The sequence below is a fragment of the Onychostruthus taczanowskii genome, unplaced genomic scaffold (genome assembly GCF_017590055.1).
Source record: "Onychostruthus taczanowskii isolate IOZ18803 unplaced genomic scaffold, ASM1759005v1 scaffold30, whole genome shotgun sequence".
Lineage (NCBI taxonomy): Eukaryota > Metazoa > Chordata > Aves > Passeriformes > Passeridae > Onychostruthus > Onychostruthus taczanowskii.
In genome coordinates, this window is record NW_024500350.1 from 4,642,683 (window position 1) to 4,928,043 (window position 285,361).

Sequence of the window (285,361 nt, forward strand, 5' to 3'; positions counted from 1 at the left end):
TCTACCATGAGGCTCCTGCTCAGACTTGAACTTGGCCCACCTGAGAATGGCCAGTAAATGTCAGAATTGGGAAGAACAAGATGTCACACACCTTGGAACTGCTCCCTCCCCAAAGGCATAGAATCTGCTGTACACAATTTGTATTTCAAGCTTTTCTTCATACCCAGTGGAGTAGAACCACATTTTCTAAGAGAAAAATGAAATTCCGGTTCCTTCATGGGACTCTAGGAGGTGACCAGTAGCAATTCAGCCTGGATCCATCCCTGCTTCCAGGATGAATTTGCTCTGTGAACATAACATTTGAAAAAGATGCATTTTATCTCTTTTAAGTCTTTGTAGTTGCATTTTTGGCAAGGTGAGGAATCAACACACCCTACTCTGAGTAGGACTCAGACAGGTTGGGATGGTCCATGAAAGGTAACTACATCTGCAGCCTCAGAGCAGATGTTCAGCAGCAGGCAACTAAGAAATGAAGGAGTCAATTTTATACAGGTTGGCCTCAGATGCATTGTCATTTCCCAGTAAATTAAAATCTTCCACTGGACCTTTGAATTTACTGTCCCAGTATTATTCTATGATTGCAGAAACAGCCTGACCCTGTTTTGCTGGAGTGTTCTATTCCCTACAGGGGAGAGCCCAGTGCTGCTCCTGTGTGGACCATGGCACCAATAAATTGAGCACAAACCTCTTTTTGTGGCTTTTCCTGGGGCTGCCACTCAGTGTTGCTCTTTCTTTTTTACTGTTTTTTTGGGGGTTTTTTTCCCAGAATCTTAATCAAAGTATTTGCCAGGGAAGAGAGGAAAAAAAAAAAGAAAAAAAATGCTCTGCTAATTAGTTGTGTGCTTATAAACCTTATTTTGGTAATAGAAGCACAGGAGTTTATTACTGATGCTGGAACTAATCCTGTACAGGGCATGGGAAGTAGATAGAAGTGTATCCTGCACTGATGGAATATTGAGCTCTGTTGATATCTGGACAGGAGAAGTGCTGTGAATCAGATATTCCAGTCCATTTTGAGGACTGGTCTCATTTTTGTGGACACTACAGGCACATATTCAGAGTCACACCAAAGGTTCTTTGCAAACTCTAAGCCAGGTACATTCTGAACATCTGAACACCAGCATTTTGCTGAATTCATTTATTGAAATCATTTAGTAGCTGCTGTTTATTCTGACAAATACAAAATACAAAATGAAGCAATGTTCTGCCTCACTTTGGTCTAAGATCTCCTGTATTCAAGGTTGGCTCACTCAATTTATTAAATGTATGTGCATGATGCTTGTGTTGTATAGAAAGGTGCTCAAATGGATCTTTAGATCCAAATCTCCCCAAATGTGGAAACAAGAAATGCACTTCAACTGATCATCTCCTACTGAAAAAAAAAAAACAAAATATGAAGATGAGCTTGAGATCTGAGTGCTCCAAACTTTTGGTTTCATGTTGAGCTGACACTGGCCCTGCTGCTTTGATAGAATAAGGAGAATTTTATTAACTCAGGGTTCATTGAACATTTTCTGCTTTTTAATATTTTTCATTTTAGTGCACATCTCTACCCCCAGATCTGAAAAAGGATTAAAATGCCAGCTAGGAGACAGATCACTCAGCATTTCTAATCACACATCAGAAATCTCAAGGTACATCATTCTCACAAGATTTTCTACTCTTTGTAGACCATAAAAGGCTCAGATAACCTTCTAAAATCCACTCTGATCTCTTTAGTCATTAAAAAATAAGTTCTCACTGGGAATCTAAAGTAGGCTTCTACTGCAGTGATCACATTCAATCAATCCAATTTCACTCCACTGCTTCAGAAATTATTTATGCATTCATTCACTGGAAGTAACAGAAGTCTTCATTCAAAACAATATTCTGACAATTGAAACAGGGCTGGAACTATTGAAAAAGGAGATGGGGAAAAGCCCTGGAGAACTGCAGGGAAATATTTTCATACACATTATATCTTAATTTCAGATGGTTATAGGCATTTTCTTTGTAACTCTTTTTCATATTCATGTTTCAGTAATGTTCCAGAGCAGCTGTCCTCTCATTGTGAGTGGAACAATGTGCTCACCTGCTCAGCCTCCCTGAGAAGCAGACAAATACTGAATCATCTAAACTGCAAATTGGTAAGTTTAGTTTTGCATTTTCCATTACCTTCATCACTGTGAAAATGAATTTCAAATAAAGCAAGTGACTGACTTGCTTTCAGGGAGCTTTCTGAACATTCCAGTCTTGGTAAATAAGAACTTCTGGTGCATGTTTTCCTGCAAGGTAAGTCTGGTAGAAAGAGCCAATTAATTGAACTGCCAAAGTGCTTAGTGGCATTAGTGTAACTATTTCATGTCCTGTTTATCTGTCTGTGATAAAATCTTTTGGCCTTGCTGAAGAAGTTGATGCTTTCAAAAATCCCAGCCTTTGCCTTTTTTCAATGCATTCTTGTGTATTTAAAATTAGAGCAGATGTTATGTATCTGCTCTTTATAGAGAGACACTACATTTCTGGCCCTGGGCACAGTCTGCCTTTTCAGTACACTTTGCACAGCACTAACACATAGCTCCCTATGCTGCTAAAGGTAATAAATGTAGGAAGATAATGTCATGCCTTGAAGAGTGATGCTTTTACCAATTGATCAGTCTGCAGCTTAATCTGGGGAAACTGAACAGGGGTCAAATTATCTACTTTGAGAGGGAACAGCTTCTGCAAAGACACAAAATCTTCTGTTAGCATCTGTGTGTGCATAGCAGGCAGTAAAATGCCACAAACCACCACAATGTGCTTGTAGGAACTTTCAACCATTTCTTGCTGTGGCGTAATGAAGCACAACCAGACCTACACCCACACCCAGAGCAGTCTGCAACCCAGAGGGGGAAAATCAGCCATTTGCTGAAGGTCTTGGTTTTATGGGATAGAGGTGACTTTTGATTTTGATCATGTGAGCTGAACATTTTAAGAAAAGGAGTAAAAAAACAAGCAGCAGGAAGAGGGATGTGGTGCCTTCAGTCCTTGTGGGCTGGACCCTGGTTGAATGCAGAAACAGTGGCATCTAGTGGGCAGCTGCTCAGCTCGGGACAGGCACTGGATGCAAAACAGGTCAATGATTGGAGCTTATGATCTTGCTTATCAGGGATGAAAGGTTTTCCCAGGTCTGTTTTAATCCTTCTCTTTTAAAGCATTTGGAAAACAACTATTTTTCCAGCTTTCCCACCTTCAGTATCCAACTTTCAGAATGCTTGTTCTTCTGGTTGGCAGGCATGTAGGAAAGTCCAGCATTTTTCCCCAAGATTTTAGACATGGAAAAAAACAAAGTTGCAACTAATCCTTGAACACACTTGATCTAGTTTAACTACAGAGGAATTCAAGCTCAGCAGAGCTTTGAAGGAAAGATCTGTGTAGAGGAAGAGAATTAAAAGAAACCTGAAGGACTCTGAAAAAAAGCTTAATTACATAATTCTATAGCTATAACTGAGTATATTTATGCAGTGTTTACTTTTTACGCTAATTATAATTTTTTTCACTACTGAGTCACAATAAATGCTTGAGCTAATTTATTTATACCTGATCCCCAGATCTTGTTCTCTTGTTAGTTCACTGGATTCTGTGTAAAACATTGTGTATATTTTATGGACATACAGAAATACACAATTAGCAGGATGAGGGGTTGCTGCATCCATGGCAATAGTCTAAAGCAGTCACATGCCTTCACTGTCCCTTCAGCCTTCAGTGTTCACCAGTGATGAGCAACTTATGAAAGTCTGCTGTGCTGTGCTGGCCTCCTCTTCTCTGGCTGCCTCTCCCATAGGCTGGAGGGTGTTTCTGTGTTTACTTGCAAAATTAATTTGTATAAAGGGATGACTTGGCTTCTTAAATCTGGCAGAAGAGCTGAATGTCTTAAAAAGCAGTAACTTGGCTATGTTCTTCATGATCACAGGATTCTAGAGACACTCATAGGCTTTAGTCTAGGTTTCTTTCATTATTTTTAACTTCAATGTTTTTAATTCTTTCTCCTTTCCTTCATTTTTTTCCCCTCCCTTTATTCCCTATGTTTCAAACTTTCCTATATGGTGTCTGCTGCTTTTCTTGCCTTGAGGGACCATGATGTTCTTCAGTGGTCAGTTCTAGCCCAGAACAGAGGTGTAGATACTTATAAGAGAGATGGGTTTGGTATGAACATGAGTGCAAATACGAGTTGGCTCCTTTGCCCATCAGCCTGACACCAACCTGGGCTACAGGCTCTTGGCACTACACCATAATTCCTTCCCTTATGAAGTGGGAGGGAATGTGGATCAGTGAGCAGGAAGTACTTCACCTTTCTATGTTTCTAGATTTCTCCTTGTTAATTAGACTGAATAATACTTCACTTTTGTTTGGAGACACCTACATGAGATCCTTCGGCCCTCATGTGGAAAAGCAAACTGCAAAGCAATGAACAATATTCCATGTTTGCCTTAGGATTAGCTCAGTGCTACTGAGAACTGAGCAGAACCTTCTGCTTAACCTTCTCCTTAACCTTCAAAATGACAGAATATAATCAGGTGGGAGTTCTTTCATTTCAAAAAAGTATTTGAAAAACGACTTTCACAGGGTGACAGTTGACATAATTGTCATTAAATGAATTTTTCACTGTGCAAATAAAAACAGAGCCAGGATTTCACCTAGTGACTTTAGCTCAAAGAGATATGCAAATTTAGATGTCTGTATTGAGAGAGTTATGAATGAAGCACACAATAGCAGCCTGATTATACTTTTTCACACTCCCAGATTTAATCTGTGATTTATCTTGGCAGTAGGGGAAAGCAAGCCTTTGATGCTTTGAGATTTAAATTATTTCCTTGGAGTCATCTAGGAGAGCTGTTTTACTGGAAGAAAAGTATACCAGAAAAACTGTTGATCTAGTCCAGCCTGTCAAGAGCTCTGTAGCACTAATTACCTTATAGATATTGATAAAATTGTGTTTTATTTTGCCCCCAGTCCTCAGGCTTCAAGTGTGACTGCAGTGAGGAGCTCTGAAAGTCACCATTCATAACTAATTCTGTTGCCATTACAGATCACAGCAGTCATTTAAGAGCCATCAAGCAATTTTTTATGTTGTTTTACAGGTATCATATGTTCCCCATCTGACTGTACAAGATATTATTTTCCAAGGTTTAAGTCATAAAGGCACACAGGCAGGAAAGGGCTGGCTGGATTCATTTGCCCCTCCTGGCAGAATTACAAGGGAAAGGGATAATTGTGCAGAGAAACTACACAATTATTAGTCTGCACCACAGGGCTTCCCAGCTGCTGCTCCTAGAAAGTCTTCTGATGTTGCCTTGGTACTTCACAACACTGAGCATCACTTCCAGTGAGTTTTGTCAGAATATAGTATGGGAGACTAAGGGAACAAAATCATCTGCAAATGGAATTAAGTCAAGCTTTTATTATGAAACAATACATGAAATACTCATCAGGCAGTAGGAAATAGTGTTACATAAATGTTGTGTCCTCATGAAATATTGTTATTTAACCTAGAAAACTGTAATTAAGGATTTCTCCAAATCCCAGAAAGCTGGCCTTCTGTTCATGTTGGTATTCTGCAATTTTCTGTTGACCTCTCCCTCCAAGTTCCTTTTGCTTCAGACAGTCTAAACCTGTGCCTTTGAAAGGATACTCTAGGACTAACAAGTTGCCCATACCTCAGAAACTGTGGAAACCCTCAATTCAGTTATTCATGCATACAATCATTGCTGGTAGAAAATACATGGTGGTCTGGAACTCATCAAGCCACTTAGAGATGGAAGTTCTGCTGTACCATGAGGATTGCAGAGAGGTTCTGCTCTACAGGGAGCATGTAGCCAATGCAGGAATAATCTTGTCTTCCTTAACACAATCGTGTATAAATCCATGTGGAGATCTGCAGAAAAAAGAACCCCAAATATCAAAATCCATGCTGAAATTCACCACTAATAACATCTTAAGGGCTTCAAATCATTTAAACACTTTTCTAACATTAATTCTTCACAGTGGCCTGGGAGCAGCTGTTGGAAAGAATTCCTATAGCTAAGTGAGCCAGCTTTCAACTGTGTCTCAGCTGGAAGATTTTTTTGAAAATTGCCAACTTACCTCCTAAGGCTGAAGTTTGGGAATGTTATGTTTTTGTTTTGAAATGAGTTTCAGACCTTTGCTTTATTGTGGATTAATAGAGCCCCACTGAAGTCTACCACAATGTCCCAATTTTTAAAGGCATTCAGAGATGTACAAATAGATAAAAGAATGTTAAGCAGATGAAGTTTCTGTCTTTTGAAACAGATCAGCTGTGACAGATACCATCTCTGTATTCTACTGCTTAAAACTTTTGAAAATATGAAGCTAAATCTGCAACTCTTATACTAAAAAGTTAAGTGGGAATGATATAGCTTCACTTTTATGGTGATTATTCAAACTTATCTCAGTTGGCAAATTTCATGTCTGTTTAAAAAACCTCCTTGCAGATCAGACTTCACACTGAGTATCTCCAGGATGACAACTGAGTTTAATCCTGCCCCAGTCCCACTGACAGCTAAGTGAACAAGAACAAGACTTAAACACAACAGCTGGGAAAAGAATAGAAGCAGACAGAAGGGAAACAGCAGCAATTAATAAAAATGTTCTGCAGTCACCAGCTTACACCCACACAGCAGAGAAATGCATAACCAGAGTTTTATTAATGTGAACAGAACAGAGTGACAGAGTTGATGCCTGGACACTTCTGTTCCCTGCCCCTGCTCAGCTGCCCAGCACCTTTCAGCACAAGGTGCTTCCCCCAGCCTTGGGTAATTCCCTTCTCTCCCAGTGTGTGGCTCTGCCTTTCATTATGGAGAAAAAAATATGCATTGTAGAAGAAATACATATATATGTATATATACCAGTTGCAGGGTAGGCAAACCCATTAGACTGGATGCACCAGATCCCTGTTGCAGTGTGGCAGGCAATGAGGATTCAGCCAGTGTTCAAGGAATTGCTCTTCTGATCTCTGCTCCAAGCGCTGGAGGTAAAGCATATACTCCTATTTAAAGAAAAGCAAAAGTAATTTAATTGTGTAATCACTCAATTCTAATGTCAGGCCAGGGACCCAGGATAATTTCACAGCTGATGTAAGAGCCATTAATTTATCCCTTAAAATAATCAACTATAGTGAAATGGTGTTGCTGGTCAGCTTGCCCCAGCCTAGCAATATTTAGTGAATGACATCATCTGCAGACCAGCAAAGGGCTTGAGCAAGAATTATACAACAATATTCATAAATTAGGAACTCTGTATACACATTTCTTATTTGCATATCAACACAGAAGCCTTTCTTGTGCCTGAGGGTACAAAGGATTCTCACAAATAGATTTGTTATAGCCCCTTTTGAAAACTGGTTCCTGCTGCTTAAAGAACATTAACCCCTTGCAGGATCATGTGGCAGGACTGAAGGGTTCAGTAGGTAGCACACACTACCTACACATTTCCCAAGCCACAAGCTATTCTAGTGCTGCAGATGGTTTATTTCCATTACTCTAAAAATTTATAAATTCAAAAATACTTGCAGCAATCAAATTTAAGCTCTTATCTATGCCAAATCTACATCTTATAAAATTCCAACAGCTTTATCAAACCCCATTTGTAATTCCTTCAACAAAATCATTCTGATTTTATTTGAAGCACAGGTAGTTTGAATTTTCAATACCTTTTGGGCTCATAATATCAAAATAAGTTAAAATGTTTATATTTATTTTACTTATCACCAGTGCTGACTGGTGATAAATAAAATAATGTGAATTTCCTATACCAATTGATATAGAGAGGCTTTGGTCTCAGCAAAAAATGTATTGAAATAAAGCAGGCTGTGTACCAAAAACTTGACCTCCATCAGGGACAAAATTTACTTTTAAAAAGTGCCAGTCCTAGTGGGCTCATAAGCTTTGTGAACACCAGATACATTCATTCAAAATAATCCCCCACTGCTTTGCAGAGTGGGCACTGCTGGAATGGAAGCTGTGGCCTAAACCCTTTGCACTGGCCAAGTATTCCAGCACCAGGATCCTGCCTTTCACTGGGCTCTCTGCTCACAGCACCAGGAGACTTGGCTGAGGTCTCTGGGGAGAGACTGCTTGAGGAACTGGCAGGGAACAGAACTATGTGACTGAGAAGATGCCACTTTATCAAAAGGAGGATCTCAGCCAAATTAAGTTTAAAACGTGCTGATAACATAAATTACATTTTCTTTTAATAATGAAATGGGGCTGATCTTTCTTTCTGTAACTGAAAAGGTTTTTGACTCAAGCAGCACTGTGGAAGTCAAAGAGTATCACAAAGAATTGCAAATTACATTCCCCAGCTCAGCATGATCTGGCCCAGTACAAACAGCTTTTGCTTCAAACAGATGAACAGAGGTGGGTTCACCCCAGCATTCATTTCATTCTGCTACAAAGCATCCATACAAAATCAGTTTTCCTCCTTGAGTCCATGTGCACAAGCTGTGCACAGGGATGCAGCAGCCATGCACCTTCACTCACATGGAAAATCTCCACGTCCCACAGGGCAATGAGGGTTGGGTTTTTTTTGGTTTTTTTAAACCTTAGCATTTAGGGAGCAAAACAAATACTCTTATGTTTGGATTTTCTTGCAGAGGGTCAGCCTTGCTTTCTAGATAAAAAAAAATACAAAAGAAAATAAGACAGTAGGAATTTCTCAAAAGTATTTGTTCCTAATCAGGACAGAAAGTGGCAAGGACAGAGCAGCAGAGTCAGAAATCCAATATTTCTTTAGCCCTGGATCCGTCCCCTCCCCATAGAGAGTCATAGAATTCATGAGGATCACCAAGTCCTGCTCCTCACAGGACCAGCTAAAACTAAACCATAGGTTAAATGTTGCAGGCATGCATGTAGCTTCCTGCCATACAGGAATTACCTCGATCCACCTGTTCTGCTGCTTCATTTATTCTGTATTCAATATTTGTTGCATTTACCACATAACCTTAATCGTGGTTATACAGCAGATGGGAGCTGTATTCCTGCTCATTTGCAAAAACTACAAGGCTCATTTAACAACTCAGAAATAACCCAGTCCTGAGTGCTGTGGGCAGCAGTGCAGCCTTCTGGGTTTTGGCTGTGCTGTGCAATTTTCAGTGTACGAGGCTGTCAACAAGCACAGAGCAATATCTGTGCCACCTTTGGTTTGTCGTGGTGTCCCCCTTGACAAGCAGTGAGTTCACCCAGTGCTAGGCAGGTGGATTCTTTTTGGCTGGTGTACATTACCCACTGGAAAGGGAAAACCAGGAGCTGTTTCTACAATCCTGCAAGGCACATCGTGCTCTTCATGTCCTGCGGAGTCCAGAAGTGTTCAGCACCTTGCAGAACTGAGCCCCCTGTGCTCATCATGTGCACAATCCCTTGTGTGCTCCTGCCTTCTGTGGGCTTTGCCTCTTCAGAACCATGTGATTTTAGCTCCATTTATTTACTTTGGAAAGAAATAGGCAGTATTTTTAAATACCTTAAGTACCCTTGATGAGTGCAGGATTATGTGTTAGGTCTTCTCAAAGCAAGGAAAACAGAAGGCTCTTTAATTCTTTTACTTTGTCTTTTGTTGTAATAGGGTTTAGAAAGAAATAAATGTAGATATTGCATGAAAACCCAAAACTGTTGCATTAAGCCAGCAACTAAAAACTCTTACAATATCATAAAAAAACAATTCTATCTGTAGCATCCATAAATAAGTGAATGAAAGTGATTTTACCTCAGCCTCCACACTGACCACTGACACCTCCATCTCCTCTCTCCCTGCACAATGCAGGCAGAATGTACTGTAAGCAGAAGACCTTTCCTGTTACTTAGTTTTTCAGGAACAAGCTGATGAAATCCACATTTCTATAAATTAAAAGCCACTTTCTTCTCTATAATTTGACTGGTATTTTTGAACCATGATAAATAATCTCCTCATTCTGCAAGTGAACATTTCGTGAGCAATACTCAGCAGTTACAGAATGTTTTTAACTGTAATTAAAGAATTTAAAGGGGTTTTTTAATATTTCATGGAAGAACTCAGCTGCTTTAAATGGTGATAATCATAACATATTACCTGGAAGCAATAGAAATTTAATACTAAGCACAAACATTTTGGGGGATTTGGTGTTGTGTTTTTTCAGTTAGTGTAATTTAATAGTAAATGTTATAAATCACCCTCATTGGTTCATCAGGGAAACCAGCTTTTCTTGGCCTGTCTTCACGACGAGTCCTCAGCATCTGTTTGGCATCTTTTTCAGACAAAACTGGTGAAGTGTCTAAAGACAGAAGAGCAGAAATTAATTCTGAAATTATCAAAAGTTAGTATTTTATCTATCAGTTGTGAAATGAAATGTCTCCAAACCTGATTTTTTTCCTATAAACAAAGTGTTCTTTAATGAAAGAACACTTTGTTTATAGGAAAAAAATCAGGTTTGGAGACATTTCATTTCACAACAGCCCCTTCCCAGGGGTTATTGCATTCCCAGAGATAGGAATGGAATTTTAAACCATTTTTATACTTGTGTTTTCTCTTGTCCTACTAGTATGAAGCAAAACCCACTTATTCATGGTACTATAAAATGAGCAAATACAACAGCACCTTCAAACCACTGGCATTAGTTGCTCTTCCAACTTTTTGTTCTTTTCTGTGTTGCTTTATAGGATTTTTTTCAAAGTAATGAGTTAGATACATTGCAAAGAAGAGATTGCATTGAACATTCTACTTGCAGGACCTTGGTAAAATAATATTAAAATAGTAAGCAAGTAAAACTAAAATTTTGGGGTTTACAACAAATGACTACAGTGTGGTAATGCAGAGAGTTAAATATCAAATACAACATCACAATTGTTAAAAATCAAATCATGGAAAGTCTGCAATATAAAAATAGTTGAGTGTTAAAAATTAAATATATTAAAATATATGAAAAATTAATACTAAAATAGAAGATTGACAGACTAATACTACTTATATGCTCTGCAGATCTACACATATATGCAGGTTTGTTGATATCCCTACCTGTAACAGCTGTCAGCAGGACCAAAAAGGAGACAACCACAAGAAACTTCTTCATTTTGATTCTGCTTTCCCTCAGTCTGTTCCAAAATGAGCAACCCTGACCGAGGCTATCGCCTATTTGAAGGAGCTACGTCAGTCCCAAATGTTTGTTTATGCTTTAATTTGAGTGATAGTATGATTCTGAAGACATCTGGTCTGAAGGTTTGAATCAGTCTATTATCTGCTCACACATTCTCTGCATAACTCTTTTCCTGAGGGAAAGAAAATAGAAGGCCTTTTTTTTCCACCTCAGGCTTCAGAGCTACACTGGGTATTTTAAACATGTGAAAGTAAAGCCTATCCCCTTATATTTAGCATGGCAAGCAAAGGTTTTTGGTGCCCAAGGTAAACTATTGTTTTTTAAAAGAAACAACTGCCCAGTACTGTTAATCTCAGAGGCAGCTGCGAAGGCGCCCGTTTTTCAAAGATTGTCTCTAACTTTGCTCCAGCAGAGAAGTACTTACTGATGGGGTTTAACTCTAGCAAAGCCAGACTATGACTACTGAGAAACACAGCAGAGTTTTCTATCAAATTAATGGAACCATACAAATGAAAACACACATCATTCTCCTCCTTTCAGGACAAGTTAGTAGAAAACAGGATTATAAAGTATATTAAGCATAGTGTTAAGTAAGGACGTAGGTTAGCAAATGTCACTGCAAACAGGTAGTTTTGGCCTTGAGAAATGTCTAGAGCTCTTCTGGGCAGTGCCATGCTGAACACATGGTACCAGCACCACCAATTTGTAGGGCATGAAATGCATCCCTTCAACTACAATATATAAAATAGGTAGTCGTAGTTCGTCATTGCCTCTTACACGAGGGAAGTGAGGAATTTCCTTGGAAATCTGAGTGTTGCCCAACTGTGCAGTATGTGCATTTTTCAGTGTTTTCTTAAAGATACCAAGACCCTAGAATCCAGTCAATTTTGTATAGGCTGTATGGACTTACATCAGTGCTCACTATACTGTTTTGAAACTGCAAAAACCTGTAGGTTCTAATGGCAGCCACTATTTTTAGAACTACTCCAGGGAAACAATTGGACACGTAATGACAGAACGAAATTATGAGGGGAAGGCATTTATGGTTGGGCAATATAGCACAACCATGGGGAGGACAAATACAGGCACAAAGGTGTGACTTGGGGGAACCTCCCTGCTCTCCACAACCACCTGGAATGTTGTAGGGAGGCAGGGATTGGGCTTTTCTGCTGGGCCTACAGAGGACCAGGGAAAGAAATCCCTCAAGCTGAGACAGGGGATTCAGATTGAAGATTATCATCATTGGTGTGGTCAGGCTTTGGGAAGCGCTGCCCAGGGAGGTGGAGTCCTCATGGCTGGAGCTGCTCCAGAGGATCTGGACCTGGCGCTGCGGTTTAGTGGTTACAGTGGCAGTGCCGGTCGGACCGAGTGATCCTAAAGGCCTCTTCCAACTGATGACTCCATCATTCTAGGGCAGAACGAAATTATGGGGGAAAACATTTATGGTTGGGCAATAAAGACACAAACAACGCCATCACTCGGCCCCAAGCCAGCGCGGCCTTCGCCTCGGGTCTGGGCCCGGCGGAGCTGGAGTCGGAGCCGGAGCCGGAGCCGGAGCCGGAGCGCCAGGCACTGTCGCGGCCGCTGAGCGCCGCTGCCGACATCCCGGCTGTCGCGACAGACGGGGGCGGGCGGCGCCCGTGTCCTGGCAACGGCCCCGGGCCGCTTCCGCTTCCGCCGCCCCGCGCATCCCGCGGCGCCGCTCCGAGCCCGCCGTGCGCCCCGGCCCCGGCTCCGCCGGCAGCTCCCGGCCGGGCCGAGGGCCGGAGCTCGCTGTCCGCTCCGCGTGCCCCGCGGAGGGGCCCGGGGCAGCGGCGAGGGGCACACGGGACCGTGCGGCCGCGTCCTCCCGGCGCCGGGGACAGCGGCAGGAGGAGCCCGGGGGCGGCCGGGCAGCGGAGGAGCCCCGGCCGGAACCCTGCCGTCGGCCCGATGTGGCGCAGGTCGGTGCCGAGCGCTGAGGAGGGATTAGGAGATGGTGCGTGAAGCTGCGCCTTGGCTCCCTGAGCGAAGGGGCCGTTCCGGGGCTCGCCCCGCCGCCCGCCCGAGAGGTGCGAGGGCTTAGGCCGGGAGGCGCAGGGATGGAGGGCTCGGGCGATGCCTCCCGGGCCGGGCCCGACTGGCGCCTGGCCGTGTGGACCCTGTGCTCCGTGCTGCTGCCCGTGCTCATCACGGCGTGGTGCAGCTTCCAGCGGTCGCGGCGGCAGCTGCTGATCCGGGACATCTTCCGCAAGAGCAAACACGACTGGCGCTACACGGACCTCTTCGGGCAGCCCTCGTACTGCTGCGTGTGCGCCCAGCACATCCTCCGCGGCGCCTTCTGCGGCTGCTGCGGGCTGCGCGTCTGCGAGGCCTGCCTGAAGAAGGCGGACCAGCGCTTCCTCTGCAAGGAGATCACGATGAGGGGCACCGCGGGAGCCCCCAGCTCCATGCCGCACCACTGGATCAGGGGCAATGTCCCTCTCTGCAGCTGCTGCATGGTCTGCAAACAACAGTGCGGCACGCAGCCCAAGCTCTGCGACTACAGGTACTGCAAGGCGGTCTGACTGCAGGAGCACTACAGTGCCATGGCAGTGTTGTGTTTTCCACAGGGCTGGTGGGAGACCACACCCCAAAAGAGATCCTGCAGTAGTCAGATAAGATACTGTTAGACCAACTTCAAAGAAGCTGAAATTAAAATGGATGCTTGTGAGTCACAGATTAAGTGTGGCGTTGCATCTCACGTCCACTCTCACGTTCTCTTAATTGCATTGCTCCAGCATGATGGGCAGGCTCCTGTATAATTATATGTAAGAGACTCTCATTGTCCAAGGGAGTTTGTATTTCAGGGGATGATATTAGGAAGTTTCTAATGAATTTATTGGTTGTACAGTGGATAGCCTGAGCAGTTTGACTGGCACAGCTTACAGTTCAGAGAACCAAAGTGCATCTCAAAATTGGCATCTGCTCAGTGTAAATAGAGCAAGCAATGTTCTGTAGAGGTTTCAGGTTCATTTTTAAGGACGCTCAAAAAAGCTAAAGAGAAGTATTGTAAGCTACTGCAATATATTGGTAAAGTTTGTGATTAAGAGTGTTTTAAAAATACAATGAACCATTAAATGGATTTGCACTGTCATTAGTAAGGCTGCTTGCAAAGTTGTCAGTGCCAAAATGCAATGGCACGTGCCCCGGTGTGTTACTTGAGCCTACTTAGAGGATCTTTTCAGCCTAGATTTTGCCAGCTTTTCCTTTGTTTCTATATGATGCTGTCAAACTGCCTGGTAAGTAAGCAGAATTACAGAGAAAAAGAGCACATTATCAGAAACAAAACCTTGGCAGTGTGTGTAGGAGAGGGAGGGGCAGGAATTTGGAGGCAAAGGGGAGAGGAAGGAAGAAAAGGAAAGGAGAGAGTATAGGGCAAGTGTCACTGATACTCTAGTTGTGTGTTGGATTAGTCAGGAGGACTCCAAAAATAGCTTTCCCAGCTGCTTAAATCAAGGCTTTGGATGTAGTAAATGAGGATTAACATTCTGCAGAGGCTGGAAGTGGATATTGCAGTATTTCCTCTTGTTCTAGTCTTGTTTTCCAGGACAGCTTTTAGAATAGGTCATACAGCAAAGCAGTTTTGCATAACTAAATCCCATCAGCCTTGTACAGTTCTATGTAACCTTTTAGATTTCAGGCTTAAAGGAGTATTATCAATCTTAAGGAATACATTAATTCATTACTTGTCTCACTGTGTTGAGTTGAGCTTCAGTATTTTATCTGTGCTCTTGAAGGATGGACAGGGGTTCAGGTTCTTTTACAGGCTTTCAGTGTAACTGTGAATATTACAAACAGGAGCATATTTATAGCACCTTTTTTTTTAATTAAAAAGAACTGAATTAATTTAAAACTGTTGGATTTTTTTCCCCGCAGAATTCAAACACTTTCCTAGACCTGCAAGCACATGACCACTTTATATAATTTTCTATAGCCAATACATAAGCTTCCAGGGAATGAAAATATTGCTTATAATGGTGCATGTAAGCATAAGTATTTTGACAAAAGTCTAAAATAAATGAGCCAAATCAATGTGCCTGTTTGAAGATTGTTTTCACGTGTTTTGGTCTTTTTTCAGGTGTGTGTGGTGTCAGTACACTGTGCATGATGAATGCATGGTGGATTGTTTGAGGACTGAGGATTGTACATTTGGAGAATTCAGAGATTTAATTATTCCACCCTACTATTTGTCTGCAATCAACCAGATGCGTAAAGAGAAAAGAACCAACTATGAAAAGGTAATGGCCTGCTGCTTCTTGGGTTTGGGATATACCAAAAAAACCACCAAACAAGCCCACAGACAGACCTTGAAATTTGAACCCAATACATTGTGACAGTAGTAACTGTCAGGTAAATGTTTCAAGATCTATTAAGTACTTGCTGTGTTTATTCAGAGGTGTTTGTCATTTTACTAATGTCATTGTTGAAATATAAGCAGATGTGGATTTTTTTATTCCAAAATACTGAGATTTGTCTACCTTACTTCCTTGAATTTTTGTGAGTTTTTTAGTGCATTGTAGTGTTCATTGTCCTGAGCACTGCAGAATCTTCAGCCTTTATGTGTCAGAAGTATTTGTGTGTTGTCTCCTTCAGACTGACTGGTAACTTTCTCATTTCAGCCCCTGCAGGGGATGGGGCTCAGAGCAGGGCTGTAAGCAATTTCAGATGTGCATGTTTGTGTGACAGGCTGGTTTTTACCTTTTGCAGGTGGGCCCTTACTGCAGGAAACACTGGATGCCAGTAATGGTGCTGGCCAATACTCGTAGTGGAAACAACATGGGTGAAACTTTACTGGGAGAATTTAAAATGCTGCTGAACCCCGTTCAGGTATTTACAGTGCAAAGCCACCATAATAAAACCAAGGTTTGGATCAGAATAGATAGCATCTTGCTTACACATGGCAATAGGGTCTTGTGGAAGATCAGTAAAGAAAACAAATTCATGCAGTTTGTTCTTTTAGCAAGGTACAGCTTCACAGAGAGCAACAAAATGTGCAGAGGCTTCTCCCAGCCCCAAGTTTGTTAGGATTCTAATACCAGTCCATTTTTTTTGCTTACAGTAATACATGCATTCATAATAATTCAGTCAGAAGTATCTGACTTTTGAAACAGTGTACACTTTTTAGAAAGTGTACCATTTAAATCTTCTTTATAGAAAACCTGTATTTGAATCCTCACTTTATTTGTGGAAATGTCAGCCTTGACAGTTTTGCTTTGTGTAGTTGCTTTCCCCTTAAAATCCACTGGGATGGCTCAGGATGTTGCGTAAGGCAGGCAGTTGTTCTTGGATTTCCTGGCTGCACCTTAATACTCTTCCTTTGAAGTTCAAAACCCAGCTGTAAAATACAGCCAAAGAGAAATCACTGTGTTTTTGTTTCAAATGCATCCCAATAAGGCTTTAAAGAATAAACCTCTTTGTGTGCTGAGTATTTTAAAATTACTTTTATCTGAAGCCTTTCATCTTTACAGAATTCATCATCGTGCTTCTCGATACAGACTTTCCAAGGGTTCTGTCAGCTCAGTTTATCAATGCCATTTAATCCTAGGGAGGCAGCTGGTGCTCTGTTGTGAATTTGGGAAACAAATTTGGGAAACAAATTGCTCATGAAAGTCAAGACAACTCATTTGCTAATGTAATATTACAAATGAAGAATCTTTGTTTTGCATTAGAGTTAACTTCTTGAAATTGTTTATCTGTGAGGCAAATCCTGAGTCCTGTTCTGTGAACTTAGAGAATTCCTTATTTTCCTTTTTTCTAGGTTTTTGATCTCAGCAAAATTGCACCTGCTAAAGCTCTCCAGCTCTGCACTTGGCTGCCTTGCAATGCTGTCAGGGTTCTGGTCTGTGGTGGGGATGGCACAGTGGGCTGGGTCCTGGATGCAATTGATGAAATGAAGATAAAGGTATTGTGTTTTAAATTAAAAGGTGAAATGCTTTTTGGTGTTGCCAAAGTTCTATCTCTCATCTCTTACCTGCATTTATTGCCTTCATCTTCCTGAATAGGCTTACAGAGGAATATTTGCATAATTGCTTATTCATATTGGGAAAGGGTATGGGAAATGCATCTTATTATTCCTCGTAGTTCAGGGAAAATATTAACACTTTAGATTTTAAATTATATTGATAGTAGTTCTTTACTGCAAAACAAGGAGAGAACAAGCTGCTGGATATTTTCTGCCTTGTTATTTCCTCTTTGTCTGAACAGATTTATATTGTCCTAAATGGTATTGCTGATATTGGCTAGTGTGCTCTCTCCCAGCACACTCAATCTTTGATAATAACCTCATAATTTTGCCAGCTGTTCTGGTTATGTTGCCAGTGCATGAGTGAGTGCAGCCATTTGCTTCTGCTCCTTGCCATATGTACTGAAGAGTCTGTCTGTCTGCAGCCTTGCCTATTAGCTGCAAGTAGAGGAGAAAAAATTAATTCTGTTTATTGTGGATTTGAAACGGAAGATATTCTCATTTATGGGATGCTCCTAAGAACTCCTTCGAAAATTAAGAATGGAAAATAATTTTAATAAGCTTTAGTGTTTTACCTAATAAACTGTTCCTCTAGTTTTGAAAGAAAGTTTTTATATTAAAGTTTTTTATTGCAGCTTTCTTGTTAATACATAAAATGTTGTAGCTGAAGGCCATGATTACAACTTCATGCATAGTCCAACAACCTCTTTGAGAATTACTGTGTGCTGATAAAGTAGAAATAAAGTACCTATTAAGGTTAATGAATATGAGTATATGGTTGTGTGGTCCTGCACACTTGATATATTGTCCCTCAGTGCTGATACAGTTGATGAAATCTGGGTTTTTCTTTGTTCTGTTCAAATTGAGTCATTGGTGTTAGGTAAACTGTAGAGATTTATCAGCAAAACCTTTTTTCTTATCAGCAGTAGGTTATTTTCTGCCTTCATTTATCTTGACTCTCAAATACAGGTTGATACCTGGCTGATAACCTTTCTGGATAAAACAGTAACCAAAATGCCAGTTTACTACAAGTGCTTTTCACAGCTGAATTGCAGAGGCCATAGTACAGCTGAAATAGTTGTTCACCCTTGTGTGGTCAGGAGAGCCAAGTCTTTGCTGAGGTGGCTGTTCTGAACAGCTCCTGTCACTGTGCTCTGCAGAGCTGATCATCACCTGCTCCATCTGTGGGTGACAGCCTCAGACTGAGACACTGACTTTGCTCCTTTGAGCATCTGTATTTCTGTATGTGCTTGAACACTGGTACTCTGTGCATCTGTTGTTTAGACCTAACCTCACCTCAGTCTTGTAGGAGCCTTTTGGTGTCTTGTTGCAGTTCACAGCCCTGTGTGTTACATCTCTCAGTGTTCATGTCACTTCCCAGATCCAAAGCATCATTCCTGGGAATGAATACTCTGCTCAGTATTCATAGTGTGTTGTTCCCATATTGTGTTTGTATTCTCGTTCCTTCTCACAATGCTTTAACATTTCCTTCCTTCACCTTATGTCTGGGTAAGTAGCTCAATGTGCCACCTGCTCTGCCAGCCCCAGAGCTCTGCTCTGTGTAACAGGCTGCTGGGAATGTGGACTGATCTAACCTGAGCTTTGGGGATGGAAGGGAGACAATGAGTGCTGAAGCAGGAGCTAATATGCAGTGGTTTTGTATCCTAGGGGCAAGAACGATATATTCCACAAGTTGCAATTTTACCTCTGGGAACAGGGAATGACCTGTCTAATACACTGGGCTGGGGTGCAGGTTATGCTGGAGAAGTCCCTGTAGAGCAGATCTTACGAAATGTCATGGAGGCAGATGGAATCAAACTAGACAGGTAAGGAACAGTGAAAAGACAAAATGTATAGAACCAAACACTGCTGTAGCTCTACTGATAGTCCATGGCAGCAGTTTCTTTACATAAACATAAGTATTGCCAGAAGGAACTACAACCTAACTGAGGTCTGAATTTAGACTTTTAGTTGTGCTACAGGGCTTAACTCTTTCATAATTTAACTAAATTTGAGTATTTTGCCTTAATCCCAGTATAGATATGAGATTCCTAACTACAGCTTTGATACTGAGGACTATGTCTCAAGTCTAAGTACCAACTGTTGTTTTTCAGATGGAAGGTTCAAGTCACAAACAAAGGATACTACAACTTAAGGAAACCAAAGGTATGGTTTGCAAGTGTGAATATGAATTCTATGGAATACCTGTATGTAATTTTGTTGTTGTTATCAACTTCCCATTAAACACTCTGAATTTTAAACCTTAATAATGTTTTTTAATGGAAGTTCTGTCTTACAGGTATTCACAATGAACAACTACTTCTCTGTAGGACCTGATGCTCTTATGGCTTTGAATTTCCATGCCCATCGTGAGAAAACTCCCTCTCTGTTTTCCAGCAGAATCATCAATAAGGTGTGTTTGCTAAAGGGACATTTCCTCCTTGGAGTTGTTGATTTGACTTCAGGCTATTTTTAGGTTCACGTTCCTTTACCACTACTTCCTTCTTTCCATTTTAATAAGAGTTTGAATTAACTTCTTAGGGAAGGGGATTCCATGGTAAAACATGTTGGCAAGCCTACTCATGAGTGTTCTGCCTGGCCTGTGCTTGCTTACGAAATTTGCTGTTTGCTCAGTTTTTGCTCAGAATTTCTCATTTGCTTTGAAACTTCATGAGTTAAGTGCTTATTCCCTTTTCAAGTGGAAATCTAGTTTCTTGTGCAAGTTGTAGCTCATCTCATGAGGAAGGCTTAGTTCAAGGATGTGCAAATATATTATGTGTATGTTTTAGATAAGGTTTGCATGGCCCTAACTATACATAAATATTTCAAATAGTCTTCCTATGTATTATCTTTTTCTAAAAATATTTTTTTCTCCCTGTTTTGTTTGGGGTTTTTTTGTAGGCTGTTTATTTTTTTTATGGAACCAAAGACTGCTTAGTACAACAATGTAAAGATCTTAACAAAAAGGTTGAGGTAAGTTTTTTAACTTGCTTATTCTCTGGACAGTCAGTGAAGTGTAAAACCTTACCTTGTGAAAGAAAAGGAGAGAAGCTTTGCTCTTCACAATATTTGCACTTAATGATATTTGTGTGAGGGTGGCTGTGACCTTGGAGTATTTTTGTGGTTCTTTTGCTATCTGCAGCTTACTTCATGGAATTCATGTCTTTGGGCTTACTGAAGATTCCTAATTTTTTTTTTCTTTTACTGGTGTTGACTCAGTTCAATGAGTGCAAGCACTGATATTCAGCTATAATTTGCCATAGCACTCGAGGCTTACATAAGTGAGAGTTCCTTTTTTCTTTTCTCTACTAATAGAAATTTACTATCTGATTTCTTGTGAAATCAGAAGAATTTTTTTCAAAGAAAAAAGAAAACACATTTTCTTAGTGCAGGGCAAATTTTTCTTTAAGTGGAAGCCTATTAAATGCATAAAGTGAATAAGTTCTATTTAAGTACTGAATTTGATCCACAGTAATTAACTTCTGCTTGTCTTTTAAAGCTAGAGTTGGATGGTGAGAGGATTGAGTTGCCCAATTTGGAAGGCATCATTGTGCTGAATATTGGATACTGGGGAGGTGGCTGCAGGCTCTGGGAAGGAATGGGGGATGAACCTTATCCTTTGGCAAGGTACAGAGGGCATTTTTTGCTTTGTTTTTTCCTTTAACAGTTCTTGCAGTGTAAGGAATTCCCTCAGCAGGCTGTGTTTATCTGCAGGCTGGAAGGGTTCCTTGGGACAGGCTATCTCACATTTGTTTATTTTCCTTGAATTGGAGACTTGGTGTAAAGGCATCCTACACATCAAGGGGGTTTTAAGACTTGCTCAAAATGTCTGGCATGACAGACAGCAGAAGCATTGGAGAGGCTCTTAACAGTAAAGTGAGCCTTCAAAAAGTAGAAGGTAGATCCATTTCAGAATCTAAAATACCACATCTCATTAGAGGTTAAAATGGGAAGTAAAAACAAAACATGTCCAAAATTTTGACTCCCGTGTTGGGAGCAATACGAAAGAGAAAAAGAATTTCAAACATTGATTATTCCCTGTTGTGACTTCCTTCTTCAGAAGGCATCTATATAAATATACCCATAGTTTTCTTACAAGGCTTACAGTCCTGAATTTCTAAAAAATACTTGGGCAAGGTACTTTACCCAGACCTAAAAAATTAAGCCATTAAAAAATTTTCCTTTTCATGAATATCTGAGTAAAAAGACAGAATATTGTACAAGTTTATGGAAGAGAAATCCACTGTGAGCCTTAAATGTGCACAATGAGCCTTGGAAAGTCATACATCCATGATTTCCAGAGGCCAGCTCAGTTGTGCTGACTGGTGAATTGCTCCATAGCTGTGGGGATTGATGGCTTTCTTTGCTGTTCAGTGGGATTTGTTCTCCAGCACAAATACATAAATGTATTGGCAGCACAACATTTGTCTTCTGTCTGGGAATAGCAACAAGAGGACGTAATATTTGGGAAGATATGCTGGAGCTCATCAGCATCACTGAAAGAAGTCTCATTTTTTTATTTCATAGACATGATGATGGACTTCTGGAAGTTGTTGGTGTTCATGGTTCTTTCCACTGTGCCCAGATCCAGGTGAAACTGGCAAATCCCGTTCGCCTGGGGCAGGCACACACAGTGAGGGTAAGTGCTGCTTCAGGACCTGTTCTCCTAAATTTTTTTTAACACACAATACAGAATCTCAGGCACTCAGCTGCTTGAATCAGATCTGAAGTTGCTGTTTGCAGTTGAGATGTATATTTCTCTTGCTTAGTTAAAATTTATTATGTTATAATACACAGACCTCTGTTGCTGTGGTTGGTGGCCTGAGTGCCATTCACAGTTTCTCCCTGGCCGGGCTGTGAATGTGTATTGCAGTTGTAAGAGGTGATTTCAGCCCCTTTGAGCTGCTGTGATTGTTTTGCTGTGTTTGGTAGCAGCTGTTTTGATGGCTGTGGTTGTGTTGTTGTGTTTGGCACCAGCTGATCCTGAAGAGCTCCAAGATGCCGATGCAGGTGGATGGGGAGCCCTGGGCGCAGGGGCCCTGCACTGTCACCATCACCCACAAGACCCACGCTCTGATGTTGTACCACTCTGGGGAGCAGACAGATGATGATGATGCCTCCAGCCTGTCAGAGTGACACCAGGGCAGGGAGCAGGTGGATCCAGACCTGGGGATTTTGTGGAATTGGAATTTCACGTGCGGCAGCGAGGAACTTCAGCTCGTTAAAACATCGATGTCTGATCTGGACTGAGGTTTATGAACTAAGGTTCATACTTGTGAATGAACTAGACCTGACAAAAAAGCCATGCTTCTGCACTCTTGGAAACTTTCACAGCTGAATTACTACAACTGGTTTGCTTTTAGGTTGGTGGGGATGCCCTCCAGCCTTTCCAGCTGGAGTGTGTTCCTCTAATGGCTGGGAAGGGACAGATGCTGCAACCCTTCCTTGCTGTGCAGTCAGGTCTTCTGCACATCACAGCACCGTGTTTCAGAGAGATGTTTATACCCTTGCAAAGGGGAACAGCTGGGGGTTTGACCTGCTTCCACCTGCCCCAGAGCAGTTCCAGAGAAGAAAAACCAGACCAAGCAGAATATGGGTTGATGTTCTGACAGCAGCCTGCTCCTGGCTGCCATCTCTGCTTGGGAGCAAGAGAAGTAACTCTATGCACCTGCTTGTGCAGTCATTTCTAATAAGCTTCACTGAGAGAGTAGAGGATCTGGGAGCTCTGGGGAAGGTACTCAACAAGAAAATTGCTTTTGGACCAAAGGTTTCTGGAAATGTTATTTAAGACATGACTTTTTTCAGTGGCTTTGTAAGCCAAAGAGTACCCTGAGGTCTTGAGTCCCCAACATACAATTCAAAATACTTGTACCATGACTTGCACTGATTGATCCTGTAACTTGACTTTGCTTCAGTTCAGTGAGAGACTAATTCTAGTTTTTGTTAATAGCAACATCATAGTTTTTGGGCAGGCTTTTTGGAGGAAAACTTGGACAAAGGAGCATCTTTTTTAGCTGTTTAGAGAGAAGGGTTTAAAAGAAGTAATGATGATTAGCACATGTGGGGTATTTTTAAAAACTTGTTGAAGAATGTGGCTCATAATTACCTGAGAATGATCAGTAGTAAGTCAGTCTGTTAACTTTCAATTCTAAGTGTGGAGGCTGAGAGCTAAGTTTGTATAGGTGACATTTATGTGTATGATTTGATTGTGGGAAAAAAGCATGGAAGCATTTTTTCTGACTGGCTCCTAGGGGGTAAAAGATACCTTGCTGGTTACCCTCATTTCCCTTATGGATATAAAGTGGGGAAAAAGATGAGTGGTTGATCCTGGTAGTGGAGGTTCAGAGCACCTACAGCAGTACACAGGGACTGTCAGCTTGGCGTGTCTGAAGCTTCTCAGGTTAAAAGCTTCTCAGGTGAAAACATCTTCATGGTTAACAAAAGTAAAAGGTCTTATTCCTGTTCTTTTTATTGTAAGAATTTTAAGCCTGCAGCAGGTGAGAACTGAGTTGAGGTTTAAAATATCTCACTGAATAAATTCAGTTTAGTTACTGAAGGTGCTCTTCCAAGTAGGAAGAGAATTTATCCTGTGTAAGCCAAGATTATAAGAAGGTGAGAGCTTTGGTCTGAACTTGGAATGTTGCTGCTTTTGTCATGATCCCCCAGTTTTTAAATTTTTTTTTCTTTATGCTGACTGAAAATGAGACCATTGGGTAAAGTAGGCTGTGTTTCTAGGGTTTTTTAGATGAAACCATTTTTCTGAAATCTGTAAAATGATGTTTGCATTAACAGTGAACAATCTATTTATATTTTAAAATAATTTATTGAAACTTGGCAAAGTCAGTATTTTTAAAACCTTCAACTGTAATCCTCTTTGGAAAGCATTTTTAACTTGATGGTGTTCCTTGTAGAAAGTGTATGTACTAGAACTTCAATACTACTGATTCTCAGTGAATTTATAGCAGTCTGAAAATGTGATTAGAGTGTAATGAACTGTAAAGCAGAAGCCATTTGTAAATTCCATATTCATTAGCCTTGTACACATAACTTTAATTATTTTATTGTATGTAAATATAGATGAAAAATAATAGAAAATATATGTAAAAAGTGTTTAAAATACCCTAAGTATGCTATGCTAGATGAATCCATTACCTTTTTTTTAGTTATGAGCTGCAATTTGTATTAGCTTCAAAAAATCTTACCAGTTAAGTTATTATTTTTTTAATAACTTGTAACTATCAGGACCCTAAAAGTATTTAAGTTCTACACTGTAGTTCTTACCTAACTGTTGTTTACAAACAAATGAGGGATCTCTGGAAAAGCAGGGTATGTGCTCTGAAAAGCAGTATCTGAAATGACACCACTGGCTACTTTTAACTATTCATAATGCAGTTTAGACTTCCCTGAAGTAGATCAGATGACTGTTCAAATTGGTTTATGGCCCAAGAGCCTTTAACTGTTGAAAAACTTTACTCTTTTTACTCCTGACATCTAGAAAAGAAATAATTGATGCCAAGGTTGGAAGTCTCCCTGTGTTCCCACAGGGAATGGGCTTCTCCACCTGTGCCCCAGTGGGGGCTGTGTGCTCCCCACTGCAGCTTGCCATGAGTTCAGTCCAACATGTGTGAAATCCTCTGGAAAGGGTAAATCCATCGTTCCTGCTGGAGAAACAAAGTGAAAGTAGTGTCTAACGGGGTGCTTGTTTGGGAAAACCCCTGCTAAATGATCCTGTTTTTGGAGGTGAAGAAGTTTGTGTCTCACCAATGGACTGTAAGTGATGGCAGCAAATGTGGCCGTGGGGAAGCCTCTTGTGAAACTGTACTCGTGGTTTAGAGAGCATTCTGTGGGGCTGAAGTGTCCATTGTGACTCTGTAGCTGTCATTTGTGTGGCAAAAATGGTCTTGTAAAACATAGTCAGTTAGCCCTGGAGCCTGTGGGAAGCCTTGCTGTTTCCGGCTGTTCTTTGGTTTCAATGTTTCCTCCTTTCTGGTGTGTTGCAAATTGGGTTAAAGCCTGTCTGGAATGACTTCGTGGAGCCGTTTCCAGTTTTAGCCCCAGTTTGGCCTCAGTGGGCTCCCAGATTGTCTGGCAGCAATCAATCAGTGGGCTTGGCTGATTTGTAACAGAGCTGGAGCTGCCCAGAGCTGTGGTGTGCGTGGTGACTGTGAACTGCTCCCTGCTTTCTGAGCGTTGTAGGTGCACAGAGACCCATTTCAAACAGCTCCTCCGTCCACGGAGTTACTCCTTGTAGGCTGGGACCCTGGGAATCCCCACAGCATGTTCTCTGTCTGGGAGAGGGAACTCTGCAGCTGGAGCTCCTGTCGTGCATGGAGAGTTTTCCCTTCTCCCGTTAATCATAAACGTCGGAAGAATAGAAAAAACAATATTTTAAAAAGCCAAATAACAAACTGTTTCTTCTGCCAGTCTGTATTTTATAGCTTTGTGTAAAATGTACAATAACACTGATTGTCAAGCAGTTTGAAGTGAGTTCATGGAGTTTAAGTTGTATTGCTGCATCCAGTAGCAAGTTTGGTCAGTTTCTGATAACTTTCTTTAATGTCGCTTCTCAGTCCTGTGGCAGGCAATACAAAAAGCATAAATCTTCCTGGAGAGCCTTTCTGTGGGTCAGCTCCTTGCCTGGCTCACATTGTACTTCTTCACTCACGTTGAGAGGATGTGCTGGGTATTTTTATGCACAGAACCTCCTGTCAAAGGCTTTGTCAGACAAGGAAATTGGAATGGCTTCACACAGCTGTTCTTGGCCCAGTGACCCACCTGGTTGGCTTTTCCAGTCACCATCACCACTAAAGGTTCCCCAATACCCCTGGCCTGTATTGAAAGTACAATCTTTGTTCTCATTGCTGCTGGGGAGGAACATCCCTTTTCTCCAGTTTCTGAAAACTGATCCTTGAAGGGTTTGGTTTCAGTCTGGCCAATTCCTTCTGGTTCTGTGCTGCATTGCACTGAAGCTTTTACAGTGTGTGTTACTGTATCTCACTAGTTAAATAAAAGGCTTTGCACCTTTAGCTGTGATCAGCACAATGGCATCAATGTTAGAGTAGTTCTGGTTTTTACTTGGCAGCAAATGCTTTTGGTAGAGCAACACTGTAACCCAGTTAGTCTCTGGGGAAGAGCAGGACACTTAAAAATCTACATGTGTTCTAACTGTACTGACTGCTAGCAGTTTTCCTTGTTTTGGAAAATAAAAAAAAAATCAGTTTTCAATTGGAATTAAATTAGACTGTCTTCAAAAATGCTAGGACGTAACTGATTCTTTTGAATGTCAACCACTTAATTAAAAATGCTGGTTTCTTCTGAGAAATGAGAGGTGCTTCTTGAACACAGGCAGCAGAAACCACTTCTTCCTGTGCTAATTAAGAACATTGAGAGAATTTACATATTCTTTATTTCAGCAGTGTTGAGGCCACAGTTCTCAAGCACGACATGATCATGATTTATCATCTAAGAGTGCTGAATACCCAATTCAGGCTTTGGGCATCTCAGGGAGATACTTCAAGCTGGAATAAAGCCACATGCCTTGACTAAACCTGGTTGTGTTGTGCAGACTGACCTTAGCTGATGATCTGGCCCTTAACTGTTCAAAAGTATGAATGTGCTCAAAACTGTACTTTTTAATACTGCCCTGTGTCCTGTGCTGTGTCCCCCTACTGCTGTATGTAATTAATTCTTTGCATTGTTTAATTTGCAACTTGTTTGTAGATTTCAGCATAAAAATAGTTTTCTTTTTAAGATTATGTAGGAACTTACATTGTATATGAGTTTATTGCATTCTGTACCTTCAGGGTGTACATCCCTCAAAAGCCATTTTGTCTGCTACAAACTGCTGTAATCCTTTGAGTACCTCCAGCCATCCTCTCTTTCTAGGATTTTTGTAGTTAAACAGAATGGATTTTTATTTTTGTAGCTTGTAACTTCAGTATGTATAGTAATTGTTTAGTAAGTAGTGATCAGAATACTGTAAAATGTTGCTTTTAAGAGCTGTAACTTTTAATTAGTAATTGCTGCTTACAAGGAAATGTCAGCATGTTAACAGTTTAAAAAATATATTCTTTAGCTACAAATGCTGTGATGCTGCCACATGGGATTTATATTGAGTGTTTGTCTATATGTTATAAAGTGGCACTAAACAAGGAAAATATGAGCCTAAAGTGCAAGAAATAGCTCAAAAAATAGAATTCATAACATTTTAGGCAGTTTTCAATTGAGAAAGGTGACATTTGGGATTCAGTATTTTTTTATTTCCCACAGAGCAGTGAGGAGTGATCCGTGGACTTTTGGCAGATCAGTTGTTTCCTTATGGTGTAGTTGGAGATCTGTATTTAGTGCCCAGATGGGAGCAGACACTGCACCATTCCTGCCCCTCAGAACCCCAGAGCAACCCCAGGGCTTGCAGCTGTACAGGGGGTGAGGCTTGCTTGCCATGAAAGAACCAGTTAGCATGATCTTGGACCTCCAGAATAAATGTTTACATCAAAATTGGCAGTTTTTTCCTTGGCATCAAGCCATGTTTTCAAACCTCAAACTGGTTTTCCTTTGGTTTTGAAGAGAGGGCAGGCTGAAATGGAAGGGTAAGGAGGTAATAATCCCTTAAAAGCCATTGTTATAAAAGCAGAGACGTCTGGTTTTACTTGCTGCAGAGGCAGTGAGTGTGCTTTTGTCTCATACAAATTTGTGATGGTTGGTGCAGTGGTTAGATGGGCACAATGTGTGGTTTGGGCCAGCTTCAGCCTGAGAAGCTGCAGCTTCAGTGGAGCCACAGAGCTGCCCCGTTCTGTGGGTTCTGCACATTATGGGGGAAACTGAAAACTTCACTTGGTTGTACCATGGCCTCTCTCTGTGACTTACACTCCCTAAATTTCTCTGTGGAGAAACATCTGCTCCATGTTCTTCATAAAAATTTGTAAATACAGATTTTTCACAGCACTGGCTCTGTTACTGATTTTCCTAATGCATCTGTTTGTCTTGTTATTTGTACTGTATTTCTCTGTAGATTTAAGGACGTGGATTAAAGTATTTAAACTCAGCTTTTCCTTTTCCTGGCTATGCATAAAAACAAATGTGAGTCTTCAACTCTGCAGCAGCCCCAGGATGAGGATGACTGCCTGGCTCTGGGAGGGCTGCAGCCGCATGAGCTTAGGCTTATTTCTGAGAACAAAGTTGTATTTTGTTTAACTCTGTGGCCGTGCTACTGCCCGAAATTCCTGCTGCAAAATTTGAGCATCTCAAACCTCAACACATGGGAAAAATTCTAGACAGCACAGTAATGTCTCTGGAGGTAAAACTACCACTGGTATCCTGCAAAGATCTCTCAGCAGCTGTTTGCCTGCTCCTGGCTCATTCTGCTCCAGCCCGGGGGGGAGCTGAGGTTGTGTGGCTTTTCAGTAGGTGTGGTTGAAGTGGTTTGAATTCCCAGGCTTCAACAGTAATGTGAAAAGTCCATATTGCTCCTTCTCACCTCTGTTGTCACTTGGGGATCTTAAAGCAGCTTCTGCTGCTGCACATTATTTACTCGAAGAGGGGAAGGAGCCCTACAAATGCCTTACCTGTGATGAGTAGTTTCAAGTAAGAGGTTTAACAGGAGATGTTTTGGTGTCAGTAGAAACTGGAGATGGGCCGGAGGTGCTGCTGAGAGCAAGTCAGCAAAACTCCCACGGGGCTCTCCCCGGTGGGGGGAAACGCTGCTGCGGGAGACCTTCATGGATGGATGGCTCAGTGCTTTCCCCTGATGGCAGATAGGTTCGTTTGGGCTTTTCGAATAAATCCTCCTGTGGGGCCACTTTGTCATAGTGTCACTTCCCTCCCCGAGTCCTCTCCTCTGTTCCCTGGTCTCGTTTGCACAAAAGAGAGAAGGGCTCTGGCCTCTCAGCTCCTGTATTATGCCACAATCAAACCATTTAAAGTCTATTTGTGTGTTGTTTTCCATTCAGGATCGGGTCAGAGCATAGATATTCAGCAAGTTTTCTCTTAGATGGGTAAGACAATGGTTTCACAGAGCTCTCAGGATCACTGGCACTAATGCTGATAACCAGCAAGGTTTAATGCATCTCTGAATGTTTTTAGAATTGCTGGAGTGAGCCCTGCAGAGCACCCACTTGAGCCAGACTTTAGCCAAAAGTTGTGCAAGGAGTCACAGCGCAGGTATGTGTGAGGAAGAGCACAGGACATTAGCAAAGTGCAAGTCAAGGGTGAGATTCTGTTTCTTTTTTTAATCATAACAGTAAAAATACAAAGTTTTTGTGAATGAACGGTAAAGTGGGTCGAAATAGGATTCAAGGAGTCTGGTATCAGACACTTGAGGACTAAAGCTCTGATTTCAGGGTATCTCCTGTAACAAATTTATTTTCCCCTTCGGGAAAATCCCTCCTTGCAGAAGGGCTGCAGGCAGACTCTGCCTGGCATCTGTGGGCAATGTGAGAACACGCCGGTAACCGCAAGGTAGCAGATGGCCGGAGGGCCGGGCCCGCGGAGCAAGGCCTGCGGCTGCGGGGCCTGCCACTGTCCCCGCCCGGCCGCCAAATCCCGATTCCACGCTTCAGAGCTGCAGAAAGGAGCCTCGCTCTCCCAGACCTGCAAAAGAGCATCTCCCCATGTCGTTCATTGAAAATATGGAAAGGGCAATGCATATAGAAATCTAATTACTGGCAGGCACAGCCCGGCTTTTAGCATGATAATCGTGGGGCCCCGGAGCTTTCTTGTGCACGGACCCCTGAAAGATAATCATGAAAGCAGAAGTTAAAACTATTGAATTTCCATCATTCATTCAAAATTCGCTTTGATTATGTTGACACGATTTTTGTGTGTTCCTACAGCGCGATGAGAAACTGTTATTAATCACTTCTAACTATTTCAGAGACAAAAGGGGGCTGTCCGGCCCGGGCGATGGGGACGGCGGAGCGAAGAGGGAAGGAGGACGGCGGGGTGTCCCTGCTGTCCCCGGTGCTGGGGGAAGGGGGAAGGGGGAAGGGGTCGCTGCCAGGCGCGGCCGCCGCCCCCGGACCCGCAGCCCCCCTTCCCTCCCGCCGCCCTTAAAGCCCGGCCCGCGCCCGGCCGAGCCGCCGGCCCATGGCCGCGCTGAGGGGCTGGCCCGGCCTGCCGGCCCTGCTGCCGGCCTTGCCGCTGCCGGCCTTGCCGCTGGCCCTGCTGCTGCCGGCCCTGCTGCTGCCGGCCCTGCAGCCGCTGCCGCTGCTGCCGCCCCTGCTGCTGCCGGCCCTGCTGCCGGTCCTGCTGCCGGCCCTGCCGCTGCTGCCGGCCCTGGGCAGGTGGGTGCGCACGGCCGGGCCCGGGGGGCTGCGGGCACCGCTGCGGAGGGCGCTGGGTGCGGTGCCCTGTGCTGCTGGGTTTACTGCAGTCACCGGCAGGGAAATAGGCCACAAGTGTTCTCAGTGTTGTCAAATATTATGTCCTTTCCCGCTGTTTTGTTGCCTTTTTACTTTTCTTTTAACTAATTATGCTGGCGCGGATTTGACTTCCATAAGTGACCTCAGTAAAAGTAACTGTTCTGCAAGCAGTGGAGTTGCACAGGCTTGAGCGAGAGCTCGGGAGCAGGGCCAGCACCACCCTTTTTATAAAAACATTTTCTTGATGAGTTTATATTGGAAATATTAAAAATCATTTTATAAAGTAGATCTTTAGACCAAATTTTTCAGGCATAGCATTGCTGTGCAGCTCCTGCTGCGAGTCAGTGGCTCTCATCCCCATCCATGCACTTGCAGGTGGGATTTTCTGGACAGCTAAGCAGTGGCCAGTCATAATACAAGGAAAAGTTTAGAGCTATTTAGCACTGAGAAGCTGCCCTCTGACATTTCTCTGGGTGCTGCAGACACTGAAGCACGGATTTGGTGAAAGGGACTGAGGCTCCTTCCCGTGCACCCAAGCTGTGAGCATTCCCTGTCCTCTGTGGCTCCTGCAGTTCAGATTCAGGGGTGGGAGGGAAGGAGCCCAGTCCAGCCAGAGGAAGCCAATTTAAGGGTCATTAGGAGAGTTAGGAATAAGATCTGTGTATGCAGGTGGTGCAGTGGCTCTTCTCTTCTCTTCTCTTCTCTTCTCTTCTCTTCTCTTCTCTTCTCTTCTCTTCTCTTCTCTTCTCTTCTCTTCTCTTCTCTTCTCTTCTCCCTTCCTCCCCCGGTCACGGACAGGTGCCTGGTGTTTCCTGCAGTGGTCTGGGCTGGGAGCCCCGTTCCCGTGCCGTGGAGCAGGTGCTCCTGCGCTGCACCGAGGGCTCCCTGGAGTGGATGTACCCAGCACGAGCCCTGTGCTGGGTCCTGGAGCCCAGCCTGGCCAGCGCCCAGTGCTGCACAGTCTGCATCAAACCCGCCAGCCACTTCCAGGGCGCCAGCATCTCCGTGGAGCTCGCCGGGCAGCTGCACCTGTGGCAAGCGAGGCGGAGGGGCTCGGGCCCGCCTCGTGTCCTGCTTCAGTGCCCACTGTTCTCCTGCTGCTCCATAACCACCTCCTGTCTTCTTCACATCCAGTGGTGAAAGTGTCTCCCACGACTCGGAGAACCACATGTCCCAGGTTGATGTCAGAGTCCAGAAGGTCTACAGGCAGAAAAACCGGATTTTCCAGCAGGAGGAAGGGAGTGGGGAGTGGCGAGGCCCCATCCGAACCCTTCTTCAGTGCAAGGTGAAGAAGGGAGGGGGAGATTTCCTCTTCACTGGGAATGAACACTTTGGGGAAGCCTGGCTGGGCTGTGCCCCTCGGTTTAAGGATTTCATGCTGGTTTACCAGGCTGCCAGAGCAAGGGGAGCCAACTCCTGCGAGGCTGAGCTCAACTGACATGAGAGACACTCCTGCTGAGACCTGAAAAATTTCAGCCCAATCTTTGGATTCTGAATCTGGAGTTAAAACCAAGAGTTAAAGGACTAAAGTTAACAATTCCACCCAAACTGGACCTGGAGGATTTCCTGAAGATAATGGCTCTGTGAGCCCTGTAAAGTGACTTTTAACTCACAATAACTTCTTTTTCATCACATTTTCTTTGCCTCATAAAATAACTCTGGATTTTGGAAAGACAGTATTTTGGGGAAGGTTAGAAGCAGCCTGTGCTCAGGATTAGAAAAGTCTCTCTAACATCTCTTGCTCTGTGTAAATGTTATGTGCTTTTTCTCTAGATATTTTTATCCCCTCCCCAATCTCTGCTTGATTTCTCTTCCTTTAAAGGCAAATGTGAAAACTTCCTCTAACCTGGGAGGAAAAAAACTACCTCTAAAGCAAAAAAAGCCCTTTCTTCATCAAGAATTACTTGATTTTTAAAATGGAATGTAGGTGCTGTAAAAAGTACATGCTTTTTTCTGACATTGAAAAAACATTAAGGAGTTTAATACAAGCACAAACAAAATGCAAACTACGTTGCCTCCTTCAAGTTCTGTTGAACTAATTTAGGATCAAGAATTGCTCATGATGGTATTTTCACCTAAATTATCTGCCTCTTTACAATTAGCCTTTATTATTTGATTGGCTTAGTCTGGCTAAAGCACTAAGGGAGGGTGGCTCCTCCCACCCTCCCTTAGTGCTTTAGCCAGACTCACACAATTGCCTGTATTTTATGTAAATGGAATTGCTACACCGTGAAATGATATACAAATGTGCCTACCACCCAGAACCCAATAAATGGTGTGAATAAACCCATTATTTCCCATGTAATGGCATCTGGCTGCAGCCTGGGCAACACGGGGCTGACAGATGTGAGCCCATGGCAAGGCCTGGAGAAAACTGAACGAGGAGAACTCTGACAGGCCACAATTAATTGACTTTTGGAATGACTCCTCTTTTCCACAGTTCTACTTGGCTGAGCAAGATTCACAAATTGCTGTCTTGAACTTTTTTCTGGGACAAAATAGCTGCCAATGAAAGTCTAAATGACATGAGTTTTGAATAGAAGTCATACAATGACCACACTGTGACACGTTTTTAACTGACATTGATTATTTGAGAAGTAGCAGCCACTTAATTGGAAGGGAATTAGGAAGGGGGGAAGAAATGGGAGGGAGTCAGAGGCCTGCGTACAGAAATACATTGTTAAACCCTAACCAACACAATTTTACTAAAATAGGGAATGTATTGATAAACATTTTTACATGTATTCACAGAAAGTATGATTTGGAGTCTAAGTCAGTTGTTCTTTTTGCTGTGAAAAAGTGTTCACAAAGCTAAGTCAAGAGGAAATGCCATTAGCAAGGAAGAAAACAGAATATGAATGTGATGATGCTGACTTCCCTGGGGCCTCAGTACCTGCTCAGGCCTCTGGCTGTAGTCACAGTCAAGCTTACACAGGCTTAAAATACCTCCTTGTCTGTCTTTGGAAACTGAGGCAAAGCTCTGGCAGACCTAACTGACCTCCTAATCCCAGGGACAGCATGGGACAAGCAGTGAAGATGAGGATTTTACCCCCCCTTGGTTTTTGTAGTACCTGTCACACTGCTCAAGCAACACTGTATGAGTCTGCAAAATCTTCAGAGATTTCCTTCCCCAAAACCTTCTTCAGCCCAACTCACTTGGAGAACTTTAGGTGGAAATGTTTGACTTGTTTCATGGATGCTTTGGGCTGATTTTTAAATCTGCTGAGGCACCAGAGCAGCTCCCTGCTGAATTGTTTTCCACTGGCCACATGGGGAGGCAGCAGCTTGCAATTTCACTGGATGAAATCATCAGGAATCACCACCTATTGCTGCTTCCAGGTGTAACTTGGGCTGGCAGATGCTGGATCTCACCTGAGGCTTTTTAGAGCAATCCCACACTGTGTCTTCAATTGTCCATCTTCCTCCAGCATGCAGGACCATGGTTGTGCTTACCCAAGAAGGTCTCCAGTTTTGTTTCCTGGGAAAGATGATCTCATCCTCAGTGAGGAGGAGCATTACTGACAATGGGTGTGTGGCTCAGTGTCACTCTTGCACCGAGAATGACACGGGACAGGCGGGAGGCAGGATTGTAGAAGGATCCAAGAAGGATTTATTGAAGAGACCCGCGTGGTTTAAATAGAGTGATACGATGGATTCTGTTTGATTGGCTAACTAACAAAAACACCTCCCTCACACTGTCCTTGAGAAGAACAGAAAGATTAAGGAGAAAAACACCACCTACAGATTGTTTATACTTAACAAGTTATCACATCCTTCCAACTCCCTGAAAATTCTCACAAGCGGCTGTGAGAAACGCTTGCTGTTTGCCTCTCTCTCTGTCCCACGGCATCCACAGCCCCGGGGAAGGAGGCAGTTCAGGACCAGCCCAGAGAACACCACAGCTCTGCCTGCCCCTTCCCCAGCTCCCCCCAGCCCAGCGAGTGAGGCACCACCAGAGCTGTCCTTTGTTGTGTCTTCACCGCTGCCCCCCTCCCTGCTTCGAGCCTGAGCAGAGAACAAAACATTCAGAGTTAGGGTTTACTGTGAGTTTTTATTGAATTCAAGCCATCACCAGTCACCAGCCACCCCTGGAGTGGGCACAGGCACAGGGACCTGGTGGCACAAACCCCATGGTGCTGGCCCTGCCTGTGTGTGGCTGGCACAGCTACAAACAATAACACACCGTATACAGAATGAAGAACAGGGCTGATATATCAGTAATCAACAGGTTTATAACTGCATAAGCATATATTTTTCTAAATACACTGCTTTACTGATGTCTTTAATTGAAGAAAAGATTAAACATTCATTTATTTTCATTCAGCAACTGTTTTTTTTTAATTTACTCTAATTTGTATAATAAAATGCAAATCAATGCACATTCTCATGGTGTTAACACCAGAATTAGTTCTTTTTCTAGACTAAGTTGCTTTCTTTGTAATACTAAAAAGAGAATTACAATTAAAATATATGCTCCTATATATGTCTTCTTTAAATTCAGTGCAGCTCTTACAGGTGCCTCCCAAGTAAAACCAATCCATTTGTGTTGAAAAGGCTTTAAAATGATCATTTATCGTGCAGTAACTAGTATTTCTCCTAAACACACTAATATTTACTATTAGTTATAAAAGTTATATCACACTAATGTCTCAAAATACGCAAGATACCTGAAGCTAACCAAAACATTTCTCAGATGCCCAGAGATTGGTCCTAGTAATGCCAAGGTCCCCATTTCCATCCCCATATGGATCATTCACTCAAGAGCTGGACTCAGTGATCCTTGTGAGTCCCTTCCAACTCAGAACATTCTGTGATTCTGTGAATTCCAAATTAAAGAACTTTACTCTATGACTTCTAGTCATTCATAGCACAACAGAAAGCAAAACAGAGGTTCAGGAGCCCAGTACAAGGCTTGTTTCACTGCCTGGTAATGCAGGACACCTTATGTGTTCCACATGCTTGGTCCTGCCCCAGTGTCCCATGTCAAGAATCCCACTTCGTCCAACGAGGCAGAATAAAAGCTGCTCTTTACTTTGTTTGGGTGTCCCTCCAGACCATGGCCACAGAAGCCCACAGACTCAGAGGCCAGTACTGACACCTCTCTGAAGTCAAGAAGCAAGGAACAGAGGATGGGGACTTCCTCCACTGCACAGACTGCTGGAGCACCTTTTTGCCCAAAGCCAAGGGGACAGAGTACTCCTTCAGCACCCTGCTGAGTGCATCTGCAGCCCTGTGCACAGCCAAGGAGCAAAAGGATTTCTCAGAGGGAACTGCTCTTATCTTTCACTGCTGAAAGGAAGGGCAGAAAACTGGAAGGGCAGAAAACCCAGTCTGTCACCCATTGCTGGCTCCCAGCAGGACACAGCCTCCTTCTGCACCTTTTGCATGTTCTGCCCAGGCTGGGAGTTTTAGTGCTGACTGTGCTTTGGAAAGTGGAGACCCTTCAGGGAGTAGAACTGCTCCAAAGACAGCCATGGCACTTTTAGATCCACCATCGATTCCATATCCTATTCTGACCAAAACATTGGAAGAAATGAGACTTGTGCTATCTTTGACAAAGTACTAAGAGTTTACAAGCCAAGTAAAAATAGACACCAAGCCTGAATTCCTGAAAGCCTCTCTCCAGAGCACTTTGGCTAATGTAGTCACAGAGGTTCTTTTAAGCCTTTTAAGAATTCCCTGCAAAACTGCCAGCAGTGGCTTTGTGTTCTATTTCACCAAGTCCTGTAAGGGCAGTTTTAGAAATCCAAGTCCAGGAAGGCTCTCATGTGAGCTTCCCATGGGCTACAAGAAATAAAAGCTGGCACAGTAAGTCCAGGTTTATATGGACCCAATAACTATGAGATCCAAATACCTTGATTGCCTACAGATGGTTTTAAAGTTGTAAGGAAGAAGTACAGATTTCTCTGCACCTGGTGAGAACTTCTGAAGACATACCACAACCCAAAGAACACCAGGAGAATTAAAAATCCATCCCAGAAGAATGGATGTATATTCTCCTTTGTGCTAATTCTCTGTATGTCAAAAGACTCATCCTGTCTGCCCACAGGCTTCACAGAGAGGAACCAGCATTTTCCAAGTACTTGCACTCTGTCTTGAGACTCCTCAAATTGGAGTCCCAAAAACATGCAAGAAACCCAGTTTCTACCACCTGAACAACAAAAGGTACACCAGGAGAGACTATCCCACCTCATAAAGAGGAAAAGCTTTATGACAGGAGGCCCTTCTTTAAGCTAAAGATACACCAGCAGAGAATATCCCACCTCATAAAGAGGGAAATATTAGAATGGAGAACCTGAGAGCAGGAATGCACCCCCTGAACTCCCCAGCACACACAAAAAAACCCAGCACTGAAGAGCCTTCAGTGTGAAGATGTGAAGCATGTCCTGGGTCAGAAGATGACACAGAATGCTTCATCCCACAATCTTCATCACAGGATGCACACCACTGCTCTGCAGGATGTCTTCCTGACAACTCTCTGGTGTATTCCCAGTGTCTGGGCTGATGTCATTTGTTTCCTGGTGATTCTAATACAATTTATTTCCCATCAATTCTAGAAGTCTCGGCAGTTCCATTCTGATTAGATTTGTCACAGTGGCTTTTATAACTTACAGCCATAAGACCTGAACTTAGGGATTTCAGCAGCTCTTTCTGGTGGAGTCCTATGTCACCCTGATTTTTTAAGATTTTCTAAGCCTTCTGAGGTTTGCATTCTTGTAGCAAACTTTCTCACACACTTTCTGTAAACTGATTGTTTTGCGTTCTTCTATGGAGGAGGAGAAACTTGATGGACTTTGGTTTGTCCAGTGTCATTGGAGAGGTGGCACTTTCACCCTCCAATCCACTGTCACCTTTAGAAATCTATAAATGTTGGGAGTCAGAAAATAAACTTCTCTTTTTCCTGCCTTGAGAGCAGCAGTATGCCTGCGTTGTGTTGTCTCGTGTCCTGTAGTGACAGTCCTACACTGAGAACACCTGTATGGACAACAGCCTCTGCACAGGCCAAAAGGCAACAGTGAGACCTCCCTCAAAGCCTGAATTTGTCAAAGAATTCTTCCTGTTTCTTTCTCAAAGGGGTTATTGTTACCCATGAACACATTAATTCTGTTGCTCCTTTACAGGAAACCACAGAAGCCACAGACGCCACTGAAGACATTTAACAAGGATTTGCACCATAACTTTGATTTCAGGGCAACCAAGACCTTTGCAAACCACTGTAGTTTGTATCATCACCAACATTTTGCTAAATCACTATCTAAAGGCTTTAGCAATTCAGTCCAAAGAACTGGCAGATTTCCTAAGCTGCTTAAAAGAGATGATAATTTCTGTATCAATCAATCTTTGAGACAGATTATCTGTGCTGTAAAAGAACTAAACTGAGATACAAGACCTTACTCTTTCATGTGACAGAGAGAGAGAACAGCATCACTGGAGAACAGCCAGAAGGCTGGGTACAAGGCTTCAGTGAACTGGGTTTTGAATTTATAGATCAGGTTATTCTTCTCCCCCACCGCCATGAAAACCACAAGGCCCCCCTCGCAGTGGAGCAGCACCCCGATCTTGGTCGCCTTTGTGTTGGGCAGGCACTTTTCCACGTCGTTGTGCCAGGAGGATATTTTGGAGTTGAGCCACTCGATGCACCAGGACTTGCTGTTCCTGCCCAGGCGGCTCTCGGGGCCCTGGCGCTCCATGCTGCCGTAGCAGACGCCGACGCCGCAGAAGCTGCCCTGCTGCAGCTCCACCTCCCAGTAGTGGATGCCTCTCTTGAAGCACTGGAAGCCCAGCACCTGGCGGTAATCGGTGAAGCGCTGAGGGTGGTACCTGTGGCCTGGGAAGGTGTCTGAGATGGACATCCTGGTGTAGTTCTCAGCCAGAACCACGGTGCTGTGAGCCGTGTTGTAATCCAGCGTGATGTTGGCAGCATCTGCAACGACACGAGTCACTCGAGGGTGCTGGAGAACAAAGCACTTTTGTTTATCCTGTCCTGCCTCAGCACTTGTTGCTATGTTTATCTGCCAGCTCTGCTCTCCTCCTCAGTGCAGCCAGTTCTTAGGGCCACAGTACAAGCTGCTGGGTTCAACTGCAGCTCTATGTCACACAACAGGCAAATGGAGGAGGAGTTTTCTTCCTTCCTGCAGCCTCACAGGATCTCTTTAGCACCCTAATACCCCAAAGGAAGGTGATGGCTGATCTGGCAGCAAAAGGTGTGCCATGTTGTATAGCATCTTAACAAGCCATCATGGGCTCACATAAAAGCCTGCATTCCATTTAAAAAGAATCCAGTACATTACAGTGTGTTTCTAGGCTACCCTAATGCTGTCTTTTTTGGGGAAACCAAAATCCTTACTTGAAAAACTTCATTTATCTTCATTCAGAAGATTCACAGATGCTGAAGATTAATTTGATACATCCAGCAAAAGAACCACTTAGAAACCTCCTGGCCCCCTTTTTCTCCAGAAATTTGCTTCATTTTTAACAACCTATTAAGCTAACAAAACTCAAAAAGTTCATCTATAAGGAGTGTAATGTTGGGTGTCTTACACTGCAAGAGCTCCTCTCTGGGTTTCTTCAGGAAGCAATATTTAACAACCTATTAAGGTAACAAAACTCTCTCAGATGTATTTTTGTCAGGTCACTACAAACGACACATAACATCAGCACAACAAGAGCAAAGTTCATCTTTAAGGAGTGTAATGTTGGGTGTCTTACACTGCAAGAGCTCCTCTCTGGGTTTCTTCAGGAAGCTGTCAAGCAGGTCTTTAGCAGCAGCAGCAGCTGTGGCGGTTGGTGTGGTGGTTGGTGCTGTGTCAACAGAAGAACAGAGAGTCTGGCCAGCTGGGAAGAGACCTCACATGTTTAACACCCCATCACAGACACACCCAGGCTGGAGCTGATCTGGTTTAGCCTCCTGCTCCATGCAGGGTTAACTTCAATATTAGCTCACGCTGTTCACTGTCATGTCAAGTTTTGAAAATCCCACTCTCTGGACAACTTCTCTCAGTGTTTGATTGCTCCCACAGTGGCCAGCAAGAGCTGAACTTTTGTTCAGTACACCAACACTAATGACCATCTTATCATTTTAAGAGCAGTCAATGAAAATTAGAATACCCATGATGAAAGTTTGGACTCACCAACTTTAGCAGCTTTCTTTTTCTCTTCTGGAGGGGGGAAAAGAAAAAAGTAAACTGTGAGTTCTACTTGGAGGCAAAAGCCATTGGTAAGACTGTGCCAGGTGTAATACCATCACCATGGCTCTTCTGAAACTGCAGCAGTAAAGAGCTGACAGTCCAGCAGGCTGAAGCCATGTACAAATACCCTCACACTGGAAAGCTGCACATCAAGCACAGCCTTCCATTTGCTTCCTGTTTCACAGGGTCATAAGCCTGAAAGGAGCTTGATCTCCCCTCCAGGAGCAGTGTTTTCAGGCACATGGAATGCTCCTGTTCCCATGAGGAACACTGACTATTCCTTTCCTCTTTACAACAGAGCTTTCAGTGCAGCAACAGGAGCTGCAGTTCCATTCCAGTCCTGCTTCCCCAGCACAGCCCCTGATTGCTCCACACCCAGCACTTGGACCACGTGTCAAGAGCTCCCTGGAAATAACAGAAGCTGTTTCTTAACGCTTACATTTATTTCAAAAAGAAAACATGGAAGATCATCCAAACAGGCTACAGTGCCCATCAATTCTGGTATCTGGACAAAACAGCACTGACAGGCCCCAGTATAACCTGCCACGAAGACCATCACCCCAGCCCTAGACTGGAGGCAGCAAAATGTTTGAGTAAGGCTCCTCTAATCAACACTTACTGGTGGTATCTGTCTCTCCCTGTGAAGTGGTTTGAGCCTGAGGAATGGTTTTCTCTTTGTGGGTCTGGTCTGTGAGGGAGGAAGAAAACAATCAGAACATGAACAGAACTCAACTAAGCAGAACTCTACACATACGAATCTATCAAACAAACCAAAAGGTGTTTGGCACAAATTTAAAAAACCTGCACCAACAAGAGGGTGGGGAGGCTCTGCTTTGCTTTACAGCCCACACTGACACCACTACAGGCTGATGCACCCCTGTACCTGTGCAGTTCCCCATCCAGCTCACAAGGCATGCATCCCCAAATACCACAAAGCACCCTCCCGTCCCTGTGCCAAGGTGCTCACTGCAGGTCATCACTGCATCACCAGCACAGCAAACAGCTCTTGGGTAACTGCCTCAACTCTTATTTAACAGTAAAGCCATAGGTAGGACAGGATGGTGTTCTGTAGTACTTACGTGGTCCGTGGGGCTTTTTTCCAACAGCGGCTTTCTTTGGATGAGCTGCTAAAGGGGCCTTATTTTTCACAGGTTTGGCTGCAATGGTGATAATTTACATTATGGTTTGTATGGCCAGGAATAGTCATGCATTAGTGAGGACATTTTTCCATCTTCTCCATCTTTCCTGCCTTATGGCAGGCAGAGTCCTGCCACTCTCTTTCAAATCTCCCCTCAAATCCACATCCTAACCACATCCACCCCTGCTACACAGTAACCATAACCATAAATTACTCCAAAGAAGAAAGGCTGAGCTGTGCCAGTAGGGTGTAGTATCATGATACTCATCAGCTTATCCAAGTATAGATAACAGTGAAGAAACACTGGCACGTTTTGTCTCCCAATTTAGCCCAGACTGTAATGTTTTTGTGTGGAAATGGAACACTGCAGAGATTGGAAGGCACAATTTCTATTAACCAACTGTATTTGTTGCACTTTTTTAAAAAATTGTATTTGGATTGGAGAGGAAAGATCCCTCATTTCAGCTCAAAGCAAAAGTAGAAAATGCCAATTTCCCCAGAGATAGAGTACCTTCTTCTTCTTTCTCCCGACTCTGAACGACTGACATTTTCACTATGTCTTTGAGTGTAATGGCAGACTGGTAAGTGGAATGCATCACATTTTGGTCCATTTCAACTACAGGAACAAAAGCCTCTTTTGTTGATGTTCGCTGCAGTGCTGATGCTCTCTGAAACAACAAATGAGAGACCACCTTGTGTAGCACACAGAGAAAAATACAACCAGCTTACTTTGACTGGGATGCAGTTTGTGCATTCATCTCAAATTCAAGGGAACAAAGGCCACAGTCAGACACAGCTCATGGCAAAACTCCAGCAGCAGCTCAGACACCTTAATTCCCACTGGTAACCAACGAGCAGCCACGTCACAGCACAGAGCTGCCTCACCTCAGGGAGGTGACTCCTGCCCAGTGACCCCTCTCTGCTTGTGGCAGAGGCAGTGGCTGAACTGGCAGAGTTACCAGACTCCCTTCAGCATTCTTTCACTGACATTTGTGTACTTTTTAGGACATCCTTTGACAGCAGGTTCTTGCACACCACTGCATTTCCATTTGACTGGAAGTCTCTGGAGAGTATGACAACCACAGCAGGTTTTTGTTATTCTGCATTCTAGAATGAAGAACTGGATTCACACTTAAATGACACATTACCTTCAAAAACAGAACATCATCACTTTCAGTCAGTGCCATCTCAATCTGATCTTTGAGAGACTGAATTTCATTCTTCTTATTTCCCAGAACACTGTAAATATAATCAAACTTATTCCAAACTCTCTTTTCTTCCTCTGTAATTGCTTTCATGATCTCATTTTCTCTTTCTTCAATTACAGCTTTAACTTCTGAAAACTCATTTCTGATCAATTCCTTCTTTCTTGAAGCTGTCTCCTGGGGCAGACAAGAACAGATAGGTACTGATTTCAAAAGAACAGTTTGTAAACAAAATACTCTAAGTGCTACTGCATGAAAGCCTGAGGAACATGTGGGCTTCTCCTCCTTGAAACAAGCAAGAGAAGAGCTGTCGATTTCTATGTGGTTTGGAAAGAAAATTCCTTCACTCACAAGGAATGGAGCCCATTCTCAGTGTCACCCTCATGGGAGAGTATAAAACCTTGCACAGTGCCAGGTTTACTCCCATCTCCCACAGTGCTGCCTGGCCCTGCCAAAACTCCTCTTTTCTGTTCTTTCCTAGTAACACCTTCTCCTGCCAATGCAGCCTCAGCAGTACAGCCCTTGTCACAAGGGTACTAACACCATGCAGTGGCCAGTGGGTGCCAGGCAACCTGAGAGCACTCTGAGCAGTTCCCCACTTACAGCAGATTGGTTCTGTTTTGTTTTCACCGTGCTCATTGCCCGGGCAGTTCTTTCACTCTGGTTATGCAGCTCCGCAAGTTTTTTCTTCAGCAGCGACTGCAACAGGAGAGACCAGAAAGTATTTCAGAGAGGCAGTGGTCATGTCTGCTCTCAGTTTTAAATACTCTTGTAAGCATTTAGTACTCTCAGCTTAAAATCTACCTCCCCTTGAAGCTTAGGGGGTGTAAAAGTACCGTCCTGCACGCGTGTGGCTTGTGGCACCCACACCCTCCGCACCTCTCCCAAGAGCAAGATGCCATGGCTGACACTCTCTTCACAAAGGACACGGTGCTTTCATCAGCACAGCAGTTCTCATGCTACGAATAAATGTTACATTAACTCCCAGGTTGGACTTCCAGCACAAAGTTGATGCTACTGTTCACCCCACTCCTTTTGAGAATGTTCTCCCTCAGATGTGATTTACCTGTTCCTTTAGTTCAAGATTCTGCTAAGCTCAATCAGGGCTAAGCTCTGCAGCTAAGCTGTATACATGTCGCCCTGATTTTGTAAGATTTTGTTAAGCCTTCTGATGTTTACATTCTTTCAACAACCTTTTTCACACACAGTTCTGTAAATAACCTATGTTTTGCATTCTTTCATAGAGGTGGAGAGAATTGATGGACCCTTGGTCTGTCCAGTGGCATTGGAGAGGTGGCACTGTCCCCCTCCAATCCACTGTCACCTTTGGAAAACTATAAATGTTGGAGTTAGAAAATAAAGTTTTTCTTTTTTGTTCCCCTCGAGAGCAGCAGTGTCTGTGTCATCATTTCGTGCCTTATCACAACATATACACACCCACTGAACAGATGGGAGTTTGACCACCTAAACTTTTTCAGCATACTTTACTCATCCACACTGATTTTCAGCTGTGCTGGAAAATATAAAGGCCAGGTTTCCTTCCCTTCTACTCCATGACCTTCCTTCTGCCTTTCATCTACATACTTGAGATCTCCCTAGGATACCTTTATAATTCTTCTTCTTAAGAACATCTGCAGCAGAAAGTGGGCCCCTCAGGCAGTGAGAAGCCTGGCAGGGAGCAGAGCAGCAGAGGAGGCTCAGAGCTCTGGGTGACGCCACAGAGTGTGGGAGGCCTCACTGGAGAGCCCAGCCAGGACAGCCCAGCCCTGCCACTGCAGCTCCCTGACAGCGCCTTCCCAGCCCCCTGCTCTTGAGCAACATCTTGGAGAGACGAGGAAAACGCAAGGAATGGCTCCGGGGACATGCCTGAGCACAGATAACAGTTCATCAATGCCAGACACCAGATTTACAGTCGACGTCTTGTTCCAGCCTCCTCCCGCACTCCAGAGCAGCTCCGACGGCACCGAGAGAGCCAAGGGGCGCTCCGGGGAGCCCTTGGGAGGGTGCTCCAGCCCCGGGGAGCCCTTGGGAGGGTGTTCCAGCCCCGGAGGCCACCGGTCACCCCCGTCCAGCCCCGGCTGCTCACCTGGGCAGAGGCTTTTGCCTGCTCCAAGGGGCTGGTGGGGCACAGCTTGTGGCCGAGCAGGCAGAGGGAGCAGATGCAGACGCCGTGCTTGCTGCAGAAGAACTCGAAGAGCCTGTTGTGCTGGGGGCACTTGCGCAGCTGCAGGTCGCGCAGGGGCGGGCAGAGCTGGTGGTCGCGGAAGGCCGGGCTGTCGCGGTGCGGCCGCAGGTGCTCGGCGCAGAAGGACGCGGTGCAGGTCAGGCAGGTCTGCACGGCCGGCGCCTCCTGGCAGCTGTCGCAGGACACGGGGGGCTCCCCCGCGCAGCACCCCCCCTCATCCCCATCCTCATCCTCATTCTCCTCCTCTTCCTCGCCCTTTGCCCCGGAGCGGCCCTGGAGCTGCTCCACCACCCGGCACAGCACCGTGTTCTTCTGCAGCTGCGGGCGGCCCGCGAAGGTGGCCCGGCACTGCGGGCAGCTGAAGCCCCCCGAGAGGCCGGCCCAGCTGAGATCCAGGCAGGAGGCGCAGAAGTTGTGCCCGCAGGGCACCGTCACGGGGCTGCTGAAGAGGCAGAGGCAGATGGAGCAGGTCAGCTCCTCCTCCAGCCCCGACAGGCCCGGCTCCGACTCCAGCGCCGCCATCGCCCCGTCCGCAGCCGCCCCGAGAACCCGAAACAAACCTGGGCTCGGAGAAACGAAACTATGGTCCGGGCTTTCCGGAAAACTACGTGTCTCATCCCCGCCCCGACGGGAGGGGCGGCGGCCGGGGGACGAACCCTGCGGCGCCCGCCCATGAGGGGAGCCGGGCAGCCCCGGGACGCCGGGGGCTCTGCCCTGAGGAGCGGGACCCCGGGGCTGCGGGCGGGCCGGGCCGGGGGTCCGAGCCGGGGTCGGGGCAGCGTCACTCGGAGGTGCCCGGAGGCCTCGGGGTCGGCTCTGAACCGCAGCGGGGCGTTTGGAGTGCGGTGCCCACCCGCGCTGCCCGCCCCGCTCCCGGCCGGGCCCCGGCTCGAGGGAGCTCGGGCCGGCCCAGCGCTGTCCGGAGCTGCCGCCACCACCGCGCCCGCCGGCTCGGGGAGGGGGTGAACCCCAAATCCCCCCGAGCACCGCCCCAGCTGCTCCGAGCTGCGGGTAACCTGGATGCCGGGGATCCTACGGACTCATAGGTTTGGGCTGGAAAGGACCTTAAAAATCATCTGTCTGCAACAGCTGATGTCAGTGCAATGTTTTTAAAGCACACAGGTTACTGCTTTGTGATTGTTTTGTGATCTCAACAGAAGATGCTTCCTTGAATTTCTTTTTCTCAGTCTGACTGTTCAATAATCACTGTTTCTAACAGGAACATTGATGCTGAATAGCAACATGGCAAGTACTCCTGTCTTAACTAACTCCTGTCTTAACTAACTTAACTAACTAACCGCAAAGCGTTCCAGTGGTCTCTGCCTCCTCCCTCCTCTGCCCGGCCTGCTGGTGTCCCAGGAACTTCCTTGGCGCTTTCTGTATTTCTCCACCCATGCTGGCAGCAGGGATAAAAGGAGCAGCCTGGCACAAAGTCTGTGGCCCCCCAATAATTTAAACAGAACCTCATGGGCTGCGACAGCAGAAGCTGTGTGCTCTCAACTCTTGTCCAGTGGGCAAAGAACACCTTGTGTGGAGAACTGCTGAGGTTCCCTTTAATGTCATTTAAAAGTATTAGCAGGCGATCTTGTTGGCGTTAGTCCTTGGGGACTTCCAAGAATGTTCAGGAGTTACACAGAATCACAGAATGAACTAGGTTGAAAAAGACCTTTAAGATCATCTAGTCCAACCTAGGACCTAAACTAGCATCTCCTCAACTAAACCACGGCACTGACTGCCACATCTAGTCTGTTTTTTAAACTAAGGGATGGTGAGTCCACCACCTCACTGGGCAGACGATTCCAGTGCCCAACCACTCTTTCAGTGAAGAATTTCTTTCTAGCATCTAACCAAAACTTGCCTTGGCACAGCTTAGGATTGTGTCCTCTCAATCTGTCAGTTGCTGGCTGGGAGACCCAACGTCACCTGGCCACAGCCACCTTTCAGGGAGTTGGAGTGATGAGGGCACCCCTGAGTCTCCTTTTCTCCAGGCTGAGCACCCCCAGCTCCCTCAGCCATTCCTCACAGCATTTATGTTCCCAGCCCCTCTCCAGCCTCGTTGCCTCCTCTGGACACACTTGAGTGTCCCAAAGTCCTTCCCAAACTGAGGGGCCAGAGCTGGGCACAGCACTCCAGGTGTGCCCTCACCAGTGCCAGGTACAGTTGGCCTTTTTGGTCATCTGGGCACACTGCTGGCTCATGTTCATGCTCATTTTATAAAGCACTCAAAAGAAGCCATGTTGGGTGGTCTGTTACAAGTGAAATCAGCTCCTGGCCAGTTCTTTTGGACTATTAAATTAAATCTGGAGAATCATTGTAAAGCTATGTTGCACAGATAACGTGAACTTGTACCTACATAAGTTATCCCTCCAGCCTTTTAACACTCCTTCAGGATAAGCTGTGGAGGGGTTGTGTGTCACAGGGCTCTGAGTCACTGCTCAGGAACAGATACAGGTGCAGAAAGGACAAGGGAGGCATTTGGGGCTGCAGGGCTGTGACAGAAGCAAAAGTTCAGGGATCAGCTCTGTCATGTGCTGGAGGGTGGAGGAGTTTCTAGGAAATGGGCACCGTGCCACAGGTTTACAGCGTGGCTGGGATGTGCTGACCAGGACTTTGTAACTGCTGTCAGAGGAAATGCAAACACCTGACAGGGGGTGGCTGATAGTGACTGCAAAGGAACACTCAGAGAGCTGTGCTGTGCATGAGCTGGGACAAAAGCTCATGCTTCCTCTTTTGGAGGAAGCCCAACCACTCCTGCTGTCTATGAGACAATAAAGTTTTAACATAAAAAAAATTACTGCTACCATTTAAATAGCTACTTAAGTTCTTACTCACTTTTGCTTGCAAATACTTGAGAACTTCCTGTGATTCTGAACTAAATCTAACCCTTTGCCCAGATACTGCACATTCAAAAAGCCCCCCAGAGCCCAAGCAGGGCTTTAGAAGCACAGTGGGATAAATTGTACCTTGGGCTGGCGACAGATGGGAGAGCTCCAGGGACAGAAAGGCAGCAGTGAGGGTTTGTTCAGTGTTTCACCACCTCCTTGTGGGATTCACGTCACATTGTCCCATCCCAGATTCCTCAGAGAAGGAGTGGATGGCACAGGGAGGGCTCTTGGCAGCTCCCTCAGGCTGCCTGCCCTTGGTCTGATTTGAATGAGCAGTGAAGCAGTAGCTTCATGCAAACTTGGTAACAATGGGTAAATAAAACTCAAGATTTTACCTTCAAAACAGCCTCTCTCAGGGGTGTATTTATTTTCCAGCATCTCCTGTTTGGCACAGCCAGAGTGACTCTGCATCCATTTAATTCATGCCAAAAATGCACAGTAGGCAATGGAACAAGAAACACTTGCATTTAGCTTTTGCAACTTCCTAAGAATTAACAAGGAACAATTTCCCTTAGGAAAACAATCCTTCCATTAATCCCCATTGTCTAAGCATGACTGTGCTCATGTCTGGCATCTTCTTTTCATCCAGTCTGCAAGAACAGCCACATGAATCTAACTGAACTTTTCTCTAAAAAACAAATCCTAGCATGAAATACTGGTTTTGAAGTGAACCAAAACACAAATTCATTTCACTTGTATAAAAACAATTCCTTCACAAACAAGACATTTTACTAGGGCTGACAAAAGAATGCACAGTACTTTAATGGATTCATGCACTAGGTCAGAGTACATGACAGCTAAATCATAATGTACAAATTTTCAGGTGTTTGTATCTAGGGTTTGTTTTTTCCCATGTCTTCTCTGTAGGAGTCAACTGTCTAGCACAGGGATTATCTTAAAGTGTAAGACTTGCCAAAACTCCAGAGGCACAAGGTGCCCCTTCAATCCTCATAATTATTAGAGCTGTCAGTGCAGTGCCTTGCCAGCACCTGGTGACCCATTCTGCTGCTGGAAAGGGAAGAAAGGCTGCACAGAAACTTCAGCACTTAAAGGGCAAGATGGTTTGCTCTAAAACCAACAATAAAGGCTTTCAGAGCCTACATGGATTAACACAGTGGGACACAATTGTGCCAGGGGTTCATGTTATATTCCACTGGCTCTAAGCAGAGTTGACAGTTACCAGTGCTATTTATCTGCCTCAAAATCACAGAAGCTTGAAATTCACAGGTTTTCTGAGTATTTTTAGGTGAACTCTTTAAGTAATTGCAAAGTCACAGCATTTGTATGCTGTGGAAGCAGCAAAGGGACAGTTATGCATATCAACAATATTTATAATAAATTTTTAAATAAAAATGACCTCTGGCAGTTATACAGCTCTAGCCAAACCCAGACATTTAAACAGTTAAAGTACAGGCTTGTGTTTTATCTTTTAATCAAACCATTCCAGTTCTGCAGCTTGCTACAGTAGGATATAAATATTCAAACCCAACAGATCTATATTAGACTTCCTATAATAAACAAAGTTTTCATGTATTACATAAAACATAGCCTAAGGGAAAAAACTTTTTCTTTTGGCCTACTTCTTTTTAAGACAGTAACATCCATCAGTGCACCTGCCACCCTCAGAACCAGAAGGCATCATTTCACAGAACAGATCTGTACAATTGCTCACATCTTTTCACATCCTAGATGTTCCATTTTCAACGCTGGATCCATTAACTGGAGGCTCCACAATCAGTCTCGGCTCTATCAGCGCATCCCAGCTTTCAGTTATCTGAAAACAAACCACAGGCAGCACTTGGCAGGGGCCAGCAGCACCAGCAGATGCAATTTCTGTGCTGTTATGCTTTTGCCTAGACCTGAACAATGGCACCACTGAACTGAGATCACAGCTCCTCCTGTGAGTCACTGATCCTACTGGTGAACCTCAACCTGCCTGATACCCTGGGTAAGGAAAGGTGCAGGTTACAACAACAGTGATGAAAGGAAAAGCTGGTAAGAAAGGATCTCTGTGAGACATGATGTTGTTTATTAGCCAAAACAAGAACTTTGATGAGTGACTGTGACCCCAGTTAATTGAGAACCAAGAACTGATTATTATGATGTAAACATGCACATTCTTGCTAGAAAGAAACAATTGGTTTTGCTTCCCTTGATTCAAATCATGACTCCAAAGGGAATGTCCCTGAGGTGAAGAGAGGCAGGGAGCAGGGCAGGTGCCAGCTGTGCAGAGCTGGTGGCAGGACTCGGAGCGGGCCCCACGTACCTTGGTGTCCTGAGGCACCGCGTACTCGATCAGCTCCACTCCGTCTGCAGACTGGTACACCAGGTCGAACTTCCCTGGCTCCTTAGCAACTGAAAGCCAAACAAACAGCTCAACCAGCTACAAACCAAAGAAACTGAAATGTTTGCCACAAAAGCTGACCAAAATCAGGTTGGTTTTGGGGTTTGTTCTGTTGGGGGTTTTTTTGTGCTCAGTGTCTGGGTTCATAATTGTAACAGAAAATCTTGAGGAAAAACTGAATACTACACACCAAAATTAAGATAATTATCTGACTACTCACATGAGAAAGTCAACAATATGTTGCTGAAATTTGAGAAAAAGGCTCATATGACAATTCACTAATTCTGGCTTAAATGGCAACTGTATGATACACGGTTTAAAAACCATTAAACATTTCAGGTCTCAGGAACTTGTCATTGCAGGGACTCACTTCCACACCCACTGAAGGTACACCATTATGACTTCACACTTTCTCTCAAAATAATAATATAAAATATTTTCTTTCTTTCTGAAATAATTTCTTTCAGAAAATGAAACCACAGTAGAGGTGAGTTACTGACCACTCAAACTACTGAAAAAAATTATTTTGTAAATACCCATGAGCATCCTTCAGCTCAACTAGCAAGGGTTAGAACTTGTTAGAACTTCTCAATTTAAACAGATTTTTGGGGAAGGAATGAGGAGGGGAGGGGTGTGTTGAGAATGATCCCAAGGTAATTGGGAATACTCCTGAAAGATTAAGTGTTCCCAGGTACGTACATTGTCCTGCTGATGTTGAAAGGATCTCAAGTTCAATCTGCTTTTTTTCATCATTCCAACTGAGTATTTTTGCCTCCTTCACAAAGCAACAAGAAAAGAATCAGGTAAGACACACTTCAGCACTGGTTAAGTGTTCCATATTTACAACCAGTGCACTACTTGATTGCTGCCAGAGGAAATAAGTACATTTGGCTATCAAATTTTCTAGTCTCCATGTATAAAATCTGCAAAGAATTAATGCTCAGCAATCTGTAACTATTGGCATCAATAAACCAAAGTTACTCATTGTTACTAACTTTGCAGTTTAAATCAGTACTTATTCAGAAACCAAGATATCTGAAGTAGCAACAAAATTTTACTTGCACCAGTTTTAAGAATTTGCCCTAACTTCCAATAGCAGTAGACTCAAATACAGCTACATTTTTCTACTTGAGGATCTGCATTTTTTGTCATCTCTAAAATATTTATTAATAATAATCCTTGTAGTTGGTGGTTTGTTGTTTTGTTGGGAGTTTTTTGGTGTTTTTTTTTTTTTTGTTTTTGTTTTTGTTTTTTTTTTTGTTTGTTTGTTTGGGTTTTTTTTTAATAACAGGCTCACCTTTCAAATTTTAAATTAGTTTCAGCTTCTAGAGTTTTGATTTTTATTGCTGCACCAGGAATAGCCTGTGGAGTCAACTGGACGCAAGGAAAAACATTGCACAGCATCAAAATATTTACACCACACCTCACCTACCATAGTTCTGTGAGTGAACAAAGGGAGAAAAGAAAACCAGTACCTTATAGTCTGAAACTTCAGGACTGTAATTTTCAGTTAGTTCCAGGCGCTGTTGAAAGAAATACAAGTAACAAATTGTAACTTTTCCCAATCTTTGATGATTCCACCTACATCCAGACACAGTTTCTTCAGCAACAGAGAAGTGCAAGAGCCAAGTCTCCTACTCCTGGAACCCAATGATAATCATGGTCCCAGGTAGACTTCCAGGACTCGCTGCTCCAAAGGATTTACGTTCTGGTCAGGCTGTGTGAGGAGATCAGGGAGATGGATCCCAGCCTCCTCAGCTGCAGGGATTTCATTTGCATTTACTTTTTTATTTTGCAGTGCAGTGTAATTATTCGTATGGTAAGATTTGCAATAACATTTACATGGAAAATTACATTGAAATGGCAGCAGAGACAGCATTTCTTGTGTTCTACAAATACAGAAAGTCTAAAGAAATGCACTTAACTTCTGTATATGCTCCAAACTTTGACAAAAATCAAAGCCAGGCTTTACAACAAGTGAATTTTTCAGAGAAACTGTTAGCTCAGAAACTTAAAACTGGCCCAAATGAAGCAATCTTAACCTACTAACATTTAGCATTTCCAGAGTTTACCTTAAAGGCAATTCTTTCTCCCACTTGGGGTGGAGCAGCTAGAAGAGGTAACACACTATAGTCTCTCCTGGGAATCTCCACCGGATTCTGTGAAACAAAGAGTAACCCACTGACTTAATTACTGTTATCAGTGAAAACACAAGACAATGTTCATGCTGTATGAATTGCAAGAATCACTGAGAAGAGCAAGGTACATGCTTTGTTTTTAGATAGAGAATACAATCACTTTATTGTTGTTTCATAAACACGTCCTCAGGCTGACAAACGGAATTACAGTAAATGAAAGCTCAGCCTTTATCCCACTAATCTATTTCTGCTGTTATTCTGCTGAATTACTCTCATCCTGTAGGTTCTTTGTACAGTTCAAGCTGCCAGAGAAAGGTGACCTCTGCCTGTGTGAGTCACTCACCTGGACAAGGACAGAAGTGTTTGTCGCAGCTTCATTTAACTGCCTCTGTTTCTGGCCTTCACTGCTGTAGTTATAGAAGAAGGCAGGGTTTGCTCCTCTCCCATGGCCCCTCATCATCCCACGAAACCCACGGCCCCTAGGTCCTCTCCAGAAGTTATCCTCTCCCGTTCCACGCCCCCTTCCACGGCTCGGGCTGGCAAACGGTCCTTGGGCACTGGCTGGAAACTGTGTGGTGCAGTTCCTTACTATGGAATTACCCAGTCCAGCACCTGCTGCAGATTTTTTAATGACAAGTGTGTCTGAATCTGAACTATCAGAGTCTGAAGAGGAGCTCTGTGCTTTGGGAGCCTTGGTGCTGGCTTTTACAGCCACCACATGGTTTGGCACTGATTTTTCCTTTGCAGTGCTGTCTTGTGCTGGTGTCACCTTCTCCTCCTCTGTACTCGAGTCAGAATCTGAACTAGATGACTGGGGTTTTTTAGCATTTTTACTAATTGCAGTCTTAGTCTTTTCAGTGTTAGACTTTACAGTCACTTTATTAGTTTTCACATCAGAATCTGAAGCAGCTTGGGATTTGTCTTTGGGAAGTGTCACCACTACAGGTTTATAGGAAGATTTATTTTCCTTTACATTTAATTCACTGCTGTCACTGTCAGACGATGTGCTGGAGGAATCTGAAGCTCCCACCCTCTTTTTCCTGGACTGTGTTGTGATCTTTTTGGTGCTATTTTTACCAGAATTTAGAGAAAAGCTCTCATTTGCCCGTTCTAAAGCCATCTTTGCTGCAGCAACCTTTGTCTGATTTTCATCCTTCTTTTTTGTTGCCAACTGCTTCTCCCTCTCTGTTTTTTTCATCTTTTTAGAATGGGAAGTAGAGCTCTCTTCCTTACCTTCTGTGAGTCTATTTCTTCCCCTAACTTCTTCCTTTCTTTTTCTTTTCGTGTACCTTTTCTGAGAGTCCCAAGTATCTAGAGAGGTCTCTTCCCTACAAGAGGAATACTCAAGGTTATGCTTCTCCTTTTTCTTTTTCCTTTTATGCTTGCCTTCACTCCTAGACAATTCTTCCTCATCCTCCTTCTGTCTGTGCCTTTTTTTGTCTTCTTTTGTTGTGCAAATAATGCCATCATCTATCTCTTCATAATCATCTGCAACTATCTCTTCCAATTTTACTCTGTTAAAAAAAAACCAAACAAAAGCCACCATTCAGCATAATGAACACTCTTCCCCACACGTGAGCAGCTCAGGCAAGTTCCCCTAGAGTGAAGATGCTGCAGCTCTTCCCTGGACAGTCTGGACCCTCTCCTGCAGGCACAGGCTCCCGTTCCATCCTCGGGAACATTTCCAGCTGCTTGGCTCCCTCCCTCCCTCCCTCCGGCCGTGCTGGGAGTCAGTGCCCGTGGGCAGAGGGAAGGCAGAGCTCAGAGCCCCGGGAACCCCATCCCTGTCCCACCAAAACCACGTGGAGATCCAGAGAATCCCAGAATGGGTCAGGAAGGCACCACAGTGGGGTCCCCTGGTCCCCTTTCCCTGACTAACAAGGGTCATCCCAGAGCACAGGGCTGTGTCCAGAGGGCGTGGAATATCCCCAGTGAGGGAAACTCCGCATCGTGTCTATCCCAGCGTGCGGGCCCTGCACCTCATTGCGAGAAACAACTTCATCTGTAACATCATGGTCGGGTGGAACTTCCTGGGCACCAGTTCCTGCCCGCTGCCTTTTGTCCCACGGCTCGGCACCATCCCGGTCCGGCCTCTTGGCACCGCCTTTAGATACTGATAGACACTGATGGGGTGCGTGTGTGGGAATGACGCCCGATCCTTCTGTCGCGGTCCTGCTGTCCTGATCCCGGTCCGGATCCCGCTCTCTGTGTCCGACCCCGCTGTCCCGTTCCCTATCCCGCTGTCCCTACCCTGGTCCCGGTCCCGCTGTCCCGGTCCGGTCCCTACCGCAGCGAGTCGTTGTCCCGCACGAGGCGCGCGCTCTCGGCGGGAGGCAGCAGCGCCCCCTCGAGGAAGAGGCTGAGGCGGGCGCGGCGGCTGAAGCCGAAGCGATGGCGGATGAGGCTGAGCAGGTCGGTGACGAGCCGCGCCTGGCCCGGCTCCAGCAGCAGCCAGCACAGCGCGCAGCCCGGGCTGGCCGGCGGAGGGTGGTCGAACACCAGCCGCAGCCGCACCGGGCCGCCGCCGGCCGCCATCATGGACACGGAGGAGGAGGCGGAGGAAGAGGCGGAGGAGGCGGGCGCGGGGGGCGGTGCCTCAGGGCGGGCCGGGCCGGCCGGTCCCGTGACCGCGGGAGCTGAGGGAGCGATGGGGCTGCTCCGGGCTGTGACCGCGCTGTCCGTGCTGCTGCTGGCTGCAGGTACGGGCCGGGCCGAGCCGAGCCGGGATGGGATGGGGACAGGACGGGAGAGAGGGGAGGGGAGCGGAGCGGCGCCGCGTCGCGTCTCCGGGCACGGCGCCTCCGGGCACGGCGCTCCTATGTCCCGCAGCTGCTGCCGGGCAGGGCCCGGGCTGAGCCGCATGAAATTCCGCTTGCTCGGTTGGTAGTCCCGGCGAGAGCAGCAAAGCCTAGCCACCGTGGCCGTGGAAAAGCCTTATTGCTCCTGCTCTAGTGCGCTGTTGCCTTCTGCCCTGATCCCTGAGATTAAGGGATGGAGTGTCAAAGGTCTGTTCCGTGTCCTAGATGGACGGTAGATTGACTGCGTAAGTGACCAGACTTTACTGACTTAAATTATATTTTGGATTCCGTCAGAAGTGACCCTCTGTCTGTCTGCAGGTGCTCTCCTTGGGGACTGTGAAGTGGCGCGGTCCCCGCAGACACCGGCTCAAAGCGCTGCGATCAGTTCAGCTCCTCGGCTCATGGAGCCAATGGCTCTAAAGCTGCGGGCTCGATCCCCGCCCGGGCCCTTCGCTAAACTCGATCTTTTTAGGTCCCTTTCAACTCAGAATATTCTGTGATCCTTGTCGAAATTGCAGCTGGTTATGGGAGTTATTTCACTGCGGCTGTGCCTTCAGCCCAGGCCACTTCAAGAACAAATTATTCCAGCAATTGGGCAGTTATTCCGGCGGCAGCTCTAACGCCAGGCTCTGATAAGGCAGCACTTAATTACACACTTCATTCATTGACAATAACTCAGCTGTGGGTGGGGGTGTAAGTATAGGCAGGTTTCTTATAGTAATTTCTTTTAATAGTAGTAGCACTTCTCATTATCACACCCAAGACTGAAATGTAATGTTTTGGAACAATTCTGGTGGAAAGTCCAAAGCTGAGTCTTTTTACCTAGTTGCTTATTACTGTTATTTCCCCTCAAGGTGTAGTTCTGAGGCAGCCCCAAGAGCCCAAAGAGGTGTGGGGATATGTGGAGGTTCGGAGCAAGGCCCACATGTTCTGGTGGCTCTACTATGCAAATAACCCAACCAAAGACTTCACAGAGTTACCTCTTGTCTTATGGCTTCAGGTAAGGTTTGGTGAGAGACACCTAAGTGATAATTCTTTCCATCTGTGGCTGGTTCAGTCTGATATCTGATATTGTGCAGCTCTACAGAAACAGAATTTAAAACTGCCTTGTTCTAAATACCTTGCCTTGTGAGTGAGGTGTTTGGGTTGGGAAAAATAAGGGTGATTTCATTCTGCAGTTGTGGGGTGTCCTCAAGTGCTCACCTTCCATCAAGTTCGATTGTAATACAGAGGTTGTTCTTATCTTCATACAACTGTAGTGATTTTTGTGCATTGCAATTTCACAGCTCCTTTCCTGGAGAGTTTGAAGTCTAAACAGTGTTCAGAGAGAGAGAGAGTAAATAAAATAATCAGAGATTGAGGTTGATTTCTAAATGGAAACAATCCCGGTTTGATGAAAGTGGTGGCGAGTTCTCCACAGTACATTTCAGAAGTTAATGTTGAATAGAATCACTTGAGGACTTGTTCTTATTCTTTCTGGGTTATTTCATCAGTGTGAAACCCACAAGCTGTACATGCTGATTGAGCCAATGACTTGCAAGGCCCCCGTTAGAAGAGAGTTAACTTTTGCACTCCATATTTGGGGAATAAGGCTTTGAAATCGGGCTCATATAGCAGGCAGCTCACCAGAAGCTCTCACAAGAGGGTGATGCTTCTCTGTTGAATTCTTGCTTTCAGAAATGGCATGTGTGTGCATAGCCCAAGACCATGAGGAACAGAGCCTGCTCTGCAAATTAACATGTAGTGCAAAAGTCATTTCTAAAATTTACAGTCTGTCTTTCTACTTACTGGCTGCTTCTCTTACTGGCTACTTTTCTTCCATCTGTCATGTCTCTGCCATGCTGCCTTTTAACATCTGTGTCATTTGATATTTCCCTGCAGGGAGGTCCAGGATCTTCAGGCTGTGGATATGGGAACTTCGAAGAGATTGGTCCGTTAGACAAAGAAATGAAACCAAGAAATACAACCTGGGTACAGCAGAGTTCAGTTTCTAACTACTGATTACAAATGTTTGTTTGCTTGTGTAAGCAGATGATTACTACACAAAAAAACACAGAACAATTTTTCATTTGAAGTTCAGTAGAACTATAATATTTCAAGTTAAAATATTGTGATTATTAAATTAGCTTATAGGAATGGCCTTGTTTAGAACTGAGGGGTAGATATTAATTTGGTTTAATGAAGTATGTCTGTTCCATGGAACTGTGAAATGCACATGTCTGGGACAGAGCAGGGAAATTGTAGAAAGTGTTATTTCAGATCACAGCTTCATTGTGTGCAGTCACAGAGCTTTGTCTGGGTGGCTGGCAGTGTAAAACCTATGGCTTATAATTACAGGTCCAGCGTGGCCTTCAAGGGAAAACAAATTACAGCTGCCTGTGAAGGTGGAAGTTTAATTGGAGCAATATATTTGTGCTCTGAGTTACCAACAGTCTGAAGTACTCTGGAGTTCCCCTAGGCGACTTCCCTCTGGGTCACTGGCAGTTTTTGGGTGTATTTCTCATTACAGATTTGGCAAATTGAAGGACTTCATGTTGCACCTAATTTTTCTGCAAGTTTTTTCAGGTCCAGGGATTTGCTGGCTCAGTTAATAATTTGTGCTATCAGAACTAAGTTTTTTTTGCTGGTGCTGAACTGAGGGTTTATACAAACCTTCTTTCTGCTTCTGCAGTTGCAGGCAGCCAGTATCTTGTTTGTGGATAATCCTGTGGGCACTGGATTCAGTTATGTGGATGATTGTAGCTTATTTGCCCAAAACCTTACCACAGTAGTTTCTGATATGATGGTTTTTCTTGGAGAATTCTTCAAGCGTAGAACAGAATTCCAGGTAAGTGAATTGAATTCTTGTTTAATGTTGTATTTTTCTCTGCTTTTAAATAGAATTCAAAAAGAATTAGGGAACAGACTTCCAGATGAGCAATGTTTTGCTGCTAGATAGTGTGTGGTGCAAGTATAACCACTGTCTCTTCTTTTCCACATTTCAGAAGTTGTATCTTGATTTTGGGGTTAGTTAGATAAGCATTGGGGTGGATTATTGTCTGTTGAGTGATCCAAACAGCATATATAGGATCACAGCTGCTTATAGTTCCAAAATACTTTAGAACCAACCCCAGCAAGTCACCAGGATGTTATGGAAACCTAGTGTGCAGCTTAAAATAAGAAAAACATTAAATGTTTGATGGTGAGAGGTGAACAGCCAGTGCTGGGTCCTGTGGGATGTGGGAGATGGTTGGAGGTGTCTTCTGCCCTCCATGCAATGAGTTCCTTGTGTGGTTTTTCTCTCCCCAGACCATCCCATTCTACATATTTTCGGAATCTTATGGAGGTAAAATGGCTGCTGGGGTTGCTTTAGAGCTGCACAAGGTAAGTACTTGGAGGATACAGTTCACTTTTCACTATAAAAGTTCTACAAGTACTTTTATTTTCTGGAATACACCATCCCTATTTCCTAATTCACAGTGCTACTTACTTTTTTCACTTAAAGAAAACTGATTCTAGAGTCATGAATAGCTAAAATTTAATTCTTGGTGTTTTGTTTTGTTTTTCCTCTTATTCACGAAGGCTGTTCAAAAAGGGACCATAAAGTGCAATTTTATGGGGACTGCTCTTGGAGACTCATGGATTTCTCCTTTGGGTATGTTTAAACTCTTCAGACTGTTGATGATTTGTTGTTGTCATTTTGTTTTGTTGGGTGTTGTAATCACTCCATGAGTGCCTGAACTCAAAAAGGCCATCCCTGCCTGAAGTGAATTAACACTCTAGTGAGTTTGGTAAATCAGAAATAAATACTGCAGACTTGCAAGTCTTCTTGTGACTGAAGGCTCTCTTTTTAGAATGTATCTAGATTAGGAAAAATCAGAGAGCAAAGGCAACAAGGAGCACACTTGTATCTGAAGTGGAAGGATGGCAAAATGTCCCTGCCCATCTCCACAGCCTGTGAGGTGTTTTGTAAGAGTCCTGTGCTGAAATGTGGCTGCCAAGTGATTCACAAGGCTGCAAGTGAGATTTGTGTCTGGTGGAGGATAAAAAGCAAATTAAAGGGCTCTTGGTCCTTCAGTGGTATTGGCAAGGGCAGGCTTCACAGATTCTCTGCAGCACAGAACAATACCAAGCAAACTCTTATCTGTCTGCCATCAGCTGATCCTTGAGAATTTGCAAACAAAGCTGTTATAAAACAGATTTGTTTTATAACTTAGTTTTTCCCTTGTGACTTTTCAAACAGATCAGTTTAGATAATTCCCATCCTCTTGTTAGACATCTGGTAATGTGCTGCAGTGCTGGGGGGAGATCATTTTGGTAAAAACATGTTGGTTGCTTTAAATAAATTTCACTGGTTAACTCCTAAGGGGTTAATGATGTTGCAGGATTTGTAAAGAACCTGCTCTGTGGTACATAACCTTAGGAGTAAAGAGAGCTTACTGTACCTTTTTACTGATTAATTCATCTCCATTTATTTTTCTCATAAATATTGTTTCCCCAGTAAAAGAGAAGTAAGTTAAATCTTATGTCAATAATTGATTGCCAGTTTGATGTTTGAAATCTGTTCTGTTTGTTTAGACTCTGTGCTGTCCTGGGGACCCTATCTTTACAGCACTGTAAGTACTTTCTTAAACTCTTGGTCCTCACCTGATCCCTGTGCTGCCATACAGTACAAATGAATGTTGAATTTTAAGATTACATCTTGGCCTGAATAAAACCTCGAAAGCATGGAGGCTGTTAGCAATAAATGGATGTGGAATTGTAATTGAAGCTGTCCTTCTTTGTGTTTGTCTTCCAGTCTCTCCTTGATGATAATGGTCTAGCAGAGGTGACTGCTGTTGCCAAAGAAATAATGGATGCAATAAATAAAAATCAATATGGGCTGGCTACTGAGCTCTGGGGCAAGGCTGAAGGTATCATTGAAGAGGTGAGATCTTTGACCAACATTAAGCACTAACTGCTGTCTGGGGAGGCACATGATTTCAAGTTATCCTTTCTGTGAGTGCTGAGCTGGCATGAATTCTTCAACCCTCTGCCCAGTCATTTTTGCCAGGATTTGTTGATCCCAGTGCTGATATAAAGGAATGTTTGCTATGCCCTGCTGGGGGACTGACAGAGAAAGTGGGCAGGACAGCCCTTGTGGTCTTCCAGTATTGCACTGAGGTTTCAGCAGACAGCTAGTCCTCTTGATTCCACAGTTTCAATTTAAATAAACTCTTATCTCCTGGAAAGCTTTGAATATTGACAACTGCACCCACCAAGACACAAACTTGAAGTTAAGCACACATCTCTATTTGAAGAACTACAGTAGGTGCACAAGATGGAAAGGAACCTCAAATTATGGTCTGTTACTGTGGGTCACTGCATCTCCTTACTTAGAAAGTTCCAGCATAAAAGACTGGTAAAGTTTTGCTTTGGTTTCTCCTGTTAAAAGGTTGCTTCAAAATCTCATTCTTGGTTGCATCTCATTCTTTAATGCACATAAGGCTCTGGCTTCCTTGGACAGAAAAGCTAATCTGGAGCCACTTCCTTTTTTTCTTTTTTTTTGGATATTTTTTGGGGTTTTTTGCTGTGATTCGTAACTGACAGAGCCTTGCAGATAGTTGGTTTCACTTCTTGCTTTTCAGGAGGAGCTTTTGGTTCCTGTTTTACTTTTCAAATCTACTTGGCTTCCCCTCTCAGTTGTGATGGTGCTGGCAGGTGAAGGCACTGTAGTTCTTGTGCAGTTGCTGTTGTGAGCTGATTTCTGACCTAAACATCAGAACTTTAAAAACCCAAAAATCAAGTAAAGCAGGGCTTCAAGAATCTGGAGTAACTTCTCTAATGGCAGCACTGTTCACATTTGTCCTTGGATTCAGTCAGCCTCTGTCAGCTGCATCAGAGCTGCCAATCTGCAGTGCCTGGGCACATCCAGCTGTCAGCAGCTCCAGAAGAGGGGTGGCTCATACCCAGCACCATGTTCTCGAGGAAGCATTTTAGATTTTGGAGGATTGTAGGTTGGAAGGATGTTGAGCAAGAGCAGCACCAGACCAGACGTGGCAGAAGGGGCTGTCTAAAAGCATCACCTGGCACTGCAGCTCTCTGCCATGAGTAATGCAGGGTAAGACTTCCTGTAGCTTCACATCTGCATCAGAGGAGTAAATAACATCTCTGGCACAACCCATGTGTGAACAATACAGCCTTGAGGAATCTCTTTCTCACTTCTCAAAGCAAATGTAGAAATGAAGTTTTTCCACAAGTATCTTCCTGGTGTAAAGTAAAGTAACAAGGTCCTTTATTTAGGATTTACTTTTTTTTTTTCGTCTTTTTTCTTTTCAGGAAGGATTGTTCTTCGTCTCTGAGAAATGTTTTTATTAGCATTACTGAAATTATCTTGTGTTTTCAGAACACAGACAATGTGAACTTTTATAACATCTTGACTAAGGAGGTTCCAGAAGTGAAATCAGATGAACAGGAAAATTTCCATCTCAGTAAGTTGTGTTTCAATACTTGAACTTCTGAGGCCCTGTGTGTCCATTCACATACCTTCAGCCCTGACAGAGAAAGAGTTTGAGTGTAGCACATCCTTAAAATGGATGTTGATATTCTCTCGAGCAGAACTTGTTTGCCGTTGCATAAGTAGAGACAGATAGGAATGTGGAACAACCCTATAGATGGCACCTCCACCTATACATCCTGCACAAATTACAGCAAGGAAGCAGTCAGCATAACTGCAACATTGTGTCATGACCTTTTAAGTTACTTCCTCTTACTGTCTTTCATTTCTGTCTTTAAGACAGGACGCCAGTGTCTCATCAGTAGAAACAGTCTGATTAAATTATTGCTCCATCATTTTTGTGCATCAATGTGAAAAACACATGTGTAGAACTTCTTTCAAGCTCTTTTTCTGTTGGTTTCATAAGGGAAGGTGAAATTAACTCTTGAAAGTAAAACATTGCAGCTCAAAAATAACTGGTCTGTTGAGAAGAGGCAAGTGGTTAAAGCAGAAGCTGATGCCCAGAAAAAGTGCAGTGTTAGCTAAAAGTAGGAATGGATGGAGTCTTCCTGTGTCATCCTGCCCTAAATAAGGGTTGACTTCAGTGGTTTCTAGTAAAAGTAAGCAAATCTAGTAAAAGTAAGCAATCTCTGTGGTGCTGCATTTTCATTAGAAAAGGGTTGTTGGCCATGACTGACAGTGAAGAGTGTTGTCTGTGCAGGATGGTGTCTTAAGTGTGCCACTGATCAAAGGGTGTTCGCTGTTTTTCAGTGCGGCTTTACCAGCGCCATGTCAGAAAAATGCATCAGAGCAGCCTTGATGAGCTGATGAATGGGCCCATCAGAAAGAAGCTGATGATCATTCCTGACTGTGTGAAGTGGGGAGGTACTTTCCTGTGTGCTAGTGTGCACCTGACGAGTTCATTCCCACTGTTTTACAGTATTGCATCCTGTAGGAAAATACTCTGGCAACTGGTCACACTCAATTGTCCTTGTCCATGGGGCTAAGGAGGGGATTTGTTCTCAGAAATGAAGAAGTCAGGGGGCAGGTCTGTGGGAGCAGGTGTGGTTCTGATTCTGCTGTATCTATCTTTAGCCAAGTAACTAAAAATACAGGAGGAGGGAGGAAGATCCTCTGTATTTCAGGAACTGCTGTCTTTCATGCAGTCTTGCTGAAATTCCTGTTAGTTTTTCTCTGCCAGAAGTCTGGTATCATCTGGCATTTTATGGAGGAGGGGGTGTAAAACAGGCTTAAATGCTGATGTCAGCACTCTGTGTGTCTAAATAGGAGCCAGCAACTACAGCACTGTCTATGAGCTCCAGTGGGAGCACAGCTGCTGTCTGGTCCTCGTGTTCCTCAGACTGATAAATCGCTCCCACTTTTGGCTAGGATTGTTTTTTGTGCAGCTGTGAACTCCATTTTAAAGCCTTTAGCCCATGCTTCTGTCCCAACTTGGGGATGACATCCTTCATGACTTAAAATTTGTCTTTTTGGTTCCAACCAGGTCAGTCCAGACAGGTCTTTGAGAACATGGCTGAGGACTTCATGAAACCTGTCATCGATATCGTTGATCAGCTTTTGGCAGCCAATATCAGTGTTACAGTCTATAATGGGCAGCTGGACCTCATTGTTGACACCATGGGTGAGGAACTTCTTCACTGGGGGTGGAAACAGAACATGTGATGAATAGAATGTGGAGCTGTCAGTATATTGCTACCCAGATTTCTCCAATCTCCTGTGCAAACCTCTTACCTAACTAGCAGTGCTTAAATACTACAGTCATAAATAAGCAGCACTTAGGATGTTTTGCTTATATCCCTCTGACAGAGGCAAATCCTTTACCTGCATTATACTGTTGAGAAATGGATCTGCAACATCAGTAATTGCTTGTTTCAGTGAAGCCAGTAATTCACTTAATCCTCCTGGATAGGCACATAGATGTGTATGTGTGTATGCTCATTCATAGGCAAAGAATGCTGGTAATTAATGAGGGAGGGTGCAGTGGAAGAGTGATCACACCTGCTCTCATTGTAGCCTCCTGCACACCTTGGGCTTTGTTTGCTGCTTGGAAGATGCTGGTTTGGTGCAGGGGTAGTTTGGGAGCCAGGCCAAGTGCTGCTGAAATGCCTAACAAGGGTGCTGTGTGCCCTTCTGCTCGTCTTTTCTCACAGAGTTAAAGAATCAGCAGTCACAGACTCCACAAACACCTTTCTATGTTGTGAAAGGCTTTATTCCTTCTATGTCTCTGTCCACTTAGATATTCAGATGCCCTTCATGAACAACACAGCAATCAATAAATCCAAGAAGCATGGTATTTAGGCTGTCAAAACAGATTGGCAATTAGTGATGCTCCAGTTTATCACATTTTCTTCTAAAATTGAGCTGTAGTTAACATGTAAATTCTTCCAGCAGTTCCCAGGTAGGCTAAAGTTTTGTCCTCCTTCGAGTCTTAGAATTGATCTTGTTGCTGTCTTGACCTCCACCTTCTCTAGCAGCACCTGGAAACAGAAAGCCTTTTCAGCCTCTTCTCAATGAGTGTCCAGCAAAGAGAGAAACAGTAGCTCTTCTGATTTCCAGGAGGGAGACTTGGTATGGCTGATCCTTCTCCATTGCAGGACATTCAAGGTGTTTGAGGTGCAAAGTGAAATATGTTGGAATTTCTAGGGCTGCAGAGCCTCCAAGCAGCACATGTTCAACTTGTGCAATCCTAAATCCATTTCATACACACCTTCACTGTTTACTTATTCCCTTCTCCCCTCCATTGGTTTGTTTCAGTTTGTCCTGAATTTTCCTAGGCCTAAGAAAATTGGTTTTAGGAGCTGAACACACAGACTCTGTGCTAACTCTGCTGTACTGGTATCTGGTTCAGGGGGTGTCCAGCTGAACTGGACTCCCAGGCTGCTGTGGAACCAAGTATTGGTAATTTCCAAGTATTGGTAGTCAATGCTATCTCTTATTTCCAACAGGCCAGGAGGCATGGATCCGGAAACTGAAGTGGCCTGATTTGGAGCAGTTCAGCCAGAAAAGGTGGAAGGCACTGTATGTGTCTCCAGAATCTACTGAGACAGCTGCTTTCCACAAGGCCTATAAGAACTTTGCTTTCTTCTGGATTCTCAAGGCTGGGCACATGGTAAATAATGAAGTTCTTGGGGTGGAATACAACAAGACTGAAGATGTGTGTGTGGCTGCTGTCTGCTTCCTTATAGCAGCTGCTTATCCTGTGCTTTTCTCCATGCTAGGTACCAGCTGACCAAGGAGAGATGGCACTCAAAATGCTCAGGATGGTGACTCAGCAGCAGCACTAGGGAAGGGAGGACATCTGGTCTGACTTCCTGTCCAGCAGCAGGGCTCTGGAGGAGTGTGAATCTGGATCCTAAGCCAAAGGAGGCACAGTGGCTGTTTGGGCACACAGCCTCCCTCATCTTGCTGCTACTGTGCACAAGTGCTTGTGGAAAGGTGTTTTTTTCCTTGAATGAGTTATTGCTTTTGGATTTTTTAAGCTGTGATTTGCTGCCTTAACACTGTTCATAAATGACTCTTCCAGAGGGAAGTCCCCTGTCATAAAGAACAAGCCTTGAACCTTTGCCTTGGAAGGATTTTGTGCTCTTGCCCTTCCCTGAATGCTCCTTTATCTGTTTGCACACCAAGAGTAAAACTGATTTGACTTCATTTGCTCTGTGTTCCTCTGGGAGAGTTGATCTGCTTCATGAGGCTGTGGAATGTTCCTTCCTTTGTCCTCAGGCTTGAGTCACCTGGCTGGATTCAAGATGAAGACAGAGGACCTGCCCTAGAGGAATCACAGTCCATCTCATCTTGCTGAGGTGCCTGAATTAGGATCCAAGATTCTTCAGACTTCCTGTGCTCTGGAGAGAGAAAAACATCCCACAGAGGAGGATTTGTCCCTTTTCATCTGAGCATCTGTTTCTTGTTTCCATTCTTCTTAATGCCTACTGCTCAAACTTTGCCTTTAACACCTAAAGCACATCCAGCAGGAATTCCTGCTATTCTGTATCCTGAAGCAGAAGGCCTGTTAATACCCTCTTGTACCAAAGAGTCCCAACAGACAGAAGCTTCTTAAAACCTTCTGGGTTTAGCCAGAAAGAAAGGAGCGTTATTTAAGCAATAACAGCATAATTCTGAAATACTATAGGGCTGTTAAAAAGAAGGATACACAAAATCTTAATCCATGTCTTTTGGAGAGAAGTCTTGCAGAGACCTATTATTTTGAAACATTTCTCTTTTTATAATACATAGTCAAGAAGAGACTTGGTCAGACATCATTTGACTTTTGCTATGGAGCATGAAGTAGTTGTTTTTTATTGGTGTCTGATAGGAGGCACAACAGCTCCTTCCAGCTCTCAGAATCCTAAATAAATAACAACCTCTCACTTACTCCAGCCACTGAAACTGTCATGAAATACCTGATAGCATTGTCTTAGCAAGAACTGAGGCACTGTTCTGGTTAGGGCAAATTGCTGAGGAAACTCCAAAAGGGGTCCCTCTAGAAAGGAGATTCAAGCCCTTCCCTCTACTGGTTTGGGAAAAATTTCCTTGGAGAAAAGTGGGGAAAAAACTGTTTCTTTAACAAGCAAAGTATTCACAAGCATAACAAAATACTATTAAGCAATAACACCTCTCTCTGTTCTGAAGAGATGGCAAATTCAGGAAGTCCTTGTTGTGGGGTGTAGCTTGGCTTGCTCAGTCTGTTATCAGTCCCTCTGAGGCTGGAAAAGGCTGTCCCAGGCCCAGGTGGGCCACAGGTGTGAGTCCCAGTGTTTTCTGGATTTTCAGTCCAGAGCAGGTTTGAACAGTTCCAAGAAAAAAAAAAAAAAAGTAGCACACAGTCCAGGGGACTTCACTGCCTCAGCTAGCTAAAAAAATTAACTAAAAAGCAAAGGAGAGCTCTCTCCTGCTGTCTGTCCGTGCTGCAGACAACACAGTCCAGGAGAAAAAATGCTGAAGCACTCTGTCTCTGTTTTGAAAACAACTGCCTCAGACATTTCACTGCTTCTCCTTCTCCCCCCACTTCACTCTCAGATCTAGTTTTAAAGGTGCAAAGCTTATTTCTGGGCCGAATAGACAAATGGGGATACAATTCAGCATCATAAAGTAACTCTAGGACAGGAAAAAGGCTGTGTGAGCATACATGCAATCAGCCAGCAGCTGCACTATTGGTACCTAATAATTGCTTTCCTCTTGAGAACTTCAGCAATGCAGATCCAGATTTGTTTTTTGAAATACTTTTTTCAATAAATAGGTCTAATCTATCTCTCTTCAGCATCACATTGATTTCACTGCTTGAAAACGACATTATTTTCTGTTTTGGCTTTTAGGTGAACAGAAGGAGGTTGCTACCAGTGTATAAATTTGCATATCTGCATTCTTTTAATATTTTTAAATAATTTTCCTAGCAAATCAGTATGTTTTTGCCTGGGTAATGTGTGGTTTGGGCTGGGATGGAGTTAATTTTCTTTCTAGTAGATAATATGGGCTATGTTTTGGATTTGTGCTGGAGATTGTTGATAACACAGTTGTGTTCTAGTTGTGGCTGAGCAGTTCTCACAAGGCCTTTTCTGCCCTCACCAGACCCCGCCAGTGAGGGGCCTTTTGGGAGCACAAGGAGTTGGAGGGGACACAGCCAGGACAGCTGGCCCTGACTGACCCAAGGGACGTCCCAGGCCTGGTGGTGTCATGCTCAGCTGGGGGAGAAGAAGGAATGGGGGACACTGGGGGTGATGCTGTTTGTCTTCCCAAGTAACTGCTGCATGTGATGGAGCTCTGCTCCTTGGAGACAGCTGCACTCCTGCCTGCCCATGGGAAGTGGTGAATGAGCTCCTTCTTTTGATTTGCTTGTTGCCTATTAAACTCTCCTTATTTCAACACAAGAGTTTTCTCACTTTTACCTTTCAGTCTTTCCCCCATCTGTCGTGGGGGGAAGTAAGTGGGCAGCTCTGTGGTGTTTGTTTGCTGGCTGGGGTTAGACCATGACAGCAGTTTGAGTTGGCTGCTCCTCAGTCCTGTTATGTACAGCATTCTGCATTAATCCTAAATTAATACTATAGGGCCTGAGAGAGGAAAATAGTTGAGAAGGTGGTCTCTTCAGAAAGCAGCATTTAGTGCTGTTCTCACCTCTCTTTATCAAATGGGACATTGATTCAATTGCCCTGTGCTGGTGCTCAGTCACAGGCTTGAGGCATCTGTTCCTTTTTCTGCTTTGTTTTAGCTTCAGCAGGTTTTTCTGTTGGCAGAGACAGCTTGTGAGGAAAAAAGATAGTGTCAATAAGGCTGGTGGTAACGATTTGTTGGTTATAGGGGCTATGCCAAATCTAAATGTGCTAGAATAAAAACACTTGCTTATTGAGTCAGGCTGTTAACTAGGGTTCATTTAAATGCAAACAACAAAGCAGCAATCCATTAGCATCAAGGAAGATTCGTTTTACTCCAGTAAAGGCTTTGTCACGGGTGTGTCACAGCTCTGGATCATCACAAAGGTAGGTCACCTGTCCAGCAGATGCTCTAAGAAATCAGTTGCTTTGAAAGGAGTTCAAGTCCTGCTGTGTATCTGATTGGCAGTGACATCATTTGTGCACTTTGATTTCATGCACTGTGCCTTTTCCAGATGAGGGCAGTCACTTGGCAAACCCATTAGAGTGATTCATGCTAAATATTAATAAGATATTTTACAGATGCTGGATCAGTCAGAAGAAAACAGCCCAGTGTTTGTATTTCATCCTCTGCAGCTGCAGGCTCTGATTGCATAGGTAGCCTGACAGACACTGACTTATTTTGCTCACCATCAGTTTAAGTTAATTTTCACAGAAACAGATCTCTGTTAACAATCAGTAATTCAGCATGCTGCTTCAGCATGAACAGTTTTGGCTTTCTATAACAATCTACCTTCTCCAAGCCAGAGAAAGAAACCTAGAAGTTTCTTTCAAAGCCACAGCAAAAGAAGAATGTCTGTGTACTGAATCAAGATGGAAATCTTGGAGCACTTCTTTATTGTCATGTTGTGTCTATTATCCTGTAAATATTCTTATGTATGGCAGCACAATTTTTATGTGTCACTTCTGAACTCTGAGATATATTAATAATTTTCCAGAAGGGATTCAGGAATCGAGTAGCAATTTATCTGGCCCACAAACTGATGCAGAAACAGTAAGAACTTCAATAGAACAGAGTTCGCCCTCACAAAGTTTCTCTGAACCTGCTTTTAGCGTTTGCTGTATGATAGACTTGATAGTTAAGGAGTAGTTACAGGTCTTGTGGAGGAACAATGAACCATTTGGTCATTGCTTGGAGAGGATTTTTCCTTTGTGGTGGGTGTTTGAGGTAGGAGAGAACTGTGTTGGCAGGAGAAGGGGTGTGTTAGCATGAACAGCCTAATGCAGCCGTTTTCAGCCAGTCACCTCAAACATTACCAAGGAAAGCAGAGCATCCTTACATATTTCATATATTGGCCATTACTCTTCATTGTGTTTAAGTAATTCAGTGGCAAGCACTAGCATAATTGATTTTTGAATTAACTACAGCAATGGTCTAAACCAGTTGGGAATACTGCTAAGCCATGTCCCACCCATAGGGGACTTTAGAACTTCCAGTACTGGTCTGAAATGCTCCTAAAGTGGTAATCTTCAGGACATGCCTTTTTTATTCCCTCCTCCTAACTTACTTGAAGCTGGAAAATAAGGCACTATAAGGGCACAGCACTGTGTCTCAGGAGACCAAAAACATAGATTCCAGCTAATGTGTCAGCTCTGCTGTTCAGTATTTCCATCTCATTATTGCACAATTCTGGATGCAAATAACACTTGTGCTAAGGAAGGTTTAGGATGTAGGACTTCCAAATTTCTCTTGGATGTCATGTAGGCAAACACAAGTACAGATTCACAGGGGACTTGAAAAAAACAAGGCCAGAGTGACTGTACAGCAGAGAGGCAAACATCACACTTTTACTGAAGCTGGTTCAAATCCAAGAGCTCATTTCTCTTCTCCCCTAGTTTATCCTCCAGTTTCAACACCAACATGTATAGGTAGATACTGTTCTGAATAGGGCTGTGTCAGTTTTTAAATGCTGTGAATCCTCTAAGAGACAGCTGGAATAACTCCATCTGCAAGCTGTAGTGCCTAGACTTGACAATGCCCCCTGTCATTTTTGAAGGCAGCTATAAAGGTATAAAGTTCATCTGTAATGGTATAAAGGTGCTAGAATCAGCCTGGTTAAGCTGCTTTCCTGTTGCTTCTCTGGTCCTGAAGTGTCTTTTTTAGGGCTATTTCTCTATGAGCTGGGTGCAGAGTGTCTTTGAACCAGACTCTGCTCATCAGCATTAGCCCCACTTGGCCTGTGGATGGTCACAGCAATAATGGTGCTGCACCTACATTCTCCTGTGTAAATCGTTTTGTTCTGTTCTTTATCTCCCATTATCAGCCAGCTTGGACTCATCTCCCTCAATCTGTTTGGAGACAACACAAGTGACAACTGACAGTAATATCAGTATGGTATACCATGTTCTAATTTTATTATTCTCTCCCATTTCTGTTTGCTGAATACAGCAATAACTGGGAATAAAATTCCTGTAGTCAGCTCTACTAAAACTGCAGATGGAACATATGTATTCAGATGTTGGATAGGACAAAATAAACAAAATTATAGAAACTTAATTTAAAGCAGTAAAAGATGACTTTCAAGTGTTCATATGTTGTGTTATGGGTGAGTTAGGCTAAAAAAATAGACTGGCTGGTGCATCCTCAGTCTGTTACAGCTGCTAGATGATTTTCTAGATGATTCATTCATTTTTTAACAAATTGAGGGAAGGAAAGGAGGGGAAAAAAGTCTTTGGGAATCTGGGGCTTAGTTCTATTAACGTGATTAATGTCGTTTTCTTGTTAGAGCCAGAGAGGAATGTCTGTGTCACTTGACAGCCCTCTTTTGGGGCAGAAGTTGAAAATACCTTGTCTGCTGCTACTACACTGGGTCTGCTTTTCAGTTTTCCTGGAGCTTTAAACATTTTATTGCTTTCAAGAGGTTGCCAGATGCAATTGTATGTTATAATCTGAGGGAAATGCAAGCCTGCCCAATTATTTGGAGCTGGTCAGAGAAAAGTGGGCAGGTGCTGTCCTTTCCCTGAGGCAGCAGAGAGGTTTCTGGAAGGTACCGAGAGGTTTGGCTCCAGGGCATCTGGAGGACTGTGGCATGTGGAAGAGGAGCAAATCTTGTCCATTCACCTCGGTTTTACATTTTATTCTTCTTGCCACCTCGGCAGGGGGATGCCTTGGGCTGGTGACAGACGTGCAGTGGAGTGACCGGCCACTCGGTGGAGTAAGGAGACCTCGGAATGCCAGGGGAACACTGGCATTGGCACCTGCAGCCCTGGTGCTGTCCCTGGGAACACCAGGGAATATTCGTTTGACCCTATGAATTCCCAGTGGAATCGGCTTTATGGGAACCTCGACAGAGGATTGTTTATTTTAGCCCTAACTTCGGGAGAACGGGTAGTTTGGTCTTTGTGCAGTATGTGTGCTGTAAGAAACAAATAAGGCATTAATGTGTTTGAATCGAGTGCAGTTGCTCTCTAGCTGGGCTCATCTCACAGAGTTTTGCTCATGCCTAATTCATAATTGGTAAGAATGCTGTCGAAATCAAGCAAGAGAATTCATACTGTGTAAAATTAATCCAGTAAAACTTTTACAAGGTGAGGTCCTAGAGCATTAAGAAAATTTCAAAGGAAGATCCTTGCTTGTAGAAACATTTCTCCAAAATTTTTAAGTTTTGTTCTTGCTGTTTAACTTTTTATAATAGAAAAAATAGATTAGAGGAAAGGCAGTAAAAAAAATCAAGTATCTTGCTTCTGTTCCAAACTTAATTAAGCTAGTAAGCTGATTATTTCTGCCTGTTACCTGTTGTTTGTGACATTAAAAGAGAATGTCCAGTTGATAAAGTACATCTATTATATGTGGTTAACCAGTGCAGTCAATGGGAAACAGGATTTGATTCAAAATACAGTAAAACTATGAGAAGCCAAATATTCAAGGAGGGCTATATTGTGTGTACTGTAAAGAGAAATTGTACTGTGAAGCTGTTCTACTACTCAGTCACTCTGGATGTGACTGGAACACAACCAGAATTGTAGATAGGGCCATCAGCCCTGGGGAGTGCCCTCCTTAGACAGTGTTTCTGACACCAGATTACAATTTGCTCTCTGAGTGGAACTGACATTGATGGAAAAGCAGCTGATTGTACAGAAAGCCTGCAAATGACAGCCATGGTGTGTGGTATGCAATGAAATATTTCCTCTTGAACTATTTATTCTTAGCATGCAAATATGGTAGCACTACCACTAGTCATATTTCAAATTCTAGAAGGAAACTAGAGTGGCAGTATGTAAAATACTTATTTCGCATAGTTCATGAGTCAAATGGAGAAGTTGCCAATTATCTCTGATTAAACAGGTAGTTAGATATATCAGTAAGGAAAAATAGCCCACTGGTGCATGTCCTACCTCAAACTGGAGAAGCAGGGATGAGCAAGGAGTAATGCCAGCTACACACCTGGAAATAAAAAACATCCTCCTGGATTCAGCCCTAAAAATTTCACCTTGGCAGAGCAGCTGCCCAGCAAGTGGGTGGCAAGTTTTTGGTTCATTGTTCTGATTTTAGCTCCCTTAAGACACCCCCAGCTTTAAGATCACAGACCCTTACTGACAGCATCTCTCATCCCAATTCTCCCGTGTTCAGTGCTATCAAATCATCTCCCAGCTGCCAGGTATTTGCTCCACATATTCAGCTGTCTGTAATGACAGCTTCTACAACCTTTCCACCTCTCTTACCAGCTTCATTCCAGTGCTTGCTGGCACTCAGGCTGTCTGTGGCAGTTTTTGGACTTCAGCACTAATTCCTCAAGCCACAGTGTCTAAACCCAAATCTTCTTCTGCATCCACCCCTTCCAAATTAGTGCAAGATTGACACAGATTTTAATGATGACAGTTTTTGATCTAAATCCATGTTGCCCCTTACTTGCATAACTAGACCAAGTTCCTTCATCTTCCAGCAGAAGATAAAGGAGAGTCAGTGGAAATTAACTGGATTTCATGAAACTGAGCACAACCCCTCTGAGGTGTGAGAACTCTTCCTCTGGTCATGACAAACAGGAATATTATTTTTTAAATTTTTTTCCTACCACCATGTTTATTGTGACTCCACTTCCCAGTGTGGGCCTGCACAGTTGCCCACCTGCACACAGAGGGGGGAGTCAGAGCAAGGAGTCACTGAGATAACCTCAGCAAGCGAGGTGGGACAGTGACACAGATGTGCTCTGAGCCTTTGAAGAGGTTGAACTGACTTCAGAGCACTTAGACTAACAGGAGCTGATTCCACACAGGTGTCTTCCCACAACTCCAAGGGCTACCACCTCACATATTTCTGAATAGGTGTCCCCAAGGGGTGTGCTGAGCTCAGTCCCCATATAAACTGAAGAGTTCAAGGGTCTCAAGATAAAAGCTAAACATCCCCACATCTCAAGAATCCTGCTCTAACTAGAAAGCTTCAGAGAAGATTGCTGATCAAATATTCTGCTTCCCTTTTTCCTTTCACATCTCCTCATACCTCTTCAGAAATTCGTTGCTCCCCAAGGTTCATATCTGATCTCTGCACTTTGATTTTTTTTTTCTCCCAGACTGGAAAGACCGTTTAGTACATCACTGGGGGAAAGGAGAACTCTTCTGTGATTTTTTTTTTGGTAAAAAATAAAGGAAGATCAAAGTGGCAGAGGCTCTGGAAAGAGGTTCCTTATCTCTCTGAGGTGGATATGTGGGGAATTGTATTGCTGTCAGTGCGTTGTTGATTGACAACGGACTTGCAGGCTACAGGGCTGTCAAGCCAGCCTCTTTCCAAACCCTGAATTTGCACATAAAAGTGATGAGAGACTCGTGCTCAAAGAAATAAAACTTCCTGAGAACACACTGGTTTCTACAAAAGAGATAAATTTGAGCAGATTGCTCTAATCATGGAATTTTCAGGGTTGTTAAGGGCCATATGGACCTCTCCTACTGCAAGAAGCAAATGAATGGATACTGTCTCGATTCAAAACCTGCTGTACTTACATGGTCATTTTAGTTGGACAGCTTTATCAATCACCTACAGGACGTCACTCAGTGATTGATGTCACCTGCACGTAGCATCTACAGCAGGAAAGGAGTGCTGGCAGAGGCAGTGAGTACCTGAGCCTGACTCAGCCAGAGCTCCTTCCTCCCCAAGGGCTGGAGTCATCATGCCTGGTGTGAGTGCAGAACCCAGAACCATCCCGTCTCCCCTCTGTCAGCTCACAGCTGCGGGCTTCAAAGGCAGTCCAAAACACTCTTGAAAGAAAGAAAAGGGGCAGAGCAGAGAGATCACATTAAAACCCAGCCATGGAGCACGGCAGTTGCGGGCGTGTTTCCCGTTAAAGGAACGTTAGCGTGGCTTTAACGAGGAACCCTGCAAAGGCAGGGACCCCCTTTGCGACCCGCTCTGTGTGATTAAAGCGGGCCCGGGCAGAGTCAGTGCCCAGCCAGGCGGGGATCCTTCCCACGGCTCTGCCTGAGCGCACCGCAGCGCGGGGAGCTGCGCTTGTCCTGCTTTGCCTCGATTGCCCCTTAACTCTCTACACTCGGCTTTCCCCCTCTACCCTGGAACTATTCAGACCAGGTTTCTTCTAAGAAAAAATATTGCAGCGTGACTGGTGTTTTATTGGGGTATCGGACTGAGGTACAGAGCGGTGAAGGGGCTGCAAACGGGCCCGTGCGCTGCCGCAGAGCCCGGGGGATGCCCGGCCAGCTGCGTCCCGGGCTGCTGCCCTCCTGCCCACCCTGCCCCGCTCCCCGGGCGGCTTCCCTGCCACCGCCGCTGTCCCCCTGGTCCGCTGTCCCCGCTCTCCATGTCCCCGGTCCCGCTGTCACCCCCTGGTCTCTGAACCCCCGCTCCCGCTGTCCCCGGTCTCTGTCCCCCCCGGTCTCTGTGTCCCCGTCCCGCCCGGCCCCGCCGGGGCCTCCCTGCTGCCCGCGGCGCCCCCTGGCGGCGGCCGCGCCTCCCTCAGCGCCATCCTCCAGCTCTGCCCTATTGTTCTCCCGCCCGTCGCTCCCTCCCTCCGCCGGGGCTCGCGTCCTCCCTCCGCTCTCCTCCATCCCTCCCTCCATCCCTTCCTCCTCCTTCTCGCCGTCGCTCCCGCCCCGCTCCCCGGAGCTGATGTCACGCACCCGCTGAAGGCGCGGGCGATCATGGCTGCTGCGGCCGCGGCCGTGCCGCCGGCCTCCAGCTAATGCCCGCGATGGAGCCGGCCAGCCTGCTGCGGTTCCTGCGGAAGCTCAAGGAGGTTTTCGATGTGTGCGATGAGGATGCGGACGGGTTCATCCGAGTGGAGCACTTCGTCGCCCTGGGGCTGCAGTTCGGCCAGGGGGATGAGGTGAGTGCGGCGACTCCCGGCCCCCGCGCAACTTTCACCTGCTGTGTGTGGCCAGACCCCGCCCGTCACGCACCTCTCCTCACCGCGGCTCCCGTCCCTTCGGGAGCCCCGGCTTCGTGCCTCAGGGCGGCCCGTGCCGCTCCTTTCGGGGTGCCTCGGGCTCCCTCCGTTCCTCGGTGGGTGCCGGAGCCCTGCCCTTGGCGGCCTGGAGCCCCCTGCCCTCAGGGCCATCAGCCGCCTTTCCCGTGGAGCCCTCCCCAAAGACAGCCCCGCTCCCTCTTTCCCCGGGGGTCCCGGAGCATCCCCCATCCCTCGGGGCAGCCTAGACCCCTGGGGTACAGGGACCGGTCACGGTTCCTTTCGAGGGCTGTTTTTATTCCGCTTTTTGTCCGTCCTGGCTGAGCTGAGCTCGGTGGGGCACTGGGAGCGGAGGCGGTGCGGTGCCGGCAGTGTCTGGATAGTCAGGGAAGCACCTGTCCAGGAGCCCCGAAACCGCCCGGAGATGGCTTGGGAGCGAGGGCTCCGCTCATCCGTGCCTCCCTCCAGCCCTTCGGTGACACAGCGTAAATCTGGAGTCGCGCCACCGGTCTCGGCAGAGCGTTGCGTCAGCGGGACCGCTGTAAATCGTGACATCAGTGGAGACGGGAGTGGGATTCGGGCCAGAGGCAATGAGGGCAACGCCGTGCGCTGGCTGGAAACGGTTCCCCTGATTCAATCACGGGCTGCAGCTCCAGCGAAATGAACCAGCGAGAAACGCTTTCCTAGGAGAGCTCTTGGGATGTTACACTTTACTGTTCAATGCTTCACGATGTGCCCCAGCAACTTTGGGTGCCCCGGAGGAGGAGTGAAGTTGGGCCTATGATGAGGTTCAGAAAACCGGTGTCAAACAACCTTTTAGAGTACAATAAAACAAATTAACGTGTGGAGCTAATAAAACAGTGTTTTATAGAGGGATGCCAAAGAGGAAGCAAAGCCAGAGTGAATTCAAGTAATTGTTGGAGCAAATTCTTATTTCTAGCTTGCCACTCGTAGTGAAACACAGCTCGTGAATTAAATCAGGAAATCAGGAGACAGAAGGCTTATCACTTACAGATAGTCACAGGTCTTAAACATTTTCTTAATGAGAAGCTGCAGTTTGTGGTTTTAATGAGCAAAATAAGGAAAAATTAGAAATTGTAACAAGTGTTATTGATTTCGGGTTTATTTCTCTCTTGTATAATTTTATATAAACTAATAGAAGTATTTTTAAATCCTTATTGCAGATAAACTGCATCCAAATTGCTTTTTGCACTACTGTGTTTATTTGGAGTCAGATTCAGTGGCTTTCTTGTGCAGCACTGAGGAAGACTGACAAAATTCCACTGGCTGCTCTGCAGCAGGATGACACTGATGGTCATAACAATCATTTTTGGTTTTAGAAATCTTTCAGGTTGTGAGAGTGGAGTGAGTGTTCTCTAAGATGTGACAGAGGGTTCAGGTGATACTCTCATCAGCTTAGAGTGAATTGGAGTATATTAGTAGAAAACTATTTAAATAGAGAGAAAGAGAAAACTGGAAATCCCAGTAAAGACAGGGCTGGAAAAGTACCAGTTGTCAGTGATAGTTTGAGGATGGGCTGCCTTGCTGGGCAGGCACGGGAGAGAGTGCCAGTGCTGAGAAATGCTTGCTTTGTATTTTGTTCAGTTGTAACTGGCAGTGTTTGATAAGATATTTGTAAAACTGGGACAGAGAAGTCTTATCTATATATCATACTTCTTTATCTATCAGTGTTGTAATATAACTTGTTCTGGTTTAGTTCCCCGTGCCTGGTATGGTTGGTGTTGGAAGTCCCTTGACTTCAAAGGAGCAGCTGAGGGATTTTACAAATGGGATTTGTAAATCACCCAAAGAGGTTTGCTAGTGAAATACAGAATCAATTTTCCAAGTGCAAATTTCCTCCAGGGCAACCACTGTTGGTGAACTACTCTAGTTTAAAGGCTTGTTAAAAGTGAACTTTTTTGTGTGATGAATCACGGTTGATATTTTGAGATGGTGAGAATCTACTCTCCCAAGAAACACAGTACTTCCTACCTTGCATGTGCAGGAACATACCAAGTTCTGTGTGGAAATGCATCTCATGAAATTAAACTGAGGAGACACTATTAGGAAGCAGTTCCCTTTAACACATTAGAACATATTTACTGTCAATGACAGTTAGTTATATTTTGGATTATGCTAAACTTCTTGGGCCTCATCCATCTGGGCTCCCCTTACATTCAAAAGAAATCTTTCCATGAGCATCAGTGAAAGATTGATTTGCCCTCATGTGCAATGAAATATAAACAGAATATTATTCTGTTTATAGAGTTCATCTGGCCACAGGAAGGGTCCTGTTTTGTAGCACTGAGTAATTCTGATACTTGCCAACAGTAGCCTGGGGTCATGTCTATGAAATGAGAGAGTACCTATGAAGGGCATACAGATTTCCATCTCTTCTCTACTTCCTCACAGCCACCACCATCCAAAGTTTGGAGTGTTCAACTAACTTCAGTAGGGTTTGTAGGGCATTTAGCCTTTTCTGGGTTTTTTATTCCTCTTTCTGTTTTTTTTTTTTTTCTTTCTTGTGTATGGTGTGTAGTCAACATGCTGAATTTTATTATTCCTGAAAGATAACAACTCTCTGAAAATTGCCCCAAGGCAAAATTGTTGCAGCAAGGCAGCAGCTTTCCCTTCAAGCAAAGCACTCCTTACCTGCACAGTCAAATAATAAACTGTAATGTTTCTGGTTAACGTTTTTTCTCTTTTATTTTAATGGGTTTTTGAAACCTCTGCTTCTAATAACTTCTAGCAAGTTTGCTTGCAAGCTTTTGCTTTGCCCTGCAAAGCGTGTGGTTCAACTAGAGGAAAAAAGGATTTGGTTGTGTTGATTTGGCAGAGCCAGGAACAGAACCAACTCTCTAAATTCCTGAGTTTAGAGCAGACCTGACTGGCTGTCAAGCACTGCTTGCATATACAAACAGTTGTGGAACTCTGTACTTTTAGGCAGTTGGGCATTCTGGCCTCTGCTCATCCCATCTGACTGTGGGCATTTAACTGAGCTGTCTCCATCAATCTTTCTCCATGGCCACTGATGAGCAATTGAACACTCAGAGGCTGTAGCAGGACCAAAGGATGAAATAATTTCCTCAGAGATGCTTCTTTGTCTCCAGGACAACAGAGACTCCTAGCTGAGACTTTGGGTTCCACGCTTGGGTCTGACTTTCCTCATGAATGGGGTGTTTGCCGTTTGTGTAGAAATCTGAAGAAAGACACCAAGGGCTGTTTCCAAAGCGACTTGACTGGATGGCATGTGCTCACTAGCTAAAGAAACACTTCACATAACACTGAGAAATGCCAAGAGTCGCTCACCATCTGGTTCCCTTTCACTGGGAAAAGAGTTGCAGTACAGCCAAGTGTCTGGGAGCACCGTGAGTGACACGTTCAGCAAGCCCCAGTTCTGGCAGCGGATTGTGTGAATGTGTATTTCAGGGTAGTGCCAGTTGATGTTTCATTATGCCAGATTCTACTTAAACTCCACTCTCAGTTTTAAGCAACAAGTGAAGTAAGCTGAGCGTGTTGACAACTTCTTTCTGAGGCAGGTAAACACCTTTTGGAGGTGCAGACCATGCAGGTGCTCACACAGTCATCTTTGTCGTGGTGAGATCTGCTCATCAGCTTGAAGCAGTGTCACAATTGAAAGGGAACTTCAGCAGCTAAGAAAATGTATGGGCCAATATCAATTATTCACATGAGTGGACAGTAATTCACTAAAAGCCAATGGTTTACTAGTGGTGTAGAACAGAAATAGCTAAAAATCAGTTCACATATTTCTCATGAACAGGTGAAAATTTTTGGCCAAAAGAAACTGTTATAGGGAATGTTTGTTGCTAATTTCAATAATCAGCCCCATTCAGGGCTGAAGTTAAAGGCATCAACCTCAAGTGCTTCCCCAGCAGTGGATTGTAGCTGTGGCTGAGTTTAATAGCACTCCTTGGTGCTTCCTTTTGACTTGCTGTCAAATGTCTCCCAGGAGCTCAGGTTGTCATACTCCAAACAGCCCTTCTGCTGTAACTACACCAGAAGGAGCTTTTCCTGTAATTTCAGGACTGTGATTTCACTGCCTGACAATCCAGAGTCTTTCTGAGGAGTCTGGGTGAATTTCAGTAGTGAATTCACTACTCCTGGCTGTAGTGTTGCAGCTCAGAGTTGCACTCAGAAATTAAAGAAAACAAAATTCCTGTCAGTGTGCACAATGACAGAATAGCTCATACCTTCTTGGTAATATGAGTCTGCAGCCATGAGAAAAAGAGACTTTGGCACTGAAAGATGGAAACAAAAGAGTGTTATCAAGTGATACTGCCATTGTTATAAGGCCATACTTCTTCTTTGCTTTTCCTGGAAATAATTATTGAAAGAAACAATAGAATATTTGCCTAGACAGTATCAAGGATACAAAGAGCAGTCCCACGTGACAGTGTTTTCTAGGCAGCAGCAAGGCTGCTGTGCATTCAGATTCCTTAGAACTCTATTTGCTAATGACCCAGATGTTTAATATAACTTACAATGACTGGAAAAAAATAGAATTCTAAAGTGGAACAGTGGGATACTCAGTTTATGGATTAGTAGAGGTGCAGCCACTGCAGCCTCCCTAATTCAACACGAACTAGCAGTGAATATGTTTAAAATAGCCTTTTGAAAAATGCTGAAACTAAGCATGTATTCCTAAACAGCTGACATAAAGCAAGCTTGGTACTTAGTGTTAATGAAACGTTTGCCAAAGCACTGTGGTGGAGAGAGGAGCTGTAGGTTGGCTGTGCACTCATGAGTTTAATTTGTTATGTAATGTTTGCATTTCAAAGGTAGAGCTCTGAGGGGTACAGCTAAGAACTGATGCATGTACAGCTAAGAATTGATTATTGCTGTGTTTTGCAATACAAGTCAGTGATCTGAAACAGTAAATTCTTAATGCCTGAAGGAAAGGCAATCAATTTTGATAGCAATTCTTGATATTTAAATGACTGTATTTTACCACTACCTCCGTGTTTGCATTTAGCACAGGTACAGTGATACTGTGTTGACATAATCATTAAATGCAAAAGTAAAAAAATGCATGAATGAAGCATAGAAGACAGTGCAGTATGAAAAGTAGCACATGTAAGTGATGTGTTAAAACATTTAGCTGCCAGAAGGGCCAGATATTTTCTATGTTAATTTTTCTCCCTCCATCCTGATTGAGTCCATGCTGTTAAGTTGTAAAATTGGTGTTCTTTGTCTGTGATACGCCTGCATGTTCTCCAGAAATTTGCTTTTGCAAATCCTACAGAGGATTTTGGATTTCTTACATGTATTGATTTTATTCCTCTAATATGATTAAGCTCTGAAAAGCAAATTAAACCAAATAGCTGGAAGGGAAGGGAAGTCTTGGAAGGAGAAAAAGCCACTGCTCTCTAATATTGGTGGGGGTGACCCCCAATACAAAATTTTTTTTGGCTTCTAAATTGCATTGTTACCTGCAATTTAGCACAATTGACTCATACTCAGCAGCAGTGCTTTTGTAGCAATGAAGTGGAAACAAATAAAAGGCCTTATAATGTTTAATGTTTTTATTCTCTGTGCAGTTGACAGTATGGTCTCCTATTAATTTCATCTGATTTTAACGCTGGTGTTTACAAACATTTTTAAATCCTTGATCTGATTTTTGCATCAGACTGTCTGCGCAGGAGTTCTAGCAGTTCTTAAAATAAGCAGTATTTTGGAACACACGTGATCTCAGACCTAGATCCTGGCACAGGCTGCTGAGTAAACACCCATCCCTGAACGTGGTTAACTCAGTGCAGGGTGTGATTAAGCACATGAATGATAAAAGAGTGTCAGACACAATCACTACTACTCCAACATATGGTTTTACAACAGCAGTGTGAGTGTTAACCAAGCATTGTATGATACCCTTCTCCTCAAGATACACGTGAAGGGCCTCACGTGGAGAGAATGCAGATGTTTCTGTGGAGTTGTGTGTGCTGGTTTCATGTTTTGTGTGCAGTTAAAATCATAAATAGCAGGGCTCCTTCCTAAGCCTTGAATCCATTTCAGTTCTGAAGGATGTTCAGCCTCAGAGAACGGTGGGCTCCAAGTGCAAGGGAAACGGGGTCAATGCACAGGGCACAAAATGCAGGCACTGGAAAAACTGCAGTGTACTCCTTGGATTTTAAAGCTGCTTTGGCTGTTTAGTTTGGGTGAAGCATTATGGTTTTAGGGGTCAAGTGAAAAACTTAGAAACAGGTGAGACTTTTCTCTGTTAGGATTCCTGAAATTAGCAGGAAGGGAACTGGAATGGTGTGCTCTGGAATATGGAGGATATTGGCCTGGTGAAATGAGGGGTGTTTCAGAATGATCTACGTCATCAATTTCAGAACGTATATATGTGTTTTTGCAAGTATTCCATAACATCACATATACATCTGCATTACCAAACTTGGGTTTTTTTCTCCTTTGAGGGACATTCTGGTGGTGTTCCATCACCTCCAGCTGAGCTGACCCTCCCCGATGGGATCCAGATGGCTTCTGGAACATGGGATATTATTTTCCAGTGGCACTTCTGTTGTTATGATAAAATAGCCAAACAAACATGCAAACAGCTTTGTCCATGTGTTTGCATGGTATTAAGAGATTTGAGAAACTGTCCTAAAGTATTGGTGACTTGGCTAGTTTAGTAGTAAATGACTATGTGGGCAGTTTTAAGCCTGAAATATAGGATGTGTATGTTGGGATATGTTGCTAAGGCCACTTTTCTCAGTGTTGTAACCTACAGGGAACAGGAGAAACCTGTAGGATAATTTTGCTGCACACTTTATGCAGATTCTTTAACAATTGCTTTATGAGTCTGGCACATTATTCTTGCCTTAAAGAGGTAGGAATGTAATTAACTTCAGCTTTTGGCATTTTTTATAAGTATGATATCTTGATAGATTTCATTTGAAGCTAGCTTTTTATTGACAAAATTTAAATCTGAATATTTGGTAAACAACAATGCTCCAAAACATAAAATTTTGCTTAACACAAAGCATTTTTCTGTTTTCTTCTGAGAAACATGAAAAAGAATAAATGGGTTTGATTTGCTTTACTTGGTAAGAAAGCTGAAAAATCAATTTTTTATCAAGTTATGTATTGAGCAAGTGCAGAGACTTTATGGATGTTGCAGGAAGGGAAAATATGTTGTTCAGTTCTCTGCCTAATGGAGCTGTGTTCAGGTTGCAGTTATGCAGAGCTGTGGGGAAAATAAAGCAACAGGTAAAGCAAAACCATGAGTAATGCCAAGCCATGTAAAAGACTAGACAATGAAATCTGCATGAAAAGAAAATCAGTGGGTTTGTGCAGGAAGTAGGAACAGCTTTAAAATGTGGTACAAGAGAATTTAGGATTATGGTCCATGAATGTTTGTTTGGCTATGATTCATTTATTGCAGCCAGATATGGGGGAAACTTGTGAATTTTAGCCTCCAGCGTGAAGAGTGAATTGTGTGTTTCATTCTTCAGTTCTCTCTGGGATTGCTTGAAAATAAAGAATTGAGGAGTGCTTTGGGACACATCTTCAAAGGAGCTTTGATAATTTCAGTTTTGCTTTTCCTGCTGAGCAATTACGAGGCCTGGAAGTTTCCACTGAGGAAAACTGCATCTTGCCTCCTCACCTGGGAATTGAGTGCTCTTTGCCAAACACAAACTCCTCTGCACGGTCGGCTGCATTTCACTGGGAAGGGCTGTGATATTTGCTTCCAATCAGACAGTCAAATGTGTTTAGAGAGAATGGAATTGGTTTGAGCAGTCTGCTGTTGACAGCTGTCATTTGGGAAGGTCTAAATTTGAAGGTCAATGCATCTGTAACTGCCAGTGTGACTTTGGGGGTGGCAGATTATGATCTTTATCAGTAACCTACCACCTCTCTTGTGTCCTGTAGTCACCTTGACTCTGCTCGTACTGGAGAGGATTTCTGGACATCTTTCAGCAGGATTGGAAGCTTTGGCTCTAACCAAGCTCACAATGTCTTCCAATGTGTGAAAAGACAATTTGCTATGTACAGAGAATTTGGCACAGGTCAAGTTACTGTTGTGGTGCAAATGCTGGCAGATGCAGATAATTTGTTTCTTGATTTAGATAGTCACCCAGATAACCTCTGGAAAAGGTCAAATATTCACAAATTACTTGCATTTTGCCAAAGACCATGGCACAGATTGCTTTTTCTACGTGCCTAAGCCCATATGATTTCTCTTACTGTATTTTTCTTGTACTCTTGGCCTCACTACTGCCAACTGCACTTCTTTTCTGAGAAATAAATTTTTTCCCCTGTGGCATTCTAAATACGTTTGCAGAAGCCTGACAGCCCTGGTGTGTGGAAGCATCCTCATGGTACTCCTGTCTGGTTCTCCCTGAGTGGGTGGTGGGGGTGGGTGATGCTCTGTATCAGCTGCTTCTTTGGGGTGGGCACTGAATATTCAGTGCATTGGCACGGGCAGAGCCAAATTGCTGCTCTCAGTCTGCTGCCTGGGGCCACACAATGGTTTGAGGAGGAGGAGGGCACCAGGCAGCAGGGATATTTAATGCAGGAGGATCGATGGTGCCTCAAGGGAGGCATCATGAACAGACTGCAATCCCCCCTGTGACTCTGCAGCATCACAGCTCTGCCTGGGCACTGCTTCTGCTGGAGACTAACGTCATGTGTGATGTTCTGGCCTCACTGTGTTATTCTCTGGATTTATTCCTTCCATCTTCAGGGACAGCTTCAGTTCTGAACTCACCATGGCTTGTGTGTTTTGGTGGGTGCTCCTGTTTAAGTGAGGGTGATTGTTAAGCTCTGGTTGTTACAGCAAAATATCACCTGTTTGGAAGGGAAGGGAGCATTGGAGGGATTGGTCCAAGTGCTCATAAACACAAATGATTTACACAGCATTTCAGGTGAAATGCTTGCTTGATTGAGTTGGCGGCATAATGTGGCTATAAATTACCTTTGGGTTTATTGCAGTTGGCTGCTGCAGTGGGTCTTTAGCAATACATTCTGTTTGGTGGCACTGCTCCTAATTCAGTGCCTGACACTGCTTGTTGTTTTGTAGATGTTGCACTGTTCTGCAGAGCTGCTTCCCTGGATTTGTGGTACAGGGTGAAGAGAGTAGGAGGGTAGGCTCCTCCCATAGCAAGAAATTGCTGTTGTCTCTATTTTAGGGAAGAAGTGTAAAGAGGCACATTTCAAATACCTTTTTACAGGGGGAAGGGTTGTCATGGATAAAAGTTGTGAAACACTAGCATCACACCACACCTGCCACCCCCTGCCCTGTTTGACTTTGTTCTGGAATGACCATGAGCATCAGGTTCATCTTCCAGACTTCTGGATGGCAGAGGATGGCTGAAGAGACACTGGCAGTTACTTTTGTTGGCTTCCAGAGATGTTTCCTGAGCCCACAGGGATGCCAGGCTGAGCACCCTCTGCAGAGCAAAGCTGCAGAAGCGGCCTTTTGGGAGCGGTGATTTTGGATAGAGGTGTGTTCTCGGAGTCCTTTGAAGTGCCAGTGAAGTGGAACCTCACTGAGCTGGCACCTCCCTTCCCTTTTCACACTGTGTAACTGCTTTACAGCTCACAGTGCCTTAGAAGGTTGTGTCATTCATTGAATAACACGTGTGCCAGTCACAGAAGGTACTTCTTTAATTAACCAAATACTATTTCGACTTTAATTTCTCTTCTTTTTCCTCTGTGTTCTCTCTCCCACTATTGCTGCTGATAGAAATGTACCCATTTTACAATCAGTCTGTTAGTCATCACTCCTGCTTAACTTTGGTGAACCTGCTGTCAGTAGCACTGTGCCACCATCAGCTCCAGCCTGTGGTTTCCCTAAATCACTTGGGCAGAAGGATCTCATTGGGAAGGGGGAAGAAGGATCCCTTCAAAAGGATTGCAAACGTATGGACAGCAGTGAATGAATGCAAAGGAAATACTGGTGAAGTGCACCATATGAAACAGGATGTCACTGTCTGAGGGAGTACCTGTGTGTATCTTAATACCCACAAGCAAGAATTGATTTCTAGGAGTAAGCTGCCAGCCTGGAATGGAAATAGATTTTAAGACCCAAAGCATGTGCTCAGTGGACACTGTAATTAGATTGTGATTGCAATTTCAGCACAGTACTGAACTTCAACCTTTTAAAAACTCCATCTTTCTTCAGAAGCTTATGGGGCTATTTATGATACCAGCGATGGACTCAAGGAATATCACAGCTATCAAATGGGGAGGAAAGGAGAGGCTGTCAAAAGATTAAATATTCACAGCATTTTAAATGTTACCCCCTACACTGTATTTAATGTTTCTCTAGTCCTACTAAAAATCAGTGGCTCTAAAATACTCCGGTCAGTTTTGAAAATGTGATTTTATTTCCCCAAGTACAGCAGAGACTTAGTAGAATTTTGCTTTGGCCCTAGGAAAAGATTCAGGAGGTGCTGGACACAATAACGCATTGCTCTCCACAGAGCAATTTTCCCCTCTGTCAGAACTGGCTGTTGTGCTTTCTGTTATTAATGAGGGAGTTATAGTTCTCTTTAGGAGAGGTTTCCTCTCTATCTGTGTGTTATCTGGTGCTTGGCACTTCAGAGACTCTTACTAAAAAGCTGATGTGATTCCCATGAAGATTTTGTGCACTCTGTTAAATGGGTCACTCCGTGCCAGATAACATGAGCAATGTCTGCACCACTTTTTGGGACCAGCAAGGAAAGCAGGCTCAGTACAGGCTGTGTGTTAGCACTGCTTGAAAGGAAAACTCCACACAATTTAAAAATATTCATCTTTGCTCAACTAATATGACCAAAATAAAATAATAAAATAGAATGGGGTTTTTTGGTGCCAGATTAATAGATTTAGGTCACAGACTGTAAATGAGAGTGACTCAGCTGTGTGAATAAATCAGTTCACTTGATTGTGGGATGAATTTACACTTTCAAAGCTTTTAATAGGTAATGAATATTCAGGGTCTACCACATGGTAGGAGATCTGAAAAAAGGCTTAGATTCCAGCAGGCCTGGCTCTCAATCAGCAAACATTACAAAAAGAGTGTATTGGAGTGGTAGAGAGCAGTGGTGCTCTCATCCCTGCTTTTTTCCCTCTTTGCTGTTGCTAATAGGAAGGCAACAGTGTGATAACACCAAATGTGCAACTGGTGGCTTTAGAAGACAGGTTTTACCATGCTGTATTGATGCTCAGAGCTTGTTGTCCTGTTACCACCATTTGTGGACATCAGAACGGGTGTTAGATGGGGATTTGAAATCTCCCAGTAGCTTGCAGAGCACTCTGGGAGCAGTTGCTCACCCCAGCCCTGTAAGCAGGGAGGCAGGCAGCACCAGGCTCCATTTTAATTTAGGGTAAAAGGCTCAAATCTGAGCAGTAACAGAAGTGTTTGATGGAGCACTTACCAACTAAGTCCATACTGAAGAAAGTGGTTCCCCTGGGTTCTTCTGAACCAGCACAAGGTTTGAGGTGGTAAAACTCTGTTTCAGTGAGAGTCATGGCACTGATTTGCACTGCAGAGCCCGTGCTCATGCAGGAACAGACAATAAATGCACGACTTTCCTCTTGAGAAACTCAGCATCCTGTAATAATTCCTGTTTTCTTAGTTTTTAAAACACTATTCACAAGAGTGATGGGGAAGGGAAATAAAGCTGCTGGTGCAAAGTTACCCGAGTTAAGAATAGCCTACAACATGACTATGAAGTGTTTTACATTTGATATTTTTGCTTACAGTAGAGATTTCTTGCCAGAGCTCTCTGTGGAATTAGTTTGAAAATCTGAGTTCAAGGTAGCTGGATAAGAAAAAAGGATTTGGCAGTTCTGTGAAAATCTTTAATCAGAAAGGGTCTATACAGCACCTCAGCAAAGTTCTCCTGGGCACAGCCTTTCACTGCTTTGCATGTGCCAAGACTGAATCACAGCTGATGACAAAGTGGGAGAGGTGACAGGGCTGATGTTCAGTGTGTCTGGTTTGTATTAGGTGTGGTGTTGTATTAACCTGCCCAGGAACTTTGTGTATGGACAGCCCTAGGGATGGTCAGCATTTCCTGAAGTGGGGAAAAAGGAGAAACACATTTCTTACCAAAGCTGAGCTTATGATCCATGAGCAACCAGGACCTTCTGGTGTTCCACTGAAATTACAGCATGCAGTTCCAGAGCTTGTGGTGCTGACAAGCTTGATGAACTTCCTTACTTCTGCAGAAAATTGATCAACTCAAAGACAACCAAACCAAACAAAACAAAAGGTGGCAGGTTTCTGAAAGGCAGGGGAAGATCTTAAAAACAGCATTGTTGCAAGGAAGTTTGATATAACCTGCACAGCTTCTCCTCTGTCTGAGTGTAGCCAGGCACTGAGGGATAGTCTGAAACAGGTGACAGAGTTTATACCATTGGTAAAGACAATGAAGGAGAGGAAAAACCAGGGCTCAGCTGTGCCAAGCACTGAGATGGGTGCTCCTGGGGATGTTAGTAGAATTTGGGTGTGTTAAGGTAAAAGCATTGATGGTTTCTGTTGAATAGGAGTGGGGTTGAGTAAAAGGCTCAAATTGAATGCATATAGCTGTGATTTGTTAAACTTAAACCATATTTCTTTCTCCTCAAATGTCTTGTATGATTTGGGGCATCCATTTTAACAGGATTGACTGGAAATTAATCTGAAAGCATGAGAGATGTAAAAATGGACAGTTTTCTGGTTTTTAACCACATATAGAATTCTACAGCAAAAGTACATTTCATTCTTAATTTCCACAAGCAGAATAAAAATCTGCCATTTCCATTCAGTACCACAGGTTTTCTTCAATAGGGTGGTTAATTTACTCTTTGATTCTGTTATCTGTAAGAGCTAAGCAGTGGAAGAAGCTACTGAGACTAGGTGTAAAATGTTTAAGATATTTGAGTGGAATGCCAGGGTATTATTGAATCAGTCCTCCCAAGCTATAGCATAAATATTCCTGGTGAGACAATGGCCACATCTTTGAGAGACAGCTCTAGGGCATAAGGCTAGCAAACAGGAAAGGGAGAACCAGGAAGTTTTTTTGACAGACAGAGGGTTTGAACTTTCAGAATTCTGAACTGGCAATTCATCTTTGCGGTTGTGCTGAACTGGAGCTCAGGTGGGAGTCTGAATAGTGAGCAGGGCTGGGAAGGAAACGAGCTTGCTGATCAAGATGTTCCAAAGTGCATCTTCAAGACAGGTCTGAGTCAACATTTTGAGATAATGCTGTCAGACTAGATGGTAACACAAAATATTCTGACAACCTGCTTGGTCTGGAAGCAAACACTGTTCCTTTGCAGTGTTTTCTGATTAAACTGGGGACTCTGGTTGCCAACAGTCCTGTGCTAGCCACTGTGACTCAAGCCATTGACTCCTGTTTGGCATAAAATATTCAAATGTTTAAATGAAATTGTGTGAATTATAAGAATCATTTTTTTATTTGGAAAATTAAACTGCTCTAACACTTTATTAAGGCTCTCTAATCTCTACCCGAGGCACAGACAGCAGTGAGAAGGCTCACATACACATGCCACAAAATAAAATGCTAGAGAGAAGGTTTTTGATATAGGTGCCTTCCATCTATACTTTGCAATTGTATCTGACCTTTTAAAATAAGCCAGGTGCAGAAAACATGCTGGAATACATCACACCTAAGGTGATCTTCAGATACACTTCCTGGTTTCCAGAGAGCCCTGCTGTTTGCAGTGAAGAGCAATCAGGTTATTCAGAATATCTGAGAAACAGGAAATTATATGCAGCAAATTCTTCAGGTGTACAGATTGTATGCACTACCTATGTAGTGAAGTCTGCATCTTGGGTAATCTGTGCATTGGGAACAAAAGGATTTATCAGAGTCCATGAAGCTGATTTAGAGTAGGAAGATTAACAATAAATAAACAGGTTCCTCTTTACTAGGGAAGGTCTGTCAACACATTGTGACAGTTTGGTGCATTAGTCAGCACAGCAGACATCATGTGAAAGTGTCATATCTGTATGGAAATATCTGTCATATCTGTCAGGAAATCAGCCAAATTACTCATAATTCTCAGGACTTTTGTTTGTCTCTAAATGGCTTTTTCCTTGTATGACTTTTTCCCATCCCATCTTCTTCCTAAATCAAAGGTGGGGTGTTGTCAGAAGCTGCCACCTGAAACGTGGCATCTCACTTTCTCCTGGTGTAAAAAGACTGAATGTGCATTGATGAAGCTGAAATAAGTTGCTTTTCCATTTCACTCTCTGTCATGAGTTTCATGAGCAGAGCTTGACCAACTGGAAACCAGTCTGTAAAGTTAGAGAAAGATGCTGTGGTCATCTGCCACAGTCTTTGTGGAGCTCCTCTGACTTTAGGAGGGTTCCCTGTGTCCACAGAGGGTGGCCAGAGCAGAGATTAATCTATTTGTCACAAATACCTTAGAATGGGAAGAGGATCAGCTGTGTATTTAGAAGAGCATCCTTTGCCAAGGACTGTGGTGGTTAGGACAGAGCTAAAAATAGATGTGAGGAAAATTAATAAGTGTCAGAATCATTGAGACAGAGTGGAAGAAAATAAGGTACCTCTCCTGGTGCCTGTTTGGTATGTTTAAATTGTGCTTGGATTTTAAAATTACAGGACAGACTCAGCAAACAATCAGTCCTGGCACTTTCAAATCAACTAAAGGGCACTCAGCTGAAATGTTAATGGATGAGCTGTAGTGAATGCAGAAGGGAGAAGGATGGAAATAGTCTCAAAGGGTATCAGCAGATTTCTCTGCATTGCTAAATGCAAAAGACTGAAGAGCAGTGGCTGAGCACTGTGACTATTGCACTTACTGTGCATCCTTCTGCAGTGTTTACTTTTTCTTACCAGTGACAGCTGTGATCTGGAATCTCTACTGACAGCTTAAAGACAGATCTTGTTCTTGCTCAGGAAGAGCAGAAACTTACAGCTAGCTCAAGTCTGCATCTTTGCAGACAGGGTTGCCCTGTCCATGGCAGTGAAGGAAGGTACAGTTCTGAGTGTATGCAAGATTCATAATTTTGCCTGAACTGGGCTTAGCCAAACCTAGACCTTTGAATTAAAAGTTTTCAATGCAAGCAGAGCACTTGCTTAAGTGTTTTCCATGTCTTTGGCCTTGTGGTAAGATTGATCTTTTCAAATAAAAACAAAGGTGTTTCATCTTAGACTGACTATCTTTGGTCTTTGCTGCTGGAAACCCCAGAAGCCTCATACTCTGTTTTTTACTGGCATGAAAGAGATAACCAGAGGGAGAACCTATGTGTCCTTTGTCACTCTTGAAAACACTGGAACATGAACAAAAGAAAACAGAGCCTTTAGTGACCTAGTGGAAAACCACTTAGAAAAATATAAGAATTTCTTCTTTCCTATTAATAGATGAGTGAATTCTCTTTAGGAATTTTATTCTTTCAGATTGAAGGACATTTCAAGGGTCTAACTCTGTTCTCCATTACTTTAGCATTGGTGTAACTGAGCATTAATAAAATGCTGATTGATGGAACAGACCTGTAATGGTTCTCCTACAGAAGCAGCAGCTGTACCAGTCTCTACTTTAAACTCAGGAGCCCTATTCCCAAAGCAGTTAAGTAGCATTTATACAGAAGAAACAAGGAAGTGATTAATAAGTGCTATTTTAAATATTTACAGGTCTCTTTGTCTTACTTCTTAGAGATGTGGTATGAACAGCTGTTGTGGAAAAACTGCTCAATCTCTCTGCCTGACCAGGATTTTCCCTATTTTTGTGCACAGGATGCAGTCAAAGGGGTAGATGCCTGACAGCAGTGCTGTGCAGGAGTCTTTAACCCCAGCCCTGCACAGGGGAAAGCTGTGTCTGTGTCAGTCATCCTTTGCAAACCTGCAGTGATCCCTGTTGTTTTGGTCACATCCTGGCCTACCTTCTCCCTAACGGGGAGCTTTACTTCACTCATACTCTTGCTTTTCTGGTTGCACATGAAAACAGCAGCTCCTGGGAATTTCTTCCCAGGTATGGTCAGAGTGGTTCCTGCCATTGTTTGTGATCCCCACCCCTTGCTACTGCCAAGGGGTTAGGGCTCCATGCCAGAGGGGGGAAGCTGATGAATTCCCATTCTAGCATCACTTCTGACAGACCTTTTCCATGCACATTGCAGCTCCCTGGCTGCTCACAGGCTTCTAGACTTGAATATTATGGTATGCTTCTCAGCACTGCAGTGGAGAGTGGGGGTGCTGGTAGGATCAGCAGGGGCAGAAACATCTCAGTAAGAGACAGTGGCAGGCAGTGTTCAGTGCTCGCTCAGTATTCAGACTGCATCAGCAATCCAGGGCTTTAGAAATATACAGCACTTTCAAAGCTCTATTTGTAATATTTTTCCACTTCTGAAAGTAAATACTTTCAGTTAGTTCCATGATTTTAGTGTTACTTATCCCTGTTTGTGACTGACTTCAGCAGCTCATCCTTGAAGTGTTTTCTCTCATTCCAAATCTTTATTGGTGAGTTATTTGCACAGAATTCGCTGCTGCCTTTTTTCTGCTGTTGGAATTTGAGCTTGCTGGCTGTGTGCTGGATGGTGATTTCTTTGGCATATTTCCTTTCTTCTTTTGGCAGGTCCTAAGTTTATTCCATTATCTTTATGAAGCGAAAAATGCCAAGCAGAATTTCCAGTGACTTTCGCTTTTATTTAATTAGTGCTTTATCTTGACATTGTCTAGTGTGTAAATCTTGCCCTTTTGAAGACCAGGAGCAGTTGATGTATGGTGGTTTTGGCCCTGGCTGCAGATGCCTCTCTGCTCAGCAATTGGTGTGTGACACAAACTTCTTTCTTAGGTGAGTAGGTGGAACCACTGTTTCAGTTTACTGAGAGTATCTGATAAAGTGTTCTGTTCAATAGTAATGGAGAATGTGATGTTTTATTGCTGCCACATGACAGCATGTGAATATTCACACACATTCAGCACTCTGAATATTCCATTCTCCTCGGTTTCTTACACTGCACCCCTCATTACCTGCTCTAAACAGGCCATGAGTTTGCAATATCCTGTGCCTCTGCTTCCCTCTCTTAATTCCAAAAGCTGTAAAGGACAAAATCCACACATATGGGCTCAGTGCTGAGCCCATATTCAGGGCTTGCACTGGTCAGTCCAGACACTGCCTGTGGATGTTGGTCTAATGTTTTGGATAAATATGGAGCATTCATCTGCCATGCAGTGTGATACTCTGGAGAGCACTAAGTGACATCTAAGCCCAAGGGGACTTTTTGGGAGCTCATGAAATGACAGCACAGATCCGATGAGCTGCAGCAGCAGAGATTGTGTTTGTTATATCAAATAAGCCAAATTATGCTCATTGTATGCTGTAGTGAGATGAAATTCTGTAATGCCAGGATGTGTGACTGCAGGATTCCAAGATTTTTCTGTGTGCTTGAAAGTGTTTCTTCTTGTGAATAGGGTGCTGCAAACCTGTGAGTGACTGGACCATGCACACGTTGGATATGGGAGAAGCAGTTTACCTACCAGGCTGAAGTGCATGTGTGACTGCAGGATTCCAAGCTTTTCTGTGTCTTGAAAGTGTTTCTTCTTGTGAATGGGGGTGCTGCAAACCTGTGAGTGACTGGACCATGCACACGTTGGATATGGGAGAAGCAGTTTACCTACCAGGCTGAAGTGTGTGCAAACAGCATCCACAGAGCAGGACACAGAGCTGCAGCACTAACCACAGTCTGGGGCTGCAGGATAACAACTGATTTTCCATACAAATCAATGACAGTGCAGTGAAGGACTGAGACTAATACTGAGGTAAAAATGGTTGGAGCCATTCCCAGGTTTGAACTGAGAGCAGTTTTGTCATGTGTTTGCTGGGAGAAAGAGGAGCCTCCAAGCCCTCTCACTCATGCAGTGCCCTTCCTAGAGAAGAACAAGTTAATTGTACATCTGACTCACCAGGAGCCTTACTGGGTGTCGTTCAGATGAGTTGACAACTGATAATTATATGAGAACTACAGGCTGTCTGTCCTCTATTACTTTCACTAGGGGAAAGCAGCACAAGGAATGCGAGAAAACCTTTGATTATAGGGAAGGAAGTAAGATTTGTACTTGTTGTTGTGTGCTCTTAACATCTCCAGCCAATCTTAAATCTTAGAGCTGGTATAGTTGTACAGTGTTGGGTGTGTTGCTGGTGTGTTTCAGATTTTACTCTAGTGGGTGACTGGGGAAGATCTGCACATCTAGGCAGACTTCTCTTTCTGGTTGTAGCTCTCAGGACACACTTCCAGTTTGCAAGAGCAGAATTTGGGATGTAGCACATCCCAAATGTGGGATCTCATGCCTAATCTCCTGCTCTCACCATATCTGCCCATCTCTCAGCAGTAACCCAAAGTCAATGTCAGTGATAAAATAAAAGTTGTTGAAAGTGTTAGTTGAAATCTGGGTGAAAATAAAAGTTGTTGAAAGTGTTAGTTGAAATCTGGGTGTTAGGACTCCTTGCACATTGTTCCCAGGTACTGTGTAAGCTTAGCTCTGTGACTGAATGAAATGGGCTGTATGTGCTGGGACATTAACCTGCATAAACAATTACAGCATTTTCACTCTTCCCAGCACCAGTTATGCAGCACCACTTGTGCAAGAATTGGAACGTGCTGTAGTCAAATGAGAATGGGATTGGAAAGTGGGGAAGAACAGTGTTTCTTCCAGCTTGCCATAAACTTGTGACAGGATGCTGTGACTCAAATCTGAGCCCTGGAGTAGTCCAGCAAAGGAGGAAACCTTACATACAAGAGCATGGTTTTGGATTGGCTTGGTGGTCTATTCTGGGGAACCAGAGGATTTTTTGGGTTTAATTGTTCCAATTGTACAGCTCATATAAGAGAGCTTAAACCACCCAGGCTGGGGATTAGATTCCTGTTACTGAATTAAAGCTCTGTGTGTTTGATTTAGCATTAGGGTGATGTCCTACATCAGTTCACTGACAACTAAATTTTGTCTTATATCAGAGCTCTCTTTTGGCTGATTTGAGAATTTGACAATTTCTGGCTTGTCCTCAGACTTTAAAAATCCCTTCTTGTATGTCTTATGCATGTATGTGGGCCATGTTCAGATTCCAGAAATGGTCTGCCACTGGGATATTAGGGAGTGCAGGGCTGCTCACAGAGCAGGACTGGAAGCAGGTGTTCCTTGGGCACTGGGAGCTGCTGCCCAATCTGTCATCCAGGCCAAAGAAACATTTTCTTCCTCATGCTTCTGTCCCTCTCCCTGCACTGGTTATTTTTAGAATCTCTCCACCTCTGCATGTCATTTGTGGAGCTGTGTTGCAGTAGATGAGAGCAGAGGTCAAGTAGGTTCAAACCAGCTAGGCTTGGGTGTTTCTAATGTTTTTTTATATAACAGTGGTTGCATACATGGTTTTATATAGATGTTTGCTTCTTTTCATATGTCCATGCTGTATGCCAGCTCCCCACTGTAGCATTATTCCAGTGCCTGAAGTGGAATAACTTTCTATTTTTCAGTAATGAGATTCCTTCACATAGGACTTATTTCAAGAACAAATCTATGGGTAGAGGAGCATGTACTTGGCCTCTTAGAGTTCTTGGAGTGCTGTAATTGCCACAAGTACTTGCTTTAATGTATATAAAGCTATGTATGCACACAGGTTTGGGGTCACTGCTCTGTGTTTGAGTGTCTCAGTGTGTACTTACTGTCACTGTTGTGGGGTTTGGAGTGGACACAATAAGAAACTGATGACCTGTCCATGTCCAAAACACTGAACCTGTGACTGAGTTGGTGATTTAACCTATGTCTGCTCAAAGCTGAGCTACTCTTTCAAGAGCTGAGGCTTATTTTGTATGGAAGGTGGTGCTGGGGTGAGTTTTGCATGCCATCCAGACCATTTCAGCAGAGAATTAGCCTTACTAATTACTTGCCCTCTTTCCTTAATTGAGTATTTACTTAATATCTGACCTCTTTTAACATACTCAAACAGTCTGAAATGGCTTTCCCAAGGAGTTCAGTCTTCAGCTCTTTATTCAGGCAGAATTATTTTTATACCAGTTACGCTCATTCTGGAGCAGGGCCAGCAGCTCCTGCCCAGGCTAAAACATGGCCTTTCAGACAAGGCACAGTTTCCCCCCAAACTTGCCATTAGATGCTTTAAAAGGACTTGGAGACTTCTGCTTTCAGTGAGGACAACAGCAGAATCCAGGAAAAAGATAAAAAATCTGTTTCTGTAAAACATGGAGGTTTGTTGTAAGTTCAGCAGGGACTAGAGAAAACCACATAAAAACTGTATAGAAAGCACTTATTGTCTGGAGATATTTTTCCAGTGACACAGACTGAATAATCGTGGATACTTGTTTGGTGCAGAGTGCAGATGAGATCTGACTGCACTTTGTGTCGCTGTGTCTTTTAGAACAGGAAATCCCCTCTCCTCTTCTCACTTCTATTTTCCATCCTTTTGCTCTTAATGCTTCCGAGTGTCACCTTCTCTCCAGAGGCAGCTTTGTGGCATTATGGGCTTGAGTCATGCTTCTTGTCTCTTGTGTGAGAAGGTGCTGGTGTTTGAATGATAAAGAAGGAAGACCCTGGGGCAGTAAATGCCTCAGCTGTGTTTGCAAACTTCCACAGGTGAGCCGTCAGTGGATGCAGCTTAAAGTACCATGGAAGTGCAACAGAAAAAGAGTGATTTTTTTGAGAATAGCATTGTATTACATTCTTCTTTGAGCAGATAATTTATTCAAGGGGTGACAGATTGTCTTGTCCATCTGAGGCACTAGCCTGCAACCCAGATTTAGCTGTGGTTTCCACAGATTCCCTTTGCTGTCAATATGCAGTGTATCCAAGCATAAAATGAGCCATCAGACCACAGCTCAGGTTCTGTCTTAAGTGTGAGTGGCCAGGGTTAGAAACCTTGAAAAGCTGCTGCCTGCACCTGATTCACATGTCCTCTTAAAGGCTTTGGTCTGCAAGGCTTTAATTCAGCACACTGTATTAGCGCTGAATTCATATCTTTATTAAATGTTCAGTAGGATATTAATAGCCTGCATAACAAGTGTCTTTTGGAGCAAATGGAGGGTTTCCCATTTGAATCAGCCAAGAAATTGATCCTGGTATACAAGCACAGGAAAATGCTTCAGAACCAGATGAGGAAGACTAGAGATAACTCTGAAAGGTCAAGAATTAAAAACTTACTTAGAAATGTAGTGCAGAAAGGAATTGTCCTAGAAAAAGAGTATCTCATGTTACATGGAAAGTTTTTTCTGCTACCAAGAGAAACAACAGAAAATGGTGAACAGAGAAAAGATTTTCCAGGAATCTGACACTTGCAATTTGCAGCTTTTCACTGATATGCTCCTGGCAGAGCTCCAAAAAGCTGCTGATCTCTGTCAAATCCCATGGTAAGACTCACTTCTCCTGCTGAGTGCTGCTGCTTGTGGGAGGTTTGACCAGGGGTGAGAAGGACTTGCTGGTAATTGTCTTATCCTCGCTGCCAGTTCTGCACCCTGACCAGGAGGTGTTCGGGTCAGAGGAAAGGGTCCTGTGCACTTCTCTGAGCTTTGGCCCCACACCACAGTTGGCTCAGGGTTCCATTTGTGTTACAGTGACTGTCCTGGCTGTTGGCCTCTCATAATGTCTCAGGACTCAGAGCTATCCCTGAAACATGCCCCGTCTGCTGTAGAGCCCCTCAGCAAGGTGGTCAAGGCTTGGTGGGGATCTCAGCCCACAGGAGGTTTGGCCACCTGACACCAAAACACTGGTCAGGTGGGCAGCACCTGCTTTGTTTCAGCCAATGCCAACCTCCCCAGTGAGCTCTTGTGCAGCTTTAGGCTGAGGTCTGTTGGTGGAAGGCTGTCAGAGTAAAACTCTGCAGCTTCCCCTGAGCTCAGCACTTGCCGTTCATCTTCCCGAGTCCTTTGTACACCCACATTCCATAAAATTGACAGCAACAAGGACAGAAACATCACCTCCTGATATTTCATCCCTTTGTATGAGTGTTGCCTTCTGTTTCCTTGGCAGACTGACCTCTGGCTGGAGCTGATGCTGCCATTCCCTGGTGCATCGTTCAATGGGCACTATGCTCTTAGATTCTTTTGTTTAATTATTATTATTTATTCATTTTCATCCCAGACAAAACATGTGCAGCCTTTATAAGGCCTTGCCATTGTTATCTGCAAGTGCAGCAGTAATTCAGTTATTGTACCTTTCCCTAATTCTCACCAGTGCAGCAGCATAAATACACAGTGAGCAGAGAGACACGTGGTGAGAGCCAGAAGCAATTTAGCCACAAGAGTTTGTCATCAAGAGGCAAAGCACCCTGGAGCAGGGAAATTGCCTCCTTTGCCAGCTCATGGCCTGACTGTTGGCCAAATACATGAAGCCCCTTTTTTTTTTTTTTCACTGACAAAGTATTCCTGTTTGTGGAGCCTTGGTGCTTTCCCTGATCTCACTGCTGGATGCAAACTACATGAAAGAGCTGTTCTGTGCTGTTCAAAGAGACATGGAGCCTCCCTGTAGGCTCCATTCAATAGGGGACCAAGGATATCTTCACAGAGCTCTGTTGGGCAGGCTCTGGTTTGGTTGCAGTCTTGAGAGGCATTTGCAAGGCAGGTGGTCCCTGGTGGTCTTGAAATGGACCACCTATTCCTATTTCCTATTACAGTGAAGAGAAAAATCATTCTGTAAACTCTGGGCAAGAAGTAATGTATTCTGTTCTGTGGTTCTTCACCACGTCAGTCTGCAAAGCAATGGAAGTGATGAATTCCTGTGATGAATTCCTTGCATGAGACATATGGAAAGCTACCCTTTGTATGCAGGTTTGCAGCAAGAGTCTGTACCAGCATTTCTGAACTATATCATGATAGACAGCCCAAACCCAAGAGTGCACTGGCCAAAACCCCACAGCTGCTGAGACCAACAGGCATGTAGATTCAAAACTCTCCTTGTTTATAATCCTCAACACTTCACATTTGCACTGATCCAGCCTAATGAGGCTTTTACAGACCTGGCTATGAAGAGATTTGTTCTGGACCCATGAAAGTGGAGGATGTGCTGTGCTGTAGGGAGTCCTGACTGCTGGACCATTTCTGAGTTATGGTGGCTGCTGGAAAGTGACATCCACCTGAATAAGGTCAAAGTCTTGGTCTGAGACAAATCTGATTTAAGTCCACACCATAATTATGCCTTCCAGCATCTCTCGAATAAGGGGGTGTTTGCCAAGGTTTAGAAATTTATTGCAAAAGCATTTTTAGAGTTAAAAATCTCCCAGTGGTTTTGGTGATTTATAGATTTTATGGTCATTAAGTTCTTCTAGCATGACTTTCATTGTATAATACAGTAGAAGTGGTTCCTGCATCAAGTTCCTTGCTTCTGGCTTTGGTCAAGGTCAAGATTAGACTGGTGCTAAGGGAGTTGTTTCCCCCTCCTGTCTACTTCCCCCTCTTGTGAACCCTGTCCTGTGAGCTTTTGATGATGTGATGGTTCTTTGGCTGCCTCACTACCTCGATACCCACCTCACTGCTTCTCTGTCTGGACAGGGCTCGGTCATTTAATAAAAATGCATCGACCTTTATTTGTGAGAAATGTGAACGCACACCTGGAAGGAGCAGCAAGGGCGAGCTGCCATCAGGTGTAACATTTCACTGTAACTCAGCTTAGGTGTGTGTATTGGAATGGCAGTTGTCCTGTTCCAGGTCACATTCATCCAGATGGCTCCCAGAGCATGACAAAGCATCTTCAGGACCACTTCCACCTTCTCCATCCTTGGCAGGCTGTGCAGCTCCAGCCCACTGCAGTCACACAGGGACCTGCAGAGAGCTGTCCAGCTGAGGGGAACATGGTGCCATCCAGCTAGGACATTGTGTTTGTCTCTGGTCCATCCCAGAGTCGCTTTGGCAGGGTGCCCATCTCCATAATAGCTGTAACCTTGCCCGCAAGGTTGTTATTCCTAATTGTGCAGGAAGTGCATGGATCCTGTCCAGACCAGGACAATCAAGAGATATGGGAGCTGCTGGCTTTTTAGGGCGAGCAGGGTCTGGTTTGTAGTGGGGAGAGAGCATCTCTCTCCTGCTGCTGAGGCACCTGCATTTTGTTTGGCACCAGCTCGTTTTTCCTCAGCATTTCCCCCTATGCACTGACCGAGCTGAAGCCCTGAGGTTCACCTCCTCCCCCAGGCAGACTCTTCATAGAGAGATTTTTAAAAAACATGGACAAATGGGCACCTGGTCCATGAACACATTAGGCAGACTCAGTCCATCAGCCCTCTCTGTGGGGAACCCTCCAGGCTGAGACCGCAGTCGGCAGTGGCAGAGAGACAGATGTAAAAATGTCAGTTCAACTGAAGATGGTTACAAACCATGAAACTGCTTTAGTCCATGGTGAGTAAACCTCACCATGCCCAGTACGAATTCCTTTGTTGAACTGGTCCAGTGAAAGGTGCTCTCAGAAGGCTCCTTTTGTTGTATCAGGCTCTCAGCATTCCACCTCATGTTTCATACATGTGCCTTTACTACAGAGCTTTGCTGAGCCTTATCACTAAAGGGTAAATTACATCCTTGTTACTGTACCAAGTATCGTCTGAGCAGGTAACATGCAGCAGAGACTGGAACAGTACAAAAACCTGTGGTTTTGGGGGGGCTTGTACATGTTCAGCTATTAGCAGTGAATTGGCTTCTCTGATCCGGCACTGCAGTGAAATGCAGCTGGGTGAGGGCCTTGCAGCATAAATCTATTGTGATTTCTGCATCTTCCCTCCTCTTGATTGTAACTCCTACAAGACACCTTCATGTTGGAGGAAAATAGATGCAAGAACACTTTTGGCAGGCTGGGAGAGGCATCAGCAGCAGAAGCTCTGAGTATTTGAGAGAAGTTGCACTGTGGAAGGTCTGGCAAACACACAGTAATCAGTTTTTACCTGTTTAGGGATTTCACAGGCAATCAATAAATTGTCAAGGGTGTTTAAACTGGTAGCTGAAGTGAAGAAGAGCCTGTGAACAGAAAGAACAAAACTGGGGTCAAAGTTCCTTCTCTGACTTTTAAAGGGACTCAGCTAGTATAGAAATAGTATTTTATTCTATATGTTGTACCTGGAATTGGGGTGAGGTGCAATGGGAAGGATAAACCAGTCCACTCACCTCTTGTACAGATTGTACCTCTTACACCTCTCTCCAAAGCAGAGCTGCACATAATCTGATTGGCATTTGTAGGGGATGTTCTACACCAGAGATAATAATTTGAGGTCCAGTGACCATTTCTTACGTTATTTCTAGGGTCCATCTAGGAGAAGCTCTCCTGATTCCCTTAAACAGTGCCTGTTCGTTTTTACACTGAAAGGTTGGTTGGTTTTGCTTTCCAAGCAATTCATTTTCACAGTCTGTGACCCTGTGGTGACATGTTGTCATAATAACTACAGGGAACTTATATTCGCTGGAAAAATCAAAATGACAATTTTTTTGGTCAGGCTGTTTGGTTTGATTTTAATGTGGGAAAAAACAAATTCACATACTGATACACAAAGCATCAACAGATATCAAAATAAATTAGCATATACCACTGGGAGATGATAAATATACACATGTTGACAGAGAAGGCAAGCTACATCCCTACTAAAAGGCAGAAATGAGCAAGATCAAAACAGTAACTTCTTAAAAGGCTTTAGAAGGAAACAATTTCTCAGAACAGGAACAGCCCTGTGTACCTCTGTGCTGTACGTACAGGCATGAACAGTCCAGTCCCACACACCTGGACAGAAATGCCTCTCCAGTGACTATTATCCTGAGTGACAGCTGGGCTGGGAACAGTGACCTGCTTACCTGAGCCTCAGAGATGTGATTTTCCAGCTGATGGAGGTCACCACATCATTACCCAAATCTCTTTTTCAAAATCTGCCTTTTCCTACTTAATCCCCAGGCCCAGCACACTTTGCAGTCCATCTGTTTCTGGATAAGAAGAGAAGGTGAAATCACATGTCAGTTCAGAAAATTACCTTTGTGTCAGATACTATCTTTCCAATAGTGTGTGCAGTGACCCAGGAATGCTGGGTCCAGTCCCTCACAGGGTTTCTTACAGTATCAAGACTAATTGATAGCAGATTCATTGGGCACACTGCTGAAACACAAAAGTACAGTCCCATCATAACTGTTCACCTTCATCTCTTTTTGGGATTTTTCTATTGCATTTTGGATTTTTCTTCCATTCAGCCTTGTAACAATTTAGAAGTACTAATGTGATGGCTAATGAGGATGCACAGTGCAGGCAGTCCTGGAACATGAAGCACCCTTGTACAGCTTCTAAGGCTGTAAAGAGCATTCCTTTTTAATGCACTCAGGCTTTGTATTTCTGACCCTTTCTACACAAAAATGCTGGCTGATTATCATTCCGTCTAATGGCTTTCCCTGGTGTAGATCAAAGAGCAGTGTGGATTTCTATGTGTGATTTTATACAAAGTTTCCTCCACTGCAGTTTGAGTGACACATTTCTCTACAGGGGGATTGCTCATGGCATGGGAACGAGAGGTCTGCGGTGGCTTCTGGGCTGTTGCATTGCCTGGGGCTGGCAGCTGCAGCAAGGCACGGGGGGAATTAGAAAAGATTAACACAGTGTGAGCGCTCCGGTCATGCGAGCTGGGCAGGAAGGGCTCCCTCCTTCCCTCAGCCCGGGTGGTTTTGCTGTTGGTTGGGGGGTTCCTTGCTACCCCTCTGAGCACTGACAGTCCGGACTCGTGCTCACCCCCGGCTGTCACAGCCTGCTTATCCTGCTTCCCTGGGCTTAACGTCGGAGGAGTCAGCTGCTGCTCAAACCTGTCACCCTCATTCCAGAAGTGGTAATTATCCCACCATAATGAGTGGGACTTACTGCTCATTTCCTTCTCTGGTCCTCGGGGAAGGACATTATCTCCCAGCCACACTTTTCTAAAGGTTAAGATCTTTCCCTTCAGCTACGTGTAATATTGTTCCTTTAATCATACCTTTCTGTCTGATGTTTGTCATCTTAACTTATGTGTGTCTCCCTGAGCTGGATTCATCCCATCCTCATTCCTCCCATACTCATTTTTGTGTCAAAGCATTAATTTGCCATGAAATTTCTTTCATTCAGTTTAATTTCAGGACTGCTGCTCAGGCTTTTTCATTTGAGATCATATCTCAAGGCCTATATTTCATGCTCTGTATCTGTGAGCATGTCAAAGCCAGCCAGGTTCCTTTTAAACAGTTCAAAACTGATTTCAGGAGACCAGGCTGAGAGACCTGAGGATGCCCAAATTATGCTGCTCTGGGTGGGCCTCTGGCTGGCTCTCAGACCAAAATCTAAATTCTTTTTGAAGGTAGATGTGTGTGAAGCATAGCACTGTGTGCTGGTTGAATATGGTTGGGTTAGCTTTGTGTGTTAAGGAGAGAATATAACAATAAAGCACCCAGTCAAGAGAAGTGGCTGTCTGAAGTGTAACACTTGCTTTGTAACTTTGGGGTTAGAAACCCAGCCTTGTGAGGAGTTGCTGACAGAACTGGGTGATACAATATCTTGTGAGTGCCGTTGCACTTAGCCGGGTTCTTGACCTGTGAATCAGAGATGAACAAGTGAAGTGCCATCGCATGGCTCTCAAATAAGTGCCTTGTTCTGATTTTGTGTCAGCTGTGTAGTCTGGAGCCGCTGCCTGGATTTCGGCACTGGCTTTTGGCTCTGGTTTGATGAATTTTCTGAAGCTCCCGTTTGGCTCTGAGCTCTGTGTCTTCACTGGGGTATCCCTGGAGACCCTCCCTGATGGCTGAACTGCTCCCTGTGACCAACCTAGCTGACCTGATTTGCTCTGCTCTCCCCACCCTCTCCAACTCCTTCCTGCTGGCCTTTGGTACTTGGTTTGTTCTTTGCAAACCGTTATACTTCAATTAAAATGCAGATGTGTCAGCAAGGAAGGCACCAAGAAAGTGTTTTCTGGCACTATGGGCCCCACCTCTCTCCCCAATTTTACTACAAAGCACGATAATTATTCTGAGAGTAGATCCTGTTTGGCTGATGTCTTGCAACTAAAAGCCATGAAAAACATTATTCTGTGTCAGTTCCCTTTATGTACTGACGAGGACAATCACACACACTGCAAGCTGCAGAGAGGAAGAATATTTTCACTGAAAATCAATCCATGCTGCAGCACTTGTAGATAAGCCCTGACGATATGCAAACATTTTCCTGCTCCTTGTTTAAAGGAAAACATGCTGCACCCACATGACCAATTGCCTCATGTGTCTCTTGTGATCTGACTGTTTTCTGCTGTATTTGACTTATGCTAATGGGGACGATAATGGGCTGTGCCTCGCTTCAGCTTGTCGCAGCTTTTGCTAATGGCCTCGTTTTCCCACGCAGCCTTGGCTTCAGTTCTGATAGCTGTGGAAGAGAAGGTGTTAATGTAGCTCTGCTTATTTTAGCAAGTGAGTGAATCAGTGATTTTAGGAAAACACTTCAACGCATTAACCCTTTGTTTCCAGAACAACACACAAAAAAAAAAAGTCACTGTAGAGTGAGCAGATGGCTCGGCATATTTTTAGCCTTGCTCTCTGTTCCCATGGTATTCCAGACTGTGTGGGATTCCCCATAGACTGTTGTAAGATTGGTGGGCCCAGCCAAATGTCTTGTTTTGCAACACAGCATCAGAGGGAAGGAGAGAAATGGAATCCTGTTTAAATCAGCTGTTTAAATAACTAAATGAAAGGTTCTCAGTTCTCACATATCCATAGATTGTGGGGGAGACTGGAGAGGGAGGTTGGTCTTATGATTCTGGCACTTGCTCATTGTCAGCTGCTATGTTGCATTAAGAGGGATAAAATAAATGTGAATTACTCTTCTAGGGCTGTTGTGTGTATAAACAATTGGTACATCCAAAGGTGTAGACTGGCAGAGGAAAAGCTCACCAGGATTTTGCTGGTTTCTGGCTTGAAGATAAAATGGGGGAAGGTAGTTTTTGTATCTGTGATCGGTCTCTTTGGAATATGTACTCTGCGGAAGTTCTGAAAACTTTAATTCCAGGCAATGATCTTTTCTCAAGTGAGGTCAGATTCAGAGCTATTCACATGCACTCTGTTTCAAACTTCTTTGGTGATTCTTTGTGGTTGTAAAACGCTTTGTTGTGTAAGTAGAGAGGTTAACCAGGAAGGTATGTGGTGTGAGAAAAGGGCTTCCTTAAGAGTAATGACTTTTGGATCTCAGCTATGGTTAGACATTCTAACTATAAGGATGATACCTAGAAAATTTGGGTATGTATGACAAGAATTGTATTTGTTGTTATCCCAAATTAGGTTTGTGTCATTGTGTGTTAAAGACTGCAAGTGTTTCCTCAATGTGGAACAGAAATCATAGCATCAATTTTCCTAACACTGCCTGTATTTCTGTTATACACAAACATTTATTGAGGTTCATGGAGTATTATGTTCTCTTAATAGCTCATTTGCATATTAGAATGTTTTGAACAAGTCCATCCCTAATGTGTTCTCTCAGCAATACTGTGTGGCTCAGTCTTTTACCATCAGAAGATAATAAAATGCTATTAACATCACAGAATGCTGAAAACGAGATGATGATAAGGGTTTGCCCAGTGGGGCAGATTTCATTGCAGCAGAACACAGTTTAAAATATCTGTGTATTGTGTCGGATCACCAGCATGCCTGGTGTTCCATTGTCCAGTGAAGCAGATGCATTCAGAGATGAGAGGCAGGGTAAGAAACCCTGCAGGCTACAGCAGGACCAGCTCCAGGCAGGTTCCACTGCTGCCTGCAGCATCACTGCCGTTATGGTGCACTCTGAGCGTGGGCTCAATATTGCCACCACCATTTTAAAGAAGGGGAAGCCAAGGCAGATGAAATAATTCGCTGGTAACATCATGCCACTGGAAGACTTGCTGCTCTGCCGCCGGTGCCACAGCCCCATGGCCACTGGATGCCGCATCCTTCCCCTGCAGCAGGGATCTCCCAGTCAGGATAAACCCTCCTGCCCTGGGGGCTGTGATATGGATCCTACAGCTCCTGCCTCCTCCCTCCAGAAGGTGAGACCAGGCAGTTCCTGCCCTGCTCTGCTCCTTGTCTCTCTGTGCAGCGCTGCCCAGCCCAGCTCAGCAGGTTGGAGTGTGTCCCTGCCTTGGGGAAGGGCAGCAGCTGCCCTGCCGTGTGCTGCGGCTCCGCTGCGCTCGCCATCTGTCACCCACCTGAGCCCAGGTGGTGCTTGAACAGAGCATTCGTAACACATCAGCACTGGAAGCTGCCTTTTGCCTCTGAGTGCACTCAGCCACCTGCAGTGTTTCTGGAGCCACCTCTTTCTTTCTATGCCTTTGTGATTCACTGATTTCACATGCCCCACATGGTGGACGTTTTCTCCCTCTGGATAACTGGTGGATATTTTTCTCCCCTTGGACCGAGGCCCCATGCACTCAGGTCATATTTGAAAGAAGATGCAATTCCATGTGTTATGCTAACACAAGACAAGGGAAGACAAGGGAGACAAGTGAATGGACTCCCTTGAATTTGATTAGACTTTTTGCATTGCAGCCATTAGTAAATGATGGATTTGACAGATTGCTCAAAGTTGAGGCCAAGATTACTCAACAGTAATCCATATGACTTATGCCATAGGCCAAAATCCATTTGCTTATGTCATTTACGACACAGTCCCAAGATCTGCCTTCTAGCTGGTAAATTGGGTGTGCATAGTTAAAGCAGAAACTGAAACAATCCTTTCTGTTTACAGAGAGCTCAGAGCGAAACCATCAGGCTTGAAGCCTGCAGATAAAGGGGCAATGAGTGATGCTTGAAATCAACATTCAAAGCAAATTCAAAGCCATTGTTTCCAGCAATGATGTATGTCCCTGCATGCTTTGGGATCAGACAGCGGCTGATAGAAATTCATGATGCTGTTTGCAGTGGTATGAATTATTTACAGTGCACAGTCTGCCAGGACTGAGTGGGCTGGCAGTTTGCTGGACTCATGACTCTGAAATGCTGGCCTTCCACTCCTTACATGAGTGACTGGGAACATGGTCCTGTGTGCTGTGGGGTCAGGCTCAGGGAGAGCATCAGGTCATCTCATGTGGCATCCTGAAATGGTGACAGCTCAGATTGTAACCCACTTACTCTAGCCTAGGTAAATTTTCTAGGTGTGTCTCGCCTTCTCAAAAGGCCTCAGATGAGGGACTCCAGTTGCTTTCTATAGTTCCAGACCCTTCCTAATGTATCATTCTGGTGGGTAAACAATGGTGCTGATAAAACAATTGTGCTTTGTTTTTAATTGGAGTCTATTCAGTTTTATTTTGCAGATAATGGTTCTTTATGACTTCCCTCTGCTACAGTCTTTTTGAACCTGTAGTTCCCAGCTTGCAGAAGTCTTTATACCTGGTAACAAATCATCATTTGCTCTCCCTTTTGCCAAATTAAACAGAAGAAAACTCTCTTTTTGGTTGCATAAGATGTTTTAATTGTATGTCGGTTCTCTGCAACGTCTGTGTTTTCAGCATCTCATATGATAGTGGGTACCACAACTGTGTGAGTGCTAGTTTCTCCAATGCAATGTAAAATTACTTCCCTCTTGTTGTGTTGCTTCCCTGAAATGCCACAATATCAGAGAGAAATCTCATTACTTTCCCCTCCATCTATGAATCCCATCTCATCAAAGACAGCCCTTCTGACTGAAGAGCTCCAACATCTGGGACCACATCAGTGCCAAGAACACCTGAACCCAGGGGCTGGTGAAGAGGACAGGGGTGGCTCTCACACACGTGGTGGCCTCATTGCCCAGCCCTGCAGCCAGAGCAGCATTTCCAGCTGTCCAGGTGTAAACTTACACCCTTTCCAAATGTGGGAAAGGCCAGTCTGTTGAAACCAGGGCAAGTGCAGTTCTGCTGCTCCTTTTATAAATCATGTGGGAAGCTCTCTAATTCCACCCTGCGGCATTTACATGTTTAATCTCCTTTTGCTGTTTTTTTGAGGTTTCTCACAAATGCTTCTGCCTCAGGAGATCGTGCCCAAATGTCGCTGCCACAGTACAGCCTGACCTTTTCCTGAAAATGTTGTGTTGCCTTTGTCACAGCTCCCAGGTGCTCCCTGCTCACACTTCAGGGTGAGACGTGCTCACAGACTCCTGCAGTATGAAGGCAAATTACTGAGACAAGTTGTTTATTTCAAATGGCATCTTCTGGCTGTGATTTGGATCCTGCTGCAAGATTTCAGTGGATGGAACTGGTGTAGGGTCCCTCTGAACTCAATTACTTCTAAATCTTACAAATGTTATTTGTGTTAACAAAATCTCTTATTTTTTGAAGAAAATTAAGTGAGGTCACTAGAGGTCTGAGTTTCTTCTTGCCTGCGAATGGAAGCAGGATTCAGTTCCAAACAGAAAATCTTTGCTGGAAAAAGTACTGATGCTGTCTTGGCAGCTTCAGTACAAGAGCTGGCCAGGGGTCTGGAGAGGGTTCCTTGGCTGTTCAGTACAAGTGCCCCTGTATTGAACTCACATGCAAGGAAAGATCCGTTTCAATAAATCTCTTCTAAGGTCTGTCAGTGATTTGTCCTCTTTCCTCCCCTTTCTCCTCTCCCTCTGCTACAAACATCCTTTCCATTCTGCTTTTTCAAGTGTTCCCAGCCTCTTCTTGTGTGTCAGGAAGCAGCATGGGGCAAGCAACCCTTTGCAGAGCAGTCAGGATGGCTGGGACACCCAAGGGACAGGAGGCAGCACCTTGGCTGAAGTGAGCAGTTATTCCAGTGGAGAAACATGTTTGCATTGAAAGGGTAATCACCCATTCGTCCAGGAGAGTTAAACAATAGGGACAGAGATTTGGTTTTCTCCAGTTTTTTCCCAAAGAAAAATTATTTATTTCTTCTCTCTCAGATTTATGTCTTCTCTCTGACTATTGGATGGCTACTGAAGAGTTCATTAGAGACACCCTTGCAGCTGCCAAAAGAACCAGCTGGATTATTGAGCCTGCAGCTCATTTTTTCTGCCTTTGTTCACTTCCTACAGTGAAGAACTAGTTTGCAATCCTTGTTTGTGCTGTCTATCCCACATGGTGGGGGACTGCTCTGTGCAGAGTGTGTGTCCCCAGCCCAAAACACTGCCCCTACTCATTGTGATGACTTCTGATGTTAAACTCTGGAGCACACCTTGCTCCCTGTGCTGCCTGTAGGTACCACAACAATCACACACTCATTTCACACTGAATTTTGGCAGCAGTTGGTTTTGTGGTCCTGTGTCCCTTGCCAGGGGATGTGCAAAGCCCAGCACAGCCCAGAGATGTGGGGCCCAGGAGTCTGAGTGTGCCCAGGACTGGCCCATCCTGCGTGTCCCACGTGTGCAGACCAAGGACAGAGCTGCTGTTCCCTCATTGCCTGGCAGGGGCTGTGGACTCCCCCAGTCCCAGGAGGTTGTTGACTGCAAAAAAGGATTCAATGTCACGCAGCTTGCCAGGTAGGCTGACAAATCCATAAGTTTCCCGAGGCAATGAATGAATAAACAACTTCTGATTCATTGTGGGGAGCCAACCCTTTCTGAGAAGGAGGAGGAGAGGACTTTATTTCTTTACGAAGTGAAGCAGAAGGGTGGTTTATAGAGTGTGAACACCAGAGAAGATTTCGGGGTAGCTGTAGTTTATTTGGCCACAGATTGAAATTTAACTTAAAGCAATGCCTTCAGTCTAGAATTAACTAGGAAGAACTTCTTGCCTTATTCCAGAAAGCTATTGGTAAAAATGCATGATCAAGTGCACTGCAGGCGCTTGAAAACCATGTGCAAGTATGCAGGGATTTATGTACCAAATATTGTGTGTATTAATGCACAAACCCTATGCAAGTATCCACCCAAACTCAGTCCCTGGTGATCAAAATCCTTTTATCCCCTGACCTGTGATGGGAGCTGTGTTTATTCCTGGCTGAAGATGTGAGCACTGCTGGCATTAATTCCATCAGGCTGTTCTGTAAATTCTTCATCATCTCCTGCACTGCTGTCAGTTATTTGCATTGTAATATCTGACTGAAAACCTGAAAATTAGATTTAGGGGAAACTGGACACTGAAGCACTTTGCTCAGGTGATAATTTCATTTACTCTTAAGACATTGCTTACACCTAAATGTGAACATATCCTTTGTTCCTCCATAATACACACTCCCAGGCACATAATATCTCATTTAATTTGATTTTTAAAGTGTAATTTTAAATGTCTGAGCAGCTGGTGGACAAAAATCATTGGATCAACTTTGAGAAATAAAGTGCCAGATTCACTGGGAACACCCAGTGACACCACTGTGTTACAGCACAATATTAAATAGACTAGAGGCTTCCCAACTGGCTTCAGGAATCTGTGCATTAAAATTTAAAACACAGTTGTTATTTGTGAAGGTGACAGGGATAACACTGACCTGGATTTTCTGTATCAAGCATGTCTCTACTTAATTGGTTTCAGTCAGGATTTTCAGCTAGTCTGGTATGCATTAACCACAAACTGTGCTGTCTGGTGAAGCAGCTTTTCTTTTTGGAAACACAGATGTGTGTTCTGGTGCTCTGAATTAGTGGGGTTACAGTAATTCCTTGTGATGCCAGGGTGGAAGTTTCACCATGAGTCACACCATAGTTGACATCTGGGCTCTGTTGCCCAGCTGGCAGGACTGGAGCTGTGGAAGCCTTCTGCAATATGAAAGTTCTAAAAAAATGTCTAACTTGTCATGGGCTCTGAACTCATCATATAGCTCCTTACTTGCCCTCCCTATACAAGCTGATTTTTTATTTTCCCTAAGAAAATGAGAGGGGAAAGGATTCAATTTAAGGATCAAATTGTACCTTTCTCATTCAATATAGAATTTTGCATATGAGTAAAAATTTTTTTCTTTTTTTATCCAGATTTGCATGTTCTAAATGAGCCCTTTGGATTATCATGGCAGTTGTTGGTACAGAGGGAATTTATAGGCACTGAGAAATGCCTGTAAGAAGAAGTGTCATGCGCACACATGAGTGCATTATCTGCAGGGCTTTGGGAACCTGCTGGGGTTTTGCTAGCACGTGGGAAAAAAACACACCAGAAAATTGAGAAACTAGGTCATGTGGATTCATTTGCTGCATCTTTGCAGCTGGGCTTTTGTTGCTGCTCAGGCTGACATATCCGAGCTCGCACAGACTGTGCTGCAGCAGGATTCTGTGGCCTCCTCCACGCCTGCTGTCCCTGCACTCAGCGTGTTCAAACGCCTGGGTGTCTGGAGGGCCCAGCCAAGGGCAGGGCTGTGTGGAGCTGCCTGTGAGCTCTTAGGAGCAGTAAGAGGCTGCCTCTGCCTCAGTGAGGGTCCCTGCAAGGTGCTACAGGGAAAGGCACTGGCACACAAGGGGATGTACTCAAGCTCCGGCAGAGCGGTTGGCAGAAAGAACAGCCAGCTGTGGGTCCAGGTGTGCACTCACCTCCCTGCACTGGTCTGCCTCTCACTTTATGCTTCTTTGGCTACTTGTTCCTCCATTCCTTTTTTTTCTAGACAGCACAAGAGCATCTCCAGTCTAGGCTGCTTTTCTTCCTCTATGCCAAAACCTTCCTGAAAAATTTGCCAGACTGTTTTTGGGGCAAGTACTAATTTGGTGGCTGGGCTTAAATTCAGTATAATCTCATTCTATTGGTAAATAATGATCAGAATGACTAAACTGTGAAGCTGAGATTATAAGGAGTAAGTACATTGCTTGTTTGCACAACGCCAACAATGGTTGTGTACTAGAAACAACCATTCTTTCATCACATGAATATATTTTCGTACTGTTAATTTTCCTGTACAAAAAATTTATTTTCTCCTGTGTCAAGGAAGTTTGGTTTCATTCCAAGTGCCCAATGGGTTTTCTCTCCTGTAATTGGATTATTTAGGGAATGAGACTGTTATGGGCTGTGCACATCTTGGTCTGTCCTTTCCCCTTCCCTGAGAACTTGTGATAGGAGGGGTGGAGAACCACTAAGGTTTTAAGTTCCTCTGAGCTGAATGTACAGCAAGAGCTCCCAGAGAAGAGATTCTGTTAGCACCCTGCTCTATGGTGAGAGCATAAGTCACAGATTCTCCCCTTACTAAGCTCTTGAGATCCCCACAGGACAGGATTGATATGTCCCAGCTGAAGAAGTTTTGGTCAGGCCCGTGCTTTGGTTAGCACCAAGGTCATACAAGACATGATTTCTCCTTGCAGACCCGTTTATTGGCTGGTTCAAGTGAACAGTGTGAGTATTCTTCAACTTGTAGTCTTCTGTAGAAGATACAGACTGTATCAGAGCAACAGACAATATACCAAGCACAACACATATTTTATCATCTTTTATTTTAGGTGGAAAAACTGGCAAAGTACTTGGACCCGAATGATTTGGGAAGAATCAATTTTAAGGACTTCTGTCACGGAGTTTTTGCTATCAAAGGTATGTGCATATTTCTTAAAAATAATCCAGTTCAGTTCCACTAATGTTTCTCTGGTTGCAGAAAATGTAATGATCAAAGACATCCTCTCTTTTAACTCTGGTTATTTGTAGTGACAGTAGAGCAGCTCTGGGAACAGAGCCAGGATATTTTTCCATTTTGTGCATCTCATGTATTAATGGTGAGCAGTGCTAGAGTTCCTGCATCCATAGGTGCTTGGGCATTGGTTTACTGCTAATTTTTGTCAGAATACATGTGTTGTGGTTTAAAGACAAATACAGCAGAAGAAAGAGTAGCTTTGTGGTTGACAGGGCCCAGGTTTGATACTTCCAGATTCTGATCTGGTTCTGCCACTGATTTACCTCAGGGAGTTAGGGAGCCCTTGGGCTTTCAGTTCTCTACTAGGAAATTTAAGACTATTAAATTGGCCTTGAGGTATCTGAAAGGTATAATTAATTCATGTTGTTGGGGTACCTGGGGTCATGTATTGGAAGGAAGAAAGTTAATTACAGGTTGGTGATGAAAACCCTGAAGATTGAGATCAGGTGGATCCAACCACCTCCTTTCCAAGGAAACAGTCCTTGACAGAAGACACAGATGTGGTTATGCTTTAGAGCTTAGCCTAAAGGCAACAAAAAACCAGTGAGGAGGGACTTCAGCTGATTTGCTGCTGATTGCTTTTCCCATAGTGAAATAATCCATCTATTCTGGACATGTAGTGTGTCCTTTCTAAAGTGTTGGAGTGAAGTCATAGCCCAGAGGCTTCACTCAGGGACAGGGTGAATGTCACAGTGATCGTGGTATGGTTCCAGGAGAAGCCTCTGGAGAGTCTTCTCTGATGAGATTATTATGAAGCTATAATGATGCAAAAACGTAAAACCACGGTACTTTTAATTAAAGTTTATGGCTGCCAAAGACAGTGTATAATTAGGTAAAATTACATTGAGAGGCTGCTCTTATCAATGTTTTTGGAGACACCGTCCAAGGTGACACTGGTGTGTTTGAAGAGAAGGCAAGAGAAAGCCCAGGAGGAAAGTTATTACATTTGTGCACAGACCCTAAAGTCTTTTATTACATTTGTGCACAGACCCTAAAGTCTCTGCTTGGGGTTTTCCTTGAGCAGAAAACGCTGTAGCAAACTGACTTCTAGTTTAGGTAAGATACAAGCTCTGTAAATCATCTGGTGTCTTCTGTAATTCACAGTCTAAAGATTGCACAAATGCACAAAATATGATCAGGAAGGGATAGAAATGACCCAGAACATCTCTTTGTGGCAATTGTGCCCTTCTCCATGTACCAGCAGTGATGGAGTGGGCAGGTGCATCTCCTTTACTGTGGGGACAGCGTGAGAATATTGAGTTATCAGTCATAAGGCCTTGGGGGTTTTCATGCTTGCTCACCTTGTGGGAGCTAATTCTCGTGTTCATATCCTAAGGTTTAATCCTGCAAAGAGATATGACCAGGACAAATTGGTGTACCTTGCACTCCAAGTTTATGAGCAGCTTAAAGCCCAGCTGTGGAGCATGTAGGGTCCAAATCATTTGTGTGATGGTTGTTAGGATGTATCTGTGAACAGATGTAGAGAAATCATCCAGTTCTGCAGCATCACCTAGAGCTCCCTTAGCACATCATTAGCATTTCAACACTTACACAGACTCAGTGCTAAGTGTTTATCATCCAAGCAGCAGCAGCTGTATCTATTTCTGATAAGACGCTGTGCTGCATGTTTTCACAGCTTCTCTTTAGAAAAACTGTTTCTATTGCTCGCCTCATAGCATGGAAATTTTATTCATCTTTGGCTACCTGCCATATTTTCCTTAAAAATTAAATTGGTTATGTTAAAGTTCAGAAAGGGCATGTCTGCCTTTCAGAATGGAAAGCCTCCACCATGTTGTTTTAGTGCAGCCACATCCCAAGGGGAGTAGCAGGCTTATTATCAAACAAAAGCAATTTGTCTTGGCAGCAACAGATTATAAATATGATTCTTTGACATCTCAGCCTATTACAATTGCTTGGGGCACTCAGATTAATAGAGCAAAATGAGATGCTACTATAAATCCACTGGGGTTTTCAGTAATAGAGTATGAAGTTATGCTATTCTTAGCAATGGAAGCCAAATGTTTAAATTCAAGCTTTACAATCCTAATGCCTTACTATATTTCTTATTTATGAGATTTCAAATTAATTTGTCTTAAAAATGCTTGCCTTTATAGTATGGCGATGAAATTGTTTGCTGCACAGAGGTGATATAATGTCAAGGTTTTTTGGTGGATCAGTGCCTTGAATTTATTTAAATCATGAGACATCTAAGAGCAACAGATTCAAATCAGAGTTGACCTCTGATGATGTTGGTTTGAGCATTTCATATCCAGGGTTGGATTTCTGTGAAAAGCTAAATACTGGAACTTGAAAAAATCCCAAACACCTAAGTGTTTAATGCTCTGTAATTGGTTGATAGAGAAACTCTTACCCCTGGATCTAAAATCTGCAGCTTGGCCTCTCTTCTCTGTAAACCAGTGCATTGTTTACTCTTGCATGTATACATGAAAAGTGTTGTGTTCCTCCACAAAAGGCCACCAAGCCTTGTTTCCTCCTGGAGCTGCATAAACCTCATGACATATGGGTCATGTAGCTCTGCAGCAGCTGCTGGGACTGTCAGGTGGAAAACAGTTAATTTCCTTCAGCTGCTGAGTGGCAGGAGGTGTGGGTAAGGATGAGCAATCTCACTGACAGTACAGGACCTTGGGGAGCGGTGGAGAAGATGTGTTCAAGTGGAGGTAAGTATGCTAGAGGGCAGAAAGTGTTGGAGGAGCTCCTTCCCACTTTGTCTCTGGGGTGGAATACTGGACAGGTATGGTGCTTGCTGTTTATGGAAAGCTTTGCTTCTTTTGCTGATCTTTTGTGGATTAAAGGAATTTGCCTCAGCATCTGTGCTGAGTCCCTGCTGTCCAGGCTGCTTTCCCTATACAATTAGGCTTTGCCAGAGCCAGGGATAGGCTTGCCATCAAATTGAAAGCTTTGCAGCAATTTCATTGGAATGCCAGAGTATGAAGGTTTTACTTGTGCTCAAGCTGCTCTCTCTATCTGCTGCCTGCAGGGTTTTAATAACTGTCTGCCTGTAGAGCAATTGCCATGAAATAACACCTGTAGCCTCTTACCCAAGTGCTTTGTGGCACTGCTTAGAGACACTGAGAGCAGCCAGAATATCACTCAAAGGCTGAATTCCCATTAATTTCAGCAGGGTCAGCATGGGAACCATTACTGTTTGCTCAGCAGAGCCAATGAATGTTTTTGCTGTTCTGAATTTATATTGTACTGATCCAGTAAATATTTTCTGCCACTTGTAATACTTAAAAGCTTGAGTGGAGCTGTTAATTCCCTGTGCTCTGCAGGCTGGTGGGTTCCACAGTCAGATATGTTTGCAGGACCAGGCTCTAATTGAGTCTGACCTGTTCCTTATATTTTAAGATTTCTATTGTCTTTCCAATAGTCTCTTTACTTTGATAGTCTGCTTGAAAGTACCCAAACCCTGACAAATAAAGGGGGAGCTCCCCCTACTGCCCTCGGTGTTACAGCTCACAGTGATAAGAGGGTACTGTATGAACACAGAATAATACAGAATTAAAATACAAAGACAGGTGTATTCTGACTTTATAGCGTATTTTAACCATGAAAACAGTGCTGACTGCTGTGTAGTGTTTGGAGGGTCATGGCTTTTATAACGTGAGAGACTGAGCCACGTCAGCACAGAGCATTTCTGCATTTATGAATCTGTGTGCTTTAGCAGAATCACTGTTTTTTGATTAAATCATACAGCCTGTTGTTCTCCTGCATCAAGGGAGTCTTTCCCTCATGTTGTAGAAGTTTTAAGGACATTTTAGTTGTGTTTGGTTATGGAATTTGAAAATGGAGAGTTGTAGGGGCTCCTTCATATCATTAACAGTGTGGAAGAAGCACAGCTGTGAATTTATACACTTCCCCACCTGCAGCAGTAGCAACCTTTGAATCTTCAAAATAGTAACCCAGACCATTCTGTGCCTTCAAAAATCTGTTTCTGTGCTTCCCTAGATCCTAAGGCATCTAATTACTGCAGTTGGTTGCAAAGCTTCTAGGAGCAAGCTAATATATAAGCACCTAAAAGTTAAAAAGTAGATATGTTTCTCTGTGAGTTCCTAGCACTTTTTAATGAAAATTCCAAGAATATAAATTTACCCAGTGTTTCAAAGAAATGTTCCAAAAGGGGTGTTGGCTGTTCTGCTAGCTCAGACTATGACAGGTTATTTGGACTGTGAAATAATATGAATATAATACAGTATGGAATTTGATGGTGTTTTTTCAAAACAAATTGTTCTAAAGCAGAGTATTTCTGGCCGTCTGTTTCACTGGAGAGTATTTTTTTCTTAATAGCTTTTATAGTTTCATTCAGATGCTCCAAGCACACGTATTTCTCACAAAACCAGTGCCAAGTTTTGGCCATCTCCTCCAGTTAATTATAAAATCTAATTTGCAGTCCCATAGCTGAGAAAAGAGTTTTACCAGCTGTGACCTGAAGATCCAGGACTAAGAGATGGGTATGTTGCAGTCATGTAAAAGGGAGTTTATTTGCCTGTAATATCTAGGACCAGGACAGCTGCACCAGCATGGGAATTTCAGTAAAGCACATCAGAAAACCCCAAAGTCTACATGAACCCATTTAGGTTCGTAGCTGTAGATCTCAAGCTTCAGTGAGGCTGTGACTGGAAATGATCTGATGGATCTATCTGTTCTGGTAAGAATAACTTACTGACAGGGGTGGTGCTTGGGATGGCTCCAGGGACAAGGACTGTCAGTGAGTGTGAAGAGCTGAGCTCTCCTGGAATTAATTACTTTTAGATGCTCAATGAACTGAAATTGGCTACTCCTGAAAGTACTTGTAAGTTTTCTAAGACTTCACTAAATTTCACTAAATACACCCTGAAACCATAAATGAGTCTAATACACCACTAAAGATCCAAGGGCAGATAAAGTAAAAAGCTCTTGCTGTTAGGAAAAATGCCAGAAACCAAGGACGTTCAATTAGATATCCAGATTTGATTTCCTATCGTATTAAAATTGCCTAATTGCCTGTGAAAATTGTCTGATGTGTTACGGGTTAAATCTCCTTCTTGGAGAAACAGCTTTGTGAAAATTGAGTTTGTGGCCAGAATCTTTGTTTGCAAATTGAATGTTTGTTAGGGTGGAAAAACCATTTTTAAATAGAACTGATTGTAAACTCATAAAATTATCTCATAAGGGATATCATGTCTAGCACCTGAGTGAACTGAAAAAGTTAAAGGTTGTTGTCTTCCCCCTCAGAGACTTGTAAAAGACTTTCATCCTCTTTGCTTAGGACTGAAGATGAGCCTGTTCTGGCCAAATGAATTGTGTTTGCTTTAGCATTTGTAGTATTAGGATAAATATTTTTAACTCAGATAATTTTGACAGACCAGGCTAGAGAGTGACTCAGTGCTTTGTTAAACTAGAACTCGTACACATCCACGTTTCAAAGAGCCTCTTGAGTGGACAGAGAAGCTGCTTCTGTGCTGGCTCATCAGGTGCTTTTAGCCAGGAAAGAAAATTCAGCAGCTTCTGGCTACTCTCATTTTGTGATCTGATTGTTCAGTCCTTTCTCCAGACACAAGCTTGCTGCCAGTGTGTGTCACAGTGAATTACACTGAGCACAGCCTTTCACAGTGTTTCTCCACAAAGGGCACCCTTCAGTGGGGCTGCAGCATGGGTGCACAAGGACCTGAAGCTATTCCTGGCTTACTCTTTCCTCTCTCTGCTTCCTCACTGTTATTGCAGTGCAGCTAGGTCTTCTTGCCAAGTGCTGCCCAGAAATGTAGATGAAATTTTCCCAACTGCAGCAAAGGAGAGAGAACATTGAGCACATTAATATCTTATGATACAGGTAGACATCCAAATGAAATGTCTCTAATCAGCCATGTAAGTGGCTTTCAGTTCTACTTTTTCTGGGAAAATGAATTTATAGCAATAATAGGACATCTCTAGTGCAAGAGGCCCTTAAAGTAGCCAGGAATTATTCCTTTGCTTCATTGCAATGGGTTATTTTTGGACAGATTCTAGCCTTGGGTGCACACTGCTGCACAGCTTGAAATATCCACCATGGCAGTTCTGCAGATCTCAGCACATGGGGTTCTGCTCAGGAGTGGTTCTGCTAACAAAGAACAGATCTTTGTCCAGTACCTTCCTATTTCCATGTTGAGATTTGCCAGAGTAAACCTTGATTTGTTGTTGTTTTCTGTCTGGAGTGTGACACACTAATTTAGCTCACTGCACTTCCCAGGCTGCAAGTCAGGATGTGTTCCAATAAGAACATGTCCTAGGTAATAAGAGCACACATGGTGCAGCATTTGAGACACTCCAATGTTCTCTCTTTATGTTACACCATTGTGTAACACTCCTGGAGTACCTGAAAAATTCAAATTAGATATTTAGATGAGGGGAGCAGAAGGTGAGATTGTATTGGCACTGGTGTAGAAAAAGACTGAATAAGAAAGCTGATTCATCACCTGACTTGCTTCCTGGTGAAAAGGGATGAAGGAAGGACCAAGGAAAAGACCAGCATCAGTCCTCCAGAGTGAAGAGATTCCAATTTGTGTCCTCACAGAGAAGAGGAGAACGGAGAACTTGTTCTTAAAACTCAGTTCTTAACAGGGATAAAAAAAAGTGGCAGAGTCTTGAGATTTTTAAAGCCAGTGGCCATTTTTTCATTGATTTGCTGGATGTTGGAACAGGTTCACATGTCTGCAAGGTAGTGATGATGTGGTTTAGTAATCTCAGAGGAAAATGGTCTCTCAGCATTTCCTTCTCTTCTTCCCTTTCTAATGGAGTATGACATGCAGATCTTAATGACATGCAGATCTTCCCAGGAGGATGAAGAGAGCCAGGCTGTCATGCCAGCTTGCATGCAGAGCAGTGCACAGGGGATACTGCCTGCTGCACACCCAGACATCTCCCCACTAAAAACTCCCCTTGGCAGCAGGAGAATGGCTCAGATGAACTTATGCCCTGAATCTGCCAGCACCGATGGAAACTTGGCCTGTGACTACACTAAAAGCAAGATTTGGCTTTGTTTGCCATTTTAAGCTATGCAGTTTGGTGATCACCTTGCATCAAATGGCTGCTGATGTTCTGGAAGTGGGTTTGGTGCTTGGCCAGGTTCTGGATCAGGCGTAAAAGCCTGGGTCAGGTGGCTCTGGTGAAGTGGTGAGGTCAGTTGGATGCAAAGGAGGCAATGCTTTTCTCCCCAGTGTTTTTACTGAATAAATCAAGAGCTATCATGAAGTGGTTCTCCCTAATGGACAAGTGAAATGAAAGAATGTGATCAGGAGGAATCTTAGATGAGAAATTAAAAGCAAAGAGGGGGCACAGAAGACTACATTTCAGACCCTGGAGATCTGGGAGCTGTTTGTGACTCTAGCTCTAACAGACCAGACTGGCTGGCCTTTTGAAACGAGGCAAGCTAGAAACATTTCTCACACCCTTGTTTTGGGCAGTTAAATCCTTATTTGAAGACCCACAACTTTTGTGACTTTTCCCCACTAAAAAAAAGAAAATTGGGAGAGAATTGTGGTTAGCACAACTGTATTAGGAAAGTAAAGCTTGGAATTATGGTGTAAACTATTGTTGAGAAATTTTAGAACACTGTAAACATACTCTGTTCATTACACTAATCTGCATCCATTAATGTGTAGCACTTGGTCTTTATTTTCCTTTTTTTCTGGAGGTAACTCACTTTAAGGAGTAGTTGCTCCATGTCATGCAGACCTTTTAGCAAAGCAGTTCATTCATAGTGTGATGAGTCTCACTGTTGGTGCTGGCACAAGGCAGTTTGATGAGCAATAAGCTTTAGTTGTTAATGTCAAAAGGTAGAAACAATAAATTGAATTTTCCTCTGTGAGAGGACTAGCAAATAACCTTAGGCAAGTACAGAGCACTTGAAGAGAAAGAAAAGGATTATGACTGGGTGGGAAATGTGACAGGTAGGGCAAGTTATGTAGAAAGATGCTCTCTCCAGGCAAACAAGTTTAACATCTTTCCCCTGTCAGCCAGTAGATTATGTTTTTGATTGTTAATCCCAGATAAACTCCTCTTTGGGAAGTGACCCTACCACACATTCTTGCCCATGTACTTCTCCAGCAAAGTGGGTATTTAACAACTTCATTTATTCTCATTTATCTGCTCAGTAACACCTGAGACTCTCACTTTGCTGCAGAAGCTGAAAAAGGAAGAAAAAAGTCTTGCTGCCTTTGTCCATGTGACATTTCTGAAGCCTTAATGATGTCTCCATTCAGCAGGTGCTACCTCGACATGTGCCTGTGTGTGGCAGACAGGGACAGCCCTGCGATCCCTCTATTAGGCTTCTCCATCTGGTCATTTTTTCTGGTTTCTAAAGTACTCCTTTCCTTTGCAAGGGGACTCCTCTCAATAACCACCACATGTCTTCATCCCTACCGATGTTATTCCTTCATGTAAAACCAGGAGAAAAGGTCAGCTAATGGTATAAACGTGTTCAGTTCACACTTCCTTCCATCGCCCTGTTTCCTCTGGCTCGCTGCTTTGGGAGTGGTATCCATGTGTAGTGTCACAGCCAAATATATTGCATTAGTGCTGGGATGGAAGGGAGGAATAACTGCTGGGCAATTGCAGCTTCCAAGTAGTATAGTGCACAACACATGCTGAGAAGGTTCACACAGTCTGGGCCCAAGGCTGCGTGTGAGCTGGGTGCTCTAAAATAACCTGGCCTGTCATTACTGCCTTCTGCAGCTCTCCCTGCCAAGTGGAGTCACTGGTAATTAATGGGGAACGAGGCATCTGGTGATTTCAGTGTTTCTATATTTGTCTCAGGTTTTCAGATGAGAGAAGGACCGAGGGAAACACAGACATTGATTTTTCCAGCTCTTAATGTGGTTGTTAACAAAAGCAAACACACAAGCTTCAAATCTCTGGTTACAGTGCATAGATATTTGCTTGTGAAACACTCTGTGACAGAGCTTTTTTTGAAGGTGGATTTGTGACACTGAGGCATTGCCCCTTTGTCATTTTGACCAGAGAAAATTAGAAGCAGCTCCAGCTGACACTGATGTGCAGCAGTTGGTAGCTCATGCCAAGCCTGCAAATCCAATGTTTGACTCCAGAGCCTGGGTTTGGTTAGAGGTGGGTTTGTACCCCACGGGTAGTTTACCAAGCCAAGCAATGCTCAGCTTTCAGTTTCATTGCAGGCTAGTGTAGCCATGCTGAGATAATTGAACTTTTCAAGTTCCACATGTTGAATGTGTGTTGGGCAGAACTCTGAAGGCAGAGTCGTGTTACACCTATTGAAATAAATCCCAAAGCTGCCTTCCAGTTTTGTGCATGCAGATTGGCTACAAACCAGTGTTTCTTCCTCCATTGTCCATGTAATGGAAGATAAGCTTTTGGCCTGACCATTTCCTCTTGTTTCTCTTTGCCAGGCTGTGAAGAGTTACTAAAAGATGTCCTGTCTCCTGAAAACTCTGAGCCCCAGCACTACCAGCCACAATATGTTGATTACTATTACCAGGTAAGAGAAGCACTATTCGGTCTCCTGTTAGTGGGCTGAGGAAGCCTCTGGAGTGATGTGTAGTTGGATCATTGTAAATGTTGTTGTTTTACTTGGCCTATTGACTCTTCCTTCCTAGGTTCATGGTTGTTAGCAAGCCAGCCATACTGTTTAACTGCATTTAATACGGGTTAATTGGTGGGAAAGTATTTAGCATTTAGGTAATGTTCCTCTTACAAGCCTGAGCATTCACCTGGCTGTGAAGGGAGATCCCTGTACAAGCTCGCTGGCACCTCACAAGTGGAAAACACTGATTTGTATCTAATTAAATCAGTCAAACTTTGTAGGTGAACAAGTCCTTAGGGACCTTCTGCAGATAATAAACAGGGCCTCAACAGCTGTTGGGAAGCAGAAACAATACACCACTGGAAACCTTTGCTATTATTTTGGCTGGTGGGTGTAGCATATTTTAAACCATTAAAGGTCCTCATTTGTATCCTTAATTTGTCAGTGTCTGTGCAGCCTAAGAAGTAGAGTGCTGCTAAGTTTTCCTTTTAGCATCTCTTTGTCCCCCTTTCTTCGCTTTACTTTGGTTTTAATCACCTCCACCCACGTAAAGATTAAAGGTGCAGTTAGCATCGTGCTTTCAGAGAAGGATTGTGTGTCACTGGTGTTACAGACTGCAAATGATGCAGAAATCAACAGGAAAAGCATGTTACCTTCACAGGTAGTGAAGTGTGAGGACAATTCTCACGTACTGAGGAAGGATGTGATAAGTGTGCTGGTGAGCTGCAGTTACACAGAACGGTTTCACTGGCCGTACAAAAAATACAGAGACATTTCCTGCACCTCAGTGCCCATCGCCACTCTGCTTGTTTCTAAACCCCTGGTTTTTGTAACTGATGACACAGATACCCACCATGCTGTTGCTTGGTTACCTTAATAGACGCCATAAACCAAACTCCTTGGTTTGCAGTAGCTGATAGAGGCTATAAAATGTGAACAGGCTCTGCACACAGTCGATGTTCCCCTGTTGCTATGCAGACTGGTTCTGACACTCTTTGAATGCAGGTGACATTGGGTCTGGGTCTGTATTCCTTAGAGATTTCACATCTGCTGTCATGCAGAGATGTGCTGGGGGGAGCTCTTGAAGACAAACTGCAAAACTCTGCAAACTGCACCTCTTCTGCCATCCGTCCTCTGGGAGAGCCTGAGGGTTGGAATTGCAGTTGCTAATCCTGGTAACAGCTGCTGAGTTTCCCATTTGAGTGCTGGATTTGTGCCTCTGGGAGAGGGAGGGGGCAGAGGGCGACCCTCCCTGTTCAGAAAGAGCTGATCTGGCCCTGCTGTGCTGGAAGCCTTGCTGGTCACTCCTGATGTCCACCAGCCCCCTGGATGGTCCCTGCAGGGGGTGGCACCACTGCAGTGGGGTGCTGCAGCAGTGTTTGTCAACTTTAATAGACCAAGTGTGGGATTTGTGCAGCCTGGGAGCAGAACCAGGTCCTTCCACACCTGCCCAGGCCAGGTGAGCTGTCGTGGTGGGAGAGAACAGGGAATGGTGCGCACTGTTGTACATCCCACGCTTCTCCCACGGCTCTTCTGCACCGCTGCTCTCCAGAGGGGCTCGTTCCATCTCCCATCGCCAGGTCCTCCAGGTGCAGTTTGGAAACTGTTCGCTAGATGTCAGCTAAAGACAGGGAAAAGGCGTGAACAGCCTCTGCTCGTGCCTTAAGGATCCTCTGCTATGGCAGGAAGCTGGAATTTTCTCACTGATGAAGCTGAGGAGAACTGAGGGTTTGAGGCTATCACCATTCATGGCGTTTGTTCCCCGTTCCCAAAATAAAACATACGGCAAACGTATAAGCTGTCCTTGCATCTCCCAGAGCTTAATGGGTGTAAATTCCGGGTGCTGTAATCAAGTATGTGGGCAGCTCCCATTGGCACAAATGGTAGTTGCCTGTCTAATCTGATTTTCAGCCCAGACGCCCTTTGCATGTCTCTCTAATTCTCATGTGCACTCAAATCTCCAGGCAGCAGGAGGACACGACTGCTGTGATGGTACAAATAGATACTTCAAAAGGGAATGCAGCTTTTTTATTCCACCCAAGGGGCTGTGCTTGCACAAAGGCAGGTACTGAGCTGGTTCATTGTTATGCTGTCTCTGCACTGAGGACTTGAAAGGAAGTTTTCCGTCCTTTCTTTCACTTTTGCTTCCCCTCCCAAGAGCCCCCTCCCTGGATCGTATCTTTCTGAAGCCCAGAGGCAGCAAACAGAAGAGGTAAAGGTGATTCCAAGAGGTGGGATGAAGTGGCAGGAGCCACTGTGAAGTGCTGAACTGGTCCAGCTGTTTGCATATGTTGAGTCAAATGGGGAAGAAACTGCCAAGCCTCCAGCCTTTAATTAAAATCAACTGAGTGCAATTAATTTAAAGGGATTTTCATATAAAAATCCCTTTAAATTAATTTTTTTTATATATAAAACCCCTTGATACCAGGAGCGTGGAGCATTTCATTTGACATTTTTTAAAATTGTCTGATTTTCTTTTTTGGTTTTCTTTGGTGTTAACAAAGAGTAAAAGCCAACAAGCTTTTAATGGCTGAAGACTTTGTCAAAAAAAAAAAAAAAGGCAGAAAAAAAATCCTATTGTGTAGGCAATTCAAAATGTAAGGGCCATTCCATGGAAGGTTCTTAATGGCCTGTATTGAGAGGCTGTGTGAGTGATACCACAGGCAAACAGAGCCTTTGAGCTCAAGGCTGTTAAGGTGTGATACACAGAACATAAGGAGTGTAACTTTTGTGGGTTGCTGCAGGATGTCCCACTGACTTCCATCAGCATTGATTCTGGCTGCAGAGTGTGTTTTCTCTTTGGACCAGAGACAGCTGGTCCAAAGAAACTTAGGAGGATGGGATTGCAGTTAGGAGATAGCAGTTCTAGAGCCCTTCAGCTTTGGGACCTAGAAATAAACCTTTTCTGTCTGTGAGTTGAGTCTGTTGATTTGGTTAAAGTCTGAATTGTGCTCCATTTGAGGCACTGCTTCAGTCAAGTGCTGTACATTAGTATAATTTCTGTCTCTCACAGCCTTTAGAGAGGTAATAGAAATACTCAGAATTTGCCAGAAGCCATTTTGTCAATCCCAAATTCCTTTCCCAGTGATTGCTGCCATGGCCTCAACTCTTGTTTTGGCTTCGGTTTGAAGCGAGACAAAAGTCTCCCTAGTCCAGTTTGCTTTGTGACGGGCATCTAGTAGCACTTCAGAGCCCTTGGATAGCCTTTTGGAGATGGTAACCAACACAAAGTCCACAGCTGAAGTTCGTGTGTGAAAAGCCAGGCCCAGATTGAGCCGGCTCAAACAAAGGCGAGTGCCTGTGTCTCGAATTTCCAAATGGCTGGCTCCGGGCCTCGCCGGGCACCCAGCCAGCCGGGAGCACTGGCCACGGGGCTCGCGGGGAGCTGGGCTGCCTGCATCTGCGGCTCTCCGGCCAAGATTTGCATTGCAGGCCCCGAGAAGCAGTGTGTGGGTCTGCGTGCTCTTCTGTCTGAGCACCTAAGTTTAGGGAAATGGGAACCAGAGCAGGAGCTCCTGTGTTAGCTCTTCACCTGGTGTATTTTGGCTGCTCAGATTTGAAGGGAGCCTGACTCTAGACCACCCCAGTAGGTGACAGAAGAGGGGGTTGAGTGACAGAGCCTCTCACCATCAGCTAGCAGGGCACTTCTGAGTGTTCCTTGTGAAGGGACAGGCTGTTTTTACATGTGAGTTGTTGCCTTTTCATCTGGAATCAATGGCCAAAAGCCATATGTGCAAACCCAGTGGAAGAGCATATTGTAAGGAACAATAATGGCAGTCCTTGTTTCAAACAAAGCTGTTTATTTCTTATTAACTCTTGCTGTATTGACTTGCCACGTACCTTTTTTTTTTCTGTTCCCATCTGTAAATAAGAATGAATCTGTCTCTTCCCAAAGTACAGGACAATCACTGCATATCAAAGAATGAGCTGTCTTTTCAGTCCTCCGTGTGTTCCCCTGCCTGCCAAGTGATTAATTACACTGTATGAACAGCAGAAAAATTGTTGAAACATGACAAATAAATTGTGTTTGCCTCTGGGATGGAGCTGGGACTGCTGGCTGCTCTGCTGCTTTGAAAATATTTTCAGTAGCAATTAGGAGTCCCTCACCAGCTTCTGAAAAAAGGTTTTTTTTTTTTCCCACTAGCTGCTTGAGGATATCTGCAGACACCTGTGTCAGAGCAGAGGGGACCTTCTGCACTATGAAGACACTGAGATGCAAATGGGTTTTTCACTAGGCTGTGGAAGAAAGTAGCAGGAGAGCCTGTAACCAGAATATTTTGAATTTTAATCTCATATATTCTGTGTTTAGAAGCAATGACTCCACCATTGGAGAGAATAACTGACCTCATTTGTTAGAAGGTTTTTCTTGAGTGTTTTTCCTAACATCAAACACAGATGTTGCTTATCTTAATGTCAAATACATCTTTCCTTCCATCTTCTGTGGCAGCAGTAGTGGAGACACTCCTATCTTTAAAAAAGTACACAAGTGGTTAAGGTGGAAATACCTTTTCAACCAATGGCCAAGAGAAGAAATCGGTCAGTGTGGTAAGGACAAGCAGCATTAAATACATCAAACTGAAGCTTTTTTCCCCTGTTTCTTATCATCCTCCAGTTTTCTCCACCACCCACACACTCTCAGTCACCGCTGGCTCCCATTGTGTTTTCAGCCCTGCAGATGTTCAGTGTGAAGAGTCCTCTCCCTGTGCCTGGGACATGGGGTGTTTCTGCCCCCCTGGCATCACACAGTGCATGTTTGCAAGTTGCTGCCCTTGCCAAGCTGCTGGGGTCTCCTGTGTCCTGCTGCCACCATGGGACCTGTTACATCCAGAAGTCTGTGTTAGACCTAGCGCTCCTAAATCTGCCAGGTTCTCCTTCCCCTCAGCTTCTGCTGCATTCCCTGAGAAATAAATATGTTCAGCATCTCCAGAGATGGCCTTTTGGGAGGCCCAGCCTCAGGATTGATGCCAGCCCCTGATGAAATTGGTATAAACACTTCTTAGACCCTGGCAGGTGTTAGATCTACATCTGGGGTTGTTCCCAAGGTCGTTGTCTGAATCCTTGATGGAGGGATAAGGTGGGAGAAAAGCTTGGTAAAGTACAGCCATGCAGTTATAGAGAGAAAAAAGTGCCTGTTCCTAGGCAGGATTTTACACAGGTAGTGTGCACTGTCTGCATCAGTGAGAAGTTTATTGTAACCTCTACAGGCAATACTCTCAGCAATTCATTTTTCCTATTTTTTTTCAAGCATCAAAAAGCAATATTAACTACAACTGCTGAGAAACCCCCAGTGAGCAATTACCAAGAGCAATGAAGAGCACGGTGTGCCCCCATTTGGAATTCATTTACATGGAAATTGCCTGCTTTCACCTGGTGATAGTCGGAATTTTATTTTTTAGGTTTGTGCATACATGCAAAAATAACTGTCCTTGGTCAAAACACCTGCATAAAAATAACCTGCCTCTCTGGCTGCTCAAGCTGATTCTGAAACGTTGCCCTGAAGAACCACTGTACTGAGAATGAGCAGTTCTGCACTTGGGGCAAGGCAGGCACCTTTCAACAAAATAAATGCCAACTCCTCCAAACACAGCCATAAAAGAGGTTGAAGATTATTTTCTTTTTTAAACCAGCTTGCATTTTTGATTTGGTGGAACATCACACATTGACATTTTTAAAGGGGAAATTACTTCGCTCCTGACTCATTTTTGCTGAGTTGTGGTATAAAATACCACATACATAAAATACACATACATAAAATAACTCAAAAGAAATAACACACTCTAGCCTGGTCAAAAATAATTCTTATCTTTCTCAAAATGTGTTTTGAGTTTTCTTTAGAGAGAAATCTGAGTTTTTGACTTTCTCATCTGAGTGGGTCAACAAAATACTCTGAGATCTTCGAGCCTGTAGGCTGGAGAAATCTTTTGCCATGCAGTTCTTGGCACAACACCCCAAATGCAATCCCACTGGGGCCAGCAGGGCTGGGGGGTGGCCTGGCAGAGAAGCCACAGCCCTCAGCATGGAGTGTCTCAGTGCAAAGTGTTGAGTCCAGCATCTAGGCTGAATTTGTGACTGTGTTTTTGCACAAATTCTACCGGTTAGCTGGTTTAAATTTTAAGCACCTACTCTTGCAGGTGAACCACTGTTCTCCTGTAATAGAAGCATAAATCAGTGAGGGGCCAGAGACTGTTTGCTTCTCCACAGGGTTGTGTCTCAGTTAAAATTTACTGTTTCTTAGGGCTTAATTTGGCTGGGTGGTTTGAGACGGGGAAGTGTGACTGCCTGGTTCAGACGTCACAGCTGTGACATGGCAGCACAGATGAAGCTCCAACTGGGGCATCCTTCCAAACATCCATAGCAAAGTAATTTTGTACACTTATTGTTATCTATTTTTTTTTTTTTGAGTATTTCTTTTCTATGGCCCAGGTGGAGTTTTGTGTAGCATTCAGAGCTTTACCATTTTGATGCCTGCCACCCCTCTCTTTGGCAGAACTACTTAACAGACATTTTCTGTCTCAACCTGAATTTTCTTTCTGAGTCATTATCTTCAACCTTTTAATCTGCTGATTTTCTGACAGAGCACAGTTTTGGGGGTGTTTTTTCTGAAATTGTCAGTTGCTATGGCAAAATATTCCTCCCATCCTTGGATAAACCAATTTAGGCTGTGGCATAGTCTTTAGGTAGAAGCTGTGAAATGACTGAAAGCTAAAAGTTGATGTCTTTTATTGAGGAAGTCACATCCCTATTGATTTAGTCCTTCAGGTAAGTATGGCTTTGTGGTTTAGTGCCTTTTGCCTTTTGTTTGATGTACTGAAATCTGTCCACTTCAATTTGTGGTGTGTCCTGAGTACAGCATTCTTAGCAACAAAAGCAAAGAAATATTATGACAGCACTCGCCTTGCTTTGTGTTCCTGTGAAAGAAATGCAACTGCTCGGTCAGAGGGTGGTGAGCAAGTCCTGACTGATGCACAGATACCAAAATATCTGTAATAAAAGTAGCTCTATGAGGGCAGGGCACACAGCATTCGCTGGCTTTCTTGACACTTGCTTGACAAGGAAACCTTTGTTCTCCAGTTCACAAATTGACTTTATAAAGTTCTTTCTTTCTTGATTTTTTAAAATTTCTTACTCTACTTTGTATCATTTCTCCTTGCTGCTTGGGGAAATTTCTGCTTCATTTATGGTAGATTGTGGACAGTGCACAATTGTCTTTCTTCTTGGAGGATTTACAGTGATCAGGCTGTGAAATTGAAGTATAGTTTGTATTTTTTTAGCAAATAACATTGGTTTAAATTGGTTGGTGTATTTTTTTGTTTGTGGGTTTGGTTGTCGGTTTTTTTCAGAAGAAGAAATTTCTGTGTAAACGTGTAAAAGGTGGTTGATAAAACTAAGATTCCAGATTACTATGAAACTGTAAAGTCAACCACAGAGGGATGTTCTAGCTGATAAAACCAGCAAAATCCCTCATTGCACAAGCAAACAAAAAGGATCTGACTGCTTCTTTTCTGCCTTTTAACTTCTCTGATGAACTTGAGAACAGTGTCATTTTTTAAGGTAGCTTCTTTCATTTTTCAAAACAATAGTTGCACATACTGCTAGAAACTTTCCCAGTAAAATAAAAGCATTCTTCCATAGATGACATCTTACAGGAGTCATTTCTGTTACACAGCTGTTGCTGTGCTGAGACATTATTGTAGGGTTCAAATACATTATTTCAGTAGCCTCAAGAATTGCCACCAGAGTGACCCAGACAGTTCAAGAAATTGCCCAATTCTTTTCCCAGTTATGAAAGCTCCACTGTCCCACGTCCACTGTCTGTCATGTCAGTCCCAGCTCTTGCCACATCCAAAGTCCCCACAAAAACACGAGGTCTTTGTCCTGCTCTCTCAGGTGTCCCTGCAGGTTGTCCTGGCATGGCTATGACCTGGGACTCTGCCACAGCAAAGTGTCACAGAGATGCTGCAGGGGGACCATGGCAATGTCCTGTGTCAGAGGCAACAGAACTGTTTAAAATTAAACCAGTACTCAGCTGGGCTGATAGAGCCAAAATGAGATCTTGATTGTCCTGTCTGTTTTTAGAAACTGGAGAAGAATCAAAAGGTGATTTTTAAAATTTTTAAATTTTTTTTACATGCTGCAGTGTAGCATGTTTTTGTCTGGGTGGAGGCAGGCTTTGCCAGCACTGTCACACATCTGGGCTCAGAGAAGCAATTTGTAACCGAAAAGAAAGAGAAAGTAGGCCAGCCTACAAGAGAGTATCTAGGAATTACTCCTGAGGGATTTGTGCTACACTGCCTCCAGCAGCTGAAATAACAGCATGAAACTGCGATTAAAAATTAAGAAGAGATATGGGCTATTTGACCTTCTTTCAGTCAGGGACACAGAGGCCCTGTCTAGGATGGGGATGCAGAGAAATGCAGCTTCTGTTGAGCAATTATGTGCCAGCAAGAGGCTGCTGAGGTTCATCCTAAGCTCCATGGAACAGGGAGATAATTTCTTTCCTTGCAGAACCTAAACCAGTTTCAGCACTGGTTAAAGTGGAGAGAAACTGTCCTTGCTCCAACAGCTATAGATGAGAACTAGGAAATAAACTATCAATTGTTACATTTTCTGAGTTTACAGAAATCTAGGCAAGATTAATTGGGCCCCTGAGAGGCCATGTTAATTAGGATTTAATTTGCCAAACTTGCTATTTGGCTCACCTTTTAACCCAGGCTGTTAGTGTAAATGCCCAGCTGACTCCAGCATCAGCTGGGGAACAGGCCATGAGACAGAGCAGTCTGTTTGGGTGGATGCTCTGATCCCAGGCTTGCTTTGGAACTCAGTTATGATAAGCTGCTGGGAAGTGTAAGTTGTAATAATAATAATAATATAACCATGGCAGTGTTGATACAGAGCTGACGCAAATGCTGATGAGCATTTTGGGCTGACAGTGTGAATCTGGTGGCTCAGTCTGAACCACCAGGACTGGGAAGGGTTTGGAAATGGAATGCAGAAAGTAGAAAAGGCATATCAAAAAGGGTGATTCCTTGGAGCTTGTGCTAGCCTGTGTAAATAAGACTGTGATAACAAAGTGTTTGACTTCGCAAGTTTTGATCTGTCCTGAGCTGTGGAGCCTGAGAGTCAGTGAGGGGACAGCCCTGGTGTGAATCCTGCCTTTGTTACCTTTGAGCATCAGTCTCTGGTCACTCCACTTATTGTTTGGGGAAGAGGCTTTCTCAGTGTGTTTGTGCAACGCCACTAGAGCCAAGAAGGATAATGACTGGAGGAGAGAAGGTTTGCAGGCTCTGCCCCCTTTAATAGGTAGAGCAAATACATAAGTATGGTATAAATACATTATAGAGTTTTGACTACCCATTTGTATAGAATATTGCAATACTTAGGTAAATTATATTGCCACAGTAGAAATGTATTCATAGCACTCTAACAAAGCCTGACCTCATTTAAAATGGGGGGAGCTTCTCAACTGACTTGACTGTGCTGCCACCTTCTTCATCTGACAGAGAGGATGTTGGTCATGTTTTGGTGACAGAGTAACAGACAGAACCTTATGTATTTTTGTATGTTCTCCACAAGAAGTTTCCTATATCTGTAATTGTTCTGTATTTATTACCATTATATGCATGTTGAAAAAATTATTGGAGTTTGTTGTTTCAATGAGTTCCTAATTGTTGTGTCCTTGAAGGCTAATGCCATTGGGGAACATTTTTGTGGGTAACTGGGACATGTGTCTTTCATCAGGAGATGGACCATATGGTTACAATGCCCTAAGGCACAATCACGGAAAGGTCTAGTGCATGGAAGGTGGGAACTGTCCAGAATGGAGAGGGGTATTGAAGAGCCATGAAGAACTGCTTTTCAGATTCTTAGATGATAAAAATCAATTTAAGAACATGAAAGAAACAAGCTTGTGTTCCTGCTGAGCTGGTTGGGAGTTTTTTTCCCACCTTGTAAGCTTTTGAGACTGTTACAGTAGGAGCTTTACCCATCCATATATATCCCTTCTTCCAACTCTTACAGCTTCACCTTCGACAGGGTTCTCTTTGGGTTTTCAGAGTTTCAGAATTTAAAATGGCTTGTCACTCCTCGGAATATTTCACAGACTAGTTATTATTGTGAAAAAGTGAGGAGACCTGAATAATGAATGAAGTCAGTATTTCACTGCATCTCTGAGATTTGATTTTTATGGAAATCACTAATACAAAATATTTTATGAGACTAATAGATAAATATTGCCTTTCACAGATATTTGTTTTCCTCTGAACTGTTCAGCACGAGGATCAACAGCCATCCCACTATGAATCACACTTTGCAGGGTTATCTGGCTGTGGGAGCTGCCACAGGTTTGTCACATGGGAAGTTGTTAGTCAAGTGGCAGAGTAAATCATCAACTTTCTCGTTCCACTGTGTTTTGAAACTGCACTTAAATGTTTCTGTTTGTCTCACTGCCAAGCAATGGTGAGATATCATGGGGAATTATAAAAGGGAGTTTTGTGCAGTAAATTCAGAGTTCAGCTGTTCTCTAGTACAATTCCTTGCCTATAAAGAAACTCTGAAGAAGCCTTCTCAGATTACTGCACCCTGACAAAACACTGCCATCAGGAGACATCCTGTGTCATGTTGTGGTTCTCAAATCAAAGGGGAAAGAGTTTGTGCTCAGATATTGTAGAAGGTGCCCTGCCAAGAGTGACTGATACCCTGCTGGTTTACAAAGAAAAGTTTTAGCAGTGAAATTACTGAATAACACTGCCCCATGTGCTTCATGAGGCAAGGTCCTAGAGCTAGGGAAGGTCCTGGAGCACTTTCTCTGCACTTATTGAAGGTCACTAATTTTTCCCCATTAAAAAAAAAAAATCAGATATTTCCTTACTTAGAGCCAGGGCATTACTTGCTGTACTGTTGAGGGACATGCTTTTCCTCTAGGTTGTGTGTAGTCTTACTAGATCAAAAACTTTCACAGGAAAAGACAGTCTCTCTTGATTCTATTTTTACAGTGCTTGTCTTGTGTTCCTTTGCCTCTCTCCTGGGAGGACAGGATCACTTCTTTTTAGAAGGAAGACATTGGAAAGGGAAGAAACCAGCACTAGTAGGAGTATTTCAAGATTTACTGAGTGAAATTGTCATATTTAGTTTGACTTAGATATTTGCATTGTGCATGGACTCACCTTCCTATGCAATGTCTTCTCTCCTGTGGGGGAACTGATACCCAAGAGAGGAAGGACTCTTCTGAATAAGCTCCCAGGAGTTCAGACTGGGTTAGGACATCCCCTCTCACCTCGGTTAGCATGGCTCCCTGAGGCTGACATGTGCAGGTCTGCTTGGCAAGGCACCACATCCCACTTCCCAGGAGGCTGGGGCTGCCCTGGCGCTCCTGGGGCTTCCACGAGAGCCCCTGGCTAACAAGAACCACGTGGAGCACACACCTTCCTGCCTCCTGAGGCACTTCACCATCTGTAACTGCTCCTTGCATGGCTCAGGGGCTCTCAAAGTTTCCCCTGTGCTGACAACTCACTGCCTCTGTTCTCATGGCATCTGAACGCTTCCATACTGAACGTGATTAATTAGAAGGGAGAGGTGAGTGTCAAGGGCAGGGATCAGTGTTCAAGAGTAGTTCAGTGTTTTAATTTGAGCAGATTATGGAAATAGAATGTGAAAGGTAAGTAGAGGTGTTTTGCTCCCTGCTGAAATGGTAAAGAAGATCATATTTAGCACAGGGAGGGCCCTTTCCATAACCTGTTCTTTACAGAACGTGGGGCACTGCAGGCCCTTGGCTGGACTCACCCCACAGCCACGGGTGTCTTGGTTTTCAGTGGGTGTTTCCAGTCTGCACTGTAGGTCATGGTGCAGATGCTGGGTGGGAGTCTTCTTCATTAGCTTCATTTCCTTCTAATATTGTATATTCAGAAGTATCTGTGCAGCACCAGGCCATTGACAATACTGCTGATTACTTCACATCACTATTTAATTAGGATGAAAGACACGGAATGAGCAAATGGAAATTTTACACTTGGGAAAGAAATTGATTTATGGAACAATCAGACTGTTAGCTCCAGCAGGCTTTTCTTTAAAAAGTCACTTTGGGATTGATTTAAATCAGGGAATTTGTACAAAATTATTCTTCTCAGCCTGTGATTGCAGAGATCTAACAATGGGGCAGAAGTGAATCCTCTGTTGCATTCTGTACTGTACCTCAGGAGTGAGGAGCTCAAGCCTTCTGCAAGCCTGGACTTAGCAAAGCATCTGTGGGACCCCATTGAAAGGCCTTGCCTGGGCCATACCTGTTCAGTCACAGAGCTCTGCTCTTGCTACAGCAAGGAATTTCTGTCCTTTGGCCAGTGTAGAATCAGCTGGGAATTAAAACTGATCTAATCAAAAGGCAGCTAGCAGATGTACCTAGGTGCTGCCCTTCCTCATGCTTTGTATAAATGCAAATATCACCCAAAAGGCACAAATCAGTCTGAAAGGTCTGGATGGTGCTAATATTGTCACAGCCTTGCCCACACTCGTGAGCTTTATTGGGCAGCTGTACATTTCTGCTGAAGCTGGGAGTTTTCCCTGAGGCATCCTGAAATAAATGTTGTATGAATTGAAGGTGTTGTGCCTCCTACAGCAGATCTGCACCTGCTGTTCCCTGCTCCAGGCTCAGCCCAGCAGCACCCAGTCTGGCATCATCACACCCTGCTCTTGCCAGGCTGCCAGCAGCCCATGTGAAGGCCTTGCTGTCTGACACCAAATGTCTCCCAGTTCCTGTTCATAGTGAAGCTGAACCAGAGGTTATGTTTTTCCTGCTATGTCTGTGTTTGTCAAGGAAACTTCGCTCTGCTGATATTTATAGTCTTGGTGCCTGTGAAGGGACCATAATAGAAACAAAAGGCTGCTTTCTGTCGTTCTCTCAGGCTGCTGCAGCACTTGTTGCCCCAGAGTTCCTGTGGGGAACTGTGGATTTGGCTGAGCTATAGCTGAGTTCTTTTTTCTTCCAATTTCTGTGGCTAGAAAGGGGAGTATTTCTGTGACCAGGACAGAGAAGTTGTACAGATACTTGGCTAATGAACATTTGTCAGCCAAGAAAACTGAATTCTACCTTCCCTGTTAATGAAAGGTGTATTTTGAGGGACTCTAATGCTAAACACAGGAGCGGGAGAGAAAACAGTTCAATTCATTTTCCTGTTGCTACAAACCTCCCATGATTTTTGAGAAGTGCAGCAGAACCATGCCCTCCATATACCATGCTGTTCTCCCTATCAGTAAAATAAGTATAAAACTCTTAAGTTCTGACTGTCTGGATGGCAGGGCATATTCACCTGACTGTAGTTGCCAGCTCTACTGAGCAGAGTAGCCCCCTCCTCTTATCTCTTGTCCAACTCTAAAGAACTGCCATGGAATTAACATTTCCTGCCCCAAGTCAGAGAACAGCAGCCACATCCCTCAACAAACAACTCCAAAAGGGCTTGACAGTTAAATAATTGCCTCTGCTGCCTGGCTTTTAAGAAATTAAGTGAAACTTAAATGGGAGTTCTGCAAAGTTTGATAGTCCGTCCACTCGACTGCCATCATTCATGGTGGGTGTTCAAGCTTCCAGCCTAATGGGGATTTGTGAGGAGGCATCACCTCAGAAAAAGTGTCAACAGCACCACAGGTCAGACAAGGACATATTATTATGCACCTTTGAAAACACAGCCAGACTCCACATCTCAGGCCAGCATGCAGCAATCATTAGTCACCCTGCATAATCCCCTTGACCTATTTTTTTTTTTCCTTTCACAGTGGTCACATTTGAAAATATTGTCTAGAGCTGGTTGGGCCCACACAAGGTTGTTAATTGGGAGCTGTCTAGCTCAGGGGTGACACAGAGGCCAAGTTCAGCTCAGTGTGCTCAGCACCCCCGTGGCAATGCTGAGGGCTCCCAGGGAGGTGGTGGCCGGGAGGCCTTGTGTCACCAGTGTGCACAGGGACTTTATTCCTGATGCTTCTGGAGGGGCTGGTTCTGAAGCACCTGTGTGCTTTGGTTTATCTGGAATTAAGAATTTGCCAGGAGCTGCCCCAGCAGGAGGGTTGGAATGTGAGAAGTGCTGATGACATTTACTTAGAGGAGTGGGAAGACCCCAGCTGGAACAATGGAGCAGCCAGGAAAAGCTGCCCACACACCTCCATCCCAGAGAGCTAGGTGGGCATGGCCTTAGTCATTAGGGGATTTTAAAGGGGTTGCCATCCTTCTTGTTTCCCCTGAAGGCTGGTGCCAAAGCTGAGGAAAGCAGCACAATTCCCAGTGCTCTGGGGCCATCACTCATTATCATCTCACAGAAACTGCTTTCCCTTATCCAGCAGGGACAACTGTGGGGTGGCCCTGCATGGGTGGAGAGGTGTGGAAATGATCTGCAAGCTTGGTACAGAGGCTTGTAACTTCAGAGAGATTTATTCCACATCCCATATATCAGTTAAATTCCTGGAGGCTGAGGCCAGAGTTATGTAGATGAAGGAATTAGCATAAAAACTATTTACAATACTTATTCCATTATTATACTATCAAAGTGCTTCACAGGCTCTAATGAATTCCTGTTGCAGCTTCTCTGGGAGCTAGAAAATTGTTATTCATCCAAGTCTGAAGATAAATTGAGCTGTTCAGGGATAAGCTGCCCAGGTTGGTGGCAGAGTCAGTTCGGTTTCCAGATAAGCCAGGTTCCTGCATACCACTGAGGTCACAGAAGATGTCCATCATGGAGTGAGAACAGGTACCTGGGTCTCAGCTGCTGCCCTGTCTGCTGGACCAGCTTTTCTATCTGAGCATCTATAATAGCAGTACTTCTGTGCATGTAGGTGGAATTTGATACTGAATCCCAAAGGCTAATAATTTTCCAGAGTGCTTTTCCTTGTTCCTCTGTCTGCAGAGCCTGCCCAAATTAAAGGCAGAGCAAAGCAGGGCTCCTTTGCCTCAGCCAGGGAAAGGATCAAAGCTCTGGATGGTGCTGAAGGCACATGCCTGTCTTGCTTACCTGCAGTAGTTTATGAAGTGCTGGTCTAGGGAGATTGGTAGGTGTCAAATCTACTTTACAAAACTGCACAATGGTGGCATTATAAGTTTGCTGCACCCTTGTACAAAAGGCATGTTCAGTTGATTAGGTCAGTCTGTGTTTTGTTAGAAGCAGCCAGTTTTGGAAATCTTGCTTCTCCCTATCACATCAGCCTTCCTGCCTTTCCCTGGTGTCTCAGGAAACACGGGTGAATGTGCTGTTTATCCTCCAGTCCCCAGAGGCATTTTTAAAATTTACAAGGCTGAAAAAAATTTGCAATGCTAAAATTTGGAGCTGATGGTCTTGAAGCCTGATGCCTACATGGCCAAACAGAGGTGGTCAGAAATTGCTTCTCTCCTGCTGTGAGGCTGCACACTTGATGTCAGGAGTGGTGCATTGAGTGCATTTGAGGTATGGTGCAGGTGCCTTTGTGAAGCTGTTTTCTTATCTGTTTTGACCTACCATGACAGGACAGAGCTGTGTCAGTCTGTCTTGCATATTCCTACCTTCATTAAAGCCCTGGGTACTGAGTGCTACTGCCTGTGCTCTTGTGCTGTTCATTCAGGGATTTAGGGCAGAAGTGCTGTATGTAGCCATTGCCATCTTGTAAGGAGCAAAGAACAAATGTGCTGTATTCCCTAGATCCAGGATAATCATATCTGACAGCATACTAATTAATCACCAGGTAATTCTTTCCCATGTAGCTGTCTAATTACTGTTTAGTAGCCCAGACTTCATTGTGCAAATAACTCATATTTTCAAGCAGGGGTTTCAAGGAGAAGAGCACAGTGAGCCATGACTCCTGGTGTAACTCCTCCATCTTCTTTGAATTACTCCTGGGATAAATTGGGTCTCTCAAATCTTTTAGTCTACTGAACCACAGAGCAGCTCTAATTATTACCATATTGGCCACAAGGAAAGAGTGTGCCCAGCTCCACTGCTCAGTGCAATGGAGCTGCTGATAATGTGCTCACAGTGCATCCATATGTTTGCTCCCCAGGAGCTCTTCCTAACCTAGCAGATTATAAAATAATAAGCTTGAGCCATACTTTGGGGATCAATATAGGGGATGCTCTTAAAAGATGGGGTTGTATATTAGAGTGTGCTGAATGTCTCCATGGTAGAGATTTACTTGTAAACCAGGGAAGACAGTAAAGATAAAAATTAAAATTGCTTAACATGCTTACCTTGAAAAGGCTTTTCTTCTCTGCCTCCAGCTCATTCCCTTCTGGTTTAGCTGGGTTTCCCAATGTTTGTGATGTGTCCTGACTGTGTGTGTGCATGCATGGATCCAAATTCTATTCAGCCAAAAATTTAGACTAATTCAAAAATTTTAACCACACTTGGAAGAGCAACAGAATCTTTACAATATTAATCTTTTGTGTGTCATAAAAATAGCCTTTTTTATGGGTTTCATTAAAGCAAGACAGACCTTCATCCGTGGGGCTTGACCAGTGCAAAAATTATTTCATACTTCAGCACTATTCCCATATGTGAAAGAAATCAGTGAAAGCTGATACAAGGCAGTTTCCCATTTGCAGAGCTGCTTCTTGGGCTAGAAACATTATTTAGGTGTGTATGATTTGGGTTGTTGCTAGCCAGATCCCATAATATCTGTGTCAACACTATAAAACTAATCCCTAAGACATCAGTGTCCAACTTGAACAGCATATGTACACCGACCTTGATGTTGGCTGTGGACCCACTGATAATTTAATATCTCCCATTTTTTCCAAGCTCTGTGACCCTAACAAAGAGGTGACTTCATGTACTGGTGTCAGGTTTACCCCAGACATATTGCAGCAATTTTCTCATGGTTTTTATTGCTCAGTTGTACGCTACTGTCTCTGTATTTGCTGCATGATTACGCCTTCAGTGTCCAGATCATCAGACCTTTGCCCAAACCAGCCTGAGAATGGCCTTGCAAACATTCTGAGGAGCTGGAGTGTGTTTGATTTTCCTGGGCTTATTTGCTTTCCATTATCTGTCTTCATGGTGATGAAAACTGCTGCTGCCAACCTCAGGAGTGCTGCAGCTCTGCTGTGTGGAACGCACAAAGGGAGGAATGATGTGCAGGCTGTGCTCCCAAAAACTGCCTCGTGGAGCTTCTCCCCAGAGGAGCCAAGAGGAGGGAAATGTCGACCACATAAATAGCAGGGGCCCTCCAAGAACGTGTGCTGAAATAAAAGCAGCTAAAAATAGTGTCTAGGACTAAATGTGAATCATCTGGAGAGCAACTCGCAAAATTTTCTGCAGGAAAATCCTGAAAGGAGGAAGCCATGCTTTCAGAAGCAATCATGCAAGCTGGAAACAAATAAAGTCTTCCTATGAAAAACTGCAACTTCCAACCTGTGCTCTTGGAGAGAGCTCACACCGTGCCCTGGGTCTGCCTTCTCTTATGCTGGGCTCAGTCTCATTCTTACTGGTGCAGGTTTTGGTTGAGTCTCCTAAGGGCTGGGATTTTTTTTTTTTCCCCCCAAATTTTGATCCTAAAGAACTGGAACTCCAGCAAGTGGAATCAAGCTTTGTTACAACAGCCAGTCCACAGAATTTCTCTCTCCTCCAGGCAGTTTGCAGGTACCAGAACCATGGGAAGGTGGTAAAACATTTAAAAAATTAGTGGGTTTGGTTGCACCCCTTTTTCCAGTGCAAATGCTTATCCCCACTGACTTCCCTCAGCCATTCATTTGTCCCTCTTTGCCAGTTGTAATCTGCTGCTGAGGTTTACCGGAGCTATTTCCAATGCAACACGTTTAATCCGAAACTGAAAAGTCTTTGTGCGCTGGGGCCTGGTGTCATGTGGTGAACGTCTTAGATGCAGAGAGGGATCAAGGTGGCTTCTTAGTTACCAGTAGTTAACACAACCCATTGTGGTTGATGGAATTGCCGTTTTTCCGTGTCTTTGTGTGCCCTGCTCGGAAGGAGTGCGATCTGGGAATACGGCAGCGGGGAAAGAGCCGCGGTTCCGCCGTGGCACCAGCGAGAGCTCGGCTGTGGGGCAGGCACTGCTCAAGCCTTTCTGCCGACAGTGCCGGGCCGCAACAGCAGCACTAGGCCCAGCAGCCCCGGCCAGGCGGGAGCGGCTGCTTGCAGAGGGAGCCCAGGCTGTCCGGAGGCGCCCAGCAGAGCGGCTGGGGACGGGAGAGCGGTGCCACGGGCACGGTGCCGCGGTGCCGGGAGGGCACGGAGCTGGCACGGGGCAGGGAGCAGCCCCGGACACGCAGACACTGCGCCCGCTGCTTCTCCTGGGCCTCGCAGCTTCTCTTTTTGCGTTGGCGTTTCTGGCTGAGGCGCTGGATGCGCCAAATTCACTGGTAAAGCTGTTTCCTCTCAGAGTTGAAATGTCCATAAAACGCTGATTTTGACAACATTTTGGCTTGGGAAAAAGGAAATTATTTGTGAATTTCAGAGTTTCTCGTTTTGATGTCTTTCAAGAGTAGAAGCTTCAGTTTTTCATTTTGACTTGATTTTTATTTGTTTAATCTTTAAGAACACTTCAAGAAACTGATTGGCACCAGTCTTTACAAAATTCTTCTAGTGAGAACTTTCACATTTTCTTTTAATTCTTTTCAGGAGTATCAAAATTTCTCTTTCAGAATCCCTATTTTCAGCCTGAGGCTTGTGAAAGACAGGGCAGCTACCCAGCAAAGCAATCTAGGAATATAATGGGAACGATATTTCATGAGAAATTGTTCTTTTCCATTCAGGAGAAGAATGACTAATGTGTAGTGCTTTTCTAGTAGCTGTTAACAATGCATTTCGTTTTTCCTGACGTGTTTAGAAGAATGCGACAAGAGCCCCGAGGCATCTTCTAACAAAGAAACGTATCACTTGGCGTTTTTACAGCGAGCTGAGGCTTTTCTGGGTTACACACGTCAAAGTGAAGTACCTTCCATTACCCACTAGAAAGGAAACAGAAGGAAACAGCCTGATAAAGCCATAGTTTTATTAAGCAAATATTCCTGTGTAAGGTCAAGACATTGCTGCCTGCTGAATTTATTCCAGACTTCAGGCCTGCTTTTTAAAAGCTTTAAGTGTGAACAGATAAGGAGTTAATTTACCTTTTCAGGATTAGACCTTCATAGACCTTCTGAAAAATTCATGGAAGTTGTGAATGGGAGAGATACATTTTTAAACATGCTTGGTTTATTTAAGTGTAATATTTGCCAGTCTTTGCTGTGATGTGTGGAGCCCTTCCCTCTCAGTTCATATCCCAGGACATCCTAACTCTGCTGGAAAACTGTCTTCACCCTCTGCCCTGAACTCTTGGCTCTGTATTCCTAAATTTTCCAGACACCAGCCCCAGCTGTGCAGTGGTTTGACCTAGAAACAGCCTTGCCTGCTTGAGAGTGATGTGCCTTCAGCATGTGTGCGTAAAGAGCATGAGCTGTCTCAGGTGCCTCTCTCCCTGGGGTGTCCAGAACTAGTTCCATTAACAGATGATCGTCCTTTTGGCAGAACTATTCACGCTTAATCTCTTTTGGGCTGAGTGATGAAACTGGCTGGGGGCAGAACGCTCCAGGGCTCAGTGTAAATGCAGTGCCAGGAGCTGGCAGAAGAGCAGTTCATTCTTCTTCCAGAATGTGTCTGGGAGTACAGTGAAGTGTAAAAACTCAGATGCAAAACCAGAGTTACCTTCCTGTGATACTTTCTTGACCTCATTGCCTCCTTTTGCTTCCCACTCTCCTTTACCACCCTGTTATCTGAAGTCAGGAACTGAGGCCTTTCGGGGAGGGGACCTTTAACTGGGTTACTCCAGCCATACTACACGTGGTCTTGTACAAGGAGTTCATTTTGAGTTACTTACAGTTACTTACGCACCCATAATGGTAACTGTAGGAGGAAAAAAGAGGATTAAAGTGTATCCTCCCTGAAAACTTAATTATTGGGAATGTTTGATTCTTTCCACTTTGAGCAAACCCTATCAGTGAAATTCAGCATTCAAAAATTTCCATTGTTGCAGAAATCTGAATTTTGGTAGTTGGTCTAGTTTATTATTAAATTATAGAAAAGGGCAGGAAGTACAATTCTATACAATTAAATTTTGAAAGATACTGAAAAATGTTGCCTACCCTAACTCAAGAAGTAATTTTCAGACCTGTTTGTAAGCAGTAGGGAAAAAAGGAAAAGAAAAAAAAACAAAAACAAAAAACAAAACCAACATGTCAGATCCATCATACTGATAGTTTTGAAATGCTTTGATCTGACTTCCATAATGTAAACATTCTTATTGTAGTCAACGTACCTGTAGAAACACATATGAATGTTGAACAAGGAAGCTGGAGTGCATTTAGGATCAGCTGTAACACTGGAAAATGGGATTTTTAAATGTCTGTTCACCTCTTCTGGTTTTGCACAGGCTTCCATGAGCTCTGTGAACCTTTTCCATCTTAGCCACCACTAAGATATGGAACAGCCATTTGCACAATTAACGCATTATGAAGGGACAACAAATTCAAAAGGATGAGAGCCCAAAATACCCCGTAATACTCTGAATTTTACAGTCCACATGTAATACGATTTGAGAGGTAGCAGAGAGGTTGTATTTTTTTCAGATAGACAAGTTTGGCTTCTGCTGCACTTGAGACTCCTGTCTTCCTCTTATCTGACTGTTTCTTGCTCTGAAACTTCACACATCTTTTATTTAGGACTGTGATATCTTTGAGAAAAACCTTGGCATCACGAGAACTGAGTGTCCAGGACCTATTGCCATAATGCAAAAGTTTAATTGTGTGTTGCTGCAGTAGTTGATGTTATGGATTCAGTGTTTCCACCTGCAGATCCTGACATTTTGGCATGGCACATTTTTACAGTTGTTCAGAAATAGCTGATTCCACTGCAGATTTTAGCATCAAACCTGGGGGCAGACTTCAATCCTGCCATTGTTTCTGAGATCTCGGAGCAGCTCAAAGCAGGGGGGTGAGGCAGAAAGTTTATTTATTTTAAAAAAATTAACATAGTTTTTAACATCGGTTACAATTCCAGATAGAAAATGTTTCGCTAATAAGCGTTATTTCAAACTGATGAGAGCACTTAATGGAAGTTTATATTTACCTGAATCAAAGAAAACGATGCTGTTCCCAGCCCGTGTGATGCCCGTGGCCGTGCTGAAAGGAGCATTTGATTAGGAATGCCTTGGCCAGGGCGAGATCTGGAAGCTTTGGAGTCTGCCCCGGGTGTCTTGGCAACGATACGCGGTGGAGAGCCCGCAGCAGCGCAGGCACAGAGCGTGTCCCAGGTCTGGCTTCACATCCCGCTTGTGCAAGGCGAGAGAGAAAACTTTGCTGCTGCCGAGACGGGCTTTAGAGACACTGCAGTTCCCGTAGAGACTTTCACAGTCACTCTCAGTAAGTACAATTTTAAATTAAGGAATGTTTTTTTCCCTCTGAAGTCATCTTTGTTAAGCGTGCTGTAGTTCAGGGATAAAAATCAGGCTAAAACGCACAGTTAAAATACACAGCAGCCTGCTTTCAATCAGTGTGAAGCTGCTTTAACTAGCCATTCACTGGGTGGTGCGGGACTGAAGGAGCCGAGTCTTAGAAACCCTTAGAGATTGGGAAAGCAAATCCCCCTTGGGAAAGCTTCCCCCTTTGTCAGCCTGTTCTTTTCAGGGTGAGCCCGTGGCATTGTGTGTGCAGTGGTACCTACAGCAGAGCAGGCACAGCCCGCTGGGCTCTGCTCATCTCCCCCTGCACGGCTGATGCAACAGGAGCCCTGCAGTGCACAGGGAGCCATTCCCACTCCTTGGGCACTGGAGGCAGAGACTGTGATGAAGCAGGCTTGAAGAGAAGAACTGAGCTAAGCTATTCCCTGTTTTCTAAGGTGTCTGTTTTCTTAGGCAGAACTGGAATGCGCTGTGAGGTTTTATTCTCACCAAGCTTTTCTGCTTTCTGAAGTGTTTGTGTTCGGTTTTAGTGGAGTAAAATTGATTGTGGAAAACCTGGAGATTTATCCCAAGTCAGAGGAGAGGATATGATTGTGGTTGTATGGCTGGTTTAGGATAGGGGTGTCTGCATCCATCTCTAGCCTCTGTCCCAGCCTCAGTGTGGCCTCAGGGAAGGAGCTGCTCCCCCTGAGCGCTGAGAGCGAGCCCACACAGAGCCTTTCTCCCTGGCATGTGATGTCCCTGCGTGGGCTGCACTGGCGTGGGTGGGCATGACTGGCTGCTTCGGTGCTCATGGCAACCTCTCCCTGTGCCTTTGATGCAAACAGCAGTGGCTGCAGGAGTGTCTGCACTCCTGCTTGAAGCGTTTTGGGGCACAGCTGTGCACAGTGGCACATCCTGTGAAGAAGCACGTTCCTATGAGGTACGTGTCAGGGTAGAGCTGTGGGACTCACAGCACAGCACAGGGCTGGGCTGGCCCAGCTCCCTGCAGTGGTACCTGTATTGCTCTAGGGAAAGGCCAGGGCAGTGGCACAGCTCCTCATGTGCAGTTCTCTCACATCTCAGCTGCCTAAAGCTAGATCCTGATGAACACAGCTCCCATCAGCTGTGTTCATCAGGACACAGCTTGCTGGGTGGTAACTCAGGCTGCTGCCAGGGAGCTGAGTGTGTCTGCTTGTCCTTCAGCCAGGGACAGAGACCCTCTGTGCCACCCACCCCAAAACAGCAGCACTTTGCAGCAGCTCCGGGTGTGGGGACGAAGCAGATTAGTCACAGAGTACAGTGAGTGAGGGACTCAGACCTGATCCTTTGGGAATAGTGAGCGCTGCAGTGAGTGGAAGGGAAGTCACGACTCGATTTATCAATGCTTTTTGATCAGGCAGTTGTACAAATGCTTTCTGTGGGGGGACTGTGAGTTTAAAGGAACTTAGTTCAAAGACTTCACACATCTGATGCTCAGGCCAAATCCCTGTAGCTTTGGTTCCCTGTTGGAATGAGTGTGTAGTTCAAGTGCAGGCTGTCATACTTGACTGGCAGCCAGATGAGGCTGCTGCACCTCATCAGCTCTCCTTGGCCCAGAACTGCTCACAGCAGTGTCTGGGAAGCCAGCTGTGACAGAGCCAGGGACCTCTCGGGCTGAGAGGTGACAAGGATTTGGCTGGTTCCACTGTCCTCCACTTCCAGTATCACATGGGAGATACCAGAACCTTGTCATTTAAATCAGCAGAGCTCACTGAAGTCAACACTGGGACTGTACACCCTAATTAAGAGTCTGGCCTGTCATGTTTTCAGAAAGAATCTGACAGCCCTGCTGAGTGAAAGGTGTGTCCTGTGCTCCCTTGGGCAGATGGTGGTTGGGGTGGTGTGTGGTGAACTCCTTGGGTGTAGTCTGCTGTTGATTAGATGCTTTGGGATTCCCTCCTGCCTTGGAAAAGGCAATGCACTCCACAGTGGTATCCATATGGATATTTCTGATTACTCCCCTGCAGCCTCGTGTGATGGCCTCAAGCGTTTAGTGAGCTTTGGCATTGCTGAGCCTCTTCCTGCAGAGAACTCCTTTGTGTCACCCGAGTAACCTGTGCACATGAACTGTGCTCTGTCTGGCTCAGAGGTGCCAGTTTGCCTCTGAACTGTGCTTCTGCCATGGCTGATGGGGAATTGTCATGGGAAAGATGCAGAATAGATCACATCCTTACCATGTTGTGGCCCAGTTCACTGTAATACCTGTTCCCTACAAGGCTGCTTAGGGATTCCTAACCCATTTTTTCCCCTTGGACAAAAAGGTGGTATTTTTGTAGCAGAAATCAGCATGGGTATTAGTTAATTCCAGATCCCAACATATTGTAGTGTTTCCTGTCAGTTTTCCTCATTCATCTCAGTGTATAAAATGTGCTCCATGAGGAGACTTTCCATGAGCATGGAGCAAGTTTCCTTTCATCTGTGCCTCCCTCCTCCCTCATGGAGTGTTTGTGTGTGTTGAATAAAGCGTCAGGCTTGGTCAGCTCCAGCTTGGACTCATCTCCTGAGTATTAAGGACTCTCTGTCTCTCTCACTTTAATCTTCCCCCTGGTTTCTTTCTGTTCCTTCCTATGTTTTTCAGCAACAGTGCCACCTAATTAGGTCATGGATTGTTTCGTACTCAGAACCTTTCAGGAGGTTTTCCAGTAGCTGTGAGTTTTGTTATTCAAGGCACTGGTTCTGCTTGCCCAGCTTTCCTGCTTTGTGCCTCTATTAGCTGCTCCTAACACTGAAATATTTCTCATTCACGTGGCTGCAGCAGTAAAAGCCTTGTTAGTTCCATAACAAGCCGCTACTGACTCCTCAGGGAACTCCCAAAGAAACATTTTACTCTGAGATCAATCTGCTTTTCTGCATTTCCTACTGTTTTATTAATAAGGATATTTTCCTGAGAAGGAGATTCTCACATGAAGTTGCCTGCAGCTTCAATGGCTGCTCCTCCCTGGAGCCCAGATAATGCCTCCTGCTTGCTCAGGGTGTTGGGATCCCCATGTGGGTGACAACACACACGTTGCTGTTTCAGGGTGAGCAGGGCTCAGCAGCACGTCCAGACATACCTGGGAGTGTGGCTTTTAGCTCATATGACACACCTCATCCAAAGTGTGGTTGGCCCCAAATTTTGTTGTATCCAGATTCAAGGACTCATTTACCAGGAGGTGTTATTTTTCCCCACAAAGTTCAGGTAAGCCTTAAGGAGTAATTCCAAAGGATGTGCTGGTCAGTTCAATCAAGAGTGGCAGAATTGGAGTTTTTATATCTGTAACCAAAATCTAGGAAACACTCTATACATCTAAATCAATCTGCAGGCAGAAGTCTGTGACAGAATGAGCTGGGACTACATGCAGCGCTTTTAAGTGGTATTTGTAGCAGATTGCTACCTCCTTCCTCAAAATAAAATACCATTTTTCTCCTGTTCTCTAATCCTGTCTTTTAAAGCTATTTAATACATGGTCGTAAATTATGATTGTGAATTATGGTATCCCCAAATATTCTTAAGAGCTGTATTAATACACAGAGGAAAAAAAACCAAACCAAACAACCCAAACAGATGAAAGAAGGGCTGATAATTCAGAGGGATTGAAAAGATTTCTACTTTTCTTCCGAGTTAATTGAGAGCAAAGGCTGTTGCCCCTTTATTGCACACATTTCAATTAGGCTGACAGCAGAGCTGGTCACAGAAGGCTGAATCTGGCCTGTAACAATTTGTCAAGGAAAATCTTTCCTGTTTCAATCATTGAACCTTATTAAATCAATTTCATACAATGTTTTAGTCATTGCCTTTCATTCATGCCCAACTAAAGCTTTTTTGTAGCAAGCAGTGACAGCAAAGTTTGCATGCTAGCAATAACAAGACTGGCTTTGCCTGGCCACGTGTGGCATGAGAGACTGTCCAGAAATTTTCATCCTGCTGGCTAAAAAGAGGGGCAGGAGGTGCTTCCAGCTCCTTCTCCAAGCAAGGTACCTGTGCATCCAGGTGAGATGGGGGTGTCCAAGTTTTTAGCCTGAGTAAGTATTTTACTCATGATGTTTTGTAAGACTTTTCAAAGTGAAGATCACATACGGCTGTGGAGGGACCACCTTGGCTACCTTTTTTCCTGTGACATTTTTTGACATTGCTTGCTAAATGTGGCTTAGCAAAAGAGTGGAGAGTGCTGAAAGATGGGAGTTGGACAAGAAAACTACATGTAAAGTAAAGGAAGTAAGAACTGGAGGGCAACTTTTGGGGCAGTTAGGATGTGAGTACCAGATCTGAGCACCACTCCTGTCTCCAGAAATCTCATAAGGTAGGTTATTCAGTAAACTTTCTGGACTAGTAGATAACAGCTCTTTTGCAGTGCATTTCTGCTCAAATTTGTATCCACGGTTTGTTGTGTCACCTTTGATTTCTTTTGAGATTCACTTCTCATTCCTTAATCACGTCAAGCACTTAAACCCAGTGGGAATTTGGAGTAAGTCAAGAGTTTTGAGCTCAGCCTCTCCTGCTGTCTGAAGCTGAAATGAGCCAGCCTCAAGAGCTCCTTGAGATACCCTTTTTGAGCAGGATGTCCTGTCCTGTTTACATCGAAATTACAGCTGCCTTGATAATTTTTTTTTCCTTCATCTCTCTGACACAACACGTGAGAAATCAGGGATGCAGGCTGACCTCCTGGAGGAAAAGGCATGCTGCCAGGGTAGTAGATCTCAAGTCTTTATAGAAGGAAGTGTCACATTACCAGCTGATTAAAGCCGTCTGGCAGAGCCTGAAGCACAAAGCGTTGAGCCAGAAGCAGTAATCCAGTAACTGTCTTGAGAGGAGCCAGTGTACCTTTTGGGGCGTTCCCAGGTGAGTCCCTGCAGTGTCTGCAGCCTCAAAGGACAATCCCCTGGGTCTTGTGCATTCCTGAGTTTGGGGTGGAGAAAGGCATTTGCACTTTGCAGAAGGGGCTGAGGGCAGGATTGGTCACACCGACCTCACACGCTCAGGGCGTGCTCAGGTGACAGAAAGGCTGATGGCTCTGACTGGAGTATCTTTAGCTCCAGCCACACAGGCAGCCTAAGAAGCCCAGCAAACTGCAGCTGTGTAGTGAACTGGTGTTCACCTCCCAATACATGAGATAAGGAGCCAGGTCCCCACGGGGGCTGTGGCTCTTCTCACCCTCTCTCCTGGGTGCCTGTGCCTGCTGTTTGTGGTGCTTCATGTGGGCTCCTGGAGGGGCTGCCACATCCGTGTGAATGCCTTGAATACCTTGAGGTTTTGGAGTGGCATTAAATGTCTGTATTCGGGCAGCTGAAGGCAATCTTCAGTCATGATGGACACCAGGTAGGAGTGACTGATGGTGCTGATCCATCCCTGGGCTGTCAGTGCTGCCTCTGCCTGCCTGGGGCTGAGCTAGCAGGAAGGAAACAGGGAGCAGACACTCCCCATCAGGGATAACTGACAGCATGGGGCCTGTGCAGACACTGCAATTATTTCCTTCATTTTCCTTTTTCCTAATTTTAAGATGTGTGATGGCCATAGGGGGGACCACCTACTGTTATACTGTGATTTGAGAAAGCCTTTGAACTTGTTTCTCTTGAGCTTTGGTCAGCCAGATGTAAAACAGAAGCAATTAAAACATGGGAGAAGTAAAAAGACCTGGAAGAAGGATATGGAAGTCTGGTGTAGGAGCAGAGCAGTCTGGTAGGACACACTTCCTGTCCCGTCCCCGTTTAAGCTTGGTGGATGAAGGACACCAGAAGCTTCCAACTTGTCTCCTGGCCCTGGGAAGCCTTGGCCTGCCTGGAGGCACTCTTGGGATCAACACTGTCCCCAGGCAGGGCACAACAGCACCTAACAGGGGGATTAAAGCAACAGAGATGTTCATGAAGTGTGGCTGGGACCCAACACGGGTGAGTATGACTGAATGAGGGTTTTGAGGGCTAATGCCAAATGTATCTCTGTTGAAATAAAGGTTTGCTACTGATGTCAGTAGCTTTCAGACCAGGCTTGGGCAAAAGTGCTGGTGCTCACCAAGTCATGTGGCGGCCTTTATCTGGTGGCCAGCTTCTTTTAGCATAGTTGGATGTCAAAAAAACACATTGCTTTTCCCAGGAGCAGCACCTGGAATATTGGTTTCAGCTGGGGAGCTCTGTGATGGACTTTATTCATGGCTTGGGGAGACTTCCATTTTTTGTATTAATAGTGATTTAATGATAAAATGGCAGCATGACTTGGGAAGGAGAGAGAATTGATCCAGTGAGGCAGCCTCACAGATAGCTGAGTCCAGTCTGCTGGGGAGCAGAGCACTGCTGTCACTCCAGGCTGCTGCCCAGGGCTCAGTCATTTGTCTGAGCACCACTGAACAAAAGCACAGATGAAGAAGGAAATGCATCCTCTCTCTCTTCCACAGCAGAAAATTAATTGTGAAATAGTCTCACCCTACCCTTGCCCATTACTCAGGGAGGGAAAGAGTGGAGCCAAATATTTGAGGAAAATGTTTCCAGGATGAGGGTAATTCCAGTCCTTGCAGCATCCATCCTAGCAGGGTACTGCACTGAGTCCTGGGGGTGGCATTGCAAGAATGGGAAAAGAAACATCCGAGTCCTGACTTTTTCACTTTTCTTGTCTGAGCTTGGAGAAGTCACTTGAGAATAGTTTTAGGGCTGGAGACCCCCTAGGCTGTAGTCCTGCTGTTCAGCAAAGCCTGTGTTTCTTTGAGCTTTTATCACACAAATATGCAACAGAAGCAATTAAAGGATGGGAAGTATATGTCTGACCACCTTTAAAGGCAAAGCCTCTCTCTGTCAGATTTCTTTGCAGTGAGATGGCAGTAGCCACTCTATCTTTTCATGCAGGTGTTAGAAAATTACACTGATTAAAAGTACACAGCTGGTATCCCAGCTGTGTTGCTGTGGAACTTCCTTGTTCCGTGTCTGCCCTGCAGCACACAACAGCACCTCCAAAAGGCCAGTGAGTGAGAAAAGCTTCTCCTGGGCCATTTGGGGAAATGAGTGCAGCAGTTTGTTCACAAAACAGCAGCATTGCAGGTGAGCAGCACTGAGCCACCTGTGCAGGCTCCCTCTGCAGTAACCCCAGGTTTCCTCATGTCCTTTCTGGTGCTCTCTATCTAAAAATGACCCTCTATTGGAATAAACTTGTGATATGTAGAAACTATTGCAATGATCCAGAAGAAACCGCAGACTGGAGATGTGAGTTTCTCACTGCTTCCAGTTACGCACACACAATGGGTCCATTTTACATCAGCTGGCATTTGTCAAACTTATCACAGTTTATGGTTAGCACAGTGTTCTTTTGGGAACCATTAAGACTGTGTGTGTCACCCAGGGAAAAGACCACAGGAATCCAATTCAAAATATTTGCATTGCTTGCAGCCAGGCTTCACAGCACGGCAAGGGCGGTTCACAGTGCTGCATTTTGGAGCTGTTGGTGTAGCTGTGCCCCAGGTACTGAGCTGGGAATTAAAGCAAGGGCAGAAGGTGACAGGGACCCTGTACATGTGCTGCTGAGGACAGATGGCTCACAGCCACCGCTTCCCTCCTCACTGCTGCCCAGTTTATACTCTGAAAAATAACAACAAAAGAATTGACTTTATGAAAGACATTTGCATTTGTGATATTTACGGTACAGAGCCTGTTCCTCCTACTTAACTGTATCATGAGTTAATCCATTCATTTTAGCTGCAAAGCCTGATGCTGAGTTGATTTACACTGGATAATTCCAGGTTAACTAAGCTACAGTCACTGAGCAATCCCAGTTGTAAGAACGTTCTTGAGTGCTGGGAGAGAAATAAGAGAAGATGGAAGCAGAGACACACCTGGCAGGCAGTCAGAGCAGTGTGAGTGTTTACAGACCTCACTGTGAAACAGGAAGGTGAGGCTGGAAAGAGCTCGTGATTGTGTGCCTGTATATTCAGGCTTACAGGTGGGGTTTGTGTGAAAGAGGAAGGTTTGACAAAAAGTGCTGATGAAGACCAGGCTACTGTCCCAGTACAGACTAAAAATACATTGCATTTGTCATTGTGAACATTTGCACTTATTAATAGCCAATATTAAAAATGCTTTCTGAGTCCATCTGTTAAAGTGTCTGGCTCAGGCAGTGTATGTTCAGGGTAAGTTTTTGAAAATTCCTGCCTTGGGAAAGATTTTTTTGCTGACTTTAAAATGTTAACAGCATTTTTCTGAAATTTGATAAAAACGTTTTACTTACTCAGGTTTATAAATCATTATCAAATTCTCACTATAGCACCACTGTATTGAGGTCAGAACTGGATATGAGTGATCCAGCCTTACATTGGCATGGTCAGGACTGTAGCCACCCCTTATCAGTACATCAAGGACTTGGATAAAATAGAGAGATCATGCACCAGGTGAATGATTAATGGTGGTAGTTTTGGAGAACCACTTAAGACAGGATAGCACATGGATACAAGATTTATGTGCTGGGAAGTTTGTAAGAAAAAAGGCCCTTACATTTTCCAGCTGATCACAGGACATCACCATTGTGGGATATAAATCTAGAAGATATAAACATTTATCTCAGTGTGAGTGCTGGCTCAGTGTGGAATTGAAGGGGCTGAACAACTCCACACTGAGCCAGCCCCATGGTGTGACAGGGCTGAAGGGAATCTCTTCCTGTGAGCCCTCCAGTCCCTTGCAGTGGAGGGACAGGACACCTCCTGCTGCTTTGGCCTGGAGGAGCCTCTTGTGGTGCTAAAGCTGCCATCCCTTGTGTTGTTCCAGGCAGCAAGTGCATGTGAGGGTGAGCATCCCTTATCAGTGGTTTCCATGCTGGTGACTGGTTTGTCCTGGTGACTGACAGCTGTGGTAATGAGGTTATTGTGAGGAGGCAATCAGTGCACAGAAATGTTTTTATGTCTTGTGGTCTGGGATCTTGGGTTTTTGTGTCCTGAGAGGCTCCAGCTGGCTGGGCCAGAGCAAAGGGCAAAACACGGAATGACTGTACAAGAAAAATCCCTGTTGCTTTCTCATCTGCATTAGGGATTAGTTTGTCAAAGTCATTGTAGGGCTGTTTGCTGTAGTATCAAGGCAGTTTTCTAAGCATTTTTATGTACCTTGGAAGTAAAAATACCTGGGGAGCAAGGCAAGTCCATTAGTCCCTATGAACAACTGGTGGTTCACAGACGCTCCATTTCTAGGTAAATCCCCTCTGCTGCTCACTCTCTCAGTGCTCACTGATCTCTGTTGACTTTACTGCAGGTTTTTACACAGCTGGCTTATCTCTGTACAGTGCTGTGCCCCTGGGAGCCTCAAATCTGGGTCTTGGCTTAGACTAGAACAAAATACTGAGGGATCTGGCTGGGCAAGGGTGGCGTGGAGGAAGAGAGTATAATTCTGATTGCAAGGTTTGATAAAAATTTACCTTTTCTTTTTTATTCTGTGTTTTTGTCTCACTGGAGTTGTGGAAGCTTTTTCCAAAGCACCACTTTCATAATGCAAAAATCTTGTTTCCTTTCTCTCTCCCCACTGAACTTCTGCTTATTATATATCTGTGAGATGCAAAAAAGAGCCTCAAACCAGCAGTGGCTACAACAGCTCCAGTCTCTCATGGACAAGATTAAAATCCACCAAAATGAGATGTCATGGAAAGCATTGAGTTGTCAATCTTTGGTGCCACAGAAAATTGACTTGCTGTCTCTTGCTGCTGCAGTACAGAGTCCATGGAAGTACCTGGCTTGCTGGATTTCAGTATGATGAAGATGGGTGATGGATAGGAGCCAAAGGTAAAGGAATGTGCTAGGGATGGCCCAGGTTGGAAATGGGATGATTTTGATGTCTGTACCGAGTCGTTAAAGCTAGAATTCATGTTCCAGATGATAAGATGTCCCTGTGTAACTTTTAAATTAGAATCTGTATGTTTCTTACTGAGATTGGACTTCCCTTGGTAATATCCAACCATGCCTCTGAAATGCTTTGTAGGCAATACTTATAGGAAGTAGTGGGGGTTTCCCATCTGAACATTAATATTTTAATGGTTGCTATTTTTTAGCCATATCCAAAAATGAGAATTCTCTTTGTGGATAGAACTGGTGATTGAGCCCATTCCTGACATTCTGCATGATCCAAGATCCTAAACCCAAAAGTAATCCTGAGCCAGGCATGTAGGAATTTGCTGCTGTCAGCTTGGACTGAAATGATTTTATGAACATTACATACTGAAACAGGTTTGGCCTGGCAGTCCAGCTCCCTGCTCACAACTGTGGCAGTGTCTCTCTGTCAGAGGAACTGGAAACATCTGGTTCCTCATTTGGTGAAGCAAAGAGCCAAAAGTGAAAGAAAAGGCGAAGCAGCCGAGTGCCACAATGTCACTGAAGTGCAGAGCCACCAGAACCAGATGAGTTCAGGTCTCTCTTGTATCCATGGAGACCCCGGGACTGCAGGGGCTGGGGGCTGTCACGCTGCTGTCACCACGTGGCCACAGGTGACAGGAGGATGGCAGGGAGGACCCTGCCGGGGTCAGTGCTTGCACTGCCAGAGGTCACAGGTCACTGTGGGACAGCAGAGCCCAGGCAGAGCCACACCATGACCTGGAGGAAATGGCCAAACACAGCAAACAGTTCAGCTCCTGCACTTTGCAACCTTCTCGTGACTCTGAAAAGAACTCTCCACTCAGCCTGGATGGAGAGGCCACAGCTGTCAGTGCCAGGGGCTGAGCCAAGGCACCTTGTGCCCATGAGTGTTTTTTCCCTGCTGACACTGGGATAGATGACCAGCTGCTTCAGGAGTCCCATTACTAGGTATGTGCTACATGAAGATGGCTCTGGATTCATAGGACAGAAAAGATTAATGGTCTCAGATGCAATTTTCCAAACAAATAAAACTTTGATCTGCAATGTAATTTAGATTATCTAAATCCACACAGTCTGGGGCCTGAGATGTATCAGGATTCTCAACTAAAAAGCATTTCCTGTGGCACAGTTTGGTGTCTTTCAGGCATAGAAAATGAAAAACGTTTTCTTTTAACTTCCATGTCCCTCTTCTCCCCAGGTTTTGTTGCCTTTCCTAACCTTATTCCTCTGCTAAAAAACAGGGCTGGAGACAGGAACTTTTATCAGGCAGACCTGTGAGCACTTGTGAGGCCTTGTGTGAAAGAGATCACGAGGTGAAGCAGAAACTAATGTCTATGTTGCATTAAAAGGCAATATTTTGACAGAGAAGTTTTCTTTTGAGACAGAAAACTGTCCATTTGAGGGCAGAAAAGGAAGGATCAAACATCCTTCAAGCTGTGATCTATCATTATATGGTGCATGGTCAAGTTATCAGTCTAAACACTGTCCTGGTTTGCAAATCTCCATAAGCACAGATGTCTTTGGGCACAGTGGGCTCATTGTCCCAAAAAAAAATTGAAGGGAGCTCTTGAATGATGTCTTATTATAGAAATGTTGCTGCTAAAAGCAAATTCTCCCAGAGAGTAAGTGCAGATTGTTTCTGTTATTGGTTGCCACGGTCTCTGCTTCATTGAGACCACATGGCCCACTTTGTTTTTGTAGCTGTCTTTTATTAAAACTGACAAAGAGGTATCAGCATTTAAAAAGATGAGTCTTGAGAGTCCCCTGGGCAGCATTTTCATGCTGTAAAGTGATACTGGCACATTTGATCCACAGATGCTTTTAACACTGTGATAAAACAAAACTTTTCCTTACCAGGGTGGTCTTCTACACTACAGAACTTTCTGTTTTTTCCATGCTCAATGGGCCAAGAAGTGGAGAGAACCTGCAATTCCTCCTACCTTAAACTGTGCTCTCAGGATCTGGTCCTGTGTCCTAAGCTGCTGAGGACATCCCTGTGTGTTTAGTTTTTTTGAGGTATACTCTGCTGCTTCATCGAAGGTTCATAATGCATTTTACATTCACATGGGTTATCTGTACTGGTTTTCAGTGTTCCTGAGACTGGTGTCAGAAAGTTTTCATCCTACTTCTGGTAACCAACATTTACAGTCCCTAATCCTCTCCTGATCTTGCACCTGACTATCTAAGAAGCCAGTCAGAGTTTTATTTGAACACATAAACCTTGTTTGTTTTTATTTTTTTGGCATTATATTTGAAGGTACCTAAAAAAAATTTAGATCTGAGACATTTCATACTAGGACCTATCATGAGTGGAAATGTTTGACCTCAATCTGTCTGCACATCAGCTCCTGATCTGTAAAATGGGAATACCATCTTCTCTCATTTTGAAGAGACTTTATGAAGATAAATTAATCGTTGCAGAGCACTCAGATGTCAGAGTGATGAACACCACAGAAAAGCTTAGGGGGAAATAAATAGTTCTGTCTGCAGAGCAAGCTGTTAGTAGTAGCCATAAATAAGACATGAAGCTGCACTTTGATCAAGAGACTAAAGCAGATATTGAATAGTTGCTGATAAGCCAAGCACCAGCCAGCCAGGGTCCTGAACACATCCAGACCAGTGGGAAGTAGTGTGTAATTGTGTGATTAAAGAGATGTGGTAATGCAAATGAGCAATAGAACCAAAGTGAAGTTGCACCCATGAGCTCAGTGCAGGTTTGTTCTTGCTTTTGGTTGTTCTGTCCTGCAGCCTTGCTGTGTGCCATGAGAGAAATACTAACCCCTGGTGAGCATGAATTATTCTTATCCTGGCCAGCTGATTCTTTTTCTTTTCCTTTCCTCTGCTAACCAGTTGCGTTGCACAGAGCAGGGACTAAAAGCTTAAAAACATGTTGTGAAAACATGCTCAAAACTGAAACTACTAAAAAGTTCTTATGGCAGCAGCCGACAGACCATGCAAAGCATAGTCCAGCAGATTCATGTGTCAGAAGGGCTGTCAGAACCCCCTGCTCCATCTGCAGCTCCAGGCTCACCTGAGCCCTGGCCAGTTGCTTGCTTGGCTAGGAAAAAAGCACTGGAGCCTCCTCTCCCTACAGCCACAGTGGAGACAGGAGAGTAAATGTGATTCCATCTTTCTGGTGCAATATGGAGCCGCTTGCCTCCACCTTGGTGTAAGCCTGGAGGTGGCTGAGGAATGCTCACACTTTCCTTTCTATGCTCTTGTCAGCAAAGTGAGTGTGTCCATGCCCTTCCAGAGTCCTCACAGCCCATTTCTAAAGGACAGGCTACGTGTTTTTCACTTGAATTTGCTCATGTAACCTGTTTTGGTTTATTTTTTTATTATTGAGCATTTTGACAAAGGTGAAATAGAATAGATTTTGTGTCAGCCATATTTTTGTAATCTTTTGACAAAGGTGCTTTAATCATGGATTCACAGCTACGATTCTGAGATGCCCTTAGAGCTTGACATGAAAAACCTAATGGTATAGTTGCAGTGATGAACAAAATATAAACTGCTTTTCAGAGGGGGATATGTATCCTGTGCCATTATCTGGCCTTTGCACTCACAGCTCTTGACTACTTGTCCCTCATGAGGGGTTTTGGAGAGAACACAGACAATCCCTCCGAACGCCTCATTAAGCAACCAAAGTATAACCTGCTGATGGCAGAGAGGTTACAAGTAGCTCATCTCTGGAGAGAGCAGGGGGTGAGTCTCCTGAAATGTCTTCATGCTGTAATTGCATGTCACAGAGTCGGGCCCAAGTTCATTCCAGACCCAAGGAACTGATGCTCGTGGGTCCTCAGCCAGCCCCGTCCTGCCTTCGGTGCTCTCTCTTGCACAGAGAGCTTCTCCAGCCAGCCCTGCGCTTGACTGGAGCTCTTTGAAGGGCCTGGCTGTTCCTGGGGACAGGACACAAGCAAGCTCTCTGCTCTGAAGGTCATGGGGAGAGCAGACCCCTGTGGTGTAGAGTCTAAATTGCTGCTTCCTTACTTACTAAAATAAGCCTCTCTGCAGGCACTTGGGGTTTTGGTTTTTGGGATGGGAGCAGGGGTTGAGCTATGCCTGCTGCACCCAGAGCAGTGTTCCCCTGCAGCTGTAGTTTGGAGCTGACCTCCTCACCCTGTTCAGGGATGAAGGGATGGGGAGGGCAGGGAAGAAACTGCAGAAAGTTCTGGAAAGGCTCTGCCTGTTTCTGCCCCCTCTGCAGTCTTCAGCACCCCTGCTCTTCACTTGTCCTGTGTTCATCCTATCTCAGCCTCCTCCTGACTTCCCCTTAAATCATGGGAACAAGTTGTAGTTGGGAGCAAGTTCCTTCTGTCCTCTTTTCCCTACCTCAAAGTGTCTTTGCCTTTTGTGATTGCAAGGTCTTTGGGGCAGGGACTGTAAGCTCCCTGTGTTTTGGCAGAAACTGCCTTAATTAGGGATTGTTCTTGGTTTGTTCTGTTATAATAAAAGGGATTCATAATAATACTGCAGTAACTCACACCAGTCTTACTGCATTTCCTTCAAAGGAAGCACTCCAAAATAAGATGAGAGTAGATGAAATGAAGATCAGACCAGCTGTAATTACAAGTCTGAGATATCTCATTTTGGAGCAGAGCAGTTATACACAGTAGTAACTTGGCCAGCTCTTATTGTAGGGGAAAAACCTACACAAAAGGTATTTTTACATAAGTCTCTGTAAGATAGCCACCAGTATTCATCAGAGAGAGCATGATTAAAGGCTTTTGAAGCATGATTGGAGTTGCCAGTTTTCATAAGATAATTAAGATGCAGGTTTGGTGTATATATATTCTGGTGATCTCATTACCTTCATTATTAATTAGTCTCTGTTCTTCACATTTCAGCTCCAGTTTCTTGTCATTAGGGTGACTCGCCTGTGAGCAGTGAGATCTCTTAGTGAGATGCAGAGGAAGGATTCTGCCTCTGGAACAGCAGAGGAGGTGCCAGCCTTTGTTCAGAACTGCTCCAGAGAAACTGCAGTGCTTTGTACCAGATCAGCAGGTTTCCCTGCCATCAGCCCTTTCAGTGATGTGCCCTGCTCGGTGTTTCCTGGCCAGGAGCCCTGGTTTCACCAGGCACTCTGAGTGCTACTGGAAATCATGGAATCACAGAACCATAGAATGGTTTGGGTTGGAAGGAACCTTAAATATCATCTCATTCCAGCTGCCTGCAGTGCCTCACCACCCACAAAGGGAAGGGGACAGCAGTGATTTTGATTTAGGCACTCAGTGATATATTCAGCAATCTTCTTCTAACCACCCAAATAACAAATGTTTTCCCCAGATTTTCTCTGGCATACATCTGCAAGCATCTTTTTCAGGATGCATAGTGTTTGTTTGGGAGATCTGTGGGATCTGGCAGTGCCAAGCATCCTTTTACCAATGCACCTATCTCTTTTCTTTCCTGTGGTAATGAGGATAAAATTCAGTCTCCAGTAACAGCTACTTGCTCAAATCCTGGAGAAAACTCAGCACAGGTACTTTGCAGGTTCATTTAATACAAGTGGCATATGGAGGGTGGGACTTAGGAAAAAACAAGATGAATTAAGGTGGAAACTGAGTGTGAAGGGACACCCTGCCGTTTCCAGGGTCCAGCAGTTATGGCACTGGATGAGTGTAGGCAGTGAAGGGCTTTCCTCTGAAAGGCAGCAAGTCTGCTGCTGATGGGGTCACAGGTGCCGTGCTCAGGAGGGTCTCAGTGTGCAGAGCCTGCTCCTGCAACCACACACAAAGCCTGGAGCATATTTCAGTGTCTCTGGTCATCTGAGCAATCACTAACCTGCACAAATTCCTCAGCTGCCTGAAATGATGACAGGAGAATGGACTCCAGTCTCAGATGGGAAAAATGTGTCACGCAAGCTCTCCTTCCGAGGCGCTGACTCAGTTGAGCTGCAGCTGCACCAAGAGGAAGCTGCTGTCCCGGGCAGACATGCAGACACCCTTCCTCTGCACCCTTGCTGCTCTTAGGCATGAAACACTTAAAGGCCTGTGTCACTCCCAAAATTAATCCTCATTCCTTCAAGAGAAGCCAGTGATGGTCACCTGCCCTCCTTCAGCCATGACAGCGTGCTCTGCTTTTCCCTTTGTAGGAAACAAATAGTAAGTCATATTAAACAGAAAATTATCACTTTACCATGAAATGTGTAAAAATAAGGGTTTTGTCTCAATGGAGATCAAAGGCAGCTTATAACAATCTCTACTTAATCAGGCTTAGCTTTAATGAAGTGAGAAATTAACCTGTATTATAGCTAGGGTTATTACTTAATAAAGATTTTATACAGTCACTCCTTAATGAGGAGTGATTGTCTAAAGTCCATACATTTTCTAGGACCTTTATGAGAAATGCATCTATCAATGAGAGATTTGTGCCTTCTCAATTATTACTGTGTAATAAATATCAAAGCCCTGGGTAGCAAACTGAGTAGTGTGTTCAGCAGGTGTACCACACAGTTGTGCATATGTTCTTAACATTTCTATTATAATACTCATTTTAACTATTGCTGCTTTATCTGTTTAATGCTTATTTTATGTTTTTCTTATCACAAGCTGTTGAAAGTAGATCTGCGTCGGGTAATGGTTCTGTAATTGTCAGGTTTCATAATGTCCATAGTAGTGCCTGATCTGTGTAGCAATACAAACACTTCTGGCTTGCATCTTTCAGGAAACAATTACAAAATGTACCACGCATGTAACTATTTCATGTGTGATTGTTGTTTATTCTGCAGTGAGCCCCTGGCATACAACTGTCTCTCTCAAATTGATTACTGAAAGGAAAAGCAGATTTTAGAAGTGTCCTATTTAAAAAGCACTGAAGTCGTCTGTCCCCAAATGTGTCTTGTAGAAATTGCTTTGCCATTCATTTAGATCAATGAACAGGAGGATTTTGGGGAGGGGTTTTTGATTCCTGTTGTACCGTTCATTATCAGCTTCTCAGCTTCCCGGGAGAGCCCCGAACAGGAAGGGTCTGGAGCCCCACTGCCCCCGCAGGGAGCCCGGGGTCTGCTGGGTCCCCTTGTGCGGGACCTGCCCCGAGCCGTGCCCTGCCGGGTCCCGGTGACCTCCTTGCACACGTGGGGACGGCAGGCTGTGCTGGCTGAAGCTTGGCTTTCATCTGTCGCTGTTACACTGAACCTCGGGCATCCCCCGCCCTTCCAAAACTTCTGCGCTCAGCAGAGATGGAATTCTTTTCATTTTCTTTCAATGAACTGTGAAAAGGGTCAGGTTCAATGAATTGCTTTAAGCATTGTATATATATAAGAATTGGGGCTGATTAATTTCTCTTCTTTTGCTTTTTGAACAGGAATGTTTTACACTTAGGAATCACTGGCTGTGATGAAAATGAGGGTAGGTTCAGGGAATACATGGAACATGAGGTGTTATGCTGGTAGATGGGTTTGTGTCTGCCTGCTTTGCTCTGTTTTCTGAGAATTTCCTTATCCCCTGCTTCAAGTAACTTTTGGGCCTCTCTGGAAAATGCCCTGTCTTTGGACACAATAAAGTCCAAAATATTTTAGAAGTATAAAGTACTTAAGTAATCTTTCAGTGATTTACATGTACAGCATCTTTGTAACTCTGTGTATGAGCATTGTTTCAAAAGTACACCCCAAAGAGCTTTGCCCCTTCTGAAACACCTGGAGGTGACATTAAAGAGAGGCTTTGGAATATGGCCAGATCAAATGGCAGGGTAACGACTTTTCCTTTTCCGAGACTTTCAGTGCCATTGCAGTTGGGAGGGAGGTGTTAGTTTGCTGGCTGAATCTGCAGGATGGTGTTTCCTTCCATGTGTGATGCAGCAGTGACAACTGTGACAGTCAATAAGTGCAGGGTTTGGCTCCCAGATAGAAATGTTATGGAAAAATGTGGTTTTTTGTATTCCCCTTTCTGCCTTGTAGTCTTAATTCTGCAATGCCACAAAAACAGATTTTATTTTTTTCTTTCTTTTTTTTCCTTTATTAGCACAGACAGCACAGTAAACACAGCTCTTAGGAGGTGTTGCGAAAAAGGAAGTTACACAACTTCCAAGAAGTAAAGCGAATATAAAATAACAAAGTCAGTGTGACTGTTCTCAGCCTTTTTGTTTTGCTTCTCATTATCTTGTAACTAATGGGATTAAAATCAAGGACAAAACAGACATCACTTCCTAACAGGATCTGTTTTGCTTTGAGCACACTGAGGGTGCTTTAGCCTGTCACCATCACAGGGAGGCCGTACATGTGTTCAGTTGTGACTCTGTTGTAGGAATGAGGGTACACTGGGCAGGTGAGGCTGTGCCCTGTGACCCCTGATGTCCCCAGAGATTGTCCCTGCCTGGGGACCTGACAGCCCTCAGCGCCTGCTACTGCAACCCCTTCACTTAGGAAGTATCAGAAATCCAAAATCAGTCTGTAAAAATTCTTCTGTTCCATCTCAGATGTGTTCCTGCACACTTACCACCTGCAAGATTGTCCATAACCCTGGGGTGGGGAGGTCCTGTCCACCCTGGCCTTGAACACTTGTGGATGGGGCATCCACAGCCTCTCTGGGCAAGCTGTGCCATTTACACACGCATAATTATATAAAAACATATACATTACATATAAATCTGTAAATATATAAACATATAATTACATAAATTTTTATTATATATATATAAAATACACAGTTATGTAATATATCATTATATAATATAGAGGGAATTAATCGGGTTATAATCGGGTTTTAAGCCATATTTCATTCCTCAGGAACCCCAGGCATCTTCCCCTCTCACCCGCAATTGCGCATAAGTTTAATTACAGATAATTTTGAGCAATACCGCATTATTTTTGAGCAAAACCGAGTGACTACGACTAAACCCAGGAGCGGGGTCGGGCGCGCGTCACTCACACCCACCGGAGCACAACAGCGAACCGCACCCAGCCCGTGCGGCGGGCACCTTCCGCCGCTGTCCGCGCACCGCCCGCACCCCGCGCTGGGGTCGCGGCTCCTCGGGGGCCCCGGCCCCGGCTCCGACCCCGACCCCGGCCCCGGCCCCGGCCCCTCCGCGTCTCCCGGCAACGGCGGGGCGGGCATGCTCCGAGTGCTGCCCGCCCCCGGGGCCGCCCCCCGCGCTCCGCCCGCCCTCTCTGCGGGGCGGGGACGGGGCGTGGGCACGGCACCGAGCTCCCGGCGCCGAGCCAGGTACGAGAACCCCGCAGGAGGAGGAGGAGGAGAAGGCGGGAAGCGGCCGGTGTCTCCTGCGCGGTGAGGAGGAAGTTTGCGGCGGGGTTTTGCGGGTTTTGCGCGCCGCGGCGCCGGCGCGGGCTCTCGCTCTGCTCCTCCGGGGAACCCGCGCCGGGGCTGCGGCGGGAGGAGAGGGGGATCCGTGATGGAAGGGGGATCCTTGAGGCCGCTCTGCTCCGCTGGGGATCCACAAGCGAGGGGGGAAAGCATCGCTGGGGTTTTCGGTGCGGTATGGCGTTTTCGTGAAATGCATGAAATTGCAGGTAGAGCGAAATCTGCTGGGTTTTTTTCTTGTTGGCTGAAGGAGGGGATTTTCGCTCCGGAGTTGTGTGTGCTAGAAGGTTGGGCTGTGGAAGTGAGCGGGTCCTGGGGATGTTGTTATACGGGAAAATCTAAAAGCGTATGTGTCTGTCAGCAGCTGTGTGGGGTGAAATGGGGGTGTAGGGGAAGAAGCAGATGTGTTCCTGCATAGCTGAGCCTCTTACAGCTCTCAGCTCTAACCTGGAAGTGCCCACATACCTGGGATTTAAACCTTTAAAAGGGGAAGAGGAGGAAATACAAGCACTTTTTAAGGATGAATGCAAGCAGGGGGCTTGCTCTGTAATTATTTTCTGTGGCGCTGGCAATGTGTTTGTATTGCCATTGCTTATTGTTGAATGTTTTTAATACCCAAATGTGGTTCTGAATGCAATTGCTGGCTCCGGGATGCTAGTGACATAGGCAGAAAAAAATGATGTGTGGTTAGTGTGTGGCTGTCATGACAGCCTGTGCTGGAAGTACAGATGCTGCCTGTAGCCCTCGTGTGGGACCAGCATTGCCCTGGTGCGGTGGGTGAAGTGGTTCTGCCCCCGATGGGGCTGTGTGAGATGTGTTTGGCAGCATATGAAAGCATCGCAGCAGAGATCTTGTAGATGTGAGCAGTTCCTGGCCTTCGTCGTGTCCCTGAAATGGAGAAGGGCAATTGTGCTTTTCTGTTGGGCAGAAGTGACGTGTGGTTAGAGATCCCAGGGCAGGCAGGCGCCCTCATTGCTTTGTGCTGTGCTGATTTTGAGGTGGAATTTCAATGTTGCTGCTTTGGTAGTAGCAATATTTTCATTGCTTGTGGCACATTTTTAGGGTTGGTGGTTTTGGGGGCCGAGAGAATTATTTATTCTCATGGTATTCGGCTGATTTATCTGCTGTGGGTAAGGAGGAGGCACAGATGGGAGAAAACTTCTGAAATGGGTTCAGAATAGACTCCCTAAATGTGATCTCAGTGGTACCTGTATCCAGTATATTATATTATTACCTTTATACCAGTATAATTGTGATTATTTTGATCCCTTTTGTGATGTTGTCGTAACTACTTCTGTTGAAAATAGTTTTATTCCATTCAGATGACGTGAATGGGGGGATTGCTCCAGTGATGGGACTGGATTGCCCTTTCCTGACATAAGTTATTTTTCTGCCTTTGATTTTTGGGGAGGTGGGGAATGACTTGGTGTCACCACCAAATACGTGTAGTAGTGTGGAGTATTGTTCTTACAACTGAGCACAGAAGGAGGGTGGTATTTCTATTGGTTGTTTGGCAGCGTCTGCCCAAACTGAGAGGAGTATGAGCTGTACCCAGCACAAGATGTGGCAGCCTCCAAGCAGTTTTAAAATAATTTTTAATGGGTTTCTTTCAAGTTTGTTATTTGAAGAATTATTGCACACAGCAGCAAGTCTCCCAGGAGCCACCTGATGTGCAGATGTTTCTCAGCTGTGGTTGTCTTGACGGGGCTCTTACCACCAGGGTAGTTGGGGAATCTTTGCCATGTGCAAAACAAAACACTTCCCATGCCAGAATAGCAGGGGTAATGGAATTGCTTTGCTCCAGTTATTGATTAACCAGTGCTGTTACATCTGTCGAGCATAGCTTGATCTTAAGTTTTTCTTTTAAATAGTGTCTTAGTGAAACACTTTAAGTGGTTATTAAACTAATCATAGATTGTTTCTGAATTAACCATTATCCAGATATTAGTATCTTCGAATGCTCGCCATGTTTATGTAGCTGACCCCTTAAGATTCTGAAATGCAGCATAGTTATGTCACTCCTTCTGTACTTTCTTTACTCATTTAGGTTGATTGCTGCACCAAACACAGGACAGGCTCTGCCAGTGCTTCCTGACAGCACAGAACAGTGCTTTGGGCACTGTGTAGCAGCTAATATTGAATAGTGATGGTTAGTAGTAGGGGGTCTCTGCATATGACTCTGCTTTGAATTGTGTTTTCAGTTTGCAGCCTAATCTTATAAAGGATTTTTTTCTTGGTTCCCATCTGCTTTGTCTGTGCAGGTTCAAAGGTATCTCCTGCCCATGTGTATTTACTGTGCAAATAAAAAAGATGCAGCTTATTGACCAAGCCAGGGTCTATGATCAGTGGATTCTTAGTTTGTGTTTGTTATATGTGGAGCTTGATGATGTGCATGGCAGCCTTTCTGCAATTAAATGCTTTAACTTCACCGTAGAAATGGAGTAAAAGGTTAAAAAGCCTTTTATAAATAGATGGGGAGACTAAAATTTGTTAAAATTCAGCACTTACAGTTTTTGCTGGGTAAAGGCTGCAATTCCAGTTATTCCTGCAGCAGAAATGCCTTAACCTGTGGTTTGCCCAGCCACCAGCTGAAGAGCAGCCAAGGTCCTGCAGCTCCTTTCTCCTCCTAATGAGGAGCACTTCAGAGCCTCTTCAGTATTTCTTAAACATGAAGTAAATTACCTTTTAGGCTTGTGTACATCAGAGTGACCAATGAGCTCTGGGAAGTGTTTCTGTATAAACTACAGCAAAGCCACATCCTTAATGCTTTCCCTTTGCTTGCCAACATAAACTACTCCTCATCAGGCATGGCAGGACTTCTTACTGTGTTGGAGAAACTCGAGATGTTTCTCTACCCCTTGGGGTCTGAAATTGCTCCCATTCCCCAAGCATCCCTCCCTGCTAGAGACTGCAGTGTAATCTAACCCGTGTGGGTGGCAAGACAGAAGTGAGTGTTGTGAGGCAAAAATATTTTTTTCTTCGTTTTTCTTTAAATGGCTTTATTTCCTTGTGTTTGCTGGAGACCAGACTTGCAGTAGTATAGAAAATAAATGCAAAAATTATAGTTTCCAAATTCTTTGGGGGAAGGGAGTTTGACCAGTGTTCCTGTGAATAATAAGCTTAGACACGGGCAGAACTGTTCCTGCCTGGGACAGCTTCTTCCTGTTCTTCACGCTCTTTGTGCCTAATGGTGCTGTGGAGGTGCCAGGAGGTGCTTCCTCCTCCTCCTCCTCCTCCTCCTCCTCACCCATGGGCTGGGGCAGCAGTAAGTCAGCTCAGGGAGCTCTTCACCGACGTGCCTGCAGCACCCTCGGGCAAGTGTGATGCAAAGGTTTTGTTATTTATTGAGGCCCCTCAGGGTGACCTTGAGGCTGGTTAAGGAAAACATGTTGGCTGTGAGCTCGGCTGTCCCCTGAGCAGCAACCACCGCTGGCAAAGAGCATCGTGTAACTTCGAGCTGGTTAATTAGTGGTCTGAGCTGAGGAGTGAGTGCTGAACTGTGCCTTAGGCATTAGGACATTTTTTTTTGAAAGCAGCCTCCAGCTGTTTATCAGCATAGGTGTTCATTGTACCATTGCTTCGAAGTAAGGTAATCTGACCATTCCTGTGACCCTTGGTCTTAAGACTGGTCTGTACAGGGGGTCTTTGGGGCGCCTTTGACCATGAGCTCTGTGTTTGCTGTGTGAGGAATGCTGTGACATCTGGCCAGGGCACCCAGGACACAACCCAGGGCACAGTTTTGCCACCAAGTGTTCCTGTCAAAAGGAATGGTGAATGCTGCTGCCCCCAGTGTGCCAGAGCTGCCCTCACGGCCCTGCTGCCAGGTTCAGCAGGGGCTGAGCCACAGACCCAGGCAACAAACCCTGCTGAGAGTTTGACATTTTCTGTCCTCCCTCCCTATTACTGCCGTTCTGACTTTAAAAATAGAATGAGGTTGTCTCATCTCAAGAGGGTTCATTATGTCACATGTATTATCTGCTCTGCAGATCTTTTTAGGCAAATATGAGGGTTTTTTATTTTTTATTTTTTTTTAGTTGTGTACCAGCTTTTATAAACCAGGGTGTGCAGCACTCCCACGCACAGCACGGAGGTGATGCTGAGTTCCCAGAGCTCGTTCCAGCAGAGCTGCCGAGCGCGGTGCCCTGCCCGGGACGGGGCGGTGGCAGGGCTGGGCTGTCCCAGCAGTTCGCTCTGGCCAGGGCAGTGTTACCGCTCTGAGGCGGTCTGGCAGCTTGCACAGTCACAAGCCTTTCACTCTAGAAATGTTACCAGAGACTTCTCACGTAATTAGACAACGTTTCTGCTCTTACTGGAGTGGACAGTGGAAACTTGGGAGTTTCCTGAGTGATGTTTGTGACCTGCTGGTGGTGTGTCAGCAACGGTGCCACTTCACACCACTTTTTCTAGATGTGTGAAAGAAAAAGGAAACTGTCTTGCAGTTCAGAGGTAAAAAGTGCCTTAAGCAATGCTGTAACAAAGTGCCAAACGATGTGGTGGGTTTAAATCTGAACTCTCTGATTGATGTGCTGGCCCCATCCTTGGTGAAGGTAATGTACTCTTGTTGCTGACACTGCAAATGAGGGATTTTTTTGCCTGCAAAGGGATTCTCCTTGCTTTGATGACCCTCCAGTGATGGCTGAGGAGTGTATGATAGTCTATTAGTGAGGAACAGCCCAGGGAGTGATGGGACACAACTTCAAAGTAAAAGGAAGAGCTTTTTATTTTTTTACTTTCTTCAGAGGATCAAATTAGCAATCTGCTAAAGCCTTTTAATGCTAAAACTTCCAGAGCATAAACAATGACCTGTGAAAAGGAGTGCTTGGATCTGGACCCTGCATCTGATGAAGTCTGGCATCTCCATTATGGCCAATTAAAGTGACATCTGAGTGTAAACACTCCTGACTCCTGCGATCCCTGGCTGGCTCCTGGCTGCACATGGCCTTTCTCCTCTGCCTTGGAAAAGGCACGATGGCACTTTGAACTTCCCAGCCAGAGCACAAGCAGCCTTTCAGAACCTCTGTGCCCTCTCCTGGGGTGGTTCAGCAGGAGCAGCCCAGAAGCTGAAGCTTGGTCTTCCAGTCGAAACCTGTTGTCCTTGGATTGCACAATTGTACAAGAGACAGATGTTATCCTGCAGAGGGAGGCGAGGCTGGCAGTGCACTGCAGCGTGGGCTTGCCCTCTCTCTGGGGACTCTTCACTGCCTTTCCAGGATGCTGTCCAGCACTCAATCCAAGATCTGGATTTTAGGAATAATCTTGCCCCTAGAAGTTCCTTCCAATACCCACAACAATGTGTGAAGCTTTGCATTAAACGGAGTTTCAAATATTAGCTTTGAGTAACTAAACAATCTCAGGAAGCTATTGCATTGACCAAACTAACTTTTGGCCCTAAATAACTTCATATTTGAACAGCTTAGTAGAATATTAGTGCTCTGCATGCTAATCTTGAACTTGGAGAGATTTTATATTCCCAGTTATCCGAGGAGACTGGGTGTTCTTCCGTGTTCTGCAGCAGGAGATGGAAGTGGTTTCTGTGACTTCATCCCTCCCCCATCAGACTACCTGTGAACAGCCTGCTCTCCCCTGTGCACAGGCACAGCAACCTGGGTGAGAGAGGAAGATGTGGGCAGGAGGGAGCCGGCCATGGGTGAGAGCTCCCTCACGTCATGGACACAGAGGCACATGTGTGGTCTCACTTAGTGCTCCTACATTCTCTTCTGACTCTTCCTCATCTCTCCGGTTCCCTTCAGATCAAAGGGTAGATCAGCACCTCCCCACCTCTGCCTGGCAACTGAAAAGAAAAGGAAATACGCTGGGGAAAACCTGTGCTTGAAAAAATGTAGCTCACTTGGTGTAAATATGCAAATGTTTGTAGAGGAGTGGCTGTTTCTAAAACACATTAGTGAGAAATGCTTCACACCCTTCTTTGTCAGTCGGTAATTAAGAGAATGCTTGCCTTCCAATGCAGTGGCTGCTTAAATAAAGATGAGAGAGCCTGGATTTTCTCTTTTGGTGGGGTGCAACAGTAAGTAACTTTCATCTGAGACCAAGCCTGGCACACCTCCCTATGGCACGTCTTCCAGTTGTGGTGAGGTGACTTTTCCTGTGCTTTTGCTGGGAAGAAAGTGGCTGGGGAAGGTGCAGAGACTCAGGCTTGTATCTGTCCCACAGCAGATTCAGCTTGTCAGAGGGGTCAGCGGCATGATCCTGGTGAAGGAAGGGCCATGGCTCTTCTGCATGTGGCATTTCTTGTTTCTGGTTGTGTGTGATGGGTCCAGCTCTTACTAATCAGATTGCAGAGTGGTGGGATACTTGGATCCTCTTTTCTTCCCTGTCTCCTCTGGTATACTGTGAGGCTGTCTAAATGTCAGGGATGCTGGTGATTTGGCTGTGATGGGAGCGAATTTTAATGAAGCTTGCTCTTCAGCATGAATGTATTGGTGTAGCATGTCATGTAGCCTGTCAGTCAGCCAAGTTTCTAGCTTTCAGCTGCTTTATATGCATATTTCGGAGATTGCTTCCAACCTGGGAAAGCCCAGTCAGGTCACTGCAGGGCAAGGCAGAGCTGTATTCCCATACCCACCTAATGCTGACACTGCTTTCCTGCCCCTCAAGGATCAGAAGGAATCCATGGGAATCGCTGTCTTCTGGCTCCTGCTTCTATTTGGGGTGGCTGTTGCAAAGGCAGGCTGGGCTTACTCATCTGCCTTCAATGCAGCCACACAAAGCCTCTTTCGAGGAAGGGAATTCATTAGTTTTGTGAAGTGGCCTTGGATCTGTGGGCAGCAGGTGCTTCTATAGAGCAAACTGTTGCTGAATATTCAACAGTTGCTATACAAGCGTCTGGCCGGCTGCCTCTGAAGCACTTGGAGTTATCTTGAGCATCCGATTGGATGAAGTGCAAACCACTTAGGGCTTTAAAGATACCCGCAGCTATGTTGTGTTGGTGGTGTTTTAACGTTCAGGGTTGGGTTTTCTTTTTATGAGAATCTCCCAAGATCATAAGCAGCAGCTTTATCTCTTGACTCAGCCAACAAAGAAGGGAGCTGCCTAGGAGAATGACAACGCCAGTGATTCATATTCAAGTCGTCAGAACCTCATTCTCTTGCTGGTTTCTGCTAATGACATGTGCACTGGAAACAAATGACTCAGGCTAGAAGTGTCTATTCATCTTTAAACTTCTTAAACTCTCCTTCATCTCAAGTTAGCTCTCTTGAGGCTACCTGAATAACACTTGTTCTTGCCAACCTCTAATTTGGTACAAGAAATACTGTAGATATCTAAACTATGAAGGAATAATTTGAGAGGCTAATGTGTGCAATCAGCCTTTTCCTTTTTTTTTGTCAGTTTAATTTCCTTAGGTGTGGTTTGTAAGCAGCTTGTGCTAGATGTCATCATTGGAAGTCTGGTTCTGTGAGAAGCTATGATCACTGAACAATTACAGCTTCAAATAACTTACAGCTTTACTCAGTAAGGTGTGGATGCCTGTATATTGTTTACCAGTAGCATAGCCCAATTCTGTTGTCTTGTAATAGCTTACTTAAACCTGTATCAGTTTTTTTAAAGATACTTTGTCTGTGTTCTACTACTGATTATTTAGGCCTCAGAAGGAAAAGTTTAATTAAATATGTGATTGTGACAGTGGCACTGGAGGCTGGTTTCACCCAGGGAGCTGAAGAGATACCAGGGTGGTGTTACATGAGTTCTGTGCTTTAAGGGATCTGCACGAGGGGTCCCCATGTGCCAGGAATATTGTATTTTCAGGGACAGGGGTTCCACACCCCTGAGCTCTCAAAGCTCAGTGATGGAGAGTGTCGTTCCTGCCCACAGGAAGCAGGCATGCAGGCTGGAGCACGGTGGCTGTCGCTGATCCTGGCTGCTGTGCATTGCCTGAAATTGTGTTAGCACCGATTGGAGGTGGACCTTGAGCACTTAAACGCGGGAATTGACAGCTGCTGGGGCTGAGCCCTCCTGCTCCCGGCAAGGTCATTCGTGGTGCTGCTGGCTTTGAAAGGGCTGGGGTCTTCAGTGTGTGATTTGGCTGCCGGGTGCTCAGGGAGATGCTGAGATGTGCTTCCTAAACATCCACTTCGTTGGCATCGGGCGGTGGGGTCGGGCCGGGTTTGTCAAGGGGGCCTTGGCAACCTGGGATGTGGCATCCGCTCTCCCTGTGTGGGGCAGCAGCTGCGGGCAGCCCCTCCAAGGAGCTCGGCTGGCCCCTGTTCTCCATTTATCCGGTCCCCATCAGTCCCTGAGCTCCCCCTGCTCGAGGATGGGATCAGCAGAAAGGAAGACCTGCTTCCAGGAGGGATTCCAAGTCTGGCAGTGAGGCATTTCAGAAGCTGTAAAGCAGGTGTTGAGGCATATAATGGACCATCACCTCCAAAAACTGATTTAATTATTCCTTTTTTTTTTTTTGTCCCGAGATGGCTTTAAAGTGCTGGAATAGAGGAATTACACTTTGGAAAAGAATCCCTGGCATTGAGCAGGCTGTGGACAGTGGCGTGTGTGCTGTAGTGTAGATCAGCTCTCCATAAAAGTAAACATGTGAAGGTTGCCAGAAAGGGACAGAGGAGAAGTGAGGCCTCAGCCCATAGAGATGACACTGCACATTTAATTGCTAATGGACGTGTGAAGGTTGCCAGAAAGGGACAGAGAGGAGAAGTGAGGCCTCTGCCCATAGAGATGACACTGCACATTTAATTGCTAATGGACTCTTCAAAAAGCACCTCAGCTGCTATTATTAGAACAAGCAAATGTGTGGTGTTACCTACAGGGAGCAAAAAGGGAGTCTTTCTTGATCTTCTTGACCTTTACTTTCTTGTGTTAATTTGTTTAATACTAGAGAGATTTTCCTGCTGTAAAAACTTGCTTAAGCAGAGGCTTCTCCAAGATCTCTGAAAAAGACATGCTTTGGGAGCTTCAGGGATCCACTGTGTACTGCTTGCCCCTCTCTTTCCCTCCTGGATCAGACTTTTACCAGCTGGTGCAATTCCATAATAGCAGTCAGGCTTCATTGTATTAAACTTGTTAAGAAAATAATGTCTGTGCCTGCGGGGCTCGGTGTGGGGGAGGAAACTTGGGGAAAATGTTAGATAAATAAACACTTCTGGGTACTTCTGAAACATGGTAATTGCTCTTAGCAATCTTTGCTTTTTCAACACCTACTAAAAAGGACTTACTGCTTGTGCTGTTTGTAGGTCCCAAGGTAATTTGCACAGAGCAGCAGTGGCGCTGCCCCTGCTGGCTTTGGGAGGGTGCGGGTCAGGTGTGCTAAAGAAGCCGGGGCTGAGGCAGGGCAGGTTCCAGGGCTGCTGTCTGACTGCCCGAGCCGGGCTCGCTGGGGATGAGGAGCTGTGGCTCAGAGCTGTAAATGTGATTGCACGAGGCAGCGTGGCTTCAATAAGAACTGTGTGGTATAGACCAAGGATAAATCCTTTGGAACACCTCTCGGGGCAATACTTCAGGAAAGTTTCAGGCATAATAAAGCTGACACAGAGAAGTGGGAAAAGGCTTTTTGAATAGTGCCAGGTGTTTCACTGATATTGCTTGTTAATCTGGAAGGCTTGTTGAAAGCTCAGCTAGAAAAGCATCCAGGTGTCTGCTCTGAGTGTGTACCTGGAGTTTCAAACACAGCAGGCAGTGCTGTTCTTTTCCCTGCTGGGGTATTCATTAGTTAATGAGATTTGAGCAGGTGGGGTTGTTTGGAATTTCTTCAGCCTCCATATGCTAGGAGATTTCAGAGTTATATAAATTGGTATTTTGGGAAAAAGGCGGATGGTGAGACCTGCATTTCTAATAGGAGTTTCTGCAAATCTTGAAAAGCTGCAGTTTCTGCCTGACTCTTTTCCTGTTGAAGTGGAAAAGACAATTGGTGTCATCAGCACAGAATATCACTGTTCTGCAAAAGCGGGTTTGAGCCTCCTTGGCTCCAGCAGAAGAGTGTCCAGAGGCTTTGGGGTGGACTTGAAGCTGAGTGGTGCCACTGGGCCAGTGTCCCAGCAGATGTGCTCAGCAGCAGGGCAGGGAGTGCTTGTGATATAGTGCCAGTGCCTTGGGATTCCTGGGTGGCATGACAGTTGTGCCTAAACGTGAGGTATATCCCTGAATGAAATGCTCCATTCCTTGTGCCAGTGAACTCAGCTTTAAAAGCTTCACTTGCTAGCAGTAGCTCAATGGTCAGGCTGCCTGTGGAGCTTCCAGATGAGCTTTGGAGTAGAGCTCTGAGTCAGGACTTGCTCTGCAGCTCTGAGTTATTTGTGTCATGCTGGATGGGAATTGTCAAAGTTGCATTGTGTGGCTGCTTATCAAAGGATAGAGTAAAATCTTAGCCTTTATTTTTTCAATTAAGAATTTTTATTTGTGCCTCAGGGACAAGCAAATAGAACCCAGCTTGTCTTGGCTGTTCTTAGTATTTGTGGGGCAGGAAGGGGGGGGAGAGGACAGACAGCAAGAGCAAGGAGTTGCAGTAATGAGAATGATGTCTTATTTTAGTTGATATTTAATCAAGACATGTGGTTCCAGGAAGCAGGAAGAGATGATTTTGTCCTTTTTTTTCCTGCTCTCATATATCTTTGATTATCACCAAGACTTACCCTAAACAATTTAATGCCTGCCAATTCCTTTTTCATCTTACAAATTTTTTTCCATCCTCAAAGGCAGGGTGAACTGTTGGGCTTATCTGGTTTGCTTTTGTTTAATCTGTAATATTAACTAGAGGACTAACTCTTGGTGGCTAATACATTACCATCTCTCAAAAGATGCCTAGTTTTGTTACAAAACTTCGAGGATATTTATTACTTCAAGTACATTTCGTTAGTGAATTAGGGTAAAGCTGACTGAATTTTATAGCTGGGTGGTGTGTCCTTCTCTCCTGTGAAGTCAGAGGCAGTACACGAGCCCCTCTGGAACGTACTGCTTTATTGGCTTGTAGGAGCTGGCTTTGTAAAGCAGGTCAGCTTTTTGTTTCATGGCTTTTATTCAGTATCAGTCTTGCTTACCAGGGCATCAGAGAGTGTCTTGTTGCTTCTCGTGTGTCTGCTGAATTGCCTTCAGGGTTGATCTGACCTGACTCCCGATTTTCCTCGTGCCAGGGCGGTGAAATCCAGGACTGTGCCTACCTGGACAGCGAAAGCACCTACAGCGAGTCGGAGCTGTTTCCTGATGAGGACGCGATGACTCTGGCACAGCAGGAGGTTCACCATGAGTCTGACATGGACAGTGCCATTGAGAGCGCCCAGAGCTCCGAGGCCTCGGACGTCTGTCGCAGCGAGGACAAGGACGGCGTGCTCGGTGGCCTCTTCCTGCCCGGTGACAAGTGAGTGGTGCCAGCTCCGCTCCAAGGCACGTGCCGGGGAGGAAGGAGCCTTCATGTGGCTAATCCCTACTGGGGAGGCTGAGGGTGGCTGATGGATTTAGAAACTCTTAACATCCCTTTACAACATAAGGGGGACGGATGTCCAGGTCCTCTAAGTGGCTTAGATAGTCTCAGTCCTGGCTCCTTCTGGCACGTTCTGTGAGCACTCACAGGACTTGCATGTTGTGTGTTGAAGTGAAAGCATCGGGTCTCTCCAGAACAGATCACTGCAATAGCATCCCCCAAAACATAGGTTCTTCTCTGTTGCCATAAGCTTTATATGCTGGAATTAAAACAGTATTTCCTGCAAAGCAGTTTAGTATGGGGAATACTGCTGCAGTCTTTTGTACATCTAGTTGTGTACCTGGTGTTGTGGGCTCTGCTGATTTGCTTTGCAAATTCATGTACCAAGTTAATTCTTTGTGTTTCTAATTTTCCATAGCCTTTATTGTGCAACAGTAAATTGTGTTTAACACGGGGTGTCCTGGCATGTGTGTGTGTAACCATAGTTTGCTGTTAACACCAGTGTCTCTCTAACCCTAACTTCACTCTTCCCAGGTGTGTACCTGGGAGCGCTGGTTAAAGATGATTGTGGGGGAAAAGAACCTAATTTGGCTTAATCCTGCTTTGAACTGAATTAATGCAGTTACCACCAGACAGAGCTCAGCTGGGCTTGCTTTGTAAGCCTCTGCCTTGTCTTCCCTATTTTTGGCCTGTCATCTTGATTTGTGCCTCTTGAGCTTTGTTCGTTGCTAAGGCAGCCTTTCTTCTCTCTCCCGGGCCTCCTCCAGTGCTCCCTGTGCTGCCTCGTTCCTGCCCTCCTCCTGAATTTCTCAGCTGGCTGAGTTTTGGCCTTCTCCCATCTGCCCAAGCAACCTCAGAGACTTTATCAAGATAATTACAGTTTCCATCGGCTCTTTAGCAAGCTTGTCTCCTTTGCTTGCCGTTCCCAGTTCTCCAAAGCCCCATCCTTGTGGTGACTGACTTTTTCCCATGCTGTGTTTGAAATGTTTTTCCTCCCAGCTGTGCCAGTCAGGCTCTTTTGAAGGGGGTGGGCAAGGCATTGTGCTTCCTCTACCCTCCTTCTAGGGCAGGCAGGAGCTACCAAGAGCTACTGTGCTCTGATAGACCTTGATTTATCCTCTGAGACCTCCTCAGCTTTGGTAAATCTGTGGGGGGAATGCATGAGAAGCTTAATGCTTCTGTGTTAAAAGAGGCACTAGAGCTATTCACTTTGGGCAGTAGAGAGATTTACTTTGTTGCTTGCTGAAGAAGCAGGTGGGTTGTGTATCAGCCCTCCGAAATCTTGCTCTGAAGAACAGGAGATTACCTTCGAAAACAAATGAAAAAAAAACCCAAACAAACAAAAAAGCACCAAACACTTGAAAGTTCCCTTCAGAAAGTGTTAGAATGAGGAAAATCAGTCACTTTTAGCAACTCCTTTGCAAATGACTATGTAATTGCTAGGCCTGTAGTCTTGGTGGAAGTGTTACAAGGAGCTTTTTCCCAAACTCACTTGGTATAACTGCAGTTGAGATGCAGACAGCAGTAGGATTGTAAGATCTCCCAAAAACTTACCAATACAGGTATGTCTGTGGCACAGCAGCACTTAATGAATAAATGTTAGTGTGATATGTTGAGCTTCTCACTAATCCCTCAGCCAAGGAGCCTTGTTAGATAAGTTTCATCTATTTCTTGTATGAGTATTCCTATCTTTATCCTTCAATAGTGTGCCTGGCTTGACTTGCCCTAATTTCTGTTAATGTGAATTAGATAAATGAGTTGCAGGTTATAAATGGATCTCATCAAAACAGGGGAAACAAAAGAGCATGCATCTGAAATGTTGGCAGGCTTCCTCTTCTACTAATTGCTTTTGGAGGGCAGGGATATGCAAATGACGCTTGCACCATCCACCGAAGGAGCACTGGTGCATCTCTTGTTTACAGCTCACAAGTGGAGTATTACAGGAAGAGGACTCTCCCTGTAGAGAGGTTGAGAGGCTCAAGGTACACTCAGAAGAAGTTTAGGAGGAAATATTGTTGAGCTGCTGGAGAGCAATGTCACCTGGGAGTTACTGTCCCATGGCTCAGCTGGTGGAGCTGGAGATACAAGCACTGTGCACTGAAGCAGAGGGAGAGAAAAACTTAACCCAATCTGCATAAAGTGCCAGCAGATTCCATTAGTGCTTGGTCTGTGCTGCTGAGGCCTTGGGTTCTGCTGCAGAGGGAACAGTTGGGCAATGCCAGGGCCTCACAATTGAAGCATCTATTTCACGTCTTCCAGGTGTGTTTTCTGTAGGGAGAAGTTTGTAAGAACTTTTTTGTGAATTTACTGGTTTGTTTGTTTGACTGCCTCATCAAGGTGGGAGCTGAGCAAACTTGTGTGAAACACCTGCACTCTGCAGGTGCACTGCACAGGGCAGTCTGGAGGTGAACCCTGTGCACCCTCTGCAGCCACCTTGCTCTGTTTTATTAGATTTAATGTGGTCAAAACTGCCCTGCCAGCTGCTTTCCCGTGGTGCCTGACTCTGCTGGTCTGTTTATTTACGTGCCCTCTTTCTCTGAAGTCACTGGGTCCTGCTACTCCCTACCCATTTAACATCATTTTAGGTACTTTTCTGGTAGTTAGACAGCCTTTTCTTGTGGTCCATATCTCGTCTGCAAGACAGAATTTGTCCTGATGGAAGGAGGGGCAGGACCCCAGCCTCCATTAGTTGCATCAGTAGCTTTAGTGACTCTCTAGTAAATGGTGAGCAGAGGTTTCTTTCTGACCACACAGAGGAGAGTGGCTGGAATTCCTGGGGTGTGGGAGAGGGTGTATCTGGATTACTGGGAAACTCTCTGATTGTGGAATAGAGTGACAGCCTCTGTCTTACACATGTTCCTCTCACTATCCCATGCATTTCAGAGCTGTCTGCATGGTTCCTGCATTCAGAGCAGAAATCCCCATGTGGTCTTCACATGGAGGTGGTGGCTGAGGATCATCAAAGTGTGCTCTTTAAAGCAAAATGGTTTGTGTTGATCCAAACTCGTCACACAGGTACCTTGTTCATAGATTCTCATGCTCTTGTCTCTCAAGGCACTCTGCCAGCTGCATGTCAGGTACATTTAGCACTTCAGGGCTTTAACACAAAGGTGGTTTACAGCTTCAAAGAGGGGACAGCCTGTGAAGGTGGAAGGTTCCATGTGAGGTGAGGTGCTGTCCAAGTCGGCCTTCGAGATGTTTTGACCTCTTGTTTCAGGTCAAGTCCTCACAACCCTTCTGCAGCATCTGACCTCTCCACTTATTCCACCGCCTCCCTGATCAGTAATGAAGAACAGTTTGAAGACTATGGGGAAGGAGATGATGTGGATTTTACTCCCAGTAGCCCATGTCCCGATGATGAGACCAGAACCAACGCCTACTCTGACCTTGGCTCATCTGTATCTTCCAGGTTGCTTCTTATTCATTAACAAACAATTTTTCATTTTTATTCTTCTCTGACCATAGCAGAGTTTACACTGGTTAGATAGACTCACCTTAAAAGCAAAATATTATCAGTTCATTTCCTGCCTTCTAATTGACCGACTGCATGTAATAATAAGAGCTATAGCAAATATGTTGTTTCTGATAACCTCTGTTGGGTTCTGTTGAAATAACTGGGCTATTTTGCTTGTAGAGATTTCTTTCTATTGCAGACAATAATTCCTCAGTTCAGGGCTAGTATTGGAAGGGATTTGCTGCAAAGGAAACCAACGTCGCATTATGTACTCACCCTGGTATAGTGAAGACTTACAAGAGAGCTGTTTCCATTTAGCATTCTGATACTACAAATCCTTAGCACTAATCTGTGAGGGGAACTGCTGCAATATGTTCAGGGGGTTATTTGAAACAAGCATCCTATTGACTTGGAATGTCTTGGGAAACATAAGCAAGTAGCTGCTGTCTGTTAGGAGCTACAGATCCACAGCGGTGCACTTGCCTCTTGCATGTATCCTCAGTCTCTGCAGCTCTTATGTCTTGTGGCCAAGGCAGGTCCAGATTGTCCAGTTGTTCCCCCAGGCAAGGGAATGGGTGAGCAGGATTGGGAAGAGCTGAGCATGAGGATTCTCTAGGATTAGGATCTGCTTGGATCAATAGCCCACGGAGGTCTTGTCTTCATTGCTAGTGCAGGACAAGCTCACTGCATCCTTCTGTTCCGCATGCAGCCCCCACGTGCTCCCTGTGCTTCCAGCATTTCTGCAATCCAGCCTGGCCACGTCTCATGCATGCAGAGCCAGACCCCTCTCCACTGCCCCTTCATGATGATGGCTCGTGTCTTTCATCCCCTCTTTCCTCAGGTTTATGCAGCACTTTCCATTCTCATTCCTGGGGCTCAGTGCACATCATGCCATGATTGCTGTATTTTATTTGAGTTTATTGTCTCTTTATCATGCCAAGAGGTACTGTTATCTCCTCTATAGACCTGCGTCCACTTCTCCCTTCCTCCTCATTCCAGGGTTCCTATCATCCTATCATCTGAGGGGGTTCATGTGACTTCCTACCAGACCACTCCGTTCTTCATATTCCTGCCTTTCTCTTGGAGAGAAGACTCTTCAGGTTGCATGCCAGGCTCTAGTGGGAAGATGGGCAAGATGAGAGGGGGACATTGCTGAGGTTGAATATACTCATGTAGCTGCCTTTGCTATGTGCATCACAGTGGACCACATGTACCTTTTGCTGTTCTTTTGGTCACCACTTTCCACTGCCACCCAGAAACATCCACATCCTCTGGAAGGCCTCAGCTCAGACAGGTGGACTTGCCCTAAGAGTAGCAGTGGCCATCATCAGCTCTGACATAGATGAGCTGTGATTAGAGATGGTTCTTCAAGTCCCTCATCTGTGATTCTGACACACAGTCACGAGGAAACCTGTTGTGTGTTGGTTACTACAGCCAGTAACATCTCTCCTTTCCTGCAAACAGTGCTGGCCAAACCCCCCGAAAAATGAGACATGTTTATAACAGCGAGTTACTGGATGTTTACTGCTCACAGTGCTGCAAAAAGATAAATCTCCTCAACGATTTGGAAGCCAGGCTGAAAAACTTGAAAGCAAACAGGTAAGCAGCATATTGCACTGCTTTTGGCAATGCCCCCTTGAGATGGGACTGGCTAATAGCAGGAGGAGAGGGAGAGCAAGCCCTCTCCCTTCTGTGTCCCATTCCATCTTACACGTGTTCTTACAAAACAGTAAGAAATTTACACTTGCATATATAGCCTAAACCAAAACACTGTTCTTCATCAGCTGTTAAATATTTTTCTGATTTAAGGTGCAGACATCATTGCTAAACTCAGATATTTTAACCAATGAGCTCTTTGATTGCAGAGTGAGAATGATATTTCAAGGATTTTTTCCCAGGAAGTGGGATCTGCTGTGCTGCTTAGTGCAAATCTACAGTTAGCTCCTGCTTTCTCCAGGTGGGAAGGAGGGATCTCCAGATCCTTGGCTAATGCACATAACCTTACATACACCTCTCCTAAAGCTACTGGTCAGCAGAGGTACTTGGCTTCTCTGGGATTTTTTTTTTGTGATGTCAGCGGAACTTTGAAAAATGATAAATCCTATGGCAGAAGTTACTTTTGGAGTTCTTCGCAATTTCAGCCTTTTCCTTACGTTTCTCTCTCTGCCACTCCATTGCTCCTAAGCTATGCTGAGCACTTAGAAAGTGCTCTAACAATCACCTAGTTTTTGAAGGGAATTATTTGGTGGGATTTTAGCTCCCCCTAGAAACTGGATGTGAGTCCTGCCTGTCGGCGTAATCCTTGGGACGGAGCACGCTGCCCTGCTGCTTCTCGTGAGGCACAGCAGTGTAGAACTTGCCATGAACAATGTTCCTGCCTAGCAAGGAGTCTGCCAACATCCAGACCAGACCAGCCAGAGCTTTGGGAATTTTCTAAGGACAGTTGGATGTGCCTGACCAAGAGCTGTGTGTGTGCACACAGAGATGTGACATCCTCTTACCGAGAGATGCAGCAGGATATTTTGGTCTGGTTCCAGTGCTGTCTGCAGCAAGGGGTCTTTGTTTAGATAGCACCAGTCTCTGGCTGCACAGGGGAGCTGTAAAAATGGAAAGACCTCAGTTCCTGTGCTGAACTGGGAAGCGTTATGGGGAAGGATAAACTAACTGTTCATAAAATCATCTAAAAACTGGAAATCCAGAATGAATGTCCATCACTAACTTGGTGTCCTTTTGTGGTGTTTCTAATGTTAGTTTCTCTCTGATTTACACTGACAAATCTCTGCTACATGTAACAGTATTTGCAAATTGACTTATTAATGATCACAGTAATTTGTGGCTTCACTCATCTTTGCGTTCTTAGTAATTGCAGCTTTTGATTCAGTTGTTAAAGAATATTATTTCACAGAATCATCTCTTGAGTGGGCTAAAAAAGTCCATTATGTTTCATTGTGCAATTGAAATTGAATCAAATAAGTGTTTAATTCCTATATCATTCCTTCTGTATCCATGTAGCCCTAACAGGAAAATATCAAGCACAGCTTTTGGAAGGTAAGAGTCTACAAGTTTTGTATGAATAATTGTGGAATCAGCCATAACAATTCCATAAGTGGGAATGGGAGACGAAAGTAGGAATAATTTTAGAAAAACAAAAATGTACCAAAATAGGTTTTTAAGGGAAGGGGCCTGTGTTTGGGTATGAATGTTGCCCCTCTTACTCTTGGAGCAGGCTCCTGAACTGGAAACAGCTCTGTTAAAAATATGGATAGTTTTTGCTTCCTTGTCTGCCAAATGTATTCCTTTGTACTGCTATTTCATCAGTCCAGCTACTGCTTCTTTAACCCTCATAATGTGGGCCTTGCTGCTGTTGCCAAAATGTGAAGGAAAGCAAGAGCACCCCTTTAAAAAGGACATACAGAATTGTCATCTTCCTTTGATTGAGTGAACTCTGGGGAGGGCTGTAAGGTTCAAGGACGTTTTAGATAATCTCTAGTGTTACATATTTTGACTCTATTCTGCAGTGGGAACTGCTTGATATTTCATTTTTTCTGTTTTTTTGAAGTTCTTACTGTATGAAATTTTCTAGCTTAACTGTACCAACCTATGTGCAGTGGTGACCTTATTTTAAATTTGTAGTAAGCAAATACAATTCAGTGCATAGTGTGAATAAGACTTTGAGTATTTTTAAAATTATGTTAATGCTAGTGGCAGATCCTATCAAATGCAACAAAGAACTCACTCCATAGAACTAATGTCATTGACTGTGCTCAGTATGACTTCATTTAGCTACCAGTCTCTTGTAAGACTTGGGCTTAAACAGTTGTAATTGTCACTGAAATGATTGCACAGATTTTACTATGGATGTTCAAAGTCTGAAGCCAGACTCTTTGTCCTCCCTCCTCATCAAGCAAAATAATGATCCCTCTGATCTTTCAGACAACTCTTCCACAACAGTAACTTCAGCAGCAGTAATGGCAGCACAGAAGACTTGTTCAGAGACAGTATAGACTCCTGTGATAATGATATCACTGAAAAGGTGAGAATCTCTGTGCCCTGTGAGTAATGTACCCAGCCAAATGCTGCTGGAGCCCAGCATCAGGGGATCAAGATCTTGCTCAGAATTACCCATGATCTGAAGAAGCCTATTTCAAAATGTCCTTGATGTTCCATTACTATTACAACTTTGCTTGGCAGTAGCACAAGAACTGAGCAAGCAGTGATCTAGGCATTGTGTTAGGACTTCTTTATGGTGTATTTGCAGTGATCACCTTCAAGGAACATGCAGGGTCTGGGGAACTCAGAATTGTGGAGCTTAATTTTGTTGCTGGCTTTGCAGAGAAATATACCCCCTTTTAAAATGGTAGAGTAGCTAAATGCCAGTTAGGAACAGTGAAAGGGTGTTTGAAGAGAGATTCAAACTCAGTCTTTTTTGCTTGTCCTTCCAGGTAACGTACCTAGAGAAGAAGGTGACAGAACTGGAGAATGATAGCCTGACAAATGGTGACCTGAAGAGCAAACTGAAACAAGAGAACACACAGCTGGTTCACAGGTAACAAAGCACAGAGCCAGGTCTGCTCACCAGCACAGTTGTGGGGAAGGAATATTTCTACCTCTAGAGTATGATCAAGTCTTCTTCCTTAATGCTGACAGATGAAATAAGGCTTCATCTGAGAAGTCCAGGTGGAATAGGGCTGCCTTGCTGAATTTTCAGCAAGAGGCCTGCAGACAAGTGTTTTTGACAGAGTGTTACTGACTTGAACAGAAAAAACTCTTTTGCTGTAAGAGAGGTTACCCCTGGTGGTTGGGGTTTTTTCCTTGCATGTAGCAAGAGCAGAAGGCTGGGTCTTATCTCAGCTTCATGAGACTGAAGGAATACTAGATGAACTGATACTACTTAATTCTGTGTTTATTAGTAAATATGAGAGATGCTGGGAGAGGTTAAATGCCAAAATAGATGGTGAATTAGAATGAAACAAAGGAGTAGGCAGGAAAGAGAGAGGCAATGAATTTGCTTCTGAAGCTGTTACTGAAATGAGATCCTATTTCCTTAGAGTTCATGAGCTAGAGGAATTACTGAAAGACCAAGAAACTTCAGCAGAACAGACTCTGGAAGAAGAGATAAAGAGACATAGAGAAGCTTACAGCAAGTATGAAAAAGAGAAAGGCACTGAAATTGAACTGCTAAATACAAGGTAACAAACATCTTGGTGTCCCTCTGAACAGGGCAAAAGGTCTTCTTTTCTTCGTTTTTACTTTGCTTGTAAATGTAGGCTGTTCTGCAGCAGGCAGTGCACAGATGGTGGCAGGTTGGCAGCTCTGTGGAGTAGCTCTGCAGTCACATGTCTAATGCCCAAAAGCTTGGAGGATGCTTTACATTAATGCTTTAATCCACGTGGCCCATGTACACAGCTTAACTGGATATTTGGCACAGATTCAAGGAGGGAATTGTGACCAGTTCTAGCAAACGTTTGTGCCTGCATTTGTTTTTTACAACTTATGTTTTTTCATCTACCTGTTGTTAGGAGCACAAGAATGTGGGGGTCACTGTAGCATTTTGGGCCTTAGAACAAGCAAAAATGCATGTTAAAAAGTACTATGATTAGAAAGATTTTCCCTGTTTGGTCTTTGTATCAAGTTGCAAGTGGGATGGCTTTTTAGAGCATGCTATTGTGCATATCTATGTTCTTGACGAGGTATTTGCTGTAAGATTTTTGTTACTAACACAGGGTTCAGCAACTGGAAGAAGAAAATGGTGATCTGAAAAGCACTGTCACACGGCTGAAATCCCAAACAGAGAGATTGGATGAGGTAACAAAATTCCTGAGTCCTTGAGCAATTTAACAGCAGTTTGTGTAAGAGCAAACTCTTACAGTGCTTGGCTCAGCTTCTTAAATTTTCCTTCCCTAAAGAAGATTATTAATGAAAATGGAGCATTGGTCACCTTTAGGGGCAGGAACATCCTGAGACACAAGGCAGTTCATGGCCAGCTGTGTCTGTAGGTTCCTGCTGTGAAGCTGAGCTGTGTCCTGCTCTTGGCAGCCTGTTCTGAAGTGCCCCGTTCGTTCCAGGAGAGGCAGCGCATGTCGGATAGACTGGAGGACACAAGTCTGCGACTGAAGGATGAGATGGATTTGTACAAGAGGATGATGGACAAGCTGCGGCAGAACAGGCTGGAATTCAACAAGGAGAGGGAAGCCACACAAGAGGTAAGTGTGAAGAGGGATGTAAGACCAGGCAGTTTCATATCACCTGTATGGAAGCCCTGGAGAGAAGGAATGGGCAGACAGGATGAGCACTGAGAACACCATATCCAGTGAAGCTGTTGCTGGATTGTGTTTCTGTAGGAAGGGTGCCCACAGAGCAATGAATGCTGCAAGAATACTTAAAAAGTGCCAATCTCTGACCCAAAGGGCTTACAGCTCTTGGAGAGGTGTGTGCCCTAATGTTTCCCTCTGTTTGCAAGAGAAATTATGCTTCTCGTGCATGAAGCTTAGTGACCACAGCCATTGCCAGCTCTGGGGCCATTTAGGGGACCTGTGCTTGCAAAGGAAGAGGAAGAGGCTGTGGTGTAGGACTGTGGCCTCAGCCAGGCTCAGGAAGTGCTTCTGCTGGAGTAGAGGGGGCTGTTTGCAGGGAGGGCTGCACAGACAGGGCCTGTTTGCTGCCCACAGCTCATCGAAGACCTGCGGAAGGAGCTGGAGCACCTGCAGCTCTACAAGCTGGAATGTGAGCGTCCTGGACGCGGGAGAAGCTCTTCCTCCAGCCTGAGTGAATTCAATGCCAAAACCAGAGAGGTGGAAATGGAGCATGAAATAAAACGGCTGAAGCAGGTGAGCAGGGAAGGCCTCTCAATCCACATCAAATGTACAGGAATACCTTGAAAAATGCAAGCCCCAGTACTCTGCCTTGAGATTTTGTCCCCCCTTTCTCACACAAGCACAAGAACCTCGTTGCATCCGTGCAGAACTTCTTTGCACTGGTGATGTAAATTGTGCCCCAGGACAATTCAGGCAGGGAGGCCTTGTCACTGGAGGTAAGAGTTGCTGTCAGCTTCACCCTCGCTGTGTCATCCAAGGTACCTGTGATGTTAAAATATTTTTTTAATGAAAGAAGAATTTAAAAAACAATGTCTTTTCATCCTTGAATAGGAGAATCAGAAACTTCGTGACCAAAATGATGATCTTAATGGACAGATTCTAAGCCTCAGTCTTTATGAAGCTAAAAATCTCTTTGCAACGCAAACAAAAGCCCAGTCACTGGCTGCTGAAATCGATTCTGCATCGAGAGATGAGGTAATGTCCTTTTCTAATCAGATACTACATCCAAGAATATGCAATTTTCAATGTAATTGACTGTTGAGGTTGAACTATCTGAAGTTGACAAATGAACAGCAGAAAATTCTGCTTTGCGAAGAGTTCCAGGCTGTTAGAAGATTACCTTAAATCTAACACTATTTTGGTATCCTTATAGCTCTCCCATTTTTTTCTCAAAAGAATTTGAATTATTAGGATCACAGTGAACTGTTTTGCAGTTCTGACATCTTGTACCTTGCAGAGTAATGTGAAAGTATGATATTAATTTCATACAAAAATGGCTATTGCTCATTACTTTAATTTTTACTTTCTGTTCTAGATTTAGGTCTATGTTACTTCAGTAACAAGGTCTCATTTATATATTTGAGCTATATATTCCCTGTAGCAGAGCTGAATTCTTGGAGAAAGTAACTTCTGTGCAAATAATAACTTGGTAATGTTTGAAAGATATTCTGGGAAACCCGTTTGTATGTGGGCTGAGTCCAGCTGGTGTAGCTTCCTCTGAGCTCCAGGACAGATTGTGAGATCAGGCCAGTGGATACATGAGAGCTCCCAGGGAAGAAGACAGGTTAGTGGTGAAGGAGATCAAAGGAATTGTTTGTCCTTGATGCTCTATCTTTTCCAGACAGAACTTCCCATTTCTTCATCAAGAAAAGTTGTCAGACAGAAAAGTCCTTTTTACCCAGTTAGTACTGGACTGACCTGTCAGTCTTAGCTCCTGGGCAGGCCCTTGAAGTGAAGGCCCTTGAATTATATATTTGAGAACTTAATTTCTTGCTGAACCAGAGCACTGTGAAGAAAGGCTGTTTACTTGTAGAGCTCTAATTAGGTAAAAGCAAACTGGCTTTTGCTATTGTCAAGAAAAATCTGACTTTGTCCCTCTCAATCTCGTGGCTCTGGCTCATGTGAGGAGTATCCAGCACTCCCCCTTTAAAGAAGAAAGTACCTGAAAGCTGTGGCCCAGACTCAGCAAAACCTCACAGACCTGCACAAACTGTTCCCATTGTGCCATTTTTCCTGCATGATCAGAACAAAGGTAACAATCTGCAGATTCAGGGTGGGACTTCTGTGAAGCCCTATGAAAATGGACAGGCAAGTAACATGAGCTTTAGGAGGATCGGGGGCTCTGACATGCCTCGACAGCTTTTTCAGTTTGGCATTAAACATTGGGATAAAAAGCAAAGCAGTCTTCATCTGTAGAGAGGTTGAGGGGCCTTCTACAGCCCAAAAATCTGGTGAAACACATGTATTTAATACAGAACATGGAATAGCAGGTGGGTTGTTCTTGTGGAGTTTTGTGGAGTATGTAGTGGGGTTTTTTTGAGAGAGAGTATGCATGTGATCCAGAGGAAGCACATAATTTTCCTGGTGCAAAACACTGAAATATTTGTTCTGTTCAGCAGCCTTTCATGCAAACACCTTTAGATTTCAGTAGTTATGAAAAAAATTGAGTATCTTGAAGCTCTTGCTCTGAGATGAAGCAGTTGATCCATGGTATGATGCAGGATGGATTGGCATGTTAGGTGGGGAGCTTGTTTCAAATGACCTGCCAGAAGATCCCTGGAGATGACTGTTCACCACCTTCTTTGATAGCAAAGATCTGTAACATACAGAATTGTTTCTAATACAGATACAGGGAGGAGCTGGAGTTAGAAAACCTGTCACAAAAGGAATTGGTGATCCTGAGCAGGCACTGGTCTCTCACTTGTCTCAGTTTCAGGCTGCTACATAAACTACTGAGAATATTTCAGGAGTAACTTGGAAATGTTGTGTTTTAGCTCATGGAAGCCCTCAAAGAACAGGAAGAGATAAATTACAGATTGCGACAGTATATGGACAAGATAATTTTGGCAATCCTGGACCACAATCCATCTATCTTGGAAATAAAGAATTGAAGAGAATATGAGAAGGAAAAGCAGCAACTGCCTGATATTTCTGCACATGCCACTGGATCTGAGCAGCACTCTGATACTGTAAATGAATCTATAAATTATATAATACACACTAGGTGTGAGTGTGGGTGCACGGGTGTGTTTATATGATGTTTGGTACACTGTTATTTGTCATTGAATTGGCTTGGTTAGACTTTTTCCATGCACTTTCAATACCTGTGATGAGATGGATACTGTATATTAATGTAATAACGATATAACTGGATCATGCTGTTTTAGATACTGGACAAAATGACTCTACCTCTAGTTGTAAAGGTAAAAATAGACAATGGAAACATATGGATGTGGCCCTAACTTTAGGAGCAAGAATGTTTTTCTTTGTTCTTCCCAGAATTTGGGTACCACCAGCCAATTGACATACCCAGGTTCAGTTCCTGACTGGTGCTGACTGTGTAATTTCCTATTTGATTTAGTTTTAGTACTTAAACCACACATCAGATTAAACAAAAACCAAACAAAAACACAACAAAAACCCACAAAATTTGGGAGAAGACACAAAGTAAATGGGAAGGAAAGGAAGATACTGCAGAATTTTTGCTGCTTATGAAAAATCACCATCCATTTGTTTGCCACTGTCAACACAAAGTGTTTTTCATTTAAGATCACTTTGGAGCCTGCTTTCAGATGCTCTGAGCCTGCTCTCTATCTAGTGTGTGTGCATGTGTGTTTTTTTATGCCAGGGTTCCTGTAGCATTGAGGCAAAGAGGTTTCAAATCTGTTCCCCTATTTTCAGGGGTATATTATGGGCCATTAAGATGAATTCTGGGATTCTTCCCCTTCCCCTCACCCTGATTTTAAAGATTTCACTGAAGGAACACATTCCAGTTCTTAAAAAAAAAAAGAAAAAAAAAAGAAACAGAACAAAAAATATTTGCATGAAACATCTCACCTTAGGGGGAGGAGGGGACCAGCCCTCGACGTGACGTGCTGAGTTGCTTTCCCACCCCAGACAGCTGCACTCCTTTGAGAATGGCATTTTCTGGGTAGGCTGTGCAGGGGAACAGCTGGTTCCTGGCACAGTGATACAGAGTGGCTTCTACCTAAGGGGCAGGAAAAAGAAAAAGAGCTTCATCTTGCAGGAGTTGCCAGTCCAGACTGAGCACACACGTGCATATCCAAAGCTCTGAGTAGGGAGCACATCCCAGTTTAGATGAGCAGTTGTGCAGGTGCTTAACTTTAAGCGTGTGCTGCATCTGCTCATGGATGTCAGTGGGACAGAACATTAAGCTTTAAAGCTGAGCCTATGCTTAAATGCTGCCTTAAATAGGGGTGACTTCAACATGTGCCTGTGTTCTCCAGAGCTGGATCTATACTGTAGGGCTAGGATGTTTTTAATTAATAATGTAGCTTATATAAGGAGCTTATGGAATTGTTTGGATAGTTGAATGCTAAAAGCAAATTTTATTCCATGCACTTTTTTTAAACGTAAAAATTTCACACTTTTGATTCACACCAACTGGCACAGAAAACTCAGCCGGAGTATCTGGCTTTCCCCAGTGCATAGAGATGTTTCCTCTATTGAATACACTTCCCAGAAGAATGTTACAGTAGCAATGACTGTGCTTTTCTGTGTATTTCTTGCTGTTGGCAGTGTCTTGCCCCTAGTATTCTCTTGATGTATCTCGGTATGTATATGTGATGCATTTTTCCTGAATTTGAATACATAAAACTGTATTCATTTAGGGATGTAAATATATATTTTTGTTCTGCAATCTCTGTGCTCTTGCCTTCAGTGATGTGTTACTGGAGTGATGGGAAGCAGGGGATGTACTGAAGTCAGGCTTTCTTGAAGGCAAGAAAATAAAACCAGTTTGTTTCTGTGTATCTGCATAGGCAGGTGTAAAGTAAGTGGAAAGAGAGAGGAACCAGAGGAATGACTGAGGGACACAACACCCCAGTGCACAAAGGTTGCAGTGCTCTGGGAGAAATGGGACACTCTGGTTCAAACAGTCATGTCACAGGGCTGGCTTCCTGAGGCTCTGGAGTAATCTGGAGAATTTAAAGACCACTCCTTTGCCACCTGGGAATGGTGTAGGATGCAACACTGCAGCAGCTTCTGCTTGTTTAGAAAGTAGGTGGAACCCCATGGAAACCCCACACATCCACCTTTCCCACCTGCTGCTGCTTCTGGATGTGCTGCCCAGAAGGTGGGAGAGAAACAGTTCAGCGAGCTCGGTGCTTCCTGCCTGCAGGACTCCTCACTTGCACTTTAGTGATGGCATTTCCCTCTGCCTGGTGCTGTTTGTGGGTAGTGCCAGGGACTTTATCCTTTTTGCAAGCCACAGAGAACTCTTCTGCACTGTCAGGAGGCTGTGCAAACCTGTTGTGACCAGCAGGGCTGGGTGACACAGCAGCCCTGCTTCTGGAGCTGACTGTTGCACTGCTTCCTGCTCTCAGGCAGTGGATTTCAGTTAGAGTGAAGCTGTTGCAGCTGAGGCTGGTGACTGAATGTTTTCCCCTAATTATTTTTAAGTAAACTGGACTCAGCTTCAAAATTTGTATGATCTAAAGCCCATTCCCATTAGGGTGGAACATCAGCAAATGCTGAGGACTGTTGCACTGAAAGCAAAGCTTGTAGACTTGAACAGAAGACATTACTATAAGGAGAGCCAAGTTTTTTGCAGTTTCTGTGATTATTATATGTAGGAGGTGAACAGTCACTAGTAGTGACATGTAGTCACCGAATCTGGCTGATATCCCAAAAGGAATGTTCTAGCCAAGGTTACTCAGCAGTGGAAATTTCTTAAAACTTGCAGGACTTCTTGTTCAGCTCTGTATCCAGCTGTGTAAGTATTTAGAAACTCTTCCTTGTTCCAGTGTTTGAAGAGATGTCTTACCACCATGTTGGTGTTGTTTGTAGCTGTGTTTTATTGTGTAAAGGAGGTATCCTTCTGCTCCTGTGGGGCCCTTGGTGTGATACTGCCATCTGTTACTGTGGAAGTCATATCCAGATAATTACTGTGTTTGACAAATAATGTGAGTTGGAGGTGGGAGAGGCATTTCACTGGCAGATATATTTTCCTCTAAGGTATCCACCTTTAAAAATACTAATTAGCAATTGCATTCTTAGACTGAGTAACTGCAGATATTAGACCAACTCATCTTGCAACTCCAGCCCTGGAGAACCCTTTTGTCCCAGAAAAGAAGTCTGTGTTTTATGACATACAGGTAATTTGGTCATAAAGGATCACTTGATGGCTCACTGGGGCAGGGAGAAGAGTAATCTGATACCAGTGTTGCAGAGAGTGCATATTTTGATCAAGTGTCAGACACTGGCAGAACAGACAGGAGATAGTGTCTCCCCATTTGCAACAACTTTGCTGTCTGTTCTCTGATAAATTTCTTACTTCTTTGCTGTGGACATCCTTTGTGCTCTCAGGCTGGCCAGGAAAGTACAGCCTGCCTCTGTCAGTGTTCCTGTTGGTGGAACAAGGGCCTCCCTCCCCTGGGTAGATCACTTCAGACACAGAAATGGGGTATCATCTCCTTCTAGCAATACACAGATGCAGTAAACACTCCAGTGTCAAACCCAAGGTTATATTTAACCTTTGGGAAAGCACACAATCCCAGTTACTGTCTCTTGATCTGTTCCTTGGTTCATTTGACCTTAGATTCTGAAAAGCTAAATGATATTCTGGTCAAACCTGTTGCAAACCACTACAAGTATTTCTGGAGAGTGGAAAAAAAAAGACTGGCTTTTGGCTAGAAGCTGCCCTGGGTCAGGCTAATTCCACACAAGGTTCTGCAGAAAAATAACCTCTTTCAAAACTTGCACTTAAAGAGTACCTGAAATGTAGTCTCTCACAATTTTTCTGGTATTGGCTGCTTCCCTCCAGACTTCAGTCTTCAGCTGCTGCCTAGTTTTGATTTCAGAATGATGCTGGTTCAAAACCGCTTTGATATCAAAAGACGATTTTTCAGCTTTTTGAATGGCTTCTGTTGAAGACTGAAGCTGTTAAAGAATTTTTCTTTAAGTGCAACATTGATGAACTGTAACTATCCCATCTATTTTTAAGGAATTTTAAATATGCAAATATGTAGGAAGTTTCAAAGAAACCCAGCATCCAATAGAACTTTTGTTGCCAACTTTCCTTTCACGGTCTTTGGGAAAAATTCAGATAGTTCTCAGCCAGCTCTGTAGGGAGTTGAACACAGCATTATTAATTCTCAAAGATGTGTATCAACAAATATTTTGCTGTCTGAGTGCAGCAATGCTCCATTTACTTTGGTAGAACTGCATTGCTCTCCAGAGAGGATCTAGACCGACAGTATTTAGGCTCCCTAATCTGGCTTGTAAATGAGGGCTTGGAAGCTGATATATAAACACACACTGTGGGCTGCTACATGAGGCACTGCTCACTGCTCTGTGCATCATAGTGCCCGTGACATGCGAGGAGTCTAAGAACTAGAATTTACAAATAAAAGAATGGGTTTTTTACATTCTTTAATGGCAGTGAATATGCAGTGGTTTTCTCTTAAAACAAATACTGTATGGTGTGGTCTGAGGGGTTTTTTTCCAAGGAAGGAAGGAAGTAGCAGCTGATCAAACACTTGCCAAATCAGTGGCTTGGCTTATACTGATTTCAGTGAAAACTTGACTCAGACTTTAACTGAGCAGCTCCTACTGTAAGCAGCAATGCTCATATTCTTGTCATTTGTTACTCAAGAAACATTGTCAAGAAGTCATGACTCGTTGGTTTTAGACAACATAATACGACAGTTCTGACATTTTGTTCCTTTGCATCTCAGTGTTTTTGAATTCCAAATAATGATCCTAGGAGCAGTTTGCTGTTTAGTCATGCATGGGTTTCTAGTTAATGAAGCTCTGCATGTGGCTTTAGAGTTTGATGAAGATTACAGTCAGTGCTGGGTCTGAATCCTGTCATTCTGCATAATGCACTGGGAGTTGGTCTGGTGTGCAAGAGAGTTGTGTCTTTCTGGCGCCTCAGCATTCTGTTGACATTTACATTCTTGGTCTTGTCCCCAGCCACCATTAGGTGTCTGTGTGCCTTGGGGCAGCACTTTGAGCAGATGGGAGGGACAAATTCAATATTCTTGGCTTCAGTGTGACCTTAGCTACCAAGGCAGAATTTCAGTCCTGTCTTTATACCAGGCCAGTCCTGTCCTTGCCTTTTTTGTGGTTGTGTCCCATGTACGTGCCGAAACGTCGTAGCTGGTTCTCATGGCATACAAGCAGGTACTGTGAGTAAAGCTGAAGGTGATCCAGGTGAGGGATCCCTGGGATGTGTCTGTTCTGTGCAGGTGTCCCACTGCGCGCTCAGGGCTGCAGCTCAGCGTGGCCAGCACGTCGCAGAGGGCACGGCACAGCCCGTGGGGATCCGCAGGCACGATCTGCAGGCAGGGCCACGCTACCGCAGCCTGCCACAGCGTGGAGCCAGCTGAGGCTCCCGGTGCTCTCGGCACCCGCGCTTCAGCTTGCTGGCTTCAGTCGGGGCTTTCGTTCGGCTGCAAGAGCAGTACCTGCCCAAACATACTGTTAGACAGATTGTTTTTACTTAAACTTTAAACCTAGTGAAAACATTAACAAACACGGGCTGCTGCAGTGTAACTTGGACACCTTAGCCCTGGAATGGAGGTGCTGTGACACCTGAGCTGTCAGCTTTGCTGTCACTGTTCTGGCACAGGGATACCCTGGAAGCCCCTCGGAGCCCCCGTGAGGGGTGGCAGGTGACTGTTCTGGGGGACATCTGTGCAGGGGCAAGGGGGCTGCAGACACCCCTCCTCCCAGCGGTGAACTCGCACTCCCCAGCACCAGCCCTGATTTATTTACTACCTTATCCGTAGCTAAATTATTCTGACTTTGGAGAAAGGACATCAGAAGGAGAACCAAGAATTTAGTATCCTGTGAATACTTCAGTACACTACAGGGCAGTAAATGTTGCACTGATATATATTTAAATGCTGAGACATTTTGAGAATTACTGTAAAATCAGTTGTGAGAGCCATTTGTTTTTCTCTGTTGCACAGACTAGTCACTTTTTTTGCATGGTTACATATTTTAGTACTTGTGCCTTTTACTTCTCTGTTGTGAGGATACATTTTATTTTCGCATTTTATCATCTGGTTTTGGACACTTTTTATATACACTTCTTTAATCATCTGGTTTCTTGTAATGTACATGTGTATATATAAAATAGATCAGATTTGTATTCATGTGCCTCCGAGATGTAAAAAATATTCATTTTGTACAGGTTTTTTTAGAAGCACTAGGTCATGGTCTAAATTACGTAGCAAATGAAATTTAACATAATTAGCAGTTCTTTGTCTTCTTTTAGGAATGTTGTGTCAGATGGTTGGTCTCTTGTAAGGCAATGTCACACACACTCTGCAGATTTATTGTTTTAGTATTGTTTTGAGACCAATTCTATCCACTTGTTGGCTTAAGTTAATTCAAAATAATAAAACACTTAATTAAATGTTACAGTCCTGACTTGGTGATTATAGTTTTTATTTCCATTAAAGCAAATTTGCTTCCTTTTATACTTGAAATGGGCACCAGACCAAAACCTCATTTGAACACATTGCCCATTTCAGGTTAATTTCTGTTCTGGGATTTTTTTTGTGGGATCAGGCAGGTGATTTACTTTGACCATCGAAATGGAAAAAGAAATAGCGTTACCAATTGATAGACTCTCCATCTTAGAGTGCCTAAAATGCTTTAGTTACTCCTTGTCTTCCCTGCCTGGCTTCTGTGGCAGCGTTTCCTAAGGACAGATTGATTTACTTTGACCATTGACATGGAAAAAGAAATAGACTCTCCATCTTAGAGTGCCTGAAATGCTTTAGTTACTCCTTGTCTTCCCTGCCTGGCTTCTGTGGCAGCATTTCCTAAGGACAGACCCTGGGTCTGCATTCCTCTTGTGGATGTGAGAAATTGGGTGTCTTGCTCTTCACATTTTGGCAGATGCTGAGCAAACTCTTTCCCTTGGGGTTTGCAGCACAGCACTCTCCCACAGCATTTGGGAAGCTGTGCAGATGCTTTGTGAGCCTGGACATCTGTAAGTGGCAATGAGAGCCCTGGTGCTAGAAGTGTCCTTCCCTCCTTCCAACCTCTTCTCAAGCTGGTGGTTTCATTTCTGGAGTGTTGACCCTGCTCATGTGATGAGATCCTACAATTGTTCCCTCTCTCACACCTTGTTTATCAATACCCCACTCACCAGCCCCCAGAGAGTGAGGTAATAAACTGTGGTAAGTCTCAAGGAAAAAATCATCAATATCCCCTAAATCTTTCAAAAACCAAAGTTTTTATCTATAAAAGAATATGTTCCACTCTCACAGAGCAGAAATTTTTTGACTGAATTTGACACCCATTTCACAAAATAGGAAGCTGCCTTAGAAGCAAGGAGTGGTTTTATTTTTTATTTCAAAGGCTGCTTGGTATGAAAATGAGCAAAGTTCACTTGCTCCATTGTTACTGGAAAAAAGCAGCCAGCAGAAGTGGCATATGACTATTTTAAATCTCATTCTGTAATTTATAACATCAGTGAAGTGATGTCAGTACTGTTGCAATGTGCCATTACACTATTTTCTCTGTATTTTCTTGAAATACTTTTTGGGGACAATAAAGCTGTCCTTGCTGATGTGAATCCTTCAGGTAGCTGTAATGTACAATCAGATATGTAAATAAATTATTTGCTTTCCCTGCATGACTAAAGCATTGTCTGTGATGGGTGACTGATTTAGTGTCCCTACTTACCTTCCTCCCTGGTCCACGTCTCTTTCTGTGCTTCGTTTAAAGAAGGATTGCCCAGTTCTGTTCTCACCTGCCCAAACACCAGCTTCATTAACTTTGCATAAGTTACACAGATGGCACGGGGAGCATGCTTGCTCAGTACATGCCTTACTTGACATCCCCAGTTGTGTTAAATTTCCAAGCCCAAACTTCCCAGGACCAACCCATTAATGTCTCCACCAACAGCGCTGCCCTTCTCAATCGATGGGAACTCCAGCTGGGAGCTCTTTGCAGCTTTTTGACACCAACTTTTTTATGTGACTTAAATACAATTATTTACTGACCCATGTAGCTGATGAGCACTGCTGTGGCTCCTTCCTTGAGGAGCAGCGAGCTGTTGTGGGGAGGGCCCAGCCTGGAGCTGTGTCCTGGGGGATCTGCTGCTGGGGCAGTCTGACCTGGCATGGCCAGCAGCGACCACCCCAGGGCACGTGCTGAGGGGAGTTTCACACCTAAACCGAAGGCAGCAGCTTCCCCGGGAGAGTCCCGAGGGAAAACTGCCGTGGGCAGCCCCCGGAGAGGCCGAGGCTCTCGGCTGTACCTGGGGGCCATCCTGGGAGCGGCACCGCAGGCTCTGTCCGTGAGGGACTGGGACAGTGCTGGGACACTGGCCGTGACTGGGAGCCAGGACCTGTCGCAGGTGCCAGGTGTGCGGACCAGAGGAGACCCTCAGCCTGATGTGGGCTCAGGCCAGGACTCGCCACGGCCCGCGCTGGCGGAACAGGCTCTGCGTGAGGTGCGATGGTGGAGGGCACACCCAGGGCCTGCTCGACCGACACTCTGAGGTAATTTTTTCTTTTAACCTCCAGTTAGAGCCACCAGACCTCCTGGCTTCTTCTCTGGGCTTTTATTTTAACTGCTGGAGTCAAAACAATAACAAGTGAGGAGCAGCTTAGGTTCCAGGCTGCTTTTTGCAAGATCCGTGTGGAGGGAGGGGAGTGCGCCATGGGCAGGTCCCCGTGGGCAGCCAGTCCTGAGCTGGTGTCTGTGGGCACATTGCCCAACAGAGGGGCCCAGTGCTCTGGGAAAACGCTGCTGACAGAGGGGCAGACACTGTCAGCCCAGAGAAATGCTGGATGCTCATTACTTGGGAAAAATGGAGCCTTTTTGTTATGTGTTGGGGACACTCCAGGGTGAGGTGTCTCCTCAAGCAGCCCAGTGCAATTCCCTGCCCAGTCCTAGCTGTCCGACAGCATCTCGGATTAAACCATCAGGGTTGACCTGGGAATGTCAGCAAAGCCCACCCTGACAGAGCCACAGGGTGCAGGTGGTTCAGGAATGTGTCTCCACAGGGGATTTCATGGGTTTGAAGTTTGACTCCTGAGAAGCTGCTGCTCCCACACCCAGCCTGCACCTCCAGAGTCACCTCGTGTCCTTGGGCTAACAAAATGTGACCATTTTGCACCTGTGTGAAAGATAGTGCAGGGTGCCAGGGAACCAAGCCTATGGCATATAATTTAAAATACAAAGCAGAGTTTAAAGTGGTAAGATCTCTGCCTCCAGCTGGGCTTGGAGCAAGGCAGAAGAGGAAAGGGAATTTTGAAAAGACTTCACTAGTCAGTTCAAGCCTTGCAGGGCAAATTTTTTCCTTTCAAAAACATTTTGATGGTCTTCAAGTGATCATACTATACCAAAGAGCTTTCATTTGACTGACAGTAGTCTCTAAACCTGGTATATGTCTTTTAGAGTACCATCCCATGAGGCTGTGAGGTAGCTTTTCTCACAGTGGGTACAGATATTTGGGGAATCAGAGTAGATACTGTACAAATAATCCATGGAGCAATGTACCGTGTGTTATCTTCTCAGGCTCCCTGTTCCCAGATTCCTCCCAGCAATGAGATGTTGGATATTCAGATTTATAACAGCAGGCTTAAAGAAAACTCCCTACTGTGTATGCTAAACCACTTCACAGAGAGACAGGGAGCAGTTTTGTTCCCAAACCTCAGCAGCTCAGTCTAATGTGCTGTACTACTGACCTACTTGCACAGCAGTCACTTGGTAGTACATGAGAATGACACAGTGGGAAAGCAAATCCCGTGTTACTCTGGGGGCAGGAATCACCCCCACCACCTATCACAAAGTCTGTAATAGTTTCTAGCAAGTTATGCTGTTCTCACCAGGCTGGAGAGACGCAAGACCCTTCGGTCATTTTGCAATCGGGAATTAAAGCTCAGAACTCCTGAGAGGTGACTGTTGCCTTGCTCTGATCATCAGGGGGGAAAGTGGGTTTGGAGGCAGACAGAGGCTGACTGGGGTAGTAGCAGAGTAGGAAAGAGATTGCAAGAGAATTGGGGAGTGACAAAGAGAACTGTTACAAAGAGGAAATACATCTCATGGGAGCACCAAAGGAGTACATCACCCAACTCCTGCAGTCTGGCAGCAGGCTCTGATCTGCTCACGTTGTCTTGTCTGACACATTTTCTTCAGCATAGCAGTCTCAAAGCCCTGACTTTGATGTTTTCTCTTGCTCTGTTCACTGTTCATGATGGCCCATGTTTCAGTGTTGTCCTGAGTCTCTGATGGCAGACTGGGATTTGGGATGTGTCACTCCATTCTAAATGCCTTTTGACATATGCAGTGCAGCAGGGACTCTCGTAACTCAGGGTGAAATTCGTCCTTAGAGCCAACTGCTTTCTGGATGCATATGACCAGTAAATTGAAGATTGTCCCAGATGTATAACTATTTGGGTTAATGGTGATCTTTAAATGACTTTGCAATGATCATATGTCAGTATGTCCCCCGGCATGGTGCTTAAATCTGAATTTCCATCACATGGGGATCTTTGTGCCTTAGCAGACAAGGATGCAGTTTGTATTTTGATGTGGTAGTGTGTAACAGGGGTTACGACTCAAGTACAAACTGTTGCTGATAAGACAGAGGAGTTGGGCTGTGGCACCAACAGAGGTAATGGAACTCAGCTGCTGAAAGGCTGTGCTTGCTCTCTCCCTGCTGTACTGGAGAAAATTGCTGGTTGTGTTTTGTGAAGCACTGTCTCTCTTGGCCACCCTGTGGCTTTTCTCAACGTGCTCAGGCTTTTATTTGAAACCGGAGCAGTCACTGGGCAGAGCTGCTCTCAGCCCTTTAGGAATCCTCTGGTCAGCCTGAGCACTTGCCCCACACAACAGAGAAATGACCCCTGTCCTTTCCTGTCCCTCAGCTCTGGCTGTGCTCAGCAGTGAATGGGGGGATGCCCTGAAGAAAAGCAGCAGAGGGGCTTGCTTTCGTTCTTGGAAATACTGTGTAAATCTGGATTAAAGGAAGCCCCTTCTCAGGGCCGCATTCCAGGGAGCAGCAGGGCTGGGCCATGGGCACAGCAGAGCTTCCCTGCAGCAGAAAACAGCCAGGCTCTTCCCATCACTCTGCCAGAGCTGGGGAGGGAGGAGGAGCCTTGCCAGGGCTGTCCTGTGCCCAGGGATGTTTCACTGCCCTGAAATGCAAAGTCCAGGGCCAGAGGGTGCAGGATGTGGCTGAAAAACATCTGAGTTCTGTAACCCCAGCAGCTCCTGCCATCCTGCTGTTTTCAGGATCTGAATATCACTGGGATCCTGACTTCCCAAATGACCATAGCCTCAAAAAGTAAACCTTACTTTTTTGGATAGGTTCACTGCGGTATTTATATGAACCCTAAAAATGGGACCCTCAGGAAAGCAACTGTTTCTCTTCGGAGTGAGTTGATCAGACCTCACATGGTTGGTTTATTCGAGCAAGGAGCACATTGTGAACACAGGATGCATCCCTGTAATAAAGGTTGTGTAACTCAGATCTGATTCAGCAGAGAGTGGGGCCTGGTTACAAATTCATAAAGTGAAAATAGTGATTCTACTATGTACCATTGGTTCTAACTGTGCCTGGATTTTTTTGCTTTTTGTTTGTTTGGTTTGGCTTGTAGTTTCAGGAGGAGTGTGTATACCAGATTACTTTCTGCTGCCCAACATTGGTTCAAAACTAAAAACCAGGATGAAAAATTTCAGTTCAAAGCTAAATAATAGTTCAAAACCACAACCTTCAAATTCTTCCCTCCTGCCCTACAGCTAGTGGTGATAAAAATGAGAGCTGATTCATTTCTTGGGTTTTAACCAAGTGTTAGCCATAAGACTAAATATTTGGTAGCTGGAAACCCAAAGGAGGAAATATTAATAATGCAGTATTGTATTTATGATTTATGCTTTTATGATTTGACTATGTAAACAGAACATAATGGGTTTGAAGTAAAAAGTGAAAATTCAGTTTGAATATCAGGAAACATCGACTGCCTGATACTGTCCCAAGGGAAGGGGTGGAAACGCCGCTGTTTGGCTCTCAGGGAGGCGGGTGGCAGCGCCGGAAGGGAACTGCGCCGAGCCGGGCCAGTCCCCGCCGTTCCCGTGTGCGTGCCCCGGGAGATGTGTCCCACCGGGCCGGTGCCGCGGGGCTGCCTCCTGCCCCGGGGACCCTCCCCGGCCCCAAACCGGGAGCAGGTGCCGGAGCACGGCCGAGCGGCAGCGCTGGAGGTGTGCGTGAGCTTGGCAGGACTTGCCTCGTTCCGAACAGCTGCTGTTTGTTTCCCGAGGCAGCCCTGTGATTTCGCAGTGATGCTCCGCGTTCCTCTGCCGTGAGAAACACCGGGAGGAAGGAAAGCAAAGCTTCACCGGGGATTCCGCGGCGTCGGAGCAGCGGCGCTCGGGGACACGGCTTTCCGAGGAGCGCCGCTGCAGCGACACGGGGCAGGGGATGCCGAGCTCTGCAGGCGGGGCAGGGGATGTCGAGCTCTGCAGGCGGGGCAGGGCTCGCCCGCGCTCCCGTTCCCGGCGCTCCGCCCCGCGGCCGCACGTGTCCGCGGGAGCCCCCGCACGGCGCGGACGCCCCGTCCCGCCCCGATCCCACCGCCCCATCCCGCCCTCCCGGCCCGTCCTGTCCCGTCCCCTCCCGGCACGGCCCGGCCCGCCCGCGCCGCTCGCTGCCTTCCACTGGCGGCGCGCGGGTGCAGCCAGCCCGTCGGGCGCGGTGGCCAAGTGGTAAGGCGTCGGTCTCGTAAACCGAAGATCGCGGGTTCGAACCCCGTCCGTGCCTGCCGAGGCAGCGCGGTGCGCTGGCGGCTCAGCCGCGGGGAGGCCGCGGACGCCGCCTCGTTTGCGGCTCGTTTTTGCTATCAGTGTCGGTGATCCGGCCCCGGACCCCGCGAGGAAGCTGCGGATCATGACGGAAGTTCCAGCGTGCGGCCGGCCGGGTGTCCCCGAGTCCCGCGTGTCTGTGCCGCAGAACAGCCTGGGTGGTACGTGCAGCCCGTGGGTCAGTATCCCCCGGAGCCCCGGTGTCACCCCCAGCTCCCCAGACCCAGAAAGCACTTGCAGACGACACTTCTCGGCGTTTTGCCTCAGGACCTGTGTCCTGAACTGGGGGAATCACAGCTGGAACAAAGCAGATGTTAGCGCTGTGATGCTGCGCTCGGTGTGAGGAATCCTCCTGCTGGTGCTGTCTCTGTACGTGCTGGGTTTGATGTACTCCTCACAGATAGACAGGCCGAATCCTGGAATAAGCAAGTGCTAGTGCAGTTAAAATCATGCGACTGGTAAGGTTGGACAAGCCCAGTAAGATCATCGAGTCCAACCATTACCCAGCACTGCCCTGTTCACCGCTAAACTGTGTCCTCAACTGCCACATCCACATCTTTTAACCTTTTCAGAGATGGCAATTCCACCACTTCTCACGGCAGCCTGTTCCAATGTCTGACCACCCTTTCCGTGAGATTGTACCGTTTATACCAGAATTTACCCTAATTGCTTGGTTCTTGATCAGTCTTTGCAAAGCATGACACATGTTCAAGAGCATTTCTGCTGCCTCTGTATAACATCACTTTGGTTATTGCTGTTTTCAGAGAGCTTGCAATACGTAAAGAGTAGAGTCACTGTATTGCAAAGTCAGATATCTGGGCAGAGCAGAGGAGCCTCTTTGAAACAATTTGCTGCTTCCTTTGATGCTTAAGAAAAAGCTGGATTTGCTGTTTCCCGTGCCACACTTGGCCTGGACCTGACTGGGCAGGAGCCTGTTTGCCTTTCTCAGCAGGGACTGGAAGTGTGTGTGCATGAGGTGTTTGGGGAGGTCTGTACAAAATGGTGTGCAGGATGTTATTAGCAAGCCACAAAGCAAGCCGTAGTATGTTTTGATATAAAAGCAGGAAATGCAGATTAGAACTTGTTTAGAAAAATGCAGACACTATTTTACTTGCAAAATAGAGTGCTGTCAAATCCCATCACCTTTGTTGGAGGCTTTTGAGAACGAAAGTTCCAGCTTTGAAACTCCCTCTTTTGATTTTTTTTTTTTTCCCCCCTACATCATTTCACAGTGGAATGTCAAACCAAAATGTTTCTACTGGTTCAAAAGCCACCTTGCAGCTTTTGCAGAGATTTTCAGAATTCTGTGGGTTTATTTCTGGTCGAAACCAGTTGTGAAACTGAGGTTCTCCCTGCAGCAGGTTTCCCATCCTGTAAACTTGAGCAGTCAGGTCCTGCCCAAACGTGTGCCATGAACCCAGGACTGTGAACCAGGCATTTTAATAAAGCTCTGGCATCGCTCTTCTCTGTGGCCATAACACATCCAGGCAGCTCACCATTGCTTAACTTCAGTCTCTGCAGGACTGGAATAGTCCCTCTAGCTCCTGGGTGTCTGTGAGGAAGGTCCTTCACAGGCTCCTGCTGAATTCCCAGGGAGAGGCCCACGGGAAAGCCTTGGCCCAGGATTGCTGTTGTGATTCTTCACTTCTGGAACAGCACCACGACGGGATCCTTTCTGCTCAGGACAGGCAGTTCTGTGTGTGCCATCCTGCCCTTGTTGGGCAGGGTTGCGTAGGGCAGGTCACATGTTTGCTCACCTCCCAAATTCCCGCCCCCTCTTCTTACTCACCCAGGCAATAAATTTGATTTTGGCTTTAATTAGTAGCTAAAGTCCTGAAATGCCAGCCAATGAACTTTAATCAAGGCATTTATGATCTGATCATAGCTGTGCTGTGCTTGGGGTTTTTGGTGGATTGAGGAAAGAGTTGTTTATTTTGGACACAAGTCCTGACTGAAAGCATAAAATTTTTTAGGTGGCCCTTTTGAGTTGCTTTAAGATCTTTGATTTTTTTTTTTTTTCCCCCAGAAAATACTGGGCTGCCTTTCTCTGAATATAACACCTCTATGAAATGAGGAGCTGTTAAATGAGGATTAAAACGAGGCTCCTGTTAATTAGCTAATAAAACCATATTACAATTAAAGTACTTAAAAGATGTGTTACTGCTGGAAATCTTGGCCGTATTTAAATACAGAATTCCCTGTCCTCTTTTGCTTGACAAACCAGTTATTCAGAATCCAGACATTTTCCTGACTGCTTTAAAATAAGTGTAAAAATTAATCCATTTTAACAGTATTTCTTGTAAACTTTCAATTTTAGCAGTATTTCTCAGTTATGTGTTTTTAAGAGGCTGACAGAAAATGTTTGCTTTTGAAAGGTAAGGTGTGAATGGGCACTGAAAATAATGGAGTTTGTTTGGATTATATGAACATTTTCAGTACTTTGCAACTCTCCTGAGTGTCTGTTGCATCCTCCCTTGGGTCAAACTTCAGCAACCAAAAAGCAGGGTGTTGGGAACACGGCAGGAGCTGTGTCTGGGTCAGAAATAGCAGTGAGATCATTGCAAAGCCTTGCTCGGACCTTGCTGCATGGAGCCAGGCAGGGGGATTGGCCCAAAAGCTGGGCAGATCCGCTTCTCCCATTAATAATGCGTTGGATTGATTTCCTACCTCTCTGCTTGTTGGGTTATACTTCCATGGGATGGCTGACACCTTAAAAAAAAAGGTGGGGTGGGAGGAGAGAGAGTTAAAAACCCAGCCACCCCAGCCCTGAAACCTTGACCTTGGAAAGAAAAGGGCTGTGCTGGGTTGTGCAAACAGCGTGGTGTGCCAGGGGTGACCAGGCTGAGCCAGCTGGGCCACGGGCTGGGCACAGTTGCCCTCCCATTGTGGGGGGCTGTCCCAGCAGCCCAGACCCCTCTTTGTAAGGTGAACAGCATGGCCAGGGTGGGAGGATGCTCATGTGCTCAGTCCTAAACCTCAACAACATTTCCTGCAGGTTGGACAACTAAACATACAAAGGGTTTTATAAAGCTGCCAGTGCCAGTGAGACCAGCCCAAACTGGGCAGGAAGCAGTGAGCTCAGATGAGGCACAGAAGAATATTTGCAGCATTGTCTGGGTCCCAAATATATGGCAGAGTAAATTAACCCATGAGTAAATAAACCCCAAACTGTGGAAATCTTCGCATGGCTACAGCAATGTGATTCCCATTTCTATTATGCCTGGAATTTAATGGACTGCTGAAGTTTGACCAAAAGGCATTTCTTGTGTCAAAATGAAAAATTACAGATCAAAAGGGTGACTTTGCAGACAAACATATCGATCTAAAGCCTGGGTGACACAGACTTCCTGGAAGAGAGCCCAGAAGCATGTCTGTGTTTAAAGTCAAATGGCTGTAGCCTTTTACCACTGATGAATAAAAAATGTTTTTGTCTGCATGCCGAAGGCTCCAGCAGAAACAGAAATTACTCGATTTGTTCTGCCAGAGGAGCAGGTACGTGTTTGTGAATAGTAATCCATTGAATGCTGCAGCATTCAGTAATTTTAAAAATGACAGCGAGATAGGAAATAAGAATTATTTTTCCCCTTGAAAACTCTGTTTATGTCACTGGAGGAAAGACAGAGTGAGAATCCTTATTCTGTGTTCAAGAGACAGAGTTACTGGTGTCCAGTAACACACTTCTCCAGAAGCGTGAGGGGAGCAGTTGGGAAGTTCCCCTGTGAGGAACCCAGCTGTATTTTTGCTTTGCTATAGGAGTAGCAACTCTTACACAGATCCCCAAGGTTGCTACTGTCATCTGTAATTAGATATTAATGGACAGGTCAGGGTGTTCCTACCTGACCAGGAAGGATGGAGGGCCCAGCACAGCAATGCTGCTGCTCCTCTGAGAGCCAGGGGTACCAGTGGGAATGACAGCTGCAGGATTTTGTGAATGAGCGCCGAGGGCACCCTCGAGAGGCAGTGGGAGTCCTCACTGCTGTGCTGATGTAGTGCAGAGCAGCACTCAGCTTCCCGAGAGAACCTGTGAAACAGATTTTAGATTAAGAAAGCGGTGCTGAATGGCAGCTACTGCTTGTGGGGAACCCAGAAGATGCCAGCTGACACTCCAGGCAGTGTGTCTCAAATGAGCTGCAATTATGCAGGGAAGGAGGAGCAAGAGGGATGGGTGGGAGATTACCAATCCCTTCTTCACCGCCTGTTTAACCTCAGCAGCACGGGGCCTGCTGCTCACAGAAGCCCTTCTCTTCTCCCTGACTCCCTCTCAGGTACTTTCCTATATTCCTGGCTGTAAACGATATGAAAAAAAAAATTAGAAAGAGTATAAGAGCCTAGGCCTGGAAGGTTTGTGTGCAGGGTTCTTTATCTGTGTACACTCTTGCTTTTAGCAATGAATGAAGTTCATTGCAGTAAGCAAGCTGTTGCAGGATGAAGAGCAGTAACATGAGTATAGCTTTTATTGTGATGATCTTTCTGTAAATTGGAAAAAAATTCTATTTGAGCTGATGAAAGTATATGTTTGTAAGTGCAGTGCCATGGGAGCAGAGTCAGGTGTTGGATTAATATAGCAATAGGACAAGAGGAAATGGCCTCAAGTTGCACCGGGGAGGGCTTAGGTTGGATAGCAGGAAAAATTTCTTCACCAAAAGGATGCCAAGCCTTGGAAAGAGCTGCCCAGGGAAATGGTTGAGTCACCCTCCCTGAAGGAATTTAAAAGATGTGTTGCTTAGGGACATGGCTTAGTGGGGGACTCAATAGTGCTGGGTTAATGTTGGACTCTGAAAGGTCTTTTCCAACCTAAGTGATTCTCTGAATCTCATGGAGAGGAATTGCCTTTGCATTCTGCACAGTACAGCTGCACAGGCCTGGTGATTACAGTGACAGAGGCCGGCTCAGAGGCCAGCCTGAGATATCAGATCACTGCAAAAGCTTCAGCAACGAACAGGACAAGAGACAAAGAGCCCACACTGAAGCACAGGAGGTTCCATTCAAATATAAGGAAAGAGTTTTTCAAGTGAGCAGGACTGATGTTGGAAGAGGATGTGCAGTCTCCATCCTTGGAGAAATTCAAAAGCTATCCAGACACAGCCCCGAGCAGCCTTCTTTAGGTGACCCTGCTTGAGCAGGGGGTGGGACCAGATGACCTCCAGAGGTCCAGCCTCAGCTATTCTGTGAAACTCCTTTGCCTCTGAAGTTTTACTGTTTGCTGTGCCTGCAGGACATGGGGCCACACCATCCCCTGCACTAAGAGCAGTGGCTGCCTCAGAGGGTGCTCTCTGGGGCTCTGCCTTGCCAGCTCATTTGTGGCAGCAGTGCTTCAAACTAGTGCTGAGTTGGTACAATCACCCAAGTTAAAGAATTTAAACTGTATATGAATTCAAGGCAAGGACAGCCTAATATAGAATGTAATGTTTACTGTCTTTGAAGGAGCTGTAATAAACTTGGATGGGAAGCTTAAGCAAGAGATGGAGCAATCAGCTGGCCTTGCAAGTATGTCAGAGGGTCCTTGGGAGCCTGAATCTTGTCTGTGTTATTGCTGGGCATTGTGGCCATCAATTGAACCCAGATGGTTGCAAGAGTTCAATGGCGTGCAGTTTGCACTGTCACAGCCTTATTGGGATTGTGAGGATTATGCATCTGGATTGGGGGAATCCCTGTTCCTAATTTCACTGGGATTGTACCCAAATTTGAGCACAGATTTCATCATAGGAAAAGGAAAGCAGGAGGTATGTGAAGCTCTACTGCTGTATCAGGGTTTAAAGCCTCATTTCATATGTCCAGAGTATAGATAGGAGGACTCATACTGTGGCAGCATCTTTAATTTTAGGGAAGCATATTGTAGAGTCCTGTGATCACTGTCCCCTCTCAGCAGTCACTGCAGTGCCTCAGTGCCTGTACAAGACCTGCACAGGGAGAAATGAGCTCCAAGACTGAGCCTGGTCCCTTTGAGACTTGCTTGGGCTGAATTCCTGACTCCTGTCCTTTCATCACTCTGGGCCCAACTGAAGGAGTACTTGTGAGCTACCAAATATAGAATGTGCACAGCCTATTTCACAACTGGAACTTGCAAATGCTGGAGTGGATTTCATGGACTGAAGCCCCCCAGGGAGGGAGCATTACAGTAAATAATGTTAGTGCATTTGTTTAATCCCTGGGGATTGTGGAACGTAGGATTAAAGTGGGCTAAGGGGATTTCCCCATTGACAGCTGCTCCACAGTGCACAAACACACACACCCAATTTTTTTTATGTAACTTGTTCAGGCCCAAAGAATTTAAACTGCATATGGCGCTGACCGTTATTTCCACATCTGGTTACACATATCTGTCTCCCCCAGTAATTGTCTTTAATAGACACAATTGGGGATGAGGTAGTTGTCCTAAGAAGAGACAGAGCTCTGTGTTTGAACAGGAAACCATTATTTCTGAGCTTAATCAGAGCTCCTTAGTTCTGTGATTTTCTCCTTTCTCCAATATATGCACACATGCTTTAAATGTGAAGGCCCAATTTTTGGTAGGGCATTCCTCTTGTATGGATGACTTGCCAGAGGTTCTTTGGACAGGCAGAGCCTTGGCCACTGAGCAGAGAACCAAAGCATGTCTGTGACTGGAGTGACTGGAGGCTGCAGCTCACTGGTGTTCCTGGGTGCTCTGAGGTGAGCCACCAGGTTCCAGTAAGGATCTCAGAGGAGGGACTGCAGTTTCCTGTGCATCCTTAATGAACCTGGCTGCTTGCTGTTCCTGCACAGGTACATGGGGTCAGGCCAGCTCCTTGCAGTACATCGTGTTTGCACATTTCTGAACTTTTAATCACACAGCTTGTTATTCCTACTGTTCTGGCTAAAAAAAAAAAAAAAGAAAAAAAAAAAGATAGAGAGATCTGACCCTTGTCTCTGGCATGGATTCATATTCGCGGGTGAAAACCAGAATTTCATCCTGTGCCATCAGTGGATTTAAACTGTTTCTATCGTTACACTGTGTTCAAGTTTAACATCTTTGACAATCCAGTCTCTTTCTCAACAAGGTCAGATGCCGAAATACCAAACTGTTGGCTACAAGCCGTTCTTGCTCACGTGCTGCTCAGTACTGCACACAAGAGTTAACAAATCAGTGGATCTACTGGCAGAGAAAGGTACTGCATAAGCACAGGCAGGATTGAGAAAGACAGACTCAGATGTATTCATTCAGCTGGACCAAGCACCGTCCACAGGGTCCATGTCCCACTCAGCAGCAGGCAGGGCGCTCTCCCACCCACACAAGATCCCTCCTGACTTTGGAGATTTCACACCTGGCTTCCACTTCGTGAACACCTCTAAAGAAGCTACATCATCTGGTTTGTGGCTCTTGTGAAAATGTTTTCTTTTTCCCAAAGAGGGCTATTTTCAGAAGTGACAGAACCTGTTGTTCCATAGTTATTGTTCTGGGCTATTGCTAGTCAAACGTTATTAATATATTAACCTTTTGCCTGCCAAACAGCTTGAAAGAAACTGGTTATGTTTATTTTCAGAATTGTGTAAGTTGTGATGCTTTACAATTTGATATGCTTGTGATGACATCTGAATTCTATGTGGACCTAATCCTCTTCCCAGCTCCCATCCAGACAGGGGGTGTACTCATGCATTCCCTGTGCATGGATTCTGCACACCATGAAGGGCAGCCAGCAGGTATTTGTGAGAGGAGATGAAGTCCCAAGACCTGACCTTCTCAGGTACAGAAGTACCTCCTGCCAAGTGAAGACTTGCCTGAAATATGCCTTATGCTGTTACTACCACAGGGCTGCCAGGGGCATCAGTGGAAGTGGGAATGGGCTGCCAGCAGCTGAGCACATCCCATGGGATCAGGCTCCCTGCAAAAGAGCTCCTGCTGGGCAAAAATGTTGTGTGAAAGTCTTGCTCTGCTCTCATGAAAATTAAGTGGCGCTTCACATCAGCACTAGTGGGGGCCTGGTCGAGACAAGAGGCAACATGTTTTGAGGCTACTGAAAATAGCAAATTAAGCAGTTGGTCAGGACATCAGAGAAGCAATGTGCCATCAGCTCACTTAGGGAGGAACTCCATTCCCTGGCTCGTGCTCTACCTTCCATACACACAGGTACTTTTTTTTGCTGTGAATTTGTTGTTCTCAGAATTATTCTGTGGTGTTTCAAGCAGCTACATGATTGAGACTGGGGGAAAAATAGTATTAAAAAAACCCTAAAAAATGAGAGTGAAGTTGGCAGATGTAACTTGCATCCTGTAAGAGTAGCAGTCTCTTATTTCCTGAAAGGTGATGAGGCCTTTTCTTGTTCAACCCAAGTGATTTCTACAGCAGCTATTCCCTTCACCAGAGAAAAGTTGAGTGTCTTTTACACCTTTTTGGGAAGTCTTAATTTCTGCTGTACTCTCTAGGCATCATCTCTGCAGAACCCTTCCAGATGGTCAAGAAATTCTTTATTTTTCTACCTTCTGCCAGAATGTCTTATTTTCAAAAGGCTCACAGAGCTCTGTCCCTCTTCCAACCTTTTTGCCCATGGTCCATGATTCACTTTGCATTCTACTATCTGTTTTATACAACATGTTCCTTGGCTCTACATATTCATCAGGCCTCTAGCCAAGGAACACGTTCTTCTGTGTAGAGGATGGCTTCACAGTGTTGATCGAGAGCAGTTCCGTGGCAGATCAGTTCAAGTTCTCTCTCTGGCATTCTATCCATGCAGGCCAGGTAGTGTCACTTGCCACATCCATAATGATGCATACACAGGGCTGCCTTGTCCTCAGTATAGACACAGGAAAAAAATGTGGTGTAGATGACAGAGAGGCACATTGGGTGCTGAAACCAAAGATTTAAAGGATGAGGCCTCTGGCTGTTAGCTTTGATTACCTCATGCATGAGCATACAATTATTTAATGCATGAACACACAATTACCTCATGCATGAGCACATAACTACGTCACGTGTAAGTGCACAATTATGTCACACATGAGCACACCATTACATAATGCGTGAGCACAAAAGTCACCCAAAAGAATCCAAAACCTTTTCAGGTCCTTGTGGCATTTTCTTAAAAAACATTTACAACTAAGTGTAGTGTAAAGAAACTACACAATTTATTTATACACGGTACAGCTGTGCTTTGTGCCCAGATTTTCTCAGTCATAGAGATATGCTCACCCAGCTTTACTGGAGATGTAAATGAAGAGACTTGGCACGTATGGAAGGACAGAGTATGTCCTCTGACATACCTGGGATACACACAAGGTGTCCATGCCCACTTCAAGGTGTGCAGGGGAAGGCTGGACATATAGGGAGCATTGCAGGGAACAGTGCAGGGAGATGTACGGGGAGACGTGTGGGGAGATACCCATAGAGCAGTACGGGGACACATACAGGCAGCAGTGTGGGGAGATGCTGGCTGCGAGCAGCCTCGGTGCGTGCGGGGTGCGGAGCGGGTGTCACCGCCGGGAGATGCCGGGGTGCCCGCAGGGTTTGTCCGCAGGGTTTGTCCACAAGGTCTGTTCGTGAGGTCTGTCCGCGGGGTTTGTCCACAAGGTCTGTCCGCAGGGTTTATCCACAAGGTCTGTCCGCGGGGTTTGTCCACAAGGTCTGTCCGCGGGGTCTGTCCCGGGGTCTGTCCCCCCCGGGCCCGGCTCGACCCTCGCCCCGCTCCGCGCAGCGCCGGGAGCGGCCGGCAGGGGGCGCGCCGCCCCCTCAGTGCGCGGGCGGGGCCGGCCGTGCGGCGCGGCGTCGCGGAGGGCAGCGGGTGGGGAGGGCAGCCCGGGAGAGCTGCCGAAGCCGCCGGGCCGGGCTGCGGCGGGAGCTGCCCGGCGCAGGGGTGGGGACTGGCCGCTTCCTTAAACGGCGCGGGTCCGGCGGAGCGAGCCCGCACCGCCCCGGTGCGCCGGGCCGCGCCGACCCTCCCGGGACGCGGCCGCAACACGTGGAGCCAACTTTTGAGGGACGCGTGTCTGCGCCGGACGGGAGCCCCGCCGCCCGGGACCGCAACGCTGCACGGAGCAAGCTCGTCTCTCTCCGGTTTGATGGCTTTGGGTGTTGGATTTTGGCTTTTTTTTTTTTTTTTTTTTTTTTTTTTTTTCTTTCTGCTTTTGGGTGGTTTTGGTATTTTTCCCCTCTTTCCCCTACTTCTCTGGTGCTCGTGTGTTGGGACACTTCAATCTCGCTGGGGCAAACGCCGCGTTTGAAAAGCCGAGAGAAATGTTGCAACGTCCCTTGTGGCAACGCATTTTATTTATTTATTTTTATTTTTTGCCTTTTGCAAGGGCAAAGAGGAAGGGTAGGAAAAAACCCACCGTGATCAATACCGGTTTAAATACCCATCTGCGAGTCCCTCGGCTGCGGGAGGCAGGAGAGGGGAGCGCAGCCGCCCGCCCGCAGCCGCTGCTCCCCGCTCGGCTGTAGCTCAGCCCGAGCCCTTCCCGTGCGGATTCCCGAGGACCTGCGGCTCTGGGCGGGCAGGCGGCGGCGGGGGCCCACGAGCCCCTTTCCCGTGCCCCCTCCCCACTCAGAGCAGGTAACGGAGGGGCTCGGGATTTTCTGTCCGTTTGGTGTTTTCGCTCCCGCCTCTCCGCGCACGAAGTTCCCGCAGGAGCGGGAGCGGGATCAGCGGTGCCGAGTCACGATGGGCGTCGGGGCCCGGCCCGAGGTGCGGGACCGGCTCCGGGAGCCGGGACCGAGACAGCTCTCAAGTTCGGGGAGGGGGCGGCGCGGATCGCCGCCTCCCTCGGCCGGGGGAATGATCCCGCTCCGGCGGGGTCCCCGATGGCCCCGGGGCGGGGGCTCTGCGCTGGCCGGGGTTTCGTTAAAGATAGCGGTGAGTAGTGGTCGCCTGCGCCTGATGGGCGAGCTGAGGGCTGGGTCTTTGCGGGCGAGATGAGAGGTTCGTGTCTTCAACTGGCCTACAAAGTCCCAGTTCTCGGCTCCCGGGACCTGCCGGGCGCGCAGCGGGCGAAGACGGAGCGCGGCGGCGCCGCTGGCGCTGCCCGGGGCCGCTCGGGCGGGACGCGGGGCCCGGCCCGGGCGGGTCGGCTCCGGGCACGGCGGGCGGTGCTCGGGCGGCCCTCGGGGACCGCGGCTGGCCCGGCGCTGGGGCCGGCGGGTGCCGGGCTCGCCGCGGGGAGAGGACGGAGCTGGTTCTCCGCGAACCGTAAGTGCATTTTGTATTCTTCTGCCTCGGAAAAGGCCTTAAACGTGCGCGTCCTACCGGTGCTGGCGCCATCCCCGCGGCTTCGCGGCGGTCCGGACCGGCTGTGCCCGGCCCTGCCTTGGCGGAGAGAGCGCTCGGCTTCGCTCCCGCAGGACCATGTGCATCCTTCCCTCCGCTTTCACTTTCTAAAAACACATCTGTTTTATTTTTTTTTTCTTTTTCCTTTTTTTTTTTCTTTTTTTTTTTTTTTTTTTTTTTTTTTTTTCTTTAAGTAAATCTAGTCACATCCATACGGAGCAGGCGGGCTACCGGAAATTCTCTTACTCACCTAAGCGTTTTTACCACCCAGCATTCCGGAGTTCCTTGTTATTTGTCGGATTCCGATTCGGCATACTGCACGTCTGCAGACATTGGTTTGTGCTCCTTCTTTGGGCACGGGTGTATATACAACTCCGGGTGTGTATATTACTCTTGGCTTGTATAGCGTCATATTTATAACTTCTGTGCCCTTCTGTGTTATGTTACATTGCATTTTAAGTTCTTAGAACTATTTTGAGGGTCCTCATAATTTTTTGATTTATGTAGAGATGTTTTTACTTCTCTCTAGTAAAAAGTCAATGATATTGACCTCCAGTAAAGAAAAAGGCCAAGTGGCAACAGTATTCTCATGGCTAAGGTCTGTAAAAGCAACTGGAAGATTAAAATCTTCCTGTGTGTTTTTTGAGCCTCTTAGAATTTCATTTTCTCTCTGAAGTAGCATTTTAGGAGTCTACATTCTGTACGTGTGTACACAGACTCACACAACTTTTATGCTCTGTTCCCATGAAATTTTTACGAACAAACTCGGTTTTCAGCACAATTTTTTGTAGCCATTGCCCATTACAAATAAGTGCTACTTCTTTTGCAGTTAGGAGAAATTTACAAATGCTGTTACAGACCTCTGCATATTTTTTTTCTCACACAAGTGTTTATATCCAAACACTTGCGTGCAGCACACTAATGTGTATTAATAGCTATTGCTCTGACACATGTCAGGACATACAGACCTTGACAGATCAGAATTATCTCCTATGTCTGGTCCCTCAGGTGCTTTTGATTTGGGGGACAGTGGATGCAGTCAGGTTTTACTTGGGCCTGTTCTCTTCATGCACCTATTCTGGTTGGGAGCTTTCTTTGAAACCAAAATTTCAAGGAAAACTTTTTGCACATTTCTTTTCCCTATATGCCTGTTTTTCCAAAGAACCCAGTCTAGTGGCCACAAAAAGGAAAACTACCTGAACATAAGGAGTGAATGCAAAGATACTGTTACCCGTTTAGGAGAGAACCCCTCGGAGCCCACTCTGCTGGCCCGTTTGCAGCCATCTTCCCCCTGCAGATCTGTAGCCCTTAACCAAATGAATCTGCAGTGAAATCACAGAAATCTGATTCTAATCATCCGCCCTGGAACAAGTCGGCGCTACAAGAAGACGAGCATAGTGTAAAAATACTTCAGGCACGCGGGGCCGTGTCATTAACATTAAAACCTGATGGTGTGAAAGGGGGACGAGGAGCAAATTCCTGTGCCTCCTCAGCCCACTCCTTCCAACTTGTGCAACTTGTTAGGCATCTCTGGCAAGCAGCGACTTTTCTGGAGGTTGCTTGTGTTGCTGGTTGGGCTCCTGGACACGCTGGTGGGCTAAAGTGAAGTTTTCCCTTTCACACCAGAGTTTCTTAACTGTGCTGTTCTTTGTTAAGCTGGGTAAACAGCCGAGTTTAGCTTTTGTCAGGTTTAACATAATCTGGATTCTTTTTTTCCCAGCAACAATTAGTTTTTTCCTGCCTTTAAGTAGTTCTGGCAAGTTTTGTCCTTCTGAAACCTATTTTGGAGCACTATACAGCATAATTTCAGTTACTACCTTTTCATTTAAGTGTACCAGTCAAGATTCAGTGGAAGCCTGGCTTCTGTAGAAAGTGAGTGCTCAGCATTTTACAGTCACCAAGGCTTGTTAAATGTGTACCTTGGAGCTTCCAACTCCCTAGTCACTTTTAGAGTTTTTTTTCTTAATGGCATTTGCCAAGGTGAAAGGACACATTTTTTAAGCAATATTCATCTGTTTGCACTAGTGTGGATATAGTTGTCTATAGCTGCAAGAACTCTGTTGACAGACTGGCTGGTACTAGGAATGTGGCTTTCTCTCCATTCATCTACATTATTAGGATTATTTAGATCATAGCCACACACACTGCATTGACAGGCACTTTCCAACTTCTGTCTGTGCCCCAAAGAACATACAGTACAATGCAGATGTACTTCCCAGCATCTGGTTTACACTGTGGAGTTTAAACATTCTCTCTGAATTAATGTTCAGGCTGGAAGGGAACATTCCCTCATGCCCCAAGTGACTTTTTGTGGGTCAAATTACCAAGTAAAAATATTTTATTTTTAAATAATATTGCTCTGAAGGCTGGGTTGGGGGTAGACCATGGTTTAGCACTTTCCAAATGCTAGAGAAGATGGTTCAAGCTTCTGCTGCAAGTTGTGGACAAGCTCTTAAATTATTGTTTTAGCTCTGAGGCTTTCATAATGTTCTGTGCTCTCTGGGATGCAGATTCAATTATTCCCCCCTCCCCGGTTAATAATGGGGCTTTGTTTTATTTTCACTTATAAACTTTATGCCTCTCTTGCTAATCTTTCTGTGTGTACAAATATGCTTCCTTTGTCAGTCAGACTTGGCAATACTTAGGCCACACTAAACTAGTTCTGGGCAGTACAGCAAGGCTTTCTATTTATCAGGGCCTTTCCGGGGAAGTTTATTACACTGTAGGGGTGACATTTTCAGCCTTCTGAAAGAGTTGGTAAATATTTGGCAGGTTTTACTCCTTCAGAAAAAAAAAAAAAAAGAAAAAGAAAAAAAAAAAAAGAAAGCCCATATTTTCTCTGTGATAAGGCCTGAAAGAAAACTATCTAGGCATTAAGGTTTGAGTTGTCAGGCAGAAGGGTGGGGTTCGTGCAGGATATTCTTTGAATTGCCCTGAGTGAAGTCAAATGTTTGCCTGCAATTTAAGAGCCACTGTTCCTCTATGTTTGCAAATAGAGACCTTCGAGCCAGGGCTGTATTTTAAGTTGCAGGAGGGCACAGAGCAGAGCGAGCCTGTGATGTCTGGGTTACAGATACGTGTAATCAGGGACAGGTTGGAGTGGGATCGTGCCTGGGATCCGCTCTGCCATTTAGTACAGACCTTTCACAGAATGCTGGACACGCTTGTGTCAGAGCCTTGCACCCGAGGAGAGGGCTGAGCCCCACAGGAGTGGAGCAGTGAGCGTGTGCCCAGCTTGCAGGCACTTTTCCCTCCGCTCTTGGCTCCATCTGCAGATGGCAAACGCCGAGCTCGGGCTGTGCTCCATGCCAGCTCCTGTTCCAGGCCAGCTCTTCAGCACTCAGAGGCAAACCAGACGGGGAGGGGAATGTGCTTCTCCTTCCCACTGCTGGCCTACTTGAGAAAATCCTTCCAGCTCCTGCTGATTTCATCACTTCCCTTCCTGAGGACCCAAAAGTGCCAGGTCCCAGAGGGGAGGGGAAGAGGGGAGGAGAGCCTGGAAGAGGCTGCAGGATGGCTGGTGCTGGACCGCAGCGGGGGCTCACCTCTGAAGCTTTGGCTCCTTGCCACAGTCCGAGTGACAAGCCTGTCAAAGGTAAATTGGTGGCACCTGCATGACTTTCCAAAAGCACTTTGCTGTCTCCTTCTGCCAGTCTGATCTTGCTTAGTAGAGGGGTTTCTCTTGGGCTTGATTGCTCTGGGGGAGCAAGTGAGAAGGAGAGTAACAACTGCTCAGATCCCAAAAACGGTAGTGGCTGATGGCTGAGGTAGGGAAACCCTTCCTTGCTGAAGGCAGAATACCTCTGTCAGGTCCCATTGCCAGCCTGGGTGTTTGTGTGAACCTTGGTGTGAGCCAGCAGCAGTGTGGAAAAGAAATCATGTGGCTGTAGACTGAAGAAAATGAGCCAGGATGATGGTCTGGGGACAGCTTCCCCTTCCCAATTCATGGGCTTTGGATTCATGGCATATTTCTTTAGCACTGAAGAATCAAAATATTTCCAAGACATTGCTCAGTAGATTTGATTTTGGATAAACTTCCTGAATTTTATTTGGCTCTTGCTGGCCTGTCAGTTTATGAGGCTTAGGCTGTTGGGTTTTCCCTTCTATGGCAGCAGGCAATAGGCCTTTTTGTGCTTTGGGAGAAAATCCTTCATGGTGTCCCTGATGTCTATGTGGGTGGATGTTGTGCCCACATTTGCAGGATTTCAGTATTTTACCAATACAGATTTGTTAGTGACACCATTTATAGGTCCAGGGCTGGAGTTGTGACTCCTAGATCATGCCTGATAGAGCTGCAATTCATTATTATTATTTTAAATGCAAAGCATCCCACCTGACCAAGGCTTTGGGGTCCTGCTCAGGCATTTACTGTGCAGAACTTGGCCAGTGGTGGGCAGGTGTCAGCCCATGGAGTAATGCCCACTGCTCCAGGTGGGATTCTGAGGAGCAAACATCACCTGAACTGTCCAGTCCAGTCTGCTGAAAGGTTCTGGATGGCTGGGGGCTGGGCAGGATCTTTTCCCATCCTTTTGCTGGTGAAATCCAATGAAAGAAAATAGTGGCATTCTAGTTCTCGCAACTGGTTTGAATCTCTATAAATGCACTTCACTTTTTTTTTTCTTTTCCCATTCCATGTATGGAATTTCCTCAAACTATAAAATTTGAAAGCAGATTTGATTCAACAAAATCTCTCTGCATGATAACTTTTGAAGTATGGTGAGGAACTCAATTTAAAATACTTTAATTCAATCAGCAGGCTGTAGGAACTAATTTACAGTGGCCCAAAGGCCTGCTAAAATTAGTCATGGTTTTATGTTTTTGGAAAAAAACTCTTTAGGGGTGGCTCTGTTGTTACAAAGAACAGGACTTTTGAGTATATGACTGTTGGTAGGGTTAAATTCAAATATGCAAGTGCAGTAGTTTGAGGAATAAATTCCAGAAGCTCAGCTGCATTACAGAGCAGCGATCAGGTTGGGTTAGGCAGAACTGCTGTGGACTGAAACATCTGGAATAATATCACATTTCCCCAAAGTGGAATTTTCTTTAAGAGCAGCAGCAATTGCTAATATTTGAGAGGGTGGAGCCAGCAGTAACCTACAAATGGCTGGAAAATGAATTAAGAATTTATAGAGTGAAATATTGAGACTTTGTCAGGAATCATGATTTTGATTATGATCTCTTGTTTAAAGCATCAGCTAATTCTGAGAACTGGGGCTTTCCAGGCTGTGGGGATTGGTTGGGCAGTTTCTGCCGCAGCCAGAACTCGGCTCCTTGGCACTTGGCTTTTTAGTCTTTTGATGAATTCCAGTGAAACAAGTTGTGGCAAACTGATTTGGAGCTTCGGAGCCAGAATATGCATGAAAAATCTTGTATGAAGTGAGAGATTGTTTTGTAAAGAATTTGAATGTAGTTCAGTTAAAATATGCTTGATTTAAAGCTGTAAATGCTATTTTGATTTTTTAAAGAAAGATAAAGGTTTCCTCAATTCCTGCATTATGGGTGTCTTTTACTCTTGAAGGATACTATAAAAGACTTGAAGTCTCAGTTGCATATTAAAGTACTTTTTATTAAAAAATTTGCTTTTGACTGCAGAGATATTTTGTATAATTGTGACTTCCTCTGTTAATTTGGAATGAAATATTTCTGGAGAAGAAAAACATTTCCATGCAAGTAACAGTTGTACAGAACAAGAAACAGAAAGGTGCTTAATCACAAGTGAGCTCACCCATTTTAATTTACCTTGGACCATAACACCAAAAGAAATAATGTCATTTGGAAAAAAAACCCCTAATCAGATATTTACAGTATCCATTTTTTCCATCTTGTGGATTATTCAGTGCTGCAGTTAATGGTTTACATCAAGCTTTCAGTACATTAAGAATGTGTCCTCCTGTACACACCCCAAAACCAGCCTGAATCCACATTTTAGAAACAACCTAAATGAAGGGGGCTTTTAAACAATTTCACTGAACAATAAAATTCAACTGAGTAACTTAAGCTGAATTTCTTAAATCTGAGTCAGTAAAGAGTTCCCAAAATGTCATGCACAATAGATTGTAACAAAGGAACAGAACTTCCCCGAATCTTTGCACAGTGTTTGTTACTGCAACTCAAAGTGCTACTTTGAGAGTAGAATTACTTTACTCCAAGTCCCAGCCTAAATTTAGCTCCAGGATTCACATACTGCACTCGCTTCATTGGAAGAGTTTGGTTTTCTTGCAGCATATTTGAGCTAGTTTTGCATCTCCTTGGGGAATAAATTACAGCCTGAATGAGAACATTCACACGTATTTATGGCATTAATGCTCTGTGCAGTCGGAGGGGCTGTGTGCAGTCAGCCTTTAAAACTAATGCTACCTCTAGCCCCCTTCCAGGGCTTCATTTAATTTTTTTGTATCAATGGCCATCAAGGGCAGTGAGAAACAATGAAACATTTTTTTTTCTGACAGTGTTTCTTTGCAAACATAGCAATAAGTTTCTCACTTTAGAATTTCTATCAGTGAGCTCTTTCCCCCACCCCAGCCCAGCCCCATGTAACTGCACTTGTATAGCCCCAAATAAAAATGCAATAAATCCAGAGTAAGAAAAATGCTTATGAGCAGTTTAAAGTGTTATGTAATGCTAGTTACATAAAGTTTTGGACGTCTTTGTACTTTTATGGTATTATTGCCTTCAAAAAGAACACAAACTGTAATTTAATTTCAAAACATTTGATAGTAGTTTTGTCTTAAAATACATAAATTTGGCTTGTAGATGTAGCTACATCACGGAATGAATTTACAGCTCTCCAAAGAAACAGCAGGTGTGCCCAGTGCTAAATAAAACATCTCCTGTAAGCCAGCAGAGATCTCCTGATCTGCACCAGCCCAGGATTTATCCTGTGCTCTAATTTTGGTGACGGGTAATGTTTTCAGACAAACAGTCACGAGCACGCTATCATTTTATAGCACTATGCTCAGAACTGCTGGGAAATTCTGATACTTTCAAACCTTCTCTAACTTTGAAGTGTGTTTTCCAAACAGAAGTATTTTATAACTGGTCAGCTATCAGTATTGCATCAATGCCGAATTACAGTCAGTTGTTTGCAGGCAGCAATCAGGGTTTCAGTGCTTAAAAATACATCTAAAGAGGCTGTTGCAAAGTACAGTATGAGCTGTGCTGTAGGGTGGCGTGGATGGGATTATAATCCCTGAAGCTCTGAGCTGGTGGGCTGCAAACATAAGGGTTTCTTTAAAAGCTGTGGTCAGGATCTTGTGTTACATGTGCCTCTCTTACCTGTGGCCTGTGCAGTGCACAGGAGATGTGTGGAATCAGTCACCAGGCTGAGCTCTTCCTCTCCTGTCTCCTGTCCCACTTGAGTAAATTCACACCCTGAAGGAAACACTTGAGTGAAAGAAATGTAGTACATCCCAATACAGCTTCCAGAAATAGTCTCCCACCTGAATGATTTCCACAGCAACCAAAGCTTTTACTTTTAATGAAATTTGCTATTACTTCACTATTCCAGGCACAGCTTTGAATGCAAGCAGCGCTGCTGAGCTATTACCTGACAACCAGAAGCCTCTTGTTCATGAAAAGTATTTTTAAAGGGATAGAATTTCCCCTTTTGCCAAGCATTTCTTGTGCCCCCTGCAGTACTGAAGGGCAGTCTGGACACTCACAGAGCATTAACTGGTAACATCTCATTCTCACTGAAATATCTCATTAGAAGTGTCTGGCAAAATGATTCCTCATTCACCCAGTATGGAGTTCAGTTAACTTCATCAGTCTAAACAGTGGGTTCTTGGTCTGGACTTCCCCTCAAGGCAGAGGAAAGGGGGAGATGGCTCCAGGGTCAGGGTGTCTCACTGAGCGAGTTAATACTTGAGGCTGGGAGACAGCTCTTACCTCACTAATCAGGAAGTTTGTACAATCAGTTTTGAGTCACAGATGTGAAGGCTCCCCAGTCACTGATGCAAATGGAAAGGTTTTTAACCACATATTTCATTTAACTCTTAGATTTGCTTGATGTCTTTGGTATGAGAGATCTAAAACTTGTAGATGAGAAGCTCCTCCTGTAACAGGGGACTGGTGGTTGGGCACTGAACACCCGCAGGCACCAGCACCAGGGTGTACCTGCAGCACCCAGCTGTTCTGAATGTTGCTGTGACTTTCTTTCAATCTCCATGGCAAGTGAATTTGGTTTCTTTAACCTATTCTTATGGCTCTGAACTAATAGCAATTTTAAGGACACCTAGCTCAGCTTCATGTTGCCAAATCCTGTCTAGTGTAATGACATTCAGCAAATGAGGGGGGTTGTCCTGTGACTTGCTGCTGTAAGGAGCTTATAGATATGTAGAGTTGGACCCCAAAACCAGTGGGCATTCTCCACAGTAACCAGTGTAACCACTGTAACCAGTGTAACCACAGTAACCAGTGCCACTGTACCTGGCAATCTGCTTCCTTTGAAAAAAAAAAACCATTTCAGAGTTACCCATAAGAAGTAATGCTGAAATGAGAGGGAAAAGTCATGTAAATTCTCCCACACATGCAGCACTAAGTCTGGGATCCCTAATAATGTAAACTTCATTTTCTTTGCAAGATTTTACTGCATTTAGTACAAAAAAAAAAAAAAAAAAAAAAAAAAAAAGCTTAAGCTTACAACAAAAACATCTTAAGCAGAGAGCAATATAGTTTAAAAGCTCGAGATCAATGTGCTTCAAGAAGAGTGAGTGCACCTGGGCTCGGCCAGCTGTCTCTCTGGGAACTGCGGGGTTTTTTATCTTCTCTGTTGTGCCCCAGTATCCAAAATAGACACTTTTTATGAATGCACTGGCAAAGAACAGCATGTGATGGGATTAGTGATGAGGCGAAGCCAAAACACTTATCAATTATTGTATCTGTTTACTTCCTCAAAGAAGGCTCCCTTCAGAGGCACGTGCCTCCTCTCTTGTAACCAAACCCTCTGTGCTCTCCCTCGCTTGTTGAAAATTGATTTGCACATGCTTTGCTCCAGTGGAAGTCTCTTGGCTTGTCCCTGTGAAATGTCACTGCTGGTGGGTGTAGCTGGTGGGTGTTCCCTGCCCTTGGGATGCTGGCACTGCACATGGGTCACACGCCTGCCTTGAGGAGTGGCTCTGTCCGATCCATCAAGGCTCCCTGAGCGCCACAAAAAGGGCACTTGTGTCTAAAAAAAAAAAAAAAAAGTGGAGCTTTCAGGTCCCAGTCTTCTCTGCTTGCTCCTCCCCAGGGAATGGACACAATTTGACCTTCCTATATTATTTTGAACTAGGAAAAAGCCTTTGCTGGAAAGGTAGAAAAGTGCAGTGAAAAAAGTTCCCAGGATCGTGTAAGCTGTGGCTAATGAAATGTGGATTTACGTGACCACCCATAGCTGTTGCACATTTTATGCTTGACTTCTTCCATGCGATGAGTCCACTGCTAGCAGGGGCAATAGTTTCAATTATATGCTCCATACTTTTTTTAGGACTTTGTACACTGCCCAGACATAAGGGAACTAATCCACAAAGTGTGCAAATGAAATTAATCTAAGTTCTTACCTGAAGCAGTATCCAGGCAAAGTAAAAAGCTAAACCAAATGCTTTTTAAAAGCTTGAAAATTACAATAATTAGCTCATGTTTTAATGTTAATACATTCTGACCATATACGTATTATTATAATGTTCATAATCAGTATTGGTGCAAAAATGGGGAGAATAAGTCCAAATTTGTAATTTTTTAAAAAGTCAGAAACTAGACTTTGTGTGAATTCTTTGGAGCATATGAGCACAGGAGTATTCTTACATTCTTTCCACTTATTTGACCTCAAAAAACTGGTAAGTGGAGAGCACTAGAACACTTGATAGATCTGCTTAAAGCTCCAGGTCAGTAGCATGCTTAAGCACATGCTTAACTTAAAACATACAATTAATCACATCCCTTGTCCACAGAGTAATTAAACTTGTGCTTATGTACTTTGTACAGCACAGTACCTGCCTGCAGGCGTTCTCTGAATAATACTGTGCCTGAGAAAGTGGTGAATCAGAAAGTGATTTTTGGCTGGAGTTTGAAAATGAGCTTAAAAGAGTGAGTTAGGCACTCAGAACTTGTTAGATTTGAATAGCTACGGAAAAGCTAGTCTTGTCAGCAAAGCTGAGTAAGTAGCAAGGTGTGGCCATTTTCTTTATGGTAATGCCTCAGTTTTGTTTAAAGTGAAATTATTTTAAAAACCCTTTTGCTTGGTAATTCCCTGCTGCTCTCCTAAACTCTTTGCTTCCCGCAGTGCTGGGCAGACCAGCAGAGCCCCGGCGGGGCAGCCTCTCTCTTAACTCACTGGTCAGGGTTTAGGTGGGTTGAGCACTGGGGCCAGCACTGGCAGGTCGAGGCCAGCAGCGTGGCTGCTCTTCCTGCCATTGATCAGTCTGGGCAGGGCTCTGTGGGAACGCACTCCTCTGGAGCCAGCAGGCATACAGGCACTGCTGGTCATTATCCATACCCCCCAGCCCTCTCCAGCTGCTCCAGCACTGCTGGGGCCAGAGCCTTGCTTACAGCTGCACTACTGAACCCACCAGCCGATGGTACTGAGTGTTGTCCTGGGCAGAACTGTGACTAGGACTCCTCCAGCCAGTCCTGGACATTGTCTGAAACTCAGCATGAGTGATGGACCATTATCAAGAGGCTATTCAGATGTGTCTCCTTTTCCCCCCTTCTTTTGGAGACTTTAACGAGACAGCAGTGGCCAGACTGGGATAGTTGGCCAAGCCCTGATTAATTTGCTAGGAATCATGGAGCCTCTTCCAGCCACAGCTCCTCCCCTGGTATTTTTCTTCTACTGCTCTACTGTTCTCCCTTCCTGTCCCTGTCCTGGTGCCAGCCAGTTTGACGTGTCAGCCATCACACCAGCGCGCTCCCACCTGAGCTGCTCTGGGTGGGTGATTTCACCAGGCAGCACTGCCTTCTTCTTTGCCAGCCTCAGCCAGCTCATGGTCTCTTGCCCCTTGTGTGTAATGTGGCAGCCTCTAGTAGCTTGCTGATGACTAATTGTTTTATTTTATATACTTAAAGTCAGCTGCTTTAATCTGTTTGTTCTCCAAGGTTCTGTGTATAAATGCTAGTGAGGTCACCATGCTGAGGCAAACCAGGGCAGCATCAAAAGCTCCTCTTTGAAATATTGGCGCCTGGGTATCTGAATGGTGGGAGGCTCGTTTGCAAAGTGGTCTCTATGGAAAGTCTGTGTAATGTGTTTGATTATCCAACCTTGCCATTTTCAAAGGGACCCAGTCAAGATGAACAGAGCCTAGATGTACCATCTCGTAAAAATAACTTTGGCTTTCCAGCTCCTCTGCTGATGTTGCGAGTGGGAGGAAAAAAAAGTGATGCTCCAAAATGAGGATTGTAAAGAGAGAGGAGATGTCAAATGCACGTGGTCAAACCCACCTCTTGTCAGCCCTGGATGGGCACCCTGGAGGATGGGTGCTCTTCCAGTAGTGCTCCAGTGTTCCTGCTCTTTCGGGTCCCAGGCAGCTTCCCCCAGCACTGGCTGTCCCGGCCAGCAGCTCAGCTGGGCATCTCTGCTGGAGACAGTGACAATGGGGACATGGTCTGTTCCTTGGCAAAGTGAGGTACTTCCTGAATTCTCCTAATATGTGTATTTTTAATTTTTTGTGGGTGAGGGACAGGGGCAGAACTGGCCAGGATGGATCACAGTTCTCACTGTCCATCCTTTTTCTGCTGTACAGTTAATACTTTCTTGGGGACTGTTCCTGTAATTTTCAAGATGATGATCAGCCTGATCTTGGTTTTGAGAGAAGAATCAGAGCCACCCCTTGTTCCAAAAGCAAACCCCACAAGTAATGGTTTCTGGAAGTTTTGCCAGCATTTCTCCAAAGCAGCTCATTAATTTCAGGGCCATGCTGATATGGGTTGCTCTCTTGGTGTCATGTCCACTGGCTCATGCACCTCGAGTCAGCTCCAGGTTTGGGAAGTGTACAGTCCCAGAGTCCTCAGAGCCTTGCTGTACTTTCAGCTGCTCTGAAGGCAGCCCTTCATCTTTTCCCAGCTACGTAGATCCAGCACTGCTGCCATCTAAACCCGGAGGCAGAAGCTCTTGTCAGGGCACAGCAGGATGGGCAGCTGCTGGTTAAAAGGCTCAGAATCTCTCCTGTGAGTGGGTGTTACTCACTTGGTAATACCAGTCCATTCCAGCTGAGGATCTGTCCCTTTGTTTTGTGTATGGGACAATTTGTTTTCAATTTTTGTTTCTGAAAGGAAACTGTCAAGACAAAATTCACACTTAAAAAAATTAAGGGAAACAGCCTTTTGTCCGTTTCTAACAATCCCCTTCCATGACTAAAGCCGGAAGAATTCTAGAAACTGCAATAATTTTCTACCTTCACTTTGGTTTTGTTCTGCTCTTGCATTTTCTAAGTTTCAGATAGAGCAGGACAAAAATAATTTGAGTTAACATCACTGTAACTTAGAGATGTGTGCTTTGATCATCAGAAGCTGATTGTGCTTTATCTGGAAGTGGGACGGGGGCAGCAGGGAGCCAAGAGCAGCTTAGGCAATATTCACTCTTCTTGTAGTGCACAGCCTGGTGCTGGCTTTGCAATCCAAGAGGGAACATGCAAAACCTCTGTGGAGGGTGTTCCCCTTCAGCACATATCCATCCTCACTCAATTCTGCCAATGACCCAAAGACAGTAAAATAAAATTGGGGGTGAGACAGCCTGCCCAGGCTGCAACAACTCCAGTTACTGCATTTTTGTGCCCTGGGTCTGTTCTGCCTGCTCGTGGTGGGGGCTGCTGGGGAGGTTGTGCTCTCCCTGGGGCAGGGGCTCATCAAATTTTCTTCCATAGTAGTACAGCAGCCACTGCTGCAGGGACCTGATCCTGCCTGGGGCTCCCCTCAACTACAAAGAGTTGTTTATTGTCAATCCAAAGAGAAGAAAATAAAAACAAAAAACTTTCGAAAATAATAACAACATGCATCTCATTTTCATTATAGTCCTAAAAACTACTTGATGCTCATTCCAAAAGAATTGATTCCTTAAATGAATGAAGCAGCCAGGAGTGCTGCTTTCAGTGTGGGACTGCTGATGCTCTGACTCATGCTCTGCTTCTCGCGGGCTCTGGCTTTTATGCTTCATTTAGGACACCAACGTCATTAGGATTTAGAGGGCTGCTGCCTTTTTTTATTATTATTATTGTTACAGAGCTCTTGTAACTTGCTCAAAGATGCAAATAATTTTGGATCCAAATAATGGCTCATGTTTTATTACCAAATCGGGGCATAGGGCTTGCTTTCAGTTGACTTACAGAAGAAATAGTAAATGAAAATAAGGTGTGGCTCTGTGCAGTTCTGAGAGGGTCTCCAGGGTTTTTGGGTGCCAGGTTGTCTGTTACCATGGAGTGTCATCCCATGTGGGATGGGTGAGGATATTTGTCTTGTGTTGCACAGGGCTGGGACCTTTGTGACTCCCCAAGCATCCCTGGTCACACCAGCTGCGTGTGTGTCCCTGGAGGCGGCTTGTGTGAATGGCAACACCTGCAAACATGATGCTGGCAAAGGGTCCCTTACTGAGGCACCAATGTGACGCTTTTTCTACAAGGGGAAGGAAAATAACAAAAGCCCTGAGAGTGCTGAGGGGTTCCCTGCTTTGACACAAACTCTCCTGGAAGTCCTTGAGCATGTCACAAAGTCCTTCTCAAGGGCAACAGCTTGCAGGGATGCTTGCAAGCCCATTGTGGGATGGGGCCCACCCCAGCTCCCTGCAGGCAGAATTCATGGGGAAACAACAGAGCAGAATTGTGGGAATCTGCCTGTAGCTGCTGTTGAGTCCGTTGCCATCAAAATACTGATCAATTGAAATGAAAGTGTTACTCCTTGCCCTAAGAACATGCAGGGCTGGGCTGGGATTTCCAGGAGGACTTGTTGAAAATTCCCAGCCAAATACTTAGCCCCTTTTTAGTTGGAAATGTATAGATCTTCTTCAGATATTACTTTATCTGAAAGTTGTTAAGAAATCAGAAGTAATTCCCTAAAATTCTCCACTTTTTTTGTAAATTAAAGGCAACTGCTGCTGCAGATGGATGTGAACTTTCCTGCTGTGACCTGAGTGCTGCAAGTCCCCAGGGGAGCTCCAAGTGCCCCTGGGGTTGCAGGGTATGACCCAGTGTGGGATGTGTGTAGGGCCGGTCAGCCCTGGGGTCTCCACTCCCCCTGGCCAAAGGGGAACAAGGAGTTCCCCTGCTCACATGGGTGTCAGAACAAGGAGTACCCACAGGACAAGGTAATCCTGCCTTTTGTCCCTCTGGCTGGGGTGTTCCAGGGCTGCCTGCAGTGAGCTGTGCCAGCTCCGTTTGGTGGCATCCTTGCGAGTGACAGACGAGCCATCTGGCATTCCGCTGAAACTCAGCATGGCGTTCACTTAGGAGGAGCCCTCAGGAATGGCAAGGCAGCTGCACACCTTCCCTTGCCATGTGGGCTGGGTGCTGGGGCTGGGGCACTTCTGGGCACATCAGCAGAGCTGTGTGTGCCACGCTGGAGAGAATGCACCCTGTCAGACCCTGCCCTCCTGGGGACCGACTGAACGGCAGCAAGAAAAATGAGGGACTTTCAGGGGCAGCTGTGTTTTACTAACCCAGTCATAATGCCCCTAAAAATCCTTATTGTTCTTGCAATAGTCAACTGTGGCACGGGGAGGCCTGGAAGGAGAGCTCGGGGGCAGACAGCCCTGGGCAAGGAGGGCTGGCAGTCGGAGCAGGGTGTCAGGCTGGGACGGTGTTTCTGTTGGAGCGGAACTACAAGGACGTGGAGTTGTGACCTGTGGGGTGGAGCATGTGCTTCTCATGATGCTCAGGGCACAAGACCTGGAGCACAAAGATGGAGAAATTAAACAAGCCGAGTGCTTTCCCTCCCTGTTGTGTCTGACATTTCCCCCCACCAGAAATAAATGCGACCGGAGAGATGCACCCCAAGCCCACAGAAAGAGCCTTTACCCAAACCATTCCTTCCCTCCCAAATTTGTTTTACTCTTCTTTCAGCAAACTCATTGGAGGTCTCTGGTCATCCACAGCATCTTTCTCTGAGCTTTATTCCTGCTCTCATGTCTCAGACCATGATGAAGTAATTGCGTGCAAAGAAGCAATTTGTTAAACAGAACCATAATATTCAATTATTTGCCGTCTTTATGCATTCTAATACTTTACTTGCATTTCTGAGACCTTCTGTATGCTGAGTAAAAGTTTTTATTTTCGTTGAACTCTGCAGCAATGTTCAAAGCTTTTATCCTTTAATAACTCTAGGGGTATGGATACACAAATTAATGGCTCCCTGGCCCCACAGCAGCAGCAGTCCTTTCACATTGTCTGTGTGGATTACTTATTTATTACCTTTCTGAAAAGGCTTTGTTTATGGCTTTTAGCATTTTTATCAATTAATTGATATGATTATCAATTAATTCTGCTTTATATGCCCATGCTGCCCATGCCAATAGATTAGGAGTGCATGCTTTTTTTTTTTTTTCTTTAAACTGGGTTTTATGGCTCTGGAGCAAGATTTACTCATTTGTTATTTGTCATTCTCAGGAGCATTTCAACTGCTTTTCTTAAAGCTGAATTCTTTATAAAGGAGGAGTGACTAGAAACCCTGAGCTGAGTCCCAGGTCTGGCTTAACTTTGTAAGGCACATTGACACACTGAGGCTGCTCCACTTAAGGTATGGTATGAACCAGGAGCTGATCCCGTGGCTGTGGAATGAGTGTTCACATGGAGTCATCCTGCTGTAGCTATTGCAGCTGCTGTGTAAGCAAGTCCTAAAGGGCAATCCTTGTCCCAGTGACAGATAAGACAGACAATGGGCACAAGGAAGGCACCGCTATCAATGAAGGATGGATTCTGTTCAACCCGCAGGGAACAAAGAAACCTGGGCTGCTCAAGGCCCCACAGAACTAGCCAGGAGGGTCCTTGTGCCAGCTGAATCCAGGAATGTGACACTTTTGGAACTGTTTGTGTCAGGACTTTCTGCTTTGACACCAGTGATTTCTGAGACTGCCTCATCATAGGAAACCCCAGATCTGCTACTCCTTTCCACAAGGATTCTGTATCCAGCAACTCTTCTGTCTTCTTTGGATACTGAAACGAGATGAAAGGGCTTGAATGTTTCCTTGGCAAGATGGGTGGATGGAATTAGTTTAATCTGTTCTGATTCTGACACCTACAAGTCAAGTGACCCAATCATCTCTTCTGCTAACAGGCTGCAAAGCAACACTCTACTACTATGGAATATTTTTTGTGATGAAAACAGGAGGATCGGGAATGGGGGTTTGTAACTTTTTTGGATGAGTTTCTGTTACAATTTTTATCTTTAGTATCAACACTTTAAATCAGGATATTTATATGGTAAAATAAATACATTTTTGCTCTGAAATACTGGAATATGCCTCCCCAGCCTCTTCCTACCTCAGCTCTGCCACTGTGAAGAGAAGCCACGCATGGATTTTAAGGTCAAGTCAGAACTTCTAACAGGATGCACACAGCACAACTCCTGCAGTTCATCCTGCAGCCCAGACCCTGATGAATGGATGTTTTCCTTATGTGCTGTGAGAACTCTGCCTATAGAAATGTCTGAGAAGCTATTCCAGGGCTTTTATAATGTATCTTGTTCCTTCTGGCAAGTTGCAAGTTGCCTGGTTATCCTGGCCTCTGTGGACAAAACCCTCCATGTGTGTGACTGCACGTGGGAAATAGGAGAGCACCATGATTTGGTGCTGTTTTTGTCAGATCTGTTCCCAAAGCAGCTCCCCCAGGTGCCACACTGCCTGCCAGAGGAGGGTTGGTGCAGCAGAGGTCTGTAGGATCACTTGGTACATGGCCAGGGGCTCACATGCAGGATCCCTTGTGCACATCCTGCAGTGGGATCCAGCCCTGCTGGTCCCTCTTTAGCACTTGAGGACACAGTCAGCAGACCAAAGTGCATTTCTTAGTGCCCACACTAAGCCACTAAGACATCAAGAACAAATCTGACTAGGTTAAATTTTCTTTTTAAAGTTCAGTGCCACTTAACACCTCCACTTTAGCTTGGAAAACAAGCAGAAATACCTAAAATGAAGGTGTTTTGAAAAGTACATGCAGGCAATTATGGGTTTTTTCAGACTCAGTTTCAGGTGATACCCTCAGCTTCTACTGCTGTTAAGCACTGCCCCAGACTTCCTTCAAGTTGCCATCCCTAGTCTGTGCTAGCATCATGAACATGAAAATAGATCCTATTGAAATGAAACACCCTGGTTCTCCCATGCACACAACTTTTTCTCTGAGAAACAGGTAACAGCAGATGAACTAAGGCTGAGGCAGCACTGATGCTGCTTTGCCCATCCTTGGAAGGTGCAGAGCATCTGGATTGGTGACTGCCCACAAAGAACTGACCCGAGGCAGCACAGAGCAAAGGGTGCAGGGTGAGATCCCAACAGGGAAAAGGGGAAAAAAATTTCTCTTCAAGTACAAGTAATTCTGTTAATGCCTGCAAGGAATCTCTCACTGCAGGGGACGCTTGCTGAAATGCCTTGCACTGTTATCAGCTGCTCAGTGCACAGCTCCTGTCCAGAACAGTTTAGTATGGTATGTTCAATCAAACAGAAATTGTATGTCAGACACATACATGGAATAAAATCAGAGCAGGAAATACATTTTGCAGGCAAATTTATTGATTTCTTTTACTGAAGCCCTGTGGTGCTTTGCTATAGTTTCTGATGAATAAATAGCTGCTTCACAGAGGAAATACAGTTATTTAGGCAAACTTTTGTCATAGTTTAAACATTTGATTTTCAGCAAGACTGAATAAATCCAAGCTTTCAAGGAACCTTTAGCTTTAGCAGGTGGTTACTGGGCTTTGTCTTTTTAATTGGACCAGAATTGGCCACGTTTCACCAAGAGAACATTTGTTGGAATTGATGGGAAAGAAATTACAACTTCTCAAGTGGGATGGCTGGGCCAACCTTCACATGAGCTGGACCCTGTTCTGGTGCCCAGTTTGTATTGCCTGGGGTTCAAAGGCTGATACTTAGTACTTTTTAAACAGAAAAACTAAAACAATACCCCAGAAAAGTGAGCTGACATCCCTGGGTCCCAAGTTCAGCACACAAACTTATCAGCTGATCTAGAACAGCATGACTGTGCCTTTCTCTGCAACATCAAGTTTGAAAAATTTGTTATGTCATTGGAGCAGGGTTTGTCTTCTTAACCTGGAAGCCCAACAGACAGAAAGTCCTCTTGTTACTGAGCTTGATGCTGCTTTACATGCAGCTTTAAAAAAAAAAAGGAAAAAAAAAAAGAAAAAAAAAAAGAAAAAAAAAAAGTATGTGCTGTTTCTTTAATACTAAAGATACAAGAAAAACAGTTGTGGTGTCCCAGGTAAATAATGTTGTCGAGTCTAATGATTTAAATCCCACATTATAATTGTGAGGAGTCCTCTTGCCTATTTGTTCTGGTGTCATGGGCCCCTGACCTGGCTCAGTGTGACAAACACTGAAGGGGTCCCCGATGATTAGTGTACCTTCAAAATGTTCCTTATATTTTTAAGCTGGTATTCCTGTAAACTTCACTTTTTCTTTATGTCTGTAAACTCAAACTGGTTCTTTAAGCTCAATAGCAACAGAAATGCAGACAAGAAATGCAGAGAAATTCAGAGCTGTAGGAACCCAGTTTGTAAATTAGGGCACCATTAAGCCCATGGAGCTGGGCATGATGCATTTAGTCTGCACTCAAAAGAAGGCACCCCCAGACTCCTCAGGCTGCTCATCTGCCCCACGAGAGAAGCTGAGCAGTACAAGGACTCTCTGCTGCGCTTCTGAACCTGTGGAAGAAGAATTTGTTTTCTCCTTAAACTTCCTGAGACTTTTGCTCAGCGTTTTTAAAAGAAAAATTAAAGACTTACTGGTTTCTACAGCCTACCCTTTACAAATATACTCCCAGTTCATCCACTTTTGATGATTCATTCACTTCTCTGACAACAGACTGACATCCTGATTAGTGCCTGCATATGTAAGAGGTTTTCAATCATTACAGAATAAAGAACAGGGAAGGACTGATGATCCAGTAGGAGCCAGTGACATTTCCAGGTGCCATTGCACAGGACAGGTTGGTACCACACTCAGACCACAGCCCCATTACATGACACTACATGCTGTTTATGTCTGCTGCCACGGATCATATGCTACATGTAGCACCAAGTGGTTTTTGCTCCATGACAGGTGAGAAGCAAACTGTGGATCCCAGTGTGTGGATTTCCAAGTACTTACAGCTTGCACTTAATTGGGGGAAAGGAAGCCAAAGGAAATCATGTGCATTGGAATCAAATACCATTTTTAGGAGTATGTATTTCAACAGTGATTAAAATAGCCAGGGATCAAGACAGACTCATGATTAATGGTCTCTGTGAGCTGAGGGCATGTCCCACAGCCTCAGGCCCTCCTGAGAGACACCCATGAGGAGCAGGAACTGCTTGGTTAGGCTTTATCTTCCTTCATTGTGTGGATGAGCTGTATCATGTGGCTTGCATTACTCTCTCTTGCTTCTGGAGCCTGTGCTGTGTGCGAGCAGCTCCAGCCAGCCTGAAGCAGAGGCACATCTCTGCATCCTGTTCCCATGGGGCCAGCATGGAAGGCACTTCCTGAGCTCTTCCTGGCACGCTGAGCTGGTGCTACTTGGAACAAGACCAACCAAATGATTATTTTAAAGCCACTCATTTTTTCTGACTCTGTTCTCATTCACATTTTGTGACTTTGCTACTTCCTGAACCCCTGCATGTCCCTCTGGCCAGTTGTAGCTAAACCACTGAGCAGTGATTTCCCCAGCAGGCATAGACATGAGGGACAAACCTGTGAGACACATGCAGGTGAGCTTGGAGGCCCTCACGGTACCCTGTCCCTGTTACAGGACACAGCTGGGTACCTCAGGACTGCTCAGCCCCGCTCAGTGAGGCTTCCTGGCCAGTCTCAGTGGGATATGGCTACCGCTGAGCAGTGATTTCCCCAGCAGGTATGGACAATTTCATGAGGGACAAACCTGTGAGACACATGCAGGTGAGCTTGGAGGCCCTCACGGTACCCTGTCCCTGTTACAGGACACAGCTGGGTACCTCAGGACTGCTCAGCCCCGCTCAGTGAGGCTTCCTGGCCAGTCTCAGTGGGATATGGCAGCAGGGCTGGCATTCTCCAGTTCTCTGATTATTTGATGCCAGATGAGAAGCTCCTCAAGACCCTTAAGTCTCCTGGAGCAGCTGTGAGTCTCCCTGAGGGTGCTGGGGAGGGCTGAAACCCACAGAGATGAGCTGGGGGCTGCTCCATGCTCCACCCTCACTCCCTGTGTGGCAAAAAGCATAGGCTTAACCTCTGCATGCCTCCCACCCTGGCTGAACCAGAGACAGGGAACTCTCCCTGTCTCAGTGGGTTTCTGCAGCACTTAATTGATTTGTGCTGCTAAACAGCCCTGCAGTAAATGAGTACAAGGTGTTAAAGAAGGATGCGTTAGTGGGAAAGATCCAGCTGAAACAAAGCTTAGATAGAAACCATGTGTGTGCTGTGAGAGCACTCTCACCCCGTTACCAGTGCCCAGCCCTGCACGGGGTGATTAATGCTCTACAGAAACCCTGGCTTGTTTTCAGGCCTCTGGCTTGTCCTGGAGCATCCCTACAGCCCAACTGTCCAGTGGGCATTGCTGCTTCAGAGCCCAGCCTAGCAGCCAAGTGGCACCAAGGAATGCAGCTGCCCTGTTCCAGCAGCATGCAGACTCCACTGCTTTGCCCATTAAGGATGTCTTTTCCTGCATAGAGACAACAATACAAGGCAGTGCTGTAAGAAAACTTGAAAAAGACACAAGTGAGGAACTTCTGGGAATTCCTCAGGCTTTTTTACCAGCTGCAGAGGAATGTGAAAACTTTTGGCTACAAAAATATTATAGTTTATGCTGTTAAACAAATCATCATTTGTCAACAGGTAGCTGAATTATGTCCAACTCTGCTGGCAGAGCCAGAACTGATTTTGTTCCCAACGCTATTGTATAGTTAACAGCTGGCAGCAAACTGGCAGTGAAGGCTGTGCTGGGCTGATAAATAACACAACCAGCCTCACAACAGAAGCGTCTCATGGAGCGACTGCAGCGCTGGCTGGAATGTGTGGAGTAAACGCTTGTTAACAATCTGTGCACTGCCTGATGAAAAGGTACTAGAAAAAAGTTATTTAAATACGACACAGATTTCCTAGGGTTATCAAAAGAACAAAACAGGTTTTAGGTCTAAGAATACCAAACCACAGCAGCAAACCAGCAAATGTTACTGAAACCAAGTCTGGTAATAATGAGTGAAATGTCCCAACCAGTTCTAAGATACGAAAGGCAAGCCAGAAAACCAACAGAGAGAAATATTTCAGTGTTTGTTTCACAGCCCCCAAATTCTGCTGGAGAATTTTCCGCTCTTCCAGATGTTTTCTGAAGGAAGGACAGAAAGAGAGATGTTCTAATTTCAAATGCTGTGTTGCTTCTAAGCCAAAGAGACCACTCTGTACCACCTGGGAGAAGGCAAGGTGACAAGTGACAATGCCCCATGAGGCTCATACAGTGATGTATCACTGCCCTGTGTGCTGTACTTAACACTGCTCTGATTTTGTCTTTGCTTTGCAGGCATTTTATTTGTATCATGGGTAAGACCAGGAATGTGTGTCTCTGAGAGAGAATGAGCATGGGGCTGCAAGCTTCATCTCAGTGCAAATAATATTTTGGCAGGAAATCTACAGGAGATTAAATTAGGGGCCTAATGACTGAATATTAAACATTTCAAATTTTGAGTTCCTTTAAATAAGCAGCTACAGAAAAAGGAAAAGTCTGATAAAATTAGCAGGTCCAAAAGCACTAGAGGAATCCATTAAGGGTGACTTGGCTTTTTGGTGCAAATTTAAAAAGACTTTTTATTATTATTTTTATTAGTAGCTGTATATGTCAACATGCTATTTCTACAATGTGTTTTGAGTCCAGATTAGCCAAAGTTTTAGGTATTGGCAGACTTGCTACAATGGAAGGGAAATACCAATGGAATAACTTTAAACATGATCCAATCCCTGATGATTCATTGGATGTGTTAAAATTTCCTTTGAGACCATGTAAGTAATGCAGGGACTGGAGTGCAGAGTGCCTGTGACTCAGCTCTCTGAGGCAGCGGGAGGATGTCAGAATTACTCACTGGGACAGGAGGAATCTCATTTATCTATTTATAGGCAAGGCTGAGATGAGCTTGAACCATTAAAGAGCTGAGTTTGCCAGTTCCCATAGGGGAGGAGGAGGAAAGGACCTCACTTTAGCTGTTGAAATCAAAGCTTCCTTTTTTCCCCTATTTCCAAAGCTGGTGACTGGCCAGTTATGCTTTCTCCTGCCTACACAGGCAGCACAGGGCTCCTCCTCCTTGTTAGAGGCCAGTGCCCACTTTGCCAAAATCCTGTCTGCTGCACATTTCTAGGAACACAGGGCTCGGCATTACTGAGCCAGTCTCCCACTATCACAATCAATTACATCATATCACACTTTTTGGCAGGCTATTCCAACACTTCATTTTAAATTTCCAGCCCTAATATCATTTGTTCTTGTGCCAGCATCATAATTTAGTTTAAACAATTCTCTTTTTTTCTCTGATCTTTACCTATCAGATGTATTTACCAAAAACAATCCTATCTGCTCTAGTCTTTGTTTTGAGAAACTAAACAAATGAAACTCTTCTAGTCTCCTCTTGTTCTAAACCCTCTGATGATCCTTAATGCCCTTCTCTGTACCTGCTAATCTTCCTTGAACATGAGTGAACCTGTATCTTCCAGGACTGTGTTTGCCTTTCCATATCAGATTGGTGGCTCACAGTTATCCCTCAGAGCAAGTAATTCTCTCTATGTGTTTTTTTTTAACCACCCTGCTTTTGTCCTTCTCAAGTGAGTAATGTGATATTCTAATGATTAATTTTTAACTGCCTGTCTTTATACTTTGTCTATTCTATCTCAAATTCTGTCATTAAGTTATTGCTGATTGATGTTCTGATCCTTCTCTGTATTAGCAAAGCCCGTGTCCTCAGCAAATTTCTTTATGACAATCCTACAGCTGTGCCAGGTCATTAACAATATAAATAAGACTGGCTCAAGACTGACCCTTGAGGAGTTCCACTCTCTGTCCAGCATTTCTCCTTCCCACAGGGCTCCCTGTCCTTGGCTTTAGCAGTTCTGCGTTTGCCATGCACACTAATCCCCATCTTCTCAACTTCAGCCACTAATTTCCCATGTGGTGTAATATCAGGTTCTTGACTCATGTCTGGATAGAATATATCACCTGTATTTCATTTGTCTTGGAAAAAAAAATCAGTCATCAAAGAGAAATATGAGGTTACGCTGAGCTCCTTTAATGTGCCAGTTCTTTCCAAATCCTGAGGTGGAAATCTGCCAGGGCACCTTCATCTGAGCACATGGAATTCTTTAAGCTTTTCCTTCCGTCTTACATGTGATAATTTTCATTCTCTTAAGTATGTTCCCACTAGAAATCCCATCTTTGCCCCATTGTCCAATATGATAATCTCTACTGAAAACGTGAGTAAAGCGGTTTTAATTGATTTTGGACCATATGTAGACTAGTCTAATCTCAATCCCATTCTCACTATATAATGACCATGTTTTTCCTCTTTTCCTCTTCTGTATTTATCTGAAACCTTCTACCATCTGTTTAATTTCCTTTTCAAAATCTGATTCACAACTTTACTTTTGACATTTCTTATTCTACCCTTATATTTTCTGACCTCAGCAAATTCAAATGGGAAGACTGAGGCAAATAGTTCCTCTAGTCTTGCCCCAACACTCTTCTCTGATGCCACACTCCTGGCAAAGATGACAGAGTAGCTCATAAAGCAGGTCCAGAACTGCTGGACTGAACGTGCCCTTGGCACAGGGGCTCAGCCCTGTGCAAGGTGATGGGCTCCAAAGGCAGGTGGTCATTCCCTGCAGTGGTTCCCCTACAGACCTCTGATTTCAGTGCCTGGCTGCACCTGAACCCATTGCTGCTCAGACCTGCTGCCCATCCCTTGTCTGCTCTCACCAAACTCCTGCATGTGTTTGGGGCTGGTTTTGGAGTTTCCCTTGAGGGTTTGTCCTCCTGCATGTTCCAGCTAGTTCTGGAATCCAGTTCCCATCACATTCAGTTCCCCAGGTCTTCAGTGCAGTTGATTCCACTCCTTTGTTCCCTTAATTTCTCAACGTTTGTCCTTTGAGAGATGAATACTTTGGTGTGTGACTACAGACAGTGCTGGAGATTCAGCCCTAATGAGGTACCCTTAAGAACTCTTCACCAAAGTCTTCACAGGCTCTGGATGACTCAGAGCTCAGCGCTTTAGAGACAGTGAAAGAACTTCACTTGCCTTTCTTGTGTGTGTGAGACACTGTAATCCTTCTCAGGATGAACTAGCATTTTCATTTTATAGACAACTGAGACATAAAGATCACACTTCAGAACATACTGCACTTTATGAGGAATTAGTTAAGTGCCTGAGGTGAGTACAAAGCCTGCTAACCCCACTGAGATTGCTGCAGCAGCCAGACCTTGCTCACCTGAAAACGAGGTGCCTGTGCCAAGCTATTCACTTTGAATCCTGTCTGGTTCTTGAAGAAAGCAAAGCTCACCCAGACCGTGGATTGACCTGTCCCAGACATGCAGCCAGAACAAGCAGCAGAGGCTCACCTTAACTGGCTGTACAGGGTCACTTCTAGAAAAGAGGAAACCAACACTCAAAACACATCATAAAAATCTACTGGTCATGCAAACCCCTGTAAAAATCACTGTCATGTGGGGTATCTGTACTCAAAGTGGGACTTGAAGCTCAGCAGGGGGTCACCCACCCACTCACTGACTTTCCCCACTGCCATGAGAATCACTCCACGATCCTGCCTGTGACATATCCTTGCTTTCCCTGTTTTCTGAGTTGCAGAATGGCAGCAGCACAGCCCTCACTTCCCAAAACAGCATGAGACACCTACCACAGCACTAAGGCCATGCTGCTGTCCCAGAAAGATGGAAGATGGATGGAAGCTCTTCCATTGGCAAACTGATGCATGTTCCATCCCCAGAGGAGAGATGAAATGGCAGAGCAAAGCAAATTTCTCTCCTCTCCATTAATATACTGTAAATACTCTGGAGGGGGAGAAAAGCTGTGCCCCACTCCCAGAGCATGTCTGCCTCGAATTCACAGTGCTCTGCTGGGCACCTACTGACCTTGGCAGTGTCACAGGACTAGTGTTTGTCTGAAAAAGTAACCTCCTTGTGAACAGGCTCTTTGCTTTGGGAAGCACAAAGCAGTCTTGTCTTCCAAGTGTCCAAGCCTTCTTTTCATGTCTGTTTAGTCCTTCAGTAGCATTTATTTTTGGCCTTGAGAGAAAAACACAACTCCACATTAAAGGGATGGTGTCCAGTTAAACCCACAGGCTGCACCACCCTTTGCTCCCCCCTTGCAGGGGAAGGCAGTGGAGGAGACCAACAAAAAACAAGAGGAAAGAGTATTGCCTGTTGGGCACAAAACTGCTTTTGCTTTCTAGTGAAAAGGAGCAGAACATCCTCAGCAGCACAGAGCAACTGGCCAAACAGGCCAGAGCCTGGATGCCCGAGGCTTTTGAGTAACAGTAATAACCAGTCCAGAGGCTACATTTCCATTTGTCTTCACTTCCAAAAGCCTTTCCAGCTGAGGTAGCTCAGAGCAGGGAGACACCAACGTTCCACATTGTTGTCTTGTGTTTGTGGTAGGTCTAACTCTGGCAATGCCAGACTCCCAGCACATCACCTATAAATGATATCAAATCACAAACACACCCTTTCTTGCCCCTCAGTGCCCTCAGCCCTTCCAGCCCCTCAGGACAAGGCTGCTCATGCTGTGTGAGGAGCTGAGGAGGGGCTGCAGGTCACCACTGCCTCCTGAGCCAGCTGCAGGCTCATGTCCACCCTGTTCCAGGTAAGTGCTAAGCCAAAGTGCTCAGGCTTCCAGTGGATTATGCTCACCTGTTTAACTCCATACAGGAGAGGTATTCCCAGACCCAGTGCCAGCTTTGTCACCTCCAGCAGAGTCTCATGACTGTGTGTGGCCTGAGGCAGCTGCAGAAAGGATATCTAAGGGCTCACAAAGCTGAAGCCTGAGGCACAAAGTTCAAGGCAGAGGTTCTGTATGGACAGTGTGTGTGGTCAGGACCTGCATTCCTTGGGGGAGAGGCAGAGAGGAGAGCAGAACTGCCTCAGGAGCTCTCCTGATGGGATCTGCAAGAGGAAATAAGCTCATTTTGGCCACAAACTATGTTTTGGGCCACCCATCAGCATTCAGCATCCCAGGTCAGGGAGCTGTGCTCCCTGCCTATAGCACAGTGACTGAGCTGGGCCCCTAGGACAGTCACTAAAGCACTCTGCTCTCAGGCTCTGCAGGACAGCGACCACAGCCCTGCTACCTGAAATCAAGGGGACTCTGGCCACAGTCCTGATTCATCTTCCTCCTACATCAATACCTTATCTTTTAGGTCCACTGACTTCAGTGACTGGAGCTGTCAGGCCATGGATGTCCATGAGGGCATGGCTGGGCCCAAAGAAATGGAGGACAGAAGCTGCAATCCGTGTCTGCCTCACCCTTAGCGAGTTAGGGGAATATTAACAACGCATCACTCAGAGTAAGTGCTCCTGGCTGACCTTGGCAAGGGGCACTTTGAGAAGGATAAAACTGCATTTTCATTCCTGAGAATCCTCCTCCAGTAATAAGATGTCCCCCCTGGGATGCTGGTAGCACATTGGTATTGTCTGCAGAGTAGCTGGGGGCTCGGGGCTGACATTGCTAAACCATCCACACAAACCATCACCGAATGTCACCAGTCCAGACCCAAGATTTACAAACACACAGACAGTCACAGGTAGGCTGTCCTCCAATTAGTCTGGGAATCTAAAAAAAACAAAACAAACGCAACCCAAACCCCTCAGTAATTTTGGATTCTTTCCTTTGCATATAAAACATCATTAAAATAATTAGAAAAAAAGATGCATTGTATCAGTAACTGACAAATTACGAATTCAGTCATGGTTGTTCAGAAACCCACTGCCTCCTTGCAGTACCAATAATGATTATTTATAGCCTGCTCTGCAAGGAAAGCAATCCAGAAAAACAGAATGATTATAATATAATGCACTCATCCCCAGGGAGAAGTCTGGTGCAAGTTGCAGCCGACATCTCACACCATTTTCTTGTCTTGAATTTTAAACTTTATTGTAAGTACTGTTTGTGTATTTTGCAGAGAATGTCTCAGTTCCTCTATAACAAGTACCCATTTTATTCCTGCTGAATTTCATTGAACTTATTCCTGTTACAAGAGGCAGATCCATATTACTGCTTTATAGAGCAATCTCTTAGCTGCCTATTCACAAGAATGTGCAGCCTGGCAAAAGAATGAGCTGAGGGAATGAGCTGGGTGGCAGATGAGCTATTACTCTCGATATCACCATAGCATCTGGAGCAGTTACACGCAGCACTGACACAGGCTATGAGAAATTCTCTGCTCTCAAAAAGAGCTAACAAAGAAAATACACAGAAGGTGGGAGGAATGGAAGGGCCATAGAAAAGAGAAGGAGCTGTACAATGTCACATTGCCAGCAACTGAGAAAGGCAGGAGTAAAGTTCCTGTCTCAGCCCCCTCCAGCTTCATGCTGCCTTTGCTCATTTTTGGTTCTGCATTTGGATATGATGCATCTTTAACTGGAAGTTCAATTCAGAAAGAGAAAGTAATTTTTTTCTTATTTGCTAAGAAAACTGCCTTTCTGCTGGTTGTGCAAACAAATTCTTTCCCTTGATTAATACCTGTCTCCTGTGCTGAAGACATCAGTCTCTGCATGGATCAAATCTTAATGAAGCAAAGCTCTCTTCTCAGAAAAGAACATTTCTCATTTTTTTTCTGCAAGCATTCCTCCTCACAATTTCTCTTGTTTAGCCCTATGATAATTTTATGATGCACTCCCAACATAATTCACAGTACTTCTCATTATTGTCTGCCACGAGTGTTTACAGAGCCATTTCTGTGGCAGATACCAGCCTTTAGACATTCCACATTTCCTGTTTCGCTGGAGCCAATCACTCACTGTTCACTACTGAGATGCAAGTCCCTAATTAATTTATACACAACAAAGCACTTCAGTCATTGCAATGAAAGCGTAATGGAGAGCAGACCATTAGCAAAAATTGGCTATCAAGCATGGAGAAATTATTTCCTTTTCATGTTTCCATCAATATTAAGATTGATTAATCATCTTGCAAAAAACCCCTCCCCCAATACCAAACTGCCTTTACACTTTTCCACCAATGCTGGATGTGATACCTGTGCCAGTTTTGTTTTCTCTCACATCAAGGAAACCTCCCTGATGTGCTGGGAAGAACTGGGAACTTCACAGGGGACTTCACAACTGGTTCAAGCTAACTCATATTCTCTTTATAGAATCAGAATATAATAGCCTGATTTTAGCAAAAAAAAAATCAAGATTAAATTCAATATATTCTGAAGGAGTGAAAATTCTTAGCAACAGCTGAAAGGGAAGTGGAATCTATAAATGCCTCTTTCATCTTTATCAAATTACTATTCAGTGCAGTTACATTTATTAATAACAACATCCCTTAAACCACATTGTGAAAATCCATTAGCAAGAAATGCTTTAAAATGCTCAACAGGCTGTAACAGATGATTTACCAAACAATTAAATACTATGAGCAGAGTGGGCATTTTCATGGGCCATGGAGCTTGGCAGGGGGACATTATGGTATGATCAGAAATGGACAGTTTGCAAAGCATAACTTTTTAATTCTATCATCTCCATTAGGAAGGGGATAGGCAAGCTGAGAGTGTTTTCTGACTTTTCCTTCATCTCACTTCCATATGTACTCACCACTAAAATTGCTGATGGGCATTTCAAAGTCATCACCTGTGACATTTGCTAAACACTGAGGTAGCAGACTGCTCTGAATCAGGTTTGGAGAGGAACCTATGAGAGCAGATCACTGCTCCCAGAGGAAACATCCTCTGACTGTCCCAAACCCTGACAATAAGAACCCTCTGAGAAGTTTAATTGTCCCCATGAGGGGTCTGACCAGGGTGGCAATCACTGCATTGTCTTCTCCTTCAGCACACCCTGCACTGGCCCTGGAAACTCTCATACTGCCCTCCTGTATTTCTTTACTTGTCCTTTTAAACACAGTTGAAATGTCAATCACTGCTGATCAATCACTGTGAAAGAACTGGATATTGACTTTAAATTCAGGTGGAGGATTCTGTCCTTATTTCCCTGCAAAAAAATTGCCATTCCTGGCTGTGGTGCACACCCCACAACACAGAAGGTTCGCTCAGGTCCCGGGGGATGATTCCAGAGGGACAGACTGAGAGTCCTTCTCTCGCTGCTTCCAGCTTGGAGCAGAGAACAATAATGGCACAGAGAGCTCCGCTCATTCCCAGCCGTGACTGCGGCTATCGCAGCCTCCCGCTGCACCAGCCAAAGGAGGGCTGGGATGACATTTTCTTTGTTGCTGCAGAAGGCAAAGCCTGAGTCAGGGAGTACAGGGAAAGGTGAGGGGAAGGGGCAGGAGATGCAACCACAGTTGTGGAGGGAGTGAAACAGCAGCTCTGGGGTCTCCATGCACTTTCTGGGCTGCACAGGGTGTTCCTGTGGGCTGCATTAGGTTTTGGCAGACCTGCTGATAGATCAGGTTCCCCTTCCAGATTTGATCACTCCCTAAATCCATAGAGATGCCTAAGGCAGGTCAGATTGTTTCTGAGGCAGATACACACAGTGCAGCCCAGTTCCCTCCAGAGTGAAAAGCTCTTTGCACGTCTAAGCTGTAGGTTTAATTCACCCCAGCCGACAGACAGACCTGAGTCACACACCAGCCACCTTCGTGTTCATCTGTTCCCCTGGGGCCTTCCACTTAGGAGCACAAAGCAGTGGCAGAACAAATTTGTGGCAGAATGTATCTTCTGTAATCGCACACGAGCCAACTTGTTAGATCATTTTCTGTCCCAGCTGAAATTGCAGCTCCGTGATTGCTTGTGATTGAGCAGAACTAAAAAACACATAATTACACAGGCCAAGGCACAGACATGGGCAGCTACAGATGCTGGTGCTTAGCTGGAAAGTGCAGCACATGGTGGGGAAAAGAAAAGTTGGAAATGATGTGTACATTCCACCTCATTCCACTGCAGAGCTTTTGGCCTTCAACTTGTGCAGAGCAAAAGGCTGAAATTTCTCAGGTATGGCACAATTTCTCTTTGTGTGGCACAAAATATCAAAAACTGTGTCAGTGCTTGAGCTGGTGGGTTCAGCTGGCCCAGCCAGATGAAAGCAGTCTGGACTAACAGTGGGGAGACAATACTTGGCATCTCACAGGCACATCATTCTTGGCTGTAACATCCCCCTCCTGGTTCATGTTCTGTTTTCTCTGTTGTTGACCTCCAGTGATGGAAGAAAGGGGTTGGACAGGGAGATGAAAAGGAGAAGGCATTGGATGGCACTGGGAACAGAAGAGAGGCCTGAAGGAATGGGAAAGAGAAGGAACAGCTGTGGGGCTGGGAGGGAAATGGAGAAAGGAATGAAACAGATATGCTTCCCCTTTGGGATGGTGGGCTGAGCCAGTGTGAACAAATCAGGGCTAATATGAAAGGGAGGAAACCAGAGAAGAGAAGAAAGATGGAACAAGGGAGATCACAGAGAACATCAGGAAACAGCACTAAGAGGACAGAGATGAAGGCTGAGACATGTTGGGGAAAAGCAAACAGTGAAAAAAACTTCTGGAATATTATGCAAAAGACAGAGAGAATTAGAAAAATGACTTATGAAAATGCCAGCAACCCAGCTGCTGAAACTCCTGTACACTTACGTCAACATCACACCACAGATCAGCACCAGCAGAGGAGGTTTGGGGTTGATTTTTAATTTCATGGAAAGGCTTTCAGTGATGAAACATGAACTTCAGCTCCCACTGAAGTCAGAGTGGTTCAGAGGTGCTTACAGCCACAAGAAGACAAGACCCAGCCTGATGAGATGGGAAGGTGCATGACAGCCTTGAGGACAACCAGCCTCTACCTTGTCCAACTCCCACCTCAAGACCCAGGGTGATAAGGACCAGCACATGCAGGGGGGAGCCCAGGGCAGGGACACTGCCCAGCCCTGCCCTGCACCACAGCAGCCATTTGCCTCCTTGTCCCTAATGAGCAGTGAGGTCCTTCATTTACATGTCTAAGCTTGAGTAGGGGTAAGAGGCATCCTCTTTGCTGCTTGAAGTGAAATGTTTGGCTTATTGGCACAGCTTGTTTAATTTGGCTGTTAGTGCTCGGTCAGTGTTATTAGAGAAAGCAATAAAAACACATTAAATACAAGGAACTACATTAAAACAACATGGAGTCTGCAATGCAAACCAAAAAAAGCAGGAGGGCTGAGTATGGAGACAACCATTCCCTCCTTCAATCATCCTCTTCTTCTCCCTAAATATGGAGAGTGTTATGGTGGAGGGGTGGAGGGCCCAGGGGTCACCATTCATCTGGGAAATGTCAGATCTGTATCCATGTCTGGCTCCTTCCCCCAGTGCCGGGGTAGCTGTTGAGGTCACAAGTGGGGCAGATATTTCACTCTGATGCAAGATGAGAATTCAATAGCACTGAGCTCCCAAAACTGTAGCTTCTGCCAGAGTTTTGCTTCAGTGCAATCTCCCCAGGGGCAACTGGTGTCCATCCTCAGCCATATCTCTCCAATCTATGTAAACCATCATTAAAGTGCACCTAAAGTGTTCTTCCTCTCCACACATCACTGCTGAGCTGCTTCCAGACTCAGTTTTTACACTTGCCATGTTTTTCCATTGTTTTCTTGTGACCATATAATAAGGGGCAGGTCCCTCCACCACAGAGAGGGACTGAGAGACATCAGAGTGGCACACATCAGCTGTCCCGGCTGGTGCTCACTGCTTGAGCCCAGCTTTTGCAGCTCCATCAGATTTCTTGGGTTCTGCTCCAGCCTTGAGATTTTTAATTGCATTTTATCAACTGATCTGAGCCACAGCTGTGTCCCCACATTTGTGCTGCACCATGAAAACCACAACTGCATGTTACATATGGGACAATGGTGAAGTGATTGTTGTTAAGCCTGGGATTCCTAAGGAAACAAAGCATTACATGTATTGACTGTGTGTGTGTGTGTGTGTGTGTGTGTGTGTGTGTGTGTGTGTGTGTGAGTAGTTCTAGAACAGCATCAGACAATTTCAACAGAGGAGAGGATCTCTCAAAGCTCTGAAGCTCCTAGAGGTGTCTGGAGAGGACAGCTGGAGGATACAGACACCATTAGTATTCCCTGAGGAAAAGGCAGTGGTGAGTGCTCCCTTCACAGCAGACAGGAGACAGCACACAGGTGAAAGCTGCTCATTAGACCTGCTGATCAGGAAATTATTCCTTAAAAACCTCAGTGTGCCTGAACACCTTCTCTTGCCACTCCTATGAGAGCCGGACCCTGCAGAGTTGATACATTCACAGCTTTCCCCACTCACCTACCTTTCATCCTGAGGCCCAAATTCCAGGGGAAGGGGGTCCCTGAGTGCGACTGCAAAATAGCAACAGAGGCAGCAGTGAGAGGATCCAGGTGCAAAATGCTGGAACTGCAGTCCTGCCCCTCAGCACATCCAATGTTCCTGCCCAGGGGCAGCTCTGGGAACGTGGTGGAAGTTACAGGAATTGGATCACTGGCTTGAGCATTGTCCCTTCGAGGGCACTCACTCCCCTACGCCATGAAATGACAAGTTATTATTTAACAGCAGACCTCACAGGAAGGAATGCTTTTCTGTATTCATGGCCTCTAACAAGCATAGCAATCGTTTACTGTACTCTGAGCAACCCAACAGTAGCTATAATGTAATAATTACAGAGAATCTTTCCTAAAAATGTATTTCCAGTACATCAGCATAAATTCAGCTGGCATTGAACGCACGAGTTCAGCCCAGCTTTAGAATCAGATCGTGCACTACATTTTGTGCAGCTGTGCAAGGACTCTGGTGTGGAGCTCTGGAGCCAATGCCTTGCAGTGATGGAGGGAAGGACAAGAAGCAGCATAGAAGCAGACAGAAGAGCCACAGGTTCTGTTCTCTGTGGTAAATGACAACAGAAAACACCAGGATAATTTTCAACCTGGATAAACTGAGGGTTTGGAAATCATACAATTTTTTAATCTGGGTGCTGACTTGTTGGTCTCTGGTTTTAGAGGTTCAGTCTGAGTCCAGGCTGCACCAGCATTTTTCATGGAGATGATTCATTATTATTATTTTATTTCATCCCCACACACTAGAATAGTATCTAGAGGACCCTGCAAGCTCCTTGGAGGATCCTTTCTTGTGCTCAATATTAGTGATCTCCAGCTCATGCTACTGTGCCTCAACTTCCTCACCTGCAAATAAGACCAAGACGGAAACCCCTCAACCTAGGGGTCTATTCAGGTTTTGAAAACAATTCTAGCACCTTGAAAGAAGGTTTCCCTAGAAGCCCAGTCTGCAATTTATTGCTTCAATTAAAAAGTGTGTGTTTTAGAATCCACAATCTGTTTACACCTCTTACAGTTATCTCTCTAAAAAGAGCTGGGCTCTGGTAGCTCACGGATTTGGCACAGCTTGTTGAACAAGCAGGCTCACCAGCCTTCCACAACACACAGCACTTCTGTGTAACTTTGCAGGCTGTGTTTGACTTGTCTGAACTTGAACAGTCACCACTGATTGATTGGCTTCTAAAAATACCTACCCGCCATGTTTCAAAGCCTGGAGAGCTGTTGTTGATTTAGATGGAGACTTCCTTGCTGGTCAGAGGCTAAGACAGACATCTGACACCCAGGCTCTGCTCCTGCCTCCTGCCCTGGGAAGGACCAGCAGAGAGACCCAGGCCTGCTCCACACACTGACAGCTCAGTTCTGGGGCAGGATGAAAGCAGCCCTACACATCTCTCCTCTTCCTGCATCCCCATTTCCAGGCAGCTATTGGTACTCAGTGGGATGATCTGCAGCCACCAGGAGCTGGAAGTGTCCCCACAGTGAGGGGAGAGCTTCCAGAGGCAGCCATTGCCAGCAGAAGGCATGGCAGCACACCCTGGAGAGATGCAGACCTGGTCACTGTCACAAAAGCCACCAGGAGAAAAGCCAGGCTGCCACCTCCAGTGGAGGCAATGGACGTCCTGTTGGTCTGTAACCTGTCACTTTTGTCCCAGCTCCCAGCTCTAAGAAAGAATTGCATCAGAGGATAAAAGCTACTTTGGGCTCCTTGGAAAACCACAGCTAGACAGTTGCTTATGGAGTATCAGGCTGATAGAAGAAATTAATGTTACTCTGGGAGCACGTGGGCTTGGAGAGGATCCCTGCAGCCAGACCCACTTTCACAGCTCCACATTCAATCCCTTTTGTGTACAGGTTACAAAATGGGACCTGGCTCTGCTGCCCCAATCCAAGGTCTTGCAGAACCCATTGTTCCAAGACCCAGAGCCCTCCCTCTTTTCATTTTAAGTGTATTGCATGACAGTTTATAATTATTCTGCCAGCCAAAGATTTCCTTTCTTTTATGTAATATTCTTCCTCTGCAGCAGCTACAGAAAGCAGTGACCTCACTCCAGCTGTCCTACACTGAACGACCCACACTCCTTTGGCTTTTCCTTGCAAGCACCACTCATTGTCCCAGTCACCTTCTAAATTCCACTCTGGATTTATTCTTCCCAAAGATGGATGATGAGAACTGTCCATGGCTTTTCAGATGAAAGTTCAGCTGTTCCTTGTACAGTGGCAGGAGCAGTTCCTCATCTTTTCTGGAAACAGCTTGCCCGATAAACCCTATGATCTCATTTGGCTTTTGTGTTCAGTTTTAAAAGGGGTATAAAGCAGGCTCTCTGCTATTTCACTTCATTTTATTTTAGTGTTTGTTATCTGGAAAGAAGAGGGTAGTTAAACTGCCTTTTTAATTAAATTCCCTTAAATCTTTGAAAACAATAAAGAAAGAAAGATAGCAAACAAAGTAAGACAGAAGAATTACCATGTGTATGACCAGTGGTATTTTTTCCCGTAACACATTTATATATAAATCTCTTTTCCAAAAACTTGCAACATTTCTCAGTTGCTCAGTCTGTCTCCTGGGTAACTTGACACCTCACAAGAGGAGCCTTGTGCCTCTGCTCTTTAGTGGGACATGGGTCTTAGAAACTCTGTTGAAATTCTCCTCTAAATAAAGAGTATTCCTAGTTTCTGGAAGGTGAGAAGAGCTTGGGGTATTGCATCCCTCTCCCTTTGCTTCTCTCCATCTTCACAGAGCTAATGAAAAAGGCTCTGAGCAGCAGTAACTTCATTAAACCATGGTCCCTTTGGGCACACAGACTCTTTCTGTAGGTCTGGAAAAAGCTCTTAAGAATTTACATGAGCAAGGAGACAGTAAATAGGCTTAGGTTTGCTGTAAAAAGGTTCAGATCTGCAGTGTCAAATGTTTAGATCTCCATAAATTAAAAATAAGTTGAAAAGCCATAGCTTAGCTGAAATAATCTGACAAAGGTCCTCTGCTGTCAGCACAGCATCTACAGGATGAAATCTCACACTTGCACTGGATGTGGAAGAAGGGGGTCTGTCAGAAGCTCAGACCCTGTCATTCAATCAAATCCCATGTGCAATAGTTCTGATCACAGTGAAAACATCTGAGTGCAGAGCTGCATCCTGCTGCATCCTCCTGCATGCTGCTGCTTCCTTCTGCATCCTCCTGCATGCTGCTGCTTCCTTCTGCATCCTGCTGCATCCTCCTGCATGCTGCTGCTTCCTTCTGCATCCTGCTGCATCCTCCTGCATGCTGCTGCTTCCTTCTGCATCCTGCTGCATCCTGCTGCATCCCGCTGCACCCTGCATCCCATGTCTCAGTGTGCTGGAACCATCAGTCCCAAGAGATCGGGGTAGTTGGAAGCACAAGTGTGATCAAGTTGCTCATCTGCCATTGCTCCAGCTGGCCACAAGTAGCACAGAGGGGATGTAAAACCCTGTAGGTTTGACCATAGGGCAGTCTAACATCCCACGATATTAAGACTGGAATGTGTTTTCCATTTTCACTGGAACTGGGGAATCAGGAAGGTGCTGATGTGCAGGTTGCTCTGTGGGACAGTCTGTACTGCAGCAGCACCTCAGAGCTCTCTCCAAAACCAGATTTTGTCTCCAAAACCAGACCTTTGTGGCAGCTGCTGCTTTTAATGTACATTCAGCCTTTTAAAGTACAGATTTCAGAAATGTAGGACTGGGTACTGAGGGCTACTGCACTGTCTACCAAATGGCTCTCAAACATTGCTTGCTGCTTGCCCTTTAGTAATAGCTACTTTAGGCAAGTTTTTTTACAACTTGCCTGATTTCTTTTTTATTAATTGCTGTTATATGCTCTTTTTTTTGGGGGGGGGGTTTTTTGTTGTTTTTTTTTTTAATAAGGAGACAATGCTTTCTGTGTCTCCTTCCTCAGACACCACTGCTTTCCCAGGGATCTTGAGAGATCCCTGGGAAAGAAACCAAGGCAAGAAACCAAGTTCAGTTATTGTAGGTTGAAGTTAATCTAAAATTGGTGACTTGTCAATTTTAGTTTTAATTTCCCAACTGTCTGCTTGGGTTACACACACATAAAACTTTAAAATAATATGCCTTCTCTCTCTCCCCACATAGAAAACCACTGTGTTTCCCTGTCCTCCATAGAGTATGTGACCTCTAGCTGCTCTCCTTGCTTATCAAGTCAAGGAATTCATTCAGCTCCTCAGCAGCTCCAACCACTGACTCTCCATTCACATCCCTCTAAAGGTCCCACCAGCTCCTTGATCAGTTTAGAGAGATTTATACTTGTGTGCCCCTTCATATCCTTCCTCCTCAGGCTTTGATTTACCATTGTGGCTTCCTTATCACTCTATAGCACTTCCTACATGTTTGTCTTTATAGCTCCTTGTTTTCCCTCTTTGAAATCACCCCCAAGTTGTGTTTCCTTAATGGCAGTGGGAAAAATTCATCTGTCAGAGAGGCCTTTGCAAGGAGCTGTGCAAACCTGAGCTCCTGAGGAATGCAAATGGCATTCTGCTCCTCACACTGGCCCTAAGCACAGGAAGAACTTTCAACCTATATCAAACTTCCTTGGGCAGTTCTCAGACCCTTGCCTGCTTTTACATTTCCTGTGCATTCTCTGAAGAAAAGCTCTGTGCCCTCCACAAGGCATGAGGAAATATGACCTTTTTCACCTGCTTTCTCTGTGCCCCCTCTCAAAGAGCTGCTCCAGCCCAGCATCCCTTTCTCTAGCACAGACATCCACAGCTGCACAATTCTGCTCTTCATTTTTTCCCCCTCCTCCTGGGTTTTGTGATCTATTCATTACACAGTTTGTGCTACCCCATTAAAAAAAAAAAAAAAAAAACAAAAAAACATGACTAATGGGAACAGGCAAGGTTGTGCTGGAAAGGACAGTGGCTGGGGTGACCACCACCCTGAGGATCCCCATTAGGGCCTCTTGGGGCCCCAGGTGAACTGATCTGGATAAGAATGATGGATCAAAGGGAGCCACAGCCCCCTCAGTGCTCAGCTACTCCTTGGCTGGACCCAAGGTTCAAGCTCCTGATCTTTTAACTCAGCCTTTGAAGTTACTTTCACATTCATTCTCCTGCTCCTAAATATTCCCCTCTGCAGGGATTAAAGCTGGTAGTAAAATATCTCACAAATGTTTATGATCACTATTACACCTGTTCCTAGAAGAATTTCACAGTCAGTTGAGTCACATTATTCTTCTCATATTGGCCTTTCCTGCCCTGGTATCCAGATTTCCCAATCAGACAAACCAAGAGAGAGCCCTGGCAGGTTATGAATTCAGAGCATTCTTTAAAGTGTTTTAAACTCAAATCCTCACCAAATGCAGACATGCAAGCCAGGCAGATAATGAGATGTCTTCAACAAGCTGAACTGCAAAAAAAAAGAGGGAATGTTTCCTGTAAACATTGCCTCTAAAGCACTGGGATGTGTATGGCCAAGAACTGAAGCCAGCTGCTATAATTTCTAGATCAATTTTATCCAAATAAAGGCATTCCTCCTCTACATTGCACAGCTTTGATCCTTTAGGGAGGAATTCCAGTCACCAGTGTGAGTTCCTACTGATCTGGATACAACCAATACTCTAGCATGCAACAGGCTGGGCAGAAAAGCAGGGGGAAAATTTAAGCTTTCCTTGGCATTTATTCAGCCTGAATTTCCCGACAGAAAAACAAAAGCTCAGCACTTATGGGTGAAATTCCCCCATGACAGAGTAAGGTTTGTCTTTCAAAGAGGAGCTAAGGCAGGCCATTTGGAATTAGACTCTACAAAGTCTAGCTAGAAGCAGGAATAGGAAATAGAGTCCTTGAGAGTCCCCTACTCCCATCAAAATCACCTGGAAATCCCAGGTGCTGTAAGGAGAGGAGAGTCTCCATTTGTAAAATATTCCTGGCCAGAGTTCAAGTTTCACTGTGATCACTCACTGCCAATCAACTTTCAGCCCCTTTTCTCCTGTAACCTACTTCAGCTGTTAGCACCAAGCAGCAATAAAACCATATCCATGTTCACTCAGAAATCACATTGAAATGCCTTCATGCAAAGGGAAAAGTTTCACATCCTACACATCAGATTTCACGTGGGAACAACTTTCAGACTTCCAGCACAGAATAATTTTTCCAGTAGGAAAAATCAAGTCCTATAGTAAAGGCTGATCTAATAATTATATTCACAAGGATCATTCCCCATCTTTGAATGTCTGTGAAATTGTCACAGAGATACCACAGCTATATCCTCCCCAAGATCTAAGGAAAATCTTATCTCATCCACTGAGACACAGTGACTTGCAGCACAGTGTTCAATAGTTATAGCTCTGTCCTAAAAGTCTAATTGCACAACACAGTAAAAATAGATGCAACACGAGCACTTACAAAAATGTACTGCAATGTCAAACAGCTCTGCCAAAAAAACACAATGGCAGGCCTTGGTCCTGCAAAGCCCCACATGCAGTCACGCTGCTTTTTCACACATTTGGAATAGCTTTTCTAAAATCCATGCAGCTATCCATAACAGGCAAGGCCTTTTGCAGGACCAGGGGACTGCTTTACTTGTCCTACTGGTGGAAAATTAGACCTGTTCACTCCTATGTAACCTCTTTCAAACAGTATTGAATTACCTACAAGTTACTAAAATTAGACTAACAAATAAATTACTTTGCAGTCGAGCTGATAAAATGTGACTGTTTACATATGATTTAATCCTAGAACTAAGATTAAAGACTACTTCAAACAGAGCCTTTATCCAGTATGTCACATAAAACCCTGTTTGGTTTCAGCAGAGCCGAGAATGACTTTAACAACCTTGTTAATCACAGATTAAGAATGGAAAAGGTCCTGCTTGGCACCAGGTGTGCCATCAATAACAACTGGGATGCAGGGGAGCTGCAGGACGACTGAGCTCGAGTGCCAAGGAGGAGCTCCAGGGCTGGAGCTGTGCCACACCGGAGCAGAGGCACGGCCAGGCACAGCAGCTCCAGAGCAGCCCGTGGGGACAGGAGCTCCTGAGACCTCCCTCCTCACACCAGCTCTGCCTGAAGTCCTCTAAGCCTCTGGTGGATCCACTTGAAAAGTCAGCAACTATCCCTGGGAATCCAAAACTGCCTAAATCAGTGGTCTCTAGCCCTAATGAAGTCCCCTCCCCTTTTGCTGGTTTGTGTTTTGGATTAAACAAGGCACAAGGCTGATGTTCCTCGCCTCTCCCTTGGCAAGGGCACCATAGGCATGTGTTAAATACATGTTAAAGTCCTTGTCCATCTCTGGGAAAGCCCAGCACTTCAGAGGCACAGGCAGAGGCTGAGCACAAGTCTTTGTTGGCACAGCCAGTGGAGCTCCTGCCACCCTCCTCTCTGGAGAGCACAGGCACCTGGCACCAAGGCCAGGCTCAGGGACAGGCACCTGGGCACTTCTCACGGCAGCTGCCATCTGCCAGCACCTCACCTGGCCATGCCTGCACCTCACCTGGCCATGCCTGTACCTTCTGCCCTGCCTCTTCTCTGGTGCTCCACAGTACAGGTACAGCCACCCTACACCCTCCAGCTCTCCCCTCCAAGAGCATCTTTCTGCTGGGGTGCAATCAGCCCCTCTCAGGTTAGAGTGTGGTCCACGGCTGACTTGCAGGAACCACCACGGAAGAGATGTGAGGTGGAAATGGGCTGAAGTAGGAAGAAGGTCCAGGCCTACAGGACCCCAAGCCTCAAGTGAAGCCCTGCAAGGTCCTTTCTGCTCATCCAAGGCAAAATTCCAGCACCACAGGCTCTCCCAACCCTACCAAACCACACAGGGAGAAGAGAAAATCTGTTCTACATTAAAGATATCTAAAGTCATTAAAAACACAACCACAAAGGCTTTGCATGAGCAGCCCTTCTCATATTTACCTCCCATGCAGTCCCAAGGTCCCCTAAAATGAACCAGAGACACTTTGCACATCAGAAGTTGCAACAGCTGCCCTGTGCACTGGACAAGCTTTCCCACCAAAAACCCACTACAGAAACTTTGCAAGCCCATCTTTTAGGTTTTAACTCTTGCTCTGCAAAATCCAGGTGTATATGGGCAACGCACAGCACACTGGGATGGCATCCAAGGATCCAGTGGGCATTGCCAGCCCCAGCTCACCTCCAGCACGTGAAGTCAGCACAGCCAGCCTGACTGACCAGCTGCAGGTGAGTTATCTCCCAGCTGTTTGTTGTAGTCAAGACAGAAAATAAAGGGGGGACAGACATTTCTTTCCCCAGGATAATTTTAAATGTTTGTCATAAATCTCCCAAAGGTAAAAAGCAGAAGAAAAGATCTGGAATCCTCCCTTCTGCTGTGCAGGAGATAAGCTGTGATTCAGCATGAAAGTCCTTCTGAGTTTTTCCTAGTTCCCATTACTGCACTGCCCAAATATCCCATTGTGAAACAAAGTCTCCCCCAGCGAGGTGCAGTGCCAATGCACAAGAAACATCAGGGGGTTTACAAAAGAGAAGAGCAACCCTGGCGCCTGATATTCTGAAAACGCTGTGCAGCCGACCTTTGGGAAGCAGTTCTGAAATCCCTCTCATCAAAACAGAGGCTCCTAAAATCACTTCTCATATTTTATAATGTTGGTCAGATCTCCGCCCTGACAGTTTAGCAGTGGAATTCAAGTTTATGATCTGTACTCCACAGCCTTTACTTGCTGCAATTTACTGCATGTTAAGGCCCAAGCAACTGCAGAGAGCACGCACAGAATTATCTTCCTGCTTATATTGCATGTGGTTTGCATTGTTCAGCTTTTATTGTGTGCTCCATGCTATTAATGCCTTGTGTTTCTATAGCATCTGCCAGGTGAAGGACTCAACAGTAAAGAAAGGTAAATGCAGCTGAAGAACACAGCCAAGTCTGGCAGAACCCCCTACTCTGTGGCCATTTTGACAATTCAAAGCTGTCTTGTAAAGTGCTGAGTGGTGCCTTTCTGCTCCTGCAAGAAGCCTGTGCTCCTCTGCAAACTGCTGCCAAGCTGGTGCAGGACCAGACTAGTTTATCCCTGCAGTTCCCCTGGGTAAGTGACTCTGAGCTCTCTGCCCTTTCCACAGTGCAGAGCCAGTGCCTGCACGTACCCATTTCCTTGGGAAGCTCTGCAAAAGGGCAAAGCTGAAAAATGCACTGCTGTGCAGCCAGCCCTGATCCAGCTCTTCCTCCCCTGCAAGTCCTGAGGGCTTTACTAGCATGCTACTGTCAGTACCAGAGAAAAGGAAATTCTCCCGAAGGTGTTCGGGAGCCAGGACTAAGTGTGCTGACAATTATTTTCTTTGCACAGAGCTGCCATGTGTTCAGGTTCTCCTGGATAGCTCTTTTTTCCCCTCATACAAGTCATGCATAGCAGAATTAGAAGACTTTATATATTTGCTGAAAAGGTGGAATTTTCAAAGGGAAATAGAGATAAGCAACTGCTTGTCTAGGATTCCTGGCTCTCCAGCAGCCAGTTTGAGAGTAGCAGTTGCTGGACTTTTGGCATTCCTGGTTTGTCACATATATAAGGATCAGCTACACAACAGACACGTGGCCCTGAAGATCTGAGCCTGCTCTGTGCTTCTACAACAATCCCAGTGTCTGAGATTACCCTGTGTGTGCAGATCAACTGCACAGGACACACACACAGGATGCTCCCTGCAAATGGTGCATTCATTGTGCCAATAGACAGATTTCTGCAAGGAAATATTTACCTCCACTTGGCTTTTAGCAAGTCTTCCTGTACCTCAGCCTGTCAGTGGGATGCTGTCATCAATCCACAAATCCTGCAAACACCCAGGACAGATATAATTTCAGTTGAATCAAAAAGGTCACCCAAGAGCAGCACAATAACACAACCAACTCAATCACACGGGGTATTTGTCAGATCTTGTTCCTGTGTGTTCTTCTCAAATCTGACTCTCTTTAGATTCTGACTGAGCCATCACACTTCTGCCTGTGCCCCCGGTACTCAGACATATGTTCAGCTGTGGTTAAATTTGACTTCTTGTTGTGTTATGCAACTGAGTTTTACTCAGTGTTATCTTTTGATTGACTCCTCCACTATTCCCCTCCCAACGGATTTATCTGAGGCCAATGACAGCCAGCAAATACTTACTAGGACTCTTGTCTTTGGCAGCACATGCTGGCAGTAAGTGTTTTCAGGCAGTTTGAGAAGTGGGTGTCACTTACATTAGCTCACTCTCAAATCTTGACTCACCCTTCATGCACATAATCCCTCCTGCAAATTCTAGGCCATGGATTTTAATAGAGTTTCCAAAGTAGGTGTGAGGGCCACTGGCTGTGCTAATTTAGTTCCTATTGATTTATCTTGTCTCCTTTCATGGCAGCAAATTGTAAATGCTTCCTTTGCTTCACTGGGTGTTTGCTCCCTGTGTGACAAGTCTCTAGCATTGATGGAATGTGTTAGTGAAAAGTGCCTTGATGTCTGTTTTCAATATCACAGAGACAGAGCCATCATGCAGTGACAGTCCCACTTTGGGAGAGCTGTCTCGTTCAGCCTCTGCCCATTTACCCAGAGAGGAGAGCTGGGCCCTGTGACGTGAAGACTCCATAGTAAGACACAAATAACACTCCAGAAGACATTAAGTACACCTGTCTTTAGCACTGGAGGTCAGACTTGCTGTCAGTGCAGGGCAAAGAAGTGGAAGTCCATGGTACAGCACTGCAGTAGAAGAAAACTGATGCTTCATTGGTGTGAGCAAAGGCAGCTCCATCCAGCCTTTTGTACGCATGTTTAATTAGGGCTTGGTCCAGTCCTGAGCCCTGAAAAAGGCCTGTGATCCAGCTGCTTTTAGTTCTCACTCTTGATTTGAGTACTAATCACATATTTTTTTGCAAATATAGCATGAAGCATTCCCTCTAGGGAAAAGGACATTTAGATGGAGCCTACAAAGACCATAAATTTTCTCTTTGGTTATAATTATGTATTACATTAATGTTGTTTTTTTAATGAACAAAACAAGTGACTTAATTTTATAATTACACATTTGAAAAAAAGAAGTGTTACAGATGCCTTTTGCAGTGTGTTTCCCCTGCCTCCTGCACTGGGAATCCCAGCCTGTGCCTCTGAAGGAGATATGCTGGGACTGGCAGTTGCCAACTCAAATCCACAAACTTCTGGTTGTGCCAGTTTGTGAATTACAGACCTGCTGTCTGCAAATGACTGGTTTTCAAAGCAAAGGCAGCCATCATTTCAAAGGCTGAGAAAGAAATATATCATAAATCAGTGTATGTGGATTTTATTAAAAGATCTAATTAAATTTTGTTCTGTAATTCCAATGTGCTGTTTACACACACAGTGTATTTTTTTTCTTCCTCTTTTTGGCCATGAACACAAGCAATATACCTTATAATTCTTTTCCTCCCTAATATGCCTGTTTTTATGCTGGTAAAGTAACATCTTAGCCTATTGTAGCTTGTTACAGTGCACTGTAGAATTTTTATAGTATGTTACAGTCTGGTTTGGAGATCATCCAACCCAGCAATCTGCTTCCTTTTAAAAAAATAACATAAAATACTGCATTTTTCATAATATGTATAAAGCCATGCAGAAATCCAAGCACGGAAAATAAACAGAGCATTGCCAACACCAAGCACTTAGCAGTCCTGTCCTAGGCCACAAAATCACAAGTTTGCCTTACAAATCTTGAGATTTCAACTAAACATAATTTTGGGTTTCCTCTATTTGCCTTTCTTCCTTTTAAAACTTTTTGGTTGTTTTTAAGCTATTCTGTACAATAACAAAATTGTTAATTTACCTTCAGCTTTAAAAAATGCTGAAATTATCACATAATTACAGGATATGAAGAACCAGAGCTTTGAAAAACAACTGTAAGAAAATCTATGGTAAAAGTGTGAAAGTTGCTGCCACTGCAGGCTGAAATCCACTACCTGGCATAGAACTGACACACCCTCATCCCTTTTAACCCTCTCTGGGATGCTCAGAGAGCAAAGCAGGAGCTAAGACTGCCCTAAACACATGCAGCAGTTGCTTGCCTCTACTTCCTTTTTTCCTTTTGAAAATTCAAAATTTTCAGCTTACTACTGGACAGGTTTTCTGCTACCAAACCAAACAGGATTCCAGGCTGGAAAAGGTATTTCAAAATAACTTGAAGTGTTTAGTTCAACCTAAAATATAATTTCCTTTAGCAGAGTTTTGGATACTTTTTTTCCTCAGGAAACACTGAAAAGAGAGCATTATTGATCAATCCACATCAGACACTGCTTCCCCCTAGCTGTTCTGCAAAACTCATAGTCAGAAGCTGCTGTTCTCACTGCTCTTGTGCTGGTTCAGCTTCCATGGAGACACATCCATGCCCTTCCTTAAGGACAGGCAAGTCTGGTGTCACTGAGAGCTTGAGCAAACCCACACGTGCCTGAGGCTCACCCAGGGATGCACAAGGGGTTCTGGTGCTGTCCTGGTTTTATACACAAGTCACACAGAGCTCCCACACCTCTACAGGCATTGTTAGTCACTGTGTTTGTTAAAGGGTCAGAGAAGCACCATAGCCTGGGCAGTGGCACTGCAGAACCACGGCTTGGGAAGGGTTGGGCTGCCTTCCCATCCTCCACCTGCACCCAGATCCTTAAAGTTCACAAGATGGGCCTGCCCAGATTTCCCTGGTAAAACAAAAGCACTTCTTTGTAGTCAGCAGGGCCAGACAAACAAGCATTAAATGACAGGCCATCTGTCTTCTGCAGCCCAACCTCAGGCAGGACTCAGAGGGCCTTGCAACAACAACCCAGGTGTCAAGCACCTCTCCTTGGCTCTGCCCTGTGCCTGGAGTCAGCACCACATCCTGGGCAGAGCAGGGACCATTGACACTGCCCCAGGCTGTCCTGATTCCTGAGACACTCATGGAGCTGCTCAGGGGTGGCCTTGGTGAGCCTTCACCAAAGCATCCAAAACCCAGCTGCAGACTGGGGAGCTGGGAACTGATTTTACCATCCTGGGCCAAAAGCTCAAGGCCCAGTCTTGTAAATGATGAGCTCAAGGAGCCCTTGCTTACATGAGCAGCCCCACACTCAGGCAGGAGTGCCTGGCTCCACGCATGGATCCATTTACAGATGATTTGCTCTGAAGTACATTAATTAGAGGGCATCTTTCACTGCGGAGCTGGTTGCCAGTAGAAGGATTGTGAGCTGCAGATCTATTCTCAGTGTTGACATGTAAGGGTAGCATCACTTCAGCAGTGATAGGAAGGTGTTGAAGGGATAAAGCCCATCCTCCCAGTAACTTCAGCTCTGGAATCACAGCAGGCCATGAGCCAGCCAGGCACTGATTTGCTCTGTTCCACAGCCCCAGCATTAACATTGAGCAAGTGCCTGTAGGGTTGCAAAAACATCACTCTGTGCTTGCCATGTTCATAGGTAAAAGGCAAACTTATGGGAAAGCTAACAAACATAAAGCAGTTGAGGAAAGATACAGGCTCAGATCCATTTTAGATGCCCAGTTCCTATTGACAAATCCCCTGGAGTTTGAAGGATACACATTGAACCGCAAACTCAGGGCCTCAATGCTGCTGTGGAGAGGCTCACACTGACCTCCCCAAGATCACACAAGGGCTGCACCAATGCAGGGAAAATCAGGCCTGCTCTGTCACCCTCTCCATCAAAGTACACAGGTGTGAGCCAGACAGCTTCACCTTGCAAGACAGAGGCTGGGTTGGAGTGCAGCAGCATTAGTGGCCAAGCTCCCATGTCCACAGCCCTCACAAGAGACCCCCTGGTCCCCTGGGACATTGTACCCTGTTCCCATCAGCTGACAAAGGCCTTTGCTCTAGGAGAAAAAAAGAAATGAAAAAAGTGGCACGGTTGTCTGTGAAATTCCATTGATCCTTAAACGTCCCCTTACGTCTACCTCAGGCCACACTGTGAGTCAGTTTGACACATACGAGGGCTGTTTCGCAAGGCAGCGTTATGTGTGCCCAGATGTGATCAATCACACAGAGCAAATAACCCTCTCCAACAGCTGCCCAGATCCAGCAAGGGCAAATGTCACTGCTGTGCCAGTGGCAAGCCCACAAGCCTTCACAGCCACACAGGGCAGGGTCCTCAGAGACCACAGGACTTGTGAGAAAAGGGCCTCGTGAACGTCATCCTAATGCCACATCCCCCAGCAGTGAGGGTACCATGCAAGAATGATTTCTGCCCTGAAAAAGGAATCAAGTCCTGCCCAACTTTTAGGCCAAAGCATCTCCCATGTCCTGGAGCTGTGAGGCTCCAGGGGTTGTTCTAATATCTACCTGCGCTCACGGGGCACTCACAAAGGCATGACATTAATTTGTACGTGGTTGCAAAATAGCATGAGAAGGTTGTGGGTCTGCTGGCACAGCCTGAGCTGTCATATAGGATAGAGAGTGGATAGGAGAACAGACTGGGGTCAATATGAAGTGAAGAACTGTTCAGGAATGTCTGCTGAAATAGCCCCTGAACTCTGTGAAGACTTTGCAAGCAGCACTGTAAACAGCTTTCTATTAGGTTTTGGCCCTCAGCTTGTAGGGGCAAACCCACAATTAAAACAGGCTGCAAAACCAGGGAAAATAGCAGCACAGAGCGCCACAAATCCCCTGAGAGGAGAAATTCTTCATCCAGTGTCCGGGCAAACACTCAGTGCAGATGTAATGGCAGAGGTTTCTGCAGCCTCTTCTACAAGGTTTCCCCCTGGGTGTCCCTGCAGAGGAGGGCAGCTCTCCATGGGAGCCAGCCACAGGCGGGCTGGGGACAGCCTCCAGATCCCCCAGAGACAGGCAGGGGATGCCTTCCAGATCAACACTTGCTCTACGAACTCCTCCTGTGCTGCATGAGCCATGCCCAGGTCCCCACTGAGGGTGGGTGTCTTCAGGCCAGGGCTCAGATCTGAATGGGGTGGGTGAGACAAGATGTTCGACTTGTACCCTTGTAACCTCTGCTCTAAACAAAGGGGCAAAGCCATTAAGTAAGACAAAAGCAAATAAAAAATCTGGATGGTGAAAGAGCCTATGTGTGTGGAAAACACGGTATTGACCCAATAGGGCAGGGAGCAAAAACTGCAGCTAGAATCACAGCTTAGGACAGCACGGTCTGAACCATAGCAACACACTTAGACCTCTGTGTCACAAAATCCCCTTTTCTCAAGGCAGCCCCCAGCAATCTGGACAGCAGATTGTCCAGTGGCACCGGGTGTGAGGATGGCAGGAGCAAACCCTCCCTGTGGAGGAGCCAAATGCTCCAGGAGCACTTATCCATAGCAGCAAGTGAGCTCCGGCACTCTCCACAAAGAGCCGTCTTGCTAATTGAGCAAGCCAAAGATTTTCTGGAAGGAAAACAAATATATTTGCAGACAGGCTAAAACAATAAAGGAAACTTTAAAAGGCTGAACAAAGAGACTGCAAAGTCAGTGACAGACGTTAAAATCTCAGTAGCAGCTGCCTGCAAGGGGGCAGTGGGGTCTCACTGCCCTGCCGGTGCAGCACGAGGCTCCGGAAATCTGAAAGATGTTTCACACAGCACTACATTATCAAAGCCAGAATCTGCATCTAGCATTCGAAAAAAAGGAGAAGCGCTGAAGCCGTGCAGTCTCCTTGGGGAGGAGCCAAACGCCGCGGAAAGACGGAGGTGTCTGAGCCGGGAGGAGACGCTCGAGGTGGCTGCGAGGTCCCCGGGAGCACGGCAGGGAGCAGGGAGCCTGTCCCTCCCTTGGGAAGCTGGAAAGATTACACAGCTTCATCACAGACCTTTTCCAAACAAAAGACCTTTTATTCTTCCTGTGGTTCAACTGTCTGAATCAGCTGTAAGGCTGCAGAACTGCGGGGTGGGAATGTAGAATCCTGAATCCCTGGTGAGACTTTGTTGTCACCTTGAGGCAATGGCTGGTCACGGGAGCATTGAAGATGGACACTCACCAGGGAAATTCCCAGCTTTGATACCCAAGCTGAAGAGTGAAGGAATTAGTCATCAAGAATTTGGCACAGCAAAATACATTTTTCCAGAAGAGACCCATCTATAAGTGGCCATTTTCTCCAACACAAACCACACGCCTTTGGCAGATATTTGAGGATGATTATACTGAGATTCTAATCTTCTATGAAAATTAGGATGTGCCTAAATTCATTTATATTTCCTACTTCTAAGCCTGACTGTAAAGATGTGCTTCTATCCCTGCATTTCCTTTAATGTCACAAGAGAGGGGTTTCCTCACAGCATTCACAGACAAAACTCTCCAAAGCTCCATTAATGGAGCTGCTTTCCATGGCTGTGGAGAAGCTGGAGGGAGGTGGGTGCCTGGCCTCTGGGAGTGGAGTGAGCAGCCCCAGAACTGCTTACCTCTGGAAGCAATTACTTAATTCAGGAATCCACCTAAATCCTGGTCTAACTGCTAAATTAGATGTTAATTATTGTGTTGATATTCTGTTCTCCCTGACTTTCAAAGTTGGAACTGCTGCCTGTTCCATTGCTGCCTGTTCTGTTCCATTGCTGCAGCACTGCTTGAGATGCTTCAGCCAAGGCTTGGTGTGATTAATCCAGACCATCTCTTCTCACACACTGTGGGCCACATTTGTGGGGTAAAATCCAGAGTCATTCCTTTGACATGACACATTTCGTAGTCATGACTGAAAATTAATGGCTAAATAGGAATTCTGGATTTACAGCAATGAGACTAAAAGGAAAGTTAGAATTTGCCTTTGACAATTAACTGGAAGGAATACAAGGTGTGAATTTAAAGCACTGTAGTTATGACTGAATTGTTCCTCAAAGATACTCTTCATTCTGGAATAAACCAGTAGAATTTAGGAATAAGTGTTCCAGAGTAATATGGGGCTTTTTTGCAACTCTGGAGTAACAATTTTAGCAGGGAAAATTTAGCAAGATGATCATTTTATGCTTTATCTTCTGGTCATCCGAGAAACTCCCTTCCACCTTATGTTTTTCAAACCCAGTTGACTCTTTCTCCTGAAAAGAGTTTCTGTTTATAAATGCAGTGGGAAATTCTACAGGGCTCACCTGCACCACTTCCTTTCAGCATTAGCTTTTATTGCTTTTATTTAAAGTGGAGAAAAAATCACACAGCAAAGAAAACCAAGCATTTGTAGGAGTATGGCAACATTTTCCATACATGCTTTCCCCATGAGTCAGGGTCCATCCTGTGCACTGACACATCCTGCAGACTTGCTCTGACTCGTGGGGCAAAGCCATGGGTGTGCACAGCACAGGGAGACACCCAGAGAAAACAGAGGGAAAGTTCTGGATCCAGGAGTGCCACAGGAGACATAGTTCCCCAGGCATTTTCTCCCATCTTCTCAGTGTGCTGGCTGCTCACCTTGCTCTGCACTATGAAAACTGTGGAGGTGCTAGCACGCAGCTCGTTGGTGATGGGCTTAGGATGTCTGGAAGAGCTCTGGGAGCTGCAGTAACAATAAATACCCCTGTGCATCTCACAGCTTCTGCTGAAACTGGGAAACTCAGGCTTGTCTAAGCCTGAGAGCGATTCCAGCCGAGTTTATGCATACAGAGCACACGGCTGTTCCCACAAAACACCACACCTGGACACATTTATCCTGGAATAAAATGTGACTTGATACTACCCACTTTACTCCCTTGGAGAGTTCAGTTGCACTGGCTTTAAAAGCGGATTAGGGTAACACAGAACAATGCTCTATTTATTCCACAGTGAGTTGTGCAGGAATACAGATGATGGAATGAGTCCATCCCTAAAATTAAACCTAGAAAAGCACACATTGAATTGCATATATTAATAACCAGTATGTATCATTTCAGTGTGCAAATGGCCTTTGGATCTGGACAACTCAGGTGACTATCTGTCAGCAAGATTTCCTCCCCAAAACAGTGTTATCTAATCTGAAAGCTAGGCAGATATTTCAGTGGCTTGGATTGTGATTTATAGCCTGGTGTATGAGTCCAAACCTCTTGAATGATCTTAATTAAACTCTGAGGGTGAAAAATTAATCACCATAGTTATTTTATTATGCATGAACAGTAAAAAAAATACTTCAAATTTACATAATGTCTAACAGAAAATTATTTAGTAGTCACATTGAGACTCAGATTATTATTAATTATTTAACTTGTCCTTTTATCATTGGGGAGGAACAGGCAACATTTTGGCACCAAGTTTCTGGACAGCAAAAGGAAAAGGGTTGCTTTGGTATTTCTACCTTCTCCCACAGGTGGCCAGGCTCCATACCTGCTCCACTCCACTGCAATGATGCCCAGTGCCTGCTCCTCTTCCCAGGAACACTTCTTTATCAGCACTCTGTCTCCAAAAATCATTTTCCCAGCAATATATAACATCCACTGAATGCCACTAATAAATCTCCAAGCTGTCCCTGCATGGAAATGATTTGTTCTTGGTGCTGGGCAGGTTTCTATGTGCAGGTTTCTCAAACAGGCAGAACATGAGGGACAGGAACTGCCCTGCAGGTGCTCCTGAATGAGCCCCACTTTGTGTCACCATCACATGCCCAGGACTCAGCTTTACCTTTGGGATGTCTCTGACGCAAACCCTGCATGGGACTGCTAGATGAAGTTGTATTTACCCCCTGGGTCTCTCCAAGGCCCCTGGGTGACAAACTGAGCCTCAAAGCAGCAGGTTGGTACCAGCCAAGCCTCTACCCTGCTGCTGGGGTGGAACAAGCTCTCTCCACTCTCTGTGTGCTGTATTGACTGCTCTCTGAAGGGAAAATTACCCAGGACATCCTCACAGATCTCTATGACCTCCTCAGCCTATTGCAGTATCTGAGTTCCTGAAGAACCAGGCTCTTCCTCTGAGGAGATGAACAACCTCCTCACTGAGGTCCTCTGCACTGAGGACTCCAGGAGAGACACAGCCTGGAAGGTCTCCTCAGAAACCTCCCCCAGTCCTTCCCCCACACTCCATGTGCAGGTTTTTCCCAAGGCACTCCCTGGATGGCTGTGCCAGGAGCAGGACGTGCGCTGGGCTGGCCGCCTGCACTCGGTGGGACCATAAATCACAGAGCCACAGCGCGGGACGTGCCGTGGCACCCGCGGAGAACAGGGGAGCACATTGACAGGGCTGGCCACGTATCAATGCATCAACCCAGAAGAGAGCCCCCAAGGTAAAGACAACAACCTGCTTTATCAAATTATCACTTTAATGAGCCAAGGTTGCAAATAATAATGTGGGCTAATAGCTTGGTATGGAATGAAGCAAAACAGAATATGGACTGGAATGAACTCTGCAAAACACAGTATACTTTTTATACTGATATTCCTTAAGAAAACCTATAAGTAATATTGAAATGGAGAAAGTATCCCAACAATCAGCTTCAGAAGGAAGTCAGGGAGTGCCTGGCAAACTCTGACGTGCTCCATTGCATTTGCAAGCTAATTTGGAAAATTATTACACCACAGGAGTCCTTACAGGAGTCCTTTCATCACTGGTGAGAAACCATTGCCTCACGATAATATCAGCAGAGATCAGCCTGGATGCTCCTCTGCAGCCCTGCTGAAGTGGCTCCCAGACCATGTGGGGTAACATCACTCTTCACTCCCCTCACTGGGGAGCCACAGAGGAGGACTGAGCTGCTGGGCTGCCCTAAGCTCCACTGACACACTCAGCTGGCACCCCCAGCTCTCAGAAAAGGAAACTGAGGCAGAGATCGATTCACAGAAGAGGTCAGAGATCAGGTACAGGGACAGCAGCTTGGAGATTCCAGATTTTTCTGGCCATCTACAACCTCACCAACAGGATCACCACACAGAAGAAATTTCACTTACAAGTGCTGTTCCTACTGGTTTTTAAGTCATCAAGGTGACAGCATGTCCTGACACCGCCAGGGCCACCCTGCCAACCCCCCCTGCAGCAGGACAGGCAGCACTTCCAGGCTTTTCTAAGTAGAACAGGAAGTGGGAATGCAACACCATGGAGTAACTTAGACATAACTGAACCTGTTTGGTAGCCCCAAAAGATATCCCACCTCACAGCATGTCACGTGCCTATGCCAAAGTGGCACTGGACGAAGCCTCAGAGGATGCCAGGCTGCGCTGGAGCTGTGCCAGAGGAGGGATGTTAGTCAGTGCAGTACGTATTTATACACCAGTCTTAGAGAACAGCAATGCCCACTTGTCCTCAGATCTTTGTATGCCTGCGGAGAGGTTTCCAGTTACACAAATTTATTGCAGGGTGACACCCAGAGATCTGATTTCTTGAGAGAGATAATGCAGTCCAGGACTTTCTGGCAAGGAGCAGAAATGTCAGTGTGACAAGCTGATCGCTTACTATACCATAACTTAATACATCCTGTGCGTGTTTGGGAGGATGTTTTTGATGAACTGGCAACCCAAATTAGCAAGGAATTTTTAGCATGTGCATCGTCTTCTCATAGTCAGGTATCAAGATTCACCTTGAATGGGAAGATCATTCCCTGAGCATGACTCCATTTGCTCTAGCATGGCAATTTATGACTCCAAGGTGCTTGGAGGGATGAGTGGAGAGGGGAATGTCTGCAATTATTCAGGGAAAGCAGATGCTATCAGACAAGGCTGTACCACTGGCTTCTCTGAGCAGGGCAGCAGAGACAGCTCCCAGCATTGCCTCTTGGTGACCTGGACACAAAATGGACAGCAATGTCCTGTTTTCCAAGCAGAAGGACAGTTTGGGAGTGATTTGGTATGCTGCCTGATCCCAGACAGTTAACTAAGTCCTTCTTTTGTAAATCCCTGTAAGAGCAGGAAGCCAGGTTGGTGATTTTTTGCTTCCAGCAAAACCAAGGACTCTGCAGGGGTATTGCAATAATGGAATTAAATCCTGCAATGGTGGACTTAAATATTGCAATAGTGGATCACAGAGGGAAGAAACAGGGTGGCTGACAGGAGTGTGGGCAGTATATAATTCAAATTGCAGAGGAGGAGGACAGGTTTAGGCCTACAGCTTTGTTATCTCACTGCAGTCAGATCCTGTTTACTAGACTGACAAACACAACAGCTCGAGAAGTGAAACTGTTTACTTGTAGTAAACTGCTGATGCTCACAGCTTTTGCTCCACGTGCCTCTCGTGTTGCTTTCCCATCCTTCCAAATATAATCTTCTGTGGCAGGCAAGATCTGGAAGGCTTTTAAGCAGGAGTCTCTTCCCAAAGGGCACTGTGCAGTGCAGTTTGGCCTTTACATATCACTGCCACTCAGGATATAGAAAGAAATTATCTTTCTGGAGATTAAACAGGAATCCATACAAACTCAGAAACAGGCAGATTAATTGCTACGAATAATATTAGCAAACCTGTACACCATGTGCAGGGCATGGCTGTGCAGAGTGTTTATGTGTACCTATGTGTGTATCTTTACAGAGTAGGCTGAGTAGGTGTGTGTGCATAAAATCTGCCCACAATTTCACAATTTAAGTTAACTGGGGGGAGGGCAAAGAAGGCTGTGGGCAGGGAACAGAAGCATGAACCCATTTCTCCTATGAACTGGATGAATTGTTAGTTTGGGGAATTCTCACTGATGTTCCTGCCCAACCCATGAATTCAGCTCCAGATCCTTGTGGGAGCCACGAAAAGCCCAAAACCATCCTTTCCTCTTTCTCCTGCCTATGTTATCTGGATGCAGATCTAGAGCTTCTATAGAAAAGGAAGCAAAAGAATTTCCAAGATCCAGAGAGAAAGAGTAGGGCTCTGAGGACAGAAAAGGATGGATGTGGCATTAAAAAACACCCAGCAATTTACCAGTACAGAAGAGGCACCCAGGTACTGCCAGGGCCCACGAGGCTGCCCATGGTCTGAAAATGCTTTGAGAAAAGCAGCAGAATAAGGAGACATCGAGGTCACAATAAAATATGTGCTCCTCACATACAGTACTAAGTGAAATGCTGGCCCACTGAAGTCCATGGGAGTTTTGTCATTGATTTAAGTGGGGCCATAGTTCTACCCTGGTCCTTTATTTCTTCTGTTGGTAATATTGTAAACAGCCTCACTAAGTTATAAAGTGGAAACATGCCCAAGGCATCCTAGTGATGAGCTACATTGCTGTAGGTGGCAACTAAACTGTAAATAAAGCTGTAACTCTTTGACTTAGCCCACAACAATGTTTTCTCCTAACTAGAAATTCAGGCTTGATGTAGAGCAGGGAGAACACACTGACTCAAAAACCTCCCAGGGCAGATTGACATGGAAGATCAAGTTGATTCCAGGAACACAAGTAACTGACCTCTCTATTTTAGAAAAATCATTCGTTGTCTGCAAAGCTCTAGCACATAAAATGTATATGAGCAGATCTGTAAAAAAACCAAAAAACCCAAAACCAAACAAACAAACAAACAAACTAAAACCAAAACAAAACAGCAAAATCCCCAAGCAAAGTCTGACATCAGCTGAAAAAAGAGCAAGCAAGATGACAGCCCTCTGGGCCTAGGGTTTTTAATTGCACTCCACAGATCTTGCTGGAGGTGAGTTGGTTTGGTTTGGTTTAGGAGTTGGCTCCTGAGTCCACACCTCCCAGATTACTGGGCTCTCCACCAACCTTTTAAACACCCAGAACTTTTACAGGGAAAGCACCAAATTGCCTACTTTACAAGGAGAGCTGAGGATAATGGCACTGATATAAAGCTAGATCTCCTTTCCTGCTTGCACTGACAATCTGGGTTTTCTTGCATCAAATCCTTCTCTTGTCTTATTCCCCAGGGCAGTACTGTCAGGGCAGCCCAGCCTCTGGGCAAAGCCAAGCCTGGGTGTTTACTTGGGGAAGGGGCAGGGAAAGTCACAGCTGCACTCAAAAGTCAGGTAACAGAAAGAGGAGAGGAACAGGTCCTGAGTTTAGAAAAGAATTTGCTTTCGAGTTTTAAACGACAACAATATTAGTATGGACACCATTGTGGCATTTCTAAAAGCTAGCAGAAACCCCTGCAGAATAATGAGGTTTGAAATGATAATTCTTGAAATGAGTTTTTCTCTGCTCTATATTGCAAATCCGTGCTTCTCTAGCCTGTGGTGCTCAGCAGAGCAGTGCAGTGCCATGGGACAAGTCACCAGATCTCCTGCTGACCATGGATGTTCCTGGAGCTGTGTAAGCAAACCCCTCAGCAGAGAGCCAGAAGTACCCAAACCTACACCTGAAAGACATACAGGTGTTTAGATCTTCTAATCTGAGCTCCACATCTCACTCAGAGCCATCTTTGGTTCCTCGTGCATCTTTTGATCTAATCCCTGTCCTGACTTGTGTTGGTGATATTGCCACTGGCAACAGGCAAAGTCAGGAATGTAAGAACAAAGGAAGGTAGAACAGAGAGAGACCATCCAGGCCATAAAACCTAACATCATGAAAAACTCATGAGCCTGAAACTTACCTGAATCTCTTACTTTGTAAATAAAAGCTTTTACATCACCTTGTAGACAAACTGGTACAGATATTTTCAATTTGGTCAGTGACACTCCATTTGGGTGGTATTTTAGGTTAAAAAAAATAAAAAATTGTATCAATGAGATCTAAATTATTTTGTTTATTTTCACCTTTCAGATTAACAGAAACTACGTTATTGCTGGGTTGATGCTGATTTAAGCTGGTGAGTATTGGAGTGGCTGACATCTCAAAGCCAAGCTTGAGATGATCAATTCTGCACATGAGAGCTCCACTGATTCCCCTGGCCTTGCACCGTGGCCCGGCTGGGGCAGATCAATCACACTCTGGACACTCCAAGTGGAGAGACAGCACTTAACTACCCTGCACGTGTCTGCTCATCAGGGCAGCACACAACAGACATTCTGGCACTGATTGTCCAAGGGAAGATGAAATAAGAAGGGGCCTACTCTCTCTCATCACTGTGAGACTCAAGATGTTTTAGGGACAGATACCAGACACAGAGACAGATATCAGTAAAGCTCTCATACAAAACCAACACCCAGTACTATTTACTAGGAACCCTGTTTTTTCAGTAGCATCACACATAAAACGCCTGCTCCTGTTCCCATCAAAATTAAAAGCAGAATTCCCACTGTCTGGCCTAAGGATCAGGCCCATTATATATGTTAAGAGTTAGATCAGCAGCTTGAAAAGTCTCTAAAGGGTTTTTATGATGCTGCCTAATTAATTCAGAAGCAAATAGATTATTTCTCAGGAGGTGAAAAGCAGGAATTATTTAAAAGCTGCCTTTAGGCAAACTACCAGGGAATAAGAAAAATGTAACTACTGGTTATGTCAGATTTCATTTTCCAGATCAAAATTCATTGTGTCAGCTCCTTTTCTTTGTTGTGATTCTTTAAAGATGTAACGAGAGCCTGTGTCTGTAGGAAAAGAAGGTGCTTTGCTGAGCCATGCAGCATCTTACTGTACTTTTCCCCACCTAATAAATATCTTCCAAATGGGAGTCTGTGAGGAATGGCAAGAAAAAAAAGATGCAAGTGCTTTCCCATCTTCTCCAGGTAGCCTCTTCGTGGGACAGGAAAACTTCTCACACATTGAATTGTGCAATACAAGGGATATTATGGGTCAATTATTTAAGTGTTGCATGACTGTAACCCCTTATGTTAACTTCTGCATAAAAGAATAAGAAAGGAACTCTTATCCAGAGGTCATGTCTTCTAAACATATAAACACAGGTTTGAGGGGATAGCAGAGCTGCAGATAAAGTCCCACAGCAGGTCAGTGACAAGGATTAGCCACAGTCCCCTGTTCTTGCCAGCACAGGCTGCCTTGAGATTTGCAATTGCTGTAGTTTGGCACAGATCTGCTGAAGCAATTGAAACTACATCTGCCCACACCAGCTCTGGCTTTGGCACCTGTTTTTAGAAGTCCTGGCTGGAGCATCAGAAGATGCTGAAAGGCACCAAACACACAAGTCCTAGGGGAAGTCAAGCTCCCATTATTCCCTCTGAAACAACCCAGCTGAGAGGGAAAGCGATAGGAGAGCTACAGATTCATCACACACTGGTAACTTAGAAAAGCTTTCTTAATGTAAGCTCTGTGTGTAAGAGGTTTGTGCTGCTTAATCCTGTCTAAACCTGCTAAGACACTGCTTTTTAATTCAAGGTTTGACAAAGGAGGGTGTTAAGCCCTGTCCTGCACGAAGAAGCAAACGGTGTGAGGACCCTGTGAAAAGCACAGCAAGCCCAGTGTGAGGCCAAGCTCAGCTTTGTGCCAATCCCAGGCCTGTGGATGGGCAGCAGGGAGGATTGGCAGGCACAGAACAGGCTGGCTGGATCCTGCTGCAATCAGTGGAGGTGCTGTGGCTGAGGGAAGGAGGTGCTGCCCAGGGAACCCATAAATAGGTGCTGCATGCTAACTCCAACAGCTGCACGAACAAAACAGTTTTAGGCATGAAGTAGCCAGATGACCAACCAGAGAAAAAGCATTTGACCAAAAGTCTTTTCTACTTTGTAATATTTTTCCTGCTTTGCTGCAGTAGTGCTGCAGAGGCTCTTCAAAACTGATTCACTCTGCATTGCCTGGAGGATGTGGGAATCATTCTTGTGCAACAGGACGAGCAAAGGGCTCTGCATTATTCACTCCCACTGCACTGTCAGCCCTGTTGGTTCTCCCCACACACACTACGAATGTCACCCACAGCAACCAAAGCCCAGCCTGTGGACCAGGGTGTGTCTTTGCAGGCCTGCTGGCTCTGCTGCTGCTCCCTGGCCAAGGTCTGGCTTTCCAGGGAAGCTGCTGCTTAGCTGCCTTTCCTTTTGGGGCAGGGGGTGTTACATGGCGATTTTGAAGACCGTTAAATATTCAAACTTGGGCTTAGCCAGTGAGATTCAGAAAGCATCAATGTCTGAGCAGGCTGGCTCACCCTCCTGTTTTTCTGGGATGCCCTCCAGGTACCTGAGGACTGTAAAGCAGAGAAAAGAGGAGAGTCAATAATTCACGCTTCTACAGGACCGAATTTAGATAAGCCTGAGCAAACCAAGCCAGCCACGCACTCTGCTGGGGCTTAGCTGCTTCAGTCTTTAAATATTTTTTATGATGGCTCCTTTGAATTCTAAAAGAAAATTAAGCTTGCTGTTTTAAGAGGTTTTGTAAATCTCCTTCCTTTAATTCTCTTCATGTACTCTGTCTGGGTGTGTTCTCATTACAACTAGGAAAGACCTGAAGATCTTGTTTCCAGGTTCTTCAGTGTGGAGCACATATTTGAATTCAAGTCATAAGAATGTGAACATGAAAGAACAAATGTTGAAGAATTTCCTTACTCACTAGTTTTCCCTAGTCTTGACTTAGATCTTGGTGACTCAACTGGTAATTTCTGTATTTTTTCACAACTACAGAGCCAAAACCATACTCGATGTGAATGTGCTGAAATTTACATTTCTTCAAAGAGTTGTCTCTATTTGATACAGTTGCTGTTTGGGCCTTAGGTAACCTGGAATAATTTCTGACTGCAGTGGCGTTTTGATCTCAGGTCTGTACAGCAAAGCAGGAGCTGTGACAGTAAAAGTGAGACTTCAGTCAGAAATGGCCAGGGACAAATGACTAAATCCTGTTGTGCAACTCACTGACCTCTCAAGAATACCTGAGATAAAATTCCTTTGCAAATATGACACAGGTGAAGTGCTGTGAAGAACAGGGCAAGTCACTTTTTATGTGTCCTCCCAGGAAGTCTGGGGTGCAATGGGGAGACAGAGCAATAAAGAATATCATTGGGCCAGGTAGCTTCCAGTTCTTCTCTTTTCAAAAGAAGACAGAGCCAAAATAAGGGAAAAAAAAAAGAAAAGAAAGAAGGGGGAGAAAAGAAACAAACCTTTCAAACCTTTGCCTGCTGAGAGGAGACCCTCATTTAGTCATTATTGTGGGAGGCCTGCAGTAGTCTAAAGGAGATTCAGATGAGGACATCTACTTACAATTATTTCATAGCCTTTGTGATGTTTGCAGCAAACTAATGCAAGCAAGGACTCATTTCTGTTAGTCAAGAAAATGTTTATGTTGGCAGAAAATGCATCTTCCAAGCCTGCTAATGCAGCATTACAAAAGACAACAGTAGGTTACTCAAACTGGAGATCAAACCTGTTTACTTTGATGAAAGAAATAGTCTAAGGCACCAAAGGGTGCAGCAACAGCTGACAGACCAAACACTGAGTCCAATCCCTCAAATACTTCCTCTTCTGAGGCCAAAAATCTAAATAACACAAATGATGGGAATATGCACAGCAGCTCTGTTATTTCTAGCTGTAGTTAGGAATAAAACCAATCAGGTCATTTGTCAAGGTGCAGCCATGAAAAACACAGGGGCTTTATCTTAAATGACACACATAAGTAACATTTCCATTGAAGTTTTTTGGTTGCTTTAGCCACAAACTGGCAGTCACCCTTGCTATGTAGAACATGGTTGGGTTTTAATAAGCTCTCCTGGGACTGCTGGACAGCAGGGACACTTCAAGACAGTTTATTACGATTTTCTCACTCTCAGTCTCCCTTGGGTGACTTCTCGCTTATCCATGCCAGAACAGAGACACTTGGGCTGCCTCCAGGCAGGACAGCTCGCTTCAGCAGAGCCTCTTCCTTTGTGTGAATGTGACCGTGCTGCTCTCAGCAGGCAGCCAGAGCGTCTCTGTCCCACATTCCTGACACTGGGACACCACTCCCATGCCGGGATGTGCACGGCACAGACAGCCAGGCACGTTGCACAGAGCCAGCTTGAATAGGAATTGCGGGCACAGAGCCAGAGCTAATAAGGCTGGCGAGACCTGAGCTGACTCCTGCAGTCATGAGTGCAGGGAGCCAGGTCAGAGCAGTGCTGAACCATCCTGCAGCCAGCAGTGCTGGGAAACAGGGCACAAAGAGCAGCTCACATCCTGCCCAGCTCATTAGCACCAGCCACTCTTCTGCCATGCAGACCTGCCTGGTTATTTTAGATTACTCTTCCCAGTGCTCATATCACCTAATTTCTCTCTTACCACAACCATCCTGGCCTCTAGCATGCAGTGGAGAGCTGAGCATGTTAGAAATGAATTTATAATAGAATTAAAATACTCCAGCGAGTTACAGCCAATCTGCAGCGCAACAGTTTTCAGCCAGATGGTCAGGCTATCACAACCATCCAGTCTGAGCTCCTGATTAATGTGGGTCACAGAATTTCCTGTGGCCCGTTGGCAGGTTTATCTCCGAGCATTATCAGTCAGCACAGCACCAGCGTGGTTCTCCATCGCCCATGGGATGGCTTGAGCAGGGCAGCCAAGCAGGATGGGTCTTTTCAGGTAGACAGCACTGCTGTCTGCAAGATCCAGAGAAGTGCAGAAGGCTCCACAGCACTGGCATGTGCTGGGAGCTGCAGAAGCCTTTGAGAGATGGGGCTGGGCTCTTGCAGCTCCTGTTGGCAGGGGCAGGAATCACAGAGGCCTGCCCCCAGTTGTAATGAAATCAAGTGGAGTTTTGCTTAAGTAAGGGCTGAGTCAGTCATGAGTCAGGACTCATGGACTTGGCCCAAAACACACTTACATTTAAAAAAAATTGCCTTGAGTGCTTGGATAAGTTTTCAGCAACACTAGGGAGATGTGAATAATTTTGGTCCAGTAGGAAGATCAAAGAATGCTGCAAATATCCCTATTACCCAGCCTCATGGGCACTGTTCAGCCCAGCCACAGCAGCTCCTTGCTTCCCAGGGTGAGAACCTCAATGCATGGGTGTCAGAGAGTGAAATCATACCTACTCTTTGATGTATTTATATGGGTGGAGATTCCAGGTCATGCAGTGAAATGGAATTACTCACGCCCTTTTGTTCCCAAGGATTAAAGCCTTTATCTTCATATTCTCAGCAGGAATATCATGTTTTGGGAAGAGAACCCTAAGATCTATACCAGTTGTATGCTACTGTTCTTTTAAATATATATGATATGTGGTTAGCCTTCAGGACAGAATGGAGAGGCATCAGAGCAAACAAATGAACTAACAGTAAAGAGAGTGTGTGGCTGTGAACAGCCGAGCACAGCCTATTGGTACAGGGCTGATCTTCCTTTCCCTCACTCCCACAGAGCACTCATCACTTGTAATCATATGGGAAAACTGCACCAGCAAAAGAATAATTGTTAATATTCCTATGTTGATTCTTTTCTGCCTGTGATATCTTGCCCCAGCTTGAACAGCCCCAGGCACATCTATTACACACATCCAATGGAGACAGTTCCTTATGGTTTGAAGGTAAGGAGGAGATCCATGAAAGCATTTGCCTGCTTGGTACCAAGTTCATACCCTAAATCATGAGCATGACCCCAACACACAAACTTTAGGAAGAGGAATAATATCACAAGGTAACAGGTATCAGCTATTCTGTAATAATTGTCTTTTTGCTTTCTCTACCCCCTCAGCAAATACAAAGTAAGCCAAAGTAGTTTTCCCCTGCCACAAAAAAAGAGGATCACTGCACTGCTGGGCAAGAGCATGAACAAGGCAATTGTGGTGAAGAACCTGACGTGCAGGAACCTGTTTCATTGTGGTAACTCACCTGTGTGTCAGAGCCCTGAGCACCAGCAAGACTCAGAACCAGTGCAAATCATAACTTGGGAACAGATAATACTGGGCAGGCAAAGCTGCAGGACCTCAGCACTTCTGTCATGGATCATGCAGGCAAACCCTCGTGCTATGCACTGAAATCATGCCAAGCCATTTGGCATGGTGGTGATTATTTGCTTTGGTGACATCTCCTAGTGATCCACCTTGGCAGGCTAGAAGAGGTGTGAAACAGGACAGCCTTAGAACTAATTATCATTATTTGCCTTCAGCAGGTGCTGAGAACTTCACTGCAGAGTGCTGAGAACTTCACTCAGAGTGCTGGGTGGTGTACAGAACACAGCAAGGAACAGGCAGGATACAAAGGATACACAACTAATGAGAGCAATATCAATTCAGCTTCAAAACATCTTAAATTATGTGCCTCACAGTCACTTAGCAAATCAGACCTTAACCACAGTTTCTATAAGACACCACTACACTGCAGTAATGGAGCACATAATTTCTTTTCATTCCTCAAGCCAGCTCTTAGGGGAGCATCCTGTATCCACTAGAAAAGAACATGATGCCTAATGCTCATGGTTTCAAGGCAAAATGTAAAGGATATCCTGAAGCAAATACAGCAAATCCCAACTGAAAATGTAAATTTAAAAACCTGTTCCATAAGTTTATGATGCTATCTTTGGGTTAGGGGGGGAGGGTTTTGGGGTTTAAAAAAAATTTTTTTTTTAAACATTAGAGTGAGATGGACACTTGGTAAGGGCCAGAACAAGTAGAGAAACATCCAATGAGAGACTGGTGAGCAGCTGGGAGTGATGAGTGCAGCACAATATGCAGCAGCTGTGCCACAGGCACTTCCCTCATACTCAGCATTTTACAGGTATATCTAAGAGGACTTCAATAGGGGATTTCATGCTCTACTCCTTCCCTGGACAACAAAATTGCATTCATCTGCCATCAGAACAGACACTGACTGTGGGCTCAGAAAAACACTTTCACACAGATCCCAACAAGAGCCTTTTCCTAACCTGCCATTCCTTGGGTAATCAATGACCCAGCTGAGACTCTGAGAGGGCTAAGGACTTGAAAAAGACTAAAGCACATGTTTAAGACTGAGCAGAAGAACAGTTTTACTGAAGTTAAGCACATTTGTGAGTGATTTCATGGAGTTGGGCTGAACTCTGCAACTGCTCATCGTTCTTGCTGATTGCATCTGCATCAATAAAGGGTGGTTATGAGAACAAGGATCAGCTGTGAGTTACATGGAAGGGAAAGGTGAAGAGAAGAGAAATCAAGGAGGAAAGTTGGTTGCTAAGGAAAAATCAGGGTCTGAAGATAGACTTTTTCGCTTTTCCAGCAATTACAAAACCTCCCCAGCTCCCAGATGGGAGGGTTCAAGTGAGCTGCCTGTCATAGCTGTGACTCTAGTGTTCATAAAGGTCAGCCTGGCCACAGGAAAACACAGGCACAGCCAAATACCAGGCATTTGTTTGGCTCCAAGAGTCACCTTCTGCTTTAAAACTGCAAATTAAATGCAGCACAAAGTTGGAGCACGCCAGGACTTGAGCTTTTTCCAGCAACACAGAGATGTGGGATGCTGGCTGGTGCCAGCAGTGCCTATGGCTGGCAGAGGTAAGGCCAGGCAAGGATCTGGGCTCCTCACCTCCTCCCAAGCCATTGCCCAGCCTGCATCCTGCAGCAGCCTTGGGAACATCCATGAAGGCTCAGTGACTCCACAGTTTCATCTGTGGTGGAGGACAGGACAAGTTACTGAGATGAGATTTGTCATGGGACAGGATAAGCAGAGGAAGGACTCACAGGACCAGGTTTTTATTTCTGGCCTGCTGGATGATTATGGATAAAAACTCAATTTCCCACTCTGTAAATTGGGATTAAGCATATTGGGCTTTGTAAAGGTCCATCAGATAGAGATATCTGTGTATTTAGAAGACAAGTAGCACTGACATGCCTGGCATTTATTTGCATGCTTTAAAGCACAACTGGCTTTTTCTCTGTGTGTGTGTGGTGCACTGTATCATGGTGCTGCTGCCTCCAGAAATCACCAGTTAAATGAATCAGCACTGTGTGTGCCCGGATCTGAACTATTGCATTTGGTCAGTTATTGGAAGGATGATCAGACAGCAACAGGAATTTCTTCTTCTTTGAGGGCAGGCATCCAAAAGAGCATAATTTACCCAGTAACACACAGACCCCAGGCACCCCAAGCATTCCTCGCAGGAAGCCCAGGGCTCTGCTCCAGCCTGTGCGTGCTGGGGTGGGCACAGCACCAGGCAGGGGGGACAGGTCACCCAGAGACACAGAGTCACAGAGGTCAGAGCTGAATGGCTGGTCCAGGATAGGGCCCCACTGCCCACGAGGGTGTCCAGGGCATCCACGAGTGGGTGAAGGCAGCGAGCAGGTCCCCAGCTCTCACTGTTGGGCATCTCAGCCCAACATGTGCAGGTACTGTAGCAGTGAACTAAATAAATTTTTCCTCTCTTGATAATATTAAAAACTTATTTCTGAGTAATTTTTATAAATCTTCACCAGCTACTGTGACCCTTCAGTCCCTTCACCACCTCCTCTAGTCCCAGGGGCCAGGTCCATGAAGCTGAACCATGCACCTCCTCTGCAAGTCAGAGTGCCAAGAGTGCTGCTGCCAGCAGGACTGGAAATCACAGGCAAAATGCTCTGCTCCGTGGGGATGCTGGCTGCAGAAAGGAAACAATTCTGGCTTTTTCCTGCAATGCAACTATTCCTGACAGCTCCAGCCCCAGTATGTGCAAGAGCTGGGGTTAAGACAATCAGCTCTGTATAAAGCTGGAGATGACCAGATATATTTAAATTCAGCAGGCAGAGGCCAGCTGTGGCTGTCCTGGGATCAGCACCAGGACCCACATCCCTGGCACAGGGAGGGATTCCCAAAGCGAGTGGGCCTGGCCATGGTGGGCACAGCGCTGCCGTGTCCCCATCCTGAGCACCTCCGCGGGCACTGGCGCTGGGAGCCCCCGCTGGGGAGCAGAGCAGGCTCGGGATGCCACAAGAGGGAGCAAAGCCGCCGGCTGGGCACCGAGGGAGCGCTCGGAACCAGCCGGGGACCCTCGGGCTGCGGTCAGCCCCTGCCACCGCTGGAAGGGCAGCACACGGCTCTGCCATCACGGAACACAGTTTCTACAGAAAGAAAAACAAAACAGACACAGGAATGAGACATCAAAACCAATCAAGTAGTGAAAGCTGATCAGCATCTCTAGATTTCACAACTATGGATGTGTGTGTGTATGTATAAACATATATATATATATAAAAACATATACATGTCTATAAAAAAAATCTTCCATTATCCCTTAAGGCATTTGATTGTTTTGTTAATTCCCAGGATGTAATCTGTTTTGCATTAAGTGGGATGTTAAGCATCTAATTGTGAAGCGTTGATAACCCATGGGAAATTTTATTACAAGATAGGCATCAGCTGAATGGAGATAAAACACATCAGACACTGAGGTGCGATTTCCAGGTGAGATCAGTGTTGTACCAGCACCAGGGCACGCCAGGGATGAGCTGAGGAGTGATACAGGTGGAAACAGGCGAATTGAGGATTTACAGATCAAAATCTGCTATTTCCAACTGCTCCCTGTTCCCAGCTGTGCATGGCACTGACAATTTGCACCTGGGCTGATGACATCATTTGGAAAAGGCCCCAAATTTCATGCATTTCATGTAAAACCCATTATTTACACCTACAAGTACCAAAGCATCTAAAAATACCATCAATTACCCATAAGTACCAGAGCAGAGACTGTAAACATGTTTTTCTGCCTGCTCTTATCTCTTCAAATGAGCCCAAATTTACCGCTCGGCCCAGCCCCTTGCCGGCCAGCCCTGCCGCGTGCAGTTCATGCCCTTGTAAGTGAGGATCAGACACATTTTTGCAATTCAAACTGAGATTATTGTCAGCCCAAGTAATTGCTTGATCTTGTGATTGGCAGCTTTACGTTCCTCCTGCCTGTGTACCTCACAATGTCTGGCACTGTAGACAGAGAGGTCTCTGAGCAGAGGCTCTTCCCGTGTCTGCCCCAAGGTGAGTCACAGCACATGCTTCCACCTGTCCACTGAGCATCAACATCCAATAATAGGGTTTCAGAGGCTACTCCAGGTCCTGGCCCATTGCTTTTATTACTAGAACTCTTTAATTGTTATTGGACTGACAAGCAAGTTTGTCTGGAGCGGCACAAGCAGAAGGAAAGGAAAGCAGATCCCCTTGGAGCTGGGTGAGCGCTCCTTCACCAGACACAGCATTGCATCAGCAGGGTCCTGTTATCTCCGTGACCTCCCAACGCTGGCTGCTCTCTGTCATGCTTTGGGAACAGCAGAAGCAGATGCAGAGATTGGGGGTTGTGATACCAACACCCTTTGAGCTCTTTAACCTCAAGTACTGTTTGTTTTGCTTGGCACTTCCCACCGACCTTGGCTCCTCCAGAGCAGCCCTGCGGATCTGAGCTCCTGGCCAGAGACTGGAGGTGGCTGTGAACCTGTCCCAAAGCCACCCAGTTGCCACCTGCACCCCTGGTCCTTCGGATGTCCCTTGCATCAGCCTCCCCAGAGGCAGCAAGTGCTGCTGATGGACTCACAAGCAGCCCTTCCAGAGCACCCAGTGACTCCAAAATAAGCACTCAGCACACCCACCTTTGTTTTGAATTGCGACAGCACTGAGGAGACATTCACAAAAAGAAAACCAGTTTCCAAAATTTCCTGATTATATGCTGTTCAAAAGCAATTGGCAATAAGTTCAATCTAGTTCTTTTAAGAAGCTGATTTTTTTCCGTTGCTTTCTTTTCCCACTGGTGTCAGAGAAGGTGGGAGAGGAAGCCAAGGAGGGAATGCAAAATTCCTACGTATTTTAGGGACAAAAAGCAGTTGTCATTTTGGAAGGTATTTTTAAGAAACGTTCACTTCATCAGCTGTCAGGCAATTCTGTTCTGCACAGTGCTGCTGCAGGCAAGGCAATAACACAAACTGGTATTATATTGTACATAAAAATAAGGATATATTCTCAGCTGAATCAGAGCTGCCTTCTCACCAGGGCTCTGACAGTCCTGATGGGTGCTCAGGGCTGGTGACTCAGCAGCTACTGGTGACTCAGCACTCACAGAAATCAATGGAAGCACCTCCAGAACTTTTTGTAGGGGCTAAATTAGGCCACATTTTAGCCTGGTAAGGGAAACGCACTTCTGACAACTTGACTTTGTAGCTTCAAGTAATTTTCTGTGTCTGCTCTAAACTAGCTTCAACCGAATTTTCACAAAGACAGCATTTCCCCACTGGCTTCTTGACCCAAAACAGCCTGAATTTCAACACTTGCAGTTATTTGAGCTCAAATCTTCTATGTGTTGCTTACAGTGACTGTAGGGATCTAAGAGACTTTTGACATGAAATCCTTTGGCTTCAAACAAGTATTTATGAACACAAACCATTTTTTTTTCTCATTATCTTTTCTTCTTTCTATCTCCTTTTTTTTCTCTCAAGGCGGAATGTGCATTCTTTGGGTCAGAAAGCACTATCTACTGCCATTAGGACTTTCAGTTAGTTCATTGTTACTAAACAATGTGGTGGAGGTGTACCTCTGCCTCTCAGACATTTGCCACTTTGCTTTAGGATGAAATTCTTGGTGGTAAAAGAAGCTTGTTAAAAATCTGAGGGAAAGGGAGTAAAAATATTCCATTGCTTTGTAAATAATTTTGCCCTGCTCCTGGTATTTTTGGCTGTCTGGCTGCATTCCAGCTCTGTATCACTTCCCCATGTTCCACCCACAGGAGCCCCATGAGCAATGCTCAATGCTGAGTTACCCCAAGCCAGTTCTGGTGACCCCACATTTAGAGGGCAAAGCCCTACCACAGCTGTGGGCTCCTGAAAGCCTCATGTGACACCTGAACCATCCTAAAGAAACATCCTCTTGAGCTAGCGACCACTTTGGGGTTTGAATGGAGATATGGAGGACCTGGCATTGTTTTGTGCAGTGCCAGGGAGGGCCTGGGAGGTGGGAATGACTCTAATGCCTCTTCTGGCATCTAAATCAGCAAGGCCCAGCCTGTTCGCGTCGGGCAGCCCCTCAGGCAGATGCCAGCCCTGCCACCCTGTGCCCACGCCAGCCACTCGGGATGGATGTGGGAAAACCACAGCACACCCACACTCAGAGTCACAGGCTCCTGTCCTGCCTGAGTCAACTCAGCCCTTTATTTTTGCAGGGAAGATATGCAGGATCTGATGGAGCTTATCAGTTGTGTATGGGCAGGGAGCGGCTGCGTGGCTTCAAAGAGCAGATAAGGCCATCAAAGCAGAGCGGCTGTCAGCCCCAAACACTGCCTGCTCACCCAGCAGAGCTGAGCACCACCTGGGCTCAGACTCCAGCCTGTCTTCAGGAGCCACTGAGGACTCAATTACTGTGTTTACTGCTCACCACTGCTGGCAGCTGGCAGACTCAGCACAGCCTAGAGGAGAACAGCCATCCCTGCTTTTTGCTCCCTGCTTGTGCATCAGCAGCACTTCAGTCTGGAGCTTTGCCCTGAGATGCAGCTGCTGTACCTGCACCATGTACAGGAGCAGGGAGGGCTGCCAGCAGCTCCCCACCCTTCTGCTCCACATGGACACGTTTGGAAGTAAAGGAGTGGTGTCAGGACACACTGTGGGTCAAGGCAGCAGAGAAGGACACCTGCGAAAGGAGAGGGATCCTGTTTAATCCCAAGGACCCATTCCAACAGAGAGCAGAAACAAGAACCAGGCAGGAAAGGTGACAGGTTTCTCACCCTGGTGAGCACAGCAGAGGGGACTCACCACCACTCAGAGGCAGACAGGATGCCAGAGGAGAGGCAGAAGTGGATGAAAACAAAGCAAACCTTCTCAGCTGACTCAGGGCAGGAGCAGGGACAAGACAATCTTCTGCCAAAGCACAGCCTCGGGAGGACTCAGATGGAAAGAATTTCTCTTGCGGGCAGCAGGGCAAGTCAGATACAGTATCTAAGCACACCACCCCACCCTTCTCTAGGCTTGTCCTCGGTTTGGATATGCAGCGTGCAAACCTGGAATGCATTCATAAATAAACGTCAAATTCTCAGATGTATTGTCAGCCTTAAAGAAAATGAGTGAACTTAATTAAAAATCCCACTGTTTCTTTGACTCATTACCTGAGTCACATCTTCAGCTTTGCCTCTTTTCATACCTTTAACACTGAAATACATGTATCCTTACATTAAATTTATACACATTTTACATTATACATTGTACAGTGAAATACATTATATCTAGCACTGAAATACGATGAACACTTGCAAACTCCAAGAAGTCAGCAGGATGATACTCCAGGGTCTGAGGAAGTCATCCATAAGCTGTAGCAACAAGAGGCTCAGGAAGTCTGAGGAATCCCTGTGCAATACTCTCATGTGATAATGACAGGCAGATTGCCACTTATTGAAATCACAAGATGCCATCATTCCACTCCCATACTGCCTACCCAGTGAGGACATATTTGCTCCATCAGGTGACAGCACAGACCCATCGGGCTCCTGATGTGTGTAACTGAAACTCTCCTCACGGTAGGCTGGTGCATTCACCCTCTGAAGACTGTTCCAGATTTGTTCCTCCCCCCTGACCCACAGGATCCCAACTGACACTGGGTGTTAGAAGGAAGGCAGTTCTGGCACCACAAACCATTCCCACGGCTGCCGTGTGACGGGGCAGGTTGGGCTGCCCGTGCCGCCCCCGGCAGCCTGGCACGCTCTGTCCCAGCACGAGGCCCCAGCAGCAGCTCCTCTGCCCCCAGCAGTGCCGGCATTGTTTGTGCCTTTCCAACGAGGACGGAAGACGCTCCTGAATCCCAGCCTGGACCACAACTGACAGCAAAACCCGCAGAAGGCACCTCACCCTCACACAGCAAGGACAGACCTGCCAGGGCTATCCTGTGAGAAGGCTTCAGCCAAACCACAACAAACCCCATCATTTCCACAGGCTTTGGCTGAGGTCTGCTTTAAAACCCTTCCTTTTCCAGGACAACCCCGCTCTGGATCTATTTTGTTTCATCACAAAGACAGTGGCAGACATACAATGATTTCAGTAGTAGGTGTGCTTTGGCAGAATTTATCACCAACAGGGATAACTGGAAAACTCAAGACATCCCTACCTGTCCAGCACAAAAATCACCTGGCTGGTGGTTCTGCTGCAGTCAGGAGGCAGCAGGCTCTGAGGGGTTCAGCAGCAGCTCTTCCCTGCCCAGCATGCCCATAGACACATGGACTAGCTGACCCACCAGGCTCTCTTTGAGATATATTTTCTATTATTAAAGAGTTTCACCATTTTACTGTATCTTACTTGTTATTAACAAGGTTTATCATCGAGGTTTGTCACTAGAGAACAGGCACTTATACCTGATGAAACAGAAGAGAATGGGCCAGCTGCCATTGTGCTGCTACTTCTCATTTTTCAACAGTGGCCAAGGACGTGTAAGAGCAAGCAGAATCCACCTCAGTAATTTTGCAAACTAGGCTGTCAACTCCAGTGCCAGGAAATCTACCTGTTGCAAAATGCAACCTAAACATCACATCATTGTAACATCTGCACTGCCTACTCCCAACTAAGTTTAACACAAGCTGGCCTTTTTCAGCACAGAAATACATGGGCCTACATTTAGGTCCATGTGAGAAGTTTAGCAACCCTCTTACACTGTCTTTTCCCAAGAGATTAGAATTTGGTCATAAAAAATTTACTCTAGAGTAGCATTTTGCAGAGACACCCCTCAGCTCAAGGGCAAATAGGTTTTGGTAGCAAAGTGAAAAACCTCCATTTCAGCACTGAGGTGGCCAGACTGTGATGCCAGCGTCACCATCTCCCAAAGAAGTTTTTGCCTTCTCATCTCCTCTTCTAGACCCATGCAGTAATGCTGCTTTGTTTAAGGGTCGCTAAAGGGCAGTGGGAATTTTCCCATCACTTTCAGAGCCCCATGAAAGCATCACTCACTGCTCCATTTGCATCTGTTTGCTTTTCTGTACAGCATGATTTCATCTAAATCAAGCCTAAGCTCAGATAGCCAGCTCTGTTCAGTAAAGCACTATGTACATAAGCTTTAGGTCTCAGGATTTAAGGATGGACTTAAAAGCTTGGCTGATATCAGAACTGCACATCCATTTTATTCATTATTCATGGCCCTGATGGTGCTGGAGCTGCCTTCAGAGAGCTCTTCAATACTGCTTTTGACATGCAGAATCACCAGCCCTTGTTGGCAACCACAGCGATTCCCCTCCACTCTGGGAATGCATTATTAATTGTGGAATTTGGATACCAGTGGATGTCCTTACAGATTCCAGACTCTCACAGTTGAGAAAGCAGGGCCCATAAAAGGGCGATTTGGGACTATTTCCTTCTTAGAAAACAGAGAAAATAAAAATTCAACAATTTAGTCCACTTTGGACCTCTTGAAGACTGAAGACCAGGCTCTAACCTCAGCTCCACTGCTCATCCAGAACACATGCTGAAAAGTTAATGGAATTCCTTCAGACGTTCCCCAGCACAGCTGTGATCAGACACTGGCCCACACTGTCTGGGCCGGGAGATATTCTGAGCCAGACTCCTCACCCTCAGCCTTGGGAACATTTTCATAATGGAACACGATGTTTGCAAAAACTAGTCCAAAGGTGGCTTCTCTGCCTGTAAATATGTCAAGAGCGAATTGGCAAGGCGACTCCTCCATGCCTGGAATGCGCAGGAAATAGCTGTGACTATACTTACCCAGAGCACAAACAGCCTCATTCCCACCACCACCACGGTCCTGACATGTCACTGCGGCGCTGATAAAAGGCCACACCACACCACGTGCCCTGAAAATGGCTTTTAAATCTCAGCCCAAGCCTTTCACTACGAGCTCATTAAAAGACAACTGTTCCCTCAGCCTGGCTGTGGTCACAGAGCAGAACAGGAGGGAATTGGAACCACTTCCCAGTCCTGTATCCATGTGTAACCTCCCAGGCAACGTAAACCTTCACTTTGCTTGCCAATGTTGCCACACAAATCAGCACACCAGACTTGGCAGGAGTTTAGCCAAATTTGGCACAAGCTCTAAGTCAGTTCATTTCACAGTTGCTCAGAAAAACAAATCTGTATCATGAAGGTTCTTCAGAGCACTCACGTTTGTGTTTTGGTTCTGGAAGAATAAAAAAAAAAAGAGCCAGATTCTGCTCTGATTTATTTTGGTGCAAACCCAGAGTAATTTTACAGGCTTTAATCCCCCAGGTTAAACTGCTCTGTATTCAGTCACAATGTAGCTCTCAATCTGACACAAGGGATGATTAAATTAGGTGAGATAAGGGGGTTTTTACCATGTCATTAGCATCAAAATATAACTTATGAAACCTAACACAATTTCTAGCTGGGTTATTGATTTTGCTAAATTCTGTGTCAGAACGTTTATTTTAACAATCTTGTTTAAAAATAGTTAATTAACTGTTGGCAATACTTCACTCTGCACTAAGAATAAATAAGCAAGAAAAAACATAATTTTGTTTTAACTTTGAAATCATTTTCTAATTCACATCCACTGAGAAGTGTTATTTTTTGACTTGTGATTTGATTTTTTAAAAAAAAATTACTATCTGTGAAAAGCTATCAGTGTCTTAAATTTGGGGGGGGTTCTGGTTTGGTTTTTTTTTTATAAGGAAAGAGACACTGGATATGTACTAGTTAAATTTTGCAATAATAATAAGTTAAATATCTGACAGTACTGCTTTGTAAAGGATTTTAAGGGAAATCAAAATTGGATCAAGGCTATGTTCAGTACTACAGCATATTTACGGCAAGTAATTTATCATTCTTCCATTAAAGTGGGCTAACCTTGATAGCCAAAAAATAGGTTTAATTTTATTTAGAGTCTGATTAATTTCAGTAGTGAGGACTGCATGCTATTTGAATCACACATATTTTATATAACATCATGTTAATTAAAGGCCTAATACTACACTTTGTACATGAGCCAGGCAGTGACAGGGAACTCTGAGCAGAGCAGAGTTACAGCCTCACGATAACATCCAACAATACACAGCTCCTTAAAATACCTAATGATGTGGTTCCTACTAACCACACTAACCTCTAGGAAATGGATTTTCTGTATTCCAGATGCTTACAAACTGACTACCCTGGCTGTAAACTCTGCCCACTTCAGATGCCAGAACTGAGCATCCTTCTTTGCAGGGATGGGGGCGGGGGGTTTGCCGATCCTGTGAACCCCCATCCAACTTCATGGCACTACAAAGCAAAGTAAAACACAGCAAAGAAGCAGAAACTTCGAGGAAGAAGATGACAATCTGGGAAAGCAGGGAAGATGCCAACCCACATCAAAGCTGTTTATGAGGCACAGTCACAAAATCTGAGAAACACCAAACATCGAGGTTCAAGCATTAGAAGTTCTTGTCATTGTGGCTTTCAGGAATTCACAGGAGCACGTGCTGGGGAGGGAATGAGAGCTCAGATGAAACACAAGGGGTTTCAGAAAAAGATATTTCAAGCACAAGTTCTCTAACAGAAAAAGTAGCATGATTGGAAATCATGTTGTCAGTACAATAACAGGAAGGCCAAGTTAGCTGGGACAGTGTGGTGTTTGTGTGAAGCCTGTCAGGAGCATTTGATGCTAAATAACCCCAATACTCAATAATTTGGAGATAGATAATCTCCTTGAAATGAAGCTAAGTATAAAATAGAAGTTGCCTAAAATAGGGGTTTGTGAACTGCAGTTACAGGAAAAGAAGGAATGTGACAGGCCAGTACCCCACTGCCTGGCTGGTGTGGGAAGGGACCAGAGACCTCTGCACTGTGATCACAGCCCCACCACATTACACAGTCTCGTTTCTGGTCAGTTAAGCTCCATCTTAATGATTATTAAGACATTTCTGCCACTTCCCCTTTTGCTGAAGGTGGCTCCAGAACCCCTCTGCTCTGTACTTGGAAACTGCCCCTAGTTTCCAACTTAAATTCATCCATGGCCAGCTTATAAATACTTGTCCTCTGGCCAGAACTGGGGTTCAAGCTAATTCAAACCCATTGAAATTAATGAGTTTTTTTCCCCATTGACTTCAACAAGCCTTGAATTAAGGCCCTGTGTGTGGACAAAAAGGTTTAGGGCAGTTTTTGTAAGAGGAGAGTTTTATCCTGTTGATTTTGGCCTCTCTCCTCAGCCTGCTGTGAACTGTCTGCCTTATTTTAATGCTGTATTCTCATCCTGCTCTAGTGCAAAACTCCTATTGAAATCCAGGACAGCCTTGCCAAGTTGTTATTAATTACTGTGGTTCTTGAGGCTCAGTCCTGCAAACTGATCTGCATGAGCTCAGAGCTTTCTCTTCAAGGATCTGCTTTCAGGATCTGGGCTGTAGGGCTGCAGAACTGAGCACCAAAGGGACTGATCCCATGTCATCCAGCTCTGCCACCCCGGTGCCACTGCAGCCCCAAGGAGCTCGCAAGCCCGGCTCTGCTGTTTTCCTTGGAAGGCAGGGAGGGGGCCAGCAGGGAAACAGTCCTGCACAAGCAGCCTTGCCTTGAACACAGAGCTTTCCAGGCCAAAATAACTTTTTGCTTGTTGGAGTTCAAGCACAATTGAGCTGTGCTGGAGGAGGGCACAGCTGAGCTCTGCCATTGCAGTCGAAGGGAGGAGAGCTGGGTTTTGAGGAAGCAACAACTGCTGTGGGATTTGTCTTCTGTGGCTGCAGCGAGGAATATTTCTTACCCTAAGAAATGCCAAGGTGTCACACAGGATGCATGTGAGGTCAAAAATTTATTGATATGTGGGCAATTTATGGTATTTCCAGCACCAGGAAATCCTTCTTTTATTATAAAATGGGATGTGGATCCCATGTCTGCCTTCATTACTGAACCTAGTATTCAGGACTGCATTAAAAGCAAGTTTTAGGTGTGTTTGTGTTGTTCATTTTAGCTGAATGGTGAAAAAATCTGGGGAAAGATGCTTTGCAGTGGAAACAGAAAAATCTCAACTAGTTATTGAAAAAACTTACGAGCTCTTCAATTAGACCACAGGCATTTTAAAGGCAAGCAGGTCAGGGTGTACTTTACTCCCTGAACCTGAAATGTCAAAACAGTCATGTGACATATTTGCATTGGGTTACGCAGGATGAGTTTAGATCTCACTAATCTGGCTAGTCAGATGCCTGTAAAAATAAATATGAACCTAAAAAAGAGTGACATCAGCCATAAGTGCTTATTCTGCTCCAGATCTGGCAGGTAAAAACAGCAAGAAACCAAGTGCATTATGCTGTCTGGGCTCTGTGCCTATTTTTCATCATGTAGGGAGCCAGGCCAAATCCTTGACACAATAGCAATTTTTGCTCAATGCCAACTATTCCCAGCCTGGCAGTGCGAATGCAGAGCCGGCTCCTGAGGTCATGGAACTGTAATGGAATCTGCACTGCAACGAACATCCCTGCTCCAGCAGGGGAAATGGCTGTTGCATGTGAGGCCTGGATTCAAACACATGCTGTCAGGAGATGAGTTACAGCGACAGCAGATGAGAACATCCTGAACTGAGTGACCCCTCATGCCAAGCCACAGGTAATGCATGGACTAGTGGCCTAGAGAAAGGCTGGGAAACAACTGTGTCAGAAGAAATGCTGAAGGCTCCAATTCCAGGTGTCTGTGTGAGCTATGACATAGCAACTGTCACTCATGGTAAGTGGCAAGTGACATCTATTTAGATGAGCTCTACTCAGTCAATGCCATGATAATAAAAGCACTTCACCTCACTACACCCTTCCATGGAGACAGGAACATCTGACAATGGCTCAGTAAAGAGTTTAGCTGTTAGGCTGCTACTCACTGCAAACACAGAGATCTTCTCCTCACCTTTATGGCTGATCATCATGTCTTCTATATTGAATAGTGGGTGGAATGACACTGGCTTAATAATAAAAACATACTGAGATAGACAAGCTAAAAAATAAAATTATGTATCTGCCACCAACCAGCATGCCCAGCATATGTTCTGTTGGAAAAGGGAGACCCTTGTTTTCACGCTAGGGAGTCACGGCAAGAGAGATCAACCTGCTCAGATGGGAAGACACCAAGCCCTTTCCAAGCAGTTCAGAGTCAAAATGTCCTTAAAACTCATTGTGGCAGGACTAACAGTGTCCTCAGAGGTGAATGAATGTCCTGGAGCCCTCAGAAAGGCAAAAGGCAACACTGCTGAGCACTTGTGTCCACAACACGTGGGCACGTATTGGTCACAGTAACCATGGGTATTGTCACCACAAACCATGGGACATCCTCACCCACTCACCTCCACCCACAGCTCATTACTGACACCAACAGTGCCTTTACCTGAAAAGGGGTCAAGAGGCTCCCTTCCACCACAAGGCAGACAAGAAGAACAGTACAGCTCTGATGATCAAGTGTTCCTACCTGCTTTTTTATTCTAACAGTGTTGGTGCTCACTTCTCATGCCCATTTAAACACTATTTTAACCAACAACTAAATAGAACAATGAAGAACAGGACACTAAGCCAG

At 45.0% G+C, this 285,361-nt stretch overlaps 7 protein-coding genes, 1 long non-coding RNA gene and 1 other non-coding gene across 11 annotated transcripts; 6 read left to right on the plus strand and 3 right to left on the minus strand.

Moving 5' to 3' along the window:
* Window positions 1-5,401: 5,401 nt before the first annotated feature.
* CUNH17orf67 (chromosome unknown C17orf67 homolog) lies at window positions 5,402-11,151 on the minus strand. Its single transcript, XM_041409203.1, has 4 exons — window positions 11,017-11,151; window positions 10,176-10,276; window positions 6,882-7,021; window positions 5,402-5,890 (listed from the first exon to the last, which is right to left on the minus strand). The coding sequence occupies exons 1-3, from the start codon at window positions 11,069-11,071 to the stop codon at window positions 6,905-6,907; spliced, it is 273 nt and encodes a 90-aa protein (XP_041265137.1). The 5' UTR covers window positions 11,072-11,151; the 3' UTR covers window positions 5,402-5,890; window positions 6,882-6,904.
* Window positions 11,152-12,807: 1,656 nt separating this feature from the next.
* On the plus strand, window positions 12,808-28,122 carry DGKE (diacylglycerol kinase epsilon). Its single transcript, XM_041409116.1, has 11 exons — window positions 12,808-13,622; window positions 15,195-15,354; window positions 15,824-15,943; window positions 16,875-17,018; window positions 18,747-18,904; window positions 19,193-19,244; window positions 19,378-19,491; window positions 19,980-20,051; window positions 20,578-20,705; window positions 21,606-21,717; window positions 22,056-28,122. The coding sequence occupies exons 1-11, from the start codon at window positions 13,177-13,179 to the stop codon at window positions 22,212-22,214; spliced, it is 1,665 nt and encodes a 554-aa protein (XP_041265050.1). The 5' UTR covers window positions 12,808-13,176; the 3' UTR covers window positions 22,215-28,122.
* A 2,039-nt stretch (window positions 28,123-30,161) lies between these two features.
* Window positions 30,162-33,920, plus strand: LOC121338432 (meteorin-like protein). Its single transcript, XM_041409381.1, is given in 4 exon segments — window positions 30,162-30,414; window positions 31,200-31,467; window positions 31,469-31,525; window positions 31,571-33,920. Coding segments are annotated over 4 exon segments (882 nt in total). The 3' UTR covers window positions 31,875-33,920.
* A 161-nt stretch (window positions 33,921-34,081) lies between these two features.
* Window positions 34,082-44,728, minus strand: TRIM25 (tripartite motif containing 25). The gene is made up of 9 exons (XM_041409122.1): window positions 44,054-44,728; window positions 42,571-42,666; window positions 41,911-42,144; window positions 41,274-41,430; window positions 40,704-40,781; window positions 40,244-40,312; window positions 39,568-39,594; window positions 39,146-39,238; window positions 34,082-38,360 (listed from the first exon to the last, which is right to left on the minus strand). The coding sequence occupies exons 1-9, from the start codon at window positions 44,672-44,674 to the stop codon at window positions 37,828-37,830; spliced, it is 1,908 nt and encodes a 635-aa protein (XP_041265056.1). The 5' UTR covers window positions 44,675-44,728; the 3' UTR covers window positions 34,082-37,827.
* Window positions 44,729-47,779: 3,051 nt separating this feature from the next.
* COIL (coilin) lies at window positions 47,780-54,067 on the minus strand. Its single transcript, XM_041409123.1, has 7 exons — window positions 53,807-54,067; window positions 51,863-53,033; window positions 51,454-51,540; window positions 50,857-50,904; window positions 50,081-50,156; window positions 49,304-49,392; window positions 47,780-48,811 (listed from the first exon to the last, which is right to left on the minus strand). The coding sequence occupies exons 1-7, from the start codon at window positions 54,055-54,057 to the stop codon at window positions 48,716-48,718; spliced, it is 1,818 nt and encodes a 605-aa protein (XP_041265057.1). The 5' UTR covers window positions 54,058-54,067; the 3' UTR covers window positions 47,780-48,715.
* Window positions 54,068-54,111: 44 nt separating this feature from the next.
* SCPEP1 (serine carboxypeptidase 1) lies at window positions 54,112-68,310 on the plus strand. The gene is made up of 13 exons (XM_041409314.1): window positions 54,112-54,218; window positions 55,172-55,317; window positions 56,199-56,288; window positions 56,989-57,144; window positions 57,606-57,680; window positions 57,879-57,951; window positions 58,875-58,912; window positions 59,095-59,223; window positions 60,682-60,766; window positions 61,543-61,656; window positions 62,276-62,413; window positions 63,738-63,901; window positions 64,011-68,310. Exons 1-13 carry the CDS (start codon window positions 54,167-54,169, stop codon window positions 64,074-64,076), a joined length of 1,326 nt encoding a protein of 441 aa, XP_041265248.1. The 5' UTR covers window positions 54,112-54,166; the 3' UTR covers window positions 64,077-68,310.
* Window positions 68,311-73,955: 5,645 nt separating this feature from the next.
* Window positions 73,956-186,477, plus strand: RAB11FIP4 (RAB11 family interacting protein 4). Of its 3 annotated transcripts, XM_041409293.1 has the most exons (15): window positions 73,956-74,206; window positions 110,509-110,596; window positions 120,089-120,177; window positions 171,763-171,986; window positions 175,267-175,458; window positions 176,968-177,102; window positions 178,516-178,551; window positions 179,437-179,536; window positions 179,946-180,049; window positions 180,552-180,692; window positions 181,227-181,308; window positions 181,569-181,706; window positions 182,172-182,330; window positions 182,649-182,792; window positions 184,592-186,477. In XM_041409293.1, exons 1-15 carry the CDS (start codon window positions 74,063-74,065, stop codon window positions 184,706-184,708), a joined length of 1,893 nt encoding a protein of 630 aa, XP_041265227.1. In that variant the 5' UTR covers window positions 73,956-74,062; the 3' UTR covers window positions 184,709-186,477. The 3 variants fall into 3 exon arrangements, with proteins under 3 accessions (XP_041265227.1, XP_041265228.1, XP_041265229.1); XM_041409294.1 differs by lacking the exon at window positions 175,267-175,458; XM_041409295.1 differs by lacking the exons at window positions 73,956-74,206; window positions 110,509-110,596; window positions 120,089-120,177 and adding an exon at window positions 160,583-160,636.
* An 11,019-nt stretch (window positions 186,478-197,496) lies between these two features.
* On the plus strand, window positions 197,497-197,568 carry TRNAT-CGU. Its single transcript has one exon. It is a non-coding gene; the product is annotated as a tRNA-Thr (tRNA).
* A 9,871-nt stretch (window positions 197,569-207,439) lies between these two features.
* Window positions 207,440-225,232, plus strand: LOC121338366. The gene is made up of 2 exons (XR_005953021.1): window positions 207,440-208,744; window positions 224,389-225,232. It is a non-coding gene; the product is annotated as an uncharacterized LOC121338366 (long non-coding RNA).
* Window positions 225,233-285,361: the final 60,129 nt, after the last annotated feature.

Excerpts from the sequence above, each read along its gene's own strand:
- COIL (XM_041409123.1), bottom strand. The coding sequence starts at position 54,057 with ATGATGGCGGCCGGCGGCGGCCCGGTGCGGCTGCGGCTGGTGTTCGAC. Across the intron at positions 51,541-51,862 it reads ACACTTCTGTCCTTGTCCAG|AATCCGGTGGAGATTCCCAG; the intron begins GTGAGTGACTCA and ends TTTGTTTCACAG. Across the intron at positions 50,157-50,856 it reads CTGAAGTTTCAGACTATAAG|GAGGCAAAAATACTCAGTTG; the intron begins GTACTGGTTTTC and ends TGCTTTGTGAAG.
- RAB11FIP4 (XM_041409293.1), top strand. The coding sequence starts at position 74,063 with ATGCCCGCGATGGAGCCGGCCAGCCTGCTGCGGTTCCTGCGGAAGCTC. Across the intron at positions 180,050-180,551 it reads AACACACAGCTGGTTCACAG|AGTTCATGAGCTAGAGGAAT; the intron begins GTAACAAAGCAC and ends CTATTTCCTTAG. Across the intron at positions 181,309-181,568 it reads AAACAGAGAGATTGGATGAG|GAGAGGCAGCGCATGTCGGA; the intron begins GTAACAAAATTC and ends CGTTCGTTCCAG.
- TRIM25 (XM_041409122.1), bottom strand. The coding sequence starts at position 44,674 with ATGGCGGCGCTGGAGTCGGAGCCGGGCCTGTCGGGGCTGGAGGAGGAG. Across the intron at positions 41,431-41,910 it reads ATGATGTTCTGTTTTTGAAG|AGAGCATCAGCACTGCAGCG; the intron begins GTAATGTGTCAT and ends TTGTTGTTTCAG. Across the intron at positions 39,239-39,567 it reads AAAGAAAGCTGCTAAAGTTG|CACCAACCACCACACCAACC; the intron begins GTGAGTCCAAAC and ends CTGTTGACACAG.
- SCPEP1 (XM_041409314.1), top strand. The coding sequence starts at position 54,167 with ATGGGGCTGCTCCGGGCTGTGACCGCGCTGTCCGTGCTGCTGCTGGCT. Across the intron at positions 55,318-56,198 it reads CTCTTGTCTTATGGCTTCAG|GGAGGTCCAGGATCTTCAGG; the intron begins GTAAGGTTTGGT and ends ATTTCCCTGCAG. Across the intron at positions 56,289-56,988 it reads AACCAAGAAATACAACCTGG|TTGCAGGCAGCCAGTATCTT; the intron begins GTACAGCAGAGT and ends CTGCTTCTGCAG.
- DGKE (XM_041409116.1), top strand. The coding sequence starts at position 13,177 with ATGGAGGGCTCGGGCGATGCCTCCCGGGCCGGGCCCGACTGGCGCCTG. Across the intron at positions 18,905-19,192 it reads GATGGAATCAAACTAGACAG|ATGGAAGGTTCAAGTCACAA; the intron begins GTAAGGAACAGT and ends GTTGTTTTTCAG. Across the intron at positions 19,492-19,979 it reads CCAGCAGAATCATCAATAAG|GCTGTTTATTTTTTTTATGG; the intron begins GTGTGTTTGCTA and ends GTTTTTTTGTAG.
- CUNH17orf67 (XM_041409203.1), bottom strand. The coding sequence starts at position 11,071 with ATGAAGAAGTTTCTTGTGGTTGTCTCCTTTTTGGTCCTGCTGACAGCT. Across the intron at positions 10,277-11,016 it reads CCTGCTGACAGCTGTTACAG|ACACTTCACCAGTTTTGTCT; the intron begins GTAGGGATATCA and ends TTCTGTCTTTAG. Across the intron at positions 7,022-10,175 it reads TCCCTGATGAACCAATGAGG|GAGTATATGCTTTACCTCCA; the intron begins GTGATTTATAAC and ends TTCTTTAAATAG.